Source organism: Mirounga angustirostris, unplaced genomic scaffold (assembly GCF_029215605.1).
Source record: "Mirounga angustirostris isolate CCGP_5_RB_7025 unplaced genomic scaffold, mMirAng1.0.hap1 SCAF_4, whole genome shotgun sequence".
Lineage (NCBI taxonomy): Eukaryota > Metazoa > Chordata > Mammalia > Carnivora > Phocidae > Mirounga > Mirounga angustirostris.
This window is the reverse complement of record NW_026991712.1, coordinates 173,885,276-174,168,658: the sequence shown is the minus strand read 5'-3', so window position 1 is coordinate 174,168,658 and position 283,383 is coordinate 173,885,276. Positions and strand designations below refer to the sequence as shown.

Here is a 283,383-nt window from a genome sequence, read left to right as displayed (position 1 = left end):
GGCAAACCCACGCGGACACATGCCCACTTCCGTCTGGGTACACCGAGGAAGGGGTACTTTAAATAGACCGTGCCCACTGCCTCCCATGGAGTGATTCCACGGGGCGCCACACAGGACCACTGTTCCCTATCAGCAGCCACCCAGCCCTCTATTCTGGTTTCTCTCCTCTGGGTGGTGCAAAGGCTCAAGGGTGTAACACCAGGGTGGGGCGCTGAGTCAGCTGCGGGCGGGCTCCCGGAGTGTCTCAATTCCCGCTTCGACCTCTTTCCACTTTGCAGCTGGGCAAACTGCGGCTTAAAAAATCAGCGAACTTCCCCGAAGCGGAGAAGCTACCTAGGCGGTACCAAGAGCTCCGCACTGTAGAAAGAACGGAGGACTGAGGAAGGCCCAAAGCCCACCACGGGTTAAAACCACGGAGCTGCGGAGAACCGCCGAGGCCTAGAGGGGCCCCGCCCCTCTACCCTGGTCCCCTTCACTTCCAACTTCCGGGCGCGGCGCCACTTCCGGTTCCGGCGGCGGGCTACAAAGCTCTGCGCCTGGTAGTTGGTTTCCTTTTCTCGGAGTCGGCTTGAGGCTTCGAGTTGGCTCGCGAGGCGCCCCCGCCCCGTTCCCTCCACCCTCCGAGGTGGCACCTGCGCAGGTGAACACCCCCTCCCTCCTTCCCTCCATCCCTTCCAACCGCCTCTCTTTCCCCGGCGCACGGTCTGTAGGGAGCGGGGGGCCGCGGTGGCGGTGGCGGGCGCCCTCGGAGTGGAGAAGCCCTGCTCGGGGACTCTGCGGGCCGCTCGGGCTGGCGTGGCCTTGGATTTCGCTTCACCCCGGGAGGAGGAGGTCCTGTCCTGGAGCCTCAGAAGCCTTTTTCCGGTCCGACCTAGGCCCTCCGAGCCGCGCCCATGTGGTGGGAGGAGCCCGGCTCAGCTCCCCGCCTAGACGCCGGGAATTTTCTACTCAGCTGGGTGCTCCCACCACCTCCTGGTCTTGTGACCTTGGGCAAATCCCCTTTCGTCAAGCCTCAGTTTGTTTGTGAATGGAAATGACAGTAACTGTCTTACTGGGTTATCGGGAGGATTGGGTGAGGGAAAGCTTCCGCGGAGTGTCTGGCGTGTACAACTCAACAAATAGCATCGGCTGCTGCTGTTGTTAATAGACAGCTGGGGCAGTAGAGAGTCGTATTGAGAGTTTAACTAGAGTGGCTGAGAGATCACATAGAAGAGTGTAAAACGCTCAGCACAATGTCAGCTAGGAAGTAAGTGCTCAGTAAGTCGGCATTATTAACCGATGAGGGTAAGCATTGTGTCTGGTCACTGGTCTTCTAAAACTGTTAGGATTTATAAACTGGGCAAATCGTGGAGTTGGTCCATCTTTCAGATCCAGCCTTGAGAACTGGCCTCTTGACAGTTGAGACTATTAGAAGTCGGGGTTGTAAAGACCTCTGGGGCTGGGAGCTAGAAGAATTAATAAAAAGGTGTTTTCCTAAGTGTGTTAGGGGTTTTTCACTCAGGTTTTGGGCAGGAGGAGAATGTTTGCTTCCTCTTGAATTAGGAAAGTCATACATAGTTGTAGTTAAAAAGAAAGCAATATAGAAAGATGGAATGAAAAATGTTTCTTCTGTCCCTGCCCCTCAAAAGTAAATACAATTGAAGGTAGTGTTTGTGGATAGATCTGGTCATACATGCTTATGTATGTATTTTAATTTCCCCAGGTGGGATCATACTACACATAGTGATCTGCCCCTTAGTCAGGTGGTGATGTGTTACGGACGTCTGTCTGTATCAGCCCTCACACGCTGAGTTCATGCTTCATAAGGCTGCACTTATTCCGCTGAATGGCTGACAGTACTTTAATTATTTCCCTGTTGATGGTCACTTAGGTTGTTCCCAGGATTTTGCTTTCTCAATGTTTCATCCAGCCTTTCCTTGACTAAATATTTTTTTTTTTCTCCAAGGCACCCCTGAGTTAGGGGATATTTTGCTTTGGGTTTCATCACTCTAGGTTAGTGACAGCTTACTTTTGGGGAAGAGTACATGCTGTTGATTGAGCAAAAACCCAGATAATATGAGAAGAATAAGTGTATTCCAAGAATATCCAAATTGCAGGGTCTGGAATCAATCCAAGATTCCTAGAAAATGGGTCATGAAACATTGAAGAAGAGGTAACTAGGAGCTGAGAACTAGTTAATTCAAGGTAGCTGGTCAGTGTTGGTGATTGTTGGCCTCTGTCAGTTGTTACCCAGGAAACAGATTTGAGACAATCTCTGAGGTGGGAGGGATTTTAAATGTCAACACTCCTGCTTTATGGACTAGGGAGGAATTTAGTTCTTGGGTTGATGAAAAAAAGAGATGGTCTTTGAAAACTGACCACATCATAGGGGTTGTACTCTTTGATTGGACATACCCTGATGTGGAAATTAATTTAGTCATTTCTGTACTGTCACTTGAAGTCTCTCTGTCTCTTTTTTAATAACATAGATTGTAGTTTTCCTATACGTAACCTTTCTCTTGGACTGGGGCCCTAACCCCAATGAAGCAAAGCCTTTTTTTTCTGGCATTTTGCAGGTATTTAGTGTGCCCCTCCTCCCCTCCCTCACTACAGCTGGTTTGCTAATCCTAGAGCTGACAAGCATCCAGAGTTGGACGTGTATGCTACTAGGATTCTGACTAGTTCAGTTTCCCGTATACTGTTTAGAGGAACTTAGAGATTTTATTTATTTGGGAGAGGGAGAGAGAGCACGCGCGCTAGCACATATCTGTGAGCAAGGGGAGGGGTGCTCCAGCAGACTCCCTGCTGAGCATGGAGCTCATGACCTGCAGCTGAAATCAAGAGTCAGACCTCAACCAACTGAGCCACCCAGGCGGCCCTGATTAGACTGATTAGAGGAACTTAGGATCTTGATCTTAACATAGAGGCTTTTCTATTCTTTTTTGTGAAGAGGGGGTTTAGGTTTAACCCTGATGGTAGCTCCTAAAGTACTTTTTACTTTAATTATTTTTAAAGATTTTATTTATTTGAGTGAGCAAGGGAGCAGGAGCACGAGGTGGGGGGAGGGGAAGAGGGAGAAGCAGGCTCCCTGCTGAGCAGGGAGCCTGACATGGGGCTCGATCCCAGGACCCTGAGATCATGACCTGAGCCCAAGGCAGATGCTTAACTGACTGAGCCACCCAGGGGTGCCCCCTAAAGTACTTTATAACACTTGTTATTCTTTTATCATGAAAGAGATGGGGTTAGAAAAGACAGAGTAGATTTCAATGAACAGACCTTTATCTCTTACATTTTAGTACTTCCTCATAACTTGCTTTTGGACATACACAACTCCATAAAAGACATTGGAGGAAGCAAACACCTGGGATTTTAAAGATTTCCCGTCATGTGCATACATAGTTTTTTGGTTTAACATCATGTAAAATACTTTGTAATGCAGGGAAGATGGATGAAAGATTCTCTAGAAGATTGTCTGGTTAGCGAGGCCAGCGTTCTTCATTCTTTCTACTTTGAGAATCTACATTCTTCATTTTGGTAAACCGCTGACCCATTTTTCTCAGTTGTGTCAATTGATCCAGAGGAAACAAAAAGAGAATTTCTAGTAGCTTTATTAAGAAACCCTGTTAAGATTGGAAAGCTGATGGAACTTGGGTCTGGATCAGAGCCATGAGATCAAGGTGGTTTTAACAGTCTCTGGTCTGTTTTTGCTGAGCCTGTCTTTTCTCTGTGTTTAGGAGTCTGCAACCTCCTTTTCCAGAGTTCCAGAATGGAGACTGAAGGGTACCTAGAAACACAAAGAAATAGAGAAGTCCAGAATGATAAAATGAGGTCACCGTCAAATGAGATGATGGCTGAGGAGCCAGAAGTTGTCCTGATATCGGCTCCCCAGGTCCAGGCTCCACGAGAGCCTTCTGGGCTTCCACCAGAGAGCCTCGATGAAGACTCTCTTGAAGACCTTGAGACCATGCCACGAAGGAATCCTCCTAACGCAGCAGCCTCCAGGCAGAGGTTCCGGAAATTCCGCTATGAGGATGCAGCTGGTCCCAGGGATGTCCTCAGACATCTCCAGGAGCTTGCTGGACAGTGGCTGAGACCCGATATTCACACAAAGGAGCAGATTGTGGAGATGCTGGTGCAGGAGCAGTTCCAGGCCGTCCTGCCGGAGGAGCTCAGAGCTCGGGCCCAGAGATGTCAGCCTGGGGTCAGAATCACTGGCTAAGTCCTGCCACAGGGTTCTTGCTCAGCTTACATGTGAGAAGTAACCAAACGTTCTCTTTGTTGCAAGAGCCAACAACAGTCACGGGGAAATGTGAACCTCGGGTTTTTTTTAGCTTGCCTTTGACTAGTTGTAATTAGAATCCATCAGAACCCATGTTTGGACCTCTCTCTGGCTGAGGCAGCTTTAATTCCTGGGACTGAGCTCCAGAAACAGCTTCTGTTAGGACCTTCCTGTTAGGACAATCAGCCTGTTGCTTGTTTTTGCTCTGCTGAATGCCTCCTTTTTTGCACTTTCTGACATGCTTTAATATATTGTTATGTATCCAAAGAGGTAGTTGCTTCAACTTTCAGAATTCTTGATTCTTGCTGTGGTGGCATGAATGGAAGCTTCTGTAACCCCACCAGTAACTCATCTTCGATGTCCTTGAAATATTAAAGTTTGGTCCTTAATCACAATGTCCTGTGGTGATTTACCTTTTTAGCTTTTACTCAGCATTTGAGAAAGTTGAGATTATTATCAGGAGTAGATGCCAGCTAGAGATAAGATAGGAACAGGCCGGGCCTTTGTGTGCAGTCAGAATTTAAATTCAGACTTGAGAAGGGGATAAAACAGGGTCCTCAGAGGTAAGTAACTCTTAGACAAATCTGTTTGATTTTTCTCTTTCCCTATTTCCATGGCCTGTGTTCCACAGCATGTTCTCTTGTCTCCCCCGCAAGAGAACTCACTCTAAAGCCATTTGACCATTCTCTGCTGCTCTTCCTGAAACAGGTCACTCTGGCTTTCCGTGTGTGGAGCCCTGTGCTTTGGTTGACCGCTGAGACAGAGCAGTCAGTGGCTGTGGTGGTGCCCGGCAAAGAGTAAACAGCAGCTGCTTTTCCTCAGTGGGACCCAGTCTTGAACCGTTCTGCCTCTGTGGCCTGGCTCTTGGATTTGTACATCTGCTTCTGTAACCATATGGTGCCAATTCAGAAACTAATCTTCGGGAGAGGGATTGGTTAGCTCCAAGCTGGAACTCCTGTGTATTCTGCTGGTGTGTTAATACTTCCTGTGCCTTTGGGACTGGTCTAGATGGTAGGATACAAATACAAAACCCAGTATAAAGGAGGAGTGTATAGTTTTTGAAGAAAGGAAGACGTTGAGCTCTATGGGTACCATAATAGTAAAACTAGTCTTCCTTTTGGTATCTGATTTTGAGATAGCACTAAGAAAACACATACTTTTTAAGATTTTATTTATTTGAGAGAAAGCATGAGCAGGGGTAGGGGCAGTGGGAGAGGGAGAGAGACAAGCAGACCTCCCCACAGCTGAGCACAGAGCCTGATGTGGGGCTCAATCCCAAGACCCTGAGATCATGACCTGAGCTAATGTCAGCTGTTTAACAGAGCCACCCAGGTGCCCCAAAAACACTTTCCTATTAAAAAAAAATACATTAAAATCAGAGGAGAGAGGAAATAGCCAAGTTAGGGAAGTGAGATTTTAATTGAACTTGAGTGGGAGATCACTGGACAGAATCCCACCTTGAGTGATAGTGGGAATGCTTGGGGAATAGCAAACATACGGAAGGGTGAACTGTGCGCCTTTTATTGACTACGTTAAGCTTTTAAAAACCATTTTATTTTATAAAGATTTTATTTGACAGCACAAGCAGGGAGAGCATCAGGCAGAGGGAGAGGGAGAAGCAGGCTCCCCATTGGGCAAGGACCCTGATGTGGACTGGATCCCAGGGCCTTGGGATCATGACCTGAGTTGAAGGCAGACGCTTAAGCGTCTGAGCCACCAGGGGCCCCTAAAACCATTTTATTTTAAAGATTTTTTTTTATTGGGGCGCCTGGGTGGCTCAGTTGCTTAGGCAACTGCCTTCGGCTCAGGTCATGATCTTGGAGTCCCGGGATCGAGTCCCGCATTGGGCTCCCTGCTCAGCGGGGAGCCTGCTTCTCCCTCTGACCCTCCCCCCTCTCATGTACTCTCTCCCTCTCTCATTCTCGCTCTCTCAAATAAATAAATCTTTAAAGATTTTTTTTATTAAGTCATCCCTATAGACCCCATGGGGGGCTCAACCTCAACAACCCTGAGATCAAAAGTCATAGTTCGACTGAGCCATCCAGGCGCCCCATAGGTGAAGCTTTTCTATTCCTAATTCTGAGAGTAAAATTTAACACTGGCAAAGGAGTTAGCAACCATGGGAGGGTCAGAGTATCTCTAATACTTCTGTTTGTTCAGAGCATTATGAAGGTATTTCCTTTAGTCTGCAAAGATCAGGAACTCCTGGCGTTCCAATTTTAGTATATGTGCTGCCGAAGAGAGCACAGGAACTCCTGGTGTTAAGAATTTCCTGATTTGTACCAGTTTCTTAGCTTCGATGCTGCTTCGATGATCTGGAATATAGTGTGCAAGTAAAGGAGCCGACTTTCCAGGTGGACCCAAAAGTTACCACCTTAGGGATTTTATGGCTTGACAACGGAGGTGTCCTGAGTTGAGTGAACTTAGCACAGATTTTCTCAACATGGGCAATTTGGAGCCAGAGAATTCTCTTTCATGGAGACTTGTCTTGTACATTATAGGATGTTAGCAGCATCCCTAGTCTCTCCTCACCAGATGCCAGTAGCATCCCACTGATGAGACAACCAAAAATGTCTCCAGACATTGCCAAATGTTCCTTCGGGGCAAATTGGCCTTATAGTTGAGAACTACTGATTTAACAGGAGAGTTCATCTGAAATACGCCACAGATTACCTTTGGATCCCTGGTCTCTTAAGCTTAATGTTGAATTCAGACAGCTATAGGAAAAGTGGTATAATATGTTGGGTTTCATATTGGAGTGTCTGGCTGGATCAGTTGGTAGAGCATGTGACTTAATCTCAGAGTCATGACTTCAAGCCACATTTTGGGCATGGAGCCTACTTAAAATTTTAAAATACTGGGTTTCATATTCCCTGTATGTGTTTGGGTAATGTCACCTACTCTGGCAAATCTTAAGTTCTTTGATACAAAGATTGAAATTACCCCTCCAACTCCAGCCGTTCTATTGAGATGGTTTACTGTGTGCTAGGATAGATGCATTCATGATTCATTTAATCCTTATTGTCATCTGGCTTTACCTATTCATATAAATACACCTGCTTTACAGATAAGAAAACAGGTTCACCAGTTACACAAGATGGCCAAGAAAATGGTGGAGCTGGGATCTAAGCCTGGGATTTCTTTCCCCCTAGTCTTGGGCTTTTTCTATCATGTCTGGAAGTAGGAATTTAACAAGCATCTCTTGAGAATCTCCTGCATGCAAGATGTTTCTTCTTTTGCTTTTCTTTTTTTCTTCATCTTACAATTTTTTATAAAGATTTTATTTGAGAGAGAGCTTGAGAGAGAGCACAAGCAGGGGGAGGGGCAGAGGGAGAGGCAGACTCTCAGCTGAGCAGGGACCCTGATGTGGGGCCCCATCTTAGGACCCTGGGATCATGACCTGAGCCTTATCTTATTTAGAATAACATTTCTTAGCTTCATTTGATAGAGAAAAAGTATGAAAACAAAAATGGCCCGTAATTTCACTTCTAGGAAACTCCCACTGACATTTTTTGAAGCAAAAGATATATTTGCATGTGGATAGAAAAATCCAACAATATAGAAGGGAATACAAGGAAAATTTTTTTTAAAAAAAGGTTTTATTTATTCGACAAAGTATAAGCAGGGGGAGCGGGAGAGGGAGAAGCAGGCTTGCCAACTGAGCAGGGAACCTGACATGGGGCTCTATCCCAGGACCCTGAGATCAGGACCTGAGCCGAAGGCAGACGCCCCGGAATAAAAGGAAAATTTAAAGACTCTTCCCATTAACAGTCTGTTACATGTCCTTCCAGAAAACACGAATTACACAGATGTAAGCACATACATGTGTGTGCACACACATTTATCCCTTTTTTATTTACACAAAATACATGTATGTTTAGGTTATATATTTTTCTTGCCCAGTAAGTCTTGGGGTCTGTTGCTGTCAACATACAGAGATTTGCTTTATTTAAAAAAAATTTTTTTAAGCAGCTGCAGAGTAGTTCCTTATATGGCTAATACCTAGCCTTATATTTTCAGTAACAAACGCAAGGGAGAGTATTTAGGTATGGGGTCAAACCTCCAAAGCATAAGAGATTTAGAGAGGTAAGTGACAGATCCACGACTCAACCCCTCAACCCCCACATCCTGAAACCAGAACTGGTACAATTCACAGCTGCCCAGCACTGTCTCCTGGCAACCCTGTGGTCTAGCTCTTTCTCATGGAAGTGAATTTACAGATGAAGTTCCTTGCCCCAAACAAACCTGGTAAGAGGCGAGGCTGGAGTCCATCTCCATTTCATCTGGCTCCAGCCCCATGCCCTTGCCCTGAGGTCACACCACCTGGGTATCAAAGAGCAGACCAAGTCCAGAGTTTCAAGGGCTCCGGGAATTTGAGAGGACTGTAATTCCCTATCTCTGTTGACACCTCCCGAGAGGATTCCTGTGCTTTCTCTTTGCAGTCCGCACGACCCAGCTGCCACGAATGTCTGTCATTGTCATTTCTTGAGTCCATCTAGAGCCTAGTTCTAAAGAACCCTAAACGCTTTTAATTCTGTGAGACGGAGGAGGAGGAAAATGCAGAACAGCCCGAGGGAAGTCCTTCTCAACTGTCCCGTGCTGGATTTTCCCTTTGTGATTATTTTGACCCCCAAGTTCTGCAAAAGAATAATTTCATCTAGTTATTGAAAAATGCGCCTGCCAGATGGCTACTGGTGAAAACCAGTGTTGGGACACAAGGTAATACGAGATTCCTAGCAACTGGCTGGGGCCATGGAAAAATCTGTCATCTATTGGGCAGCTACTCCCTGAGCAGTGAGTGGGTGCCAGGGCCTGGCTGCCGGGGAGGAGGCCAGCTCTGCGGGGTGTGGGGGCCATGAGGAGTCCACTGTGATGGCGGTGGTGGTTGGAGCACTCAAATGTAACTGGCCCTTCCAGGAGCATCGTGTGTGGTCACTTTTCACAGGCAGCTCAGTGCAATGCTCTTGACAATGGCTTGACTATTTTGCTAAGCATTTTCCACCCACTGTCAGGCATTTATTGGACTTTTTCCCTTGGCCTGGAATGCCTCTCCCCCACGCCTCCCCCAGTCTTTGCCAGCCTACTCCTCCTCATTCTTTATAACGCAGATAGGCATGGTCACCTTCATGAAGCTGCCTTTGATTTGTGGCTCGAATTGGCATCAGAAGCCCCCCCTGTGAGCTCCTCTAACACCTTAGCTTTCGGTACAGTCCCTGTTCATTCAGCAAATGTATGTGGTGTCCCCGATATGCCACGCCCTGTTCTGGGGGTCACTGTGGCACAGCGTCCAGGCTGTGTCCCCAGGCAGATTGTGGGCTCCGTCAAGAGGGAACCTCTATGTGCTCGGCCTCCAACGCAGGGCCTGCCCGTGGTGGATCCTCAAGGAACAGTTTGATTTTTGTAGGAGACACCTGATCGCTGCCTGGTTGAAGGCTCTTCCTTCTAGCAAACACAAACAACTAGAATTCATGGGAGACAATGGGAGGGGGCATGTGGGAGGGCTGAGAATGGAGGTAAACAAAACAAAAAAAAAAAAAAAGGAAAGGCTTCACTCAGGTGGCTGGCTTCCCTCTCTGTTCTGCACCTGACCTTGCAAAGAGGTGAAGTTAACTGCCCTTGGCTGGCTCTGCTTGAAAACTCAAGGGGCCCCCGGGTGCCTAGCAACAACCTGACTGCCCAGAATGGTGATTTAGAAGCTGGGTGTGTCTCCTGGGCAGGAAGCCACCCACACCACCAAATCGGCCAGGGCCTCCCCTTCGCTTCCTCTGAGCCCAAACTCCGCCTCCAAGTGGGGCCTGTCTTGGCACAAATTGGAGGTTCTGCCAAAGATAACTCCAGCGATTATGAAGTGTGTGATCTCAGACCAAGTCGTGTCACCTCCCTGAGCTTCAGCTCCCACACCTGTCTTGTTCCTGTCTTATTCCCAGTGAGGGTCACCCTCCCGCAGCACTGGAAGCACAGAAACATCCAGTAGATGCTAATGTAGCTGAATCTGCCCAGTTAGGGGAAGATTCAGTTAGTGATTCTTTCTCAGGTGACCCTTTGATCTTGTTCTTTTCTTCTGAGCCCCTCTCTTGAACTCTCCATCTTCCCATTTCTAATTTCTACACATTAAATCCTGTTCTTAGCTTCTTATTTCTTCCATCCCATTTCTCTGCTTTTTTCTTTTTAAGATCTTATTTTTTTTTCTACACCCAACGTGGGGCTCGAATTCACAACCCCGAGATCAAGAGTGTCACGTTCCACCGACTGAGCCAGCCAACTGCCCCTCTTTGCTTTTCTTATCCTCAGCCATTAAAGCTCACCATCAAGACTCAACAAATACTCTACACCTCTTTAAAAATCACAAGTGTTTTGCTTTTTAGGCCAATACTATTGCTAAGGTGACCTTTAATTTTTTTTAAGTTTAAGTACAACATGCATCTTGGAAATTGTATGAGTGGATGAATTTGTACAAAGTGAGCATATCCCCATAACCACGGTCCAGATGAAGGTACAGAGTATAGTCAGCATCCCAGGAGTCTCCCTCAGGCCCTTTCCTAGTCTTCAATCTCCTGAAAGGTAAGCTATTGTGATTTCTACTACCATAGAGTAGTGTTGCCTGTTTCCGAACCAAATGGAATCACACAGTGTATAACCTCTTCGTGTTTGTTTTCTTGTGTTCAACATTATGTTGATGAGATTCATCTACCTCTTGAGCCTCCTGCTTTTCCATGCCTGCGTACCTGGACATGCCTGTTCTTTCTGCCAGTGGTCAGCACGCCCCACCCTGGCCTGGCCAGCCTGTGCTGGTTCTCTAGATTTAGATCAGACCTCACTCCTTTGGGAAACCGTTCCTTATCGGCTCTGGGTTTGAATTTCAGCTCTTCCACCTGCCAGCTATATGACTTTAGGCAAGTGGTACTAACCTCTTCATGCCTCATTTTTGTTGAAGGTAATAATTTCTATGTTCCAGAATTCTTGTGAATTTCAAGTGAGATGATACATATTAAATACTTAGAACAATGCCTGGAGCATAGGAAGCACTTAGTAAACATTAACTCTTTTTTTTTTTTTTTAAGATTTTATTTATTTATTTGACAGGTAGAGACATAGTGAGAGAGGGAACACAAGTAGGGGGAGTGGGAGAGGGAGAGGGAGAGGCAGCCTTCCCACCAAGCAGGGAGCCCGATATGGGGCTCGATCCCCGAACTCTGGTACCATGACCTGAGCCAAAGGCAAATGCTTAATGACTGAGCTACCCAGGCGTCCCAAACATTAAGTATAACTCTTATGAACAGTCTGCTTTTCTTTGATTCTCCTAGATACTTGTATAAACCCTTGTCCTAGCACTTGTTTTGATTATTGTTTGTCTCACCATGAGACCTTAGCTCCTTGAGTAGAGATTATGTCTTCATTCATTGTATTTCTTCAAAGGTAATTATTAAGTATATACTACATTCTAGCACTGAGGGTACAGTGGTGAAAGAAGCCCTTGAATTTACTGAGTCTGGGGAGAGACAGTAAGAATACTAAAGGGTGAGATCATTTTGGAGAATGATAAGGCTATGAAAGAAAGAAAACAGCGTGGTATGGTAGTGGGTTGGAACTGCTACTCTAAGCTGGGTGGGGAGGAGGTCTTCTTAAAGAGTTGCTATTTGAGCAAAGACGTGCAGGATGAAAAGGAGCAGGCTCACGCAGAGCAGGAGTGCTCAGGGCAGCAAGTGCAAAGGCCCTGAGGCAGGCACAGTAAGCTCAGTTCTGTCTGAGGAATGACAAAGAAGGCAGCATGACTGGAGTCCAGTGAGTGAGTGCATAGTTCTGAGGACGTTGGAGAGGTGGACAAGAGCCAGGAGAAGCCACTGAAGAGGTTAATCAGGAGGATATCAGTAGCTTCGCATCCAAGGTGCCTAGCACGTAATACACTCACTAACTGTTGAATATTGGTCACAACACACCCGTGACCAATTGGTTCACATGAACGAGTCTCAGATCATTTTCAAATTAAAAACTTCATCACCATACCATGTGCCTCTGGGTTCTTACCAAAACCTACCAGTGCAGATGGAGTTGCTCAGTCATTTCTAGACTTTCCTCTCCCCTGTCCCATCTCATGCACCCTTCTTCAGTGACCCAGGTTGTCTCCACCAGAGATCGTAACAGAGATGAAGGAGGCAAGCCTGGGCCAGTTAGAGAAAAGGCAGGTAGAAAACAGGTTTGGTCAGTTCCTCTCCCTTCTCTGACTCCAAGAAGGGTCCAGGTCCCTGGACAAGCGTAATGATGTGGCACAAAGTGGAAGAGGGAGGCTGAGCAGCAGGAGGGGCTCAGAGGGACGAGGTCCCTGAGTTGGAGCTGATGGAGTAGAGCTGCAGCTGCAGCAGTCCTAGCCCCTCACGGCGTGACAGACCAGATTGGGAGCACATCTGGAGTCCTAGCAGCAGACTGGGGCTACTGGGATGGCCTGAGCCATGACCATGACCAGCCAGTCGAGGGGAAGACCTAGCTGGTAAATCAGGAGGGAAGGGTAGACTTGCCTCTTAGCGATAGGAATTTACACAATAACAACCCTTTAGTTACAACAGTGAGACTATTTTGGGTCACGTGTCTATTTTTTGTTTATTTCCAACCTTTATTTTTGTGAAATATTACACATGAGGAAAAGCACATAAAACAAATATATAGTACAACGAATGATTATAAAGCAGACATCCATGTAATCATCACTGAGGTCATGAAATAGACCACTGCCAACACCCCCCCCACCCCCAATCTCTTCCAGATTACAAACTCCTTTAGAAGCTACCAGCAGTCGGATTTTTATAATAATCACTTCCTTGCTTTTCTTTATAGTTTTATTGCCTATGAATCACACGGAAAGTCTTTTTTTTTTTTTTTTTCCCACATGGAAAGTCTTAAATTGGAACTTTCTCATGTAAATCCTATGACTGAAGACCACAAAGGAGAGCCTCTTTAATGTGGATCCTCATCTTCTTGAGTAAATCTTGGCAGGTCCTGGGGAAATGGTGGTGGATTTGCGGTCTTCGGCATTTGGCAGAGAATGCTGTTTTGAGGCTTCTCTCCCTCAGAATGTTTAAGGCACCTGAAGAGCACTGTGAGGGGTGCAAAAATGCACCCCAAGCTGAGCCCGCCCCTGGGAGCTTACAATAGGGCCGAGAAAGCATGGATAAACATGACAGAACAGGGTGAGGGCCTGAAGAAATCCTCAGGTGAGGGTGCCTGGGTGGCTCAGTCGTTGGGCGTCTGCCTTCGGCTCAGGTCATGATCCTGGGGTCCTGGGATCGAGTCCCGCATCGGGCTCCCTGCTCAGTGGGGAGTCTGCTTCTCCCTCTGACCCTCCCCCCTCTCATGCTCTCTCCCTCTATCTCATTCTCTCTCTCAAATAAATAAATAAAATCTTTAAAAAAAAAAAAAAAGAAAACTGAAGTAAGACTAGATCCAAGGGCTCGAACAATGCCGGTGGGCCTTGGTTTGACTGTTTATTTCTCTCTGCTCTTTTTTTGCCCTCTGGTGCGGTCTTCTCAGGCAGTTTCTCTCCTTGCAGTGGGAAGATGGCCGCTGGCAGGGCCATGGTGACATCCAGCCCTCCGCAGAGAGATTCATCGACTGGACAGTTCTTACCAAAGTTCCAGAATTGAATCTCACTGGTTCTCATCGGGTCATATGCCCATCGCTGAAATGCTGCTATAATTCTCTGATTGGCTAAGCCTGGGTCACGTGTCTATCCCTGCACCTGGGGGTGGAGCCATTTCCTCTAGAGCCACAGGAATTGAGAATTGGGGGCAGGGGTTGCTGCAGGAATGGAAGTGGTGATACTAGAAGGAGGAATGGACGCCGGGCTGGTAGCCACAGGAGAAGGGGAGCTGGAGACCCATGGGCTGTTCCTGCTGTTAGTATGAGGCAGCCGCCAACGGAGGGGCAGTGGGGAGGAGGCCCTAGGGAGTCTGGGGTCTAGGCTGGCCGCAAGGGAAGGAGTAGACTGGGGTCTAGTAGTAACGCTCCTGTCTTTTGGGGCTGTGAAAAGGTTGGGGAGGACCATTTTGACAGAAACCTGACAAGAGAAAAGACAAATTGCTAAGTGAGTCCTTGTTCTCAGAATAAAGGCAGGAAAAGCCAAGCGGTTGGGTGGTGACACCCATCAAGATACTGCTGCTCATGGAAAGGGCAGGTATTGTCTGGGGACATTCATGGGATTGTGAGAGGGGATGAAAGAAAGGTCACTGCCAACTGGCCTTGCAGAGGGAGAAAACACAACCATTTTTCCTCAAGTTTAAAAAACCAAGCTGATGCATTTTACAATAGTCAAAAAGTTACAGTAGCCGAAAACAGCCTAAATTCCAATAGTAGATTGATTAGATTGTAATGCCCACACGATAGAATATGACCTTTAAAAACGATGTTTCATTTGAGATGGAAAAATATTCACAATGTAGTTTTGAAAGAGAAAAACAGTACAGTTTTTGTGCAATTAATGTGTATACACCTCTCTCCATCTCTGTATCTGGAAAGATGTACACCAAAATGTTAATATTTTGTATCAGTAGGGATAGGACCACAGCTGAAGCTTGTCTTCTGATTTCTCTATAATCACCTTCTGGGTAGTATGATCAATTAGAGCCAGCCCCTTGAGTCCAAGTCCCAACTCTGCCACTGCCTGGTTTGGCAACTTTGGGCAAGTTCCTTAACACTTCTGAGCCTCAGTTCATTCACCAATAAATGGTAACGGTTCTTAACTGATAGAGTAGTTGTGAGCATACATTAGCTACTATTACATGCAAAGCTGTTAGCAACATGCTTATAGTAAACACTCAAACATGTAGTTATTCTTCTTGTGCAGTTGAAAAACTCAGAAGAAAATATATCAGATATAGGAAATAGGTGTCTTTCTTGGCCAAATAGCTGTGGTAGTCATCAATAAATGAAGTATTATTAAGATAAGCGATTTTCCTGTAACACTGGGAAACATCTGAGACTAAGATTGAGAGTTCCTATTCTCCCAAAGCCTGCACACTAGCAGGGAAGACAGATGATAAACAGGTGCTGTGAGGATAGGGTGATCAGGAAGGCAGTGACATTTGAGGGCTGAGAGCCAACCAAAGGCTGCTGAAGAAGAGGAAGCCAGGGGAAACAGTGCGAGGCCTTGTAGCAGGGAGGAAGTCCCGGAACCAAAAGACTGCCGAAATGACTGGAGCGAGGGACAGTGTGGTGTAGGCAGATGAGAAGCGTGGCGGGCCACGAAGGACCCAATGCAGGCCTGGGAGGAGGGTGGTCTCAGGCAAGTCATTGCCCGCAAGCAAGTCAAAGCCTCCGTCTTTTTTTTTTTTTTTTAGCCTCCGTCTTTTTTTGCAAAATAGCGATGATAATACTTCGCCTCAGAAGGTTGAAAGGAACAAAAGCATTGTTAGTGGCAGCGCTTTGCAAATGACTGTAGCAAACACAACCGTCGGAGAAAGAGGTGCAAAGCTTAGCTCCGAACTAGCGAGCCGAGCCGGTCGGCGCGTGCGCGGTAACCGGCCAGAGCCGGGGCGGGGGATGAACTCGGGCCCCGCCTCCAACCGTTCCGCCTGGACTCGCCCCCGGGCCCCGCCCACTTCCGCGGGCACCCAACCCTGCGTCTCCTGCGTGCTGACGTCAGGCGCGTGCCCCTGTCCGGCAGCCGAGGAGACCCCGCGCAGTGCTGCCAACGCCCCGGCGGAGAAGCTGAGGTGAGTGCGGGGCCCGAGGCTCCCCGCGGGAGCGGCTCCCCCACGGTCCCGTCCCCGGCGCGCGGTCCCCGGCCTCTCCCCGTCCGTGGGGACACCCCGCCTCTGGGATCCCGGGAACCCTGGGAGTGCGGGGCGCGGGGAAGGGTGTCCGACTCGTCGCGCGGCGCCGTCCGGGGAGCGCGGGTCCGGGTTCTGTCGGGGAGCGGAGGGGAGAGGGTGGCGGCGGGGCAGGCGGGGGCGCTCGGCCGCCGAGAGGTGCGCGGCCCCGGCGCGGGGTGCCGACCTGAGGGCGCGGGCGGGGCCGGGCTGTCACCGGGAGCGGCGGAAGGAAGGGGTCACACCCATCCCGGCCGCCTGGGGCCCCCTCCCCCCGGCGCGGCCCCGCGGGCTCCGAGGACGGGTGGCGGGCCGGGGCACGGAGGGCCGGGGCCGCGGAGCCGCTCGCGGGTGGCTTGGGCTCCCGGGCCGGGTCTGTCCCCTGCGCTCCGGCTTGGACTTCCTGCTTCTCCGGGCGCCGCCGCGGACATTTTGCGGCGGGCGGGGGGGAGGGGAGCGGAATCGCTAGCGCGACGGGGAAGTGGCGGCCGGGGAGGGGGCGGCTCGCGGACTGCCCCGGGCTGTGCCTGCGACGCGCTTCCCTCCGCAGCCCCGCGGCCCGGCGCGCGGTCTGGCGGGCCGGGTCGCTGTTTGTCCAGGCTCCTTTATTCCGGCCTTAGATTGAGTTCCTAGCACCATTTCCGTTTGCTTCTCCAATTCTCCTTGCTTATTCAGCTGAAGCTTCCCTTTCAAGGAGTTACCTAACCACCTCTCGAAACTCTCGTTCTGCCGCTTGCTTAATTCCTCTTATAAGGGTGAAATTTTCTTTGTTCATTTGTTTTTTCCTCCCCTTTAAGTCCAAGAGAAATGCAGTGTGGAGGATTACGTCATCTCAATATAAGGGGTGAGAGTTTTAACTCCTACAAGTCAGGGACTCACCGAATGAAGACAGCGTTTTGCAGCCTCAGTTGGGCACTCAGTGGCACATCCTGCCTGCTTCCCAACGCATCGTGTTCGTAGACGATCCTTTGAAATCTTTTGGCTGTCTCAAAGGCATCTAAAAGCCAGGAAGGTTTAAAATCTCAAGATTAGCTTGTGCCAGGGATAAGACAGCATCTACAGCCGCTTGTGTAGGCAGTAACTTTAAAGATCCCGTTGCAGTCCAATGAAGTGATTTGTGAGAGCATTTCTTTGGTCAAAATGACTTTTTCAGACTGCTTAACTTCTCCCTTATGACTTAACTGATGCACGTACAGACCTAAGCTGGCTCACGTGCGCTTTTTGTGGCAAGGGTGTGGTGGAAAGAGAATCAGTTCATTTTAGGCCTTACCTTTGCTTGCTAGGTAATTTAATTTTGTGATTAAAAACGCCTTTCGGATTTTTAACCAAAAACACTTAAGTAACATTTTCAGACTTTTGGGATCACGGTATTTGTTCCCCAGAATATTACATACATCCCCAATTGTATATCCTTCATTGATTACAGGGTTATAGCACAGAAGAATGTTAGCATTGTAAAGCAAATGAGATCCCATTGTGTAATGGCATTGTAATAAGGGTAGTTCATGTTGGAACAAGTACTTTCTTATTGTTTCTCTTGTGTGTAGAGAGAACATTGCTTGTTAAGAAACACTTAAAAGAAGTGGTAGGTTTAAATCAACTTTTTGTGGTGTGTAAGGTGTTGTAGATGATTGGATAGGTATTGAGCTTGGATCTTCTGAAATACATCTGTCATAATGTGGTATTTTGTTTTAAAAACCCTCCCTGCTGCCTTATTTCTTGAGACTTCTACATTTAAGAAGTTTAAAATATACATACGTCAATTTGCATCTTTCCTTTTAAAATGTAGCAGAATGGTTTAAATTTACAGTTTTTTTTTTAAAGATTTTATTTATTTATTTGAGAGAGAGAGAGAATGAGAGAGAGAGAGCATGGGGGGGGGAGGGTCAGAGGGAGAAGCAGACTCCCCGCTGAGCAGGGAGCCCGATGTGGGACTCGATCCCAGGACTCCAGGATCATGACCTGAGCCGAAGGCAGTTGCTTAACCAACTGAGCCACCCAGGCGCCCAAATTTACAGTTTTTAAACTGAGGCAAGGAGATAAGAGATTGATAGTTAACTGAGTATTAAAAATGAGCTGTTTTCTAGTAATTTCTTCAAGACCCGGAAGGTATCACATTCTCTTAAAATGTTTTCTGATACTAACCAAAACCTGTATTCAGTTAAACTTAAGTTTTTTGTGAATCTAAGGCCCATGTTACAGCAGTGGAGGTCAGCGGGCTTAAATCAAACATCTGTAAAATTCTTAAAGCCCAACGAGACCAAATCTTGATATTTTCTGTAATTTCAAGATTGGTTTTCCTTTATTCAGATACTTTTCCTGCTTAGAAAAGCATTTGGTCTATTAGAAAAGCATTTCTAGTTATTTATTTATTTTTTAAGATTTTATTTATTTATTTGACACAGAGAGAGTGAGAGAGAGAGAGCATAAGCAGGGGGAGTGGCAGGCAGGCAGAGGGAGAGGCAGGCTCTGTGCTGAGCAAGGAGCCCGATGTGGGACTCGATCCCAGGACCCCGGGATCATGACCTGAGCCGAAGGCAGACGCTTAACGACTGAGCCACCCAGGCGCCCGCATTTCTAGTTATTTTTAAGATGGTTACACTAATAAAATGTTTTGATTCAGGAGCTGTCACATTTGGAAAACTTTGAAGTACAATTTATTGTGCCTTTCTGGGAGTAGTATTTATAGGCATTTTTGGGAGTAAAAGTCAGATTGTCCTTTTATTTCTAGATACATTTTAGATGCATTTCTTTAGTGTTTTTAGGGTCTTTTTGAGAGGATAAGGAACACAGTGAGAAGCACTTCAGTCTATAAGGGTTAAGGAGGGATTACTATTTTCTTAACTTATGTCCCATGAATAGTTCCATGTATCCTCCTATATTAAAGGGCTTCATTCTAGGCTTTTATGATAATGCCTTATTCATTGTTCTCTTTCAGAACTATTAGTGTCCCCCACCAGAATGTAAGTGATATGAGGGCGGGACTTTGACCTGGCATGGTCACCCCTGTATCCCTAGCACCTAGAATAGTGCCAGATATGTAGTAGGTCTCAAGAAATGTTTGTCAAATGAATGAATTTAATGATGTCTGAGGGTTAACGTTTTCTCTTTCTGCATATTCCATAGGCTTGTTTACTGTGTTTCCTGAGACTTGTGCTTGGTCAGTCACATCCGTATTCAGTCTCATTGAAGTGATGATTACTAATCTACTCTTGCTTGATCTTATCCATCTGTTTAGTCCAGTGTCTTCCATAGCTGTACTGTCTGGACTGTTCACCATCGCTTAGAAAGTTTTTTCTGATGACCAGTTCTTATTTAGACTTTAATGTTTGCTTCTTTCCTCTCTTTCTTTTGTTTGCTATAGCAGCTTATTTTTGCCACTTTTTCCACCTTGCTCAACAGTATCAAATTCCTGGTCATGTTATGCTTTGTCCCTTACCAGTTTCTACTTTTAGTTACTCATCCTGTCAGTCCAAAATATTTTTGTTAAAGCAGTTTTCATTACTTATTATTTCAGTTATGTCTGCTACTGCTTCTGTTATAATTCTTGGATGTTAAAACTCTTCTTCCCTAGTTGCCCCTGGGACATTGGTCTCAGAATGCTTATTGCATGAAGTTAAACCAGGTGTTTGTTGTTGTTGTTGTTGTTTTTAATTTTTTTAGGATTTTATTTTTAAGTAATCTCTACACCCAGTGTGGAGCTCGAACTTACAACCCCAAGATCAAGAGTTGCACGCTCTACTGATTGAGCCAGCCAGGCACCCCATGAAACCAGGTGTTTTCCTTCTTTAAAAAAATATTGTAGGGGCGCCTGGGTGGCTCAGTCGGTTAAGCGTCTGATTCTTGATTTTGGCTCAGATCATGATCTCAGGGTGGTGAGATTGAGCCACAAGTGGGGCTCCGCGGTCGGTGCTCAGTCTACTTCAGATTCTCTCTCCCTCTCTCATGCATGCACGCTCTCTCTCTCAGATAAATAAAATAAAACATTACAAAAAAATACTGTAGAGAAATATTTATCACATATTTAGCTATTATTAGCTGAAGTCCAAAATAGTTTCTAATATAGGAAAAAACTGTATATTGTTAAGTCCTGGGATTCACCAATAATTGGCCATCGGTCACCTCTGTTGCTCACTCAGCTCTTTAACTCGTGCATCATTTTCTCCAAAAGTAAGCCATTCTGATTTGCCATTTTATTTTATTTATTTATTTTTAAAGATTATTTATTTATTTATTTGACAGAGAAAGACACAGCGAGAGAGGGAATACAGGCAGGGGGAGTGGGAGAGGGAGAAGCAGGCTTCCTGCCGAGCAGGGAGCCTGACACGGGGCTCGCTCCCAGGACCCTGGGATCATGACCTGAGCCGAAGGCAGCCGCTTAATGACTGAGCCACCCAGGCGCCCCGTGATTTGCCATTTTAATTCTGCTCTCTTGGGAGCTGTACTACTAGTATCATAATTAAAGGTGTAGATTCTGGAACCAGACTGCCTGAGTTCAAATCCTGCATTTACTCTCTATGTGCAGTCTAAGTAATGTCTTTGTGACTCAGGTTTACCTTCTGTAAAACAGGGCCTGCAATAGTCCCTACCTCACAGTGTTGTTATGAGAATCAAATCAGTTAATCTATGTGAAGTATTTAAGACAATTCACTGGCACATGCTAAGTGCTCTATAGATGTGTGTTCTTGTTATTATTACAACCTCTCTCAGGCCCTCATGTTTGAGAAGCTGGGTTTCCCCCCCAAATCAAAATTAAAACAAATTTTTTTTCAAATCAAAATTTTAATAACCACCACTCCCCCAGATTAATCTCATGAAACCATAAAAATTATTAAATGAAGTGGAGATTGTTACCTGCTTTAAGTTTTTGTCTACTATCTTAATGAGTGTTACATAAACGAGGGTGTGAAGTCAAATACAGTGTGTGGACTCTGGACTGGCAGCGTAAGATCACCTTGGAGTTCCATCCCAGTCCCACTGAATCAGAATCTGCATTTTAACAAGACACCCACATGATTTTTATGCACATTAAAGTTTGAAGCATCCTCTTTAGACTGCTAGAGTGATGTCTTAAGGAATTTCAGAAACAGCAGTTGGGTGCTTTATTTTTAGTTTTCCTCCTACTTAAGTATGAACTGGTTTCTTTTAGGCACTGTAGCAGTATGTATTGCAAGGATCCTAATCTGAAAGTGGGTGAAACCGGTTTGGCTTTTAAAGAAGTGAGTTATAGTGTCTTGCGTATTGTGTAGAATCGCCTCATGTCTGTGCTCACTATCAGGAATGCAAAGTTGTTAAAGTACTGTTTACCGCTTAGTACTAACTAATCTTAAGTTCTAGTTTAGAATATCAGTTACACTTTTGAACTCAAATGACGTTTATTGAAAACATTGTTATGAAGGATAATTCCTGTAATTGTTGGTTATGAAAACAGGTGAACTACAAAGCTAGCATTTAGCTGGTGAAATATAACAAATCTTTTCTGTTTTCTTTCCTGAAATAAACCATATTTCTAATCTCAAGGGAAAATATTGATAACTAAAATCTAGTCTTACTTAGTTACCATCCTTTTTTTAAAGGACTAGATTGAATTTTTTTCTAATAACTTTTCCTTGAACTGTTTGGTGTAGGAGAAATCCACTGGTACTATCCTTGTGCAGTATATGCTTTAGAGTAGTGTTTCCTAATCCTTTTCAAATCAAGGCAGATGTAGAAAAGTATTCATATGCCACACTGAAGTGAATGGATGAGACTCCTCTTGGCTGGCTAGACATGTTGCAGACCCCAGGAGAGCTGGGGGAGCAGTGTCTCAGGCACTCTTGTGTCTGTCCATTCTGTTTCAGGTGGCAGTATGAAGCCATCTAGTGTTGGATATTAAGGCACAGCCATCCTTTTCAGCTAAAAAGATTATGACTGCTGCTCCTTGTGGGAACAGAAGAGATTGAGAACAGAACAATGAAGAGAAAATGAAACCGGGGGGAGAGATGGAGGTAGAATACAAGGAGGCTGTTAATTCTTTTTTTTTTAAATTTTTTTTAAATTTATTTATTCATGAAAGTCAGAGAGAGAGAGAGAGGCAGAGGCAGAGGGAGAGAAGCAGGCTCCCCACCTAGCAGGGAGCCCGATGCAGGACTCGATCCCAGGACCCTGGGATCATGACCTGAGCCGAAGGCAGACGCTTAACCATCTGAGCCACCCAGGCGCCCCGAGGCTGTTAATTCTTGTTAAGGAGTAGGAGAAGAAGATTCCTTATAGAAGAAAGCTTAAGTGAGGTTTCAGCCACAATGCATTTGTTTTGTTGATAGGCAGTTTAAGAGTATTTGTATATTTTGGTTTGCTTTGAAATCTGTTTAAAAGCCCATGAAGAGCTGGGGCGCCTGGGTGGCTCATTGGTTAAGTGTGTGCCTTCTGCTCAGGTCATGGTCCCAGCGTTCCAGGGAGCCTGCTTCTCCCTCTCCCCTTGCTTGTGCTCTCTCTCTTTCTGTTGCTCTCTAATAAATGAATAAAATCTTAAAAATAAAAACAGATGAAGGGGCGCCTGCGTGGCTCAGTCGATAAGCGTCTGCCTTCGGCTCAGGTCATGATCCCACATCGGGCTCTCTGCTCAGCGGGAAGCCTGCTTTTCCCTCTCCCACTCCTCCTGCTTGTGTTCCCTCTCTCACTGTCTCTCTCTCTCTGTCAAATAAATAAATAAAATCTTTATAAAAAAAAAAGCAGATGAAGAGAAATGAGAAGTAATTCAGTAAAGTTTCTTAGCAAGTAATTGTTGGTATTTGTGGGATTTTCATTATACAATCTGTTTTTGTAGCGACTAGTACTTATTTCACTAGCTGAATGCTACTTGAGAGGAGCTTGATTTTAGAATCTTTTGAAGTGGAATTAAACCATCAATATATCACTCATTGATTCCCAGAAAACCATATTTTTATTATGGAATTTAAGATTAATGGGTTTTAAATAAGCTAGTAGATTTTATTTATTTTTAAAATATTTTTAGGGAGGGAGAGTGCAGCTGACCGTGGGGGGAGGGGCAGAGGCAGAGAGAGGGAATTTCAAGCAGAACCCATGCTGAGCATGGAGCCTGACGCAGGGCTCAGTCTCACCACCCTGAGATCTTGACCTAAACCAAAACCAACAGTCCAACGCTCAACCAACTGAGCCACCCAGGCACTTCAAACTATTAGATTTTAGAATATAAATTTTCATTTATCAGTTAACTAGAGAAAAAAAATGAATAGTTCTGTGAATATTAGAGTGCTAGGGTTTAAGTCAATATCTAATGCCCGCATTTGTTTCAGAAAGTGTCCAAATAGAATAAGTAGTACAAAATATAAGCTGTGGAAATGTTTGAATTATTTTAGGTCATATTATTTATTTGCTCTGGTCACCACAGGGCCAAAGCGAGTGTTAGATCATTCTGAGGGTTCCTAAACCAGTAGAAATGGGGGTAGGGGATAATTTTAATTTTAAGAGTAATGCCTGTGTTTTTCTAGTGTGTTTCAGAATACCTGAGGGATGTTTCCAGGGGGCGTGGCATCAAGTTGGGAACTGTAGTTATTATATCTCCATCTTGGAAATTCCTAATCTACATAAGTTTATTAAAGGTTCAGAAAAGTTAGGAGTCTGTTTAATTCAGTGTTTCTTAAACTTGTTTGTTGGAGTCCTCCCTCCCCCTTTTTTTCCTGCTCCTTTTAAGTTTTGGGAAAATGAACTGGGAGGCATGGTGTCTGGTGGTTTATTAATCTCCATTAGATTCAAGGACTGTTGGTGTGGCCAAACAGTGCTTGCTATGGATAGAAAAATGGGAACGATTTTCTCAAGTTCCTGAGGCATGTGAATGGTAGAGACAGAGACTTCAGCAGAGGCCACGGATGATCTGTTCTCGGTTTATTAAGCCCCACTCAAGAGGTGTTGCATAGAAATTGCTAATTTGCAATTTCTTGGGATTGAACCGAGTATGTTATTTATAAAACACATCTTTGGGGTCTCTGGGCAAGTAGCTCCATCTCAACTTAAAACTGGGGCAAGACATTGGAAGGGAGAAGCAGACCAATATTAGGAACTGGAGAAGTGATTGTCCAGTGGCTGCAAGTGAATCCTCTGAAATGGAGGTCACGATCTCCAGTTTCTTCTGTTCTTGGATCAGTGATCCTAGTTAGAGTATTTTACTGTTTTCCAATATTCTGAAAAGCTTGCAGTTATTTCAAAGCCAACATTTTAATGTTCTGATAGTCATAGAATTCATAACTGTTTTATTATTATTTTTAAAAAAGATTTTACTTATTTATTTGAGAGAGACAGACCGAGACAGAGAGCATGAGCAGGGGGAGGGGCAGAGAGAGGGAGAAGCAGACTCCCCGCCGAGCAGTAGCCGGATGTGGGGCTCGATCCCAGAACCCTGAGATCCTGATCCAAGCTGAAGAGAGACGCCTAACCGACTGAGCCACCTAGGCACCCCCTGAAAGTCATAGAATTCATAATTGTTTTATTTGTGATTCAAAGAATTTATATGATGTTTTTAAAAAATAATTGTTCATATATATGAGAAGTTAAGTTTTTTTAGGAGCTGGTACAGTAATCTATGAAGTCTTTGTATTTTACCATTTGACATTTCTTTTGCTTTCTCTGCCTTGTCACACATACTCCTCATCCCTGCCTCTGAGAAAACTCCTACCTCGGATCCTATCTTTTAGATGAATGTTTTTTTTTTCATGTTGCACCTATTACGTGGCAGTGAAGGTATATTCTCCTAAAACTTGTCCATGGTTCTAGTTAAATCAGAGTCAGGAAAAATCATTTCACTTATACCAGAGATGGGAGAGAGGGGAAAGATATAACTAGATATAACTTTATATATCCAGGTCAGGTTTAGATACTTAGGTTGGGCTGTGGTATTTCTTTAAAAAAATTACTATTTTTCAGTAATTTGAGTACATTTTCTTCAGGAGCAAGATTAATTCATGTCCTGGATGTGACCTGTGTTAAAGATACGAAAGTTTGTTTTCTGCTGAAACCAGATCTTTTATCTCTGCTACTTTCATTTGGAGAAATTAATATCATTTTTGCTCTTATAAAATATAAATCTGTCTCTCTTGCTTTCAGTCTCTATTTTTAATATGAAAATGAGATGATTTTTTACAAATATTTAAAAAAACACCAAGTAAAAATTTTTCTAAAAAGAAACAATACATAGGAGCACCTTTTAAAATGGATTAATTAATGCTAAAGATTTTTATGAAGACCTAAATCCTAGAGATAATTTTTTGGCAGTTTTGTGATTCCTTAAGTTCATTATACACTTTCAGTTAATTTAAATCTAAGTGAATTGTTCCAAAATTAGACTAGATATATTTTCATTATCTAAAACTACTGAGTGTAAGATGTACATTAACTGTTCCACTGTGGTACAGTTGCAGTCACAATGTGATACACCTAATTCTTAGGAATGCTGCTTTTTTAGGAGGTTTTTTTTGTTGTTGTTTTTGGTTTGTTCGTTTGTTTTTTGCTAGCTTAAAAGTTGGTAGAATTGGGCATTCCCAGAACAGAGGACAGAGTATTCCCCGACAGTAATACTGGGTAGCTTCAAACACTTGGTGTTAGCTACTCCAGCTGGTTCAGGTTGTGGACTTGCCTTATACCTTAGGAATATGAGTTTTCGCTTCAGAAGGGTAGCAATTAAATTTTTGTTTGCTTTTGGTTCTTTACCCAGGTAGTAACAGAAGAGGGTTTAGGAGCCTAGAGGACCCGTTAAAGGGGATATTCTGAATGCAAAGAACCTGTTTTTTGACCTGCTGCATCATTCACCCATACTATCCTATTTATGAATTCAGCAACTCTGAGTGCCTGCTCTGTGTCATTCACTGTTCCAGGGGTTGGGGATAAAGCAGTGGATGAAATAGGTCCAAACAAATCTGTGCCCTCTTGATTTACATCATAGTTTGGAGAGAAACGAAGGGGCGGATGATCAGGGAGGGCTGGTGGTAGGGTACAGTGGAGTGCTTCGGAGTTTGATAGAACTTGGGCTGCAGTTTAAAATTAGAGGAGGGCTGCCTGGGTGGCTCAGTGGCTTAAGCATCTGATTTTGCCTCAGGTCATGATCCCGGGGTCCTGGGATCAAGCCCCACATGAGGCATGAGCCAGGAGCCTGCTTCTCCCTCTTCCCGAGTTCTCTATCAAGTAAATAAAAATCTTAAAAAAAAAAAAAAAAATAAGGTAGAGGAGTTCTCCAAACTGACATTCAAGCAAAGACCTGTGGGGATGACTGAATGGGCTATCCAGGCAAGAGCATTCTAGAGAGAACAAATGTAACTGCTTTTAATCAGCGACAAGTACTGTTACGCTTAAGTTTATAGGAAATCTTTAAAAATGAACATGAAGCAAGTGTATTTCATAATGCATTTGGAGTACCATTTTAGTAGCTTAGTTTCCCGGTGTATTAACCATAGAAACAATTGATGGTCAAAGTAGAAGTTTGTGCTTTGATGGTGTTGCTTTGGTTTGAAAGTGCTCTTGAAAAGGCAGATTTGTTGCCAACACATATTGGTTATTTTTCAAAGTATTTGCAACTCTTTCTTTGTTGTTTTTGTTTCTCTTGCTCTCTGAGAGTGGATAAAATACACTTAATCTGTGCAACCAAACTGAAACGTCTGCCCTCCTTCCGGGTGTCCTGCATTGACATGGACTTTGGTGCCAATGTTACAGCTGCTCTTATTATTTTTGTCGAACTATGCCTTGAAGTATATGGTTGAATGCTTCTGTCAAAGTTCACCCCATTAACAATAAATTCTGCATCAAAATTGGTAGACTTTTTTGATTTAGAGCCTTGGTAATCTTGTCTTTTAAAATTTGGCTTGTGGTTTGTAAGACAGATTCTGTGAGAATCTGAATGAAGGTACCTCTGCCTCATCAGATGTAACAAAGGAAGTCATGGTTAGTTTTGTAGTTGGCATGTCGTAGTTGGTAATTTTTGTTGTAGTAGGTAATTTTTCAAAGGAAACTTTCTCAGCTTGTCATTCATTTTACGGTGTATGTTGTTGCCTTGGGAATATAGTGACTTAGTTTTTGCTGCAAATGTATGCTTGTATGTGGGATTTCTGATACAGGCTGGCTCGTGATTTCATCCTTGATAAGACTTCAGACCAAATTACTGTGTACTGATTGTGAAAAGGCTATTGTGTGTTTTCTTACAAGAGGGCTTTAAGAACATATAGCCTGACCTTAAGGTTTCTTCTTCTAACTTCTCCATTTGTGGGTAGAAACCAGTCCTCTAATTTCCTAAAATAAAAAAATTCCTCATAATCTGCCATCTTCCTAAACCCATCCTCCACTCCCAAGCCCATCAACTATTTCTACTCTTTTTCCATGCTTCTACCCTAGTGCATATCCTTCATTATTAAAGTAGTTTCTTAGCTGAGTTACTTTACTTTATCTTGTTACCTTTGACAGTCCACCCTGGGATACAGGTACAAGATTGATAGTCTAAAACAAAGCTGTTCTTCATGAGTTTCCTACCCAGGTTAAATGAAAACTCCTCTGCTAAGCTTTCAGAGTCTGTATGACTTGGACTTAGCCAGTTTTTTTTGTTTCTTCCACTTTGCAGGTTGGCACTACTTGTACTCTTTCTGCTCATATTCCATTTAACTAGAGATTTATTCTAACATTCTTCTAGACCAGTCTCCCATATTTATCATTACTCTTTTGAAAATCTGTGGCACTTGTAGTTTATAGTGTAATTTTTTAGCAAGACTACTATAACTGTGTTCCCCTGTAATGCTTAAAACCAGTAAAATATATGATGTGATATATGATGTATGTAAAGCTGTTTAGCATAGTGTTTGGCACAGAGTAGGCAGGCATTCAGTAAATTATTGAAATGTATTGAAGGTCTTTAAAGGCAGGGTTTCTGTCTTACCCAATGTAGTGCTATAACAGGCACTTAAATATCTTGCTGACTTATAGTTAATAGAGTTGTTTCTTGGAAGAACAGAAGCCTATTGTAACATGCTCTAAGTCCCAACTTGTGTCCTGATGCAGGGAAGATTGGATAAGATCTGTTAGGTGCTTGGGTCTTGTTCTTTAACTGACCCCCACACACATGCCAACATAGCTACTGTTTAACGCCTTTTGCATTTTTTTTTTTTTTTTTTTTTACACATGAGAACTCAAAATTTTAACAATTAGTGATAGTGTATGTTTGTTTTTAAATATTTGGGAGAGCGTGAGAGAGAGAGCATGAGTGGAGGGAGGGGGGCAGAGGGAGAAGCAGGCTCCCCACTGAGCAGGGAGCTTGACATGGGGCTCGATCCCACAACTCTAGGATCTTGACCTGAGCTGAAGGCAGACGCCTGACTGACTGAGTCACCCAGGTGCCCCAATAATATATGTTTTTAATAATATCGTGTTATCATGTTGGTAGTCTTCATAACTATTTTTAATATGTATAGCATTTCATCTTGTGTATATTGTTACTTCATCACTTGTCTCTTGCATTAACTATTTTACTGTAAATAGCATTCTGTTTTTCCTTGATAAACTATTTTATTCATTTTGGATAAATTGTCTAAAGTGGAATTATTTTTTTTAAAGGGGAATACAAATGTAAGAGGGACAGATGGAGAGGGAGAGAGAGAATCTCAAGTGGACTCCCCACCGAGTATGGAGCCTGATGTGGGGCTTGATCCCACAACCCTGAGCCAAAATCAAGAGTTGGATGCTTAACTGACTGAGCCACCCAGATGCCCCATGTACTTTGCATTTTAAAAACTTTTTTTTTTTTTTTAAAGATTTTATTTATGTATTTGACAGAGTGAGCACAAGTAGGGGGAGCAGCACGCAGAGGGAGAGGGAGAAGCAGGCTCCTCACTGAGCAGGGGAGCCTGATGCAGGGCTTGATCCCAGGACCCTGGGATCATGACCTGAGCTGAAGGCAGATGCTAAACAACTGAGTCACCCAGGCACCCCTGCATTTTAAAAACTTAATACATTTTGGGGGTCTTCCATGTTGGCACTGTTTAGTTTGCTAGGGCTGCCATAACAAAGACTAGATGATTTAAATAGTAGAAATTTATTTCCTGACAGTCCTGGAGGTTAGAAGCCCAAGATCAAGGTGTTGACAGGTCTAGTTTCTTCTAAAGGCTTCTCTCTTGGCTTATAGATAGCTGACATTTATTTTATTTATTTATTTAAAAAAAATTTTTTTTTTAAAGATTTTATTTAATTGACAGAGCAAGACAGCGAGAGAGGGAACACAAGCAGTGGAAGTGGGAGAGGGAGAAGCAGGCTTCCCATGGAGCAGGGAGCCTGATGCTGAGCCACCCAGGTGCCCCTATAGGTAGCTTACTTAGTGTCTTCATCTGATCTTCCCTCTTTGTTTGTGTACTAATCTCCTTATAAGGATACCAGCCATGTTGGGTTAGGGCCCACCAATATCACTTCATTTTACCTTAATTACTTCTTTAAAGGCTCTATGTCCAAATACTGTCAGATATTCTGAGGTACTGGGGGTTAGGACTTCAACATAAACATTCTGGGGGTGGGGGCACAGTTTTGTCTATAACAGGCACTGTTGTTCATTCTTTTTAATAGTTGTGTAATATTCCTTTGTGTTATAACTTACCAGTCCTCTGTTAGTTCACATGTAGGTAGTCTTCTGTTTTTGTTCCTATAAGCAAGGCTGTGGTAAATATCCTTATGCTTACCTCTTTGCATACTTGGAGAAATGGAGTTTCTGGGTCAAAGAATGTACATGTTAAATTTGGTTGGTGTTGGCCCAGATGGGGAAGCCTTGTTTCTTATTTTTCTGTTGATTTGAAAGCAAAAATTTGCCTTGTGTATTACGTCCTAATCCAAAACCAGATTTTGTTCTGAAGAGTACGTGGTTGGCTTTCACTTAGCACTTTGATGGAGTATAAACACAACCCCCTATACAAGATTGTCTAGATAACCAGATTCTAAATTGATTGCTTATCTGGGTTACTTTACAATGATAAGAAAGAGCTCATATTTGAGTGTTAAGTGCTCTACAGAAGAGTAACTCAGTTAATTCTTACAACCTATGATGTTAATACTATTTCTGTTTTATGGTTGGAGAAACAAAGTCTTTTTTTTTTTAATTTAATTTTATTTATTTGAGAGAGAGAGAGAGCACGAGAGGGGTGAGGGGCAGAGGGAGAAGCAGACTCCCCGCAGAGCAGAGAGCCCGACATGGGGCTCTATCCCAGAACCCTGAGATCATGACCTAAGCCGAAGGCAGACGCTCAACCGACTGAGCCACCCAGGCGCCCCTGGAGAAACAAAGTCTTAGAGGGGTTGACTAGCTTGCCCAAAGTTGCACAAGAAGGGGGATATGAGTTCAGGGCTGCTTGACTTGAAAGCCTCTGTGCTTAACAACTACTTTGTGCTAGACAACTAGATTGTCTTCCTTGAGCATATTAGAGACCCGATAAATACTTGTTGTAGAATTAACTTAATGTTAATTTATCTCTTCTTAAAATAGAGTCGGATTACAACCCTTTCTGTAACATTCCGAATCCTCTGACTACACACATGACATTTAGTTTAAACTGTTCAAGATCAGAGTATGGGGATTTTAGAAAGGATTAATTGAGCAAATAAGCCTGTCAAGAAGTGAGGATTTTTCTGAGTTTCCTCTTATTTATAGTGTTTCGATGCTTTCATTTAACAGTTGTAGTTCTGATCTTTATCTTAGGGCCATTTTGGTTTTTGCAAGTTTTAGTTGGGGTTGAGAATGCCATATTAGGTGTTTATTCTGTGCCAAGTGATATATTAGTTGCTTTATATACATCATTTCTCTTTTTTATTATTTTTTAAGATTTTATTTATTTATTTGACAGAGACACAGCGAGAGAGGGAACACAAGCAGGGGGGAGTGGCGGGCAGAGGGAGAAGCAGGCTCCCCGCTGAGCAAGGAGCCGGATGTGGGGCTCGATCCCAGGACCCTGGGATCAAGACCTGAGCTGAAGGCAGACGCTTAACAACTGATCCACCCAGGTGCCCCTATATATCGTTTCTCTTTATGGCGGTTTTGTAAGTTAGATGTTACTTCGTAGATTTTGTAAGTTAGATAGATGTTACTTCCTAGATGAGAAACTTACCGTGTACAAGTGAAGTAACTTGCTAGGATCACACATACTGAAGTGGAGCTAAGATTTGAACCCATATTTGCCTGTCTTTAGAAATCCCATGCTTTTTTCATGTTATTAACTTTAGCAAGATTTTTAAAAGTTTTTTTTTTTAATTAAAAAAATTTTTTTCCCCTTAATATAAGGTCAGTACTGCATTAGGTCCCTTGGGAAGTGCAAGCTTAGTTTTTCAGAGAGCTTAAAATCTATTAGAATAAACACGTGAATAAAACCAGCATGATCCAGTACTGAGTTGTGTGATTCATTTGTTTGGTGAGTGCCTGTTTTGTGTTCAATATTGAACTGTATTCTGGTGACACAGCAGAGTCCCTACCTTTATAGAGATGTCCTTATTTTTTATGTCTCCTTTACCGCAGTATAACAAACAAGATAATTATAGATTATGACCATACTATAAAGGAAATAAACAGGGTAATATGAGAGAAGTAAGGAGGGAGGAAGCTGGATATTACTGGGGATAGTGTGCTCAGGGGAGGCTTTTCTGAGAAGAGGATGATTTGAGTTGAGATCCGCAGGAGAAGTCAGCAGCTTTAAGAGCAGGGGGAACAGTACTGGCAAGTATAAAGATCTGCAGGAAGGACAGGGCATATTGGAGGAATAGAAAGAAGCCTGTGTAGTTAGAGCATGGAAGCGAAGAGTGAGTATGAAATGAGATCTAAGGACTAAGAAGGGCCTTGCCATGGGGGTTCAGAGATTTGGGGCAGTTTTAATATTTAGGGAAGGTGTCTCAGATAAGGTACTGGGGGTGGAAAGCTAGGATAGAAATAGGAGGAGTTGTAAGGCCAGACATCCAGGGTTTAGAGATGATGTGAATAAAGGCTTAGATTTTAAAATAAGTACAAACCGTATAAGGATAATTTACTTTATTGTTTTTTAATTTAATTTTATTATGTTAGTCACCATACAATACATCATTAGTTTTTGATGTAGTGATCCATGATTGATTGTTTTCGTATAACAGCCAGTGCTTCATGCAGTATGTGCCCTCCTTAATACCCATCACCGGGCTAACCCATCCCCCCACCCCCTCCCCTCTAAAACCCTCAGTTTGTTTCTCAGAGTCCATAGTCTCTCATGGTTCATCTCTCTCCGATTTTCCCCCCTTCATTTTTCCCTTTCTTCTCCCAGTGTCCTCCATGCTATTCCTTATGTCCCACAAATAAGTGAAACCATATAATTGACTCTCTCTCCTTATTTCACTTAGCATAATCTCCTCCAGTCCCATCCATGTTGATGTAAAAGTTGGGTATTCATCCTTTCTGATGCCTGAGTAATATTCCATTGTATATATGGACCACATCTTCTTTATCCATTCATCTGTTGAATGTTTGACATCTGTTGAATATTTGACATCGGCCACAGCAACTTCTTTCAAGATACATCTCCAAAGGCTAGTGAAACAAAAGCAAAAATGAGCTTTTGGGACGTCATCAAGATAAAAAGCTTCTGCACAGCAAAGGAAACAGTCAACAAAACAAAGAGGCAACCCACAGAATGGGAGAAGATATTTGCAAATGACACTACAGATAAAGGGCTGGTATCCGTGATCTATAAAGAACTTCTCAAACTCAACACCCAAAAAACAAATAGTCAAGTCAAAAAATGGGCAGAGGACATGAACAGACACTTCTCCAAAGAAGACATACAACTGGCTAACAGACACATGAAAAAATGTTCATCATCATTAGCCATCAGGGAAATTCAAATCAAAACCATATTGAGATACCACCTTACACCAGTTAGAATGGCAAAAATCAACAAGGCTAGAAACAAATGTTGGAGAGGTTGTGGAGAAAGGGGAACCCTCTTACACTGTTGGTGGGAATGCAAGTTGGTACAGCCACTTTGGAAAACAGTGTGGAGGTGCCTCAGAAAATTAAAAATAGAGCTACCCTATGACCCAGCAATTGCACTTCTGGGTATTTACCCCACAGACACAGATGTAGTGAAAAGAAGGCCCATGTGCACCCCAGTGTTCATAGCAGCAATGTCCGCAATAGCCGAACTGTGGAAAGAGCCGAGATGCCCTTCAGCAGATGAATGGATAATTTAAATAGTACCAGGCAATTGGCAATTGATTAGATGGGCAGAATAAGATGCAGGGAAGCTGGTTGAACAATTTTGGTCCTGTTTTTTCCCTGTTTTTTTCTCTGTCTAGACCTCAGAGCTATGACAAACTCAGATTTGAGATTTGGGATAAGCAAAATGCCCTTATCTTCAGTTATCCGTTCTTTTGTTGTTGTTGTTTTTTAAAGATTTTGTTTTTAAGTAATCTCTACACCCAATGTGGGGCTTGAACTCACAATCCTGAGATCAAGAGTCTCATGCTCTACCAATTGAGCCAGCCAGGAGCCCATAGTTATCTGTTCTTTTGCATGAAACTGAGGGGAACTTTGAATGTGTTTAATATTTCCTTGCCCTTTCTTAAGAGCATAGAATGATATTGCCCTTAATTAAGAGACCAGAATGGGAAAATTGCATATGAGGGTGTCAGTATTGTTACAAAGGAAGAGTGTGTGTGTTTGGGGGGGGTGGTGGTGGTGTAGGTGTTACTTGTTTATTGTCTGGATACGCCACTTAGGGCCGTTGCCCCAAGAGGACATGAACTTTGTTCCAGGCACAGGGCGGGATATGGCTATGTATAGGACAATGATGGCATGTATTAGGTGTTTTAAGTGGAGAAGTCCCCTTCTATGTGGAAAAGTAGATCAAGACTGTTAACAAAAGTTTGTGTTATTGCACATGACCTTAGGATCCAAAAAAATTCTTTTGTCAAGTTGTGCCTTTCCTCCTGGAATTGTAAGTTGGACACAATACTACTAGTACCTGTTTACACTGTGAAGTGGTTCTCGTTACAGAGAACAAACCCAGAGGCTTTCTCACTGTTAAGCAAATAATGCCTTGTGAATGTATGATCTATGGAGCAACTTCTGTAGTTTTACCTGCTGATGCTGTCTGTTTTGTTGGAGAACAAATTTTGGATGTCCCCCTCCTCCCTTCCCAAATTTACAAGTCTTGAATATTTTGAGGGAAAATCTTACTGTAATTTCAGTTCTCTTCTAATTAAATAGTACTCTTATACATTATTACATACTCTTCAGTTTTACCAAATTCCTTGGAAATGTTAAATTTAAAAATTATGTATCTTATTTAAATATTTGCTAATTGGATTTTTAAACTTTTTTTTGGTCACTATAATATAAAATGATCACTCTGGTTAGTATCCCTTTGTTTTTGCCAGTTTGAGGAAGGAAAACTCAGTATAGTAAAAATAAGGACTTATGTTCTTCTTGGATTAGACATTTTGGAATGAAGTCATTTTCATAAATGAAGCTGACACAACAAACTTCTAGCACTGTGGAAATCATCTTTTACCATGTAGACTCGTAATCTTTTACTTTATGCGGGTTGCTCTCAAGCACTTTTTCTCCTTACAGTGGCTTCATTTTTGTCACCCTGAGGACCCATAGAATCCTTCATTTTTGTCAACCCGAGGACCCATAGAACCCTTTTCTCTTACGTAGTTTGTGATTTCACATGTATCAGTTTCTTTCACAAGTGGCAGAAAATGGAGGAATTTGAATAATTGCTTTAGAGTGGTTAATATTTGCCATCTGACATTCTGTATTTATTAATGCCTTTTTTTTTTTTTTGAGAGAGAGAGTGTGTGCATGTATGGGGAAGGGGTGGGGGGCAGGAGGTGGAGCAGAGAGAAAGGGACAGCGAGTATCCCAAGCAGGCTCCACACATAGTGTGGAGCCCTATGCAGGGCTCAATCTGATCACAACCTGAGCTGAAATCAAGAGTTGGACCCTTAACCGACTGAACCACCCAGGTGCCCCTATATTAATGCATTTATTTGGCACCTGGAGATAATAGGAGTTTCGCAGCCATTCTGTGGGTGAGACCTATGCACAAAGAACTCGAGATGCTATTTGTCAAAAACCCAAAGGTACTTTTGTTTTATGCAAGATCTGAAAAGTACATTTAGGGGAGAAGCCCCAGTATCTTATAGAAGTGAAAAGCTGTAGTAGTGCTGTTACCACTTACATTCTGCCTGGGTCTACTTCTCTGATTTTTTTTTTGACAGTTTTTTGGTAAAATATCTACCAATTTAGCATATATGCACCAGTCTTGGGTCAAAAATCAAGAGAAAAGCAACAGGGCTTTTGGACACTACCATGAAGACCTTGTCCTTTAGATTTGTGAAATTCTAGACTTATTTCTAGGGTGAATAAGTGGAATTTTGGGGGAAAATAATGTTATTCACAGCTTTTCAAGGATAGGAGAGAACAAAATAAGGTTTTTTTTTTAAGTTAAAAATTTTATTAGCCTTATTACTTTAAAGCAAAACAAATTAATAATACATCATTTCCCTCATTTTTATATCCTCACTATGAGGAACCACCTTGCTTACCTTACCCCCTTTCTTGATGGTAGGATTCTGGCCTTTACTAATTTCTTCCTGCTAGACACCTAGAAGATGGAACCATAAACAAACTAAAACATCCTATTTCTAGAGAAGATGTGCTAGCTGGCTTGGGACTGTGGAGGAGAAGGTGGAAAAAAAACTTTAAGATCATTTCAGAAGGATTTTCTGTAAAGAAAAAATTTGAGTAATGAATAAAATATAAGACCGTGTATCTAGTAATTAGTGTAAGAAACTAAGCTATATTACTTACATACAAAACTTAAATTCACAACAAAAGGATGATGTCTCACAAAGCTCAATCAAATAAATAGGTCTGGGATTTTATTTTACTCTCCTTAAAGCTAATATGTTAGTCTGATACTGTTTTATGGATGCTGGCTGAAGACATGAGACTCCTGGGTCAGAGACAAAGAATTTAATTACTAAAGGCACAGCCAGCAGCAGATCAGTGTCTGTATTGCTTCTCTTTGCCCCTAAGACTTTGGTTGGGAGATGCAGTGAGTTTGTGTCACAGCTGAGGAGCTCACGTTGAGCTTGGGGAACCCACTGTTTATTAGCAAGCAGGAAGTAAGCCTGCTCTTTGTCCTAGAGGGAGACATTACTGTAGTTTTCAAGGTCGTTTGCTGCAAACATAACCCTACAGTGTGGCCTGGGTGGGGTGGTCAGGACCTTGTATTTCTTAGCATACCCAGCCAGATGTATAGGAGCATAAGGGACCCACAAGGGACTGTCTTTACCAACGTAGGGTTGTCTACTTTTGAGTAATTGAAAGATACTTTACAGAATTCTAATTTTATTTTTCAAATGGAATGGATACACTTATTATTGAAAACAGGCATACTGCTGATCATATTAAGCTTCTTTTGGATTTTTTTTTTTAAGATTTTATTTATTTATTTGACAGAGAGAGGGCACAAGTAGGCAGAGCAGCAGGCAGAGGGAGAGGGAGAAGCAGGCTCTCCGCTGAGCAGGGAGCCCGATGTAGGCCTTGATGCCAGGACCCTGGGATCATGACCCGAGCCGAAGGCAGATGCTCAACCGACTGAGCCACCCAGGTGCCCCTTCTTTTGGATTTTTTTTTTAAAATTTTTTAATTGTTATGTTAATCCCTATACATTACATCATTAGATTTAGATGTAGTGTTCCATGATTCATTGTGCGTAACACCCAGTGCTCCATGCAGAACGTGCCCTCCTCAATACCCATCACCAGGCTAACCCAACCTCCCATCCCCCTCCCCTCTAGAACCCTCAGTTTGTTTTTCAGAGTCCATCGTCTCTCATGGTTCGTCTACCCCTCCGATTCCCCCCCCTTCATTCTTCCCCTCCTGCTACCTTCTTTTTTTTTTTCTCTTAACATATATTGCATTATTTGTTTCAGAGGTACAGATCTGGGATTCAGCAGTCTTGCACAATTCACAGCGCTTACCAGAGCACATACCCTCCCCAGTGTCTATCACCCAGTCCACCCCATCCCTCCCACCCCACCCCCACTCCAGCAATTCTTTCGGATTTTTATTAGGGCAAATAACTTTGAGCAGTAGCTGTATTGCTTTGGGTTTTTGAATGGATGCCAAAGTTTTCTAAGATGATTTGCTGTTTACTAAGGACTCTGAAAACAGGTTATAAAGTTCAAAAAGAACAGTCTTTATGTGGTTTGTTCTTTATTTGCTTGAAGTCTGAAGAGTTGGAAAAATATCAGGATCCATGGGTGTTAACAATCTGGCTTTAGGGTAAGTCCTTTGCTTTTAGGCCAGAATATCTGCAAAATGATGGCGTTAAGTTCATTTCTAAAAAAAAACTTATTATTAAACTCATATAATTAATCTCTCTTAAATTTTGTTTGAAGCTTAACATTTATTTCAAGGTTTAAAAACATTCCTTTAATAGTGTATTGTTTGTTTTGCGGGAGAAAGGTAATTGTGATGGAGTTGTAATAGGAGAACCAAACAAGATGATGAGTTAGAACACCAGCGTACATGTGAATGCATGGGATACATCTCTGTAGTTTGAGTGTTTTGTTTTGGATTACTTAACAATCACATGGGCAGATGTTTTAAAAATTATGCTTTGTGTGTGCTGCTATAATTTACAGCAAAAAGTTATATAAAGTACTCTCTGAAGTGACTGGATTAGATTGAGAGACAAGTGGTGCTGATTTTATTTGTTATGTCTAATCCTGCAGCCACACCATTGGATAGGTAAGGAAGGCTTATGAAATTCAGGGTCACTATTTGTCTTGATTTGTGTAGTGCCTCTTCTTTCCTGTATCCTAGGTATGAAAATGGGTTACTTCGGGGAGAAATGTATTTAGAATGAAAACAGTATTATTTTTGGTGTATTTCACATTCGTGTGAAAACTGTCTTTTTTTCTGATACCACTTCTGTCAGTTCAGTTCTGACACTGACTCTAAGAGTGAGTCCAGACCCCACAGTTTATCCCACAAGACTGCTTATCCCACAAGACTGCTTCCATTTCAGGCATCAGTTGTGAATGGGGTGCTCAGGCTGTCTACCCTTCTGCCTAGCCTGTTCCCCTGACCCCCCTCAGGTTTGACAGTTCACTAGAATGACTCACAGAACTCAAGAAAATACATTTACTCATTTATTGTTAAGGATACAGCTCAGTAGTCAAATGGAAGAGATGTATAGGATAAGGGGTGGGGTGGGGGTGGGGCTCAAAGCTTCTGTGTCCTTCCTTGTCATGGTACACTCCTTCCTCCACATGCTTGTGTTCACCAACTTGTGTTCACCAACTTGCTCCAGATCTCTTTGTTCAAGAGTTTTCACAGAGCTCAATCTCCAGTGGGCTTCTCAGTGCCCCTTCCTGAGGTTGGTAAACTTCCAGGCCTTTAATCACTTGGTCTTTCTGGTGAGCAGCCCCTTCCCGAAGCTGCCTGGGGGCCCCACCCTAATGTGGCCGTAAGTTACATTAGCATAAACTCTTCTGTGATGGAAGGGGTCATTATGAAAGACAAAAGACATTCCTATCATCTAGGGAATTCCAGGGGTTTTAGGAGCTCTGTACCAGGAACCCAGAAGACCAGAACTTATTTTTACCACAGTGAAATTACCAAAAAATTTACTTGCTTTTCTTTCTTTCTTTCTTTCTTTCTTTCTTTCTTTCTTTCTTTCTTTCTTTCTTTCTTTCTTTCTTTCTTCCTTCCTTCCTTCCTTCCTTCCTTCCTTCCTTCCTTCCTTTCCTTTCCTTTCCTTTCCTTTCCTTTCCTTCTCTCTCTCTTTTTCTTTCTTTTATCTTTTTCTTATTTATTTATTTATTTATTTATTTATTTATTTATTTATTATTTATTTATTTATTTTAATTCATGAGAGACAGAGCGAGAGAGAAAGGCAGAGGGAGAAACAGGCTCCCAAGGAGCAGGGAGCCCGATGCGGGACTCGATCCTAGGACCCTGAGATCATGACCTGAGCCGAAGGCAGATGCTTAACCATCTGAGCCACCCAGGCGCCCTCTTTTTCCCTTTTTAAACTTGCTTTTCATTCATTTTGTTTACCATTAATATTTGACATAGTTTTATAATCTGAGAATATACATTTTTTACGAAAGATGCTCGTTATTAGCAAAACTTAATCTTCAAATCTTTTCATGCACTGTTTGTGCCTTGTGCCTAGAATGAACCACTGGGCATGGGGCATCTGTAGCTAGGAGCCTCCTTTTCCCCCATACAGATCTTTTCCCTAGGGACTGGATTGTCTAGTGGAGTTTAGTGGGCAGCCAGCCAGTAATAATGATAATGCAGAAAGGGTTCCATGGCTTCTTTAAATTTAGAGCTCAAGGACTCCAGAAAAGTTATAGGGGCTGTAGTTCTGAGATTCTCAACAGGGAATTGGATCTCTAAAGCATTTAAGAACCTAGGAGACAGGTTTTGGTGTCGCTGTGTGGTGGAACTGTGGGTACTGGGAAGGCATGTGGAAGATACATCTTATTTCACAATTTATTTTGCTTATGATTGGCAGACTCGCTTTTTTTTTTTAAGATTATTTATTTATTTATTTATTAGAGAGTGAGCAGGAGAGAAACAGCATGAGAGGGGAGAGGGTCAGAGGGAGAAGCAGGCTCCCCACTGAGCCGGGAGCCCGATGCGGGACTTGATCCCAGGACCCCGGGATCATGACCTGAGCTGAAGGCAGTCACTTAACCAACTGAGCCACCCAGGCGCCCCCAGACTCGCTTTTTATGCTTAAAGTGGCCCAGCCCCAGTTCTAAGTGCTGGTATGATTGAACTTCAGTATTAGAGAGAGTGTTTAGTTATTGATGTAATTTTCTAGCCACTCTGGATAGCAAAACGGTAATTGATACTACATAGCCTCTTTGCTGCTATAGTGATTTGACATTTTTTAAAAAGGAAGCTAACATAGGATACAGACATGTCTGGCCTAGTTATTTCCATGTTGCTGAAGCTGGCGTTGTATGTATTGCAAAGCCAAAGTCTTTTCCCTGGTTGCCTGCTCCCTCCCCATCTGTGGGTCATCTGCTGACTTTTTTTTTTTTTCTTTTCAAAGATTTTATTTATTCTTTTGAGACACAGAGATACAGAGGGAGCATGAGCAGGGGGGGAGACAGAGGGAGAGGGAGAAGCAGGCTCCCTGCTGAGCCAGGAGCCCGACGTGGGGCTCGATCCCAGGACCCTGGAATCATGACCTGAGCTGAAGGCAGATGCTTAACCATCTGAGCCACCCAGGCGCCCCATCTGCTGACTTTTTAATACATGTCAAATGCTTTGTAGAATAGTCTTAATTAAATTGCAGCTCGACTACCTTTGTAGTTACAGCTAAATTTGACTACATTTGTAGTAAGAACAATGAGTACTATAATTATTTTGGAAATAAAAAAATTTACGTGCTCTTTTCTAAGTGGGTTGGAATCGTTGATGTTTTAAAATTTATATTGACTTAAAAGTGCCTTTAATCATTCAAGAGTTATAGCTAACATTTAGTAAGCATTTACTGTATGCCAGGCACTGTTCTAAATTCCTTACATGTATTAATCAACGTACTCCATGAAGAAGGTCTATTTCATTTTTAGAGAAGGGAAAACAACCACAGAGAAGTTACGTAACTTGCCTAAAGTCACATAGATAGAGTGGTAGACCCAGTCTGACTCTTGAACCAATGCTTTTTTTAAAAAAATTAACATATAATGTATTATTTGTTCATGGGTACAGGTCTGTGATTCATCAGTCTTATACAATTCACAGAGCTCACCATAGCACATACCCTCCCCAATGTCCATCGCCCAGCCACCCCATCCCTCCCACCCTGCTCCACTCCAGCAACCCTCAGTTTGTTTCCTGAGATTAAGAGCCTCTTATGGTTTGTCTCCCTCTCTGGTTTTGTCTTGTTTCATTTTCAATTGTCTTTCGCTGTTTGACTTTTTTTGCTTAGCATAATACCCTCCAGTTCCATCCACATCGTTGCAAGTGGCAAGATTTCATTTTTTGATGGCTGCATAATATTCCATTGTGTGTATGTGTATATATATATATATACACACACACCACATCTTCTTTATCCATTCATCTGTTGGTGGACATCAGGCTCTTTCCATATTGTGGCTATTGTGGACATTGCTGCTATAAACATTGGGGTGCACATGCCCCTTTGGATCACTACATTTGTATCTTTGGGGTAAATACCCAGTAGTGCAGTTGCTGCGTCGTAGGGTAGCTCTGTGTTCAACTTTTTGAGGAACCTCCATACTGTTTTCCAGAGTGGCTGCACCAGCTTGCATTCCCACCAACAGTGTAGAAGGGTTCCCCTTTCTCCGCATCCTCGCCAACATCTGTTGGTTCCTGACTTGTTGAACCAATGCTTTTAACAGGGGACCCAAAACCAGTTTCTGACAGATTGCTGAGCTTAGGTCAGGAAGCCTGAGAAATGAAAGATTTATGGGACTATAGAAAGGGGAAGAGCAAACTCTGTCTTACTAATTCTTCCCTTCTCCCAATAAAATCTAGTAGTTGTCTGCAGGGTGAAGAAATAGGAAATGAACTTAGCTCCTGTTTCTTGCTTCCTCCTCTCCCTTCCTCTTTCCAGTGCTGGCAGCTATCATAGGTACATACTTGCCACTCCATTTGCACTGATCATGTTTGTTTTTAATCACTGTCACTTCTCAGGAGAGGTAGTGAGAGGAGAGGTAGTGACTAGTATATGTTTTAGAGCAGGGGCTTGGCAGTCATACCGCTCGGGGTTAAATCCATTAACTGGCTGAGTAATCTTGGCCTGCTTAACTTTACTGAGCCTCACTTTTCTTACCTGCAAGATAGGGATAATATAGTACATACCTCGTAGGGTTGTTGGGAGGATGAAATGTATAAAAATGTGTAATACGGGGCGCCTGGGTGGCTCAGTTTTCGGCTCAGGTCATGATCCCAGGGTCCTGGGATCGAGTCCCACATCGGGCTCCCGGCTCAGCGGGGAGCCTGCTTCTCCCTCTGACCCTCTCCTCTCTCATGCTGTTTCTCTCTCGCTCGCTCTCTAATAAATAAATAAATAAATAAAATCTTTAAAAAAAAATGTGTAATATGTTTAGAACAGTATATAGCACATAGTAAGTGCTGTGTATTTGCTCCTATTCTTATTTGAGAACACTTAGGTTAAACTAGTAATTGAAGCACCTCTGAAGTATCTTGGTTCATGCTCTCTCAATATCTAACATGAGTTTTTCATTACTAAATACGTAAAATGCCTGGTTGATACAGTTATTTCATGTTGGTAATTTTGATTCTACTTTAAGAAATTCACTTCTAGGTGGTCTAAAATGCCAATGTTTATCTTAGCTTAGATTCTTGTGTTAACTGGTATTCCTTGTCTTGCGATTGTGTAAGATAGTAGTTCTCAAGCTTCATTTTACATTAGGATTATGTAGAGAGTGTTGAGTTCTGATTTATTAGATTTGGGGTGAGGGTCTGGGAATCTGAATTGTTAACAAACCCATTCCAGGTAATTTTGGGGGTCTGATAATTTTGGAATTGCTGATTTAGAGGCTAAATTCAAACACGTAGGCAGTGATTTGTAAACTAAAAACATTTAATTCGTCATTTAACAATAGTGATCGGCTCTGTTCTCATACTAAATTATTTTGTTAACACCTGTTAGATTACTTATTTTTAGGAACTACTCTGTAAAATACAGAAATAAGATAGAGGAACTATAAAAAGAATACAGAAGTCTTCAGGTGAAGAAATATTTGGGTTTCTTGTTTCATTTATTTTTGTGTGTGTGTCATTAGCTAAATAGCAAACATATTCAGTTAATTTTAACTTAGTTTTTGGCATACCTATTATGTGCAGAGTGTGAAAAGTTTTGATTAGGTAATAATCCACCAGTGTAAGTTTTGACCCAGTTGGATGAAAATAGGTGTGAAGTAGGATTGATTTAACTAGCACACTTGGTAGATGAATTTATGTATATTGAGTATGTGCTGTGAGCTGTGAGGTCCTTTTATGTTATTTAATCTTTATAACAACTGTGCAAGGTTGACATAATTAGTTCTGTTTTACAAATGAGAACATTAAGGCAAAAAGAGGTTAAGAACCTTGCCCAGGTCACTGGTAAGTGCTGAGCAGGATTAAAACCCAGTTTTCCTGACTTCAAAGTTAAGAAAATTACTATTAACTTATAAATGAAGTTTATGTATTTTGGATATTCTTTCCAACTTTTTAGGCAGGTCACACAAAGAAGGGCCCAGTTGGCTTGGGGGCTGTTTCTTCTGCTGGGACAGGAGAAGATACAGACTTCTAAAAGTTCTCAAAGTAGTAATGTTTGTTCCGTGATCTAGCCAAACTATATGCAGAGCACATCTCTGTTACACGAATCTATTACCTTCCTTTGGAAAATCTTAAAGATTGCCCTCAGAAAGTTTGTCATTTAGTTTTAATGAATTTGTGCTTAAGAATGCAGAGAGAGGAGACACCTGGGTGACTCAGTTGGTTATGTGTCTGACTCTTGATCTAGGCTTGGGTCTTGATCTCAGGGTCGTGAGTTTAAGCCCTGGATATGCTGGGAGTGGAGCCTACTTAAAAAAAAAGAATGCTGAGAGATTTATGAGCCCATTTGAAATAGTGTTACCTTTTTTCCTAAACTTACATTGTAGATTTTTCTAGTACAAATTGTGTTGTATCCATATGTTTTACTTTACAGTTGGAAGTTTCCTGGTGGCCAGAATGATCTCTCTCTTTTTTTAAAAAATTTATTTATTTGAGAGAGAGAAAGACAGGGGGATGAGGCAGAAGGAGAGAATCTTCAAGCAGACTTAGGATCCCAACTTAGGGCTCGATTTCACAATCCATGAGATCATGACCTGAGCGGAAACCAAGAGTTGGGCACTTAACCGACTGAGCCACCCAGGCACCCCAAGAATGATCTCATTAACATTTCCTTATTCTTGCTGGTATCAGAGAGAGGTACTGCATTTAAGGTTTCCACAGAAAGAACCAGGTTCTAAGACTGCTATTTGTGAATCGGCTGCTGAAGACAGCTAATTTTGGTGGAATTTCCAAATATATTTATAATATATAAAAAAGGAAATTTAGTGTGAATCAGATTTAAATTATTCTTTTTAAATATAGTTATTAATGAAAGCTCTTCTTTGAAATGTTTTAGACTAGCTCCAGCCTTGTCCACAGCTTGTCATAGTTGTTATTTTGCACATGAGGCAGTCATATTCATAGCTCTGATCATGGGAATTTTTTGTTCTCAGTGTCTTCTTATTCCCTAGGGAATCTTAATGAAAATTTTGAGAAACAGTGGCTCTTCCTCCACTAGAAGTTTCAGGCTTTAAGTGGGCTGTTGATTTTGTATTAGCTTGTTTGTATGGGTTGTAAGTCTTAAAAGTGAGTACCAGATATAGAATGAAGATAAGGAGCTTCATAGTTAGGGATGACAATTAATTTGATTTCAACCACAATTAAAATTTAGAAGGAACCTTTATCTTAGATGTTTCTGAGACAGTCTCAAAAGTGGTCAGCTTTACTGTAAAGTTATTTGATAAATCCAGATATTACTAGAATTTCAATGATTCTAAGACACTTTTCTCCTACATTTAAGACTTCTAAATTTAGGATGTATTTAAAAATCATTGGCTTCCTAGAGTCTATGAAATACAGTAATTAGGATATCAGTTCTACTGCTGTAACAGCGAAATCCAAAATATTAGGGACTTTAATGAAAGAGAAGTTTCTTTCTTGTGTAAGAGTCCTGGAGGCAATCCAGGGCTGGCCCTTCCTCTTGTGTTACTCATCCTTAACATGTAATTTGCGTCTTGTGGTTCAGTATGACTGCTTCAGCTCTCATCATCACGTCTGCATTCCAGCCTACAGGTTGGAACAGGGAGACTGTTCCCCTTGCTTTTAAGGCTAGTCCTGAAAGTTGCATCCATCATTTCCACTCCATTAATCACAATGGTCACAGTCCAGCTGCAGAGGACTTTAGGAAATGCAGTCTGTCTTTACTGGGGACCATGTGCTTAAGTGAAAATTCTATTACTAAAGAAGAAAGGAAGAATTGGCAGACCACTAGCAGTCTCTGCCACAGTGGTCAACCATAACTTTCTGCCCAGTATTTATGATTAAACTCTACATAAAATCACCTGGTAATAATAATCAGGAGAAATAGAAGGTGTAAGAACTGAACTTGAAATAGATTTGTAGGCACCTGGAAAATATTCTGTAGAATGATCAGAACTTTCTGCTTACCTTTCTTTTCTTTTCTTTCTTTTTTTTTTGAGATTTTTTATTTATTTATTTGACAGAGAGAGACACAGCGAGAGAGGGAACACAAGCAAGGGGAGTGGGAGAGGGAGGAGCAGGGAGCCCGATGCAGGGCTCTATGCGGGGCTCGATGTGGGGCTTGATCCCAGGACCCTGGGATCATGACCTGAGCCGAAGGCAGACGCTTAACGACTGAGCCACCCAGGCACCCCTCTGCTTACCTTTCTTTTCTTCACTGTGAATTGAAAAGAAATTCTACAGAGGACATTATTTTTTTCCCAGAACATTATGCTTTTTTTCAGCGGTAGATTCAGGAACCCTGAGAAGAAAGTTTTTCCTCTTTCTTCTTTATTATTATGTAAAAGACATTCTTTAGGAGTAATTCTCTATATTAGTACTCAGTGTGCTTAATTATTTTGATAAATAATTTTGATTTAGTTTAGGGATTAAGATCTTTAACCTTTAATGCTGTATTAGTATGAGTGCTTCTTTAGTGCATTATAAGGAAAAGGGAAGGAACAAGATAAAAGGAGGTTAAATAAAGAGAAATACAATCAGGATGATTTTGATGCGGAATGGGTGAGTGTATATTTCCTAAGTCACTCCTAATATATGTACAGAGATGTTAACAGGCATTTATAACTCATTATGATTAAGAGTTGTGATGGGTACTGTAGGACAAAGTAGGCATGGCATCCAGCCGAGTTAGGTGGTTCTGACATTTTTATGTTTAATAAGGTGGCGGCTCTAGCCAACAAGAAATTCCAACCCCTTCAGGATTCTAATTGAAATAGGACTTTATCTTAAAATGTAGGTATACAGGGCATGATGTTTCTTTTTTATTCTTCCAGAAAAACTTTTCTGGAAAAAGTTTTCATTGATGGCTCAGTTGGTTGGGCTCTGGCTCTTGGTTTCAGCTCAGGTCATGATTTCAGGGTCCTGGGATTGAGCCCTGTGTTGGGCTCCATGCTCAGTGGGGAGTCTGCTTGAGGAATCTCTCCCTCTTCCTCTGCCTCTCCCCTGCGAGCACACTCTCACTCTCTAAGATAAATAAATCTTTTAAAAAAAAGTTTTCGTTGATTCTAAGATGCCGTTTATCCTGATTTCTTAGATGTCAAAAGGTGGGAAAAAAATGACTGCTAATGATTTTAAGAATCTTACGGTAAAGACATGTTCTGATTTTAGAGAAGTTTGTTTATTTATAAAAGATTTTATTTACTGGGGGGGCACACGTTAGGGAAGATGGGCTGAGGGAGAGGGAGAAGCATACTCCCGCAGAGCAGGGAGCCCAACATGGGGCTCCATCCCAGGATCCTGGAATCATGACCTGAGCCAAAGGCAGAGGCTTAACCAACTGAGTCACTCAGGCGTCCTGATTTTAGAGATGTTTAAATGTGAAAGCAAGCATCTCTGAACTGATGAAATATAATAAATCTTTGGTGCGTTTGTAGTCAATAGTTTCTTAGAGTGGAGGACTATAGTAAGAGAAACTAATTATATCTGCTTATAAGTCAGTGTGCTTTAGAGTGATCTGACTCTTTATTATAAAAATGTAGGTTTTGGCCTCTCCATGCCATGAATATTGAGTTAGTAACTAGGCAACCTGGTGTCAGAATAGCTGCTGAGACCAGGGATCACCCTGATCTTTGTCCAATTACTCGTATTGCTCTTTTGTTACAAGGGGTTGGTGGTGGTGCTCTGTAGCTGTAACCAACCTGATTAATTATAGCTCTAAGATTGGATAAATGGACATTTCTTTAAATCAGTGACCTCTGTATTGCAGTCTAGGACACATACAACATGTGTGTACACATGTGTGCACATACAACTGAAGGAGAAGTTTCACACAGTCATACTTGGCACACTACATGGGATTCATTCTGAAATAGCCTCTTCTCTTTCTTTTTTTATTTTTAATTTTTTTTATTAGAGAGAGCACATGTGCAGTGGGGGAGGGGCAGAGAGAGAGAGGGAGAGAGAGAATCCCAAGCAGGCTGCACACCCAGCCCAGAGCCCGACACAGGGCTTGATCTCACAACTTGGAGATCATGACCTGAGCCCAAATCAAGAGCCAGACACATTTTTAACTGACTGAACTACCCAGGTGTCCCCCTCTCTCTCATTATAGAAATACACTACTTTGGACTTTTAAAAAAACACGTTGAAAACAGCCAGGGATCAGAAACCTAGAAAATTGACTCTTATTTGTTATTTTGACTTTGAGCTAGTCACTATTTCTCTTTTTAGGTTCTTGCCACCACAGTAGTTACGGTGCTAGTTCTGTTCTTGCTCTGAATGAGTGAATCTCTTGCTAGTAGAAGAAAAAAAAAATATATCACTACAAATGAAACAAATATCCTTCATCTTTTTGTAGGTCATCATCGAATTTGAAATATTTAAAGTGGATACAAAACTGTTTCAGCAATGCAGACAATTAAGTGTGTTGTTGTGGGCGATGGTGCCGTTGGTAAAACATGTCTTCTGATATCCTACACAACAAACAAATTTCCATCTGAGTATGTACCGACTGTAAGTATAAAGGCTTCCATCTGTTAGTGAAATGTATTCTATTTGGAAATCTTTTGAAAACTATGTGTGCACTGAAATTTTTCTGTTGTTTGCCTTTGTGTCCTGTTTTTAAAGATCTTCTCATGGGTAAATTATATACACTTTAAAATTAACAGCTGAAGAATCAGTGAAGAGTCAGAAGGGTGATACAAGGGTATGCAAGAAGTGCTGGGAGACCAAACTCCAATAGACAAGATTCTAAAGAGTGGTGGTCTCTGGAGAAGTATGCTCTATGGCTTGGAATGAGGTGACCTTTTTTTTTGATAACTTGACCAATGAGTCATCAGTGCTTGGAGGTCTGGGATGCTTTTTGGGGTCTTGTAACTTCAGAGAAATTAGTATGTGTTTCCACTTACTCTCCTTAGGGGATAGAAGAGGATCTCATAGAGCTGTTGTCTTAGCAGTAATGGAGCTCCAAATTGGTTAAGGGCAGAGACCCGTTTTTGTTATGAGAACATTAGCAGAAGCCTTTGGGTATCCTCTCCCACAAATGCTTTTTATGAGCTCCTTAGAAGAGTAGAGGGAAAATGGGAATAATAAAGATAATGAAGTGAGAGAGAAGAGTTAGAGTAACACTCACTTGTGAAAGAATGTGTTTGGGGATACACTGTTTGTCCCAAGTTGGGTGATCCAACCCAGTGGTATAATTACGTTAAACACAGATGTTCTTTCAGTGATGCAGGCCGAGCTAGGGTTGGCCTGGCTTGCAGTGACCGCCTCTTTTGAGTTATTTTAGGAGTTATGAAGAACCTATATATGATTAATATGGGATTAGTATTGTTTGGAAGTAAAAAGGAAGAAAATGTCTGAATACTTTAGGTTAATCTTTTTTTTTTTTTTTTAAATTTCACTTATTTATTTGACAGAGAGAGACACAGTGGGAGAGGGAACACAAGCAGGGGGAGTGGGAGAGGGAGAAGCAGGCTTCCCGCAGAGCAGGGAGCCTGATGTGGGGCTCGATCCCAGGACCCTGGGATCATGACCTGAGCTAAAGGCAGACACTTAACGACTGAACCACCCAGGCGCCCCTACTTTAGGTTAATCTTAAGAGACATGAACATTGTTAAGAGGGTGAATACAGGTTAAGGGTTTGGTGATTATGTTTAATTAGAATTGACAATCTGTAATAACCCAAAGCAGACTAAGTGATTGAGGTAGGCCAAGACTGTAGGAAGCGGGAAGGTTAGGTTTCTTAGAGGGGGAGAATTTGAAGGTATAATTAAATCTGTTGGCCCATTTGGGGACATGGTAAGTGAAAAGCTCTGAGGTTGTGAGGGACTTTTAGGGGACTTTCAGAGATACATGAATCTTGTTTCAGAGGACAGCTATCAGAATTTTGGCATTTCAGTCTCCATTAAAATTATTTTCTTGTAAACATGATTTGAGTCTGTGTTATGACTTTGGTCATGAGGTGTTCTATTTAAGGGGGGCTCGCGAGTGTTTCATATATGTGTTTGTATGTGGGTCTCTGAAAGAGGGTTAGGTATGACTTAAAAAAGTAATCTGTGTGTTTGAGAGCTTAACTACATTCATTATAATTTTCCTTGTTCTTGTTTTTTTTTTTAATATTTATTTGAGATAGATAGAGCATGAGCAGGGGGCAGAGGGGGGAGAGGGAGACGCAGACTCCCTGCTGAGCTGGGAGCGGGTCTCGATCCCAGAACCCCGGGATCATAACCTGAGCCAAAGGCAGATGCTTAACGGACTGAGCCACCCAGGTGCCCCTTCCTTGTTCTTGTTATCAAGAACTGACTTTCCTTTAACTACCCCATGCCCTTGCTTCCACTCTTGTTTACATTTAAACAATCCATTAAGCCTGAGCCAGAAAGTTAGATGAAGCTGGGCTGATCTGAAAATGTAACATTCTTCTAGTTGGAAAGATTGCTTTTCATTTTCAATTCAGAGGAATCCATGAATTAGTGTTGGGTCTTTTTCCATTTAGCGCCATTACCTCCCATTTTCACAAATAATTTAGCACAACCAGTGTTAGTATATACTGAGTTCGTCATGGGTTTTATAGTATTTGCAAATAAAAGCATCTAGTCACAGAAGATCTCTTCGGTCATGTGATTTGTATCCAGTAATGTAAGTTTTATTCGTGAAATCTCAACAAATAATCTCCCAACCTTGTCTTGGACACCTCCTTGACCTTGAGGGTTCCCTTTATTTCTCTCTAATGGGCTTGTTTTGTAACAAGGCGCTTCTTGTCTTGAACCCTGAAAGGAAGAAGATTATCATCGATCTAGGATATTTAAATTCTAGATTAAAATGAAATGGTCTGTGAAGAATTAATTTCTTAGAAATCAGATTGAGCATTAAGGTAAACTATAAACTTAACTGTCTCAAAGTTTTAAACTTGAAGAGGATCGTTTTGTATAGCTCGGGGACTCTGCTTCTGTGACACCTCTAGCTTTTTTGTGGCTTTTAATCCAGGCTGCTGGGGTAGAGCGGACCTCCCAGAATACATCTCCTGTCACTTTTTCTCAAGAATCATTTAGTTCATGCAAGGGTTTAGTTGGCAAGGTTGGTTATATAAGAACCATATGGACTAAGAGAGGATTAAGTTTTAGGGAAGAAATATTGCCTTTACTTAAGAGTTGTTCTAGCCCATTTTGACCATCCCCTTGCACACTAACGATGTTGTATTTTTATGTTTTTAGGTTTTTGACAACTATGCAGTCACAGTTATGATTGGTGGAGAGCCATATACTCTTGGACTTTTTGATACTGCAGGTGAAAACTTGACATCTTTCGGGTTTTAGTCTATAACTATTAAAGTTGCTGGTTGTCTGTCTTTTTTTGTGGACATTTTGGGAAACTAGCATATTAGCAAACCACTTGCCTTTTGTTAATACTTAGGATCGTATATTATGATGGCTGATGCTTGACTCAAGAGGCAGTCCCAGACCTGGAATCGCAATAGGAGTTTGGAGTTCCTTGGGTGGATAGTGTGGAAGGAAATAAAGTAGGGTGAGAGCAGAGTATATTAGGCAAGCTGTATTATCACCCTCTGAAATTTGAAAGCTTATTTAGGATTTGTGTCTATGTAATATATGCTTCTTATAGACATAGTTTGTTATTTTATACTACATCTGAAAATGCTTTGAACATGAACCAATACCTAGCTCACAGTGACATTTGTGGTCAGCTTTTGAAATTAAAGGAATAAATTGCTTTCTTCCTTAAGTATACCTAATTCCTCAGTGTTATTTCCTCGTTGTTTTAACAGTGGCTGTGCATCTTAATTTCTGACTTCTCTCTCTGCAGTCTCTGTTATTATCAGCTTAATTAGCCAAAGGAAAATTTCAGAAAGGTAACCTTTTCGTATTTAGGAATTTTAAGTGCTTCACTTTTTATGAGTTACTCTCTCCCTGTCTGCCAGCTGACATACTGCTCTTACGGAGTATGTTATACTGCTCATTTTGAGGGACTGTCTAGATTTAGTTGGGAAGGTGAAATGGAGAGACAGTAGGACAGTAGTAAGCAGTTCAGTTTAGAGATCAGTGGCTTTCTAATTGTGGTTTAGGCCTTTAAAATGTTTATGAATTAAGAATTACAAGAGTAATGGTGTATTGGAGGAAACTTGGAAAATAGAAAAAATAATGACCTGTACTTCATGATAGGTGAGGAATTTTTCTGTGTTCATGTGTGCCCTTGGAGGCAATTTATATGCAGAAAAAAGATAATTTATGGCCTTTTTTTTTTTAAAGATTTTATTTATTTATTCATGAGAGATAGAGAGAGAGAGAAGCAGAGGCAGAGGGAGAAGCAAGCTCCCCGCGGAGCGGGGAACCCGACGCGGGACTCGATCCCAGGACCCTGGGATCGTGACCTGAGCTGAAGGCAGACGCTTAACCGACTGAGCCACCCAGGTGTCCCAATTTATGGCCTTTTAGAGTTGAAAATTAATTTTAAATTTTATTTTTAAATTTCAAATCAGTGTTTAATCAGTATTTTGTTTTTTTAGCTTTAGTGAAGTAGAATACAATAGAATTCAGTCATTTTAAGTGTTCAGTTTGATTAATTTTACTGACTGGATAGTCATGTAACTTCCACCATAATCAACGTCTATCACCTAAAAAATGTCCTTGTGCTCTTTAAGAATCCCTTTTTGATTTGGCCCCAGGCAGCCACAGCTTTGCTTTCTATCATTGTGATTTTGCTTTTTTAGAATTTCATATAAATGGAATCCTATAATATGTAGTCTTTTGTGCTTGATTTCTTTCAGTTAGCATCATGTTTTTGAGATTCATCTATTTGTATGTGTCAGTAGTTTTTTCTAATTGCTGAGTAGTAGTCCCTCCTGTGAATCTAGCACAATTTGGTTATCTGTCTACAAGTTGATGGACGTTTGGGTTCCAGTTTTAAGCTATTGTGAATAGTGGTGCTGCGCACATTTGTATACAAATCTTTGTATGGACATATTTTATTTCTCTTCAGTATTTAGTTTTGGAGTGGGTAAGCCTTTAAATTTAGTTGTACAACTTAATAAATTTTTTTATTAAAATAGTCACTTTTAAGAAATCATTCTCAAGGTGGCCAAGGGTCCTTTGATGAATATTGGTTTATTTAACTTATGTTGATAAGACTTGAATCCCAATCAGCCTCATTTACAACTGTGTTAAATATCTTCTGGCACTTTAAACTGCATTTACAAATTTAATATATTCAGTTTTCTGTTTTAATTCAATTTGTTTGACCTGACAAGTGAAGCATTCCCAGGCTTTTATATACATAGCCTCAGTTAGCCTGATAACTTATGATTTCCTGTATTTATGTTTTAATTTATCGTTAACAGTATTATTTATAACCTTTATAAAATTCTTAACATTTTTCAACTAAAAAGCCCCAAGGTTAAGATCAGTTACTCAGTTATACATTTTAAATTGGAATCAGAGAACAAATCTTATCATATTCTTTAATATGGCAGATTATTTTAAATATTATAGGTACTGGGTGTTAAATAAGGATAGATTATTCCTAAATGTAACTGAAAATTAACAGTAATAGTATTTGATTTATTTCATCTTTATATTAGATTCTGAATCTTTCTGGGGGTTAAAAAACATTCACTAAGGAAATGATTTTAACAGCCCAGGCAAGTTGGGGGTTTTCCATCTTCATTGTTGAGGTCACTTTATGAGCCAGAGTTTTTTTTCTTTTTTGACAGGCATTGGAGAATTGGGGCAGTAGGCATCCGTAGTGAGTCTCTGTTTTTGATACACTTAAGGGGAGACTTGTATCCTTCTGCAGAGGCCTTAATCTCAGAGTCCCTGTCCCTGGTTCAAGTCATGCCATTAACCTAGTTTTCTTTCTGCTAAAGCTTTCATCCCCATTGAGATGGCCTCGGACTGTTTGATTGTGTTTAATCTGCTGACTTTTTGTCATTTTGTTCTGAATTCTCTTTATAGCATTCCTATCTCACCTCTGGCTACAATTCTCTCTTTTTTTAGTGTGAAACAAAAACTGACAAGGGAGAACTATACTTCTCATACAAAGTCTCTAAACAAAGCTAATGGCTTATGTATAAGAGGTTTGGGAGGTGCTGGCTGCAACTCTTACAGATTTATTTATTTATTTATTTGAGAGAGCGAGAATGAGAGAGAGTACATGAGAGGGGGGAGGGTCAGAGGGAGAAGCAGGCTCCTCGCCGAGCAGGGAGCCCGATGCGGGACTCGATCCCGGGACTCCAGGATCATGACCTGAGCCGAAGGCAGTTGCTTAACCAACTGAGCCACCCAGGCGCCCTCTTATAGATTTATTTAATACCATATAAGATCAGAGATAGGTGGATACCTGGCTGGCTTAGTTGGTGGAGCATGCAGCTCTTGATCTCAGGGTTGTTTAAGCCTCAAGGTAGTTTAAGCCCCAGGTTGGGGGTAGAGCCTACTTATTTTTTTAATTTTTATTTTATTTTATTTCATTTTTATTTATTTATTTTTAATGATTTTTTTTTTTTAAGAGGGGGAAAGAGAGAGAGAGAGAGAATGAGCAGAGGGAGAGAGAGAGAGAGAGAGAGAAGCAGACTACCTGCTGAGCAGGGAGCCTGTTGTGGGGCTCGATCCCAGGACCTGGAGATTTTGATCTGAGCTGAAGGCAGACGCTTAACTGAGCCATCCAGGCGCCCCCTCTATTTTTAAAAATTTTTTTTAAGATTTTATTTATTTATTTGTCAGAGAGAAAGAGAGAGAGGTAGAGAGAGATTGAGACTGAGCAAGCAGGGGAAGCAGCAGGCCGAGTAGGGAAGCTGCCTGATGCAGGACTCCATCCCAGGACCCTGGGATCATGACCTGAGCCAAAGGCAGACACTTAACCGACTGAGCCACCCAGTTGTCCCTAGAGCCTACTTAAAAGGAAAAAAAAAAAAGATCACAGACAGGACTCTGTCTCTGTCTCACAGCTTTTATTTCTGTGATCACGACACTAAGTTTTTGTTCATGAGTTCCCCCCACAGTTATTTTCTTTTTTTCCTTCAGATGTTGTACTATTGTGTATTTCGTTCTGTATTTAGCTTTTTTTTTACTCAACATGCTTGTCTTGTTAAATTGTTGTATAATCATCACCCCACTGTCAGTTCCTTTCTTTCTTTCCTTTTTTTTTTTTTTTTTAAAAGATTTTATTTATTTATTTGACAGAGACACAGAGAGAGGGAACACAAGCAGGGGGAGTGGGAGAGGGAGAAGCAGGTTTCCTGCAGAGCAGGGAGCCCGATGTGGGGCTCGATCCCAGGACCCTGGGATATGATCCTAGCCGAAGGCAGATGCCCAATGACTGAGCCACCCAGGCGCCCCTGAATTTCAGTTTTAAATATGAGATTCTAAACAAGGGAAAGGTCAGCAACCCATGAGATATATCCCTGCTTTTTTGGCAAATGTTGGAAGTTAAGCAGTGAGCTGGTGTGCTGTTAGAGTAGGTATAATTTAAGACTTGTAGTCAAGACCTGACTTGGACATAGAGTGCAATTTTCTTGATCATGTTGCGTACCTTAAAGGATACTCAGTGATGACATTGACTCTATCAAGTGAATAACAGCTATTTGTGACATACTTAGACGATAAATTTTAGCTGGATAAATTATGCTTGGATCATGAAGAATTTTACTCATATTAAGGGACTACACTCATTCTTTTTCCTTAAATGGAGATTCCAGGCTGAGGGGAGAGAAGCAACAAGGGCATTTCGATTTGTGCCACTTAACCACATGCACAGGGACCTCAAACGATTGCAGTAAAGGCGTACTTTCAAACACACCGAGTGATGTCAAGGTTTGCAGGTGGTGAGGAGGGTAGGGGAAGTCAAGGAAGTTGGGGGCAGGACCTGTGAGCTTTTCAAACTGTCATGCTCAGTTATGCTAAATCCCCTTTGAAGGCTGTGTGCCCCCACCCAGACTCTCCCAGGCAGGCCTTTGCTCCTACTGACACTGCCATGCCCTGTCCCTCTCCTATATGCAGTGAAAAACTACTACACTATGAATAATACAAGGGGAAATGACACCAAAAAGGAGGGAGGAGGGGGAGTCTAAAAAGGTAGAAAGCCAACAGAATAGTTACAAGAAAGGGAAGCAGAGAGAACCAGTAAAATTCGAAGACTGGGCTTAGGTTCATCCAGAGGCTTCCTAGAGCTTGGTAGCATCCCAGCTCAGTAAGTCTAAAGTAATTCATCATGTCACATATGGCGATAGTTACTTCTAACATATGAAAGAATGGTAAAGGCAGACTGTGGGTGGGTGCTTATTAGGTAGCCATATTGAACAGGTAAGAAGGCACCTGGTTTTAAAAAATTGCAACCATGGAATTTCTGCGTTATGAAGAGAAAAAAATTTATTATTTTTTTGAAGACATGCACACTGGATATAAAATGGTGTCCTTTTGAGAAACTGTGTTACAGCTTCAGAGGAACAGAACATCCGAGGGGTGCTGTGGATTTGCCCTTTGTCACATTTTCAGTCTTATTGCTCCTAATTCAGCCTTGACAACAGTGAAATGCTGATGGTTCTCTGAACAAAACACAGTAATTCATAACACCCCTTCAGCCTTGAATTTCTCCCTCTACCGTCACTATCTTCTGAGTCTCCATCCAGGCACTGTCTTCTTGAGGAAGTTAACATTCTTTAAAAAAAAAAAAAAAGTAGCACTTGAAGCAGAAGTAGAGGTAAGGTAGCCTCATTTCTGTTTATTGAACAATTTCATTTCTGATTTTTTTTCTCCTTGGGAAAGGAAAAGAAAGATTTCTAGCTTTGAGGGTTTGTTTATTACAAATAAACGGACTGACCAATACTGCTTTGGACCTAGTATTCAAAAAAGAATGGCTATTTGTTTTCTGTCTTCATCTGAGTAGAAGGTTCATTGCATGTAACACATTGGACACTCATTTAGATACTCTTAGTGGTGCTCAGGAATATAGAGTTGGATTTGTTTTTGATGTGCACAAACACGGATTGATTGTAGCAGCTGAATGACTAAAAATGAAACCCTTTTCTAGTCTATGTCAGGCTTAATTTTTTTGAAATATATTCATTCCATTTGAATAGAGAATAAAGCTAAGAAAAGGTGTGTGAATGTACTTTTTTTTTTTTTTTAAATAAGGCTTGGTTAGTTGTTTAGTGTAGTATCTGTTCTTACCAGCTTTATCTTATTTTAAAATTTATTTTTTGTTTTGTTTTATTGGAGCTTTAGTATGTAATGTGTCAATGCTCCAGCCAGTGTTAGAGCTCAGGCTGTTTAGATTGAGAGAGTTAAGGAGTTTGGCTGATTTTGTTTTCTTTAAGCCCATTCTTTTCTTTTTAAATCTCTTCCATGTCTGTAATTATACATTCTACATTATAATTTAAGAAGTGAAAGTTACACTTGTAAGTGCATACCTTTAAAGCCTTTGACTCTGACCCTAGAATATTAAGAGTAAGCATGCAATCAATATTAGAGGTGGTGATGACGATTTTTTTTGTAATCTCCTTCCATTTCCCTTTTCGTTTAACTTTTAATTTCTTTATTGTCCTGAAGATAGATCCTTTATTGTCTACTCACAATGTATTGCTTATTCAAGTGGCAATAACAGTAATATCTTTAATTATCATGTTTTGATAGCTACCCTAAATTCTTGTATTCTCTCTCAATGCTGGCAAAAAAACATTTTCACTGGCATACAAAATATTTAACTCTCCTTTTCTCCCCTTTAAATATTTTTTATTGTGGTAAAATATATATAATATAGAATTTACCATTTTAACCATTTTTAAGTGTACAGTTCAGTGGCACTTAGTACTTAACCATTCTTTTAAAACATAGGATTGCTGTAGCTCATTTTTGAAATTGGAGTGTTAAACCCTGTTCTGGCAACTCCTCCCCTCCCCTCATGGTTTTGGAAATGTGTATCGATACTTTTTTTTTTTTTTTTTTTTTAAGATTCTGTTTGTTTATTTGACAGAGAGAGACACAGCGAGAGAGGGAACACAAGCAGGGGGAGTGGGAGAGGGAGAAGCAGGCTCCCTGCAGAGCAGGGAGCCCCATGTGGGACTCGATCCCAGGATCCTGGGATCATGACCTAAGCTGAAGGCAGACGCTTAACGACTGAGCCACCCAGGTGCCCCGGAAATGTGTATAGATATTTTAAAAACTTTTTATCTGGAAATAATTTTCAAGCCTACAGAACAGTTGAGAGAATTGTACCAGGAGCTTCCATACACCCTTTAACCAGATTTACCAATTAGCATTTTGCCCTATTTGCTTTATTAATCTCTTTCAATACAATATACACATGAATTGTTTTTCCCTGAACTGTTTGAGAGTAAGGTGACAGCGTAGCCATTTAGCCTTGAATAATTATGTCTTTCCTAAGAACAGAGACATTCTTGTCTAACAGTAAGCAACTTATGGAAATGTAACATTGATACAGAACTTGAATCCAACATCTCTATTCCAGCTTTGTCAGCTTAGCTGAGTCCAGTGTTTTCTGCTTTCAATATAGGATCACGTATAGCATTTAGTTGTCATGTCTTTTTAGTCTCTTAATTTGGATCAGTTCTTCAGCCCCCCCTTTTTTCGTTTTGTTTCTCATGACATTATTTTTATAGGATACAGGTGCATCTTCTCCCTTTCCTCCCCTTATAAAACATTCCACACTTTGGATTTGGTCTGTGTTTTCTCATGATTAGGTTCAGATTATGTATGGAATAGTACATTAGGGATGTGTCTTTCTCAGGATATAAATCTAGGGGCAGACGATATTCATCTGCCATTCACTGGTGATAGTAATTTTAATGACTCAGTCAATGTGATGTCCAAATTTCTTGGCAGTATAGTTCCATTCTTCCCCTTGCGGTTTATCAACAGTCTGTAAGACCATACAAATATCCTAATTTTCACTAGGATAATCCTTACATAGATGTGGCATCCATTGATTCTTGCCAAGTTATTTTTTTTCTTAGACGTTCTCATTTTCATATACTGGTCTTAATGCACACAGTAACTAAGCCTGTGAATATGCTTTGGTAATCATGATGGGCAGTGGATTTTGTCAGCTGGGTTTCACTGAGATTTTTGTTTCCTTAGATGGTTTCACTGTGATTATTTCTTAACCAGATCTGAGTAGGATTGATTTTAACCATTTCTGTAGCAATAGCTCACTGTTTTTATTACGTTGTCGTTGGGTTGCTGATGGACACAAAGATTGAAAACTACAAATTGCTAATAAAAACTAATGTATAATGGATTCATTGCTGTTTTCAGGGGTTGAAATACTAAATAGAATTAGCTGGGTAAGAATGTCATCAAGTATTATATTATAAAAGCCATACATTTTATTAGATTAGTAAGTTGCTTTCTCAGTAATGGTCAGCATGCTGTTGGCTGCATGCTTAATCTGTTGACTGACTCATGATTTTGATGCTGTGAGGACACCAAGATTCAGTAGCTGACTTCTCCAATTTTTTTTCCTCCAGGGCAAGAGGATTATGACAGATTACGACCGCTGAGTTATCCACAAACAGATGTATTTCTAGTCTGTTTTTCAGTGGTCTCTCCATCCTCATTTGAAAATGTGAAGGAAAAGGTGAGTTGGTCAGATACTCTTGTCCTGAAAAAACTGGCCACAGAACTTCTGTTGAGTTGTTGTAAAAAGCTTTAGAGGCTTGGGGCGCCTGAGTGGCTCAGTCGTTAAGTGTCTGCCTTCGGCTCAGGTCATGATTCCAGGGTCCTGGGATTAAGCCCCACATCGGGCTTCCTGCTCGGCGGGAAGCCTGCTTCCCCCTCTCCCACTCCCGCTGCTTGTGTTCCCTCTCTCGCTGTCTCTCTCTCTCTCTGTCAAATAAATAAAAAAAATCTTAAAAAAAGTAAAAGCTTTAGAGGCTTGTGGATTAATGCAGATGTATTTTTTAAAATACTTTTTCTCTAGTGGGTGCCTGAAATAACTCACCATTGTCCAAAGACTCCTTTCTTGCTTGTTGGGACCCAAATTGATCTCCGAGATGACCCCTCTACGATTGAGAAACTTGCCAAGAACAAACAGAAGCCTATCACTCCAGAGACTGCTGAAAAGCTGGCCCGTGACCTGAAGGCTGTCAAGTATGTGGAGTGTTCTGCACTCACACAGGTGAGGACTGTGTAGCCCCTTGTTTATTTACAGTTGGGTAGTTTCTTAAGAGTATCAGGATTTGGGTGCCTGGGTGGCTCAGATGGTTAAGCGTCTGCCTTCGGCTCAGGTCATGATCCCAGGGTCCTGGGATCGAGCCCCGCATCGAGCTCCCTGCTTGGCGGGGAGCCTGCTTCTCCCTCTCCCTCTACTGTTCCCCCTGCTTGTGCTCTCTCACTCTCTGTATCAAATAAATAAATAAAATCTTAAAAAAAAAAAAAAAAGAGTATCAGGATTTGGGGGTTATTTTTAACCGTGGTCTGCGGTGCTCAAGAAAGCTGCCCAGGAAGACTAGGACCAGCTTCATAGTATATATTCTTTTGCTAGACGTTCTGTATTTATGGAGAAAATTATTAAGCTCTGAGTAAAACTCTTGTGTTGGTGAGCTCCCATATTGTACTGACTCATTTGTAGTAGTCAGGGATTGTGTTAAATTTTATGGGAGGGTTCCAGATTAGCACTAACTTACAAGAGAGTATGTGAATGGTTCCCCCTCCCCCCCAGACACTTAAATTTTTATCTAAATATCTGATCTTTTCTTACCAATTCTCACCACTGATGCTACAGTTTCTGGGGTAATTCAAATGACATAGGGAATTAGTCATAGTAATTGAGACTTTAATTTTAGAGAAAGCTGTCTTGGCTGTTTCTCAAGCATGCTTTATAAAAGCATCAGTTCTTATGTTTTTAGAGACATTCCTTCCTCCTGTGGTCCTCTCTATCCTTCTGTCCCTTTCTGAATAATTTAATTGGAGCTCTTCTCCTAGTTTGATGGGAAACATCAGATTCTGAGGATAGGGAACAGTGTTAGAATTTATTAAGAATGGGAGCTATAACTGATCTGTGTGGTTTCATCTTTTCCACCCTCATGGTATTACTGACTGATTCTCCCCTTTGAGTACTGTTCTGGGGGCAAAGGAAAAAATTATGGAAATAGCACAGAAATATTTTATTCTCTTGGTACTGGTGCTTTGAGGTTTGAACACTGAGTAAACATGTCTAATTAGAATAGGGTAGGGCTAAAGAGGTTTCTTATAATTACATTAAATCCACGTATATGTATCATGCTTACTTGTTTAGGTAATTGCTCTTTTTATTAAGTTTTTTTAAACACTATTGGATTCTTGATTATATGTATACTAAGGCAAATGGCATATATAATTAACCTTTTATGCATGTACTACGTGTTAGTGTGTATGGCCTAGACATAATTTAATAATCTCCAATTCAGTGCTAGGTTGGATATTTAAAGATAACATTTTTATGCTTAGCTGGGTATTCTGCAGGATAACTTCCAGGTCTAAAATCATTCTCCCACCCCCGGTTTTCCTTGGCAGTTCAGTTCTATTGCAAAAGCAGATATTTTCAAGTTCAGAAGATCTTATATCCTCTCACACACAGCACTGACTGAGATTTAAAAAAAAAAAAAAAAGCCTGATGCTTGTGTTTTGACACCATCATGAGAAAAGTGAGAGGGGTGTGCGTGTGTGTGTGTGTGTGTGTGTTGGAGAAGGATATATGTTGAACACGTGTCAGATTATAACTGACTCTGTATGCATCCTTCTCATACCCCTCTCCTCCAAGTATGGGTTGCCTTTGGGGGAAATGGAGGCAAATAGACCATGTGGATCCAATTCTAGGTCACTGGTGAAGTTTAAAGAATTGGATGCTTCCATTTAAGATTTTTTACAATATGAACAGGTTTATACAGTAAGTCACTCACTTTGCAGACAGTAGGAATTTGAAAAGGTCTTAGCAACTACATTTTTCTTACCAGATTTTGACGTTTGGAAAAGTCAAAAGAGAAGATAGAAAATGGGGTGTCTGGTTGTGTTTGGGAGATAGAACTTTTAGGACTCTAGATTCTGTTTGTTGGTTCCTCTAAAACTGAACTCTTTATATCAGATAGTATGGGTAAAGCAAATATTTGTTTTGTTTTTTTAGGGGATTAGTTATCTTTGTCAGTAAGCAAGAAAGGATTTGCTTTTTATGAAGGGGTGCCCTAGTTTCTCATGGTCTTCTTTTTTTCCTTTATAAAATGCTTTTCCCTTTCCACCCTCCCCTTTTCCTTTTATATTTGACTACCAGAGTTTGCTCTGAGATAGTGTAGAAAGAATTTCATAGGAACTTTACTTTTGTTTAACATTTCTACTTTGTAAAAGACAGAAGAAAACTTTTTAACTTCTTTGCTTCTTTTTAAGTACTTAATGTTATTTCTCATTTATTTTGTACCTCATGGGATGTGTGGGTGCCAGTCTTCTGGAATGCCTAGGGTTGGGGTGGGAATACCTGGGGTACTCTGGGCCTGGTACTTGTTACTGGAGCTGTGTTCTGGGACTTACGGGAGATTTTTACTTGGAATCAAACTGACTTAAAGAACGTGTGAAACCTCCTTGGGTGGTAAACCTGTGGCTTCAGATTTAGGTGAGTTTAGGTGAGTCTGTAGACCTGGGCCCAAGGCACCAGGTGCTGCTGAGTCCCACTGTCACGTTGGAGTTCTGCCTGAGGTGTAAGTGTGTTTCTGCATCTTAATCCCTGTAGATTTGAGAATATTCTTTGTTTTCACTCCATGCTTTATGCTCTGATATCCATGAAGACATCTTAAAGCATTGGACTGCTTGCTAAAACTCATTCAAGGACCCCATTCTTTGTTTTCCTATGACTTGGGTGGTGGTTACTTGCTCTAATAACATTACTGAATAACTGAAGTGTATGCTGTTTCTAGAATCTGTTCCTTAAACTTCTCCCACGTGGTACTGTTGAACAGTTAACATTCTTTCTAAATGTCTGAACCATTTTGTTCTGGGAAACTGATATACTCTAAATCCTGATTAATCCCATCCAGATATGTCATTGAATCTAGAAACATGTAGCATGCCTGTAAGTCTGTTTGTGTCCTTCAGTTATTCAGGGGCTGAATTCACAGAAGCCTGAAGTTGTAATCGATTTAGTTCCAGAATGTGTGTGCCATTCTTCCCATTGGAAATACTCGGGAGTTCTACAAGGCTTATCCAAGCCATCTGTGTTTTGTTTACATATCCATTTTTTTCTCCAGGCATTATTTTCATTAAAATGTTGTTTTTTCAAAGTGTGATTGTTTTAGAAGTCAACATACAGCATTTCCATAAAAATTGCTTTCTTGCTCAGTTAACCCTTTTTATGTAAGAAGCTTCTGTTCAGTTATCTACTGTCCTGATAATGGGCTTAAGATCTAGCTTTCTGGCACTTAATTTTCTGAAGGCACATTGCTTCTGTGAATTCAGCCCATTTAATCCAGACTGCTATTGTATCTGCTAGTCTTTCTAATCCTCTAACCTGGCTGCTATTCTCTCTCCTCCCCTCTGTCTTGTAGAGAGGTCTGAAGAATGTGTTTGATGAGGCTATCCTAGCTGCCCTCGAGCCTCCGGAAACTCAACCCAAAAGGAAGTGCTGTATATTCTAAACTGTTTTCTCCTTCCCCTCTTTGCTGCTGCTTCCTGTCCCACTACTGTAGAAAGAGCATTTAAAAACAAAGGAATAAAACCATCCTGTTTGAAAGCCTCTGCGTCTTTTTACTCACCACCTAAGAGCAACCTCTGTATTAGTTTTTGATTAAGAATGCAATATCTTATAGAATATTTTTTGTGATCAGTAGTCAAGTTGGACTTGTTTAATTTTCTGCTTCTTGAGTTGCCTGATGCTCAGAGCTTTTTGGTTTGGATTACTATTGCAAAAGGGAACTTGGTGTGGCATTAAGAATGTTCTCTTGGAAAAAATAAGAAGAGTTTTAACACATCTTAGCTCTAGATGGAGAAAATAACACAAACATCATTTTACTCTTATGATCAATTGTAATTGTAATTGCATGACAAACTTTATGGAAAAAGGGTGACCTGCTAGTAGAGTGTAACGGGGAAGGGAGGATTCTTCTCTGGTTTTCTTTTGTGCAGTGAAACTTTGTGTTGCTATTGCTTTGGCTGTCTGTGTTGTAGTGGAGTATTTGTCAGTCTGGGGTGGGAAAGGTATTAATGTATCTGCTACTGCTTTATGAAATCATTTGTTACACTATCTTTTAAGAATAGCATCCACTTTAACAGTTGACTTAAGGTTTGTTAATGTCGAGATGTAAAGCTGCCACCTTTATATTTTCCTGCTTCTGATTTTATTGTTGTGAGGGAAACATACAATTGTGGTTACCTTCAAATTTTGAAATTAAAAATATACACTTGTTTGTATAAATGCCTGATGAAGCTTTATTCCTGTTGCACTGACTGGCTCTAGTTTTACATATGTATCAGGTGCCCACATTTTGCTTCCTTGAGCCCCCTGGCTCTGATCGGTGGGATGCAGGGAGTTCAGAGTGAAGGTCTTTGACGCAGCCTTGGTAGCTGCGCTCTCCATCCTTGCCTGCGCCTTCCATGTAACAAGGATGCCGCTGCCGGCTGCTCGCCCTTCGGTCCTGTTCCATACTCCGCTGTTTCATTGGAATGCAGAGCTGCTTCACTTGTTTTTATGTAAAATGTTTCAGCGGCATATTACACAACTCATTGAATGAGCAAATGACACATGTGGCTTGTTCGCTTCTTGTGACATACATTGGTCTGCAAAAAGCTTTCTCAGAGGACCACTGTCTCATTCATGAATATCCATTCCTCTGCTCCTGAATTGCTGGATCCTTCCGGTGTCCTTCCTGGACAGAACTTGGTGAAGTGGGATGATTGTGTTGAGATTCAGAGTTGTTTTAACGTTTCGTTCTTTGCCGACTCTTGGGGGTTTGAATGTTTTTAATTTGATCTTTGGCTTTATTATACTGAAAATCAGACTGCCCATTTTTTTCTTTCTACCCCTTTTCAGAAAGGCCTAAAGAATGTATTTGACGAAGCAATACTGGCTGCCCTGGAGCCTCCCGAACCGAAGAAGAGCCGCAGGTGTGTGCTGCTATGAACATCTCTCCAGAGCCCTTTCCGCACAGCTGGTGTCAGCATCGTACTAAAAGCAATGTTAAATCAAACTAAAGATTAAAGATTAAAATTCGTTTTTGCAATAATGACAAATGCCCTGCACCTACCCACATGCACTCGTGTGAGACAAGGCCCGTAGGTATGGTCCCCTTCCCCCTCTCATTACTAGTTAATTTGAGTAATTGTGTATTGTCAGAAAAGTGATTAGTACTAGTTTTTGTTTTGTTGTTTCAATTTTTTTTTGTTTTGTTTTTGTTTTTTTTTTGTTTAAAAGCAAGGCATGCTTGTGATGACTCTGTAACAGACTAATTTGGGTTGTTGAAGCTGCTCCTGGGCTCCATCCACTCTGGAGAATGATCTAGGACATTTAGGTTTTGTTTTGTTTTGTTTTTCTTTTTTCTTTTTTCTTTTTTCTTTTTTTGCGGGGGAGGGAGGTGGGGTGCGGGGAGTGTGTGTGGGGTTGGTTTTTATTTAGTCATGTTTTTTAAATTCATTAACCATTGGACAGCCCTTAAGGGGAGGAGGACGGATTGATTTCACATTCCACTTCCTAGATCTAGTTTAGAAAACTTGTTCCCCACCTGGTGCTCTTAGGAAGGAGTATAGTAAATGCCTCATTTAATAACATACTCCTTTTTGAAAGTTGCCTTTTCTCTCCACCCTTGAGTAGGCCCAGTATTTGATGAAACTCATGAAAGTGGGTGGAACCTGTCTTGCCCCTCCTCTTTTCTAGGATGCACTATATATGTGACTGTGACTTTCAAGGAAATTTGTTTGCCATTTGCTGATTTTTTTTTTTTTTGAAGTTAATTTCTAACTTCTTCCACTGATAAATGAAGAAAAGTATTGCACCTTTTGAAATACACCAAATGGATTGAGTACGTAATTAAAAAACATTTTTTTTCCCTGTCAGTCATTGTCTTATATGCTTAGCATAGATGTCCAGCTTAATAGTGTATGATACGGTGTTCCTAGAACACAGCTAAAGACCTGGTAAATCGAGGAAATGTGAGGGGTGGCGCTAGGAGACAGATGTCTATGGAATGATGCACATCCTCTTTCAAGTTGGGAGGATGGAGACCTGCTTCATGAAGAAGCTGGGGGTGTGGGTGTGGGTGGGGGTGGGGAGAACATTTAACAACATGGGGACCAGTCAGGGGAATCCCCTTATTTCTGTTTTACATATGAGGAACCCTAGAGTAGCTAGTTAAGGCTCTCTAGTTTAATAAAAAAAATCATGGAGTCTTATGAAGACTCTTCATAAGTGTTAATAGGGATTTTATCCACTTATTTTGGTTGCAGTTTCCAATTTTTAAAAATGTTTAGGTAATCTCCACCTTCCCCAAATCCTAATTCTTGTAGATTCATTAGTGTTGAACCAATGCTTTCTCATGTCTCAATTCTTTGTATATGCATTCTTTTCAGATGTATTAAACAAAAAACCCTTCACAAGCCAGCCTGGGGGTTGTTCTTTTCCCTCCGCCTCTTTTTAGATACCTAGGAGTGGGAACTTGACTCTTAGTAACGTCAATTTCTAACAAACGTTGGGATAAGATTTTAAAGCTTTATTATTATTATTATTATTTTTTTTTTTATGTACTTTATTGCCTTTCTGGTCTTCAGTTTGAGGTGGTGGTTTCCCCTCAGTATGTTCAGGTTTGTGCCTTCTCCCAAGTTTGGCAAGTGGGTTCATAGCAGTCCTTAGTGAAGGTGATGCTCAGGAAGCTCACTGCTCATGTTGTTGGGAGGGAATGACAGCACACCTCTCTCATCCATTGGTTAGTTGGAAAGCGGCCAGTTTTTTTCTCAAGTTTTCTGTATCAGTGCTTTTCAGACTTTGTTGCTTACTGGAGTACAGCTTGAGCGTGGGTTTTTAAAAGCTTTCTGTGTATTTCCAGAACATGGCCAAGTTGGAGAACCATTGCTCCTAGATTGTTATCAAGACTGCTTCCATCAGATTCCAGATTCTGTGCTGTGAATCTGAGTATGGGACACATTTTCTTTAGGCGACAGGAATGATTCATTTACCTTAAGGGCATTATACTGATCTGTAGGAGAGTCTTAGAAGCTAAGAGCTGTTGGTACAGCGTAACCTCATTTTGGTGGTTTTCTAAGTGGAATCATGTTTGGCTTGATTCCATGCTGTGCTGGAGCTAAACTGGGTGGCTTGGTTGGGAAGGGGTTAAGAAGAGGCAGATCTAAGCTTTACTGTTTTAACCAATGTTTCTTACTCCTTGTTGACCCTGCTAGGGAGAGGTACCGGGATTGTGCTCTGAGAGCCTAGGGATCAGGGACCGTATATCCCTAGTTCTTAGTACAGTGGCACATAGGTCCATCCTGATTATTGCTGTGTCCCTGGCCTAGCGTAGTGTTTGACACATGAGAGAGATAGTTCTAAAAATAGTCATTAGGGGCACCTGGGTGGTTCAGTCATTAGGCGTCTGCCTTCGGCTCGGGTCATGATCCCAGCCAGGGTCCTGGGATTGAGCCCTGCATCGGGCTCCCTGCTCTGCGGGAAGCCTGCTTCTCCCTCTCCCACTCCCCCTACTTGTGTTCTCTCTTTCACTATGTCTCTCTCTGTCAAATAAATAAAATCTTTAAAAAAAGAAAAAGAAAAATAGTCATTGGATGGTATATGATTTCAAGAATGAATGAGTGAAATAAAGGTCACATGGTTGTGTCAATGAAATATCCATGTATCAGAAGAACAACAAAGACAAGGGGATTGATTTAAGCTAACAGTTTTCTAACTAAATATTTTCTTATACAGATTTTATTTATTTATTTATTTATTTATTTATTTATTTATTTATTTATTTATTTATTTATTTATTTATTTATTTAGAGAGCATGAGCTGGTGGGGAGAGGGAGAGAGAGAATCTCAAGCGGATGCCCTGCTGAGCGTGGAGCCCTGACATGGGGCTCGATCTCATGACCCGAGATCAGGACCTGAGCTGAAATCAAGAGTCAGATGTTTAACCAACTGAGCTACCCAGGCATCCCTAATTAAACATTTTTAATTTGACTTCCACATATCAGAAGAACATGTGTGGCAAATGGATGAAGTTAACATTGTTTTCTATTTAAATTCTGTTTGCTGTTTGACTTAACAGACTTGTCCGTCATCTTGGCTTAGTGACTAATACTACTCAGGGAGTGTGACGTAGAGATTGGAAAAGGATTATCTAAAATGGTCCTTAGCAGGCTTAGCTTGTGGCAAAATGTACAACATTTAGGCTAATATGACACTAATACATCACTGGTTTTCTAAAATATCAAATGTTTTACTGAAGGTCTTAGAAATAGGTTTTGTGGTTTGTTAAAGTTGTACCCTTAGAGCTGGATTTTATGCCAGTAGGGGAGCATATTCCAAGGGGAAAGGGAGGATGATGGTATGAAAGCACCAATTGCAGTATTTCCTTCATTCTAAGGTGTATTTGTCCTCTGTCTTCATGTTGTAGTCAGAATACCTCTTGAAATTTGTACAGTTAATGTAGTAGTTTTTTTTTTTTTTTGGTTTTGAAAAGCTGTCATTAAGCCTGCTGGTATCATAATTGCTGTCTTTATAGAATGGATAAAAATAATGGTATTTCTTTTTCTTTGTTGTTAGGTTTGGACTATTTAATTTTTTTCTCCTCCCATTTTGATATTATTAGTAGTTTTTGAGTACTCCGTGCTAAGAAACTGGTACACAAGGACCTTGCTTCTTGAGGAGGATTGGAACTTAGTCCCCCTGGGTACCGCTAACCTACTGTTGGAGATTTGGTGTATAACCTGTGGGGAAGGGACAGCATTTCACCAGGAAGTGGAGACTTCATTATCTTTTGGGAGGGGCTGAGCTCTTCCTGGTTAGGGTAACTCTGAATGACGTCTGAGGGAAGTAGCTTGAAATCATATTCCTAATTCAGATCTCCTTGTTGCCTGTAGGCTTTACTCTGAGTTCCCCCAACTTCAGAGCGTGATCCTTTAAACATAGAACAACAGAAGACCTTGCCTTACGATTTTCTTTCTGGGACTGTTTAAATACTTTTAAGTTTACACAGTATATTACTTTGAGTTTTTTCCAAAGTGCCTTCCCTTTTTCTTAAGCCTCATTTCATTAGCTTTTGCTTGTTGCTGCATTATAAAGCACCCTAACCCTCTGGCTTACCACAAGCTTATTTTTCTCTCACTAATGGGTCAGTTGGGCCTTTCCTCCAGGTTTCAGCTTTGGCTCAGGTTGGCTCCAAGCTTCTCATGCTGGAGCCTGGTTCCAGAGAGCAGTAGTTCTCTAAGAGTGGACTTCTCATGGTGAGCCTGGTGAGCCAAAGGGGGTGCAAGTCAAGCACATTTAATTTCTCGTATTTCATTGTGCAGAAGATTCCATATAGCCAAGCCTAAAGTCTGTACCACTTATTCATTCATTCATTCATATATAGTAAATTCAAAAATAGTTTTTTTTAAAGTACTTAATAAGGCCCTGAAGATATAGCAGAGAATAAAATAGATGTGGGATCCTGACTTCTACTTGGAATTTTCTTGGCAAATTTGATAGCTTTTTTTGAATAACCATTTGGTCTCTTTGCCCTTGGAATGGCTATCAAGAAAGTAAAAGTCTTGTCTGTGTGTGCCTGCCCATGGCACACATTCATCAGATGGCTTGTTCCGTACTGGGCACTGGAGATAGTGGGGCAGGACAGCCCTAACCCAGCGTGCCCTTCGGCAGGTAGCTTTGACTCTCCCAGGCTCTTTATCTGTAAAATAATTAGGCATTTAATCATCATTGGGGTCTCAGATACAAGTCCGTTGCCTGCTTGGTCAACAATTAATGGGAAACTTAAAAAAAAAATTCCTCTGAGATTCTGATGTATAGGTATGGGGTGGGGCCTGGGAATCAATTTAATTTTTAAAAGCTTCCCAGGTAGAACCTTGGTTAGATATGTTTGGGGACCAGTGCACACCTCAGTGGTTTTCATTTCCTTTTCTTTCTTTTTTTAAGATTTATTTATTTATTTTAGAGAACATGCAGTGGGGGAGGTGGAGGAAGAGCAGAGGGAGAGGGAGAATCTCAAGCAGACTGCCTGCTGAGTACAGAGCTGAAGCGGGCGGGGCTCCATCCCAGGACCCAGAGATCATGACCTGAGCAGAAATCAAGAGTTGTTCGCTCAACTGTCTGAGCCACCCAGGTGCCCCACCTCAGTGGTTCTTAACTCTGGTTGTGTGAATGTTACTTAGGGAGCTAATTTTTTAAAAAAAGGAAAATAATGCCTGGGGCCATTTTAGGCAATCTCTGGAGATAGGGTCACTTAAATTTATCACTTAATTTTTTTTTTTTTTCAAATTATGTTTTGAGGGGCATCATTTCTTTAAATCTCATCGGATTATTTTAGTGTTCCTCCAGGTTTGAGAACGATGTCACTAAATGATTTTTTAAGGTTTCATTTATATCTGACGTGAATTTTAGAGTAATTTGGGGTCATAAGTCTTCAGTTTAACTGTTCTTTGAGGAAAGAGATTTTCCAAACTTGTGGTTCCAACCAGCATTCAGTTCTTGACTCCTTAACCAGAAAAGAACGTGTAGAGAGTTCATTGTCATATAATTTATTGGTGAACTGGCACTGAGATAGTTTGGGCAGATGCCTAAGTAATTAAATCTTAGGCAGCAGTGTGAGAGAGAGCAGTTACTTGAGTTATGGAGATCAGCTAAGGTTTTCTAACTCAAAGCTAGAATGTAGGGAGCTATATTTCCCTGATAATTTCAAGACAAGTATAATTTCACTGGAGATGGATATCTTTTTCATTCCCCTCACGAATATTCCAGTTCACCTGCAGAGAATACACCAAACCGTATTCCAAATAGTGTAAAGTTAGTACTAGAAATGAGTATGAAATTGAAGTTATTCCAACAGACTAAATTGGACTTCTAGGAGATGAAGTCTCTTGCTAACTTAAAAAACAAGGTCAAGGTCACTTTGTTCCTCTGATGTAGATGTCCTCTGTTGTGTGTCATCATCCCCCCCCCTCCCCAAGCACACATGTGCACACTTTTGTCAAACCTTTTATGGCAGGGTGTGGGCCAGTGTTACGTGGCTTTATTTCCCCCTTTTGTCAGTGAATATTTAGTTCTGGGTGGATTGAACTAAGTCTGAGTGATTAAACAGGTAGCGGCTCCCTTTGTGTTCTGGCCTGATACCGATGAATTAACATTTGATTGGATAGGGTCTTAGTTTGTGGTTGAGCTGTAAATTGGTATGGAGTCACATGGCCAGTCTCAGAGGCAGGAATTAGAGGGGTTTGCAGATATTCAGTGCTTTTGAGCCATAAGCAGAATTCTTTCTTAACTCCGTGATCATGGGCTATTGGGGCATAACCTCAAAAAGGTGGGCAAGCTTGTCCCAGTACCATGCCATCTATATCTTGCTTTTAAACAATTTATTGAGCTACATTTTATCCTGGCCCCTTCTGCTTTTTGCCAGTGAGCTAACCCATGAGCTTCTTGGATTGTTGAGATTAGCTCCACCTAGTGGTAAATTTAAGTTAAAACTGGCAGTTGAATCTAGGGTACGTTGTTATTATCTGGACACCACTCCTTATGGGGTTTTGATAGATGGCAGAAGGGTGGGGAGAAAGTGGTGAGGTAGAAAGGAGTAGAAGCTGAGTCAGTACACTGATGGACTGGGGAGACTGAATTATCTAGGAGAGGCTCTTAAGGGTCAGCCTGAGGCTTTATATTTATAGTCAGTCAGAATTTAAAATTCAGGATGGTGTCTCCTGTGGCGAAATAATTGCCCTGAGTCTTGACTCTGGCCTTACTAGCCACGTGATCTTGGGTAAGTTAGTGAATGTCCCTAAGCTCCATTTGCTTCATCTGTAAATGAGGAATAATGGTAATATCTCCCATCAGGGGTGAATGTGAGGACTAAATGGGATCATATAGGTGAACATACTTTATAAATGCAAAAGTGCTATGAAAATATTAACAGCTACCAGATTTGCACTGCAATGGGAAGAATTTAGAGCAGGGAGCCCAAAGCGGGACTTGATCCCAGGACCCTGGGATCATGACCTGAGCCGAAGGCAGACACTTAACCAACTGAGCCACCCAGGCGCTCCTCAGGAAGGATGACAAATCCGTGTTGAGTCTTGTAGAAAGAGAAAAGTTCAACTGTTCAACTGCCCCTTCTTTTTTTCATTCTAGCAGCTCTGTGAGTTGGCAGAGCAGGGTTTGTTGATGAGAAAGCTGGACCTTAGTGAGTACCCAAGGCCAAGGGGATGATTGGAATGTCAGTTCTGAAACCTGGCACCCTTTCCCTTTTCTCCTTACCATCCCACAGGATGGCCTTTAGAATAGCACCATTGTTTTCCGTATATTTAATATGGGCCTGATGAGTAGGAGAAAGGAACCTCATTATTAGCTCACAAAATCTCATTAGCTTGACCCAAATAAAGTGAGGTGATTGGGATTCTGGATCTCCATCTTCTCTCCACAAAGGTCAGGGGTCTTCACACTGGAGTTTAGGTGGTAGAAACCTCAGATCATGTTTGTATTAGTGATTTCACTTGATCCTTAATACAACCCTGTAAGGGAGGTGGGATAGATGGTACCATTTGTCAGATGGCAAGACTGAGGTTAAACAACTTGGCATTGTGTGATAGAAAATGCATAACTGGCTTTGGATTTGAGTTTTGGTTCTGTCACTAATTTGATCCTTTGACCTTAGGCAAGTAACGTAAACCTTCTGAGCCTTGCATTCTCCTCTGTGAAATGGAAATAGCTATACTTAACTTTACCTGTGAGTTGTGAGGGTTACATGAAATGCTGTATGTAAAGCACTTAGCACAGTGCTTGCAAGTAGGAGGATTGGATTGAAGGTATCATCACCATTGTCATCCTCATCCTCATTAGCTCTCTTCATACTAGGGCCAGAGAACCCTGCTGGCTTTTGGGTCTCAGGCTGCTATACGAATGAGGGGCCCTTGGCACCCCCTGCTAGGAATAGGAAAACACTTCCAGGGAGCGTGAGAGTATTATTTTACTCTCCCTTACATCTCATCTTTAATCAACTCTGTGATTGGGCTGGCCCTTTGTTTGGAGCTCCAGACCCACAACGGAGCCTCATTTCCAGCTTTCTGAACCTCCTTTGTAAAGCTTTGGAAGGTCTGCATTGGTCTGATGGGAGAGAGGTTTTGGGCTTGATTCTGAATCTCTTACTCCCTGAAGAGCTGCCCCCTTTCCTCCATAACTTGAGGACTTCACAACTGTTTTGGTGTTAGGGAGTTCGGTGCATCCCTTGGCAGCTTGTGAAGGGTGGGTAGGCACTGTGAATTCTTCACTTGCCTCATGTGAGAATGACTTCACCCCAGGGCGCTGAGTTTGCAGAAATTTCCCTGTCTTAGATGCCAGTGTGCTCTAAGACCAGTCTTTCCTTAGCCCACAGGGATCTTGGCCCCTGGTAAATGTAGCGTGACTAAATGGAGTCCTGTTTTTGCATTTAGCTTGCATTACGGTGTTTGATGTTCTGTTTCTCCCTGATAGTAATATAATTCTCTGGATTGGGAGTTGGAAACTCAAGTTCTAGTTGGGGCAACAGTTTCCTTGGATAAGTTGCTACACCTCTTTGGGCCTCAGTTTCCCCATGTATAAATAAAACTGAATTTCTGTTCCTTTTTGGTTTGTGTCTTTTTAGCAGTAAACCTCTTTTCTTTCAAATAAAATCTTACAGAGGGCCCCATGAGGGGAATAGAAAAGGTGTCCTATGGAACAAAGATGCTGGGGTTGAAGCCATGCAAGCAGTTTTGCTCTCCCACTGCTTTCTTGTCTCCAGTGCAGATGTACATGCTTTGTGCCCCCCTGTGGGACTTCTAGGGCTCTACCAAGAGATGTGAACATCACTGGTACAGGATCATCTCTACAGCTCTTAAGAATTTTTTTGCTCTTGACAGGTAGTTAATAAAAATCTGTAAAATGTATATATGAAATGTACAAGTAGACTATTGAGTCTTTAAGAAAAATTAGATTTTCATTGATATATTTGAGAGATTCTAAAGTTTGGTTCAGTCTGTAATGCTTTAATATATTGCAATGTGCAGTAAAGACTGACTTAGTTTTTGCTTATAGGATAAATAATGGTTCTTAAGAGTGGCAGGTACCATATTTCCCTCTCTTAGGTATCACTTCCTTCTGGGAATACCAGTATGATCCAAGCATTAATATAATTCAGTAGTGAAACTAGATGCTTTTACAGATACCTCTCTTACAAGTATCCTGGCATTCTCCACTATTTATATAAAGCATATAGAACATTTGCTGTTGTTTGTGTTTTGAGAATCACTCTAGTGCCAGTTTCATATTAAGGGATTTAGGAATACTGAATAGTAAGACAAGTATATATACTTTGGAGTAGAGGGATGTAAATTTGAATTCGGTTCTGTCACTAACTAGCTGTGTTTGAACAAACTGCTTTAACTTTTCAGTCTTGATTTGCACATCTTTAAATTGAGCCAGTAATACCTGCTAACCTTTTGCAGATTTGTCGTAAGGATTAGGGGATAAAGTATCTTCAACCTCCAGTGAACATACAGTCAGACAGAAGGACAAAGATTGGCTCTGTTAGGGAATTCTCATAGAAAAGCATCCAGTTTTATGTTAGTGGGTTCAAAATGATAAGTCACCTAGTGTGATTTACTCGTTGGTGTTTGCTCACTTCAGGGAACATTTGTTTATATCTTGTCCATTTGCAAGAGGCAGTATAGAGGAATAATTAGGAACAGGGACTCTAAAGCCAGACTGCCTATGTTTAAATCTTAGCTCCACTGTTTACCTGTTGTGTGATCTTGGCTGAGTTACTTAATTTTGATATTTCTTGTGGGGATAATAGTAACACTTACCTGCTCAGGAGGGTTTTTTTTTTTAAGATTTTATTTATTTGACAGAGACAGGCAGCGAGAGAGGGAACACAAGCAGGAGGAGTGGGAGAGGGAGAAGCAGGCTTCCCGCTGAGCAGCATGGGATCATGACCTGAGCCGAAGGTCAGGTCGCTTAACAACCGAGCCACCTAGGCGTCCCAGGAGTTTATTTTATTATTATTATTTTTGATTTTTTAAAAAAGATTTTATTTATTTGAGAGAGAGAGATCACAAGCAGGGGGAGGTGGGTAGAGGGAGAAGCAGACTCCCCGCTGAGCAGGGAGCCTGAAGTGGGACTTGATCCCAGGACCCTGGGATCATGACCTGAGCCAAAGGCAGATGCTTAACCTACTAAGCCACCCAGGGCGCCCTTCAGGAGTTTATTAAAAGTAGGATGACAAATCTGTGTTGAGTCTTGTAGAAAGGGAAAATTTAGAGCGCAGAGAGTGGGGTCTGGTAGTATGGTACCAATGATACGGCTAAAAATGTAGCAAGTTGCTAGTCTAACCCTGACAGCATTTTTCTCATTATAGACATCTTTTCTACCTTACTTACATGAATTGTTTGTTTGATTGATGTTAGCGATCACAGGTTTTCAGGGCAGGTCTTATATACCTAGAAGAGATCTAAGGTTATAGAGGGTGCTTACTCAAAGTCACATAAAGCACATTTAGTGACAGAACCAACCTAGATCAGTATATACAGTCCAGGACTTTGTTCTTATTTCACAACAGAGGATACTCACTTTTTTTAATTTTGAGAGGGAGAAAGAGAGTGAGAGCGGTGATGTGGGGATAAGAGGGAGAGAGAGAATCTTAGGCATGCTCCATACCCAGAGTAAGCCCGTCACAGGGCTTGATCTCACAACCCCGAGATCATGACCTGAGCTGAAATCAAGAGTTGGACGCTTAACCGACTGAGCCACCCAAGTGCCCCAGAGTATACTCACTTTTTTAAATGACTGGATGAGCAGTTCTTGTTAATGAAGAGTAGCAAAACTTAGTATTTAATACGTTATAGGAAAACAGGAAGTCTACAGACACGAGGGAGTTTTTCCCCACAGGTTATGGGCCATCACACTCTCTACCCAAGTGCTTGGAAGACTGTAAGTGAGGGGAATAATCGGGGTGCTTTCCAGTAGGTTGTTTCAAAAGAATATACAGTTACTGAGCTGGGGCTCACAGGAGAAGGGTGTATTCCTGATGTCTTGGACAGTGGGTCTGACTTGTGATAATAATATCCCCAAATGATACACATGCTGTTTCCATAATGGTAATGAGAGCTTTATTCATAACCATTTTTCAGGAAATTTAGGCTCAGAGGAACTTGCTCAAGTCAGAGCTTCAAAATGATGAAATCATGATTCAGCTCCAGATCTATCTGATTCCAAGGCCAGTGTGTTTCTCACCATATGTGCTGCCCCCTCACCCCCCAATGTGAATGAATATTCTTAGAAAGGTTGAGCTCAGGCTGGATCCACACTAAATTTAGGAAAACCTCTGTAAAAAGAAAAGATCAGAACTGGAGGCAGGCTGCATCTGCCCTGTTTTTCTTTGCTAGAGTCAGTGGGTGTGTAGATGCCAGTGGTTTGGGTTCCTTAATGTAGGAAGACAGGGTAGCCACCTCTTGGAGGCAGAGGCTGCCCAGGGGCTTGGGAGGAGGGCATGGAGCAAAGTTACTCAGGTGGCCTTTGATGGGACGAGTCTTAATATCAGTTTGGGTTGGTTCAGGCCAAGTCACCAGTGCTGGGACTGACAACGATAGATGGCTCCATCTGTTGAAAAGCCAACTGGGAAGGACCTTTAGAGGTTATTTAGCCCAACCCTTTCACTTTTTTGGGGGTGGGGTGGGGTGCAACAGTTTTGTTTAGATATAATCCACGTACCATATAATTCACTTATTTGAAGTGTATAATTCAGTGTTTTTTATATATTCACTGTCTGGCGCAACTATGACCACGATATATTTTGGAACATCATCTTTACCTCAGAAAGAAACCCACCCCATACCCTTTAGCTGTCACCTCCTAAACCCTCCTCCCCCTGCCCCTCGTCCCTCCATCCTTAAGCAACTACTAGCCTACTTTCTCTTGCTGTAGATTTGCCTCTCTTGAAAATTTCATATAAATGGAATCATACAGTGTGTGGTCTTTTGTGATTGGCTTCTTTCATTTAACATAATGTTTTTAAAGTTTCTCCATATTTTAGCATATATCAGAACTTCATTCCTTTTTATGGCTGAATGTTCCATTGTATGGATATACAGTTCATTTTGTCTAATTCATTTATCAGCTGATTGATTCTTGAGTTGTTTCCACCTTTTGGCTGTTAGCCTAGTGCTCCTGCGAACAGTTGCGTACATGTTTTTTGTTTGGCCTTCCAATATTCAGATAGAGAAAGGAATGATTTGCCCAGTTCTCACTGCTGTGCCCAGTGTATCCTGGGACTGGAGGAGGCTGTGGTGTCATCTGTTTGGCCAGGGTGGTAGCTAACTGTGAGGAGTTTGATGCATGTAGAGATTTATGGAGAAGCTGAGATTATTTTTAGTTTGGGGGCCTTCGGTTCCTCCAGGACAAGTGATAACAATGCAAGGACATGAGGATGGACTTAGGTATCACATTTTCCACTGACCTTCAGTGCAACCCTGGATAGGTGACTTGACTTCTGTGAGCCTTGGATTTCCTACTTGAAAAATGGAAATAGTGCCCATCTTGCAGTATTATGAAGAGCAGCAGTGACATAGGTGAAGCACCCCGCATAATGCCTGATTGGCTAATTCCTATTATTTAGGAAGGTAACGGAGGAGCAGAGGAACATGGCCAGAGGTGGACCTGTAATGCTCCAGAGGAGCCACTAGATGGCAGAAAAATAGCAAGAAAAGTCTGGTTGATTGTGCACCTGGGACTTAGAAAGGTTTCTTGAGTTTGTCTTTCTCATTGCCCCTGGGAAAAGAGTACAGACACTCAAATTGCTGGGAAGAGAACCCACTGCCCGCAGTCACTTGTCACTCATACCTGTAGCCTGTACGGTAATTCTTAGAACCATTACCACCCTCCAGAGCCAGTGATCCTGCTTTCCATTTCTCAAATAAATGAGTATCTTTCAGTTCACCTGCAGCCGAGCATCAGTCTTTATTCTTCTCATTTAAAAATTTGGGTCATGAGCTAAGCTTTCGTGCAGACTCTGTGTTTGGGGAACTTGTAGACCAAGATATCTTTCGTTACGGACACATTGTGTCCCTCCAAGCAGCAGCATCAAGTTTAGGCTGCCAGGGAAGAGTGAAATGTCCATGTGTGGGATGGGAGTTGGAGGGAATTGGTTTACTTCAGGGCTGTGGAGAAGATTTGGGTTCGTTGGAATGTATGCAAGCAGAGAAGTCCTCTTACAGGCGTACACTGGGACTGGGCCATTAGGCCAGACGACCTCCACGTTTTCTCACAGTTCTGAGCCTAGATGGCCAGGAAAGGTGAGCACGGGGAATCTTCAGCTTTTTCCTGGGTCATTCAGAAAGATTTCCTACTGACTGGTTTCTCCCAGACCCCTTTTGCCTCCAAGGAGGGAACTTGTATATCTAATAGAATCGAGGCTCCCCAATTTGCAAGAGCCCGTGAGTAGAGGATGGAAAAAGTAGAGAGAGGCAGATTGATGGGATCCTGGGCTGGAAGGTAGCCTTGGAAGATCATGTGGCCCATATGCTTTCCTGTGGACAGATGGGGCTCTATAGCTGAGAGGCCTTGGTCAGGCTGAGGCTTAAACAGACCATGGCCCAGCCTCAGCCATTCACTGGCAAGCAGTTGGCTGTGGTCTCCTACCGTCTAATCTTCATATGTTTCTGTCATCTTTTCTTAACCTGTGTATGAGCCTCTCCTTGTATCCAGCATGGTGTGAAGTACATAGTGAGTTCAGATGTCTGAACAGAAGAGAGGCAGGGAGGAGAGGGGAAGTCAGGAACGCAGAAGAATCCAGCAGGGGAAAAAACTACGCATGGGTCATAATACCGTCTCATGTTCATCTTTCGAAAAGCCTGTGAGGCAAGGAGAGCAGGTGTTTATTTTACAAGTGAGAAAACTGGCCTAGAGTTCAGCTTCTATAAGATTTCACAGATGGAATCAGAGCCTTTGGTTCAGAGTCCAGTGCTCCCTCTCTGCTTGAGCACCTTACCTCTATGTGGATGATGCCCCTTTTCTACCGAGTGGCTTCTGTGGTTAGGCAAGCTGGGACTGGCATTCCACTAATTCACAAAATGGGTAAGGTTCATCGTAGCACCTCTCCTGTCCATTTTCCTTCTGCAAAGCCACGCACCCTTGGGGCAAGTTGTTGGCTGTCACTTGGTCATATTGAGGTGGGCTGGCAGCGGCGGCGGCTTGGTTTCCAGATTAAGGAGTCTGCATTTTGCTTCAGTCATCTGAACTTTTCTCTTCAGATGTTAAAGGGTAAACCAGCCCCTCTGGAGTTGAAAAGCAGGACATTGGGGAAGAAGGAACATGTAAAAGCGTGTGTGCATGGAATTTTAGAGCTACTAAGGAAGTTGCAGGCTTTGGAGTAGAACAGATCTAGGTTTCAAACCGTCTGTGCCATCGAACAGCTGTGACTTTGGATAAGTCCATTAACCTCTGTCAGCTTCAGTTTCTTCATCCCTAAAGTGGCACAGTTGCTATGTTGTAGGGCTGGGGAGAGTCAGAGATGTGTACACAGAGAAGCATGTCCCTGAGTGGCTGTTGTGCGTCTGAGTTATTTGCTGTCTCTCTTGGGTGCTGCCGATGGATGGACCCTTGATTGCCTTCTGCTCTGGTGAGCTGAGAGCAGGAATCCCAGGCCTGGTTCTTGGGAAGCTCACCCCAGGGGTGATAGAATCTGATGCATTTGTACTTTCCCAGGAGAAGGGGGAGGATGTCTTTAAACTTCGTGTTGGCTGCTGGGCCCTGGGACAAAGGGGAGACAAGCCCCAGGGCTGAGACAATCCTGTCTTTATTATCTCCGATGTCTCAGGCCTGTCCCCGCCTGGAGATATATGGCCGGGAAAGCTAGCTCCGTGGCCTCGGCGCGATTCCAGGTCCTCGGAATGTCTGGCTGTTTTATAGCAAACAGGATCACGCACAACAGCCCAGCATCCAGGCATCTCCACCCCAGCAAGCTCTTTCTCTCCGCCAGCTTGTAAAACAGTGGGACCTACAGCAGTGTGACATAGGCCCCATGCCTCTGGGGGTCCCAACAGCCTGGCACTGTTGGGGCAGCAATGCTGGGCAATGGTGGATCCATCTGAGACTCTGGGCACAGGGCCAGCAGCGCCCTGGGAGCATCTTCCAGACCAGGCTCCGCCTGGCTCAGTTCTTACTTGTAAGCCATGGGCCGCCCTGATTCTAGCTGCTTTTTCCCCCTTTTGTCCCCTTGGGAACAGCTGCAGGGAGCCACTGAGAAGGCTTGTTTACAGATGCACTTGGCACGGGGTGGGGAGACCAGCGGTGATGAGTCCTTGAGTTCCAACCTCCAGCTGCTCCCAGGTGCTGGGGAACCTTCCGCTCTGGGCCCCAAAGAAACGAGTCCACACTGTTGTCTTTGGCTGAGGCTTCAGGAACTCAGGGATGAAGGGACCAGGAGACAGTGGGTCAGATGGCTGTCCAGGGCACCATTTATAATGAGGCCATATGGGCTGGCCCTCCGGGGAGGCCTTGTGCAGGGACCAGGGCTGTGGACCCCCGGCTGAGGCTCTTCTCTGGGGCCTTGAAAGGGGAGTAGGGTCCTGCAATCCAGAATGGGTAGTAGATGAAGATGGTTTCATCTGTTTGCCTGACTCTTTTGTTCGGGGGAAGGAGTCCAGAATACCAGCTGTAGAGCTGTGGTGGTAGAGAGCTTTTGAGCCCACTCCTGCGCAGTCCTTCCTCAGGTAGGCAGTCCACCTTGAGCCCTGCTCAGCAGATGGCTGCATTGCATTATTTTCTGGAGTGTATGCCTTGGTTCATTTGAAATTTATTTAGTGAGTGCTGACAACAGCTTCCCTGCCCCGCCTTGCCCATATAAAATAGAAGATCCAGATCCCACCTTGCAGGAGCTCCCAGTCTGAGAAGGAGCATATGAAGGTGTAAGCAGTAGTGTTTGTGGCCCAGTGTGCCATATACGTCAGGGGAAGCACAGATCTGCAAAAGGGGTGCCTGTCTGTTTTTCTGAAAAGTGTGTCCTCTGCCCAGCAGAAGTTGGGGGTTCCATCGTGAAACATCTGGCCTGGGCGCCTGGGTGGCTCAGTTGGTTAAGCAACTGCCTTCGGCTCAGGTCATGATCCTGGAGTCCCGGGATCGAGTCCCGCATCGGGCTCCCTGCTCAGCGGGGGATCTGCTTCTCCCTCTGACCCTCCCCCCTCTCATGTACTCTCTCTCATTCTCGCTCTCTCAAATGAATAAATAAATCTTTAAAAAAACCAAAAAAAACAAATGAAACATCTGGCCTTGGCCAGGCTTAGGATCATGGGTGAGGGAGTGGCCACAGGAGCATTCTGGGATGTTCACAGCAGTGGTGCTGGGTTGATGGCCCGGTACCAGCCGTGTGACAGGCAGCGTGCTAAGTGCTTTTCGTGCTTTATCTTCACAGTAGCTCAATTTCTAACTGAGGAAGCAGGTGGAATGACTTACCCAAGGTACACAGCTAGGACGTGGTAGAGCTGGGGTTATTTGACTCCAGGGCTTTTAAGCACTAGACCCCCTTGGGGTGGACAAATAGCTTATGTAATTTGAAAGGCTTCTTTTAGCTACCAGATTTATTTTGAAATGTCAGATAGAGCTAATAAAGTAAGGGCTTTGTCTCTAAAGGCAAGAGGTATAGGTTAAAGGTTGAGAACCCCTTTCCTGCTGATGAACTGATGCCTCCTCTGGGCAAGCTAGATGGGGGTTCTGACCCTTGAGGGCAAGTTGGAGGGGAGTAACCTGCTTCTCTCCTCAGCATGCTGGGGCCCCCCTATCCCACTGAAGCTCGCTGTGGTTGCAGGTGGGTGCCTGAGCAGCTTGGGGACCAGGAATCAGATGCCATATTGCTGAGCGGAGAGGGGTGGGGTGTGTGGGGGTGCTGTCATCAGGCATATGGCTATGCTGCCTGGCCAGGTAGGCAGGGGAGCGTGCATGTCCTAGGGCAGAAGTGGGGAATGGGACAGGCGACTGTTGACTGGACACTGCCTATATTACGCTTCAGTTCCCACAGCAGCCTTTGACATGGCATGGGGGGAGGGGAAGTAGAGACTCATGGGGGTTAACTTATCTGAGGTCACCCAGCACACAAGAGGCCTGAAGAGACTCATTCCCAGATCAGTGCAGCGTTGGTGCTCAGGCTTCTGGCACCACGCTGTGCCTGCTCTTCTGAGGAATGAGCCTAAAGTCCTCTCCCCTAAGCCCCCTCTGATTTGAATGACTGAGATACCCTCTCTCTCAGCTTCCCTCTTTCCAGACTGAAGCAGTCTGAATTCTTCGCAGCAACCCTGCATCCTCTTGGTCACTTCTCTGGATTTATTCCAGCTCTGTGATGAATCAGAGGGGCAGCAACTCGCCCTGTCCTGGCTGTGATAACCATCAGCCATTCCTGAAGCTTCCCAGGTGGCTCCAGCCGCTGTCCAGGATGGGGGTGAGGAGGAGGCCCAGGCTGCAGGAGGTGCTAGAAGGAGGGAGGAGAAGGGATGGAAAGACTCCCAGGAGAAGAAAGACCTAGCAAATCTGAGTGTCCTTGAGCCCTTATGGGGCCAGGAAACTGTGCCATCCGCACACCCTCGCACACAGTTTCCCTCAGTCTTCAAGAAAGAGCCAGGTGCTGGCTGATGACCACCGCTGGTGTTGCTTACCGTCCACAGAGCACTTCCCCATTCAGTGTTTTAGTTGGTTCTCCGACAGCTAAAGGGTGGGGTGGGGGTGGGGGCCCTGTAGAGTAGAGGCTTTGGAATTAGAACTGGGTCCGGTTCTGGCTCTGCCATTGTCTTCACCTCTCTTTTACGGATGAGAGTTAGAGGTTATTAGCTTGCTTCACATTCCACAGGCTGTCAGCAGTGGAGCTAGAATGAGATCCGGGGTCCTGGTGTCTGGAAGGGGCCTCACGAGGAGGGAAGGGAGAGGCAGCATCTAGAGGGCTCTGGTTAGGGGCTGTTTAAGTCCTGCCTAGAAATCCGCTTATTTCTGTGTACTTATGATCTGTTTGCTTTTCTTCAGTTTCTTAGTAAAAGATCTTTTGGAAAACTACCTCCCTTTTTGTCTGAACTGAAGGGGAAAGGAGCTCTCTCTACAGTCTTCTAAACCTTGGTCCAGGCTAGATGTTCTAGAGCAGGTGTGGGAGAATGGGACAGTGGAGAGAGTTCAGGCTGCGGATTGTCAGCCCCTTTTTGCTGTGGCTAGGAACCCAGCAGCCTCGCTGGCCAGCTTGGCACTGGACTTCTGCCACACCAGCCAGGGCAGGGGGTGGTGGGCAGGGCTGCTGTTACCGCCGTGACTTTGTCGCCCTTTGCAGGTTGACGCCAGCTTTTCTCACTCTCTGCCCCAGGGAACGCTGTCTACAGAGCAATGTGTAGGTCCCCTGCAGAGTGATAGAGTTGACCTTAGCCCATCCAGAGACCTAATGCTGCTTTGTGGGGAGGGGTGGGCTCATGGCTCTGAGGCCCTTTGGCCCAGGACCTTCAGAGGTTGGTCTAGGCCAGCAGTGGGGTGAGGGACGATGGAGGTGGTTGTGGGACTGGAGGAGAGGCCTGGTGACACACTACATCCTGAGTAGGAGCCTGAAGATGTAGGCAAGTCTCTTCCTTTCTGTGGGTCTCAGTCTCCTTATCTGTGAAATGGGGTTAAATCACACACCTGCCTCTGAGCTGGTTTATGCAATAGGAAATACCTATGTTCCATTGTTTGCTTGTGATCATGCTGTGGGGTAATGCTAGTAGGTGATGGTTAGTGTGGGGCCTGACCCTGTAGTCAGTAGATTCTTAGTAAATGGTGGTGCTCTTGCATATTGACGGTCAGCACAGCATCCTGAGGGGCCTGGCTCATTCCGGGAGGCTGTGTCGCTTTTCCCAAGTGGAAGCTCCAAGGAGGCTGCAGTTCTTGATGTTGCTATGAAGTCCAGAGGTACGAGGAACCAAATTGAGGCTAGAAGGTTTGGCTCAAAAAGGTGATGCTGTCGGGCTGGAGGCTGACGAAGGTGGAATCAGGAAGTGGGGAGTAGGAGTAGGGCGTTGTCTTGGGCCTGAGCTCTCCCCGTGGTTGCTGGGTTGAACGAATTACGTCCAGTAATTCCTAGTCCAGGACCAGTCTGTGCCAGAGTTTGTTCTGGGTCCCTCCTGCCTCCCTTGGTGCCGTGTCCCCCATTTATCAGTGTCTGGACCTCAGTTTTTCTCTTCTTTGGGGTCCCCCTTGGTCTTCTCAGTTGTGGGGCTTCTACCATAGCCTTCTTAAGTCTGGGGGTGTTGCTTGTGGGTCTAGAGACTGGCCCTGCTCTGAGGTCATACAGAGTTTGGTCTCTCACTAGACTGTGAACCCCTTGAGGGCAGGGTGCAGGTCTGAATTGCCTCTGGGCTCCTGTGTCCAGCACGGAGCTTGTAATCCTTGGGTCCTGACCAGAGGGCCCAGCCCCTCTGGGCCTCAGTTGTCAGGCTGGCCAAGGTAGCACAAGCCTGAGTTGGCCCTTCTTCCTCACAGGTGGCATGGGTAGGGGTGGGGGTGGGCGCTGAATCGGAGTATATGGCTCCTTGTGTCCAGCTTCCTCTTCCTGGCTGGCCCAAGGCTTGGGAACAGTGGCTGCCTTTCTGGGGCAGCCAGGGCGCCTGGCCAGAGTATGCTCTGTCGGGCACTGTCAGCTCTTCAGCAAGCCCCAGTCCTCCTCTTAACCTAGAGAAGGCCCCGGGTTATTGGTGTTATTCTTGGCGGACCACCGGGCCCCTCAGCAAACAGGGAGGCGAGTGTGCACCCGGCCTGGGCCTGTTTGTGTTGGCCTCGCCAGGCGGGGGATTAGCTCAGCTGGGCTGCTAATTGCCTCCGAAGTGCCGAAGTGCTGGCCGGCCGGGATGCTGACAAGGGCTGGGCCTCTAGGCCCCTCCTCCCCAGCAGGCACTATGCCAGGCTTGGGGGCCTGGCCCAGGAGGGCCCCTTCTCTCCCCTGTCAGCGCCTGCTTGGCCTAGACCCTTGAGATGCGGGCAGGGGGTCACCAGGGCTGGCGGCTCAGGAAGGAGTGGGGGGAGATGCTTATGAAGTCATTGCCTGGGCCAGGCCAGACTCCGCCCCTTCCCCCCACATCGCTTAGACCCCCTCTCCCTTTCCTGAGTCAGATGCCTTCTGAAGCTCAGCATTTTCTCCTTTTGTCAGGAAGCTACGGGCTCCTCTGCCCAAGATGCCCTCCGGTCCCTCAGTGCTGTCCTCTCCTTGTGTATCTCTCTCTGTCCTATGTCTGTCTTCCCACAGTGCTGTCCTCTCCTGTGTGTCTCTCTCTCTGTCCTATGTCTGTCGTCCCACCTTCTGCCTTTCCCTCACTCTGTTTCTCAGTCTTTCTTAGCCCCTCTCAGTTGCCCAGAGCCCTGTACTTCCTTCTACCCTCTGTCTTCCTGTGTTCTCTGGCCCTTCCTTGGTCCAAGACCCATCTCAAGCCCTGCCCCTGGTCTCCCCAGACATCTCTTGGACCACTGCTGTCAACCAGGGGCTAAGACGGAGGTCCACTTTATCACGGTCTCACAGCTTTCCTAGAGACCTTCAGGCCTGAGTTGTGAGGGCAGTTGTCAAGAATGGATGTGGACATAGGCTCTCTGTGAGCTGACCTTGCCTGGGAGTCCTGAAGGCCTTCCATCCTCATAGGTGGAGCCCCTGGGCCCCACTACATACACTTCCCTACAGCTCTGACACTCCTTCCTCCCCTCCTTGGCCCCTGTTCCCTGTCCTAGCCCTGCTTCTCGGCCACACTGAGAACTTGGTTCAGCCTCTCTTGCTGGCGCCTAGGGGCAGCTTTGCCATTGCCTTGCTTGCTGCTGCTTGGGTATTCTGACCCCTAGGGTTCTCTTGTCTCCTGGCTGGGGATTTCTGTCCTGAGACCTCTGTCTGTTTCAGATTTTGGGGATGGGGCCAAAGTAGGATCACCTGTCTTCAGCCCTTAACTGTCTCTGATTTCCTCCTCGTTTCATCCCCTCTTCTGGCCCCCTCAACTTTAGAGCCACCTTAACTGCCTCCTACATTCCTGAAAAGGGAATAATAATATTTATAATAGTAGCTGCCATTTGTTGAGCTTTACATATTTGATTTAACATCCCCAAGAAACTGGTTCTATTACTGTTTAGCCCCACGTGAATTTGGGGCAGGGGGCGCAGCCCCATATTACAAATTAAGAAAATGAGTCCCAGAGAGGGACAGTAAGTTATTCAATTTTCCATTTAGTGAAGAAGTGGCAGCACTGGGATTCCAACCCATGTCTATTCGATTGTAAAGCCTGGGTCCTTTTCACAGTTGTAGGAAATGGTTGGGTATGGATCTTTGCTCGGCCATCATGGACCCCCCGTATCACCAGTTCTTTTCTCTGTGCCTTGACCCTGATTTGGGGATGAGGTGTCCTTTTCTCTCCATCCACACGCTAGACCCTTCCCTCCCTCCGTTATCCCCTTCCCCAGTTCTTCACAAATCCGTGTGTACCTCTGCTGTTTTGAAAGCACTTGCTTCAGCCCTTTTATACTCCACTAAACCTTTGGAAAGCAAGCATATAGTAGCCTAATTGCTCTCAGGCATGTGAATTTGCTGCAGAGGGGTGGGGGCTCGGGAGGACAGGCCATGGCCCCCTTGGTAAGGGTGAGGACTTCACTAGACTGAAGTTCCTGAGAAGCCACTTTGGGTCTTCCCATCAGCTCTGACTTGGGTTACATGGAGTTTTCCATCCAGACTTCTCATCCTGACCAGGCTTCAATTCTGGAGTGGACTTCTAGCCACAGGCCTTGGATTCCTGTGTCCTTGGGCAGGAACTAAGTTCTTTTTGATTTGTTCCCTACCTTCTCAGTTGGCACCCACTTCACCAGACCCTCCTCTTTCATTGTCTTTGTTCCTCGTCTGTATCAGCGCTCAGGAAGGGTTCTGAGGCCTTAGCTCGGGCCAAGGCTTAACTAGCTGATCGTGGCTCAATGAAATGCAGGTAGAGCCTCGTGTGTTAAAGGGGGATTCCAGACAGCATGCAGGTGGCTCCTTCTCATGTGGCCATCAAACCAGTTACTCAGAAGGAAGGAGGGCCAGGAGGGTCCCCATATCTAGACTATGAACTGTTTATCTGCTTTTCCCATGTCCTTCCCCACGTCTCTCTCCTCCCTTTTCTGCAAACAAAGGCACTTTCACAATTGCAAGATAAAGAAATAATCATTTTATCGTGCATCAGGCTATTTCATGGGGATGTCACAATGGCAAGGGGCCTAGTATAAAAATTAGAAGATGGGGTAGGGCAGCAGAGGGAGTAGCAGCATCCAGAGCTGGGGCTTATCCAGCCCTAGGCCTCAGAGGACATCACCTTTGTCTTATGGAGACTAGTGGAGAGGGTTTCGGGCAGGACTTGGATCCTCTGGCCAGCTTCCAGAGTGTGTGGGCTACATCAGGCAAGTGCTGGTTTCTCCTCTTTATTTGGGACAGTTTGGAGCTAGGTGTGTCCAAGGAAGCTCCATTTTCCTGCGGCTGTGGGTCCCTTTGGCCTTTGGGGTGCTGGTTGGGGTGGCAGTAGGGCTGGGCAGAGCTTCCTAGAATCTAGTCTACTTTATAGCGGTCATAACCTTGAGAACCCCAGGCTGGTCAGCTTTGAGAGAGCCCCCGGGCAGGTGGAAAGGTGAAGCCTGTGAATGGACACAGACCCTCTCACTTCTTCCTGGGGCAGTGTCCATAATACCAGCATCCAGCCTGGACCTACCAGTACCCTGGTTCTGGCGACAGGATTCGGGGATGGGGGAGAGTGGTTCTGTCCTGTCTCCAGAGGGGGAGGGTCTCCCCGGCTTCCTTTGTCTGGATCTGGCCTCTGCCAGTGAGGGATAGCATTTTCCCTGGCACTGAGCGGACAGCTGAACAGAGCCTGCCAGAGGAGCAGTGAGCCCAGCTGGGCCGCTGTGGGGACACTTAGTGGGCTTAGCTTTCATCCACATCAGAGCCTGCCCGCCCCAAGATTACCCCTCATTCCACTGTGGCTGCAGCATCTCACTTGGTTTTGGCCTTCTTCTTGGATGGACATTGAGCAGAGAGCTTGGCTGGGGGCCAAGGGTGTTGACCCTCTCTTAGTGAGGGAGCCAACACCAGGAGGCACAAACCACAAGGCCTGGAGGAGAGTTTCTACAGGCCGGAGCCTGTATTCTCAATCTGGGACTTTGAGTTCAGACATGGAATCCTGGAGCCAAGAGCTTGGGGTCTGAGAATCTCCAGTGGGGATCCCAAGCCCAAGATCTCAAACCAGGAGCCTGGAGCCCCATTTAGGGGGCAGCTTGGAGACTGGGCCTCCGGCAAGCTCCTCTGGTGGTTGGGAGCAGCAGCGGGGTCAGGCCACGTCTTGCTGTGTGCATGTCCTGCTCACAGGAATTTGGTCTGTGCTCCTGCCGGTTTGGCTTGGGCACAGGGCCAGGCCCGGGCTGCTGGTGCTTTCTCTGGGGGACTCTTCTTCAGCGCCCAGGGTATGTGGGGGCAGGGTGCCTCAGCTGCTGACACTTCCCTTCGTCAGCCCTCTAGCTGTGCACCGCTTCCCTCAGAGCCCGTTGTGTGGTTTGGGGCCCTGTGGCCGCTAGGCCCAGCTTGTAGTCTGGCTTCTGCTGCTTCCTGGCCCCTCGTCCTCCAGCTGGTGCCCCCTCCCCAAGGCTCAGACCCAAGGAGACCTGCAGGTCCTGGGCCTTTGGGTAAGGTGCCCCGGAGGAGCCTTGGCTGCAGGGCTCTTCTGGCTGTGCCTCTGCAGCCAGCTCGCCCTGGGACCCGGCTGAGCATTGTCCTCTGTGCTGTAAGACAGGCACAAGCATGCCTGCCTTTGCGTCTGCCGGAAGTGTTGGGATCATCCTGTAGGATGGCCCAGGAGAGGGCCTAGCACATAGTATTTGCTCAGGAAATGTGGTTCACTGAGGAGAGTAATGGGTGGGAGAAGGCTTTTTCACTGGCCAGTTCTTCTGCGTGTGTGATTTCCATTCTTCATCTTACCGAGGAGCAGCACCGCGAGGAGACACACGTGGAGGTGTCCCTGCCAAGGCCTGGCTGGGACCTCTGATCCAGGATGACAGCTGGTGCTCCTGCCTGGGAGGGACCAGGGAGGGGCGGCTTCCCCTCTCTGATGGGGAGGATGGGTGGGCTGGGCTCCAGGGCAGGACCGGAGCCTTCTCTGGCTCTTGTCTCACCTGCTCTTCCTGCCTGGAAGGTCCCACAGAGACTGAACCTCCAGCTGCTCATGGAGGGCCGAAGAGAACCCTTTGCCCTTGAGCTGGTACCTGCCCATTCCCTTGTCCGGGGGACTCGAGAGACAAGGCTACTAGGCTGAAGCTGCCAGGGGTCGGGTGTGTATGTGTAGGGGTGCAAGTTCATCAAGATGGTGCCGGTTTCCCCCTGCCTTAGGGCCACCTCCTTCCCTAGATGGCAGGGCCAGGGGGCACGTGGCGAACACTCCTTGTTACCCTGCTCAAGTCTGCGAGTGGAAAAACGGGGCTAACGCCCACGTGGTCAGCAGCGGCCACATGTGGACAGCCAGAGGCACGAGCAAGTTCCCTTTGGTCAGTGGCAGCCACGAAGGCCCAGGCTTCAGAGGGGCCCTGGCTGGTGCCCTGGGGGCCGCCCGCCTGGTTTCAGCAATAAATAACATGAGGACCCAAAAACCAAACCAAAACAAAAAATACGACCAGTATCTTTTGGGGCGGGTGCGGGGGCTGTTTAAATTACCGGCCTTCGGCGGGCCGCGAGGTGGTCGCCGGCGGGCCGCCGCGGTCACCGGCACGTGTGCAGCTCCACCAGCCGCTGGCACTGGCGGCACTTGACGAAGCAGCACCAGTGGAACTTGCAGCTGCAGCGCTCGGCCAGCTCCACCTGCGCCGTGTGGAAGCCGCGGCCGCAGCACAGCAGCTCGCAGCCGTCGATGGCCTTGGACGTCTTGTTGCACGTGCGGCCCCGCGTGCCCAGCACGCCGCTGCGCATGTCCTGCTCGCAGAAGTCCGGGCTGGGCTCTAAATACACCAGGTCCTCGTCCGTGTGCGGCTTGAACTGCGCATTGCGCGGCACCAGCGCCCTGGAGGAGCCCACGCGGCGCGGCTCCACCTCGGTGGCGCCATCGAACTTCTCCTTCAGTGCGTGGCCCACCTGGCGGAAGGGCGGCACGGCTCGCCAGCACGTCTTTACCTCACAGGAGCCCGACACCCCGTGGCACTTGCACTCCACCCGCATGTGTGTCAGGATAGCCTGCAGGGGGGCGGGGAGGGGAGAGGGCCCATCAGGAGACGGCGGGCGGGGCGGGGGAGCGCTGAGGAGGGGCCGCTGGTCGGGGGGGGGGGGGGGATGCCACAGAATGGGAGCAAGATTGACTGTCCTGCATCTTCTGTGTTAAGCACCTGCTGTATACCGGCGTGGGCCAGTAAGCTGTGCTGGGGACCGTTGAAGACACTGTCCCTGTGCTTGGGGCACTTGGCGTTGATGGAGGAGAAGCGTTTCGGAGGGTAGTGTTATATGAGACAGGGAGTGGCGAGTGGCAGGATGGGGGAGAGCACGGCTGCGCTGAATCTGCGGAGGAACCGTGAAGAGGAGGGTGGAGAAGGCACGTGGTCTGTGCGCTGACACCAGGTTCGCACCCTAGCTCTGCTACTTAGGAAGGGTGTGTGCGTGTCGGGGGCACACCCTGCTCCGTGACACCCACTCACCCGGCTGCTTCCCCGCCCGCCACCCCCTAGCCCGCTGGCCCCCCCGGGAGCCCTGGTGCTGCTGGGAGCCTGAACGAGTGTTCCCGCGGGGCGCCTGGTGGCGGGGGAGAGTGTGCTGGGGGCCCTGCCGAGCCCGCCCCTGCCCTGGCGGTGATGGTGGCAGGGGACGTGCCACACTACCTTCCTGCCGGCCTCGTTGTTGTGGAGGTTCATGAGGGCGCGGCTGGACGAGGCCCCCTTGCTTCTCTCCCGCACGTCCACGAAGGACTGGGAGAAGGCCACGCCGTAGGCGATGTTGTCCGAGCATCCCGACCACTGGAAGCCTGTGGGGGGTGGGGGGCACCGTGGCCGCCGTGAGTGAGGGCAGGGCCCAGGCCCCCGGCCGCCACTCACGCCCTCCCCGCGTCCCACACTCACCCTGTGGGCTGACCCCGTGCACCGTCCGGTCACAGCCACACTTCTCCAGCTCCCCACTGCTGCACGCCCGCGTCACCGCAAAGGCCACACCTGCTGAAGAGATGGCGTACACGAAGGCCGCCTCCCGAGTCCCTGTGGGAGGCAGAGGGAGGGCAGGGCTGGGTCCCGGTGCTCCGCCCCGCACCCTCCTCTGTCGCGGGGACTGGTACAGGGGAGCCCCACGAGGCAGGCTCCCGGGGGCCAGGAGGTGCCCCGAGCCGCCGCCCTTGTCCTGCCCAGGCCAACCACCGGGAGCGCTTGCCGCAGCCCAGCGCCGCTTCTGCCCGCGAGCCGGCCCATGGGCTCCTCCCTGCAGCATCCCTGAGGTAAGTGCCACTGTGTCTCCATTTTGCAGACAGATTAGTCACTTCGTGGCTCACACAACACGTGGTTGAGCAGGCACGCGGTCCAGCTTCAGTGCTCTTACCACGGGGGACACTGTTCTCACAAGCTCTCCGGGACACGAGCGCTGTGCACGGCAGCGTCCAGGAGACAAGACAGGCTCGACAGGTGGACTTACCAAGGCCACAGAGCGACGGCGTGGCAGAGCCGTGACCGCCAGCTCCGCTCTGGCTTCCTCCAAAACCTCTGTTCTTTTTGTGCCCATTCCCCAACTGGCCCCTGGCGCTCTCAGGGGGCCCCCCCCTGCACTGTCATCCTGGCCCAGCCCTTTCTGCTGAGGCCGCGTTGCTTCCTGACACCTTCGGGGGGGTCCATCGTCATAGCAACGGCCCCTGCTGTTCACCATGACCGGTAGTGCCGGGAGCCCGTCCTCTGCCGCCGGGAGCCTTGTCTGTGTCCATTTCACAGATGGGGAAGTGCAGGTTTGCAGAGGGGAGGTGATTTGGTCCCAGGCCCCCAGCAAGGAAGTGATAACACCAGGACTCAAACACAGGTCCGTCCGCCTCTGCTGCTTGTTCTTCTCCCACCGCATGACTTCTTAGCAGTTCTATTTTGGTGCCTGCCGTCCTTCTCTGCCTGAATGGGTGTTTTTATCCTCCTAGGAACTGTGCCTCGGGGTGTAGCTGCTGTGGAGCCTCTTTCTCGGGCTGTGGGTGGTGGTGGGTGTGTGTGCGCGCATGTATGTGTGTGTGTGTGTGTGTATGCATGTGTGCGTGGCTGGCTGGGTGTGTGACCAGACAGGCCCTGCTCCTCTTCTAGGCCCTGTGAGGGCCTCTGTGTGCCCGTGACTGTCCTTCTGTCTCTTGCTGGAGTGTCTGTGTCCGCAGGAGTGGAGGGGGCAGGTTTTGGCCCCGTGGTTGGCAGTTACCACTGTGACACCCAGGCCTGTGCTCTTGGCTGCCCCTGGGAGCAGTTGCCGTGGTCAGAGGGAAACAATGACCTCCTCTGTGCCCGTGTCTGTGGACAGGCAGCAGAAGCCGAGCCCTGGGGTTGGGGGGCAGCTCGGGCCCCGATGGCTCAGGACGCCCTGTTCTATGTTCAGCCCTTGAGCTGGGGCTGTGGCCCCCCACCCACTCTCCACGGCCCACCCTCTGCCCTGGTTTGGCCATTTTGGGCCAGCATCAGGGGGCTTGGCTGGAGCCACAGGGGCCTCGACAGCCCGAGATGGAACCCTCTCCAAGTTAATCGAGGTTAATAGCAGGATCATGTTGGTTGGTTTTGTGCTGTGGCCGCCCAAAGAGGGACGACTTTAGTTTCTGGTATTTCTGGTATTTCCAGGCCTGAACCAGCATAAATCTTTGCCCCAAAGACTAAGGGGGAAGGGCAGGCAGGAGATAGGGACTGGAAGGGTGGCCCCAGCTCTTGGCCGAGTGTGGTCCTTACTTCCGTTTCTCCGGGCTTTCAGGCAGTCCCTGGTCCTCCCGATCCCTGGGCTCATCTCCTTCCCTGAGCGCTGGTAGCCCTGGTGTCCAGGGCTCCCTGTGAGTTTGCTCAGGGAGACCTCTGCCTCATTCTCCAGACCAACGTCCATCTACTGGGACTCCAGGTCCCCCTTGCCCTGGTCTCGGGAACAGGACACTATGGTTTTCTCTGCTTGGGAGGAGACCCGAAGGAAGAGATTCTGGAAGGAAAATATTAATAGCAAAGAGCAAGGTTTAGAGAGCGCTCACTCTGTGCTGGGCACTGCCTAAGCACTTTACATCATTTATAATACTCTTCACACCAACCCTATGGAGTAGAGACTTAATCCTCATTTTATAGACGAGGAAACTGAGGCACCGAGGGGTGAAGCAACTGGACCAACAGTACCCAGCCAAGAAGTCGTGGAGCCTGTATTTGAACTCAGGCAGCTTTCACCCTTGACATTGTCCTCCTCACGGAGCCCGGAGCCCCCAGGAATACACATGCAGTGGATCTCTTCCTACCTCCTGTGTGTGAAGCCAAGAAGGGCTTTCTTAGGCCTACCCTAAATCTCATGTGCTGTAGGCCACGTCCAGTCCCTTTTGTGGGCTCCTCCCTGGGGGATGCTGAGCAGTTGGCCTGGGCTCAGCACAGGAGGCCCCAGAAGGCCTGGAGAATGTGGCCACACCATCATGTCCCTAAGGCCCACGGCAGTGGCTCTGTCAGCCTTTTCCAAGTGGCTCTGGGTCCCAGCCCTTTGACTCCAGGGCTGCGGCCCACCCCCCCGGCTCCTCCCTTCTGCCTGGGTGCCCAGGCTGGAGCCTCGCTTACTAGGGGGGCACCTGGCAGAGACAGAAGGGGACAGCGGTGCTCCTGCAAGTGTAGCAGAGGGAGGCCCCGCGTGTCATGGAAGAGAGCTGCTCCCTGGTCGGGGGTTCGCCTGTTGCAGCTGCAGCAGGGAGACAGACCTGGCTTTGTGCTCCTGGGACACCGGAGCTGGGGGTAAGGCAGAGCTCTCTAAGGTACCAGCAGAGGCCCTGCCACCTTCCATAGAGCCCGTTGCCACATCCCACAGCCAGCTCCTTTCCTCCTCCCCTGGCTCCAATGTCTGTCCTCTGGGTCCCACCTCACGGCCATCTTTCCAAAGTGTGAAGGCGGCCTGGGGCTGGGAATTCAGAGTTGTCTTGTGGACCCAGTAGTAGCTACCCTTTCTGAGGGCCTACTAAGTGCCAGCACCTTCCCATAAGCTGTCCACGGCTCATGACAACTCAGCACCCAGGCTTTTGAGCTCTGCTCCGTGGAGGAAGGAGTGAGGCTCCGTGGCCTGTCTGGGCTCCCTCAGCTGGTCAGCAGCTAAGTGGGAACAGGAACTGAAGCTTGTCTGACTCAAGGCCCGTAACCTTCTGAGCACATCATGTGCGACGTCTCTCCCAGATGTTGGAAGGAAGGACATTTGAGCGGGAAGAAGTTTGGAGGAGAAGCTGTGGACGAGGAGTTGGGCTGGGAAAGAAGCCACGGGCATGGTGATCCCCTGGGCACCAGATGGATATCCCAGTGGAAGGGCCATTCAAGCACAACTCACTTGTTTCCAAAGCAGACCCAGCGGGAGTCCTAGCAGATGGGACAGGACAGGCACTGGTCTCTGAGAAAGACATTGTCCCCGTCCTCTCCTTTTCCATGCTCGCTGGCCTGCCCGCCCCGGGACTAGAATCAGGCTGCAGGTCTTATCTTCTAAGGGTCTTGCATGTTTGTCTGGCCTCTGCAGCCAGACTGGAAGCTCCCGGGGCCAGGCTGACCCCATACTTCTCCTTTGCCCCCCGGCGCCCAGCGCAGGGCTGTGCACAAAGCAGCCCTCGGAGACAGGGGCGAGTATCGGGAAAGCGTCTGCATGCTCAGCCAACAGGCCTGAGATACTTCTCGCTCTGCCGGTGTGTGATTTCAGTTTTCTTGTCCACAGAATGGGGCCAATAATACTGACCTCAAGAGGTGGCTATGGGAATCTAATGAGGTAAAATACAGAACGTGCTTAGTCTAGTCCCTGACACATAATGGGCACTGGAGACATATTTTGTGATTATTGTCGTGATTAATGACATTTTATTCATTTGCTAACAGATGTCATAGGGTGCTGACACTCTGAGGACCAGGTAGTTGACTGCATGTTTGCCTTTGGGCTGAAAGCTTCCTTAGGGCAGAGAAATGCCTTGCTTGCTCCCTCACCAAACATTTATCGATCACCTGTTGGGAGCCAGGCCCGATGCTACACACTAGGAATACTGAGGTGAATTTGTCCTCTAGGAACTCCCGGTGACAGAATGTCTCTGGGAACCCACCCCAGCCCACCAGGAACTAACCCGGACCCCAAAAGGCTGGCCTGGAGGTCACCCAGAAGGAAGGCCTGAGCTCACCCTCATGGGGCCCACCATGATGCCAGTATTGAGGGTCAAGGGGAGAGCAGAGGTTTTGGTAAGTCACAGCCTAGGACTGAAAAGCCTTCACGTCTTAAATCCAGTCTGATGTTACAGTCAGTAAGGCGTCTAGATGACGTTAGACACGCAGGGGGTGGGAAGGCGGGCCTGGGTTTGAATCCTCACTCTGCGCTGGCCAGTGCACCCCATCGCCTCTCAACCATGGCAGCCAGAGGCTGGAGGGTCTCAGGGCTCATCGAATCCCCTCTCTCGGGACAGGCCTCGGTCAAGGTCACAGAATGAGATGTGAAGAGGCAGGTGGAGGCACGGCATTGCCCACAGACGGAGGGGAGAGGGGAGGAGTTTGCACCGCCTTTCTCGCCGCTCCGTCATGCTCAGGCCAGCCCGCTCTGGCAGCCCAGTATGTCCTGCTCATGGCGACCTTGAAACTTTGCCAGGCTCTACAGGGCTTCACCCTTCCATCCTCAAATCCTTTTTATTCAGTCAACATGTATTTATCAGTTACCTACTATGTGTACCTGCTCTAGACGCTGTGACAAAGCAGTGACTAAAGTGTACAGAGGACATCCCACATCCGGTCCTTAACCGCTGCTCAGCCAAGAACTGCCACCTGCCCCATTCCTGGCTGCCCCAAATTTCTGCTAGATTTTCAGCCGAGAGCACACGGTTCGGCCCTCAGTCATACACTGTCCTCATTGGTGACCATTAGCTCACGTCCAGCTCACCTCAGTAGGGTGAGCTGGAGGCTGGGAGACCTCAGGCAATGTCAGCCTGGGGGGCCCTGGGGAGTCCACGAGCCCTTCAGAGGCACCATCTCTGCCTGGCGGGAATCCCAGGAAGCGGGTCCTGGGATTGTCCCCACTTTACGGGGAGGACGCTGAGGCTAGGAGAGGGCGTGGACCTTGTCTGACATCTCAGAGCCAAGAGTTGGCAGGTCCCGGAGCTGGCTGGGTGTGTCACCACCCTCCGCTTGCTGAACCTCCCTTCTTGGCGGTAAAGTGGGGGACATCACCACACATTCGGTTGTCCTGAGGGTGATCTGATGCCAGACAGCACACACGGGGCCGCCAACAAACGGGGTTCCTTTTCTTCTCCAAGGATGGCCCGACTCCTGGGCCTCCGCCATGTCTGAGGCCATGACCCCAGCCAGGCAGCTCATGAATGTGGGCACCAAACCAAGCTCACCCTTGCCATCACCCCAAAAGCTGGTGGCCTTGCTAAAGGCCAGCCCAGCCTAGCTGCTGCTCTTGTGACAGTCCCCAGTGACAGCAGCTGGCGAGGGGGGCTCTTCTTGGGTCAGGGTGGACCCTAAGTGCTTCCACACACCGTGTCACACAGTGACACCACTCCCCCAAGGTCACACCTGCCCATGCCCCCCCACCGCTGCCTCCTCAGCCCTGGACTTTCCGAGAGCAGCACCTGGTGATGTCCAAGTCCCTCTTGCTCAGTGGAGACAAATGAGGACTTTTCCCAGAGGACTTTCGCTAGGGAAGAACACGAGAAATGCAAGAGTGAGGAGATGGATGAGCGGGAAGAGCTCAGACCTCTCCTCCAGACACGCCTGACGTCTGCCTGGTGGGTGCGCGCCATGCTCGGCCCCAAGGGGGCCGGACGCTCCACCAAGCCACACAGACTTTAGTCCGGAGCAGGTTTCAGCCAAGCCTGGTAGGATTCTCAGTGTTTCCCCAAACTTGCTGAGCCAGGGGTGGGCCCTTCCTTTGTTCCTGCTGCACACACCAGTGAGGAAGGCACTTGCCCACGGGGTTCCCCACCGGCTTCGGGCCAGCACTGGCCCCATGCCTCCCCTTCTTTGCCCCTTGAGTCCTTGCCCCGACTTGCTGCCCCTGGATGACATCCACTGACTGTCTCCTCCATGCCAGGCTCTGCCATGTGCTAGGAAACAGGTAAACGAGACAACACCTTGCCATGGAAGGGTTCAAGGCTTAGGGATGGGAGAGCAGGGTAAGAGGACAGGCATTATAGTTTAGTCTAAAAGATGTAATGAGGGGCGCCTGGATGACTTAGTCGGTTAAGCGTCTGACTCTAGATTTCAGCTCAGGTCATGATTTTCAGGGTCGTGAGATGGACCCACATCAGGCTCCATACTAGGTGTGGAGTCTGCTTGAGATTCTCCCTCTCCCTCTGCCTCTGCCCCTCCCTGCCACCCCGCACACCTGCGCGCTCACTCCCCCTCTCAAAAATTAAAAATAAAAGGTGTAATGAAAGCTGTATGAACACAAATGGTTTAGACATGTGTGTGCGTGTGTGCGTGTGTGTGTGTGTGTGTATTAAGGGGGAGGGAGAGAGAGGGAAATTGATAAGGCAGATGGGTTAAAATGTAAACAGCTGGTGAATCTAGGTAAAGAGTATTATGGGAATTCCTCATAGGAAAAACCAAGCTCATACATACAGAGAACAGACTGGGGGTTGCTAAAGGTGGGGGTGAGGAGGTGGGCGAGATGGCTGAGGGGGGTCAAAAGGTACAAACTTCCAGTTACAAAATAAGTAGGTCATCAGGATGTAATGTATAGCATGGTAACTGGTTAATAATCCCATGTTGCATATGTGAAAGCTGCTAAGAGAGTAGATCTTAAAAATTCCCATCACAAGAAAAAAAATGTGTAACTGTGTGGTGATCATTTCGTAATATATACAAATGTGGAGTCATTATGGTGTAGGCTTGAAATGAATATAATGTTGTATGTCAATTATACCTCAATAACAAAAGAAAAGTAAATCTCTCACCTAGAGGTGAAACACATTTTTTTGTAACTTTCCTGTAAGTATGAAATTATATCAAAACCAGGAGAATCCCAGCATGAGCAAAGAGCTTCAGAGCCCAGAGGAAAAAGCAACCGCCCGCTTGTAGGAGCTGCGAAGATGCTGGAGGAGGGAAGCACTGAGCTGGCAGAGAAAGAGGGGTGAATGCTTGGGGTGGAGGCAACAGCATGTGCGAAGGCAGGGGGGCCGTGACAGGGCCCGGCACATGGAGCCACCTGTGCCCCTGAAACTCCAAACACCTATCGAATACGAGGGCCTTCCTGTGCTTAGTCTGCGGTTTGAGCCTAGTATTTGGGCCTCGTCGGACGGTGGCCCCAGGGCCCTGGCAGTGGCACCATCGTCGCGGGGAGATCCTCCATCGCCTGGCTACTCGCTGGGTCTCTGCTGCTTCCCTGGAGTGGCAGTATTCGGTAACGCCAAGCATGATGGTGCCTTCTTGGCCTCGGCCAGCTCCCCAGAGAATCGCTTCCAAATTTCGATCACAGTTGGTTTCCAACAACATCTAAACGGTTTGCCACAAGCCCAGCAGCCCTGGCTGTCCAGGACCACAGGTGCCAAGCAAAGGTTGGCCCAGGCAATGCCCTCCCGCTGCCTCGTGAGTCAAAGGGCCCTGTTGACGGTTTGCTCCAGAGTGTCAGTTTCAGGCTCAGGAAGTAGAAAAAGAGGCAGCTGGTTTACAGCACTTCCTCGAGGGCAGCAGCTTGACCCAGTGACCTCTCGAGGAGCCTTCCAGTTGCACAGAACGTTCTCTCTGCCCTGCCCACCTTCCTCTGGCTTAATGCCTTCTCATATTTCTCATCTCAGCGGAGGGCCTAACTTCTCAGGAAAGCGCTCTCTGAGCACCCAGCCCTGGCCAGGGGAGGAGTCTACCCTCGTGTTCCCAAGGCTCCCATGTGACCCCGCATCACGGCATTTTCTTATTATGGGTCAGAGCAGGACCCTGGAGCTGGGTTGCATGGGCTCCAGCCCCGGCTCTGCCACTTGCTGGTTCTGTGACCTCGGGCAAGTTACTGAGCCTCCATGTGCCTCAGTTTCTTCATTGGCAACATGGAAGCCTATCTCCAGGGCCAGAGGAGTCAGCATTTACTTAAAACAGGGTCTGGCCCCTAGTTTGGGCTATTCGTGGAGAAGCTCCTGCCCCTCCTGGGCTTGACTTTACTGCTCCCGGGAGGACAGAGGAGGGGTGCTGCTCTTGCGTGGTCTCAGAGCTGGGCATGGTGAGGCTGTCCACGTGGCTTGTCAAAGGTACAGACGAACGAGGTGGGCTCACCCAGGAGGCCAAGGGTTAAGGTCAAAGCAGCATGGGGCTGGGGGTCTGGAGCCCCAGGTTCACCCTCTGAGGAGCGCTGGGCCAATCTATCCTTTCCCCTGCCTGAGCCTCGGTTTCTTCCTCGGTAGAACGGGGATGGTAGCTTGGGGACCGAAGCGCTACGGACTAGCGAGTGCGGCACCCACAAGGAACAGCACGCGTCTGCTGGCCCTCCCGCCCCACCTGCAGCCTTATGCCCTGGCTCCAGCCGCGCTGGTTTAGCTTGCTCAGTGGCAGATAGCTCTGGCCACTCACAAGCACATGACCCCCTGCCAGGGAGATGCCCCCTGCCCCCACCCCCCCCACCTCCCGCGAGCCCCTCCCTCACCTTGTGTCACCACCTTGCCGAAGACGGGCAGGGAGTCGAGCGTGGAGCAGTTCCAGCGCCGGTTCCGGAACTGGTACTGGCACTCCTCAATGGCGAGCTGAGCGCCGCGGCGCACCGAGTCCATCACCTCCAGGTTCCGCTTGCACATCTGCACTTGCCTCTGGATCAGGCCCTTGAGCTTCTCGCACGTCTCCTCCTCTGAGATGCTCCCCACCGAGGACAGCTTGGCCAGGTACCTGGGGGGAAGGCGGTGGCGTGGAATGCGGTGTGGCGCTCCTTCCTCCTCTTTCCACTGTCAGGACCGGGCTGTGCTCAGCCCAGGTCTCCGGGGACCGACTCATCCCCCTGATGGGTCCTGGCGGTGACTTCTCTCTGGATCTGGTGACAGGCCCCCGTGCCTGGCTCTTGGGACCAGAGGGGCAAGTGCTGTCTTGCATAAGAAAGCCTCTGCCTCCACCAAAGCAGGCCAGGCACTGGGAGAGACAGTGACAGAGCCCCCACGGGACCCCGGCATGGCCCCTGGGCTCTGACCCTGTCAGGTCCCTCTGGCTGGGAGGCCGGGACCACTCCCCTGGTGTCTCTATGTCCCCGCCCCCAGGCAAGGACCCCGGGGACCTAAGCCCACCCCAAGCCACGGCCAGCCACATCCCTGGGTACCAGATAGAGGCCAGCATCAGGGCGGCAGCCGGGAGACTCAGTCAGCACATGGAAGGGGGCAGGGGAGGAAGCCTTCAAAAACATTGTGCCGTGCTCTTCCCTCGGCCCCTGGAGTTTTTACAGCCTGAAGATGGGGCAGCAATGCCGTTCCACCTCATAGGGTAATGATGAGGATACAAGCTGGGTAACTTACGTCCGAGGGCTCTGGGACCAGGCCTGCAGGGAGCGGGGGCTCTAAAGCGTCCATTTCAGGGGAGGACAGGAGAGAGCACGACTGTTCATTGAACACCCAGTATGTACCATGCACAGTGGCAGTCACTGCCGCATCCTCACCCCCAATCTATGAGGTGGTAATTATTATGCCCGTTTTATGGATTCCAACATGGAGGCTAAGAGGGTGACAGGGCCAAAGTGACACAGATAGCAAGTGCCAGAGCTGAGCTGCAAACCCCTTCAAGCAGGGTGGGCCTTCCTCCTGCCTGTCCTCCTCCATGGTGGGTTGAGGGGCCCGGGCAGGCTCTGCTGCATCTGAGGACAGACACTGTGCGATCTGGGCCAGGAGGTAAGGGAGCTGGAAGCAAGCTGCAAGGACGCTCAGCAGGATGGGAGCAGAGCTGGGGAAAGGCCCTGGTCAGGAAGAAGTGGTCCCTCTCGGGTGCCTGGGTGGCTCAGTCGTTAAGCGTCTGCCTTCGGCTCAGGTCATGGTCCCAGGGTCCTGGGATCGAGTCCCACAACGGGCTCCCTGCTCGGCGGGAAGCCTGCTTCTCCCTCTCCCACTCCCCCTGCTTGTGTTCCTGCTCTCGCTATCTCTCTCTCTGTCAAATAAATGAATAAAACCTTTAAAAAAAAAAAAAAAGAAGTGGTCCCTCTCAAGGGAAAGAGCTATGCATTAGCTGAACACCTACTAAGTGCCGGGTATGTCTCAGGTGAAGTGATCGGCTCAGGGTCACCTGGCTTGTAAGGGCAGATGTAGACTGAAGCCCAGGTCCGATAACCCCGCGACTCTGTTCTAACCACTGGCCCTCAGCCTGTCCCCCCTCTCCACTAGCATCCTTGGCCAGAGAGAGCAAGTTGCCCCTAACTTTATAGTGAACCAGCCTCCCTGCACACCACCCCCTCCACAGGGGCTTGGCCGGCAACCCTGCTCTGGGACGGCGGGAGCTTCCTAGAGCAGGGGCGTGAAGATGCTGTTGCATCCTATAAGGGAAGCTGCTCGAATTTCTTGTCCAAAGGGAGGTCAAAGGGGAAGGTCACCACTCTCCAGGACTCAGTTTTCTTATCTGTAATGTGGGGAGGTTACCACTGGTTCTGGCTAAGTCAAGGAACTATTGTCAGAGCAAAAGGGGTCCTGTGTGTAGAAAGATGGTCTGACCAGGGGTCTGAGGCAGTGGGGCAGGAACTGGCCATTTGTTTGCTGAATGAAATGAATGAATGGAGAGCAAAGAGAGAAGTACATAGAAAGCCCCACTAAAATACGGGACATTTAATGATGATGGTAATAAGCATAGCTCACTTTGATGGAACTTAGGACCAGGCTAAGCACTTTACTTACATTATTGCATTTATCCCCTCAGCAAGCCAACGGACTCCCATTTTATAGAGGAGGAAACTGAGGCACAGACAGATTAAGTAGCTTGCCTTGTGCACAAGGTCATCCAGCTGGTAGGAGGTGGAGCCAGGACTTGAACCTGGTTTTGCCTGACTTCTAGATGGGCGCTAAACCCAGCGTTGTTTTAAGCAGCTCAAGGACTAGACCTGACCCCAGTGGGCAGAAGCTGCTGGGAGCCGGGTTCGCTCAACCTAAGGATGCTGGTCAAGGTGCAGCCGATGGGCTGCCTGCTGGTCGCCAAGCTTTCCTCCCCTGGAGGTGTGTGAGCAGCAGGTGGATTCTGTTTGTCAGGCACGTGTGTTGGACCAGAGGGATGGTTCTCAAATCTGGCTGTGCATCGAAACTTTTGTGGGGTTTGCCGAAAGTGCAGGTGCCCGGGCCTCCCTCCAGGCGGGGCTGGGTGGGCATCTGGGCTTTTCACACATTCCCAGGAGCAGCTGGGAAGCCAGGCTGGCCCTGGACGGCACTTCAGGGGACGCTCTTGGCTAACCACCGGTGATGCCTCCTTCTACACCCAAGGGGGGTCTGATTCTGGGACCCACGTTCCTCCTCATGGCTGCATCAGCACCCGCAGCCCCGGTTGTGAGGCCTGAGTCTAGCTTTCTTTATCTAGAGGGGGAGATCATGGATCCTATCGCAGAGGGCTGCTGTGAGAAATTAAGGCGAACTGATGCGGCTGGTGCAGCCGGCTCTCAGCCGGGCACATCGCAGGTGTGACCCTGAGGACCCCTCCTTCCCTGGCAGCACAGGTGAGTAGGAGGTGGGTGGTCTTGGGCTGAGGCAGTTCAACCTTCCCTTCCTCTCCCCACGTTCCTCGCCTCCTGGGGGACCTCCCTGTCTTCTCTACCAGGTCCTGCCTAGGGGATACACAGTCACTGGTAGGGCTGTGTAGGGCCTGCGGAGCGCCTCGACCATCTCTGCTTCTTCTCTCGTTCTGGTCGCCTTGCCCCAGTTTGGGCTTCTTCCTGCCACTGCTGAGTACAGGATTAGCAATTTGCCACCTGCTGCCCCAGCCACCCAGGACTCTAGCCACAGCCCTGCCATCGATCAGGTTACCCCAGCAGGCCGGGCGGCCCCGGCTGCCGCTGCCAGCCAGCTCGTGCCCCCATCTTCTCAACCGGGGGCTGCCTGAGCCTTCCAGAGGGGAGAAGGGTGGGAGGATGGTTGAAGGACAGGGGGGTGCATCTGGAAGGGAAGAGGGCAGACTTGGCTCCTCAGCCCTGTCTGGGTGCTCCCCTTGCCTGGGCCAGCTGAGGAAAGGGGGTCCCCTAAGGAGCTAGTCCCACCTGGCGCTCTTGGCCTGCAGGGGGCGCCAAGAGCCCAGCGACTGGCCAGGGGCCAGGTCCACACTTGGGAGGCCGCGAGTGAGGGGACAAGGAGTTGGGCCTCAAGTTGGATCCTTTCTTGCTCAGACCCAGGCTTGGCCTCTTGGATAAGGGTGGGGGCCCCTATTCCCTGAATGACAGGGGGGGCACAGAGCTGGCCTGTCCCCATCTCAGCCCCTGTTCCCTCTGCGTCCTGCCAAGGGGCCAGGTCAGACTATATAGGCTCCTGCCTCCCGGTGAAGGGAGGTGTTCAAGGGCAGGGGTTCTCTGGGCAGGGGAAGCAGGCTGGGGAGGCCCGGCTGAGCCAACAGCCCACAGTGTGACCTTGGGCAAGTCCCTGCCGACTTAGAGCCTGTTCTCCTGGGGACAATAAACTGGCAAGTCTGTGCGGCCTTTCCCTCTGTCCGAGTGGTAGTCCTCCTTCTACAGACCGGGAGGGGGGTGTCCAGGCCTCAAAGGCCTCGGGGGGCCCCGGCCAGGCTGATAGATGGAGCCCCTACCGTTGAATGAGAAATGAAGTAGACCAGGGGAGCTGCCCACCCCTGTCTCCTAGGTCCAGACTCAGTGAGGGGAGGCAGCCTGAAATAACAGTAGTAGGGCTTTAGGGGTGAGCTGTGGGCTGCCATGGCAGTGAGTCACTGGGACGGCTTCCAGGAAGAAGCTGAGAACCCTCTTCCGCCGAGGAGCGTGCCTGCCCCCACGGCTGGCACCCTTGCCACCCCCCGGCCCCTGCCTTCATCTGGCTCCCCAGCTGTCCCCTTCCATGCCGCAGGAGGTGCAGCTTCAGCCCCCCCGATTCTCCCAGATCCCAGGATCTGGCCCGGGAAGGGCTGGCTGCTGGGGCCGGACATGCAGCTGGGAATGGGGCAGAAAGAGGTGGGGTCCCGGGCCCTTGCCCGCCCTGCCTGCCTGTTCGGGTATCTGGTCTGGGGGCCTGGCCTCATTTTACAGAGGAGCGAACTGAGGCCCAGAGAGGTGGAGTGCCTCGTCCAAAGTCTCATAGCCAGCGAGTGACCAGGAGCTCTGTCTCCCCTGTACCCCGGTTGTGGGTCTGCCCAGTCTGACAGCTGTGGGGGCTGATGCTACCTTCAGTGTCATGTCCAGCCGTGGCCTCCTCAGGGCCTGGCACAGGGCGAGGCCCACAGAAGGTGTTCGGTCAATGCCTGCAGCGTGATGGGGGGCTCTGTCCCCCGTGTCACCTCCTGGCAGAGTCCTCAGGGTAGGGAAGAGGGGGGCTGAGGGAGTACCATGGGGGCTGCCTCTGCCTACCAGCCTGCACAGGACATAGAGACGGTCAGGGGTCAGGCCCACCTGATCCTGGGGGCCTCAGGATCCCCTCCCTGCACCCTAAGGTGGCTCAGCCTTTTCCTCAGAGCCACGTGTTCCACTCGATGACCCTGGAGCTGGGCCGGGCTCGAATGTCGGCTGCACAAGCCATTTCTGGGGAGACAGAGAGCCTCCCGGGTGTGACCAGTGCTGGCCGTCGCTGGGCCGGGCTGGCCAGGCCTGCGGAGGGCCTCGACCATCTCTGCTTCTTCTCTCGTTCTGGTCGCCTTGCCCCAATTTGGGCTTCTTCCTGCCACTGCTGAGTACAGGATTAGCAATTTGCCACCTGCTGCCCCAGCCACCCAGGACTCTAGCCACAGCCCTGCCATCGATCAGGTTACCCCAGCAGGCCGGGCGGCCCCGGCTGCCGCTGCCAGCCAGCTCGTGCCCCCATCTTCTCAACCGGGGGCTGCAGGTCCTGCAGGCTCCTCCCAGGAGGCCCTCCCCGCCGGCCCGTGCCGCAGCCTGCAAGGCTGGAGGGCCCTGGCCCTGCCAGGGAGATCAGATCCTCTCGGCCACCTGCTGTTTTCATTAGAAACTAAAATTAGCTGGGCTTGTCCCAAGCTTTTCCAGGTTTGCTTGCTTTTTAAAAAAAATATACAAATTCCTAGAGGAAAATCCGCACCTCTCCAACTCCTCTCCGGCTCTTACTCTGAGCGTCCAGAGGAGAGGGGACGGGAAATAGCTGGAGCGTTTGGGAGGCCAAGCAGATCAGTGTCGTGGGTCTTGGCCTCGCGGGTGTCCAGGTGGGGGCTGGGACGCCAGCCCAGGCCTCTCTGCCCCCTCCCTCTGGCCTCCCTGCCTGCCCGGGCCACATTTAGAGCCTCCTCAGGAGTGGCAGTGCCTGGGACACCCGGGAGGAAGGAGGCCAAGCAGGCGGGAGGAGGAGCCGGAAGGAGCTGTAGTGCCTGCCCACCAGCGAGCTGCCTGGGGAGATAGGCCCAGCGAAGGCCCCAGACCCCACCCAGGAGCGCGTTCTCCCCGGCGGTGGCCAGTGCCTGCTTCCCCAGGGTGTCACCACACCCTTCAACCCTTCTCGGGCCTTTGGATGTTTCTGCACCCACGGTCTCCGAGTCCTGCTGCCCACTCCCCGACGTGGCCCCGTCCTGGAGACCTATCCTTCCGCACGGCCCACAGGGTAGTGCACTGTGCAAGAGAGATGGCAGACTGGGTCAGAATCCCGGCTCCGTGTTCCCAGAGGCAAGTTAGTGAGCATCTCTGAGCCTCAGGGTCTTCATCTGTAGAATGGGGAGAATAATAGGTCTCGCTTGCCTCAGGAGGCTTAAGTGGATTTAAATGTTCACACAGTAGACACTGCTCCCCTGTTGGCAACCTTATTATGTTATATTATCATGATGACCGTCATTAAGACATTTACCTTCATCTTCATCTTCATCACCACCACCTCCTCGAAGCCCCTTCCCAGGCCCTTGAGCCGGGCCCCCTGCCGGACCGCAGACCAGTCCTGCTCATTGGTCTTCTTTGGCTCGGCTCCCTCAGCTCCTGTAGACCTGGGTTCACCAGCCTGAGGGAAGGACACACTCCCACTGGGAACAGTGGGTCGCTTCGGCCTCCACCCCAACTGCAGAGCTTGGACGGAATCTCCAGACGGAGCCCGTGGAACTAGAGGGCGTGTGCCAGCGGCTCGGGCCCATCGGACGGACCCTCCAGGGACCAGGAGTCCGAGAGGTGGGACGGGGGATGGGGTGCTATTCGGGGATCAGAGGCTGGTGTGGCCGGGGGGCTTGGAAGCCCTTTGCGGGACGAGATTGACTGGACGGGAGGGACCTCACGTCCCCCGTCCTCTTCAGACAGCAGTCACATGCTTGAATACATCCTTGTTGCCGCCGTGCAGGCTTGGCAGGAGGGTGGCATCCTCTCCGTGTTAAGGATGACGTTCTGGGAGGCATGTGTTCAAGGCCACGTAGCCAGTCAGGTTGTTCCGGCTCCTGAGCCTGGGCTGGCGAATCAGGCTCCGGGGATGGCCCCGGGTACCCAGGGCCTGACGGTTTGGCAGTGACCATGATTTGAGGAAGGTGGCTTCTTCTTCCATTGCTGAGTCCTGCTGCAGTCCCAGGGTGTCCCTGGGCCATGGCGAAGGTGTCCACATGCTCTCAGGAGTGAGGGGTCCTCGGGAGGGAGGTGTCTCAGTGGCTGTGGGGCTGCCTGCAAGGCACATGGGCCTGTGGTCTCAGCAGCTTCTGCGGCCACGGAAGGAGTGGCTGCCACTGGCCTGAGACCCCCGGAGGGGCAGCCGGGGAGGAGGGGCCGGCCTCGGAGACACCGTGGCTGTGGGGTGCGTGGGGGCAGCCTCCCCTCCACCTTCTCCCCAGCCCAGGCAGAACTCTGGAGTCCTTGATGCTCAGCTCAGGTCCCAAGGACCTTTCCTCAGTTCAGGGGAATGACGGCCTTTTCTGGAGCCCAAGCCCCCACTCCTGTAGCTCAGGGCACTATTCCCCCTTCTCCCTGTCTCCCGGGATCCCTACCTTCCTTTCTCCCCATCCTCAGAAGCCTCAGCAACCCCATTTTAAAAATCTTTTCACTTCCAGTTTCCATTACTTCCCGTACCCCTGTGCCCCAGCTCCCCACATGTCATTCCTGAGGGCTCCATGCCCCCCCACTTCCTTCGTGGGAGCTCCTCTCCCATCTCATAGTATGTGTTTCTGGGGAGCAGGTGGTTGACTCAGGGCCAGGAAGTAGCCACTCAGACCTGAGCCTGGAGGGCCCCAGAGCTGCGCCGGAACGTAAGACCTTTCCTTCTCTCCGTGGGGCAGGTGTGATGGTGGGGGTGAGTGGGTGTCAAATTTAGGGCACTTCCTGACCTTGCCTTGCCCCCTCATTTGGCAGCAGAGAGCTTCTCCCTTGCAAAGACCCACCCAGCTCTTGTCCCCGGAGCCACTGAACCGTAGAACTGTCCTCCCTAGCTCGGCTGAGGGAGCCCGGGGTCGGGAGCTGGGAGGGGCGGCTGACACCCCAGCTGAGCTGTCCAGGGCGGCTGCTGGCTTCCTAGACTGCGGCTCATGCTCTGGTGGCTCCAGGTTTCTAGGGAGTTCCTTGGCTCTGGTGGATTCCTTCTGAAGGCCCCAGAAGAAGTTCTGGGAGAGCCTATGGTCAAACCCACACCCCTATCCCAACGAGGCAGCTAGGACAACTTTGGTTCCTTCCTTGCTCCATTGCTCCAAACCTCCCACAGAGGATGACTGGCGAGGGTGTGGGGCTGCAGGGAAAGTTCTGGGAGGATAGTCAGGAGACCTGGGCTGGAGTTCCCACCTCTACCACGAATGTGCTGTGTGACCCCATGTGCCTAGCACAGTGCCTGGGGGGGTGGGTCGGGTCTCCACAGGCGAGCATTTGACAGGGTTGAATGGGGCTTTACCAGGCATGCCCCTGCTTAGAGTTTCAATGTCGCTGGAAGGGGTTGAACGGACAATCTCCGGGGACCCTCTGAACTCTGATGGCTGTGACTTGGTCCTCTGTTCCTGGGGTGCCAGGACTCCTGGGCCTCCCTGACACAAGAGGGGTACCGTGGTGTCGCCAGCCCTCGGGGAAGAGTCCCTGGAACCCAACCCTGCCATGATAGGTCCTGTGTGCGAACCGAGGGAGAAAGAGGGTCCGAAAGGACCATCCAGGGGTCACCGCAGGAAGAGGCCCCTGGTGTTTCACTGGAAATTTCCCGCTGCTTCTAATGGGCCTCTCCAAAGTTCCTTTGTGAGCTGTGAGCGGCTGGCTGTTGGGAGGCTCCTTCCCGCTCTGAACCACATCCCTCCCTCCTCCTACCCACCTTCCTCCCCTCTCTGCTCAGACCAGGTCCCCTCCGCGGCGGCGGGGTTCATGACTTGGTCAGGGGAACTTTTAGAACGTAGTTTGGTTTCAAGTTTGCCAGGAGATGGGGGAGGTGGAGAGGGGTTTGGATGGGGAAAGGGGGAGCCGGTGGGGTCATGGCAGGGAGCGAGCCTTCTCCTGGGTTTGGCTGAATCACAGAAGACGCAGTTCGGGCCTCAGAGATAAAAGCTGGCAACTTGTGTGGACATCTGGACCGCAACCGTGGGGTCCCGGCTTCGCCTTCCAGCTGAGCTTGCTGAGCAAACGGGCGGCGGCCCCGCCGAGCTCCTCTGCAGTGGGGGTGACCCGAGGGGCCAATGGCGGGCAGCTGTCACCCCCTTCCGTGGCTCCCCGGCCAACCCTGTGCCCCGTTGGCTAAGGCCAAGCCCTTCTTCCCAGAGGGAGGAACAAGAAAAGAGGCTTGGCGTAAATGCTCAGCTTTGCAAATGCACCCACAGGACCCGAGTTGGGCGAGTTTCAACAGGTTTGGGGAACACAGTCTTGTCAGATGCTTGCAGAGTTGCTCAGTTGCTAATCCAGGGCTGAGGGAAGACAGTCAAGCCATAGCAGACAGCTGGGTGGTTACCGACGCTTGAGTAAACCCCTCAGGCAGAGCCTGGTCTCGGGGCCCTGCCGTGGAGGGGGAGGGGGAGGGGGAGAAAGAGCTTAGCCAGGCCCCAGGGGGTGCGCCCTGGCAGGGGACCCCGGGTCTCCACAGCAGCAGCCCATCCCGACACCCACTTTGGCCCCTCTTAGCACCACCTGAGACCCAGGGCGGTAGAGGGGAGCTTCCCTTCTCCCCGAGGTCTCTAAGATAGGGCACCCTTTGACAAAAACTTAAAACCCTCTGGAGTGAACCAGCCCTTCCTTCCTTTCTCCGTCAGATACTGGCTGAGCACCTACGACCTGTCAGACCCGTGCCAGCAACTGGGAGATGTTGAGAGCCGTCTGTGCCACGGCCTTGGCCTTCAGGTGTTTACAACCTCGTGGAAGTACGAGCCACACTGCGGGACCGTGGTTATATATAATACGAAACAGTGCTGTAGGCAGGGCATAAAAACCAGGAGATCGGGACATGTGGGAGCAAGTCAAGCTCAAGTCCTGCTTCTGATTTGCAGAATGGCCTTGGGGAGGTCACTGCACCTCTGGGTCTCTGAAGTGGGGCTGCCAAGAATACAGACCCCTTCCTCCAAAAGTGGGAAGGGAGAGGTTATGTGGTTCTAATAGGGTCATGGGTGGGAAAGTGCTTTGTGAACCACTGACTCTCAACGAAGGGTGATCTTTCCCCACAAGGGACATTTGGCTATGTCTAGAGCACCTGGGCGGGCTCCTGGCATCTAACAGGTAGAGGCCAGGGGTGCTGCGGAATGTTCTGCAATGCACAGGACAGGCCCAAAATACCAATGGAGTGATTTAGGAGATTCTGGTGTAAACTATAAAGGGCTACGGACGTGTTAGTGATTGATCCAATGCCCAGAGCCAGGGGAGGAGCTCCAAAGAGTGGGTTTACTATTTAGAAGAGAGGGAGGGATCCATTGTAGCTGGGGGTTGGGGGACACTTCCTGGGGGAGATGGGCCACACCTTTACCTGCGGGGCCGGGCACTGCACATCTGGGCTGGCTCTGCCCACACCTGGCCCAGCGAGTTGCACCCAGAGCTCCAGGCCTCACTCGGCCCACGGTCAAGAGATTCACTCCCTCCACCCCCCTTGCTGGGCACGTAGGCACACGGGAGCTTGGACCGGAGACACACACCTGCACGGAGGCAGATCCAGCGAGGGTGAGATGCCGCCGCCCCCAGCCGCCCTGAAGGGCGCTCCCAGACACAACTCTCTGGCCACCAGGATTTGCTCGGCTGGATCCCTGGCTGTGTGAGGCTCGGGCGGGGCCCCGGTTGAAGAGCAGGGAGGTGGCCTGTGTAAGCGTACAGGATCCCCACAGAACGGTTTGGGGTACACAGGGCTTGGGAGCAGTGGCCTGAAGGCCCGTTCTCTCTGTCATCCTTACAAACGAGGACACGACTCCCCCATTGCAGTGACAGTGATCCTCAGCTTCCCATTTCCGTCGGCGTGCCTGGCATGGTGCTCAGCATGCTCTACGCATGGGCTCACGCTTGCCTCACAACTGCCCAGAGGTGGGCGCCACTTACACAGAGGAGGACCCTGAGGCTCAGAGAAGTTAAGGAACCTGTCCATGGTCACTCAGTCGGTCAGTGGCAGACCTGGGATGGAACTGCGGGCTGTCCTGGAGATGCGGTTCTTAGGCACTCCGCTGGACTAGCTCCGAGTGCAGAACAGTCTCCTCACCCTCACCCAGGGGGCCTCTGCTGGGACCCCTGCTCAGTGCTCCACTGCCTTCCTTCAGGAAATCCACGAGCATGGAACCTTAGCTGATCTAGTCCCTGACTCTCCCTGGTACTTCCATTTGGAGTCCAGAGCAATGTGCTGAGGGCTGGGGCCCAGGGGGCAGGAGAGGCTCACCCAGAGCCGGCCAGCCTGGGGGCAGAGCGGGGACTGGAACCCCGGCCTCTCAACTCCCAGCACAACCTGTGTTGGAGGGAACGTTCAAGGCCATTTCTGAGCCCATCTGTGGCCGAGCCGGGCCTTCCACTGATGGACTGTTTTCATCCCTCCATCCCTCCGTCGATGGTGGGGGCTGCCACAAGCTGTCAGCTCGCCCGGGGTGCCAGACACAAGTCTCATCAACAGCTTCCAGCTTCTCTGGGCTTGCCCAGGCCTCAGGCTGTGGAGCCCTCCCAGCTCCAGCCTCCGTCCTGCCCAACAGCTGCACGCGGCGGGACACCTGGCCTCCCCGCCAGGCCACCCGCCCTTCTGAGACAACAGACAGCCCCGTCTCCTGCAACCGGCCGGCCAGCCGACCCTGGCCAGAAGCCTAACTGCAGGTACTGGGACGGGAACGGACACCCAGGCCCGGCCCCTCTGAGAACACTGCCCGCCATCCTCTTGGGGCCAGATGTCCATGTGACTCACACGGGAAAAGATAGTGCCAGCCACCATGCCTGGGTGGACATCCGCCTGCCCAGAGCTTTTCCGTCTAGAGGCAGCTTTTGGGTCAGGTGCCCCTGTCATTTACTAGCTAGGTGACTTTGGGCAATGACCTCTGTGACCCCCCATCTTCCCAACTGTGGAATGGGATTCAGATGTTGTCAGGATTTAGAGAGAACAGCGAGAGCTATTATAATGCTTACTATTACTGTCCTGATTCTGCCACCTTCAGGCCAAGTCCCCTCTGTGACTGCCCCTACTCACACCGAACCCTTCCTCTGACGGCGGGAGCATGCACACCGTCCCACCCACCCGTGGCTTTGCTTTTATTCTGTCTTTCCAGACCCCAAGGTCCTTGGCGGCCAGGCTGTGATGCTTAGTTCCCTCCGAGCTGGCTCAGTCCCTGTCCCAGGGATGGAGGTTGCTAAAAACAAGGCAAATGACCCAGTCTTGGAATGTGCCCAGAGATCTCTTCTCCATCACTGCCTCTCTGGTTTGGTAGGGGTCCCAGGAAGCCCCTATTCTTCCCGTCTCGGGCCGCGCAGAGACCCTTGGCTCGGAGCCCGGGGTGGAGCAGGAGTGAGCTGGGTCATCCAGAGATCTGCTTCGTGGCAACCTGAACCATCACTACTGCAGAGAACAGGTTTGCCAACCTCTCTTCTCCCTCCGGGCCACCCCTCCTCACCCCGCCCCCCTCGACGCAAGCACAAGAACTGAGCTGTTGGAATTCCCCAAGGCTTGCGTGACCCAGACCCAAAGCTGGGGCTGCCTCCCCGGCTGGGATTTCGGGCTTAGACGTGGCTGAGGGTGGGTGGTGACGCCACCTGGGCCACACCTGCTCAACTTGGGGACGGCTTCAGGGAAAGGGGTACGTCACTGCCCAGGAATCAGCACCTGGGTTCAGTTCTCTGCTCTGAGTTTGGGCCAGTAGCTTCCCCTCCTGGGGCCTCAGTTTCCTCATCTGTAAAAGGAGCTCAAACACCAGATGCCCTTGAAGGACGTTTCACTGTGGATATTGCTCTCTTCCCTGAAGACCTGGGTCGGACTCTGGAACTGCCACTTCTTTCTCTGCCTTTTCGTAGCCCATGGCCCTGGGTGGGTCACACCTCGTCCTTGTTCTTCCTGACACTCACACCTACTTTGGAGACCCTGGCTCTGAACTCCTGCTTTCAAGGGTCAGCTCCAGGGACCCCAGGCCCCCCCCCCCCGATCCAAAGCAGCTCCCCTCCTCAGCTCGGTGACCTTGTCCTCGCTCAGGAGGATGGCCTGTGGGGGTCGTGGGAGGGGGTGGTGGTGCCCTGGTTTCTGCACACTTTGCCACTGCCCCTGAAGTGTTAATCAAATTAAGCCTCCAAGAAAAACAAAAGCTCTGCAGCCACTTCGGGCTGCCTTGGAGTCGCTCACTCTCCCAACAGCTGGGAGAATTCCACATCACCTCGGTCCCCCAAGCCCTGGGTGGCTCTGACCCCAACGAACACACTCCTTCCAGCCTGCAGGGCCCCGGTTGGCCGCAATGACCTCATAGCAACAGCCATTGGACACTCGGGGCAATTTCATGGGAGATATTTGTTCTTTCGTCTTGATGCAGAGAGAATTTTTTCCTCTCCCGCTGTCTCCATGGAAACCCCAGCTACACTGTTGGCTATCCCCCTTCCCACCTCATGCTTTTCAGATCAATATTGGAGCTTGGCTCCCCACTGGCTGCCCACAGTGGATGGGGGCAGAGCTCTGGGCAGAAGGGATTGGGGCCAGGGTTAAGCCTGGGGCCTGGGGAACCGTCCCTGACCGGGGGATGAAGAAGGACTCTAGAGTCTTCTTGTTTCCCTGTTCATCCCCTCACCAAAGCTCATCCCTTTAGAATCCCCCTCCCTCCACCTAAGACTCCCCCCCGGCCCCCACTCAGTGAACCTTCTGTCCCTTCCCAGGGAGTCCCCTGAGCCAGGCCCTGCAAAGGAGAAGCAGACAGGTCACCAGTGGTCACCACCCCTCTCTCCTTAGGTGAGACACAGGGAGGTGGTGGGCTGTTGTCCTCTTCAAGGGCTGGAAGGAGTTTCTTCCCGCCCCAGGGAGAACAAGGCCGGCCAGCGCCCGGCCGCGGGCTCTCCGAGGCCGGGTGTCCTGGTCCCTTCCCTCCTTCTATCCCTGGCTCCCGCCCCCCAAGCAGAAACAGGTCCCTGCACGCCTCCAGCCCAGCCCGCAGCGAGGCGCAGCGAGGCGCGGGGAGCTCGCTCCTGGACTTCTCCGGATTAACCTGCTGTTACGACCCCGAGTCCTTCCCGGTAATGGGCTTCCTCCGCGACCTGTCAGCCGAGCCTGGGCTGCGCCCCGAGCGGCGCACCCCACCCCGGCCGCCGCCCCGCGCTCGCACCCCTTGCACTCTCGGGCGCCCCAGGCCGCCTATGGGTGCGGACGCCGCCGCCACCCCGGACGCCTCCGGGCTGGGAGCCGCACCCGGACAGGAGGGGTGCCCAGGGGGAGGCCCGGGCCGTGGCGGCGGCAGCGGAGAGGGCGAGCGAGCCTCGCGCCCCGCGGCCGAGACACCTGCCGGGCGCCCCCGCGCCCGCTGCCCCGCGCCGCCTGGCACCGGCCGCTGCCCCCGGGGCCTGCCCCGCCCCGCCCCGCCCGGCCCCGCCGGGTCCCGGCCCGACTTACAGCCAGTTGCTCGCGGCGGCCGAGAAGACAGCGAAGACCAGGAGGCGCAGCGAACGCAGGCACGAGCGGGGACTCATGGTGCCGCCGCGGGCGCCCGGCCCCGGGCAGCGGCTGCGGCCGCGGGGGGCCTCCCGTCGGGGCGGCAGGTGGGCGCCCCGCGCGCGGGCTGGGGCGCGGCGCCGGGCGCGGGCCGGGGCGCGCGCGGCGGGGCTCTGCCTCCGTGCCTGCCGTCAGCCCTGCCCGCTGCTGCGCCCGCTGCCCGGCGCGGACCAGACTGTCAGCGCCGCCCCAGAGCCGGGATGCGGCGGCGGCGGCGGCGGCGGCGGCGGCGGCGGCGGAGGCGGGCGGGCGGGCGGCCGGGGGGGCGGGCCGGGGGCGGGCCGAGGATGGGGTTACCTGGGCGGGCCCAGCGGCCCGGGACACCCCCCCCCCCGGGGGCGGGCCGGAGCGACGGCGGCAGCGGCCGCCCTGGCCCGCGGGACTGGGCTTCTCCGGGGGGCCTCCCCGGCCGGTCGCCCGGGAGGACTGAGGGCCGGAGCCCGCTCCAGGCACGCCTGGCTGCGCGCCGCCTAGCGCGGCCGGGCTAGAGGCGCGGCCACCCAGCTGCCCGGTCCCAGCCCGGGCCTTGGGGACAGGCGGGCACAGCTCCCCCAGCCCGCCGCTTCGGGCACTGCAGCACCGCCCTTGCCGCCCCGCCTCGCCCCCCGCCGGCGCCTCGGAGCCCGGCCCCGGCCCGGCCCGGCCCCGGCGGACCGACCCGAGCGCGGCGGCCACTCGCGCGCACCCAGCCGCTGGCGCTCCGGGCGCCCCGGGCTGCGCACCCGGGAGTCCGGAGCCACCCGGCCGCCCCCCGCCAGGCCCCTCCCTGCCTCCCGGCCGGCTCGTCCTCTGGCCCAGCCTTTCGCTGGCGCTCACCTCCCTCCAGCCTTCCGGGAGCTGGCCGGGGCCTCCCGAGCTTCGGGCAGCTTGGGACAGTGGCCGGAGACTGCGGGAATCCGAAACCTCGTTTCTGGCCAGCCTCGGGCTCTGGGCGCGCTCGAAGCCGCAGGGTCTTGACCAAGCCCTTTACGACTGTGGGCCTCTGTTTTCTCATCCGAGAAATGGACATAAGAGCCGGAGAGCGCGACGATAGAAGGAGCTTAGGGAAGGTCTCTTTTTAGCACCCTCACCAAGTCTTGCTTTGCGTTTCGGGTTTCTGTGCGCCTGTTTTGTTTATCCTCCCGTATCTGGCAGATTCGGAGAGCTCAGTGCCTGGCCCGGCGCGGGAGGCCGCGGTGTTTGTGGGAAGAATGAATGAAGTGGCATGGGGCTGTAACCGGTACCTTGCTAGGGTAGAGTGCTCAGTTCCACACCATGGTGCCTGGTAAGAGTTATTTGCCCATCCCCAGGTCATGGTCTCTTCAGGTCTTGGATCTGACTCTGTGTCCCCCATTACCCAGGGCTGGAAGGACTTCTCTAAATGGGAAAACCAAGGCCCAGAGAGGGGCAGGGAGCCAGAGCCACAGACCAGGCCTCCGCCCCCACCTCTGACCCTGCGCTCTTCACTGTTTAGGAGCATGAGGTTTGCTCCCCCGTGGATGCGATGCTGGGATGGTTTGGGTGCTGGGATGGTGCCCTTCCCTCCATGGAGTCTCTGGGGCTCAGCACAGAGGAAGGGCTCAGTAAACATTTGGTGTTGAGAGTAGGCAGAAGGTGGCTGGGATTTGTGGGGCTGAGCAAGAGTACAGATGGAGGCTCACGTACCATATGTCTAAATATTTGCAAGTTATAAATCAAGCTAACAAAATGTGAAATAAAATATGTTCTATTCTCCTACCTTGACAAGTACACTTTCCCACCAACCTGCAAGGCCAGCTTTGAATGCAGAATTCTCAGACTCCTCGGACCCTGTGTGGAGCATTGTGGTACAGGGAGAGGAGACCCCTTCTTTCCCACGGCTGCCTCTGGCCTGCCCTGCACACGTGAACACCTCGGCCAGCACGTGCAAGCCCGGCACACACCGCCTCTCCCCTCAGAGCCTTGGCCACCCCTCAGGCACGGAGCTGGCATACCTGTGCGGCGATCTGTCCTCACGGGATGGATCTGCAGGAGAGGCCCACCTGGGTCCTGGCAGTGGGCTTAGGGCTGTCTGGCAGGCAATCCCCGGGGCCTGGGGACCCAGAGTGTGATCTAGAGAAGGGGGCACAGGTTCCACGTGGACACATCCTTTTGGCCTCGTGGTCTCCTCTCCCTGTGATGAGAGCTTGGCTGGAGAACCAGAGTTCAGGGTCCCCAGGGAAGGAGCCACTCTCACCTAAGGGTGGAACTGAATTCCTGAACCATTTTGAGCCAACATATTTGCTTCCTGGAGTCTCAGTGTGGTATGGTGGGAAATGAGAATAAGACTAATTATTGTGATATAAGGAGCAACAGACAAATTATTTTAGGGTGGTCATATACATTCCTTCCAAACCAAGAAATTCTTTTTAAAAAAAGATTTATTTGTTTTTTAGAGAGAGAGAGAGCACAAGTGGGAGGGGCAGAGGAGGAGGGAGAGAGATTCTGAAGCAGACTCTGCTGAACATGGAGCCTAACACGGGGCTCGATCTTACGGCCCTGAGATCACTACCTGAGCCGAAACCGAAAGTCAGATGCTTAACCTACTGTGCCACCCAGGCGACCCCCGCCCACTTCCAAAATCAGGACATTTATGAAAGTGCTCAGGACTCTAACTAGAAGACTGGCTGGTTGTCAGGCATAAAGCAGGACCGTGTCCAGCTAACTCAGATGCCTTGTTCTGCTAAAAGGTTGAGTCCTCATATGCCAGGCATCGCTCAAAGTGCTTTACGTGGTGTCACTAGTTCAATCCTCACAGCAAATCTAGGAAGTAGGTACTGTTATGTTCCCATTTTACAGGTGAGGAAATGAAGGTTAGAGAAGTAAGTGACCTGCCCAAGGACAAGGGTGGGCCCGGGACTCCAGAGCCATGTCGTGTGCCTGGACTCAGGGGTTTGGGCTTGAGCCTCTGTCCCACAGCATGTGCCCCCGACCTTGGGGGGAGCTGCTGGACCTCCCGTGTCTGTGTCTGTCAGGTGCGGACAATGTTACCTGACTCTCCTTCTCATGGGGCCCTTCTCGTGAGGACGTGAGAGTCCTATGAGCTGGAAGGAGCAGAGCCGAGGAGGGCTGGAACGGAGGCCCCGGGCCAGGAAGGCCCGCCCTGATTGCGATAAGGGAGAGGAGGAGTCCCCTGGTCTGAGTCAGTGGAAAGTCTTAATGTGAAAGTGTCTTTGAGGAAATGCTCTTCTAACTTTCAAGAACAGTCTAACTGTAAAGATTTACATACAAATTAATGAGAAAGTTCATTCGTCAATAGCTCTTTCATATATAATCACACATGATAATAAGAGTGAACATGTATCTAGTGCTTCTCATGTGCCGGCCACGGAGCCAGAATCTTTGCTTATAACTCATTTAGTTCTGGCCACAGCCTTGGAAGTAGAAATTGTTATTCCCACTTAGAGGTGGTGAAACCGGGGGCGTGGGGGTGGGGGGGGCTGCCCTAAAGTGCTTTAAGATGTATCACCAATCCTAGGACATAGGCACCCTCATGTTACATACAGGGAAACTGAGGCACAGAGGGATCAAATGGATTGCCTACAGCCATGCAGTTAAGAAGTGGCACAGCCAGGATGTGGACACAGGTGGTCTGGGGGGTTGAATTGCCCCCTACCTTGTTCTTCCACATAAGGATTGATGTCTGGGTCCAGAAGGGGAAGGTCATAGAGTTTCTCTAGGTTCCTCCTGGAAGTTGCTATCCATTCTCAAGGCCTGAGATGGGGCCCCTCCTCTGTATCTCCTCTCTGTGCCCAGTGCATTGAGTGCCTCACACAAATTGGAATCTGAATACATCCTAGTTGTTTCCTTTTCTTTCGTTGAAGAAAGCGATTCTTTAATTCTCCACGTGGTGCAGTTTTTGGAGGGAGTTATCCTTCCTCACTAGAAAATTCACCAAGGAAGGGAAACCTGGCCAAGTTTTTAATCAGAAAGAACCACATACAGCATGTCTAAATTATCTCCAGTTCTCGGTGAATGGGTCCAAAGCAACGTGGTTGGCTGTTCTCCAGCCCAATCTTAGGAGCACCCAGTAACAGAGTGTCTGGTCAATGGGTGTCTGGGATTTCCAGCAACTTCCCAGATTTTTAGGTGGAGAAACTGAGGGCCTAGGCCTGGGGTCTAGAACATTCTTAAGCCTATACGTGCACTGTTCAGGGAGATAAAAATCAGTGGGTTCCTCTCCTGTCACCATGGCCTGTGCCATCTCGGGCTTGGCTGGACGGATCTGCACAGCAGTCTGCTCTGAGCCGTCCACCTGGTGCCCTGACCAAGAAGGGGCAGGAAACCTGATCAGTCTTAGCTAGCCATGCACGTTTGTGTGGCCCTGGGCAGCTCCCAGCTCCTCTCTGGGCCTGTCATTTGCTCCCTGAATTCCCTTCTAGGAATTTAGAGAGGGGTTAAAGTGGAATGTCAGGTTCTCGGGAAGCCTGTATTTGTTTCTAGCCTTGCCAAATCTCTTTCTCAATCTGAGCCTCAGTTTCTTCATCTGTGTAGTGGGACTCATAAGAGATACTGTGAGGAATCAACGGGATGATGTGTGTAAAGACTTCTAAGCATGGGGCTCAGCTCCACTGAATGTTGAGGAAGGTGCTTCATCTTGTTCTATGGTTTGAACCGGAAGTCACACTCCAGTGGTCTGCGGTGGTCTGTTTTGCTTGATCCACCCAGTCTTTTTAAAATCTATAGAATTTGTTGACAACATTTCAAGATTGGGAAATTTCACAGATTAAGATCCCCAGGTTTTCTTAAAAAATGGGGAGATTTGGCAACAGGGTACCCGCGTTCTCTGGGGGGGAAGGGTTACCTCTACACATCTTGAACGGCTCACGCATGTCCCTACAATCCCCTAACACAGAGCCAGGGGTTTCTGAGCATCCTACTATGGGTCAGGAGCTGTGCCTACATAGTGCATTGAATCCTTACCATAAGTTATAAACACGCTTATTTGGCCAACAATGAAGTAGAGGCTCAGAGAGTTGGGATGAGTTGCCAAGGTCACGGTGTTAGCAGATGGTACAGCCAGGACTCCCAAATAGGACCTCCGTCACTTTTCTCTATTTGGGCTCTCTTTCCACTTCAGCCTAGCTTTGGGTCCATGGAGAAACCCTACTTATGACCGGTTGATGGACTGATGGAAGATTAAGCATGTGATGTCAATGTCTATGGTTCCCATCCTGAACCTTCAGATCCTCGAGGCTGTGGAGTTAGGGTAGGGGTCCAGGAATCAACGTGCACACCTAGAGTTCATGGAATAAAACTCTCCTGCCTACATAAGATGACTGCAGCTTAACATTTTGAAATAAACATTATGAAAATGTTCAGGGGTGCCTGGGTGGCTCAGTTGGTTAAGCATTCGACTCTTGGTTTCAGCTCAGGTCATGATCTCAGGGTTGTGGGATCAAGCCCTAGATCAGGCTCCATGCACAGCAGGGAGTCTGCTTGGGATTCTCGCTCTCCTTTCTGACTCTCCCCTGCTCTCTCTCTTTCTCTCAAGTAAATAAATAAATCCTAAAAAAAAGAAAATGTTCAAATACTTACTATAGAAGACAGTAATAGTATAGTAAACCCCCATGCTGAATCATCCAGATTCAGCAATGACCAAAATTTGGTCTCATTTGCTTCATCTACTCTTTTTTTGTTTCTCTTTTCCTTTTTTTTTTTTTTTAAGATTTTATTTATTTATTTGACAGAGAGCGAGAGAGCACAAGCAGGGGGAGCAGTAGAGGGAGAGGGAGAAGCAGGCTTCCCGCGGAGCAGGGAGCCCGATGCGGGGCTCATCCCAGGACCCTGGGATCGTGACCTGAGCCGAAGGCAGATGCTTAACCATCTGAGCCACCCAGGCACCCCTGTTTCTCTTTTCCTTTTCTTTCTTTAATCTTTGTTTTTTTGAAGATTTAATTAATTAGAGAGAGCACATGAGCACGAGTGGTGGGGATGGGCAGCGGGAGAGGGAGAAACAGACTCCCTCCTGAGCAGGGAGCTCAACAGGGGGCTCAATCCCAGGACCCTGGGATCATGACCTGAGCTGAAGGCAGATGCTTAACGGGCTGAGCCACCCAGGCGCCCCTGTTTCTCTTTTTATTTACTGAATTATTTCAAAACACATTCCAGATATCTTGTTGTGTCATCTGAATATGTCAGACTAGGTCTCTAAGACCAGTGGGGTGCTGGAGCCAGCTGGTTCCGGCTGCTCAGAGCTGACCGTGCGCACCTCTTCTCAATTCCGAGTTCAGCCACGTGGTGTCGGTAGTGCAAATCTGCCGCGTGGGAGTATTTACACCACGGAAATCAGCAAACACTGCACAACAGGGTTCCCCTACAACTCTCCACCCCATCAGGGGTTAAACATTTATTAGTACGCCACTGTCCGAAACACATGGACATTTTCTTATACAACCACCGTGCGATGATGTCACCTACTGAAATTACTGTTTACATTCTAAGCAAATGTCCACGACGGTTTCAAAGACGCCTGTTTCTGGATGGTTTGTCTGATCAGCATTCAGACAAGCTCCACCTCTGACGTTTGGGTGTTACGTCTCTTGATTTGTTTAAACCTAGAGCAGGCCCCTCTGTCCCCCATCTGTGGCATTTGTATGCCCTTGATTGTTGCGGACGGCAGGTTGGCCGATCCGTTCTGCTGGCTGCATGTTCGGTAAGCTACTGTGCCCCTCTTTCCCCTTATCTCCTGTCTTTAAAGTCTGAATAGATTCAGCCTAACTTGGTTGGCTGGTTGGTTTTTTTTGGAGGGGGGCCAGAAGGCTTCATCGAGGGAGCTGGATTCAACGTTCACCTTTTCAATGCTTGCGGATGATTTGTGACAGATGAAACGCAGAGCCACGGAAAAGCATTTTTGAATTTGTGATGGCCTTTTGTTACCTCGCCAACCACATATACTACAAGGAAAGCCACGGTGGAATCTTTTGCTAGAAGGAAGGGCCATCAAAGTCAAGGAAGCCGGCCCCTCTGATTGGGCCTCACCAGCCTGCGCAGGTCTTTCTACATTCCGGTCTCAGGGATGAAGAACTGCCTTCGGGAGTTCATTCCACGATGCTGTCACTTGGACAGCCAGATACTCCTACCTCATGTCTAAATGCAGTCTTTCTTGCTTTCAGTGAAGCCCATTTTCTCTGCCTGGAACCTTGGCATATCTTAACCTCCCCTCTCTCGAGTCTCTTCTGGCATGGGGAGAAAAACAAACTGAAATGTTCTGTGGTTCTAGGTTCTGGATCCTGTCCTGGACGTGGTAATCATTTCCCCTTGGAGTGGTTTGAACCTTGCTCTGTCCCCAGCCCCAGGAGGCGCTGTGCATACCTTTTCCACACCCCTGAAGGATGGGGGTCCTCACGGGCCAGGGCACAGGGCATCTGTCCTGAGATCCCCCTGTGCATCCTCGCTCGCAGGTCTGGGGTCTTGTCTACTGACCAGCCTCAAGTTGTGGCTTTGGTTCCTAACAGGGCCCCTGTTCTTGCCTGTCCTTTCCGTCCTTCCTGTCGGGATCGAATCCTGGAAGCTGGTTCCTCTTCACCTTCGTCCTCGTGTCCGCTCCTGACGCCACTCACTGACTCAGCTGGGAGCTTGCTCCTTCCTTCCAGAAACAGGGAACTGTGGTGAAAAATGCGTGTCGTGGCCGAGCACTCTGCTTGAATCTCCGAGATGGCCTGAGCTAGAAGGGACACCATTTCCTCTGGGAAGCAGAGCCATGTCTGGGGAACATGGAAGCTTCCTTAGTGTTATGCCTCATGCCAGGAGTTTGAGTCTGAGCCTGTGTTCAAGCCGCCGTCAGAACTCAACCTAGGAAATGAGCTCCTCAGGGTGGGAAGGCCCTGTCAGACCGTCCCTTGCACGTGCAGTGGGCGTGGGTGGTGTGAACTCGACTTTTCCTCAAAGGTAAGTGGCATTACCTACAAGGCCTCAGACACCTGTACTCCCACAGTCTCAGAGGAAAAGCCTGATTTGTAAGGAAATATTCAAGGGAAGTTAGAAGAGGCGTGCTGTTAAGTTCATGGAAACAAGGAATGTGATCGACAGCTAAGGATTACTGCATATGGCACCAGATAGCTCTTGAATGTTTATCTTCTTGACTTGTGTTTATTAGAACCTTTAAAAAAAATGGATTGCTAAGCTGTTTTAATAGAGGACTTAGTTTTCTTAAACATTCCCAGTTAGAACTAGTGATGTTAATTTGTTTGTCATGATTAGAGCTGAAATCTAAGGAGGACAAGGAGACAATAATACGGGCAGCTCCCGGTGCTGCTTTCCATCAACAGCAACCTGCCCTCCTGTTGGAGAGGCACAAGCAAAGGCCCTGGGGTCAGCTAGCCTTAGGCTCTGAGCCAGGCCTGTCCCTCACAGGCTGCAGGGCTTTTGGCAGATCATCTCTTCTGTCCCTCCATCTCCCCTCTGGGCTTTGCACGTACTGTTTCCCCTGCCGGGAATGATCCTCAACCAGTCCTTCGTTGAGCTAATTCCTTCAGGTCTGGGCTTCCATGTCATGTCCAAGAAGACTTCCTTGGGCTCCCGGTTACATATTCTCTGTCAGCCCTCTGGACTTTTCCTTTGAAGCACTATCAACCGAATAAAAAATGATTATTAAATAGTTATTTGTAAAATTATTTATGTGGTGTGTCTCTTTCAGTGGTTTATGATCTCCAAAATGGTAGGGATCATGCTTATTTTCACCGCTGTGTTCCTGATGCCGCTGTGTTCCTGGTGCCACTGTGTGCCTGGCACAGGGTGTTGGATAAAGAAATGAGGTGCAATTCTTTAAGCCTCAGTTTCTTTATCCAGAGAATGGGCCTATGACTCTCTTTCTTTTATTTTTTATTTTTATTTTTTTAAAAAGATTTTATTTATTTATTTGACAGAGATAGACAGCGAGAAAGGGAACACAAGCAAGGAGAGTGGGAGAGGGAGAAGCAGGCTCCCCGCAGAGCGGGGAGCCCGATGTGGGGCTCAATCCCAGAACCCTGAGATCATGACCTGAGCCAAAGGCAGACGCTTAATGACTGAGCCACCCAGGTGCCCCGCCTCTTTTTCTTTTAAATGGGAATAGATAACCTGACAAATATTGGTTTCTTTCCTATCCTTTCTCCTTGCAAAAGGAAAAAAAAAACAATTTAGAAGAAATAAATGGCCTTTTGAATTGTTAGCCTGAAAAACCCATAACTTAAGAGAGCACACACAAAGTTGGAATTGTAATTGTGGAATGGTGGAGATGTCCCTGGTTTCGGCCACAGGCGGATGGACTAAATGACTCCCTTAGATCCTGGGGTGGAGGAGCCCTTTCTCCTGGGCATTAGAGAGCTGGTTTGCCCGTGGGGGGGGGCCCAGGGCGGGGAGTTGTGGGGGCTCCTTCCACTCTGGGAGTGGCTTCTAAGCTTCCCTTGGCCTCTGAGGTGGAAATGAAGGATGACCCAGAGCACCTGCTCCCCTGCACTGCTCAGGGGAGCCTTCCTGGTGAAGGGGACACCTAAGTGAGGGCCTGCAGGGTTAGTGAGGTTAGCCCGGCAAATGGCAAGAGAAGTATTCCAGGCTAAGGGACTAGCATGTGCATCGGCCCAGAGGTGAGACGGCATGGCGCGTGGGAGAATGAACGTTCAGAGGGGTGGGCGGGCGGGGATGGAGGAGTGGGTGGGTCCCATGACAGAGCTGGGAGAGGACAGCAGGGGCCAGGGCAGCTCATGGGGCACTGTACGCATGTGCGTGTGCATGTGCGTACGTGTGTGCATGTGTTTGTGTATGCTCATGCATGCATGTGTGCACACGTGTGCGCATGCGTGTACATATGTACGTGTGTACGCACATGCTTATGTGTGTATGTGCGTGTGCATACGTTGTGTATGTGTGAATGTGTGTACGTGCGCACCCGCATGTACGTGTGCATACATTCTTACGCGTGTATGCATGTACATATGTGCATGTGCGTGCATGCGTGTGTATGTGCATGTATGTGTGTATTTGTCTACCTGTGTGCATGAGTGTATGTATTGCGTGTGTGTGTGTGTGTGTGTGTGTGTGTGTGTGGAGGGTTCCTCCAGCCAGGAACCATGCACACAGATGCCCAGCCGGCATCCCCGCAGATGCAGACACCCCGGCACTGGAGTGTCAGAAACCCGCCAGGGCCGGAGCAGCTGCTTCTAAATCAAGGCCAAGGGCAGCCGAGGGGCTGGGTTGGGTTTGGTGGCTTTGCTGTGTGGGCTGATGGGGGCTGGGGCTGAAGGGGGGCTCCCCATTAGGGATTCTGGGCCAGAGTGAGCCTGGCTGGTTTGGGGAAGTTTATTTTGGAAACTGGGATGATGCAAAATTAAGTGGGGAGGAAAAAAATAGATGAGGCGGCGGTGAGGGTCTGTCTGTGGCCGGCGGGGCTGGAAGCGCCCAGCGAGGAGAGCGCTGTTGGGTAAACAGATGGGGGTGGCAACTTTTCTGCATGCCCGCTATAAATATCCCACAGTTTGGCCGCCCCTGCTGGGGTTTCCTGGCATCGTGGGTGTGGAGATCAAGGTGCAGACGCAGGGCACTTCCGGGAGCCGCAGAGGGCGGCCAGGGCGCTGCTCAGATCCCAGTCCCCCAGGGGGTGGCGTGGGCGCCGAGGTCTGAGGCTGAGGCCCTGGGTGGGGGCGGGAGGTGCTCCTTCGCTACCCACTGGCTGTGGAGCTCGGGCAAGCCCCGTTCCCTCTTATGATCATAACAGAAGTGTCACTCCTGGCGCCTCGGGGGGCAAGCTCGAGACAGGCAGGCAATGCTCTGTCCATGGTCAAACCTCTCAGGTTCTGGGTGACCTGGGTGAGTTCTATCATCTCCCTGAGTCTCAATCTCTTCATCGAATATCTGCGCACGGGGGGCGGGTGGTGGGCATCTGGGAGGCTGGAATGGAAGTGCAGGGGTGGCCGTGGACGGCAGCGTGCGTGGTATCTCAGAGCTGACTGTGGGCCGGGCTGGGGCTCCCCCGCAGCCCCCTGCAGCCCCGGGGGGACCTCTGTCATCTCTACAATATTGTGCACTTCCTAATACTGATGCGGGCGGTGGTTCCAGCCATGCCCGCTGCGGGCCTATGATGATCCAGGGACTTTGCAAACTAGGTTATCTAAGCTCTTTTGTTATCTCGGGTTAGTTTCCCAGCTACCCCACCCTACACATAAAGAACCCAAGGCTCAGAGAGAAGGGACTGCCCACAAGATCCTTCATGCGGTCAGTAAGTATCCAGTGCAGATCAGCCATGTGCCAGGCCCTGGGCCAGTGACTGGGGATTTGGTGGCTCTCTGTGTCATAGAGCCCACAGCCCAGTGGGGAGAATCCATCAGTGAAGGAGGGACGCACAGACAAGCATCTAGCGTCACGCATGGCCTGGGACCTCCGGCTCTCCTGCATCTGTATGGCTGTGTTTGGGCTCCTCCTAGGACTGAGGGATTTTTGTCATCCTGTCACCCGCAGCACTGGCTCGGTAGTTGGCAGGTACCTGCTGAAATGAATCGAGAACACATCAATTCAGTTCATCAAAATAGCGCCTGAACATGACTCTGTGCAAGCCTTGCGCTAGCATCAGTGGGCCTAGGGCTGACGGGGCTAGGTGGGGAGAAGGGGCCGAAAGCCGGCTCGTACACTACACGTCGGTATGACAAGTCACGATGGAGCAAATATTCCCAAACCTTCTCAGAGCCCAGCGAATGAGGCAGGGCAACTCATCATCCCCATTTCACAGATTAGGAAACTGAAGTTCAGTGAGGTTCAATGACTTGCCCAAGGACACTCCACTGAGACGTGGTAGGGCAGGGCCTGGAACACAGGACTGCCCGCCGTTTCCCCTGCAGATAGGGAGGGGCCCTGGGCCTGTGCGAGAGGCCCCGAGGGCCCTGAACTGCCCTGGAGGCCTGTATTAGCATGGCAAGCTCAGCAGGGATGCTTTGGCCCAGGGAAAGGCAGGCATTGTCCTCCTGACTCTCAGTCCCACTACAAAGATGTCTGCCTGCAGCTTGAGGGTGGAAGGGACGGACACTGGACAGAGTTTCTGGAGACCCTTTGCTCTGCCCTGGGAATCAGCTCACTCTCTCTGAGCCTCAGTTTCTCTCTGTGAATGCACGGGTTGGACTTGATGATCTCTAGAGAACGCTTCAGCTTGGATGCCCCATACTTCTCCTCCAGGGTGCCCTGTGGCCTGTCCTTGGGCCCAGGAGGGCACAGTTGGGAGCAAGGGTGTGTCTGAGGCAGGGCCAGGCAAGATTTATGCTGCAGCCCCCTGGGGCACTTGGGCTCATGCTGATCCTGAAGTGTCCACTCACAGGGAGAATGGGCGGGGACCTGAGGAGTGAACATGTCCCCTCAGGCTCCGGGCGTCCCCGGATTGAGATGGGGCCAGGGCCTTTCCTCTGTTTTTCTTCCACACTCAGTCCCCATCCCACTGACTCTGGGACCGTGCTCCCAGGGAGCTAGAGGGAAGCAGCACACAGGGGCAGCATTAAGGCTACTCACACATATCCAGGTTCTCCTCTTGCGGGATCCATGGTGGGAATGCACGGCCCTTTTCCCTGAAGCTAGGGGTGGCCACGTGACTGGGTTTGGCCATCGGAATGTGACAGCCACCAGCAACTGGCAGGATGGTGTTGACTGGGGTCCTGAGGACAACGTGGAGCAGGGTCCCCGCCAGCCCACAAGCATGTGGTGTGAACAAGAATGAAAGCTTTGCTGTTTGGAGCCATTGAGGTTTTGGAGTTGTTTGTTACCGTGCCATAACCCCGTATATCCTGACTAGAGCGGGGCAGGCAGACGGGTCAACAGGAGAGACAGCAGCCTTGGGATTAACTGATTGGGCTATCCTTCCTTATTTAATTTTTTCGTACATGTATTCATCCATCCATATATACATCTGTCCATCCATTCACCATCCTTCTGTCTGGCCATCCACCCATCCACCCATCCAACCATCCATCCATCCATCCATCCATCCATCCATCCATCCATCCATCCATCCACTCATCCATCCATCTATTTATCCATCCACCCACCCATCCATCCATTCATCCATCCATCCACCCATCCATCCATCCATCCATCCACCCATCCATCCATCCATCTATTTATCCATCCACCCACCCATCCATCCAACCATCCATCCATCCACCCATCCATCCATCTACCCATCCACCCATCCACCCATCCAACCATCCATCCATCCATCCATCCATCCATCCATCCATCCATCCATCCATCCATCCATCCATCCATTTATCCATCCACCCACCCATCTATCCAACCATCCATCCATCCACCCATCCATCCATCTACCCATCCACCCATCCACCCATCCAACCATCCATCCATCCATCCATCCATCCATCCATCCATCCATCCATCCATCCATCCATCTATTTATCCATCCACCCACCCATCCATCCAACCATCCATCCATCCACCCATCCATCCATCCACCCATCCATCCATCCATCCATCCATCCATCCATCCATCCACCCATCCAACCATCCATTTATCCATCCATCCACTCATATGTCCAACCATCCATACATTCTTCTATTCATCCATTTGTCTATCCATACATCTGTCCACCTAAGGATTCAAACCCAGGTTGGTTTGACCATAAAGACCAACCTTCTCTGTTGTGCCAAGATGCTTCTTTGGAAAAGACACATCCTTCTCTCTGCCTGCCTGAATTTTCTCTGTCCAAAGGGCCTGCTCAACCCCCCTTCCTCCAAGAAGCCTTCCCTGACCAGCTCCCAGCCCCAGTCAAGGTGTCCAGGAAGCTACACAGGCCCACAGAGCCCTGATCACCATGGCTGGCCTACAGATGTATTGACTGAGTCACGGCCTGGAGGCACAACTGCACTTCCCCAGAGAGAATGGAGGCATCATAGGATTTGCCAGTAGTGGCCTTGGGACTTTGATTGCCAAAATGGCCCCACATCCACATATCCAGGGACCCTCATCCTTCGTAGGCCTCATGTGCCCATTTGGGCTTGGTAAATGTGCTCCCAGAGTCACAGGCCCACTCCGAGCTCCTCCAGAATTTGGAGAAGCCTTGGGGTCTACTTGAAACCCAGGTCTTATTTTGCAAAAAAAGAGGAGGAGCCTTCAATGTAGGGGAAATTAGATTTTAGTGAAATTGTCAAGAGCTGGCTGGCTAGGGGAGCCATTTGGGCCTCTGCTATTGCTTCTGGGGTCTCCCCAGCAGCCCATGCTGAAGTACAGAGAGAGCGGAGTCTCCCCTCAGCCTCAGGGTAGCCTGGTGGTAAATGCCTGGCCTTTGCAGGTAGACAGTGGGGCTCCATGTGGTCCCTGAGCAGAAACTTCACATCTCTGAGCCTCAGTTTTCACATCTGTAAAATGGGGGTCTCCTCAGCTTGAAGGGTTGTTGGAGAACATGATGGGGTAGTGAACAAGCGTGCAGGGACTGGCACATTGTAGGTGTGCAGTAAATTGTAGTTACCATGAATGGTGGTGTGCCATGCCCTGGACAGGACCTCACTCCGTGACGTATGTATAGGGTTTGATGTCAGGAGTGGGGGTGACGGTGATGATTATACTTTCGAACTGAGTAAGTCCAGTCCCTCTTGTGGAGGAGGCTTAACCCCTGGGTTAAATGGGACCAGGATCAAAGGCACAATTCAAGTTACATTTATTAGGGCAAGAGAATGATTCTTTTGTAACACTCCTCCTGTGCACCAGGTGCTGAGGTGGGCAGAGTAGGTACGTGATTTCTTGGGAGCCTTGCCTAGGCTCTAAGAGGGATCATTAGCTCCATTCTCCTGATGGTGTAGCTGAGGCTCAGAGCAGCCAAGGGACTGGTCAAGGTCATACAGCCAATAAAAGATGGAGTGAAGATTCCAGCCCAGGGGCCAAAGGAAAGAGACGGGAAGTGGGCCGGGGGACAGCAGGTGGTGGTGGCACTGGGGAGCCGGTGGGCTGCTTCCAACACCCCATCTGTCCCCAAAGGGCCCCTTTCTCCTTCTCAGCCCCTCCCCACGGCCAGCACCACCTTCATTCTGGAGCCCACATCCCTCCCTCTCGTCAGGGCAGAGAATCAGCCCGAGGACCCCTGCACTTGACTTAGGCCACAGTCCCCAGGCACAGGAAGGGGGAGATCTGCCAAGTGGCAGAGCCCAAACCGAGAGCATGGGCCCCGGACTCCCTTCCCGGCGCCCGCTGTCTGCAGAACTACCAGGATGACCCCATCTCCCAACTAGTTGGTTTCTGTGGGAAATGGGAACAGATGACCGGAAATCAAGAACTGTCAAGACCAATTCGGGACACACAGCACAACTCAACCACACACTTTCTCCCTTCACTCTCTGCGATGGGGACTAAACGCATTACTTCTTCTGGGAGTGGGGATGCAGGACAATGCTGTACCCAAATCCCCAATTCTCATATTGGGTATGGTGGTCCCAGGGCAGGGTAGAGGCGTTGGCGCAAGGGGGCATTCCTGGCTTCCTTCCTTCCTGATCCATCATGGCCTTCGGGAAGCTGACCAGAGCCCTTGCTCCAGGCCGGGCCTCCTCAGAAGACCATTTCTGTGCCTTCCTGTTGCGGTTTTGACTTTGGAGAAATGCTCCAGCCTTGAACTCACCGAGGGCCGGCCCCATGTGAAGCTTGAAGTTTGTTCAGCCGTTTTGGGCTCCTGGTGGCAGGGAGCTCGGCCTTAAGCAAAGTCCAAACTGACCGCAAGTTTCCAGGGCGACTCTGGAGTGGATGGGCCTATTTATATGTGGTGGGCATTATATCACCACTTCCCCCTACGCTTAGTTTGTGAAGGTTTTTCTCTAGGGGGAGGAAGCATGGCCTTCTTTCCTCCATCACCCTTGCTTTTCCTGGCCCCTTGGAGTATGGAGGTCGACGGGACCAGGGAATAGTGCCACCGTGGTTAGGGTGTAGATGCAGAGGCACCTGGCTTTGAATCCTGTAGGTCTCAGCTCAAATATCACCTCCCCCAAGAAGCCTTCCCTGACCACTTTGCTCCTCCCAGTATTTACCACCCCCTGAATTATCTCATCGTATATTTATTTGTCTCACTATCTCTCCCAGTAAGATGTCAGCTTTGAGGTCAGGGGCTGTGTCTGTCCCCAAATGCATCCTCAGGACCTAGAGTGGCACCAGGTACACAGTAGGTACTCAAGAAAAATGTGCTGAATAAATGTGTGACTAGGGCGTGCTCCCTCCAACAGTGTCCTCAAACTTCAAGGAGCCTCAGAGCCCCCGGATGCTTGGTGACTATGCTGACTTGGGGCCCTGCCACAGAGAATCTGATTCAGGGGGTCTGGGATCTGCAGCTGGTCTGGGGCCACCCTTGGGAGACGTGAGCTCAGGGACCCTGGGCCTCAGTGGGTCCCAGAGCATGGCAGGACTGGTGCTGAGCTGTGGGTTCGGCTCCCTGAACACCCTGCCCTGGGGCTCGTGGGAGGGGGCCGGGCAGCAGGAGGGGCCGTAGGGGCCTCAGGCGGGGGTATCAGAAGGTGGACCCCCAGGTGAAGCCAGGCTCTCTCCCCACAAGCATTTGTATCACAGATCCCACTTTTAATTCTTTGTTTAGCATCTGTTCTTTCCGCTAGACTGTAAGGGTCCTGGAGGGCAGGGATCCACTCAGTTCCTACCTGCCCTGAGACTGAAGCCAGTGAGGCCCTGACCTTGACCCTGGACTCACACTCCACCCCCCAGGCTGAGGGCCGCACCCCCTCACAGCCCATCCTCCAGATGCTGGCATGCAGGCCCCGGAGGCCTGAGCCCGCTTCTGGGGCTGTGGGGGTGGGGGAGTGGGGGGAGTCTTCCCTGGCCGATGCTCCCGAGGTGGACGGCACTGCAGGTGTGAGCACCGCTGGCCGAGTGGCCACGGAGCACGAGTGTGGATACGTGGGCTGGGGATCCACGCGCGAAGCCCGGCATGGGGAAGGAAGGGGACAGGCGTCGGGGCTGCGGCGCTCAGTCTTGCTCCCACTCCTCCTGGCGCCTGGCTCGGCCTTCGCTTCCTTCTCCCCTGGCCTCTCTCGGCTTCAGGGCGGCACCCTCCTTCGAAAGCAAGCGGGGAGCCAGGGGGTGGAGGATGCAAATGTGTCATTTCCTGCCCGCATCTGCTCATCATTCATTAGCGCCTGCTGCCGAGTCCACAGCTGCCTTGAGTTTCCACGTTTAATCCTCCAGGTGTCCAGGGCTAATTACGTTGGCCCTATCCTGTGACGCTCAGAGAGGTGGGGCCACTCCTCCGAGGCCACACAGGTAGAACGCCCTCCACTGGTGACTCCAAAGCCAGTGCTCATAGGTTGGGGAAACTGTTTCTTAGGAAACAGCAAAACTCTGGGGAGTTGGGTGGTGCACGTGCTGATGTGGGCCTGTTTCTAGGGTGGTGATGCGGTGAGCGGGGAGAGGGGTGGGGAGAGCACCAAAGTCCCCTGCAGAGGTCAGGACAGGCCCAGTCACACGGGAGGGTGTCGGCGGTGTCCAAGGACACTTGGGAGCCCTTCAGACCCTAAGGCCACCATCAGACCTCCCAGAGCCTCCCCAAATAGACACCAAATTAATAAAGGGTGCAGGCTGCACAAAGGCAGCTCAACTCCCCTCCCCCCCGGCTCCCTTCCATCCAGGTGGTTGAAAGCAGGTGGCCCCTAAAGGCAGGACGCACCACTGGGTGAGGCAGGGCTCCTCTAGCCTAGTGTCCCCTCGGGAAAGGGCTGAGGCCCCGGACTGAACCCCTCAAGTCAGACCACACTAATGTCATGGTCACAGCCCACAGGCGTGGTGACAGTTATTATCCTCATGCTACATATGGAGGGACAGAGGCTCAGAGGGGTGAAGTGCTTTGCTTGAGGTCCCAGAGCTGCAAGAGGAGGTGGGGGGGGGGGTTGGACTCGAGTCTCTCTGACTCCAGAGCCCCGGGGCTCACCCTCTACCATCCACCTGGTGTTGGCTGAAGCCTTGGGCAGCGTGGCCGGAGGAGCAGGAAGAGGTGAGTTCTGACTCCCGCTCCCCTCGGCTCCCAGACAGACCAGGAGGTGAGTGTGTGGCATGCCGGGGCCGTGGGGAGCCGGGCTGGGCAGGGAGCATGGGGTTGGGCATGGAGGGGTGGAAGACTCAGCCTGGCAATGCCAGCCCTCTGCAGGAATCACCTTTGCTTTTCTGGCTAGGCTGTGGGCGAAGGGCAGCTGTGCGGGACGCCCGTTGCCACAAGCCGGAGATGGCTTCTAAGGGCAGAGGGTAAACAGTCACCTTGGCTACTTGGGCGTGCACCTGGGGTGATGGGTCAGCCCTGGAATATTCCGGTAAGTGGAATTCCGGTAAGCGGAGGGAAGTCACAGCAGCGGGCCATCGCTGGGCGGGCCGGGATGGTCTCCCTTCTGGGGGGAGTGGGGGGGGCAGGTTCCCGGAGTCAGGACATCAGGGAGGCTCAAGCTTTGGTCACACTGGCAGTGTCTGTGTGATGGCAGAGAAAAAGGTGCCACGTTTCTGAAGAATCATGACTGCCTTCCGATGCCGTGCTGTGGGCTGTCCACTTGCCACTTCACCCTCCATGTAACAGTAAGCGAGCAGGCTCTGAGCCCAGCACTGAGGAAGACCAGCTCCCAGTCCTCATCCCCACGGACCTTCAGTTTAGAAAAGTTGTACCGGCCTGCTCTCATCTGTTGTTTGTGAGGTGAAACCAGCTTAAGCCAAACACAGCAGAACTCAGGGGTGGGGTGGGGGCATCACATAATAGGGAAGACCTTCAGACACCGCTGGTTCCAGGGCAAAAGAACATTTTCAGAATCAGTGGCTCGCTCTCTGTCTCCTGGTTCTGCTTTCTTTGTTTGGGGCTTCATTCTTCTCTGGGAGTTCTCCATGGGGTACTGAAGATGCCTGCCCCAACCAAAGTCCCCATACCCCCCTCTTCTAACAACACACATATATCCAATCTGAATCTGGACCCACCTCTGGAATCATTAGGTCAGGGAGGGAGGGTTGTTCTCCTGAAGAAGAGGCAAAAACAATGTGCCCATGACTAAGGAGACAGATATTCAAGGACCAATTCAGCCAATACTTATGTAATTATGATTGTGATTGTGATTAGGGCTACAAAGGAGAAGTACAGGGTGAGATCAATAAATGGGGGAGTCTGATCTGGTCTGAGAAATCGAGGAAGGCTTCCCTGAGGAAGTGACCTTTGAATAGGGATTTGACGCATAAGCAGGAATTAACTGGCTTTGGTTGGGGAAGAATGTTCCAGGCAGAGGGAGCAGTGTAGCTGGGACGTTGGGTGCAGATAGCCCCAGGGAGAGGGGGAGTGATGGGTCTGTAGGGTGGTGGGCTCTGCCCACGTGGGCCTCTCTGTGCACGTGACAGTAGGGATCTTGGAGTTTCCTTGCAAGCAACAGGAAGCCGCTGGAGAGTTGGAACTGGGGCTGGCATCATTGAAGGTATGGTTCTGTAAAACCATCTCTTTAGTTACCTTAGTTGTCCAGGCAGGAGATGATGGTGGCTTGAATGAGAAAAGGGACATAGGAGACAGAGAGAGGTGCATGAATTTGAAATATATTTTGGAGGTAAAACGAATAAAACTTGGTACCTGAGTGGATGGCAGAGGGGTGGGGGAGAAACACCTGAAGGACAATTTCTAGGTTTCTGGTTCACACATCAACCCATGGAGTGGGGATTACTGGCTCTCACTTAACAGCTCAGGAAACTGAGGCCCAGAGACAGGAGATGACTTGCCCAGGATCACAAAGCGTGTGGGTGGCCGAGCCCAGATTCAAACTCAGGTCTGTCTTCAAAACCCACATTTTTGCAGAAGACATGAACAGACATTTCTCCAAAGAAGATATACAGATGGCCCACGGATACATGAAAAGATGCTCAGCATCACTCATCATCAGGGAAATGCAAATCAAAACCACAATGAGCGATCACCTCGCACCTGGCGGACTGGCTAAGATCAAAAACTCAAGAATCAACAAGTGTTGGCAAGGACGTGGAGAAAAAGGAAACTTCGTGCACCTGAGGGTGGGAATGCAAACTGGCAGCCACTGTGGAAATATACAGCTGGAGTATAGCTGGAGTTTCCTTAACAAATAAAAATAGAACTATTTTATAATCCAGTAATCACGCTATTGGGTATTTACCGAAAGACTATGAAAACACTAATTCAAAGGGATACATGCACCCCTATGTTTACTGCAGCATTATTTACAATAGCCAAAGTATGAAAGCAGCCCAAGAGTCCATCGACCGATGAATGGATAAAGAAGATGTGTGTATATACACAATGGAATATTATTCAGCCATAAAAAGGATGAGATCTTGCCATTTGCAATGACATGAGGGGAGCCAGAGAGTATAATGCTAAGCGAAATAAGTCAGTCAGAGAAAGACAAATATCACACAATCTCAGCCATATGTGGAACTTAAGAAAAGGAAAGAAAGAGACAAACCAAAAAACAGACTCTTAACTCTAGAGAACAAACTGGGGTTTGCCAGAGGGGAGGTGCATGGGGGGATGGGGGACATAGGGGAAGGGGATAAAGAGGACACTTGTCATGATGGGCACAGAGTAATATATGAAAGTGTTGAATCACTACATTGTACACCGGAAACTGTGTAACACTGTGTGTTCACTATAATGGAATCTAAAAAAAAAATCATTAAAAAACTCCCAGTTCTTCTTCTTCATAGGTTTCTCTCTGTCCTTATCTCCTCCATTAAGGCTTCGAGAAACGAGTGGCAGATTTAGAGAAGCTCGGGGAACCCAGCCTCCTGTCGAGAGAACACCCACAATGAGTTGCCTGAGGGTTCTAGAAAGTCCACAGCCAAGAGCCCAAGTCAGAGGGCCAGTCAGAGAGCAGCCTAGGGGAGGATGACTCAGACAGGACACTAGCCTCTTCTGATGTATAAAGGTGTGTGTGTGTGTGTGTGTGTGTGTGTGTGTGTGTGTGTGTGTAGCCTGGGGAATCTCAGTGTCTCATGACAAGCAAGGAGATTGTCAGGCCTGGAGGTTCAGTCTTGGCCCCGTGACTTACGAGCTTTGTTTCCTCGCTTGTAAAATGATGTCTACAGTTCCTACCCTGCAGGGTGACTGCAAGGCTGAGATGGAGTCTTGGCACTGAGCAGGGGCCTGTAAATCGTTAATTGTTAAAATTCTCTTATGCTAACCCTGGGGTTTGAATAGTACTGAGACAGTCAAGCAGGTTATACTGCAGACAAATGCCCAGACAACGTGGAGGAAGTGGTGGGCACCAGTGGCAGCCTGGGTACCTTGAACTTGTACCCTTATTCTCCACACCTCAGGAAACTTGTTCTTCCCCGGGACGCCTTCTCAGCACGCCTCGATCCACGTGTGCCTGCGCTCTTCCAGGCTGGATTTCTCGGGGGACCTCGGCGGATGTGGCTGTCTTCTTGCCGATCTGACCTTCGAGAATGACCACTTAGCTCCCAGAAAGTGAGACCAAGTAGAGTTGCCCAACCAGCTGGGTGACATGGAGTAAATTGACCTCACTGTCCCTCTGTTAACTCAGGGATCCAGAGGAGATAAGACTGTCTTCCCCAGAGTGTGTTTACGGATTCAGTGAGGTGATGCAGGTCAAGTGCCCAACACTGCCATAAATGGCGATTCCCAGTGGGTTGAGTACACAAGAGTCTGGAAGAACGCCCAACACAGTAGGTGCTCAGTTAAGGCTTGTTGAATAAATGTGCTTCCCTTCTTGGTGTCCCCAGTGGCGCCTTGCACATGACTGAGATTCAGGATGGGGTGAAGGTTAGGAAAATGGATTTGGGGATCAGACAGATTTTGGGTTCATATCCTGCCTCTGACTCATAACAGCCATGATACTTCAAGTTACTTCACTTAACCTGCTTTCTTCTCTGCAAAATTGGATTAAAAGGCTACCTCCCAGGGTTCTGTGATGATTCATTAAATCACAGAACTCATGCATGTGAAATGCTTAATGTGGTTCATGATGGGAACTGCAGCTATGACAATCAGTCATTAACTCCCATGTATGTGGCTGCCCAATGCAGTGGGCAGGTATGGGTAGCTTTCCCAGTATCTTTCTCCTCCCTGGCCCCTGCCCTCCTGGATAGCGGTGGTTTTGATTTGGGGAGCCATGCAGCTCCAGGGACTGGCTCTAAATCAGTAAGTGCATTTCAACCCCCTGGCTCAGTGATTGGTTTACAGTTGGGCAGGTGACCCACACCTGTCCCGTCAGAGTGAACTTCAGGACTTGTGTGAGGGTTCTGGGACAACGATGCTTCTCTGATAACCCTACTCAGCACGAATGAGGTGATCTTTGTCTTGGGAACTTCTGGCATGTGTCTTGAGACTATAGGGAAGCCAGTCTTGAAAAAGACAAGCTGAGTGAGAGAAACTGGGTCCTTGCTGGCACTGTTAAAAGCTGGATCAAGCTTTTCCTGAAGGACTTTTCAAAAAAAGTGAGTCAATGATTTGCCTTTATTATTTATGGCTATTTGAATAGGGTTTTCTGTTCCTAGTAACCAAAATCATCCTTACGGATACAACCCATACATTTCTCCACCTTGTGTAGCTGTCACTTCCTTTCTGTGGGTGGGGTGACATCGGCTCAGGCCACATTTCCTCCATGAGCACATGGACTCTGTGAGAACCAGCTGACGCTGCTGCCTGTCGGAAACCAGACCACCCAGGAGCCGAAAGATTATGGAAACATAAAGAAAACCAGAGCAGGGAAAAACCCAAGTGAATGCTTCCAGAATAACCAAAAAGTTAAAAAAAAAAAAAGTGGTGGCAACTCTAATAGCAAAATAATTGACCACTATGCTCCTGATTGAGGAGGGTGTATCCCCATCTAAGCCACCTGAAGGGTGTGTCATCGTTGCAGGGAATGTTCGTTGCTTCTGGCTGCCAGCATCAGCCCCCCTGCAGGCCAGCACTCTGGTTTCCTTTCCTGGAATGCAGGAGTCTCACCTTCCCTAGCGAAAGGTAGGCTAAACAGAAGCTCCTTTACTGGAATGGAATCTTGAACTGAAGAGCCTGATCCATCCATCCCCAAGTCAGGATCCTTACTGTATTATTCTGGTCATGAACCCAATGTTGTGCCTTGTGCTATTTAACCTCTGCAACATCCTCGGTCCCCAAGCTTGGGGCTCCAGCCCCCTACAGATTCTGTGAGCTCTCGGTAGCCTTCCAGTATATTTCCTTTTGCTGAAGCTAACAAGGTTCATTTCTGTTGCTTGCAACCAGAGTCCTCAGTGATACACCTGCAGAAGGGGCTGTGACAAGGAGGCAAAGGGGTCTGTGACTCACTGAGAAGCCTTGTCAAACACAGGCTGGGTGATCTCACACCGGGTTCTGGCTATTCCACCATGGGTCCATTCTTGGGAAGGCAGACTAGCCTAATTGTGAGGGGTCCTCAAGGTCATAGTGCATTCTCAGGCATTAGGCATTGTCTGCAGACTGGATACATAGATACATGTTGATGCTGAAGTGATGAATGAAACACAGATCAGTTCCAAGGAATTCCTGAATTCACATTTAAAAAAATTATTAGGTGGTTTATCATCTAACCAATACTAAATGTAAAATCTGGGAAAATGCTCACATGGAAAAGAGGTGCTCCTCTTGACAATGTCAGAATCACAGCTGCGAGGGTGTGATGAGCAGAGGGTGTATCCTGCAGGATCACAGCGGCCATCCGGCTTTCTCGGACCCCCGGCAGGATCCATTTTCCCTCCCTCCAGCGCAGCACCCAGAAAGAGCTCTGGGGGCCTGGCTCCTCCCACTGGCTCCAGAGATGGCATGTGACTCAGGTCTGGCCAATCAGAGCATTGGATTCTCCTGGCCACAGTGATTGGCTCAGAGATGGGGAAATGACCCAATCAGAGGCAAGGAGAAGCTGCGAGAGTTTTGCTGGGGCTGCTGGGAAGGAGGCGCCCACCACGGCTTGGAGGATTTAAGCTGTAGAGCGGGACGAAGGTCTTGCAGTGGCACAAGGTGAAGGTGAAGGGCTTGCGTGTCAGCGGAGGCGACACATAGGAGAGGGAGTGAGCTGGAGAGAGAGGAGCTGGGTCCTGGTAACACGGATTGGACTCTTGGGTTGCGGGAGCCAAAGACTCCCTTTCTCTCAAGCCACTCCAGGGCCCTGAGGGACACGTGGGTGGAGTGGTGCTGGAATTCTGAGACTCATTTAGAAAAGCATCCAGTTGTCATCACCCCCGATCGATGGGCTTCTTGGAAAAGGCACATTCAGTGTAACTCAACCAAGATGCAGCAGGGACCTGTTTTCCCTGTGGAGAGTGAGTTCCGCTGGCCCTGGCCTCGCTGAGGAGACTCCTTAGAGTTGCTGGATTTAGCAAACGAAAATACAGGATGTCTCCTTAAATACGAAGTTCAGGTAAACAACAAATACTATTTTTTTAGAATAAGTATGTCTCATGCGGTATTTGGGACACACTTATACTAAATAATTATTCATTGTGTGTCTGAACTTCGAATCTAACTGCGCATCCTGTAGTTACTCTGGATGACCTCTCCAGACGTCTTATGAAGTCACCATGCACAGGTTTGTTTGCAAGAGGAGGGAGAGGAGGAGGCAGGCCCCGTGCCCGTGAGCTGTCTCTGGATGGAGTGGAAGCCTGGAGACGGGAGAGGGGACTGGGGAGGAGCTGAGCAAGGGAAGAGAACAGAGAGGAGTGGGGTCATTGAAGGTGTCAGCAGAGGGAACCCTGAGACCCAGCAGGGGAAGTGTACAGCGCATGGCAGTCAGTGAGTCTGCCGTGGCCATGAAGAGGAGGCTCTCCTGTCCTCATCCCTGCTCAAGGAGTCCATGTTTGCACCTCATGACCCCCTCCCCTCCTTGACCCAAGAGTAGCCAATCCAGGGCCCCATTGTGGCTCAGTGAGAAGCTGGAGTGGCCTGAGCAAATGCCATCCTGAGCTTAGAAATGAGGAGAGATGGGGGCAGTCAGTAGTAGGAACTGAAGCTTGATGGAGATATGGAAAGAGGCCCAGAGGCCAGGAGAGGAGAGGCCTGTGCGAAGGGGAGTGGTGAGGGAGGGAAGCTGTGTGAATGCAGAGGCTGTGAGGTCCGGAAGCTAGGTTCCAAACTAAGTCTTGGGGCTCCAGGTATAACCTCCCTCTTGACAAGCTCCCAGCTTAGTGGGAGACTTCAAGGAGGAGGACTTTAGCTTTTCCTGGCAAGTTGAGGAGGGCCTCCTGGAGGAGGTGGCCCTTGAGCAGGGCCATGAAGGATGAGTAGAATTTTGCCAGGGAAGGAGGCAGGAAAGGCATTAGAGATGAAGGCACTGAGAAGCAAGGGTTCTTGCTGTGCTCAGCGAGAGAGGCGGTTGGGTTAAAGGTGAGGGCTTGGAAGTTACTGGTCTTTGAGATGGTACGTGGATAAGGCTGGCCAGGGGGAGGGCAGAGACAAGGGTCACAGGCTGCTGCTTTGCAGGGCCAGGTGGGCACATGAATGAGCTGAGTCAGGTGTGCGTGAGATCCTGTGGTCTTCTGGGTCTCCTTCTATTTCCCAGTTTTAAAGGGGCAGGGATCCAATAATTGTTCTCTAATTAAAATAAACCATTGTGAAATGATAAAGAGCAAATGTCACCATGGCCAACTGGGAAGTTCATAGTTTGCCTAAAGCAGAGGCCCTGGACCCTGGCGACCCCTTAGAATCACCAGGGGTACCCTTATGACGTAGGCTTCCTGGACCCCATCCCTGGGGAAGCCGACTTAATTGGTCGAAGGTGGGGCCCAGGCAGCGAAATAGTTTAGTAACTCCCCAGGCGCAGCTACTAAATTGAACCTAATTCAATTCTAAGGTCCAGCCAGGGCCGAGAACCACTGGCTGCAGAGGGAGGCCAGCTGGTGCTTTGAAGGAATGGATCTTCCCAAATCTTTTGGTTTTTCAAGAAGAGCCAGAAACCTGGATTTTTTCTGTGAAATCTCCTTATTTTAAAATGTTGGCTCAAATTTAATAAAAGGCAAAATTGGGGTGTATTTCCTGTGGACTAGTCCAAGCTCCTCATCCCCACACCAACTCTGTGAGGTGTTTATCTCAACTTTGCAGATGAGGAAACAGAGGCTCGGAGCGGCCAGGTAACTCGCCCAAGGACACAGAGCTCGAAAATGCCAGTCTGGCTCCAGAGGCCATGCTTTTATCCGCAGAACCTGTCTGCAGCCTGGATCTGGCCCGGGGCCCAGCCGTTTGCGGCCTCTGGTGGGTGAGTAAGAGGAGGGGGAGCCTGGGGCAGAGTCTTGGCCACTGTGAGAAAGGTGGCAGGAGTGGGCCAAGGGTGGGGAGACACTTGCGGGATGAAGTACGGGGCCCTTTGCCGCCAGCACTTCTGAAGCCCCAGGTGGCCTGGCCCAGGGAGGGGGGCCCAGGGAGGGGAGCCCAGCGGCTCTGCTTCCAACGAGGCCTGGCAGGTCCAGGCTTGGGGCTTCATCAAGTGCCTTGCCGGCCCTGGCGGCGCTGGCTGGGCCCAGATGCTGCCGATAAATGGGCTCACGTGGGAGGGGGGCCATTTCCGGGGGGAGCTGCAGGCTTTGTTTGTCGCGGTGACTCAGGGCAGGTCATCACATCTCAGGGGCTCCAGGCTGGGCCCGGGAGGTGTCTCCATCTGGGGCTGGTAGGACCCACCCAATGAGCCCTGCTCTTGTAGTCACCCGATGAGACGTTACTTTCCCACAGGCTTTGAGGATGGGGCCAGTGGGCAATCTGGATAAGACAAGAGAAAGGATTCAATCAGCCAGTGGGATTGATTAAGAGAGAAAGGTGGCCTTTTTCTGTGGGCCTGCTACAGGGGCTGTACCATGGTGTGTGTCTTTGCAACCAACTTCTTAATTTTTCACAGTTCCAAGGGGTCAGTGTTCTCTCCATTTTACAGATGAGGAAGTGGAGGCTCCGGGAGGTGAAGTGACTTGGCCAAGGTTTCGTGGCTTGAAATGGAGCTGGGATTGGAGTTGAGGTTATTCCCTGGCTGTTTACCGTCTCTAGGGATGTCTAAGCCAGAGAAACCTCTAGTCTGCCTACGTGGAGGAAGCAATGTCTGAGGTCTGTTGCAGAGGCAGATGGTTGGGTTTTGACTGTCCAGTGTCCGGGAGCCCTGGGGTTCACCCCTGTCCACCCTTAGTCTGCTGTTTGCATGAGGCTCCCCACTCTCAGGGGTGGAACGTGTGACCTGCAAAAGCCAGCCTGGTCACCGTGTTCTGTCAGCCACAGGGACTGGGTCATTCTGAGATTGGGGGGGGGGCGGCTCTGAGCTGAGAGGTTGCTGGGGCTGCTGGGACAGATTCAAGCCCTCCTTCTCCTGGGCTTCAGTCTGCACCTGCTTCTCCCAGCGGCCCTCCACTGTGAGCCCCCTGCAGCCTCCCAGTCAATGCCCCTCCAGCGGAAGGAAGCCCAGTTGGATTCTGTTGCTGGCAACCCTGGAGCTCGAGGGGAGACGTCCCTCAGATCTGCAGATCTATCCCACCTCCTGGTATAAAGGAGCTGAATGCCTCTTCCTCAGCAACCGGATGGGAGGGGAGGGCGGTGGTGAAAGTGCCTGGAGGAAGGGGGTTGCCCCATCTTGGCCGGGATGAGACCCCAGGGTCAGCTAGTTCAGTCCCGGAGTGAACTTCCAGTGAGGAACAACCTAAGCCAGGCTGCCTGGGTTTTGCCCAGAGGGGTCTCTCCTAGCCATAGACCGAATCCTCTGTGCAGAGCTTGGGCGGGAAGTGCGGGGCAGGAGGGGCTGCCCCTTCTAGGCTGACACGATGTCCAGAACCACATTCCAGGTGCCCAAAAGCGAATCCACGAGTGGGGCTAAATGAGGCCCTGGAGCTGGTAGGATAGAGGGGAGAGGCAGGAACAGGCCTTGGTGCCCACACCTGCCTCTCCCAAGCAGGAAGGGAGAAGGGGAGTGGAGAGAATATTGCCTTAGAGCCAGATGGATCTAGGTGTGAGTCTCCCTCCACCACTAATCCACGGTGAGAGACACCTCACCTCTCCGAGCCTCGGGTTGCTTGTCTGTAAAATGGGAATAATTCTACAGCTTCCCGGGATGGGGGTGAATCATGGGAAATGTTCATACGGTGCTGGCCACAAGCAAGGACTCCGCCAGCGTCTGCTTTTACTGTTGTGCAGAAGAGGAACCCCACTTCAGACCGAGCTGGGTATGATCCTTAAAGAATTGGGCTTGGTTATAATTGCAGGGCTGAGCTGATAGACCTTGAGTGGCTGACTGTGGGCTTCCTCCTTGCGTGTCAGTTTCTTCGTCTGTAAAATGGGGATAATAGAGTAGACCTGAGGTTTAAATGGCATCATTCCCAGAAAGTGCTTAGTACCAGGCCCGGCACATAGTAGGTGCCCAGTAGATGCCAGTTCCCTCCTTACCTCCTCCCCTTTGTCCTGGACACGGAAGAGCAGGCGATGTGGGGAGTAGGGAAGCCCAAGAGCTCGAGTCAGAGAACTAGGTTCTGGCCCAGGCTTGGCACTAAACTGCTGGGCTTGCTTTGTGTGGGATCCTGATCTCTGGGTCTCAGTCCACCTCTTATCTGTTAAATGACCTTGGACTTGGTGGTTCCGCTACTGACTCTAAAATTCTATTCTGTGAAAACAAAAACATTGCTACTTAAGTAAGGGGCTAAAGGCAGCTAGCTGCCCTTGCTTGGGATGGGGCTGTCACCGAAGGGGCCTGTGTTTTTGCTATGGGAGACCCCTTGAGAGGCCCTTTTTGGTTATGAAAGAAAAGGGAAGGTCCCCAGTCGCACCACGCGGCCTGGTCTGGGAGGAGAAGTGAAGGACGTGGTTCTGTGTAAGGAGGAGCAGGAGTTTGGGTGTTGTTTCTTGGCCGCTGCACGGATACTTTGGGAGGCCCTGGACTGGGAACAGAGTGGATACGAACAGGGTCCCCTCGGTAGAGAGGGGCTTGGGAGCATGAGGGCAGCCAGAGCCAGGGAGCGGGCTGGCAGGGAGGGCCCTGGAACGTTCTGGACAGTAAGTGGAACATTCACTTTGATGGTGCTGCTGGCTAGGTTCAGAACCCTCTCCTTTCCCCGAACCTTCTGTGAGGACTATGGCTCACACAGCCTCAAGTCTGTGGGGCCCTCGGGATGAGGCAGTCAGGGCAGAGACTGCACGCAGGTGCAGAGAAGGGCTGGCAGACGCAGGATACGGTGGAGACGTGCTTCTGGCCAAGAGCAGAACTAGGAGGTGGGAGCCGTAGCCTGCTAGGGGGTCAGAAATACCCAGAAGAGCACTGGATCGCCTGCGGTTTGGGGCATGGAGTTTGGAATGATTGTATTTTGAAATTAAGGCCATGGATGACCCTGGAGGACATGGAAACATTGGGGTTATGGCTGTATGTTTGTAGGATTTGGATTGGCAGAGAGGAATGAGCATCCTCCATTGGGTGGAGGTGGCGGGGTGGTGTGACCCTGGCCTGGAGTTGCTGAGCAAGAGTGTGGAGGGGAGGACTTGTGGGTGGTGTTGCTACAGAGGCAATGGGTTTGGATCACAAAGGACCTGGCAGGCTGTGTAAGAACCTGACTACTTCTTTAGGTGATGGGGAGCCATGGAGGACTTCAGAGCGGGAGAGGGAGAAGGAGCAGCCTGGCTGTGGGAAGGTGGGCCCAGTGGCGTGTAGCGGATGGACATCAGCATAGACGGGGTAGCAAGGTTGGATGTGAGGCAGGCCCTGGTGAGAGAGGGCACCTGGGTCATGGTCCTGGAGGCAGCCCGACATCACCTGCAGCAGTCACTGGCTTCCTCCAGCCTCCAGCCTTTCGGTGACTCAGCCCCTCTGAGGACCCAACACAGACTTGAAATTTTTAAAGTTCTGTCATTTCAGGGGTGACTCAGTGAAAAGGGCAGGGCCAGGGGAAGGGATCTCTCGCCCCCAGAACTTTCAGGCCGTTGCCCAATCTTCATGGGCCACAGCTAGGGTCCAGTGACCACACCAGCTCTTCTCATTTTCTGGATGGGGAAATGGGGGCCTGGAGAGTGAAGGGAACTGTGCAGGCTTGAGTGGTGGGAGCAGAGGCCTCGGGCCAGTTCAAGTTCAGTCACCCCGTGTGGCCGTGGGTGAGTCTCTTCTCTCCGGGCTTCTGTTTTCTCATCTGTGAAATGGGATAACCAAGTCTGCCCCACAAGCTCAATTTCCTCTCATCCCCTTACTGCCTTGCCTCCTTCCCCTCACCAACTCTGTCGCTGCCCAGGTCTTTGGTCCCATGTACTGGTCCCGGGTGTCCTTACGGCTCACAGATGCTCCACCACCTCCTCTGTCTGATGCTGACTCCCCAGCCCTTCTAGGACCCTGCTTCCCTTGGGGACCTCCTTCATAAGCCTGCCATCTTCTGTCAGGCTGGGGTCCTCCTTGATTCTGCCCCCACCACCCCACCTGCCACCCTCCCCATTCCTTGGAGACTTGGCTCACACCCTTCCCTCTACTCCGTGCCACCATCATCCATTCAGCTGCCCGCTGCCTTTGCCTCCCTGGGCCTTGCCCCTCAGGACTGCCCCCTCTGGAACCCTAACTCCGAGCCGTCCGCCCTGATGGGAACCACTTCCCACCCTCCTGGACCGTGCACGGAGACCCTCGGTGTTGCTCTGCTGAGCACTTCCTTTCCCCCCACCAGGTCTCCATCTGCCCCAGAGCCCCAGTCCCCATCACCCACCTTCCTCTCTCCACTGCTTGCTCACCAGAGTGTTGCTGAAGGAAGTCACTCCCCAGTGGGTCACAGCCGCTCCTGACCCACGTTTTCCAGTCGCAGTGGGCCCTTAGCACTCGCTTTTCTTGTGGCGGGCGGTCCCCTCTCCAGGCCCTCATCACTACCCTCCTCCGCCCCCCAGAGCTGCATCCACGTCCCCAGGGAAGAGGTGACTGTGCCCACTGCCTTGTCAAGAACCAAGGCCTTGGTGGGAACATCCTTGGTTTCCCACCCCAACCATCCACCCCCGTCATGCCATCCTTTGTCCTCTGATCCCCAGGTGGAGGCCGCCTGCGTGGTGTGTGGCCCGCTGCTCCCTCCTCTCTCTTCTGGACCCTTACTGTCCCCCCTCACCCCTGGAGCCCCGCACCTTCACTGATTCCTGTTCTCTCTGTCCCGTCCCATCCCCTCCCCTCCCCTCCCTTCTCTGGCCCCACTCTCACAGCCTATTATGCCTGGTCCTCTCATCTCCCAGGGAAGGACCCCAAACCAGGGCATCTTCTCTCTGGGTAGCAAGCTGGTCCCAAGTGTGGTCAGCCAACATGTCTTCATGTCCCTCCTTCACGCTTCAAGCCACTGCTGTCTGCCCTCCCTTGTCCTCCTGCAGACTTCATTGCCTAATCCAGTGGTTAACCCTTTACACCTTCGCTAATGCATCTTACTACTTTTTCTTTCTGGAGAGTTCTTTTCCCTTCTGTGTTAGAGCCTGCCAGTGGCCTCCCCTACAGCCATTCTCCCCGGGTTCCTTACTGACAGAACTCAGACTTCTGGGAAAGCAGAGTGCTCTGCTGAAAGACCACATTTCCCAACCTCCCTCGCACCAGGGGCTGGCCAGTGAGGTGTCAGCTCTGGGGGCAGAGTGGGAAGGGCCTTCCAGAAAGCCCTTTAAAAGAGTTTGGGTGGTCTCAGCTAGGAGGTAAATCAGCTTTTGCTTCTTCCTTCTTGCTGCCAGAACGTGAACGTGATGGCTAGACCTACAGCAGCCATCTTGTGACCATGAAGTGACCTTGAATGTGGAAATCAGGGCTAGGAGAAGCAGAGCTAGAGATAGAGAGGCCTGAGTCTATGATGGTGGTGGGCTGCCTCCCCCTCACCTCTTTTATACAAGAGAAAACGGAGACTGTTATCTTGATTAAGCCACCGATTGGGATTTTCTGTTGCTTATAGCAGAACCCCATCCTAGACGATGCAACCTCAGAATGGTTTTCTAGATTTCCTCCTATCTCTTAGGCTTCTCCTCTGGCTCCATTGGTGGGTGCCTTCATTGCTCTGCTCCTAAAATGGAGGGACCCCAGGCTTCAGTTCTTGGTCTCCCCCCTTTTCTCCATATCCTATACTTCCTAAGTCACCTTGTTCTTGCTGTGGCTTCACATTGTATGCCGGTGATTTTCCTATCTGTAGCACAGACTCTCCCAGACCTACAGACTCCCATCTTCAACCAGGATGTCCCACAGAACCCTGAAGCTCAGTGGCCTGTGGGCTCTTCCTCCTGCCGATTTCCCCTCCCAGGGACCCAGCTCAGCAGGTGAATCTTCATCCACTTAGGTGGCCAAGTTGCAAACTCAGAATCCTTCTCTTTCTCCTCATGCTCCTCTCCCCTCAGCTCCTCCCATGCTGTCATTCATCAGGATCAAGCAATTTACTGCCTCACACCCATTAGGACGGCTGTTATCAAAACCCAGAAATAACAGGCGCTGGCAAGGATGTGGAGGAATTGGGACCCGTGCGCAGGGCTGGCTGGGAGTGTGAAGAGGCGCCGCCAGCATGAAAGATATGGCAACTCCTCAAGAAGTTAAACATAGACTTGCGATACGATCCAGCAAATCCCACTTCAGAGTGCAAACCCCAAAGAATTGAAAGCAGGGTCTCAAAGGGGTATTTGTACATCCATGTTCATGGCGTGCTTTTCATCACAGCCCGATGGTGGAAGCAGCCCAGGCGGCCATGACAGATGAATGGCTAAATGGAGTGTGGTCCATCCATACCACGGAATATCATTCAGCCTTACGAAGGAAGGAAATCCTGACACCTGCTACAACATGAACGGATTTTGAAGACATGATGCTCAGTGAAATAAGCCAGTCACAAAAAGCAAGTGGCATTGTATAATTCCACTTAAAGGAGGTCCCAAAAGTCCTCAAATTCATAGAGACAGAAAGTAGAATGGGAGGCGGGGATGAAGTTAACATTTAATGGGGACAGAGTTTCAGTTGTGGAAAAAGAAGACATTGTGGACCTGGACGGTGGAGGTGGTTGCACAACAAGGTGAACTGATTAACGCCACAGAACTCTTAAAAGTGGTGTAAGTGTACATTTTATGTTCTGTGTAGTTTGCCATAATAAAGATCTAGCAGTTTTACTTCCTAAATTGTCTCAAGTCCATCCCGGGTCTCCTTGATAGCTTTTGATTGTCAGTGGGACCACCACAGAACCTTCCCTCTGGTCCCCCGCCTCCAACTTTACTCTCAGTGTCCATAGCCCAGGCCCTCTTAATCACACTGTTTTTCTAAACCTCCAATCTGTTCATGTCAGTCCCTTCCATAGAAGCCTCTGTGACTCCTCATTGCCTATGGGACTAACTCTAAGCCCTTTTGCCTGGCTTTCAAGGCTCTCCTGATTTGCCCTCTGTCTTTCTTTCCAGCCAACACCTCCTTCTTTTTGGTCCAGTACTTCCTCGTGTGCCTGGGCCATGTCACACCTCTGTGACTCCGCAAGTACTATTCTGCCTGCCCGCATGCTCACGGCGACCCTGCCGCCGTCTGTCCTTCACACGGCCCATTCACGCTTCCAAATGCTGCTCTAGAGCCAACTCCTCGGTGTCGCTGTCGCTGCACCGTCCCTCCTGGCCTCCATACGGCTCCCCCATCGGCTGTGCCGTGACTATCTGCTGGCAGTCCTTCAGTTTCCCTCCTCTTCCTCCAGGAAGTCTTTTCTGACTCCTCCAGCTCCCAGTGGCATCTGCCTTCTCTGAGCTCACAATCACTAGAAACTCACTGGATGCGTCCCTTCAGCATTTGACTGGAGCTTATGGTCTTTAGTTCTCTCATGAGGATCCGTTTGGCCACACCCATTAGCTGGTGAAAAAGCTCTTCAGCCGCAGGGACCGTGGCCTCAGTTCTCTGGGTCCCCAGCGTCCAGTATGGAGCTGGCTGCCTGGAAGAAAGGCAGGAGTGGCCATTTAGTGAGCAACTTTGTGCCGGGACGTGCCGTGTCAGTTCATCCTCTGGATGACTCAGAAATGAGCATTATCATTCCCACTTCACAGATGAGGAGGCTGCACCTGTGAGGGTCGAGGGCCTGGGACCATGTCGGGGAGCGAGGACTTGAACCCGGGCCAGTCGGACTCCCAAGCTTGTGCTCTGCCCATGCCCAAAGGCTGGGCCCCAGAGTGACTCGCAGGGCTGCACTGGCCGGAATGAGCACGTGCCCAGAAAGTGTCACCTGCACACGTGGCAGTGTTTGATTTTTCCAGCAAACTCGAGCGTGTGAAAGCTGGAGGCGGCACCAAGGGGAAACAGTTCGTGTCGGTCCTGGCTCCGGGTCTGGGGAAACATCCAGGGCCGCGGAGGCTGGGTGGGGAGTTGGGTGGCACTGGGGGCACTAAGCGGTCTCCTTGGTCATCGTTGTGATACTGCCTCCAGGACATGGCCTCCTCTGCAGTAACGATACACATTTTTCAGGATTTTTTTTTTCTTTTTGCTAAAATTGGGCAGCTCCTGTCACCCCTCTGGCTCTCATTTTCCTCATCTAAAAAATGGAAATTTAAATAGCTGTTTGTTTCTCAGATTTTTGGGGGACCGATCCTTCGCAAGGATGGCTGTGATCTTGGTGATGAAAAAGTCCTGTGCCCTTTTGAGAAGCTTTGCATCCTCTCCGGGAGCCTCTGGCCCAGAGGTGAGGGAAGGATTGCTAATCCCAGTTTACAGGTAAGAAAGACGGGAGCCATGGACATCTGGCCATGGACAGATTTGCTCTCTTCCCACAGCTAGTGAGTGGGAGCTGGGACCTATGCTGAGGTTTTTGAACTAAGCCCAGCAGCCTTTCTGCCTTTACCCAGTAGATAGAAGCCAGCAGATAAAGAGGGTAAATAATTGGAATTTAGGGCTAAGGAATGGAGAGTCCAATGGTGAGGGAGTGAGCTTTGGAGAAAGATCATCACATTACTGGCTTAGAGGACCAGAGAAGGAAAGTCAGTTGCCCAAAGTCCAAAGTCACAGAGCAGGTTGGTTGCAGAGTCTAGAACTTAGCTACGATGATACGATGACAGGGCAATGACAAAAAAAAGAAGGAAGGAAGGAGGGAAGGAAGGAAGGAAAGAAGGAGGGAAGGAAGGAAGGAAGGAAGGAAGGAAGGAAGGAAGGAAGGAAGGAAGGAAGGAACCCCAACTAACACTATTGCATCTACTAGAACACCTATTAACCTAGTAGATGCAATAGTGTTAGTTGGAGTTTCTTTTACCTCTGGAAGTGTTTTCAGGTGTAGAAATAGAAGCTCAATGAGGGGGCCCCACTTGGCTAGAGCTCATTCTTAGTTAGTGGGAAGCCAGCATTTGAACCCAGTCTGACACCAGCCCACCTCCACACTTGCTCATGCATGAGTCTGTAAATGTAGCATATTGACCAGGGGCTTTGGATCCCCAGAGAGCAGGGTCAGGGCAGGCGGCCAGGCTGATTGCTGGGGGCGCCAGCTGTCAGCCCCTCAGCCCATGAGCAGCCAGGTGTGCAAAGACTCCATCAGAAGGGGTGTGGGGCATGGGGCGAGGGGAGCGCATTGGTTGGGGATGGGGTCAGGAAGTGTATCCTCGCCATCCAGACCTCAGTTTCCCCATCACAAAATGTAGATGTTAACTGATCCCTAAGGTGCTTCCCAGCCCCACATTCCTGGCCTCCCCAGAATGGGTTCTGGGTTAACTTTTGGTGGTGGTGGGGGGGAGCCAGCTAGCCCCTCCCCCTCTCCCAAGGTATGAGCCACCCGGGAACATGGGGCTGGCTGTCATGGCAACCCTGTGTTGCGAAATGACGTAATTGGAGTTCCAAAAGTGTGAAATCAAATACAACATCCGCAAACACAGCCTGGGGGTCGGCATGGCAACCGTGGGGCACCGAGATGGGCAGGCGCTCCCTGGCCCGCAGCAGCCAGCCTGGCTCGGCCACCTGGCCTGGCACAGAGGGCACACTGCCCCCTCTCTGCACAGGCCCAGCCTCCTCTCTCTCCTGGGGCCTCTGCCAGACCTGCTGCGGCTGCCCCTTCCTCTTCTCCCTTCTTCCTTTTCTGGCTTCTCTGGGAGGCAGTGTGGATAGGTGGTTTGGGGGTCGACTAGCGTCAGACAGATCTGGGTTCATGTCCTGACACATGGCAGCTGTGAGGGCTTGGCAATCGGCGTTACCTCTTGAATTGTGCTTGCCTTAGATGTGAGCTATTATCCTGTACTTTCTCTTCCTTCTTTCTCTCGGCTCTCCCTGTCCCTGCCTTCCACTCTGCCCTCTGGGGCTCCTGCAGGCACTGCAGGAGTGACAGTGGCCTGGGACCTGGACAACCAGCTAGCTTATCAGTCAGGCCCTGTATGGCTTTGCCTGTGATCTCATTCTTAGTTCTTTCCCTCTCTGGACCTTGGTTCTCTCCTCTATAAAATAAGGGCATGTCCATCCATCTCTTTCAAATTGTGGCCCAGGGGCCAGCTGCTTTGGCCTCACCTGGGCACAGGTTAGAAGTGCACATCCCTGAACTCTTCCCTTTGCTACTTGGACTCAGTAGGTCCGGGGTGGGGTCCAGGAATCTGAGTTTTAACAGGCTCTCCGGGTGAACGTGAGGGACACTCTGGAGTGAGAATCCCTGCGGTGGGTGGTGCCTGGGGTTCTGAGCCTGGCTCGGATTGGCTACCTTCTGGGGTCCCTCTTTTTCTTCTGCAGCACTGCTGACCCCAGGCCAGGACAGCCTTCTTCTGGTTTCTGTCTCAGTCTGTCCCATTCATTCAATCAACAGATGTCTCTCGTACCGGGCTCGGGGCCAGGTACCTTTCCCACGGCAGCAAGGGGCTGGTGCTGCTGCGTGTTTGGGGTGGGACTGAGAGCTTGGGTGCTGGCCAGCTGCTCATCTGTCTGTGACTCAGTTTCTTCATGTGCAAACAGGGGGGTAGAGTGGGGCTCACATGAGAGGGTGACAGTGGTATCTTCTCTGGGGACCTGTGGCGCTCTGGACACTGTGCTAGATGCTTCACATGGTTCACTCATTTGATGTTCCCTGTAACCCACATGGGGCTACTTCCCTTCCATTTTACAGTTGGGGAAACTGAGGCTCAGAGAGTCGACTCTCCTGAGGTCACTCAGCAAGCAGCTGGTTTGGTATTTAGAGCCTTCCTTGTCTCCACACTCCCCTGCGCTGCTGTTCTCTCCCTCCTGCTCCCCTCAGCCTCCTTCAGCCCCCCTTCCCCTCCCTCCTTCTCCCTCTGCCTGGTCTATTTTCCATCAGAAGGTCTGGAGAGAGTTTCCATACTCACTGTCTGCCAGTCCCTCTTTACCCGCCTGGAGCCCAAACCAGTGGCCTTGACCTCCCAGCGGCCCTGAGGCTGGAAGCTGCTCCCTCCTCCTGGCGGACCCACTCCCCTAGGCTTCACTTTCCCCCACCCCTCCTGGTTTCCTTGATCCAACTGAAAGGATTTTTAAAAAACCCGAACGTTTGCTGAGCACCTGCCATGTGTCTTCCCTGTGCTGAGTGGGGGGTACTGGGAACAGAGTCTGAAGACCTTGTCCTCCTGAGTGGGGAACACATTGGGGAGCACAGTCCTGCACCTCTCTTCCTGCTCTAAGCTGGGGGCTGCTGGCATTCTCCTACCTCGTTCCTGCTGACAGCTGCCCTCTGCAGCCTCTCTTGACAGTCCTGTCTGCTCCCATGGCCTTGCCTCCAACTGTGGCCTGAGGAGTCCTCAGCCCCTAGGCCAAAACATTCTATAGTCAGCTCCAGCTGGGATGTCCACAGGCCACCTGGATCCCAGCACCTGCCCCTAATTGTTCTCTGGACTCCAGACGTCCCTTCCTGTCCCTTCCTGTCTCCCAGAGTTCCTTCACGAAGTCACATTAGTCCGACTGTGACTGCTTGGTGCCACATGTGGACCCTCATTCGTTGACCTGCCCACCTCCTACTCATCCTGTGAGACCCAGCTTTGGATCACCTCCCCCAGGAGGTCCTCCAGGGTAGAGCAAGTACTCTCTGTGCCACTAGCGCAGAGGCTCCCCTCCAGCAGGGTGGGATCCTTGAGCCCAGGGCCGGGCACAGAATGGGGCACCAGTAAATGTGCCTTTAGAAGCCAAGTGGCTAGGGGCACCCGGGTGGCTCAGTTGTTAAGTGTCTGCCTTCGGCTCAGGTCATGATCCCAGGGTCCTGGGATCAAGCCCTGCATAGGGCTACCCGCTCAGCGGGAGGCCTGCTTCTCCCTCTCCCACCTCCCCTGCTTGTGTTCCTTCTCTCGCTGTGTCTCTCTCTGTCAAATAAATAAATAAAATCTTTAAAAAAAAAAAAAAAGAAGAAGCCAAGTGGCTCTAAGAGTTCACAAACACCTGGTCCAAATCACCAGTATTACCAATGGGGATTCAGAGGCCCAAAGTCTCAAATGAAATTAGCAACAGAGCCAGGACTCAGCTCCAAGTGTGTGGATTCCAGAGTCTGTCACATCAGAGCCCAAGCCCAGGATGGTAAGAGGCCACTGATGGGACAGGGCTTGGGCATGCTGAATTATCCTGTGACTCCATCAGATTCCAGGCTTTTCCCCTCTGGATGGGTGCAGTCCATTCTTCGTACCTGTCCAGTGAGGTATTTTTCACAGTAGATAGGTGAGTATTCATGAAGTGCCTATTGCGTACCGGGCACCTGGCTGGTGCTCTCTCATGCAGGATCGAGCTTCTGTTGTCTTGGTGGAGGAGCCAGGAGGGATGTGGGGGGATCATGCCTGTGGCACCTTGGCCTCTTTTCTGAGTGCTGGGCGTCCAGCGGGTGCTTGCTGAGGTTTGCCCTGCATGGAGGACGTGCCAGTTGGACCCTAGGGTGCCGTGCTGAGCTTGGTCGGACTCGCTGGAACCCCATGAGGGTGCAGAGCTGAGTAATTGGAGAGAGGAATCAGAGCACCGGAAGTGCTTGCCCAGACCACAGCTTCCTCCGTTGCCAGGGGCAGCTGGACCAAAGCCCCAGCTACCCTGGGGGCTCAGGGGCCTGGGCTCTCCTCCCGAGGAGGGGTCTGTGGCAGTAGGCTGCTCTGGTACTCAGGACAGGCCCGGGCCTGCAGGAGGCCCCCGTCCTTGGATACTTAGTGGCTTTAACCATGTAACCTGAGAGATGGCCACGTCACCTGGGCCTGTCTTCTAGTGGCAAAATGGGGGTCCTTGCTCTTTCCAGCAGAAGTGACTTAAAGACCTTAAAGGGTGAGCACTTATTGAGCACTTACTGTGTGCCAGGTCCTGCTCTAACACTTCACATGTGCAAGCTCGGTGTCCTTACAGCTGCCTTTGGGGTTGGTACTATCTCAAGCCCCATTATACAGTGAGGAAGTTGAGGCCCAGAGAGTAGCTCACCCTGGGTCCTGCATTTGGTGAGTGATACGGTCGGGATTCAAACCCAGACCATCTGGCTCTGGAGCCCATGCTCCTAGCCTAAAGGTTAGCCATTGTGATCAGCTTCTCGTTACCATGAGATAAAATCCAGCTTCCTGGCTGTGTCCCCTGGGGTGCTGTGTGATCTGGGCCTCCAGTCTGCCCCCTGCTCCATCCCTAGAAGCCTCACTATCAGATGTCATTTATTGGATGAATTAATTAAGGGTACAGATAATTGAAGAAATTGATTCCAAGAATCATTTAGGATTTTTACCACACCTACTTCTGAGTTTTGGGGATTGGCGGCAAAACAGAACATGATGCAAGTAGACAAAGATGGAAATGCAGCAAAAGACACTGTGGTCGGCAGAGGCCTGGTGTGTGTTAGGCTCTTTTGCACGGAGTCTCGGCCGGAGCTGCCGGAGACACTGACAGGGATGTCGGAGGGGCTGGACAGCTTTCATCGTGGGTCTCAGGTTCCTCATCTGTAAAATGGGGATGAAATGATGTTGAACCTCATAGAACCGTCGAGGGGGCTAACCGACTATGTTAAGGACCTCAGAATAGTGCCTGGCACAGACCTGATCCAGTATAAGAGAAAGCTGCTGCTGATACTAATTATTATTACTAAAAGGCAAACCCACATGTGCGGTTGGAGCTAGAACTTCATTTCTGGGACTTAATTCGAGGAAGAGTATCAAGAGGGGGCATGGGGACAATCTTAGTTTGACGGTGGATTTGAAAGGGCAAATACATTTAAAACATGAATCGAATGGAAATGTGGTATTTATTTCAGTCTTGTTCTGTGATGGGCATCGGGCTCACCACGCTTCTCCACTCTTCTGCACGGGTGGCGGGAGCCAGGCCATACAGCCCGGGGCCGGTTGGGCCCTGCCCTCCCAAGAATGCTGGCCCCTGCTCAGAGTGGGGACCCTGGGAGCTCCTCTGCTGCCCACACATGGCTCATTGCACCCCTCCCCCAGCTTTGGCTCCTGGCCCTGGGACAGGCGGGGGGGGGGGGGGGGGGGGGGGGGGGGGGAGGGAGCAGCACCGGAGTGGGGAATGGTCAAGGCTGGCCCATGGTGACTCTGCTCCTTTCAGTCTCCACCTGCTTGTTTGAGCTGGAGGCACGCGGGGCATTGGGCAGAGGGAGGGCGTGCCCTTCTCATCTGGCAGAGCTTGCTATAGACCTCTGCTGCTGTCTGGGAGGTGCTGAGTCATGGACGGCAGGGGCCAGTGGGCTTGTGCAGGGGTTGGGATCAGGGAGGCAGGAAGAGGCTGGCTTGGCCAAAGCTTGGACTTGGGAGTCAGGTTCTTATCCTGCCACTGACCTTGGGGAAGTCACTCCCCTGCCCAGAGCTCCATTTCTTTGTCTCTAAGACAGAGATCACAATTCTGTCCTGGCTGGATGCATGTGAAGATGAAACAGGACCACAGATGTCAGGTTGAGTGAGAGGTCTGGACCATACAAAGCCTGGAATAAATGGTGACTGGTGTTTTTATAAATCAAACCAGGGGTTCTCACCAGCAAGGCCAACATGCTGGGTCTACAGCCCCAAGAAGTAGCCAGTCAGAGCATCCCATCCCTTGGCCCACAGAGATTGGTTCAGGGATAGACATGTGATCCAAGTTTGGCCAAAGAAACGAAGTTCTGGGACTTTTGTCGAAAGCATTGGGGAAGAGAGGTCGTCTTTGTGCTGGGCTTGAGGACAGGAGAGGTGACCAGCCTGCAGCTGCTGGTGGCCGTCCTGTCTCCACAAAGAGACTGTCCACCTGAGGAGTAGGCTGTCCAGAGGGGGTGAGAGGGACACTGAAGCTGATGAAATGGCTTGATGTTGCCCAGCCAGCCTTGCCTGGAGCCAAAGCTGACTCCTGTGTGCGAGTCAATAATCTTTGCTTATTAATGCCATCACAAGTCTGGTAGATTTTGTTCTGAAAGGCCTGGTTTTGGGGGACTGGACCAGACACAGTCAGGAGGTAAGCCAAAATAACATGCTTCCCAGAATGCAGTTTGGCAGATCAGGAGCCTTCACGAGGCTCATATGGTAGAGGAGATGGTAATAGCTGTGGACATAGCCATATAATTCATTTGTTCATTCATTTAACCATTCTAAAGTCCTTATTGAGCACTTACTATGTGCCAGCCAGTGAGTGAGACCCAGTCCCTGTGTTCATGGAGCTTAGTGGGAAGATGCACGAACATCAAGTGATGACAAGAGTCCTGGGTGACATGGGGGAGGAGGGCGGGTAGCTCTGGGTGGGTGTAGTGGGGGTTGAGAAAGGCTTTTCTGATAAGATGATAATTCAGCTGAGTTTGAAGGAGAGTAAGAGTTGTCTGGTGGTGCAGGGGGAGGAGGGCATGCCAAGCAGATGGGCCGAAGTGTTTGGAGGACTGGAAGAAAGGAAATAGCTCTCTCCATCTGCCGTGGGGAGAGCGGGTGGATGGGAGGCAGGCAGAGTGGGGCCAGGACTCGAGGAGGATGGTAGCAGAGATGGGGAGCAATGGGGCCCTGCAGAGCTGGGAAGTTCAGGAAACAGAGAGGGGGAGGAGAGAGAGGAGCAGAGGGACAGGGTGAGGGCACTGCTGAAGGTCATAGGAGTATCTGTGAGGTGGCCTTCAGCTGAAGAAAGTTGTCTAAGAACTTTGATATGAAGTCTGCAGGCTGAGGTTGGGATGCTCTATAAAGAGAGGCTGTCTAGGGAGAAGGCTCTGGCTCAGGAGTGGGAGGCACCTGGGGAGGAGGACCAGATGAGAGTGAACATTCTCTCTTGAACATCCAGCACCCAGGTCAAGGACATCACCCACACCCCCAGAAGTCCCCTGTACCCCATTCCTTTCTCTAGCCATCCTTCCAAGGGAATCTCCATCCTGCCTCCCATCAACATAGATTAGTTTTGCCTACTTTTGTACTTGATGTAAATGCCATCACAAGGCACGCATTCTTGCCTCTGGTTTCTTTCTCTCAACCTCATGTCCATGAGAGTCATCTGTGTTATGTGCCTTTGTAGATTGCTCAGTCCCCTGGCTGGGTGGTATTCATTGTATGACTATACCACGTGTTTCCGATCTATTCCACTGTTAATGGGCGTGTGGGTTCTTCCTAGCGTTGGGTTGTTAATGCTGCTAAGAACATTTTTGTATATGCCCTTTGGGACCCATGGCCACTCATTTCTCTTGGGTTTATACCTACAGATGGGATTAGTGGGTCACGGAGGAGGTATGTAGTAGACTTTAGTAGACTTGGCCAGACAGCCTAACAGAGTGGGTAAACACTCCTACACTCCACCAACAGTGAGGGCGAGTGCCAGTTGCTTCACATCCTTGCTCGCACTTTATTGTTGGTCTTTTCATTCCAGCTATTCTTATGGGCTTGAAACAATATCCTACTGTGGTTTTAACGTGGCCGCGGATAGCGTCTGTGGTAAAGGATTTGTCCATTTCTCCTGCCTGTGTTTATATTGGGCTGTAGTCCTTTTCTTACTCATTTGCAGGATTCTTTATATACTCTGGATACAAGGTCCTCATCTGTTATACGTATTGCCGTATTTCCCCCTACTCTCTAGCTTGTCTTGCCACTCTCTTAGTGGTAGCTTTCAATGAACAGTTCTTAATCTTAATGTGCCCAGCTTTATCCACTATTTTCCCTTATGGTTAGTGGTTTCTGGGTCCTGTTTAAGAGATTTTTGCCCGCCTGAAAGTCATGAAGATATTCTATTATGTTTAGAAGCATTGTTTTATCTTCTACATTTAGATCTAGACTTGAACTGCAATCATTTTTTGCACGTTGAGTCAGTAGGGAGTCAAGATTTTTTCCTCATATGGATACTCACTTGATCCATTTATTGAAAAGACTTTCCTTTCCTCACTGCCCTGCACTTCACCTCTGTTGTACATCAAGTGCCACATGTGTGGTCTGTTTCTGGACTCTCTATTCTATTGGTCTGTCTGTCCTGGAACCAGTATTGCCCTTAGTTTCTAAAGCTTTACAACAATCTTGGTAGTAGTTGTGTCTTTGTCCAAATTCCACAGACGGGGTGGCTTATCAATAACAGCAATTTATTTCTCATGGTTCTAGGGGCTGGGAATCCAAGATCAAGGTGCTTCCTGGTTCATAGACAGCCATGTTTTCACTGTGTCCTCACCTGCAAGAAGCTCTCTGGGGTCTGTTTTATAAGGGTACTAATCCCAATTGTGAGGGCTCCACGCTCATCACCTAAGTACCTCCCAAAGGCCCCACCTCCTAATACCACCATCACAGGAGGATTAAGATTTCAACATGAATTTTGGGGGACACAATAATTCAGGCTATAGAAAGTAGTGTAAGTCCTCTAGCTTGGTCTTCACATTTAACTTGGTAAATCTTGGTTCTTGGCATTTGCAAACAAATTTTAGAATCAGCCTGTCACCTTTCATGTATACACACACAGACACACACACAAAGCCTGCTGAGATTTTTATTGTGATTTCATTGAATTTCCATATCAATTTGAGGAGAATTGACATCTTTATGATATTGAATCTTCTTCTTTTTTTTTTTTTAAAGATTTTATTTATTTATTTGAGAGAGAGAGAATGAGAGAGAGCACATGAGAGGGGGGAGGGCCAGAGGAAGAAGCAGACTCCCTGCCGAGCAGGGAGCCCGATGCGGGACTCGATCCAGGGACTCCAGGATCATGACCTGAGCCGAAGGCAGTCGCTTAACCAACTGAGCCACCCAGGCGCCTGATATTGAATCTTCTGATCAATCATATTTTGTTTTAAAAATCAAGTTAATTTTATATTTTCCTTCATAGAAGTGATAAGACAGAAAAGTTATAAATGTAGACATGTAGACAGAAGCCACTTTCTTTTATATTTATTTACGGCCCATACCTGTCAGTGCTAACATCATGGTATGTCTCTTTCTGGTCTTCTTTTCTACACATTTTATTTGACATAGTGGGGGTTATTCTTAGTAGATAATTATGTATCCCATTTTATACTTAACATTACAATATTAAGTTTTTGTGTTACTTCAAAATCTTGATAGACATAAATTTCAATTACTATTAAGTCAATTATGAGTTGATATTCTGTAAGCTATCAAATCCATAATTGAGAAATGGAATTATTGGGTCAAAGCTATGAACAATTTAAGGCTTTTGATCCTTATTCTAGAGCCAGCTGGTGGCGGAGCCAGGACTGTGTGCTACAGCCCTGACCCTGACCAGTCCTCTCCTTCAAAGGCCCAGTCTACTGGCTTTTGGGCCTCCAGGCAGTGGAGGACACATGGCCTCCTTCCCAGGGTGAAAAACTTTCTTACAGCCAAAGGAGTCTTTCATCACCACCTCAGATTCTTTCCTGTTTCTTCTCCAATCCAGATTTCTTCCCCAAATCTTAATGCCTGTTTGGTTCAGGCTGCTATAATAAAAATACCATAGACTGGGTGCCTTAAGCAACAGAAATTTTTTTCTCACAGTTCTAGAGGCTGGGAAGGCCGAGCTCAGGGCGCCAGTAGGGTCAGGTTCTGGTGAGGACCCACTTCCTGATTTGCCAACAGCCATCTTCCTGCTATGTCCTCACATGGAGGAGAGATCCTCTCTTTATATCTCTTCTTATAAGGACAATAATCCCATTTGTGAGGGTTTCACCCTCGTGATCTAATGATCTCCCAAGGGCCCCATCTCCAAATACCTTCACACTGGGGTTAGGGCTTCAACATGTATATTCTGAGGGAACATAGGCAGTCCCTAGCAGGGCCCAAGGTCAGTAGCTCGATGAGGTTTGCTAATTGTTCTAGACATTTCCCACTTGTCTGAGATTAGCTTCACAGTGAGCACTCAGGACGACTGCCCTCCGCTCTACTCTTGATTCCCATCCAAGGGTGGTCTCGGTGGTTCCCATGGCAGATGTCGCCTCTCCCTTACCTGGGGCCCCTTCAGTCCTGGTCATAATGGGAGGTGATGCTTTTGGACCTGATGCCATCCTCTTCCATGATGGGCTTCCCATGCTGGAAGAAGGGGTGGTGGTGGCAGTCCAAACTTATGCCCGTACCCTGTCTTTCTAGTCTATTTGGTGCCATGGCAACTGGAGCAAAGCTCATATCTCAACCCTAAGCTATCATTGTGTTCTGCACATCAACTCACCTCTTGGTACTGAACCAACCTGATGGGGATAGGCTTCCTCAAACACCTGCTGGGCTTCCTGCACGTAGAAGGTGAAGAATGGTGAGCAGGAAGAGCCCAGCCATGACTGCACACAGAGCAGGCTCAGCACATGGGTGGCACGGTCCTGCTCCGGTCCACCAGGAGAGCTGTGGTGCGGGGACGTGGGTGGAAGGTAGCTGAGCGGGGCCTCAGACATTCGTCTGTGTGTCTGTCCCAAGTACTGGTAGGTTCTGGGTACCACACCCTGAGGGGCTTCTGGCCACCTGTCCACTAATCAAAGCTTGACCTTGCCCCTCGCCGTCTGTGTGAGCTTGAATGATGCATGCAACTTCCTTAAGCTATAATGTCCTCTTCTGTAAAAAAGGGCAAATAAAATATTCCTCCTTAAAATGAGGGTGATAATAATCTCTATAAAATAGGAGTAATAACAATCTGTCCGTATAGGGCTTTTCTTTTAAATTAATAGACTATTTCTTAACAGTTTTCGATTTCCGGAGAAACTGGGCAGTAGTGTGGAGAGTTCCCCCGGCCCCCCACCCCCTGCTGAGTTCCTGTTTGTTTGTTTTTTAAAGATTTTATTTATTTATTTATTTGAGAGAGAATGAGAGAGAGCACATGAGAGGGGTTAGGGTCAGAGGGAGAAGCAGGCTCCCTGCCGAGCAGGGAGCCCGATGCGGGACTTGATCCAGGGACTCCAGGATCATGACCTGAGCCGAAGGCAGTCGCCCAATGAACTGAGCCACCCAGGTGCCCTGTGTTCCTGTTTTATTAGCATTTTGTGTTAGTGAGGTACACTTGTTATAATTGATATATTATTTCTAACTAACGTGTATAGTTTATATTAGGGCTCACTCTTTGTGTTGACAGTTCTATGGGTTTTGATAAATGCATAATGTCATGTATCGACCATTATAGTGTCACACAGAATAGTTTCACTGCCCTAAAAATCCCGTGCTCCACTCATTCATCCCCCTCTCTGCCTCCCCCGCCACAAGAACCCCTGGCAACCACTGATCTTTTTACTGTCTCCATAATTGTGCCTTCTTCCAGAACGTCATAGAGTTGCAACCACAGAGTATGTAGCTTTCTCAGACTGGCTTCTTTCACTTAGCCATGTGCATTGTATACAAATGTATCCTTCATGTCTCTCCCTGGCTTAATGCTCATTTTTAAAAAAAAGATTTTATTTATTTATTTGAGAGAGTTAGTGAGAGAGAGCATAAGCCGGGTGGAGAGGCAGAGGGAGAGGGAGAAGAAGACTCCCCGCTGAGCAAGGAGCCCAGTGCGGGGCTCGATCCCAGGACCTCAAGACCGTGACCTGAGCCAAAGGCAGACACTTAAATGACTGAGCCACCCAGGCGCCCCAATGCTCATTTCTGTTTATTGCACAACAGTCCATTAAATGGATGTACCACAGTTTGCTCATCCATTCACCTTTGGAGGGACTTCTTGGTTGCTTCCAGTTTTTGGCAATTATGAGTAAAGCTGCTATAAACGTCTGTGTGCAGGCTTTTGTGCTGACAAAAGTTTTCAACTCATTTGGGTAAAAATACCTAGGAGCCCGATTGCTGGATTGTCTGATAAACTCCGTTTAGCCTTGTAAGAAACTGCCAGACTGTCTTTCAAAGTAGCTGTACAATTTTATTGTACATCCACCCCATCCACCAGCAATGAATGTAGCTCCACACCCTTACCAGAATTTGATGTTGGCACTGTTTCGGGTCTTAGCTGTTCTAATAGGTGTGTGGTGGTGTGTTGTTTTACTTGGCAATTCCCTAATGACTTACGGTGTTGAGCCTCTCTTTGTATGTATGTTTGCCATCTGGATATCTTCTTTTTGGTGAAGTATCTCTTCAGATCTTTTGCCCATCTTTTAAATTGGATTTTTTGTTTTCTTATTACTGAGTTTTAGGAGTTCTCTGTATGTTTTGGGTACAAGTCCTTTATCAGATATTTACAAATATTTTCTCCTAATCCATGGCTTGTCTTTTTATTCTCTTAACAGTGTCTTTCACAGAGCAGAAGTTTTTAATCTTAATGAAGTCCAGCTGATCAAGTTTTTCATTCAGGGATCATGCTTTTGGTGTTATATCTAAAAACTCATGGCCAAACCCAAGGTCACCCAGGTTTTCTCCTATGTTGTCTTCCAGAAGTATTTTAGTTTTGCATTTTGCATTCGGTTTTGCATTATAGATCTGTGATTCAGTCTAAGTTAATTTTTTTGAAAAGTATAAGATCTATATCCAGATTATTTATTTATTTATTTTGCATGTGGTTGTTCAGTTGTTCCAGCACCATTTGTTGAAAACACTATCTTTTCTCTCCACTTAATTGGCTTTGCTACTTTGTTGAAGATCAGTTAATTATATTTGTGTGGGTCCACGTTTTTGGCTTTCTCTTCTGTTCCAGTGATCTATTTGCTTATTGTTTTGCCAATATCACTCACTGTCTTGAAAATTGGGCCTTTATAGTAAGTCTTAAAGTCAGGTAGTGTCAGACTTCTTTGTTCTTCTTATTCAGTATTATGTTGGCTATCCTGGATCTTTTGCCTTTCTATATAAATTTTAGAATCAGTTTGTTGATATCTACATGTAACTTTCTTGAATTTTAATTGGAATTGCATTGAATCAATAGATGATCTTGGGAAAAAATGATATTTTAACAATAGTGAGTATTCTTATTCATGAACATAGACTCTCTCTCCAAGATTTTATTTAGATCTTTGATTTCTTTCATCAGACTTTTGCAGTTTTCCTCCTCATACAGATCTTGTATATTTTTTGTTTAGATTTATACCTAAGCATTACATTTTTTGGTGCTAATGTAAATGGTATTGCGTTTCTAATTTCAAATACTTTCTAAGGGGGGTGTTTATTGCTGATGTATAGGAGAGCAACTGACTTTTGTATATTGACTTTGACTCCTAAAACCTTGCTATAACCCATTGACATAATAGTGCCAGGAGTTTTTTTTGTTGTTGTTGATTCTTTGAGATTTTCAACATAGACAATCATGTCATCTGCAAATAAAGATAGTTTTATTTCTTCTTTCCCAATCTACATACCTTTTCTTTCCTTTTCTTATCTTATTGCATTAGCTAGAGCTTCCAGTATGATGTTGAAAAGGAGTTGTGAGAGGGAACATCCTTGTTACCTTCTTAGGGGGAAAGCATCTAGTTTCTCACCATTAAGTATGATGTTAGTTGTAGGTATATGGTAGTTCTTCATCAAGCTGAGGGAGTTTCCTTCAATTCCTAGTTTGCTGAGAGTTTTTTGTTCTTTTAAATCATGAATTGATGTTGGATTTTGCCAAATGCTTTTTCTGCCCCTGTAGGGTTTTGAGAAGGTTAAATGAGCTAATGCCTCTGGAGCACCCAGCACGTGGGCTAGCATGTGAGAGGTGCTCAATATACATTGTAATTGTAGGGTGATCTGGCACATGAAACAGACAGACTCCAGACCCAAATTGCCTGGGTTCAAATCCTGACCCCACCACTCATCAGCTGTATGACCTCAAATAAGTTACTTAATCTCTCTGTGCCTCAGTTGCTTCCTCTGTAAGAGGGGTTAATAATAGTGTCTCCTTCATAGAAGTGCTTAAGTGCTAAATCAATGAGTATTGTAAAATGCTTATTATAAAAGCACCTGGCAAATAATAAATACTGTACAAGTATAGTCCTCTCCTTTTTATTGCAGCCAGATTTCTATACATCAGAGAGGCAGTTGAGAACAGATGGTCAGATGGCCTGGATTTGAGTCCCAGCTTTGTCATTTACTAGGTGTATGACATTGGATAAGTGACAAACTCTTTATGCCTCAATGTTTTTCATTTGTAAAATAGTAACAGTGCCTACTTCATGGAGTTACCGGATGGATTAAATGTGTTATATATGTTACATATATATATATATGCCTGGCCCAAACCTGTTAATTATTACTATTATTTCCGAGGCCAACTTTTCAAGGCCCAGTCTCTAGCTAGATTGCTCAGAGACTGTGGTGGATGAAGCACATTGACCCAGGATGCATGGTCTGGGGATACAGACTACAGCTGGTGGATAATCTAACCATTAGGGTGGTCTTAGGGTCTGCCCAGGAGGTAGTGAGCTCTCCATCACTGGCGGTGTTCAAGCAGAGGCTAGGAGTTTTGCTAGATTATCTGGAAGTTTCTGTCTAGGCTGAGAATCTGGTAAGTCTTAGTCTGGCTGAGAGAGGAGAGAGCTCAAGGTTCTGAGAATGTGCCTCAGGATATTGGTTGGGGTCAGCTCTGACACCTTTCCCCAGCTTTCATTAGAACCATTCCATTTCTATCTGTTTTATATTTTGAGACTCCAGTGACATTTTTTTGGGGGGGGTGGTGATATGGGAGTTCTGCCACTTGGAACCATTTGAAAGTCTTATAGTCAAGCCTGTTGACTGAGGCTCCAAGAAAGGAAGTTATTTACCAACGTCATGCAGCAAGTCAGGGGGGAATAACTGGTCCCAGAATCTGGGATTCCTGATTCCTAGTCAGTGCTCACCGTATCCCAACCTCCTGACTCTTCTTGTTACTGCCACTGTCAGCCCCTGATGGGTGCTCTGCCCTGAGCTCTCATGTTGATTGATGACATTGGCCCTGGCTTTGCTTGAGTTCAGTCCCCTGGAGTGGAATCAGCACAGGCTGCTCTCCAAAGCTTTAGGCCAAGGCTTTAAACTAAGCCTCCCACCCTGCACCTGGCTTGCCTGGACTGTGGGCTGCTGCAACATACCCATGGTGATGGCAGGAGGCTACCCCATCCACTAAGGTTGTATTCCTTCATTTATTCACCCAACCAACAAATAGTTACTGAGTTCCTACTATATGCAGGGCATAGTGTTAAGTTCTGGGACTATGATGTTGTGTAAAATAGACAAGTCCCTGCCCTCATGCATCCCTACAGTCTAGTAGGGAAGGCGGACAAATAATAGTTAATTCCACTTGAATATTGGTTTAGTTAGGGTAGGCTGACTGTTGGAACAAACAACCATAAAATGTCAGTGGCTTAATACAACATGGGATTCCTGGCCAGGTGACTCTCTTCAGCTGCTCTCATTCAAGCAGTGACTCAGGGACCCAGGCTCCTTCTATCTTGTGGCTCTGCCCTCCTGCAGCTCCTCAGCATCCTTTCCATTCATCTGGAAGATGGAGAAATAGAGCCAGCATGCAGGATCATGTGGGAGGTCAAGGCCCGGTCTTCTGCCTTCTTCTCATTGGTCAGAACTTGGTCACATGGCCCTGACTAACTCCAAAGGAGGCGGGGAAATGTAGTCTAGGTATGTGCCCAGGAAGAAAGGGAAGTGTGGTTTGTTGAACACATGGCAGTTTGTGCCATAAGTGTGATCACTTTTATGTTAGGGGTAAGCTGGAGCACCTCAGGAAGGATCCTCAGGGTAGGTGACATCTGACCTGAGATCTGGAGGATGAATAGGAGTTGGCCAGGGGAAGAGGAGGGAGAAAAGTTTTCCTGGCACAGAGAAAGATTGAGCATGGTGTGTTTGGGGAACTAAAAGATAGCTAGTCTGGCTAGAGTTGAGTATGGGAGTTGAAGGGGGCAGTGAGTGATGAGGCTGGATGGTGAGACCCAGACATGGGTGACTATGGGGTCAGGACAGTGGGAGCCAGGAGAGGGGAATGAGACAGAGCGGTGACTTAGATAGATCTCTCTTTCTTCTGGGTAGAAGCTGCACTAGAAGGGCAAAAGGCTGAAGTTGGGCAGTTGTAGGGGGGTCTAGGTGGTGCATGATGTGGCTGGACCAGGGCAACAGCTGTGGTATGGGAAGGAGGGGATGCTGAATATTTAGCAGCAAAAATTGACAGCACCTGGTGACCCATCAGATGAAAGGGTCATGTGGAAGGATCGAGGACAGTGCTTAGGTTACACAGTAATTATTGGGCTTGTTCAACCAGAGGGGTTAGTCAAATCTGGTTTGTTATCTGTTTTGTAAATGAAAAGTTTTTTTGTTTTTTTTTTTAAAGATTTTATTTATTTATTTGACAGAGAGAGACACAGCGAGAGAGGGAACACAAGTAGGGGGAGTGGGAGAGGGAGAAGCAGGCTTCCCATGGATCAGGGAGCCCGATGCGGGGCTCGATCCCAGGACCCTGGGATCATGACCTGAGCCAAAGGCAGACGCTTAACCGACTGAGCCACCCAGGCGCCCCTGTAAATGAAAAGTTTTATTAGAATACGGTTCTGTCCATTTATTTATGTATTGTCTGTGGCTGGTTCTACACTATGATGGCAGTTAAGTAGTTGTGACAGAGACTCAATGACCCCCAAAGCCTAAAATATTTATTATCCAGCCCTTTATGGTTAAGTTTGCAGACTCCTGAGCCAGATAGTTGCTCAATGCAGTAAATAAAAAGAAAAAGAAAAAAAGTCAGTTAAAACAGTATCATGACTTAGGCCATCATTGTTTTCATTCATTCATTCATTCATTCATTCATTCATTCATTCATTCATTCATTCAGCTTCTATTTCCTGGCTCCTCTTTGAGGGTGTCCTGCCTGCCTGTGTCCAAGTAGCCGGTCTGTGAAGTTGGTGCGGTTGCTGTGGGCAGCAGTATGAGCCTGCGGCGGAGTCTGCAGCACATCTGGACGCTGCCGCACTGCTGGCCCAGGTGTGGGGCCTGCCTGAGCCAGGCTGCCTTCTGGGGCTCGGCCGTTCAGCCTGGTGGGTCTTCTGGGGTAATCCCATTTACACAGAGCTTTTCTCAGGCATGGTGTCCCTTGAGCTCAGCATTACCACAACTCCATTGTGCAGAGCGAGATACTGAGGCATGGAGATGGGAGAAGCTCAAGGCCAAGGGAAGAAGTAGGCAGACCTCTTCTCGGTTGGAGCTGAAGATCTAGCAGGGGTGACTTGTGGGCTTATTTGCTGTTCCCCCAAAGACCCAGGGAGCAGGGCAGGAGTGGCTGCTGGGCCCGAGACCCCAGACCTACCAGCCCCCTGGCACCTCCTCTGCCGTGGTCCCCACCGGGGGTTACAGATGTGAGCCGGACAGTGTGGGAATGCAGCTTTGCAGCAGAGTAATTAGTTTATTCCTGAGGTCAGCAGTATAAATAGTAGAAAAATGTATTTCCTGTTCCAAGCCAAATAAGCAAGTGGCAGCCAGTTGGCTGGGTGCCACCGATGGGATTTCAGCCATGCGTGTGCCTTGCCTTTGGCCACGAGTTTGGGCGGGAGAGCAGAGGAGGAATGTTCCTTCGCAGGCCCGATCCTGCCGGTGACTGGTGACTTACTGGGAAGGCTCCGGTGGCCCGCCATCCACCCAGGTGGTGCCAGGTCCCTGCTGTGATCATGGGGCCCGGCCCGGGTGGGAGGACATCCCAAGGGGCAGCACCAGCTCTGTGCCCGTGACCACGCCATGTGCCTGGCACGTGGCTGACGATCAGGAGATGTTACTGAATGAAGCAACAAATGGGAACATGCCCAACCTTTGAATGGAAGGGAACTGGATGTGGGAGCAGAGGTCACGTGGGTGGCAGAGGAGACAGAACCATTGTCTTCCTTCCCAGGGATTGTGGAAGAAATCAGAAGTTGAAGTCTGGGGTCATTCCATTTGGTGCTGAGATAACCAGATGGTGGGCTCCCCCTTATGGAAAGTGCTCACTGTCCACATGGATTTTTTTTTTTTTTTTTTAGGTATTTGGATGCTTTTCCTGTAATACGTATATCTGTAACTCCTCTGCTTTTTGTTCATTTACTTTTTCATTCATTCATTTTTGCAGAGGTATTGCATGGTGTTTAAGAAGTGAGGGAGACAAGGAGGAAGATGCCCCATGTCTTTGCTCATGTCAAGCCCACACTGTGATCTCTCTGACCACCCTCCCTTAGCTTGGCTGCCTCTTGCTCATCATTCAAGCTATAACATACAGGTCGCGTCTACTAAAAGGCTCCTTGACTGCCCAGACTGGCCCCCTTCTCTGTGCCTCCAGCCCCCTGGGTGGCCCCTGGCAGAGCCTCCATCACTCTGGTAGGTTCATGTTTACTCGTCTGGATCCTTGAGGGAAGGGTGTCTCTGATTCTCCACTGTGTCCCTGGAGTGGGGTCTGACTTAAGGTAGAAGCTCAATAAATAGCTGTGATATTAGGGAAGGAAAGATAGATCTCACACTCTCAATCCGTAGCTTTATCCCTCCTTAAAATCCTTTCTAATGACATAAATACCACCATTTCTTCATTATAGGGATAGACTTTTCTCATCATCCTGAATATGGCTCACCAAGCTTTTTTCTAAAGGGCACTCACCTCTATAGGCAAATCTTTCTTTTTTTTTATTTAAAGATTTTATTTATTTATTTATTTATTTATTTATTTATTTATTTATTTATTTGAGAGAGAGGATGAGAGGAGAGAGAGAGCACATGAGAGGGGGGAGGGTCAGAGGGAGAAGCAGACTCCCCGCCGAGCAGGGAGCCCGATGCGGAACTCGATCCAGGGACTCCAGGATCATGACCTGAGCTGAAGGCAGTCGCTTAACCAACTGAGCCACCCAGGCGCCCTATAGGCAAATCTTTCTTAATCCTCTTCCTCCTTCACATTTTTCACCCAGTGAATGAAAAGCACAGAGAGAGTGAGCAACTCACCTAGGCTCACACAGCAAAACAGGAGTGCAGTTGGAAGCTGGGTGGGTCCCTGGGAGTCATTCTTGTTGTGATAGCTGGCAATTTGGGGAGCCCCTGCAGAGGAGTGAGGCGTGGTGGGTGGGCACTCTGAATCCTGCCTGGGGGTGGGGGCTCTGGGGACTCTTGTCTATGGTGACATTATCCTTCTGTTTCCTGGCATGTGGGGCCCCAGGGAGTCAGTGGCAACAGACTCCCTGGGGCCCCACTTCCCACTTGTGTACAGCTCAAGCCAAGGAGGGGACCCAGGCCTAAGCAAAGATATTCTGAAAAGTTTGTGGGGCCACCTGAGCCCCGGGGTGAGGGATCCTTCCCCTGCCTTGTTCATCTGCTGCACAGGCAGCACTTCACTCCCCCTGTAACCGGTAGGCCGCCTCTCTTGCTCAGCCCCTTCCAGAATCCGACCCGGAACCCCCAGTGACTTCCCACAGTCCTCCCACCATGGCACTTGGATGGCGTTCCCTTCTAGAATCCTCTCTCTGGCATCCACCCAGCATTTTGTCCTGGGTTGGAGAACCTACAAACATTCATTCGCACTGGCTTGGTGAGGGAAGGCTCACTACCATTCCCATGTGTGGGGTCCCCACCAGGCTTTCTCCCATGACCATTAAAATGAGGGCAAATATCAGTGTGCCTCTTCTGTTTCTTTTATTCACAAGATATATGGTTCTCTTCGCACCTGAGTAGGTCTGTGGCGACTGAAATATAGAGTAATTGAAACCATCCTCAGTTTTGTCTCCCTGATGTCTCCTTCCCATCTCCGTCTGGCTTGGGACCATGGGCTGCGGAGGAATCGAGATGCTATAAATTATGGTTGGGGCCTGGACGGAGGCAAAAGCAAACAGGGGCTGCAGGCGGTGCTGACTGCAGCACCCCGGTCCCAGGCCTGTCCAGTCTGGTCATGAGGGCTTCGGGGGGGGGGGGGGGCGGGCTCCTGCATCCTCCTTCCCCACCTCTCTCTTCTTGGTGGCGGCCGCAGCAGTGAACCCAGGGTGCGTGGCTCTGAGCCAGGCGTGGGGCCCGGCCAGGTGCGCTTGTCCGCTGGCTTTGGGAGCCCTGGAGGGCAGCGATTTCCCCATGGCCACCTCAGTGTCTCGTCAGCTGCACCAACAGATATATCCCCCCCCCGCCCCCCAGCCCCGAGCCCCAGACCCGTCCCCGCGCCAGGGTGCCCCTCACTTTCAGACCAGGGGAAGTGCCGAGCTGAGCCCACGGCCAGGGGCGACACAGACGCAGTCCCCGCTGTCTGGCATCTCCTGATCCAGGAGGAATTCGCCCGGAGAGCAGGGCTCAGGCAGCTGGTGTGCTGTGTTCTTAGCTGTAACCGAGACGCAGCTGGTTGGCACGGGCTGGGGCCCTCCGATTGGGCCGCTGTGTTTGGAAGCTCCAAATCCTCGGCTCTCCTCGAACAACGAGGAATTCAGGACGCTGATCCCGCTGAGGATGAAAAGGCCACGGGCTCCCAGACACCTCCCCCCCCCCCCCCCCGCCAGGGGTGTTTGGCTGAAACTGTCACTGGACCTGGAGACACAGCGGCTGGGTGGGGCGGGAAGGGAGGGGGTGCAGGGGGCACATCTCCAGCTGGCGTAGCCCCGGGGGGTGGGCAGATCTGGGAGAGGGCAACAGCTACAGAGCGCCTACTACCGGCCAGGCAGCCTTTGCTGGATGTTATGCCTTCCTAATCTCACTTAATCCTTGGAGCTGCCTTTCGAAGTAGGTTTTATTAACTTGCTTTCCACGGAGGAAACTGAGGCCAGGAGGGGCTGTGGCTGGCCTGAAGGCCCTGGGGTGGTAGGGAATTGTCTAGGGGCCAGCCCAGTCTCCCTGCAAGAATTTCCTTTAACACAGACTTGATATGCATCCCCCCCCCCCGCCCCCCGGCACTACCTCCCCAGGATCTCCAAGGATTGTGACAAATTGAAAATCCTATTAGAGTTAAATTAATGGGCTTTTCTTGTGGGGCAGCGGGCTGGAACGGCGGCAGAGGGCTGAGAGCATTCACTGCCGAGGGTGCGGGCAGAGGGCCGTGGTGGGCCCGCTGTCCAGGGCCCCCCTCCTGTCCTCTGTTAACCAGTTCTTCTCTCTGGCTGAGCGGCCTTTTATCTGGGAAGGGGCAAAGGCGCTTTGAACCTTGGAATGAAATTCTGCTGGGGCCCGGGACAAAGGACGGGGCCCAGAGTCTGCTACCGCCTCCTCCCCTGCCCGACCTGGAAACATCTGAGGGCTCTGGGGCCAGGGGTGGTGGTCTCAGGTCCATGACCCCAAGGGCAGGGGGCATGTGCCCGGCAGGGATGGAGAGAGCTTTGTGCTTTTCCAGGCTGTGAGAAGGCTCAGCGGGTGAGTCCCGGAGTGTTGGGGCTGCCGGGAGCTGGCATCCAGGGGATTCTGGAGAATTCTCACCCCCCCTCCCCACCTGCACTGCTTCTCCAGAACTTCAGGTGCACCCTAGTCCTTATTCGTGTGTTGAGCTCCAAGTGTGGCCGGGCATCTACACGGGGGACAGCTGTGGACCAGACAGACTCTGTCCCGTCTCACAAGGGGGGGGAAGTCAATAAATCATACACGTCCGGTTTGGATCATTGTGATGGAAGGAAGATGGAGCCGGTCAGGGAGTGAGTGATGAGAACAGTCAGGAAAGGCCCCCCGAGGAGGTGGACACGTTTGTAGGACAGCGAGCCATGCAGGTGGGCAGGCGGGCAGGAGTTGGTTCTGGGCAGAGGGGGCAGCAGGTGCAAAAGCTTCAAGGCCAGAGCATGGCTGGGGAGCTTGAGGAAGCGCAAGGAGCCGAAGTGGCCAGAGTGAAGGTAATGGGGCAACAGGAGAGAGGAAATCAGGAGGCAGGCCTTCCCTTTAGATCTCAGCGGTCAGGACCGGCAGGAAGCTTCATCTGAATTCCCCTTTCAGCAGCAACAGTGGCAGGGCGAGGGAGGGAACTCAGGGTTACACGGCCAGATGGTGGCACGACTGGGACCAGAAATGGCTTTTACTACAACTCCACAGCCCAAATGGAATGGTAACAATGAAAACTATAATGAGTGTGATTTATTGAGTGTGTACTCACCCCTGGCTCTTTGCTAAGCCACTTTTGTATACTTTGGCCCGTATATTGTTTATTTTACATGTATTAACCTTGGGAAACTATGATACACCCATTGACCGGATGCTGCAGCTGAGGATCGAAGAAGTGGGTGGCTTGCCGAGGCCAGCGGGGTGGATTGGGCCCAGCCTTCCTGATTTCAGACCACCGCTTGTGTCATCCCAGGCTCCTGCAATCTCCCACCTGAGATGGTACTGCAGAGCCCCTGGGGGGCATTCATATGGCCACAGTTTCCATGTCCCTGACCAGGCCGTGAACTCCTGGAGGGCAGAATGTGGGTTGCCCTCATCTCTGACCCTGGTCCCCAGCACCAACCCCTTTGCTGGCTGCTGGAATGAAGTGTTGGGGCTCGGATGGGATGGCCGCCTCACAGAGCCCAGTGCACACCGATCTGACCTCTCTGGTCTCCCTTCTAGCACTGCTTCTGGCTGGCGCTGCCCCCTCTTGTCTGCGGGAGTGGGAGCGGCAGGGGATGGCGAGGGCCAGAGCTGCATTCTCCCGTCCATCTCTGCGATGCCCAGAGCCAAGCCCGGGGCCTGGCTCACACTCAGTGCCCAGTGTTGGTTCGAATGATGGGGTCCTGAGTTGTGTGAGTCCTGGGAGGGGTTAGGTGTGGAGTGAGAAAGGAGGGATGGAGGGGAACAGAGAAACCAGCAGGGAGGACCAGAGAGAGAGGGCCCCAAGCTGCAGGTGGGACTCACACCAAGACAGAGGGAATGCAGACGACGACCGTCCGTGATGGAGGCAGGAAAGGTGAAGGAGGCAGAGAGGCAGGGAGACAGGAAGGCAGGCAGCAGCCATTGCTGTCTGGGGGACGGGGTTTCTGGGCAGGGGGTCTGCACGCTGGCCTATTCAGTGGGACCTGGGCGTGGACAGGATGTGGGTCAGGATGGGCAGGTTGGGAAGAACACTGAGCAAACAGTGAATGGGGCTTGTCTGTAGAAGAGGGCGGGTGGGCTGGAGGGCCAGAGAGCCAGGAGTTTGAGCTTCATGGTCCCCAGTCCCTATACCTCATCTTCCCAGTTTGTGAGGGCCTCTGGGTGGGGAGTGTGGCTCCAGGCCTCTGGTTCCCCCGCAGATCGAGTGCTAGGCTGAATGTAGGGTGGTGGTGACAGGGTTGAGGACACAAAAGGCCTAGGAACCATTTTGATCCCTTCTGACCATGGCCCCGATGTACAACATGGCCACTAGGGTCAGACGAATCGTGTCCCCATTGCCTGATGCCCTCATTCCACCTCCTTTCTCTACCCTGTTGTTACTTCTCGGGTTCCAAACTTCACATTTCTCATGTGGGCCCTTACAAGTGTCCCCAGGGACATCCTGCAGCCTGCAGCATCCCCCAATCCAGTCTCTACTCTGCAGCTAGAAGGATCTTCCTAAAGCACAATCTGACCGTTATCACCTCCCTGCCTAAAACCTTTAATGACTCCCTAGTACGCACAGGTCCTTTGTGGCCTGGCCCTGCCTCCCTGCAGCCCCAGTCAGACCTTTGTCCCTCTCCAACCTTCACTCTGGCTACACCAAATTGCAGTTCAACTTTGTCTTAGCTTGTCTTTCCTTCCACAGGATGGCCTTTGCTTACCGTGTGCACTGAGGAACTTCTAGCTGCACTTTAAAACGGGGTTCCAGCGTGTCTCTCTCCGGGAAGGCTTCTCCCACCCATATTCCCGAGGCTGGCCTCAGGACCTGCCCGGGTTCCGCAGCCACCTATCCTCCCCCGTGTGGCACTTAGCAGCCTGCTTGGTAATCACAGTGGCACATGTCCCTTCCCTTGGTGGCTGCAGAGCCTGGGGAGGCCAGGGCTGCAGGTTATTTACTGTGTATCTGCAAAGCCCAGTACAAGGGGGTGTGTGAATGAAGGAGGACTGGTGGGCCGTGGAGTCAGGCAGGGACTTCTGGGCCTGCCCGGGAGGCCTGGGGGCCTGGAGCTCCCACGCTGGGCACCAGGATGGGGCGAGACAGGAACTCGGCTGTCCCCTGGTGAGGTTATTTTGGTCGTGGCAAATAAACCCTTTTGGAAAATGTGACCGGCTTTTGATCCTCGTGTCTTCACTCCTGACGCTCTCCTTTCCTTTCAGCGCGTAACGAAGGCAGCGGCCTCCGTTAATAAAGAATAATTATGGGCTGGATTAGAGAGATTATCGGGAACAGGTGGAGCCCCTTGCCCCACCCATTCTGCCTGGTGGTGGCGGCGGCGGTAAGGATGAGCTCACACTTTTCCCCTCTCCTGGGAGGTTGTGCCACCAGGGGCCCAGCCATGGCTGCTAATCCTTTGTGGGGGGGGGCTGGTGGTGTGGGTAAGAATGCTCCTGCCTGTCATTTCCCACGAGTCCCAGGTGAGATTCCAGGGGACTAGAGGAAAAGTGTGCAGCAAGGCAGGGGACCCGACCTACCTTTCTGTCCCCTACTCAAGAAAGCAGGAGGAGAGAGGGTGAGAGCAGGCTGGAGGGGAAGGCCCCTGCCAGGGCGGCAGGCTGTGCAGGTTCTTGTCCCGGCTTGGTCCCTGGCACTGGCCTGGTGACTTGGGCCATGGCTCCTATTGCTGGTCTTGGCTTCCCCATCTGTATGATCAGGCTGTCGGACTCCACCAGCCCTTCTCAAGCTGGGCTCTCCAGAAATCAATCCTGGTTTTTTAATATATGAGAACTCAGGAAATAAATGTTCATGATGACCTTCTTAAAGATGAACTTGGCAAGGAAACACGATGGCAGAAGGACTGTAGACTGATGGGGAATTGAATTCATCTGCCTCCAAGTCTAAGACTAAAACCAAGGTGAGGGTCATGATTATGGAACAGTGAAACACGGAGAATCAAATGAGACTGTGTCGAAATTATGTAACAGACGCATACTGGGAGGGAAAGGGGGAAAAAAAGGTGCAAAGTAACACAAATATCCAGATTTCCTCATCTTTTGTAACCAGAGGGCAGAAGACATAATTTAAATATGAAAAATAAGGTGATAGATATAATTACATTACAGATAAGGTCAACATTAAGAAATGTAAAACAATAAATTTGGGTCAGGGAGGGGAAGAGAAAGGAATAAAAATAAACTAATTCTATCATTACTCCTAATAATGGTCACTGTTCACAATTTAATATAAGAAATTGACAAGAGGTAAGTTTCCCCTACTCTCTCTTAAACATCTCTCACATCAAAAAGGAAATGAGAACAGATTACAGAAGTCCAGAAAGCTGAGATAATTATAGTAAGAGAAAAGTTCTTAGCTCTAAATACTTTTATTAATAAATTATAAGGATTGGAAGTTCTATAAATTAAGTACCCAACCCAAGAAGTTTGGAATATGGCAATAAAATAAAGCTAAAGAAATCACAAGGAAAAATTTATAAAGATAAAAGTGGATGTGAATGAAGTAGAAGTCAGGAAAATACTAGAACTAATAAAGATTATGTTTTCAAAAGCCAAGTAAAATAGATGTTAGGTAATCTAATCCAGATAAAAAGGAAAAAGCATAAATTCATAAAATGAGAAATGGTTATTGGGGAATAACCCCAATTTCAGAGGAAATCAACAGAATAAGCAAATATACTTAAGAACTTGGATGAAATGGATAATTCTTTTTATTTATTTATTTTTTTGTTTATTTGACAGAGAGAGCAGGGGGAGGGGCAGAGGGAGAGGGAGAGAGAATCTCAAGCAGACCTTGCCAAGTGTGGAGCCTGACATGGGGCTCGATCTCAAGACCCTGAGATCATGACCTGAGCCGAAACCAAGAGTTGGATGCTCACTGACTGAGCCCACCCAGGCGCCCCTGAAATACGTAATTCTTAAAGAAAATATAAGCTATAAAAATGTACCTAGAAGTACATTTAGGTACAAAAATCTAAACGGACCAATAATCATAGAAGAAACAGGGATACTTACTCCCCCAAAAATCACTAGGCCCAGATGGTTTCACAAGGGCCAACATTTAAGGAACTACTTAAGTGATTTAAGTCATTGTTTAAATTTCTCTGGGGCTCATTTCCTTCATCTATGAAGAGCTCTTGTAAATCAATAATAAAGGGCTGACAACTCAATAAAAAATAGGTGAAGTGTATGAACAGACCATTCACAGAGAAGGAAAGCCATGGTCTTAGAGAAGACCATGAAAAGACGGTCAACCCTACTCAAAATGAGAAACCTACATAATAAAACTATAGTGTGATGTCATTTTTCACTCATCAGAGGAAAATTATGAAATTGGATAAATCACTGGCTTAGCGAGTGTACAGAGAAACCAGAGTGCTCATAAAATGCTGGTAGAAATGCAAATTGTGTCACCAACCCCCCCGCCTGCCCTCCCCACCCCCGGAAAGCAACTTGGCAATGTCTTTGCCTCTGACCCAGCGATCTGCTAGGAGCGTTTCTCAGAAATAAACTTAACGCATGTGTGTGAATGACATTTCAGTGACCTGTTGTTTCTGATAGCAAGAGGTAGGAAGCAGCCTACAAGCCTACCAGGAGGAGAGGGGTTATATCATTCTGCTCCAGTGGAACCTTATGCAGCCATTGACAAGAAAGGAGGCAACTCTATGTTCCAAGAGGGACATAGCTGAAATCAATTAGGTATGATATACGATTAGCTGTATAAAAAAGAACGTGTGTACTTATTTGCTGGTATATGTCTAGAATAAATCTGGACACACACACCAAAAGCTAGTGGGAGCAGCTTCTGTGGAGCCGTGAACTGGACAGCTGGGGACAGCAGCTGGAGGGAAGCTGACCCTCTTGTGTTTGCCTTGTTATACCTTTTGAATTTGGTCCCATGTGCAAGCGGAACTTTTTAAAAAACTGGAATACTGGGCTCCTGGGTGGCTCAGTTGGTTAAGTGTCTGCCTTCAGCTCAGGTCATGATCCCAGGGTCCTGGGATCGAGCCCTGCATTGGGCTCCCTGTTTAGTGGGGAGTCTGCTTCTCCCTCTCTCTGCCATTTCCCCCGCTTGCACTCTCTCTTGCTCACTCTCTTTCTCTCAGGTAAATGAATAAAATCTTTAAAAAATTAAAATAAATTAAAAAATTAAAACTGCAATACTTAAATTTAAAAATGAGTAGGACTTAGCTGGCTAGGAAGGGAATAGGGGAATAAATGTATGCAAAGCTGCTTGAACTTACTAGAATCAGGGAAATAAAAATTAAAGCATTATTTTTTCTTGTTTTGGCAAAATGAAAATGATTCTTCATCTTCAGAGGGAAGTTTAGGCTTTACCTCAAGAACACTAGGAGCGCTGCCCAGGCTGGGAGCAGGGGAGTGGTGGTTGAGTTTGAGGGGCTGAGGCTAGAGTCAGGGATGCTGGGAGGAGGCCGTGTGGTCCTCCAGGGAAGACTCAGACACTGGACCAGACGGGCAGTGGGGAGGAGGTGACTGAAAAGATTTGGGGACATGGAACTCTCAGCTGAGTGGCGGAGAGGAGTGGGGGAGGGGGAGCCAGCCGGGGCAAGGTGCCCTGGTATAGGTTGAGGTTGACCAGCAGGCCTGAGCCTGACTGCTGACTCAAGGGATGGGCCACCATCTCTCCTGCTGCTGGACAGCTCTTCCAACCCACCAAAGTGCTTTTGCTCACTCTTTGTTCAATCAAGCTATCCTTGTGATGAGGTTCCCATCGTTTAGATGAGCAAACTGAGGCCTCTCCGCCTGCTCTATACCTCACTTTTTGTCCTCTCTGTCCCTGACAGCTTTGGACTGGAAACTAGAGCAGGTGTTCCCCAGAGCCCAAAGCAGACATGTGTGTGTCACTGTGAGTTACCAGGGCCCCTGGGGAATCTCCAAGGATGCTCCTCCCAGAGCTGACAAAATCCTACTAGTGGCATCTTGACCGGAGCAGTCAGAGGTCGGCACGGGCTCGGTTGGCTTCTCTCCTCTAGACTCATAAGGCTGAAATCAAGGTGTCAGCTGGGCTGGGTTTCTATCTAGAGGCTCTTGAGAAAATCAATTTTTGTGCTCATTCAGGTTTTTGGCTAAATTCAGTTTTTGCAAGAATTCTTGCAGCTGTAGGACTGAGACCCTCATCTTCTTGCTGGCTATGGATGGGGGTCACTCTTAGCTCCTAGGAGTCACTCATGGGGGTCCCCCTCCAACTCAGCACCAGAAAAGTTTGCTTCCTGGGTTAGTCCCTCTTATGACTCAAATGGCTCTGACTTCTGCCTAGCAGCTGGAGCAAACTCAGCTTTTAAAGGGTTCATCTGATTAGATTTGGCTATTTGGGTCATCTCCCTTTTGCTATAGGATGGAACATAATCATGGGCGTGATATTTCACCGTATCTCCAGGCTCTACCTCCACTCAAAGGGGGGTAGATTATGCAAGGGTTATTGGGGATCATTCTTAGAATCCTGCCTACCACTCGGATGTGTACACCCATCCATGTGTAAGAGGGATAAGAATGCATGGTTAGTAAACATGTACTAAGTTCCAGATGCTTCTATATGAATAGCATTACTTGATCCCCGCAAGCATGTGTGGTAGTTATTGTCACTCTTATGATCCTCAGTTTACAGATGACAAGATGGAGGTTCATAAAAGATAAGTAACTTGCTCAGGGTGACCCAGCTAGAAAGAGGTGGGCCATAAACTTGAAGCCAGATCTGTTTGATTCCAAAGCCAGTGCCCTGGTTTGTCTCGCGCGCGTTGACAGGGAACCATGCGCACACACGCAGTGACACACAGCTGTGCATGTGTGCATTTGTGCATCAATACACATGTATGTGTGCATTCATGCACACTCAGAGGGTCCACACATAGATAGACAGACACCCCCCACCACCACCACCGCCTGGTTCCCTGGGGCCCAGAGTTAATGAAGATGCACGGGGAGCCCACGCAGAGTGGCCATGGGCAGAGATGAAAGGCAGGGTGTGCCTGACAGCTCTCCAGGGATCCAGTTACCCATGGCTGTGGCTTCTCAACCGGGTGATTAATTGCCCGGCACTGCCTCAGCCCGGTCAGCTCCCAAGGCCTCCTGCCCTCTTATTAAAAACATCCCTTGATGTCATCCCACCAGGGAGATCAATGGCGGCCGAGGAGAGTGGGGCTGCCTGGGAATGGGGGTTTCAGTGGCCTCTCCTCAGGGCCACCTGGCTCCCTTGGTGCTCAGCTCCCTGGGAGCTGGCTGGGGCTGATGTTCCCAAAGAGGCCTCCTGAGCTTGGGTCCTGCCTGGCTATGGGTCATGGTCAGTGTGACTGGGCAGCTGGGCTGGTAACCAAGGTCAGAGGAGACCAGAGAACTTGGGCCTGTGGTTTAGAGCTTTGGGAAGCTAAGAAGAAGAGTCTGGAGTCCTCTTTCTTGCCCCAGCCCTCTTCTGGGTGTTCTGGCCTGAGACCTTCTTGGTTTTGAACCTGGACTAGCTGTGTGACACTGACTTCCCAGTCTCTGGGTCCTCCTGTGTAAAATGGGGGGAAAGGACTTCTCTTGCAGGTCCTTTGCTTCTCAAAACTCCTTCTCCTTTTGGCTGGGGTGGCCCAGCATGCTCCCGTTTCCCTCCTACCTCTCTGGTCAGTCCTTCTGCCTTCTTTACTTACTTGTGGCCAGTATGGCAATGAGCGTGGGTTCTGGAGCCAGACCAGAACCCGGGAGTCATCATTTACAGCCTAGTGACCCTGCCAGTTTGGTGTGACAGTGTTCAGTGTTGAGAGAGGATCGTGGCAGTTTTCATGTTTATGGATTAAAGTTTTTTTCCTTGGTGATTGTTTTTGGAGAATTTCACAAATAGCCCATGGGATAGAAAGAGATCCATCCACCGGAGCGTGGCAAACTGGTGTCCTTCAAGCTTCCTGGGTCTTCCTCTTTCTCCCTCTTCTCTGAATATTCGCTCATTTTGTATGCTGGTCCCGCACAGCTTTGGAGCTACTTTGGGGTGCATAGGGACACACACACACACACATGCTCATTCATGTACAAGAACAGCACACATGGGATCCTATTAGATTGGGGACGCACAGCGTCTTCTTTAGTGGTGTGCTACAGAAGTTTAACAACGGGCTCTCCGGGTCAAGAAAGGCCTGCTCTGGCGTTTGTCAATTTCCATGGTGTAAATTCTTCCCCATTGTCAATTTCAAGCTACCAGCAGAAAGTTGCTGACGGTGGAGTTGAGGAAAGATGTGCAGGCAGCTCCAGGAAAGAGTCCCCCTGGGCTCCAAGACACCACACCCGTATTCAGCACTGTCTCCTTCCTGCCGGACACGATGACCAGCAGCATGCGGTGAGTGCTTAAGCAGTGCGTGTCAGAATGCACTGTGTGCCTCCGTGAGGGGCACCCGGTCTGGCTGGCCCACCGCAGACCTGACCACCACCTCCCCGACACTGGCGCACCCTGAGTCAGATGGACCCTTGCCAGCTCATGTTCGCTGGCATGCTCCACAAACACACTCTTGCACACATCTTGCTCACGACAACGTGTGCACACAGAAGTCACACGTAGACCTGAAGAGTGTCACACACAGCTCGACTTATGTGCATGGTTGCATTTTCCTTGCACACATTTTTTAATGGGCACCCGTGCTTGCCCTTGACTGGAGCTCTTGCGCATACTTTCAATCACACACACACACACACACACGTTTACACCCAGGTGTCTCCGTCACTGGTATGCATGTCCCGGCGCACACATATACGGATCACGTCTCTGAGCGAGCAGATGTGGGGGTGTGAATGCAGATGCCCTGCTCACAGAACAAGCATGGCTGAAACTCAGCCCTTCTTACCTTCGTGCATACACACCAGAGCACACCCATGGCTCACTCGCCACCCTGCCCTCCCTCTGTCCCCCGCATCCCCTGCAGGCATCTCACCCACCCCACCATAAGCAGGGAAGCTGGCCAGGCTGGGTTGGTGGGTGTGGTGTTTGGGAGTTAGAGAGGAATTCCAGGCAGGCCCCTTGTGCTCCCCTGGCCAACGTTAAGTGCCTTCAGACTGAAAAGAACCGTCCAGAGAGGCTTTTCCGGCTAGAGATTAATGTCACTGAAAAATGTGGGTCCCGAGCGATTAATGCAGCCTTCCCTGCCACACATTATGTGAGTGCACTAAAGCGAGAGGGGGCTCATTTTTGGCGTGTTTTTAACCTGCTTGGCTCAGAGTGAAAGAAGAAAAGAAGAGCCTGGGGCCCGGGAACCTGAGGGTGGGGGCCTCACGGGCAGTGAGAGCCCCAGAGGCCAGGTAGGGTAAGGCTGGGTCAACCAAGTCCAGAGCCTTGGGGGTCCCACCGTAAGACATGGAGGGGAGATGCTGATGGACCCCACTCTTGGACGCCGAGCTCCAGGTGGCATAGCTGTGGAGGTGTGCGAAGGCTCCTGGCGGCGTGGCCTCGGCTGAGGGAGCGATCTCCACAAGCAGTCTCCTAGTACAGTCGGAAGGACCTGATGCAAACACCCGATCTGCGCAGTGACCTTGGGCAAGTGACTCCACCCCTTGGGGACTTACTTTCTCCATCTGCAAAATGGCAGTGACACAGTGTCTTCCTTACAGGGCTGTGGTGGGGCTTCCGTGAAATCAGGCACATAGTAAGCGTTTGATCAAATAGCGGCGTAAGGAAGTGCTGGTGGCAGTGGCTGCGCAGATGAACCCGTGTGTGCGTGTGCGTGTGCGTGTGCGTGAGAGATTGATGCTTTAAAGCAGATGAACCTGGACTTGAGTCTCATTATGTGAACTTTGAGCAAATGATTTGTCTCCCTAAGCCTCAGTTTCTTCACCTGAAAGATGGCGTTAAATAGTACCCTGGTCTCCAGGTTATTGTGAGAATAAAGGTGATCATATATATAAATATATATAGAAAGTGCTTGCACAGTGCCCAGCACCAACCAGCGCCCCTAAAGCACGATAGCAATGGTAAGTAGCCACACTGCGGCCAGGGTGAGGACTCTGTTTACAGTAATGACCTCCTTCCACAGCTTGGCAGATGTGTTTGGAGTCAACTGGTTGAAATTCACATTGTATCCTGTTTCTGTCAGTCTCGTAGAGTTGGATGAAGAGGGTGGGTGGCCCAGGAAGACCAATAGGGTGAGGGGTGCAGGAAGGGCATGGGAGCCACCTTGCCAAGGCACTGGCAAGGTGGGGGGAAGAGTAACCCATTAAGGTGCCCTGGAGCCTCTGGGGATGGGCCAGGGGAGACAGTGGGGGTGGGGGTGCTGCCAAGACATCATCCATGATGCCAGGCACCGAAGCAGGTGCTCGGTGTCCTTCCCTCATCTGTCACCCTGAAACCCTGGAGGGTTGATCTTACCTGCTGGGGAAACCGAGGCACAGAGTAGGCAAGCAACCTGCCTCAAGTCACACAGCCAGGAAATGGTCAAGAAACAGGTTCTTTTGGAGTGCATGGCTCCTTGGCTGGGCAGGGATGACCAGGATTCAGAATGCCACCAGGAACACACTGAAGACTGTGTTCCTCGCATATTTAAAAACACACAATACGGGCGCCTGGGTGGCTCAGTTGGTTAAGCGACTGCCTTCGGCTCAGGTCATGATCCTGGAGTCCTGGGATCGAGTCCCGCATCGGGCTCCCGGCTCAGCGGGGAGTCTGCTTCTCCCTCTGACCCTCCTCCCTCTCATGCTCTCTGTCTCTCATTCTCTCTCTCAAATAAATAAATAAAAAAAAAATCTTAAAACAAACAAACAAACACACACAATGGATCATGTTATTCCTTGGCTCAAAACTCTGCAGTCGCTGCCGCTGCTCTCAGGATAGAGCCCAAGCCCCTGAACTGACACCGTTGGGGTCTGGGCCCTGCCACTCTTCCAACCCCAGGTGGCCCTATGATTGATGACTCTCATTGTCTGAATTCAGCCACTAGGGCTTTCCTGGACGCCAGGCTCGCCTCCCCAGGCTTCACCCCCCAGAGCCTGGCATCAGGTGCCCTCCCTTCCTTGGCAAGACCAGGGGCCCTGGGTTAAGCTGTCATGGTCATTGAAGGGATTCTCACAACATGAAGCGATAACTGAGTTGTTTGCGTTTGTCTTCTCTGTCAGTAGGTTAGCCCTGTGAGGGCGATTTTGCAACCATCGGTAACATCTGCGTCGTGCCGGGCATGGCATTGGAGGGGGCGAACTGAGTGGGGGATGGTCAGGCTGGCATGTGGGCATGAGCAGAGTCCCGAGGGGGGCACGGGACTCGCATACTGGGGGTCTCAGCTCCACAGCAGGTGAGTTGACCGGAAGCACGATAATGGGTGGAGTCAGTGAGCATCTCAGTCTGCACTCCTGCCCCTGGAGAAGGAGGGGGAGATGACGAGGTTTCTGTAAGATTTGCCTGACTTATTTGGAACCTTCTAAAAGCCTTTGGCTTGGTTTCACACCAAGAATTATAAAACAAGTGCCACAAGGGAATGGAATTCAGGGATAAGGGGACTTCTCTGGATGGAATTCAGTCTCCTGAATGGCCCCAAAGTGGGCACTGCTGTCATCTGTTTTTCACGGAGGAACCTGGGGCTCAGAGAGGCTCTTGACCAAGTCGACACCAGAAGCTGGCTCTCCCAGGTGCTGACTGAGCAGGGGGAGGTAGGCAGTGGATAGGGAGGGGGAATATTGGCTTCCTTCCCCGGGAATGAGGAGACTGAACTCGGTGCAGAAAGGAGTTGTTGCCTATTATGGTGGCTTTAAGATATGCTCATACATTCTTTGGTATTTCTCCTTTCAAGAGGTGTTTAATTCTGTTCTCCCTGAGTGTGGGCATCGCGGCAACCTGCTCGCCCTGTTCCACAGCACTCGTTCTGGAGGAAGCCAGCTGCCATGTCGTGAGGATACTCAAGGCATCCCGTGGGGACTGAGGCCTCCCGCCAACAGCCACGTGAGTGTGCCGTTTTGGAAGCAGATCTCCCGGCGCCAGTCGAGCCTTCAGGTGAGTGCAACCCTCCCGGACACCTAGACTGATAGCTAGTGAGAGACGCTCAGCCAGAATCCCTCAGCCAAACTGCTTTTGAATTTCCGACCCATAGAAACTGAGATAAGAGATGTTTACTGTTCCTTCCAGCTGCTCGGTTGGGGGGTAATTTGTTATGCAGCAACTGCTAATTCGTACACTCATTTTGGTGGTAGTTGCTCTACCACCCATCAGTAGCAGACGATGGTATATTTGCATGATAGAATACTATACAGTAATGTGAAGGAGGGAACCATCACTATGGGCGACACTGTGGATGACTTTTGCAGACACGACGAGTGAAAGAAGTCAGGCCAAAGAGAGCACGTACTATGTGACCCCATTCAGACAAAGTACAAAAACAGGCAATACTAATCTACAGTGAAAGAAGTCAAGATAATGGTTACTGTCGGGCAGGGGTGGGTGCAGTGACCTGGAGGGGGTTTGAAGATTGGGTTTCTTGGGGGCTGCTTAGATTTCTCCATCTGGGTGCTGCTTACATGGAGGTATTCAGCTTTTGAAATCCGATCGAACTGTACTTTCATGGCTATACATGTTTTTGTATATTAGACCACAGTAAAAAGTTAAAAAAAAAAAAAGCTACCAGTTTGGAATGGGACATGTGTAGGGCGCAGGGTGAACCAGGCACATCAGGAGTCCTATCTGACTGTATGGTGTGTACTGGGGGGGAGGCTGCAGGCCTGGCAACCTCCCAGCAGCCAGAGCAGCAAAGGCCAGCATTCGGGATGCAGGGTTGCGGGGGGAAGGGAGTGGGGTGTCTGTGGTGGGAACTCCCACTCCCCAGGGCCTTACCTCCATGGTCTTCTGTGCTGATGGACAGGAGGGGACAAAGGCTCAGCCCCCAGCCGGGGTTGGGGTCAGCTGAGGGGGCTTCCCAGGGCACCAGTGAGGGCAGGGGGAGCCCTGCTTGGCTTTGTGCCTGAGGGATTTGCCATAATCCCAGGCCTTCCCTGTAGCCTGTCTAATACCCACCCGTGGGGCTGAGCCTTTTCAAGATCTGACTTTGGCCTGAAAGGCTCCGGGAGGGGCCCACATTCCTGCCCACAGCCTCCCTGCTCCTAGGAGGGAACTCATCAGGATCACCCCTCCCCAGATAGTGCTCCTCACCCTTGGAGAAAAAAGACTTGATGGCTTTCACAGGTTCAGGAAAAATTAAAATGGCCATGAGAGAATCCATACTGATTGGCCTGCTTCCTTGAAGGAAACGTCGTCTCTGCGCACTGGGTTCTGGGCCTTGTTGTGCCATCAAAGAAATGGGTGAAGGGATGCTGGAGAGAATGGTGACCTGCCTGGGGGCCATGGGCTTCAAGGTCCCTTCTGCTTTAAGCTCATCACCCACTGATAAGCTGCAGCCTTTCTGTTCCTAAAACTCACCAAGTAGATTCCTGCCTCAGGGCCTTTGCACAGGCTTTCCCTCTGCTTGGACTGTTTCTCCCCTAATCCTCACATGGCTGTTCTTGCTTGTTACTCAGGCCTCAGCTCAAATGGCACCTCCCCCAAGAGACCTTCCCCTAGGCCCCATAGTCACACTGTCATATCACCCTTCGACTTGGTCTCATTTGTTGCCTTTCCTTGGTCTGTCTCCTCCCACTGGGATGGGAGAGCCCTGAGAGCCCAATTGTCTGCTGCACTCCTGGCAATTCCTACTTCCAGAATAATGCCCAATGCACTGTGGGTTCTCAGTGCATATGTGCTGAGTGAATGAATGGACATGAAAAGGGTGATTAATTAAGGAAGAGTGAAGGAGAAAACCTGGCGGGGTGGTGAGCCTGCTCAATTTTAGTATCAGGTAGTCTCCCTTAACGCTAAAATCTCCCCCATGAAATCAGTAGTGTTACCCCCTTTTTATAGGTGAGGAGACCAGGGGTGTAGAGGTTTGATCATCTGGCCAAGGCCCTGCAGCTTTTAAGTGGTAGTCTACCCCAGCCGGGGGTGTTGGCTTCTGGCACAAAGGATAGGCATGCAGGATACGAATCCTTGCGGGCCTTGGATTTCACTGTTAGTCGTACACTACACTGAAATTCTTCGTGCCTAAATCTTGCTCTTAGACATGCATTCCTTTTGCTTAAGATTGTCCTCTCGGGGCGCCTGGGTAGCTCAGTCGTTAAGCGTCTGCCTTCGGCTCAGGTCGTGATCCCAGGGTCCTGGGATCGAGCCCCGCATCGGGCTCCCTGCTTGGCAGGAAGCCTGCTTCTCCCTCTCTCACTCCCCCTGCTTATGTTCCCTCTCTTGCTGTGTCTCTCTCTCTGTCAAATAAATAAATAAAATATTAAAAAAAAAAGATTGTCCTCTCAATAATTCCTTGTTCTTCACCTTTTCTTTTAGTAGTAAGAGAATTTTGTGCCAATGGTTGTCATAGAAACAAAACATGGTGTTTTCTCTACAGAGAAGGAACATCAGAGGCTCTAACCTGCCCGTTTTATAAGTGGAGATACTGAGTCCCCAAAAGCAGGAATAACTTCCTCAAAATCACCCAATAGGTGCTCAGCAAGTGCTTATTGATTGAATCGACACAAGCACATTATTCTAGACCGAGGGAACAAGGCTGGTGTGCCCAGACCCAGGTAATACTGCCTTGACCGTCAGTTTGTGCGTGCCGCTTCGTGGTGTCCAGGAGCACATCCGCTTACACGGCTGCAGTTTCCATTTTATAAGAGGGAAAGTGAGGTCCAGAGAGGTGTCTTGTCCAAGGTCACACAACAAGTTAAAAAAGGCAGTGTTGGGATTTGAATTTAGCCCTAGTATAACCTCCAGGGCTTTTTCTGGAAATCTGGCAGAGAATTTGGCGTTTCCTGTGTTCCTTCCCAGTGGCCTCTGGGCTGGTCCATGGGGACATCAGTCCCAGGGCTGGCCCTGAGCTAGTTCAGCCAGGGCACCTGTGGCCTCACCCTGCTTCTCCAGAGAAGGTTTCTGGCAGCTGCAACTCCTGGTTTGTGTAGGGCTCGGGTTGCCCGCGGGGCATCTGGGTCCCCGCCTGCTTAGTGGCTGCCCTCCTCCTCCTCTCCCTGTTTCAGGCAGGCGGGGACCGTGTGCTGGGGCTTGCCAGGGCGTCCGCGTGCAGGTACACTCCTCCCTGGAATCTTCCGTGGTGGGGAGTGAGGGGCAGGCACTGACTAATTCTATACAAATTGGCTAATATTCCAAAGAATGCCATTCTGTAAGAAAGCAAATATTTAAATACTCAAGGCAGGCCCTCTCCGCCTCTGCACCCCGGCCCTTGCCACCTGCCAAATGCTGGCAGAGCCTCTGGGAGGCGTCTTGGGGCCGCACGCCTGGCGGCCTCTCACAGAGCTCTGTACCCCCCTAGACGGGGGCAGGGGGCTGCCAGATACGCCTCCTCCTGAAGCAGGACCCCAGGGGGCTATGTTGATGCCCCATTGGGCAGGGCTTATCCAGAAGGGGAGGCGAAGCTTGGTGAGCCAGGACTGGGTATTAAACACCATGGCTCTCTGGGCCTCGCTTTTCCCATGGGTAACAGAGAGTGTGCCAGGGACCCAATAAGTCATTCCCCAATCTTGCTGGGCCCCATCTCAAACCTACCGAAGCAGAATCTGAGGGTCCAAGGCCCAGGACAATGCGTTTTAACCAAGCCTTGAGGGAAGCACGATGCAGCTGGTCCAGCGCCCTCTGCCTCTTCCGGGCTCACTGAGGGTGGTACTCACGAGCTTCTGTCAGCTCTAGGTCGGGGGAAGGGCACGTGCAAGGCCAGGGAACCCAGTGGCCCTCCAGGAAGGTGGTGGGAGCAAGGGTGGGGTGGGCCGGGGAAAGGAGGGCGGGGCAGCTACATGTGGGCAAATGGTGGAGGGCCTTACCCTGTCTTCCTCGGGGCTCACGACACCCTCATAGGGGTCCAGCTCGAGGCCTGAGAGGCTTTCTTCATCTCAGCCTCACTCTTGGGCCACCTGACTCCTTTCCTCTCTGAACTCCAGGGCACCAACTCTCTCCCTCTCTCTTAGCAATACATTTTGCTTTGCTTTACGAATGGCGTAGTAAAGGACAATGGCGGGCCTTCCCTTGGTTGAGTGCTGTGTGTCAGGCCCCGCACTGGCTACTTCTCTTGCATGATCTTACTTTCTTTCCACAGGAGCCCCATGAGATGGGTTCTGTTATTGCCACCTAACAGAAAGGTAAACCGAGGCATAGAGAGGTTATGTAGCTTGCCCAGGAGTGCTCAGTGAAGCTGTGTAGCATCGGGGTTCAATTCTGGGTCTTCCAACCCCATGGCCTGGACTCGGACCCCCCATCTCCACGGTCTTTGATGAGTCCCCCCAGGGAGGGATTATGCTGCTCTTCCTTCTGGGCCCTCAGTGCCCAGCACGTGGGTCACATGGCACACCCTGCCCAGTGCCAACCACATGGGTCTGCTGTGAATGTGATGTAATCATCCCCATTTACAGATGAAGAAACTGAGGCACAGAAAATCAAATGACTTGTCCAAAGTCCTAGAATAGGCAAGCGGCAGAAATGGTTGTTACGTTGGGTCTCTCAGAAGTAGACCCCCAAGTCAAGGATTTGAGTGAAAACAGTTTACCTGGGAGGTGACTTCCAGAAGTATAGGTAGACAAGTCGGGAAGTGAGAGAGGAAGGGAAAGAAGCCAACAGAAGGCATGTCAAAAAGCAGGTAGGCGCTGTGGGCAGTTGGGTTTTGGTCCCACTGAGGACCTCTGGGAGAGTGTAGAGCATGCCTCAGTTGTCCCTCCGAGGAGCGAGGGGGTGAGGGGCTGGGTTGCTTGTTCCACTACTCCCATTGGTCTGGCCGAAGGCTGTTCCAGGCCCTTCTGGCCCAGCAAGTTCCTGTGGCTGGGGAGGCAGGGTCACAGGTGTTGAGAAACTCACAGGATGGTGAGTTCCTGAAGGGCCACAGGTGGGGCAGTGGCAGCCCCTGCTGCAGAAATGTTCATAACTTGGCTTTTCAGAATCGAAATCCATCTGATCATCTGTCTGTCCAGGCATCCTTGCATCCATGCATCTCTCTCCATTTATCATCCTTCTGTCCGTCGTTCATGCATCATAAACCTGAGCCCTCTTGGGTGCTACACACAGTCCTAGGCCCTGGCGGTCCAGAGACGACCGCCTTCCAAAGTCACTCCCTTTCTCCAAAGGGGATGCATTTCTGGTAGTTGCTCTGCCGTGACCAGTTTTTGTGGGACAGGCAGGGCAGGCTGGCTCCTGTGGTCATCGGCACCCCCCTTTCCCATGCCGGGCTCAGGACCCTCCAGCTCTGGGGCAGCTCCCAGAGATAGCCTGAGCCTCTGTCAGAGTCATGGTGGACTCACAGATTGGCTGCTGGTAACCCTAGAGCCCCTTCTCTCCCGTCCCAGTGCTAGCGGGGGCTCTGTGGCTGGCTCTCCCACCAGGCCACCTGCTGGGGACATGGGCCTGGTTCGGGCTGAGGACACCCACTGGGTCTTTGCTGAGCAGCCTTGAGAAGCTGAGCAGGGCTACGGTGTCGCAGGCACTGGGTTCCCTCTCTGTTATCTTGGTGCTCGGAGAAGCCACTTGCTTAGACAAAGTTTGTCCGGGACTCACATCCTGGTGAGGAGGTAGAGACAGAAAGCCATCCCTGAGCGCCGACTTGGGGACCAGGCCCTCTGCATGGTGGGTTTCCCTGAACCCTGGTGTCAGTGCTAAGAGATGGACATCCTCACCTCCTGTATACTCAAGGAAACTGAGGTTCAGAGAGGGGAATTGTCCTGCCTGAGGCCACACAGCTGGAACGTGTGAATGTTAGTGTGGGAAGGAGCCCAGGCCCCCTTGACTTGAGTCCGTTTCTTTCTAGTTACTCTATCCCTGGCACAGCTGTTCCAGGCCCTGGCTGCACTGAGAATTGCCCCCCATCCCCCCATCCTTCAATACCATCATCATCGTCACCTCTGTCGAGATGGCTCTTTGCCTCCCAAGGGACCGCAGTTAAGAGCGCTTGCCACGTGTACATGATGGAGGATCCAGGAAGCATGTGTAGCCCCCAAAGGCCACAGACTGTCACCTGGCAGATGGAACACAAATTTGGAGTAGGACAGACCTGGGTTCTAGTCTCAGCTTTGCTCTTTCCTTGCTGTGTGACCCTGGGTAAGTTACCTCACCTTTCTGAGCGGCTCAGTTTCCTCATCAGTAGATGGGGAGGAATATATACCTGTCCTGCCGGGAGGCTAGAACAAAAGTGGAAATGGGACAAAATGTGCAAAGGGCCACATGCCTTGTGCCTGGCTCATAGATGCTCCCTGAATAAGCAGAGAGGAATAAAAAGCCTCAAATTATGTGTGTGCATTTTGGGGCATGGAGGCACTGATTATAAGCCAGGGGTATTTAATCAGGAAGGTGGTCTCTTCCATGCCTGGAGAGATTCATATGAGCCCAGTCTGGTGGCTTTTAGAATCTGGGGCACAGATTTCTTTCTCCAAGTGAAACTGTACAACAGATTTCAACATAGAGAGCAGCTAATGGTAGACTTGGTCCCAGAAGAGCTCAATGGCTGTTTTATCTCTTGGGCCCCCACTTGCTCCTCATTGGCAGACCCTAAGGCATCTGTGAGGACCCCCAAGGCCCCAAGCAGCACAGTGTGAGAGCTTCTGGGGTCCCAGTCCTTGGAAGGAAGTATGGGAAGGAGAGACGGCTTAGTGGACCTTAGAAGGGGTTCTCCAGGCCTGACTCTGAATGCAGGAGCCAGTGAGTGTTTTATGCACGTAGGGCTGGGCCCTGTGGCAGGGGGGCAGGCTGTCCCCCTGCTCATTCCTGCTCCCTGCGGTCCTTTCCTCCCCCTCTCATGGGCTGTCTTTACTCAGCCAGCTTCCTGCTGTCCCCCAGGGGCTGGGGGCACTCTTGGGTCATCTCTGGGTTTTGTAATGATGACATAGAAACTGCTAGGTGGTGTCAGGGAGTGACGCATTGCTCAGGTCTGAGGCCCTGTCAGGCAGAAAGTCCCTTCACCCACCTCTGGTTCTTTCTCCAACTGTAGCCCCTGGAGCTCCCACCCCGTCTAAATTTTCCACCGCCACACCCACAAGCAAGGCCCAGAGAAGGAATGAGAACTGCCCAAGGTTGCACAGCACCTCAATCCATGGCTGGGTTTGGGGGCAAAAGGCTAGGTCTGTGTTGGCAAAAGGAGGCCTGGCTGCTGCATGGGAGTCCCAAACAAACTTGGTCCCAAGTCTCGAGGGTCTTTGGGGCAAGGGTCTAATAATGTGGGCACCAGGGATCACATTTGCGGGGGGTACATCTGTTCATTCCACAGTCACCGAGTCCTGTTGTCTTCGAGCCCCTATGCTCAGGGTTGAGGACTCAGCAATGGGACATTTCTATCGTTGGGGAGACTGCTGGGTGGAGGGGGGCACAGAGCCTGGGTCAGGGCTGGACTTCCAGCTGCCTTGCTGCCAGGCCGTGTGACCTCCGTGCCTCGGTGTGTTGGGATAGGGCCTCCTAGGGTCCCCGTGAGGCTGTGGACCTGAGTGAAGTCCCCACATGGTGCCGCACCTAGCTCTCTATAGAAGCTGGCTGCTATGATTCTTACTGTGGTTGTGATTATCCTCTGCCGTGGGCTGGACCCTTTGGATATGACCTGTGTGTTCCACCAGGACTCTGAGAGGTGGCTTACAGAGGGGGAAGCCGAGGCCGGGAGGTACCACGTTCGAGGTCACACATCCAGGAAGTGATCGGGCCGGGGTCGAAGCCAGCTGTGTCTGCTGCACCCCGCTGGCTTCCCAGTGCCACCCCCCACCTCAGCAGAGACCAAGGAGGGCAGATCTACCCTTGCTGGGCAGCCCTGGGTCCACTGGGTGTGCCTCTCCCCTCAGCGTTGGCCAGGGTCCCCAGCAGCCCCCATGATGAATGGGTCTGGGGATGTTTCTTCCAGGGCGGCTGCCAAGGCCAAGGCCCTGGCCCTGGCAGGGTCTTCTCTGGCTTTTGTCCCCCTCCCCCATCACTTTCCCCAGGGGGGCGTGCTGTGACTGACTGCCTGGGCCTGCCTGCCCCTCCTTCCTCATAGCTTACATTCCTCCAGAAGCTTCTCCCCCAGGCTGGCGCGCAGGTCAGCACCTCCCTGTGCACAGCCCTCCCCTCCCGCTCTGCTGTCAGGTCTTGGCAGTGGGTCCCAGGGCTCCACTGGCTTCTCAGTCCCATCCAGGGTCTGCAGGGCTCTCCTGGTCTATCCCAGGGGCCTCCCCCAGCTTCTTATGTCCAGTGCTTAACCCAGAAGAATGGAGGCCAAATGCTTGAGTCAAAGGCGTAAGAGGGGAAAATGCAAATGCAAATGCAAAATGCAATGCGTTCTTCAAAGCAAGCCAGGAAGGCATCTGCCTACCTGATCTCTGTGGAAAGCAGTTCCTGGGCACGGTCCATCCCCACCCACGACGATCACCATTCAACAGGTAGACTTTGCCAAGCCTTAGTTTTCTCATCTGAAAAATGAGTCCACAAACATCTACCTCACAGAGTCATGAAATTCTATGAACCTTACCTGGTGTCTTCACAGAGAATTGTATTATTGAGGAAACGGTGGGAATTTGCCAAGAGGACAGGGGTGCTGGAAAGGCCTTCCAGGCAGAGGGAAGGGCTCAGGCAGAAGCAGAGCAGTGGGACACACAAAATCAGGGACGGAGCTGGAGGCAGCTTGCACTGGCCCCCTCGAGCTGCTTGTTCAATGCTCAGGACTTCACAAACTGGTCGTTAGGCCTAGCCTCACTAAAAATTAAATTATATAAACTTAAATTGAATGAATCACATTACCGAGAAAAGTAAACTTCGAAGCTCATGACTTCCTAGCTGTTTAACGGTTATCTGTCCTCTGAAGTTGGTTTGCTTTTGTCTGTGTGGTAGAAATACCATAAGATGGTGCGCTCCTTCCCTGCTCCTCCCGGCCTCGTGTTCGGGGTGTCGCGTTGGTGGCTTGGAGAACGTTCAGCAAGAAGTTCCGTGAGCCCGCTGTGTACCGGCAGCATCAGCCTCTGTGCGCTCCGTATCTCAGCCTCATCCTGGGAGGTGGACCCTGTTCGCATCCTGGGAGGTGGACCCTGTTCGCATCCAGGGAGCTGGGTCATCTGCTCGGGGCCAGGACAGCAGCAGAACGGAAGGGATCCTGGTACGATGGGCGTCTGGTGAGGGGTGGTTGGGGATGTTCCAGGTCCTGACCCCGCCCTCGGCCCCTTCTCCCCACAAAGGAGGCTGGACTCCACATTTGAAGAGGTGGCGGCCGAAGCAGCCTAGGATTCCCTCTGACCCAGCTCTGCCTCTGGCCTCACAGCTGGGAGATGAGGGGGCCAGGAAGCCCGAGAGCATGGGGATGGCTGCGCTGGGCCCTCCCCGTGGGACTGCCCTCCGAGTGCCGCCTGCCTGCCTGCCTGCCATGACCCTGGTCGGCTCTTGGCCTCCCTGGCTCAGACGGTGCCAGTCTGGGCTCCGGCGCTGGCCCGGGAGGGAGCCACCTCTGAGGAGTGCCTGCCAGGCGGCATTTCGCCACCATCCTGGGCTGCAGCTTGGCTGGTTTGTAAGTACGTGTGTTTCTGGCACCCTCTCCCCATTAGGCAGTGTAATTGCCCTGCACCATTCAAGGCTGACAGGTCCCTAATGGGGATCGGCCGATGGGATGCCCAGTCCAGGGGCTCCCCCGGTGGGGGAGTGGCTCCCTTCCTGAGGTTCTGGGGTGGGGGCACTGGCCCTTAGGGAGCTGATACTGTGTACAGGAGACTCCTACTCTGAGAGGTGGTACAGGGTAGTGGGCTGTGAGTTCACCCAGAGCTGTGTGGCCTGGGCTGGTGGCTTTACCTTTCTGAGCTTCGGGGTCTTCATCAGGGCACAGTAGCAGCCCTTTCTCTTGTTTCAGGAAGGAAGGAAGGAATGAGGGCCATCTGTGCGAAGTTTGGGAAGGAGCGTGCAGGCACCTAGAGAGCATTTCTCCTTCCCATTTTACAGATGAGGAAACTGAGGCACAGAGGGGCGAAGCCACAGCCCGAGGTCTTACGGCCCCTTGGCCAGGGCTTTTTCTCTACACTAGATTTCAGACACCCTCTTCACAGCTGTGGGGCTGAAAAGTGTTTTGGAGGAGAAACCGAGGGGATCGTCGTTCTTTATAATCAATCAGCAGTTAATAAGCCCCTTCTCCAAGCTCTTTAAATGGCTTCCAGTCCGTGTGGAAGCCAGCGCAGAGAGGTTAGGAGCCGTGCCCCTGGTTACACAGCGGGGAAGGGCTAGTCCTGAGGTGAAGGGTAGTACAGCCCCAAACCAGGGCTCGACAGGCCCAGATTCTGGCTTCGCTGAGGGATTTGGGGCAGGTGACATCTCCTCTCTGGGCCTGTTTCCCTTGGAGCTCTCTGTGTGCCAGGCAAAGATTAAAAGAGGGTCTGCTAGAGAGAATGGTGGGATTTGGGGGCCTGGCTGGGTCAGGGTATGTGTCTTTTGACCCCATAGACCCCATCACACACACGCACGCTCAGCTTCGTGTAGCTCTGGGCAGGCCCCTCCTGCACACAGGGCACACGCCTGCCTTCACGGGGTCGCTTGAGTGCACGCGCGCACACACACACACGCAACCGGTGAATAGACATGGGCCTCAGTTCCACGTGGGCCCCTGCACACACGCATGCTCATGAGTGATCATACATGTACCTGGGCGTGCACATAGGCTTCCCCGACCTCAGCAACATACACCCCCGGGTGAATGTCGATTTGCGCCCTCCTTCACCCTCTCATTCCCCAAAAGACTTCCAGGGAAACGAATTAAGAGAGAAAGGACACATCAGAGAGGTATAGAGGGAGAAGAGGCCTCTGGGATGTCTTTGTATTGCAGGCAAGGGTTCAGTTTAGTCTCTGAGTACCCTAATGACCAAGGTGAAAGGGACGAGTGGGCTTTTTACCCTACTTCCATCGGAGGATTGCCACAGGGACCAAGCAACGTCTTGCGTATGGAAGCACTTTGCAGATTGTGAGACGTCTGTTAAGATGGGATGAGAGGCACCGTTATTAACGGTGTCTGATCTCATGGCTGGGACCCAGCCTCCGGCCTTAGCTCCATATGCTGGACCTGAAGGCCTCCCCAATCCCTGGTCATTCCTTGCTCCGTGATGGATGCGCAGGTGGTGCCAGGCCTTCGTTCAAGCTCTTCCCTCCGCCAGAACACCTGGGTCCCTGCCACTCGGAGTGTTGCCTCCTCCCAGACCATGCCGGGCCGGGGCTGGGCCCTCCTCTAGGCTTCTGTGATTCCACCACATACCCCACTGGATTAAATCCTCCATTTACTTGCACCCTCCCTTGCCAGACCCCCTGAGGGTGGGGTGGGGGCCCTGTTTTTGGCATCCCCAGTGCCTGGCATAGAGTTGGTGCCTAGGAAGGGTTTGCTGAATGAATACATGTTGGTAATGAGCCCAGAGCCTGTCCTCTGGTCTCTACCTGTCCCCATTGGGTCAGAGCACTTGGGGTTCTGGGCATTGCATCCCCAGGAGCCCTGGCTCTGCAGAGCCTGCCCTTGCCCACCCAGGAGGGTAGGTCCTGACCCCAGATGTTTCCTACCTCCCTGAGCTGTCTAGGCAGGGAGGGAGCTGGAGCCTTGAACTTTCTGGGGTTTTGGCTGTAGGTGGGTGGTCAGGGCCAGATCAGGGCAGGAGATGGCTGCCCACCAGCCCCCTCTGTTCAGTCATTCATCTGTTCATTCATTTGGTTGCTGAATTCTTGACCTGCGTTTTGCTATTTACTCTTGTCGATGTCTCAAGCACCCTCCTGGGGAAGGAGCTGTTTTACCTCCATTGTATAGATGTGTAAACCGAGACCCAAAGGGCCAGTGCTCTCCCAGTTTGTAAGCGGTGTGGTGGCCTGGAGAGTTGTGTCTGTCCTCCGAATGCTCATAGCCTGACGGGTGGTCAAGAGGGAGAGGCCAACAGGGAGGAGGCAGCTGGGCAGGCCCTGGGGGGTGATGGCAATTCGGGGAGGAGGGGACACTAGTGAGTATGGGGGTCCCAAGGCATCTTTGAGAGCGCACCTCACTCCACGCTCACTGGTCCCTGGTACAGCGGCACCGCGGGTGCTCAGGGCACCCCATCTCCCACGCACACCGCAGCCTCACACCTTCACACATTCTCACACTTGGTATCCTGCACTCACAACTTACACCCTAGCGGGTGCACACTTCTGACCCCTCCACTTCTTTCCTCCAGGCCCTGCCGCACCAGATACACTCTCACCCTCAAGCCGGCACACCCATCCTCACCCACATGTTCACACACACCCCCGTGCCCACACCCGGAGGAGACACACTCTCGAGATACACACACAGCCCATGTCCCCTCCTGAGTCACACACCCAGGACCCCCCTCCCTGGTGGCCACCACCTGAAGGGCCCTGGGCAACTCAGGCACCAGGCTGGCTCCCGTCGGGTGGGGCAGGTGTTTCCAGCTGCTTGGGCTTGGCCCAGGCTTGGGGACACAGCCCTGGCCCGGGGTGTAGGGCTGGGCAGCAGCTGTGTGGGCCGAGCCAGGATGCTCACACCTGGGCTGGTCTGTCTGGGGCTGGCGCCAGCCTATCAGAGGACAGCCCTTTCCTGGCGGGGGACACCAGCTTCACAATCCTGGAGTGCTGGGGAAGCCCGAGGAGGGGCAGGTGGGCGGGCCCGGGCCAGGCCTGTCTCTCTAATTTCAAATCCTAGTTTTCCTGTGTGATCTCGGGTGGCACGTTCTGAACCTCAGCTTACCGCTTTGTAAAATGGGTACGAGGACGACCTTCCCTGCATGGTCAGTGGGAGAATAAAATAAGACGTTGTGAAATCCGGGGCTTGGCTTTCCGGCTGAGTCCACACCATGTTCCTTGTCTCCCTCAGCTGGATGCTGACTCCCACCTCTGACCTCACCTGTGCTTTTAAAAAACAGCTTTATAGAGCTATAATTCACATGCCAATCAATTCACTTATTTAAAGCATATGATTTTTTGTTTAAAGATTTATTTATTTATTTATTTATTTATTTATTTATTTATTTATTTGAGAGAGAGAGGCAGAGTGCATGAGCAGGAGAGGGCGAGAGAATCCCAAGCAGAGTCCCCACTGAGCAGGGAGCATGACGTGGGGCTCAATCCCACGATCCTGGGATCACGACCTGAGCCGAAATCAAGAGTCAGACGCTTTGCTGACTGAGGCACCCAGGGGCCCCTAAAGCTCACAATTTCATGGCTTTCACTATAGTCACAAAAATTGCCACCATCACCACAGTCAGGTTTAGGACATTCTCATCACCGTAAAGAGAAACCTCGTCTCCTTCCACTCCCTTAACACTCAGCCCCTCGCGCCAGCCCAGAGCACCTACTAATTTACTTTCTGTCTCTATTGATGTGCCTATCCTGGACAGTTTGTGTGAGTGAGATTCTATGATATGTGCTCGTATGTGACTAGCATCTTTCACTGAGCGTAACATTTTCCAGATTCATCCATGCTGTAGCACATGTCGGTGCTTCTCGTGGGTACAATGGGAATGTAGCACATTCTGCTTATCTGCACATCTGCTGATGGACATCTGGGTTGTTTCTATGTTTTGGCCATCGTGAATGTGTGTTATGAATATTTGGGCCTTACTTTCCACTTGCTTCTGCCTGACTTGATCATTTTAGCCTCTGACCTCTGAGCCAAGTCAAGAGGCAGGAAGGCCAGTGTTGGAGGACGGTTAGGTAAGCAGGGGATCCATATGCCAACAGGATTCTGGAGGCTGGGAGGTGGAAGAGGTAGCTGGCCGAAGGGGTGGGGACCTCCTCACCTGTTACCACTTGCATCCATACCTCCCTTCCCTGTCCTCTCTCCTCCCACCGGCTTGATAGTGGCAGTCAGAGGCACCATTATGCCAAGAACTTTGCACACCGAATAGCAATGCATCCTAAAACAAACAAATAAAAGCAAACAGTGAGGTGGATACTATAGCACCCAGTTTACAGATGAAGCTGAGGCTCAGGGAGTTGAAGTGACTTCTTTTTTTTTTAAAGATTTTATTTATTTATTTGAGAGAGAGAGAATGAGAGAGAGCACATGAGAGGGGGAAGGGTCAGAGGGAGAAGCAGACTCCCTGCCGAGCAGGGAGCCCGATGCGGGACTCGATCCCAGGACTCCAGGATCATGAAGTGACTTCTTGAAGTCATGCAAATGCTGGGGCAGAATCTGAACCCAGACTTGTCTGGTCCTTGGAATGGGACATGAGTCCCTCCAACCTGCCCTTCCTCCCACTGTGAGTCTCAGTTCTGCCCCAATGCCATGATTCAATTCAATCCAATCCAATCCAGTCCATTCCAATCCAATCCAATCCAATCCAATCCAATCCAATCCAATCCAATCCAATCCAATCCAATCCAATCCAATCCAGTTTCTCTGTGCCCAGGCATGTGCCAGGCCAGAGCTAAGGAAGGTAAGGGGAGATGCGGTGGCAGGACCTCAGAGAGATTTATTATGTGCCAACCCTGGCTTGGGCCCCAGGATCCAGGTCTGAACAAGACACCATCCCTGGAAGCTGGAAGTCAAGTTGGGGGAGGGGTGCAGGCCAAGGTGGGGTTGGTGCAGAAGGCCTGGTGGCGGGGGCATGGATGCGTGGCACCCTGACTCTGTTGGGGTGAGGAAGTAAAGGCAAGCTTTCTGGGACGGCCGTACTTCAGCTGGGTCTGGACAGCTCTTGGGGAAGGTGTTCCTAGCAGAGGGAACAGCATGGTGGAGACATGGAAGAGAGAAAGAGGAGAAAAAGAAGAGTGGCTTGGCCTCCTGGAGTGGTTCTGTGGGTAGAACCCCGGGGGTGAGCAGAGGTGCCGATGGGTGATATTTAGAGATGGAGGGCTGGACCCTGAAGGCCTGGGTCCAGAAGGCATGCAGGGTAAAGAGGTGTGGACCTTCTATGGGCCGTGGAGAGACACTGAGGAGTCTAGAAGGGAGAGTAACATGCACTTGAGAAGTGCTCTGGGACAGAAGAGTGGAGAGCTGAGGCAGGGGTGGGGTGAGCAGTGGGGGTTCCTGGCGGGGGTGGGGAAGGTCAGGGGTGGCTGTGGCAGGAGAGGGGTTGACATGGGCCTGGAGTGAGGACAGAAGTGGGTCAAGGATTTGAAAAAATCCAGGGGGTGAATCCACAGGATTGGACATATAGGAGCCTAGAATCCTCGGGCCTGGGAAGATCCCAGGGTTTGCAGGCCGATTTTAGCCAGGGAACCCTCTGTTCAGGTGAGCTCTTCCGCAGAAACCCAATATCTCATGCAACCACGAGGGTGAATCTACAGACCCGGCTGAGCCCAAACAGCAGAGCCCAGGCCTCGGAGACGGGAGGCACATCCGTGGGTGCCAGCTGGGAGCATGGACGAGAACCTTCCGGGCGGGTTGAAAATGTTCCACATCTTCATCATGGTGGTTACCTGCCTGTAGAGACTTGTCAAAACTCATCAAACTGTCCATTTAAGACCTGTGCGCTTTCCCAGGTGGAAATCACAGCTTGTAAAGTGAAGAGAGTGAGTTCAGTGGCTGGGAACTGGTGGAAGAGAAAGCGCGGGGATGGGCAAGGGTGGGAGTGGATTCCGCGCCCTTGGGCTGCCTGATGCACACCTCTTACCCCACAGCCCAGGGGGGCCCAGCTCTGCCAGAAAGGCCTGAAGCTTCAGGCCCGGTACCCTTCCCCATGGCTCCCAGGGTGCCCCCTTGCCCCCAGCAGCACCCACCTGCCCTGCTCAGGCTGCTGCCCTGCAGGAGGAACCCCAGGCCATCCCTCTTGCAAATCCTGAATTAATGAATCCCAGGAATCTGCGGCCTGTGAACAGCCACTTCTTTGGGGTTTTGGTGAGAACGACAGGGATTAGGGCCTGGCAGGCGGGGCACCTCCTCCCGGGGGGCTCGGTTTTCACCCCAGGAGAAATCTGAACTGCCCCCCCCCCGCCCCCACTCTTGCATCCCCTTTGCATCAATCCCTTGTTCGGACAAGAGGCATTATCTATCTAATCCCTACCCGCCCTGGCTGGCTCCCCCGGGGGTGGGGGCAGGAGTGGGTGGGGCCCACGCTGCCTCCCTCCGGGCTGCTCCTGGCCCTGGGTGCCCAGGGGTGTCCCCTCCTCACTCCTTCTGGCCAAGGGGGCTGGACCGTGGGGAGAGGTGGGAGTGGGCTCCGAGTACCTGGCCAGGCCTGCACTTCCCTGAGCACACAGGGGCACACACCTCCTGGGGTTCGTGGAATGGGCTGACATAAAGAGAACGGGTAGGTGACTAGCATCTCTGTCCCTGCCCCTCTGCTCATACTTAGTTCTGAAGGGGTCAGCGGTACAAAGGGCCGGATTGGTGACACCAGCTTGGCTAAGACACGCGGGGGCCGGGCTCAGACACACCGACTCTGGTTCCAGACACCCCCAGTCACTGCTGTGACCTTGGGCAGTTTTCTTTTCTCTAAAATGGGAATAAGGAGAGTGTTTTCCTCAAAAGGAAGGGGGGCATAAATGCAAAATAGAGCTCTTGGAGTAAATGCAAATAAACAGTGGCGGTTTCGTCTTACTAATTAAACAGTCATGCTGGACAGAGGCTGCCTCCCTGCAAACCTACCGATGGCCACCCCTCAGGCAGGCGCCTATCTGGATGTCCTCATATGTGCACAGCAGAGGTGCACCGGCCCCCAGAGATCCCCTAACATCGCACCGTGGGGGAGGGGGCCCACTCCCTGGTCACTTGAAGACTATGGTGTCTCCTTGCTGGCCGTGATCACCTGTGTGTGAGTGTTAAGCGTGGCAGGACGTGAGGCAGACGGGGGTCAGGGGGAGGGAGGAAGGGGGTCAAGACCCCAGATACCCTCAGCAAGCGGCACAGTTTTGCCACGGGCCGTTCCCAGCTGTGGCCCCAGGGATGATGGGCCCCCTGGACGCCGTGGGATGAGACCAAAGGGCCAGGTGGCTGCGAACTCCGTATCTGGCCCCCTCAGATGGCCAGGGTGGCTGGGGTGGGCCAATGTGGGGGAAGATGCCGAGCTGGGCCTTGCAAGGACTCCTTAGCTTCGGGGAGTTCGGAAGGGATGATGCAGGATTGTCCTCGTTGAAAGCTCATGGTCCACCCTCCACTGCTGCTAGTGTGGGGGGGCCTGCCCTGCAGCTCTGGAAGCCCCTGGATGTTCTCGGATCCTTCTGTGGGAGTCCCGACTCCAGCCACAGGGAGAGGGCTGGAAGCTCCCCTCCTCTCTAGCCTTCTTCTTCAGCCAGAGACCTGATGACAGTGCCTGGAGCCTGGCCCCCTGCTTCTGTGCTCCGGACAAGCCAGCCACAGGGGTTTGGTCCCAGGTGTTCCTCCTCCTGCTGTGTGACCTCAGCATCCTGGCCCTCCAGGGGTGGGTGGCACCCAATTGCTGAGGTCCCCTTGGGCTTGGCTGTGTGAGAAGGGCTCCATGATTTGAGCTCTTTTTTATCCATCCGGGTCCCCTGCTCTGGGGCGTGGAGCCCAGGAGAGAGGACACTCGCTGGGCAGATGCTGAGCAGAGAGTCAGGAGGCCTCTTGGGGCCTCAGTTCCCTACCTGTGAAAAGAGGAAGCTGGGCCCTCGAAGCCGGGGAGCTAGGTTCACCAGGGGTCGGGGTGTGGGAAGGGAGGGGAAGGAAGGTTGCGGCTGGGCTGGGAGGGGCAGGGCGGGAGTGGCCCTCACCTGGGGAGGGGGCGGTTCACAGAAGAGCCATGAGGGCCGGCCCAGGCGTCTGCTCTAGGGATGGGGATTTGGCATCAGAGTGAGGCTTTATTATGTTTCCTTTTTAATTACGATGGTCTTGGCTCCTACAAGAGCAGCTTTTGTTGGGGCAGCTTAGGAGAGGGAGGGAGGCAGGGCTGGCCAGCCTGGGGCTGGAGGGACTCCATGGGAAGGGGCAGCACTCAGAGCCCCCTCTCAGTTCCCTGGGAAGGGGGGTGCGAGGCATGAGAGAGAGGACAGCTCTGGTTCGGGGGTTGGATGTGGGCGAGGAAGCTGAGTTTGAGCCAGACACTTGTCCCTGCTCCGCTTCTTTGCCAAGCTCCAGATTCTGACACGCAACACTGCAGATTCCTGACCACCCTATGCCTTCGATGGCCCTTGGGAATCTCAAGTTCAATATCCACTCCCCCTAAACTGACTCATATTCTGGGTTCTCCATCTCAGCAAACTCATTCATTCAACAAGTATTTATTGACCACCTACTGTGTGCCAGAACCTACTTAGGTGCTTGGGGTACATCAGTGAACAAACAGACATAAATGTCCTGTCCTTGTGGTGCTGACCGGCTGGTGCTTTTCTATTCATGCATTTGTCCTCGCAGCTTCCAGGAAGGTGGGATTTTGCTGTGAGCCTGCCCAGTACTCACGACAAAGCTTGGTACACAGAAAGCTCTTAGGAAATGTTTCCTTACTGAAGACGGAAAGACCCATCTGGAAGGCAGGTGGAGCTGAGGGTACTTGGGGCTAGAGAAAGGTGTGGATGGAGTCTCACAGGCTGCTAACATCGGGGCTGGGGAAGAGATGGCTAACTTGCCTTCGTGCGTCTGGTATGATGCTGGGTCACTTGTCCCCAAATGCATGTTATTTTGTGTTTCGAAAAAGCAGATAAAATCTTCAAATAGGGCACCTGGGTGGCTCAGTCGGTTAAGTGTCGGCCTTCGGCTCAGGTCAGGATCCCAGGGTCCTGGGATTGAGCTCCGCATCGGGCTCCCTGCTCAGTGGGGAGCCTGCTTCTCCTTCTCCGTCTGCCCCTCCTCTCCGCTCTTGCTCTCTCTCTCTCAAATAAATAAATAAAATCTTTTTTTTAAAAAAGGAAAATCTTCAAATAAAAAAGAGGTTAAATAAGCCAAAACGTTAACAACAACAAAAATCCCCAGTATGAGATTTTTTAAAATTGCATTTGTCTTTTTTCTCCCTAAAAAATAAAGCATGTAAATTTTGGACTCAGACAGTCACTTCTACTGTTTCCCAGAAGTGTGACCTTGGGCAAGTCACTTTGCTTCCCCGAGTCTGAATTTCCCCATCTGTAACCTTGCAGGGTTGAATGGGGCAGCGACTGTGCATTTGGGGTGTTATGACCGCACTCACGGCCCAGGAGTAGTGCCAGTGAGGCCTGTGGAGGGAAGAAGCTCTTCACCATGGGACCTTCACAGATCCCACCCACCACAGACACCTGCACCCCTGCAGCTCTGGGGTCTCAGCTCTGTAATGCAGGGGTGTCCTTGAGGCTAGTGGCCTTCACATTGTGGCCCCCTCCTCACTTTCCAGGCCCCAGGTGAGAAGTCACCTGGGACGCCAACGACTTCCTGGGCCTTAGGGACAGTCAGGACTCCTGGGCTTTCTAGTCCTTTGGACCTGGACCTCTCCAGCCTCCTTCTAGCTGGGTTCTCTGAATAGCAGGGGCCAGGCACTGCTGAGTCTCAGGGAAATGGAAAGCCAGCTCAGGCTTGCAACAGAAGAAGTTACCCCTACAATGCTGGTTTGGGGGAAGGGGGAAGGTTCCCCTGGTCCCACCCAGAATTCCCACCTCCCTGGTCCAGGGTGAGGATCTCTGTTCAGATCCTCAGAACATCTTTCTTGGACCATTCTAAATAAAATAGCACCACCCCTGCTCCTCCCGGCTCCCCAGTTCCCATTGGCATGTTGTTGCCTGGGCTACACACATGGGCTCTGGAAACTGCCTGGGCTGGAGTTTGCTGATCATGGACTGTGGACTTCTTGAAGACGGGGTCTTTGGTCTGTTCACTGCTATCTCACAGCTCCACTTTCCCCATGTTACAGATGGGGAAACCGAGGCTCAGAGAGGACAACTGGCTCTCTGGAGACCACACAGCAGATCCATGGCAGCAAAAGAACTTTTAAATCATGTTCTCTCGGGAGCGCCCCCACCTCCATTTCTCCTGCTGCAGGTAGTCAAACAGCCCCTCCGCCCCCTTCCCCTCGCCCTAGACAACGTGCCCATCACTCAGGTCTCCAGAAAATGCTGGTCCTCCGGAGGGAAGCCGTGACTTAAGGCTGGGCCCAAGCGCTGATGCAAGAGAGGGGAGCAGGTGGAGGCCATGTGAGGGGGGCGCGCTTCCCGTCCTGCCAGGTGCCCCATCTGGACAGGGAGGCTGCAACCTGATCTGTGGGCCGGAGAGCTGGGCTATTTTGGGGGTGGCACCGGAGGCCCAGGCATCATGACTGGGGGAAGGGGTGTCTCCTGCCCCTGCTGCAGGCTTAGGAGGTAGGCCCTGGGCCCCGCGCGTGGACAGAGAAATCACACGCCTGGGTCCTTGTCCCAACTCTGCCACCATCTTGCTGTGTGACCTTGGGCAAATCGCTCTCTCTCTCTGGGCTTCATATTATTTGGAGATCTCACGTCCTATCCAGCTCTGGGCTTCCATCATCTTGCCAACGAAGAAGGAAAGCCTCATGCTCTAAGGTTCTAGGGACAAAGGGGGATGGTTCAAATATTTTAAGATTAAAGGAAGAATTCTAACTTTCTAAGACTAAGAGTAAAAAGAGAGATTCAAACATTCTGGGTTTTAGGGAGGGATGATTAGGTAGCGGAGACTTGAGAAAGGGAGCTCCCTAGGTCCCTGGTAGCAGTGTTCTTGGGGTAGTTACTGTCACTACGCGGTCCAGAAGGCGTGGTTGCCTCCACAGCACAGCCCGTGGGAGCGGAGAGCCCCGGGGAGTGGCGGGGGGTGGGGAATAGGAGGGTTAGCAGAGGCCAGCCTGGCGCATCCTGGCGCTGAGCGGCGGCCGGGAGAGCAGCTCATACCCTGCCCGCTCTGGCTTTTCCGCCAGGACCTACCCAGCGGCTGCTGAGCTGCTGTTTTGGGGTCGTGTCTGCCAGAGGCACAGAATGAGGGTTAACGTGTACATGGGAGCCCCTGAGGATGGCTGGGCTCCTGCCCCTCCCTTGTAGCCTTCCGGGGGAGGGGGTGCTGGCTGCCTTCCTGGGGTGGCTTGGACCCTAGGGTGGGCACACAATCTCTCACTGAACGTTGTGGAGCCAGGGCTTCTGGGAGGAAGGCGAGAGTGGGTCTGGCCCGGGCGAGGTCTGGGGTGGTGGCATGTGGGAGAAGCTCCGAGGTTGCCCACCCGACCCATGTCCCATGCCCCTGGCACACGACCTGCATGACCCTTCTGGAACCCCTGCTTCTTCATCTGTAAGAGGGGGACGACACTGCTGCATTAAATGAGCTCCACAATGGACAGTGGCTTGCAGACCCGACGTTCATGGGAGCGTGCAGGGGAGAGATGGGGGAGACCGACAGGGAGGGGAGGAGGGACTTGTCAGCTGAGGCGCCTCAGAACCGAGACCCCCAGGGCCTCCCACGGCGGCAGGGCCAGGCCTCAGCCCTCCTGTCTTGTGGCCTGGGACTCGGTTCGGGGGGGTGCCCACAGCTGCCTTTCCCTTTGTTCCAGAGTTTTTAAGAATGAAAAATCCCCACTTACCCGTCCCTGAGAAGCTGACTGTGGGCCTGAGTGTAAGAAGCCGACTGAAGATACGATTCTTGGTCCTGAGATGTGGGGCAGACCCACCAGGAGAAACACTTGCATTTCTTCCAGTGACACCGAGACCCGGAGAAGTGGGAGGTGATGCAGGGGGCTGCTGAGCCCAGCATGTCCTGGGGCCACATTATTTCAGGTATGTGTATACACAGGAGTGCTTTCTTAACTTACTGTGTATCATTCTTTTTTTTTTTTTTTTTTGAGAGGGGGAGGTGTGGAAGGGGCAGAGGGAGAGGGAGAGAGAAACTTAAACAGGCTCCGCCCAGCGCAGAGCCCGACACGGGGCTCGATCTCGTGACCCTGAGATCAGGACCTGAACTGAAACCAAGGGTTGGATGCTCAACCTACTGAGCCACGCAGGCGCCCCTGACTGCCTATCATTCTTATCCTGTCACCTATCTATCGTTTCTTTAAATGTAATCTATTGGGCTTCACAAAGGGTTTGATGCAGCTGTAAGGAATATTTATAATGCGAGTGAATGATATAAAACAATCAGAAGTTTCTGCAGCGAGTGTGAACTTTCGAAACCTCTGGATTGGGCCTCCTGGCACTGTGAGAAATGCAAGAACTGTGAGCAAGTCACTCCACCTTTCTAAGCCCCAGTGTCCACGTCTGGAAGTGGGGGAGAGTTGTTCCTGCCTTGTGATGTGGGGATTAGAGGAGGTCCCATTTGCGAAGGGCCTGGTTTGGCACTGGGCTTGGGGATGATGCCCCAGCTGAGGGCAAGGGTCCTCGGAGACGCTTCCTGCAGTTCCTACTTGACTCGTGTGGGAAGTGAGCCATCCAGATAGGCTTCCCCGAGGAGGTGTGGCCTTTGAAGCTGTGCTAAGTGAGGGTCCAGGTGGGAGCCCAGGGAAATAAGATCGGGACGAGGAGCCAAGGCGGTGGGCTCCTGAGTGAGGAGCTCTGGGGAAGTCGAGGAGTTCCTGGTCCAGCCCTGGGCAGGGGAGGGGGGGGGCGGGGGGCTGGGAGGATGGGCTTGCCCGTCTGTCCAAAAGCAGGAGCACATGGAGGGGTGACACGTGCATGATCCCCACAGGTATGAAAACTGTGGCCCACAGCGGGCTCTCGGGCAGCTAGTCACCCTCTTGCCTCACAGAGAGGGGGCGGGCGGAGTCTTGGCCTCACAGTTTCTAGCTTGTGGTGTGTTGGGCTTCATGATAGCAAAATTGAAAGAAAAAAAAACCCCCAACCAAATAAAAATAAAAAACCATAATTTTGAAAAGAAGGCCATGCAAGTCAGAGGGCCAAAGTGACCAGCCTGGGGTGGCATGGCCAGGGCCGGAGCAGGACGGAGCTGGAGTCGGAATCCGGCGGTTCCCACCTCTGCACCCACCATCCTTCTCCTCCTCGGGGCGCTGCCTGCCCAGCGCCCCCTCCCTGGCACTCTCGGCCTTTATTGGGTCCTTAACGGGCTTGGAGACCCGGCACCTGCCACCTTTTCTGTTCTAATTAAAGGCGGATGCTCTGGGGGGTGGACGGGGGGGGCATGTGGGGGCCTCTGGCTCGTGGCCACCCTGGGCGACACATTCCTGGCTCCTGACTCACAGAGAAATGTCTTCGTGTCTCCTCGGCACTTTTGGACCCTGCAGCTGTGGCCACATTCCTCCCCCCCTCCTCCGCCCTCCAGCCGGAGCTGCTGCTAATCACACAGACCCATCCCAGGCTGTGGAGACTGAGGCCCCAGGGGGTGGGTGCAGCTTTCCCAGCTGTGCAGGGCAGAGTCAGGGAGAGGAGAGACCCTCTCGCTAGGGTGTGCTTTTGCCCTCACCTTGGCTTAAGGCAGTGACTCTCAACCGGGTGTATGGTGGGTACGACGTCTGGAGGCATTTTGGGTCGTTGCAACTGTGTGTGTGTGTGTGCGTGTGTGTGTGTGCGTGCGTGTGCTATTCTGTGGGCACCTAGATGGTAAAAGCAGGCTGCTAAACTTCCTAGGTGAACAGGATGCCCCCCACAAGTGCATTATCTGGCCCCAAATGTCAGTGACCCCAAAGCTGAGAAACCTAGGCTAGGGCTAGAGCCGGGGTTTGGTGCCCCATTCTACACGTTCTCCTTAAACCCTGGACTGGGCCCTGGAGACCCTGAAATGGCCCCATGTCAAATCCTGGTGCTCAGGAGCCCCTTCCCCCACCCTGGTCCCGCATGAGAGACAGACAAGGGCCCAGCTCCTTCCAGATCCCCAGAGCAAGGGAACCGAGAGAGGAGCCAGCAGGCGTCTTCCGCTTGAAGAATGGACCCGTGATGTTGAGGAAGGTGTGGGAAGGGCAAGTCGTGTCCTCCCGGGGCCTGGATTTCATGCTCTGGCCAGTGCAGAGCTGAAACCTAACTCTCAGGGCCCTTGGGGCTCCCACGAGCTGGGCTTCTAGACTGGATTTCTGCACAGTGTGGTGGGGGGCCTGACACACCAACGCGAGGGTGGGGCAAGCCAGGCTGCTCTGGCCTGTCGCCTGGTTTTCTAAGAACATGTCACCAGTACCACCCATGTATGTTCGTTTACATATTGTCCGTGGCTCCCTCTACGGTTGCATCAGGGCGACACTGTCTGGCCCTCGAGCCCTGAAGGTATTTTCTCTCTGGCCCCTGACAGGAAAGGTGCGCTGATAGATGGAATTCAGGTGTAAGTCAGTGGCCGGTTGGGGACTGGGAGGAAGGACATTTATCGGGGGGGTGGGGTGTGGAGGTGGGAAGGGCATATCTTAAAGGCAGTTGCTTCTAGTGCGCGGCAGGTCAGGATCTCAAACTGAGAGTCCTCCCTACAGCCTCAGTTTCCCCATGCATAAGTGGCAATCAGCGAACGGTCCGCACAGGGCTGTGCTGAGGCCCGGCATGATGGTGAGTGAGGAGAGAAAGTCTCATGCCTGGGCCCGGCAGCCTGAGCCGGGCTATTTATGGGTTTCCGCCGGGAGGGCCCCAGGCTGCGGGCCGTGTCTGACCTGAATTCTTACACTTACAGGAAATTAGAGCCCTTGGAAGCAGGTGCGCTGGTGATCCCAATGCTCGGGTGGCCGAGAGGGTGATGTAGCTGAGGCAACAGGCTGGGGGGTGGTGTGGAATGGCTGACTGATGGAGGAGGGACCCATCCAGAGGGGACAGGGCTCCCATCCCGCCTTCTTACAGTCCTGAGAGGAAAATAGAATGACTACTACCAGGCACTGGGTTCTTGCTCTGTGCTTTGCTTGTGTTTGCTTAGTTAATCCTCACAACATGCCCATGAGGTGTGATTATCACTTCCATTTTACAGATGGGGAAACTGAGGCTCTGGAAGGTTTACTCACTTACCTGTGAGCATAAAGCAGGTGTTAGAGTCAGGATTTGAACCCAGGAAAGACTGTATAATTCTAATTCTCATGTCCTGTTATCAATATCAGCTGTCTTTGGTCAATGAGGAGGTCTCCAAGAAAATTCCAGAATGTTCTGTGGGTTTTGGCAGTTTCCTGCTGAGGTGGCAGTGGGCACATAGCGGTGTGGGGCAGAGTCAGGGTGTGTGGATGGTCGGCATCTTGGGGGCTAGTCGTGTCCTTCAGTGAGTGCTGGGGGTGGTCCAGGGACTGCCAAGTGTCCGCAGGTCGGGACGGGAGCCTGGGAGGGATGGAGTGATGGGGTCTGACCTGAGGCCAGGTGGGCCGCAGGTGCCCTGGGTTGTGCACCTGTCTGAAGTGAGAATGAGAAGACAGATGCGAGAGACTGAGTGTGTCCAGGGTGTGGGGATGTGAATACATGTGTGTCACTGTGGATGTGAGAGAGGGTGAGTGTGATTGTTTGAACATCTGGGGGTTCACAGGGCAGGATCAGGCCTGGTGTGGCCAAACATGTATTCAGTTTTGGGGACTTCCTTTGTGAAAAATAACACAAAATTATGAATACTAAAGGCTGTAAAATGAGAAAAGAAACCACAACAAATTACAATAGTTTTTAAAGCTGACAGATACCATAAACATTACCAAATCCAGAAAATATCGTAATATTTTTATTAATTAACATCCTGGCTTTCCCTACCTCTTTTTTGGCTTTGACCATCATGTGAACACATTGCTGGGCCCTCGCAGGGTCTTGGAGGGAGCCCATAGCTTAAGCCTCGGGGCGTGTGAGTCTGTGTGGGCAACGTGTGCGTGTGTGTGTGTAAGGGTGCGACCAAGTGTCAGGTTGTGTTTCGCAAAAGAGTGAGAGATGGAGAGCGAGGTTTTCATAGCAGAATGGATCAATGACTATTTGTTGACTGAGTGAAAGAGGCTCGTGTATGTGGGTAAATGTGTACGTAGGATACAAATGTGTGTTTAAGCATGTGTGAATGTGGGGGGGGTGGTAGTGTCTGTGAAGAAAGTGTGTGTATCTGTGTGAGGTTCATTGGGTGTCTTTTCTTTGGCATTCCAGTTTTGGGGAACCTCTCCCTGTCTGTACTCTACCTCTACCCTCTTCCCCACCCCAGGGGCAGATGGGCACAGACACGCTGTGGCATTTGGTCCAGGCCTTTCGGGGACAGGCTTGGTGTGCATAATTCACAGTTCCTTCCCCTGCCCCGCCTCCTTTCCTCCCACTGATGAAATGTCGGTAATTCAATCCACGGAGATACTCAGTGTCCTGGGGAGAGGTTGGCATGGGCTGTGCATGCGTGCGTGTGTGAGAGAGGAGAGAGTGTGAGAGTGAGAATGTGAGTGTATGAGTGTGTGAGAGAGCATGAGGAAGTATGTGAGAGTGTGTGTGAGTGTGAGGCTGTATGTGTGAGAGTATGTGAGTGTGAGAGTGTTTGAGAGAGTGTGTGTGAGACAGAGTATGTCCGTGAGAGAGAGAGAGAGTTCCACAGCATCTGAGCCACCCAAAGAGCATGCTGTTCATATCCTTCCTTGTACAAATGGAGAAACTGAGGCTCGAGGGTAGGGTAGGGATGCATCTGAACAAATTAGTGGGACCAGATTGGGACCAGAATTCAGGTCTCCTGCGGCAATGGTTCCAATTCGACTAATTCTGAGCACTTGCTGGGGGCCAGTTGAAGGGGTGAAGTGTGGTTGGCTGGAAAGAACCATCCCTGACCCGGAGGTGCTTCTAGAGAAGTGAGGGAGTATAGGAGGGCGTCGTGGGAAAGGGGTGATATTTGTGCATGGCAGGGCAGCAGCGAGAAGCAGATAGGGCTGCACCCCGGGGCTCCACACTGCTGGCCCGGGAGCTTGGTTTGCTCGTGAGGGGTACTGGGAGGGCTTAGAGGGGCGGGGCCGGTAGGATGGGGCAGCTGCAGGTTCATGTTTCAGAAAGAGACCTTGGCTTCTGTGGGGTGAGGCTGGGGCTGGCCACCAAGGAGGCTAGTACCCCATCTGGGCAAGAGTTGTGGGTTTGATGGGATGGGGAGACAGGGTTGCCAAGTGGAGGCGACCCCAGCTCTAGCCTTTCTCACTACTCACCCCCTTCCTCATCAGCTTCCCCCTAACAAACAGGTCTTAACCCAACCATACCCAAGAGAGGCCCTGCACGTGAGCCACTCTCCCCTCAGGTAGCTTCCTTCCCGTCTAGTGGGGAGATGGGCACGTCAGAGCAAAGCCGGCAAGGGGCAGGACTGGGCTGAAGTCAAAAACAGACTCTTGGGAGCTAAGCTGCCTGGGTTCAAATGCTGATCCAAGTGGCTATGTTCCTTAGTCTCTCTGGGCCTCGGATTCCTCATCAGTGGGATGACAGCAGGGACAACCGTAGAGAACTGTCACAAAGATTAAGTGAATTCAAGCGTCAATGCCTAGCATAGTAAAGCTACGTGTGTGATGGCTGTTATTCTAATTATAGGAATCACATCCAAATGGAGAGATTTCTTCTCCCTGAGCAACCTAGGAGGGCCTCTTGCAGAAGGCAGCAGCCTGGTGCAATGAGAAGGCTGGCCTGGGGTGAGACCAGGATCGGGACCACAGCCTGGTTCCTTGGCCTGTGTGCCTTGGGTGAGTCATGGGTCTCTATGAGCCTTGGTTTCCTCCCTGTGAGGAAGGCGAGTGCAGTAACGACAGTCACCCAGTCCTGAGCTCCTCGGAGACTTCAAACACGAGGCCAGTGCTTGGGGCCTTATTCAATCCTCTTATCCACCCCTCAGGGAGGCGGAACTATTTCAGATAAAGAGACAGAGGCTCAGGAGGTGAGATTGCTTGCCTGACCTCACACAGTTCAGAAGGGCAGAGCCGGGACTGACTTCAGGTGATTTGAGCCATTAATTGGTTCCTGGCACATATTTGTTGTGGATAAATAGCTGTTATTAGCAATGAATAGTGAGCAGTATCGGAGCTGGTTTGGACAAGAGGAGCAGGTTTTCCACGGGGAGCAGAGGGGAGAGGAGACCCCAGTGGAGGGCTTGGGTTGAGCAAAAGCAGGGTGGTGGGCTTTTACTTATTCCCCCAGAATAGGGCTACTTGCAGCCAGGGGTCTTTGGGGAAGACCTAGACCTGGGGGGTCAAGGTGGAGTAGAAATTTCAAACCTGTGGTAGGCGTTGTTCAAGTTCTACTCTACAGAAGGCGAAGCCCAAGGGCCTGTGAGAGTGGCCTCTCGCCCCCAGACTCAGTCTGCCCCCTCCTGGGCCTGCTCTGGGCTCTGGGACCTCCCAACTCCACTCTGCATTGCCTGGCTCCTTGCTCTCTGGCTTCTGGTTGGGTCCAGCCAGCGGGAGGGTAGGAGCAGAAAGGGGGACCCGCTCCCTCTCTGCTGAGTTTCCATGGGCTGGCCTAATTCCTCTACAGCTCTCGACACAGCATGCTGCCTGGGCATGGGGTGCTGGTAGTTCCCCCCTGTTGCCAGTCCCTGGGCACCACACCATCCCTTGGTGGTTTCCCGGAACTCCACCTACTGCTCTGAAACCCCTTTTCTGTTATCCCTTTTGCATGAGTCTGTTTTCTGCTGGGACCCTGACGTGTCTCCCCCAGCCCTGTCCCCAGCCCTTCCCTCACTCTCTCCTCTGGCTTGGGCTCCTGCCCTCCTCTTAGCTGGCCTGAGGAATGTCACTTTCAAGTTCTCAGTGGGGCGCGAAGCTCGTGGGAGGAGAGTCATTTCAACAAACACCAAACTCAACAACCACAACTTCAAATAAATAAGGTCTGGCAGGTGGGGTGGCTGCTCAGCCCCCAGAAGCTTCGGGGAAGAGTTTTGCTCCCATCTGACCAGTCTGGCACTGTTCTGGTATCCGTAACTCTCTGTGAGGTCTTCTGGGCTCACCCTGTGCCTGGGTCCCACTGAGAAGTGACCTGACCCCCTCATGCAGGACTGGGAGCTCAACCCTCTGCAGCTTCTCCTGAGGGTACATTAAAGGGGCTTCTTTCCTGAAGTCAAGAAGTTCTTCCCATATCCAACCACCTTGTCTCCGGCTTTGTCTGTGTCTCCTAGTTCAGCACTTTCATGGGCATTTTCTTAGCCAACCCCAGCCACCCTCAACCAGTTCCAAGGTACAAGACCACGCTGCAGCTGGGGACAGACTGTGGGGGGCAAGGGCAGAGGCAGGGGGCCCAGCCAGGATGCTATTCATATAGCCAGGCAGGAGAGGATGTTGGCCTGGATCAGGGGGTAGCCGAGCAGGTGGAGAGAACCAGTTGGATTCGAGAAATTCTCCCATGTTACCAACCAGACCCCATGCAGGAAACACCATATAATTCTTTGGGCAAACCAAGGCTCCTGAATTTGGTTCTGAAAATTTGTATCCTGCCCCTGTGAGGCAGCCCATCCACTATGCCCTTTGGGAAGTTGGATGAAAGAAAGTCAGACATTTGGTGTATATTTGTTGCTTTTTTAAAAACTCTGTGTGGTCCATGTGCTAAACGACCACCACCCCCCTGGTGCTTCCAGCTTAGAGTGTTGTGGGTCACTAGGTGAGAATCCTTCTCCCCCCACCTCATTTTTTCCTAATAGAAATACTTGCTGTTTGCGTGCCTTCCTCCCTGCAGGATCTTGCGAGCCCAGACAGTGTCTGGCATAGAGTCGGTAATAAGTGGACACGTACCCCGTTTCACGCACACATTATCTCCTTGAAGCTTCCACTCACCCTGAAAGGTTACCATGTTCTTTTTTTTTTTTTTTTTAAAGATTTTATTTATTTATTTGACAGAGAGAGAGATAGTGAGAGCAGGAACACAAGCAGGGGGAGTGGGAGAGTGAGAAGCAGGCTTCCTGCCGAGCAGGGAGCCCGATGTGGGACTCGATCCCAGGACCCCAGGATCATGACCTGAGCCGAAGGCAGACACTTAACGACTGAGCCACCCAGGCGCCCAGGTTACCATGTTCTTAGAGCCGCGTTTCCTGGGAGGACCCAGAGGCACAGCAGCATGAGGACCCGTGCTCAGGGTCACAACGCTGGGTGGCAGCAGAGTTGGGTTTTGAACCCAGCCCTGCCTCTGTCCCTGCACCCTCCCTCCCACCCCCTTCCTCCTTCCCCTCTCCACCTGGTCCCTTCCTCCCAAGCAGGGCTGAGCCAGATACAAGACTGGGGTTCCAAAGACCTTCCTCCTTCCTTGGTCCAGAGATAAATATTTGTTTCTCCCAGTGTAAATACCCCTCCGTGTTTAATGAGGCAATCCCAGGGCCATTTCCTGGCACGGCTCAGTGCCTGGAAGCCTCTTTCACTCTGGGAGGAGCAGGCCTGGTAGGAGAGCTGCTAATGAGGGACTCTTTTTTTGGGGATCTCGCCGCAATCCTTTCATTTACAGATGAGGAAACTGTAGCTCAGAGGGGACAACTGATCCATCCCTGGTCACACAGACAGAATTCGGCCCCACACAGCCTGGCTCATGTCTCCAGGCTATGCCCACAGCTCCTGGACGCTTCCCTGGTCCTCCACCCACTGCACGGTGAGCCAAGGTGGGCAGGCAGCTGGAGAGCATCGAGACTGCTTCCCCTCCCTTGGCATCTCCAGTCAGTGTGGCCCCTCGGGCACGGACCCCCTCCTGCCATCCCCACTTTAAGTGATACTTTAATAAATTATGCTTTTATGTTATTACACGTGGAGCTATAAAAGCAGAGAGTGTGCAGCGGGGCTGAGCTAAGGCGCCCGCGACTTTGCAATTTCCTGGTCTGGCCTGGCTCTGCTCCGTGCCGTGAATTTTTCATTAATGTGCGCAGGTGACGCCACCAGGGCAGACGCAGGCCAGGTATGTTCTCGCGGCGGCGCGGCCCCCTCCCGCAACTCGCTGGGTTGCACTGGGGACGGTGGAGGGTTCACACCATGGCGATTAGACATCACCTCGCTTGGGGGCTCAGGATAAGTGCTCGATTCAAATTGCAAGTGATAAGCACGCCGTGTCCGTGGGGAAGGAAAGGGTGTCCGCTGGCCAAGCGCCTGGCCCCTGCCAGACCCTGGGCCCAGTGTTTGACACGCATTACCTCATTTTGCCCTAAAAAAGCTGTGAGCTCAGCATTATGAGCCCCATTGGACAGACGAGGCCAGTGAGGCTCGCTGAGAAGCGGTGGTGCTAGGCTTACACCCGGTCGCTCTGATTCCAGAGCCCGTGTTTGTAACTACTAGGCTCTTCCTCCTCTTTATTTCTCTCTCTCTCCTCTTCTCCCCACATCTCTGGTCCCTTTCCACGTGGTCATAGTTACAGTGGCAATGGGCGCATTGAACAGAGGGAAGAACCCACCTAGAATCTGTGGGGAAGGAAGCCCCTCGGACCCCACACCTCTGCCCCTGTGACTCCTGCCTGGCATGTCTTTCCTTCTTCCCACTGGGTTCGGGGACTCAGGCCTTGTGCTCTGTAACCCCCAGCCTGCCTCTCCACACCCTGCTCCTCTGTCTGGGTGCCCACTGATCAGTGACCTGCTCGCTGGAATCTGAGGCCTGAGTCTAAGCATATGGCATGCGTCAGTCTTCCCACCTGTGGAATGGGGCTAAGGTGTTAGGGGAGCGCTGTGGAAATGGGTGCAAAGCAACCCGTCGAGGCTTGTATGGTTCTCGAATGATTCTAGAAGATTCCAGAATGAGAGAGGCAACAAGAAAGCAGGCACCCTGGACTGGTACCTGGACGGCTTGGTACCTTCTGTAGGTGGTAGGTCTTCTGTAAAGCGGGCCCCAGCAATCTGTGTGGGGGTCAAATGAGAACTTCTCTGCTTCCCTGTGCACGTGCCCGGTCGAGGCCAGATTTCTTCAGCTCTTTTGGGAAATGATCCCAGGAACTGAAGACAAAAACCAAACTTGAAATAAACACTCGGGGCCCAAATACCCCACAGTTCTGGGCGAGTGAATATCCTCTCAAGCCGGCTGGCTTCCATGCCATGTCCAAGCACATACACGAAGCAGCAGGGGTGGCTTGGGCCTCTTCCGCAGAATTAGTGAGATTAGCTGAAGGCCAGAGCCCAGCAGATGTCCCCTCTCTGGACTCGGTGACTCACTTGCCTCCCTGGTTGAGAAATGGATCCAGCCGGGCCTGAGCTGTGCTGGCTGGTGGGGAACGAGACACAGGGCAGAGGTCAGGGTAAACACCCGCGGTCAAGGCGGGAGGTCGGGTTGAGGGTGGGGACAAGAAAGAGGACAGAACATTTCCACTCAGCGGAAGGAAGAGCTCTTGATGGCCTGAACTGCCCGAGAGCCAGAAGGGCTGCCTAGAGAGGCGGGGAGGGCCCAGGCCCAGAGATGGGCAGGTGGGGTCCTGAGGACCCACTGAAGGCAGGGAGGATTCCAGTCCGCATTGGGAGGATCCCAGGCAGGATGCCTGTTTGGGTCCCTCCTGCAAGGGGCTCTACTAAAGAGACGGGCCCACTTTACCTGTAAAGGGCCAGGTGGGAAACATTTTAGGCTCTGCAGGTCATACGGTCATGGTTACAACTACTCAGTTCTGCTGTTGTAGAATGAAAGTCACCACACGCAAGACATAAAAAAGAATGAGATAAAAAAGATGTGTTCCAATAAAACTTTATTTACAAGTGGGTCAGATTTGTCTGGTGAGCTGTAGTTTGCCAACCTTATAGAGCCTGTGGTTTGAGGCTCCTGGGTGGGGGCTCGGGTGTCCCTCTGGGAAGCCCACTGACCTGTTCTTGTGTACTTGACCCTGCTGGGGTTTCTTTCATTTCCTCTCCTTTCCGCCCCATCCATTCACTTGCTCATCTTTCTATTCACCCGTTTACTTCGCTGTTTCCACAAGTTTCTAGCTGATGCTCTAGCTCTAGCTCACTGACTTGTTTGTTCACTAACACACTCACCTCAGAATTCATCCAGTTACTCACTCACTCATTCATCTGTTCCTCTTCTAGAAGCTCAGCGTCCTGACAGTTATCATATGGAAATGCTCAAGGAGCTGAGATTGTTTTATCTGGGGAGACCCTGGAAAACACAGGGATTTGATTATTGTCTTTTAGGTTCTGTCAGGTTTAGATGAATAAGATCCCGAGCCGTTATTCCCTTATTAATTAGTCCTGCATGGTGTCCATACTCAAAACCTCATCTGCCTGAGCTTTGGCACTGGGTCCCCGAGACTGTGTACCATGCACAGCAAACACATCATCCTTGTCCTCCAGGAGCCTTGCTTCTAGCCTAGACACAGACTGCCAGTGGGTGGGTTGTTCCTGGTGGGGACCATAGCATGGCAAAGAGCAAGAGGGGAGGCAGAGTGAAGTATGTTCCAGAAATGGAAGTTCAGTCCGTTTGGAGCGTTGCGTGTGTGTCTCTGGGCATCCATTCCCTCATACCCTATTATGGTTCTGACCTCCTAGGGCTGTCACAAAAGTTTCGGGGCCTTTGGCTTAGTGCTTGAGCTTAGCACTAGCTGGTTATTATCGAGGGCTAGCAAATGCCAGTCTTTAATAATTGTTATTCATTAATAATAATTATTTCTAGATGGGTTTAAAAAATGAACCAATGGGTGAGGATTGTGTGGGTGGCCTAGTAGGGGGGCCTGAGGGCAGAGGATGGAGTCAGGGGCCGGTCAGGGCGGCTGTGAGCTCAGCCAGAATATAATAGGAGGGGAAAAAGCAATATTAGTGGTTAACACTTACCGGCCACTTAGGATCTGTGCTATTTGGGGCAATTTCCTGAACTCTTTGACCTTCAGGGTTTTCTTCTGTAAGAAGTGGATGATAGTAGGGACCATATCTCAGGTGGCCATGTGGATTAAATGAGAATAATGCACTTTAAGGGCTTATCCTCTATAAATAGTAACTAATATCTTCACTATTAAACTGAGTACCCACCAGTGTCCCACAGGCCTCACATACTGGGATCCTCACAACCATTGCTTTGCTTCCCACTTGGCAGCAGAGGAGACCAAGGCTTGGGGAAGCGGAGTGCTGCGCCCCGAGTCACACAGCTGGCTGGGGCTCTAGCAGGATGAGGAGCAAGTGGGCATAGAGCACCACAGGGACCAACCACCGACCCATCCTGTCTCCAGTCTCCGGCCTCATTCCTGGCAAGTTTCAAGTCCCTCCCGCCACTCCCAGGGAGTGTCTTTCCCATGCACTCCAGCCTGCCCCTCCTGTCCCCCCCCCCCCCCCCCCCCCGCCCACGGGCTCCTGCTCTCCTGCGTCTGGAAAGTTCCCCAGGCGTGGGAGAGATAAGAGGTGCCTTGCCCAGGCCCCAGGGCAGTGCCCGCCTGCGGTCCCTTTGATCGCAGACCAGATGGTTCTGCCAGCCCAGCTGCTAGAGAGGCTGTGGCAGTGATAGGGAAGGCCCAGGGAGGGGCCGGGCCTGGTATCGGCCACCTGGAGAGGGTACCTCCTGCCGTCCCCATAGCAACGGGCGCCCATCCCGGCAAACAGGAAGCTGCTCTGGTACTGACGGTGGGATACTCAGGCATGGGGGGGACCCGGGCCCTTTAATCTTCTAGAGGAAGTGGTCCAGGAGGTGGGGCCTGGCTTGGCATCTCTGTCTTCCTGTCTCCCTGATGAGCGTAAGGGTGGGGCACAGCAGGGACGACCCCCCCAACCCACACGGTTGCCCAAGTCCTGACTGAGAAGTGTGGGTGGGAAGAACCTCCCCCTGCCGCCTGGGCTCGCCAGTCTAAGCAGCTGTGCAGACCCCTTTCCCAGGCGGCATCCACGCTGGATCTTTCCAGGCTGTGGTCTCCTGCTGCCTGACGACATTGGGTCCAGGCATCAGGTCTGACCTGGTGCTGAGGGCTTCACAGCATCCCTCCAGCCCTCTGCCCCTGCTGAGGCGGTCATGGGAGCCGATTGCCTCGGGGTCTTTGCTCTTGGCTGGGCAGCTTTGAGCGAGCCCACGTTTGCTTACCTGTAAAATGGGGGTACAAACTCTTCGTCTTAGAGCTGGTGTGAGGGGCCCCAGAAATAATCTAGGGACTGTGTCTAGGACGAGAATAATGCAACTTAAGATGTAACAACCACCACTCTGGAGCCCTAACCCTAGAGAAGCACCGACACCCATATTGCCCTCAGCCAGGTGGTGCTGGGGATGAGGGGCTGGCAGGATTGAGGGGTGTCCCCTGTCAGGTGCCAGGCCCTGGGCCGTCTGCCTTCTCTGCTGTCACTCATTTCATTGTCCCAACAGCCTTGAGAGGCAGGAACATGGTCCCCGTTATACCAGCAGGGAAACTGAGGCTAGGGACTTCACTCTCTGAGTTCTCATTGTGACTCGGGCTCTCGGACACGCTCTGTGAGTCCTAGGAATTCAGGCTGGAGGTTCTCCCCAGCTCCCGGAGAACAACGCAGGGACTTGGAGGGAAATCATTCCACTGGTGGCCCTGTGCTGTACCAGCTTTCTCTACTGGTAAGGCCAGCTCAAGGGCATGGGACCAAACCTCGGGGTATTCCCTTCAGTCTACAACACGGAGCTTCCGGAATGTGCCGGGATCTCTGCTGGGTGATAGGGGTCCAGAGAGGAGCGGGGTGCTGCTCTGCTTTGGAGAACGGAACCTGGGGCGTGCGGGCAGGGTGATGTGGGTGCCCATGTTGGCGTTAATGGTGCTGGAACAATAACGGGCGAGACAGTGGCGGTCCCCGCGAGAGCGACAGTGGTCTCAGGGACGGGCGCCTGCCGCCATGGTGCTGGCAACAGGGGGACACGGTGAGCAAGGAGCTCCAGGCCTCTCTCTCCCTTCTGCTCCCGTCTGGCCACTCCCTTAACCCCGAGGGCAGCACCTGGCTCGCACCTGGCCAGGACAGCTCCCTCGGGCACCACGCTCTCCCTTTGGGGTCAGGGTCACCTCTCAGCCTTTCACCGGCCTCAGGGAGCCCGGGCTGATAAGGAGGGCAGACCAGAGAGGGTGGGTGACTTGCCCGAGGTCACAGCAAGGCAGTGAGTGACCTAGGATTCTAGCAGCTGGCCCAGACCTCTGCAGGCCCTCCCCACCCCTTTCTCCCATCCTGAGAGCGAATGTCCGGGGCCCGTGCTCTGAGCCAGGCCCGCGCTGGGATCTGCAGTGGGTCCGGATGCATCATCGTGCTTTCTGCCCTCAGAGTCCCCCTCCAGCAGGAGAGGCAAGCGCCTAAACAGACAAGGATAACAGAGAGATGAGGACAGGCAGAGGGTGTCAGACACCTGACCGAGGCCTTGAAGGATGTGGAGGAGTTTGCCAGGCGGGGAAGTGAGGGGAGTACACTTGAGGCGGGAGGCTCTGTTAGTACAAAGGCCCGGAGGCTTGAAATCTGGTGTTTTCAGAGAACCGAGGCTGTGGGGGTGGGGCAGGGCTGGGGCTCTTGGTTGCAGAACAAGCAACTTAGAGGCTGCCCCATTTTGAAGGGGACCCCCTCTTTTCCCTCCCCTCCCGGCAAGCCCCTCCTGGGAGTCACAGTCTCACTCCTCCCCCCAAATAATTGGAATTGTTTGGAAATGCCCAGCAAGAATTCAGCTGAGCAGGTTATACTGGTCAGGGGAAGGGGAAGGAGCCACAGCTGAGTGGGGACTGGGAGGGGGGGACTCGGTGGGACTTCCTGGGAGAAGGTGAGGGGTCCCATCCTCAGGCAGAGGCCAGTGCCCTTGTGAGCACTGATCCAGGAGCAGATTACAAGGGAGACTTTGAAAAAGAGCTGGTGGTTTCATGCCCCACTCAGTGAGGTCACCTGGAGAAGCCTCTTTCCCTGCCTGGGAAGGGGTGTAGAGCATGGGTGGGGTGGAGGGGGTGGAGGGGTGTGGGGCCAGAACAGAGTGCTGCTAAGGGGCTCTGTGTGGATATGCATGTGTGTAAGGATGGATATACATGTATATGTATATTTGGGGATGCATTTGTGTGTGTGTGTGTGTGTGTGTGTGTGTGGTCTGACCTGTCCATCTCTGAATGCTTGACCACAGCAGTTTATCTATCTCACGTCTGTTCCTATGCATGTCCATTTCCTCCTCTTTTCTCTTTCTCTCCCCAGCCTACTTTCATCAGCCTCCACTCTGCTACTATTCCTTTCCTTTCCTTTCCTTTCCTTTCCTTTCCTTTCCTTTCCTTTCCTTTCCTTTCCTTTCCTTTCCTTTCCTTCCTGCCTGCAAAGATATTTATTGAGGGTCTACCATGTGCCAGGCATTGTTCTTGGCTCCGAGCATGAATAGGAGATGAGCAGAGATTCCTGATCTCACAGGAGTACATGTCCTCCTGGGATGAGAGAGATATTAAATATGCAAATTAGTAACATGCCAGGTGGTGACAAGTGCTAGGGAAATAGTTAAACAGGGTGAGGGGAGAGGGACCACGGGGCTGGGAGGGTTATTTTAAGTGGCTGGGCATGAGGACCTCGCTGGTAGGACGTTTGAGGGGCAAGAGACCTGAGGCGTGAGAGGCAGGGAGACCCGTGGCCATCTGGAGGAATGATGTCCCAGGCGCGGGTGTAGCAAGTGCAAGGACCCTGAGGTGGGAGTGTGCTTAGGGTATTCCAGGGACAGGAGAGAAGCCAGTATGACTGGAGCAGAGGGAATGGGAGGAGAGGAGTCAGCAAAGTCACAGGGCCATAGGATCGTGTGTAGGGAGCTTTGTCTTTTGCTCTGAGTAATAGGGGGGCCATGGCAGGACTTGAGGCAGGATCATTCGGGACTAAGGGGGAGGCAGGGAGACCAGTGCAGAGGCTGATGCATGAAGGTGGTGGTGGTGCCTTGGCGAGGGGTGAGCAGCAGGGCGGTAGGGGTGTGTAGTCAGGGAAACTCCATTTCAGAGATGTGGAGTTCGACATAATTATTAGACCTCAAGGGATTTGACAGCCCACACCTGGAGCTGGAGGGACAAATGTCAGAGCCATTAGAGTTTGGAGAGCATCTGGAGCCAGGCTTACGCGCATTTGCTCGGGTGTGTCCATGAGCGCGCACACCCTGATGTGGCCAGAGGACTTACGCAATGGAGCCCCAGTCACACGCTGTGCCCCAGGGGAAGCATGAGGGGTAAGGTGAAGGCGGGCAGGAGTGAGCCGCAGGAGCACTTCTGGAGGTCGATTGAGGGCACGTGGGTGTTCGTGTCAGACAGACCTGGGGTTACATCTTGGTGTGATCTCGGACAACCGAGGTCAACCTCAACCACTCTGAGTGGTGCCATCTCATCTGCAAAGTAGAAATGCTAACAGTCCCTCCCTCGGAGGGCAGCTGTGGGCCCCGAATGAGACGGTACAGGGTCCCCGTTGTTACGGTTCTGATCAACCCTGAGATGTGGGGAGAGCCCTTTTGAAAGGTTCACTTCCTTCCTCTGGGTAAGGTTTAGAAGAGTGGCATTTCGGATATGCCTGGCTCCTCTACAGTTATCGATGAGGAATCTGAGGCTCAGAGAGGTTTGGTGAGTTGCCCAAGAACACACAGACATGGTCAAGCTGTGTTCCCCGCATGGCTTCCGGCTGCTACTGCCCAGGAAGCTACAGGTGAGTAGAAGTCAGGAAGCTCTGCCTGGGAGAGTGAAGACTGGCTGGTGTCCCCTCGTGTCATTTCCCCCTTCTCCCTTCAGCAGTGTCCTGGGTGTTCATTCCAATCCAGTTGCCCTAGGAGAATGTCAGCTTCTAGGGACAAGTGGTGGGGGGATGATCCGCGTAGTGCAGGCCCCAAGTGCACTACCCTCTGAGATGGCCATCATTTGGGCAGGGAGGGTGAGAGCAGGTGTGTAGCCCCCTGCTCTGGTGTGTGTGCATGGCCTGGCCATGGCGGTGTGTGCACGCGGGGTTGGCAGGGTGGGAAGGGCAGGTCAGACCTGTGTGGGAGAGAGCCTGAGCCCGGCAGAGGGGCTGGGCCCCAGCTGGAAGGAGCGGCCCTGGGCTGGGACCTCCCGGGAGTCCTTGAACCAGGTCGAAGCTGCTATGGGAAGGCTTCCTGGTGCGTGGAGAGAGGGAGGGAGGCACAGGCTGGTGATTTAGCCACTGCTCCTCTTTTTGATCTCCTTGCTTCCCTGGAGAGACTCCCTCCTCCACACCTGGGGGCTGCAGCGGGAGGCCTGGCCCGGGGGGAGCTCCAGGCCGGCCTGGGCCAGCAGGGTTTGGTAACCCTGGGATGCAGGAAGCTTCTTTCTCCCACATGGCCTGTCTGGCCCCTGCTGCGCTGTCCATGTCCCCGAATGCCCGGGCTCCCTGTGCCATAGGCGCGGTGAGGGCTTCCTGTCCTGTGTGGCAGGGTCCAGGGCACGCTGCTGGGGCTCTGGGCCCACACTCACCTCCCTGCCCATGGTTCTGCCTCCGCTCCTCTAGGTCAGCTCTCCTGTTTCTCTGTCCTTCTCTTTCTGCCTCAGCCCACAGGCTTCTCCTTCCTTTCTCCCTGCCTGATATGCCCAGACCCTGCTCTAGATGTTTTAAGGACCTGGGCACCCCCCCCCGCCCCCACAATTTCAACTTATGTCTGGTTCTAAGAGGTGAAGAAGTCCAGCTTTCAGGCAGGATCTGGGCATGGCCTGCAAGCTGGTCACCGGTGGGCAGGTGCAGAGGGAACAAGGAGGGTAGAGCCAGCCGGAGCTGGGTTCGAATCCTGACTGTACCCCCTGGCTGTGTGACCGTAGGCGAGTGAGCTCTTGGGCTGGGGAGGGCCTTTTGGCAGATCCTGGAAGTACACTAGAGGGATGATGCCCGGCACATCTGCGAGGAGGCTGGGGGCTCTGGGGCCGGTGTGGGGCAGCCCTCAGGATGTCCAGGTGGGAGTGGGGGGTCGAGGAAGGCAGCCAGGGAGAGGGGGGCGTCCTTAGCACTGTGAGGGAAGCCCTGGGCAGACCTGGGGCAGAGCCGGGACAGGTGCCTTCCTCGGGGCCCAAGTGACCTGTTCCACCTGCCCTCTCAGTGGGGGACCGTGGTGGCCAGAGCCCAGAGTCCTGTGATGGGCGGTGGGGCTGAGCACAGGGCTGGGAGACCTCAATTCCTGCCCCTAGTATGTCTTTCAGGGCTGGGCAGGGGCAGGGCAGGCAATCCTGGGGAGCCGGGAGCGGCAGGGCAGGGACGGAGGGGGCACGGGGACGAGGGAGTGTGGCTGTGTCCAGGGGCCCCTGTCTGTCCAACCCCAGTCCAGGGGCGCCCCCTGACTGAGAGCCTGGTGGACATCGCTCTCACCCCTCCACACCCACGGCCCCTTCTGTCCAGGCCTTCTTATTCTTCAAGGCTTAATGTTCACATATCTTTAAATTCATCGGTTTCTTCTTTTCTGGTTTCAGGTTTTTGTGACTTGCTGAGGAAGGGTTTCCCTACCCAAGATCATGAAAATATTTCCCCTTTGGGCCTACACGTCTCTTCTTGAGGTTTGGCTTCTCTTCCTTCTGTCCCATGGATCGGTCTGTTCCTGACCCCATACCCCACAGTTATTGTATGTTCACCTGTTGTCCATCACTGCCCATGAGAATTAGAGGCTTCCTGGGGACAGATATTCTTGCCTGTTCTGTTCCACGCTGTCGCCCTGGTGCTCAGCAGGTGCCTGGTGCATGGGAGGGATGCGGTACCCACGACTCCCAAGGCTGAGAGGGTGTTTCGCCAAGATACTCTTCCCCTCCTCGGCCCCCACCCCTATCTCCTGCCCCCTCCCTGCACGGTTCCCACTGTCTGGGGGCCTCTGCTCGCCTGCCTGGTGTCCCTTCTTGCCCCTGTCCCCACAGCCCACCCACTCCACTAATCTCCGTCCTACCCAACCGGGGACGAATCCATTCAAGCAAGGACAAGAGACTCCCCTCCTCCCACACAACCAGGCAGCCCTCTGAAGGCCTCAACAAGGGCAAGGGGGTGCTGGCCAGGAGGCTGGCTGGACACCCCGTCTGAAGAGATACGGTTTTATGCCTCATGGTTCACACGTCATTGGCCCCCACGATTGCTCATGAGCTCAATTGTATGTAAGTAGCCATTAATTTCTACTGTAATTGGTGGAGAGGAGCAGCAGGGTTTCCATTAAGGGATAAGAAAGTTCCAACCTCAAGCTGCTAATCAATAAAATGAGAGCATAATGATACACCGCAGAGCTCCATAAACTCACTCATCGCTAACAAGATGACACAATTCCCAAGGCGGCCTCGGGGGCCACGGTCTTGCTTGCTGTTCTGCGGCTGGACAAGTTCAGGCTGATAACGGTAATCCCGGGAGGACCAGTGGGAGGGGAGAGGCGGGGCACGCTGGGAGGCAGGCCCCACAGGACTTGGGCTGTTTGGATGTGGATTTGAGGGGGAGGGAGGCACAGAGGCCGCCGGCTCCCAAGAGTCTGGCCTGCATAGCTGGGGAAGGGTGACAGGCCCAGCAACCGTGCAGAGAGGCAAAGACGAGGCTGCTCTGTGCACCGTGGGTCACCTCCCTGAGCCCCGGTTTCCTCATCTGTCAGAGGGGTATCAGAATCTCTGTCCCCACAGCACCTCCGAGAGTGTGGGCGTTGTGAACATTGAGAAGTTCATCACACCCTCTATGGAACCTGCACAATTCTCATAAATTCTGTCTGACCGAGTCAGCGTGGCCTGACCCTGAGGCCCCGGGCACCGAAGTGGGCACTCAGTCACGTGGTCGTGGGTGTGTGATTTGGCTTTTATGATAAGTGGCTGGGAAATGTTTTTGGCAATGCAGGTGGGTGTCCCTAGAGGGCCGGGACCCTAGTGGGAGACCCCCACCGGACTGGTGGACCCCGGGTGCCTTTAGACCAGCACCTTCTAAACCAGCCTGGGGAAAAGCAGCCCTCACAAAGGACAGCCTTGGACAAGCAGGGGTTAATGGGGTCAATGGAAGGAACGGACTATTGGTCCAGCCTTCAGGACCTCACTGATTCATTCAGTTATTCATTTGCTCATTCCCTCCCTCCCTCGGCTGTTTATTCACGCCGTGGGGGAGGACCAGCGAAAAACAAGAACATGGACAAAGAAACCTCGAATCAACTGCCTGCTATGAAGAAAACCAACAGGGGGCTGAAACGGCAAATGACAAGGTCCCTGCTTGTCAGGAAAGCCTTTCGGAGGAGGTGGCCATCCAGCTGAGCCCAGAGAGCAGAGGGGCGGGAGTTCTGGGAAGAGGGAAGAGCACTGGCCAAGGCCCTGAGGTGGGAAAAGCTCAGTGTGTTTGAGAAATGACGTGGCTGGAGCGAAGTGCTGCAGGGCGGGCAGAGGGGTGAGGTGAGACTGGGGGGGCGGGGGGAGCCAAATCTGCAGGAGTGGGGAGACTGCAGCATGAGGAGGATGGAGGTGAGCTGGATGGCTCTGCAGTGACGGGGAGGGCCCAGGGCCAGCACCTTTCTTGGGTCCCGGGTAGAGCAGGACAAGTCCATCTGGGGATTTGGGGACCTCTCCCCAGCCCCCAGGCCTCCAGACAGGACTCTCTAGCTCGGGAAACAGCAGGGCCTGGGTGAGGTGAGATGCCCCTGGGGTCAGCTCCAATCTGCCCTTCCCGAATGCCATTCCAAACCGTACTGGTGAAACCAGAGCCTCAAGATCCCGTTAGGGCAGCTGGAGTGGCAGTGGAAGGATCGAGACCAGCGTGGAGACTGCTTATGCCCAGGAGGCGAACACTCCTCCCCTCCCAGGCAAAGGCACCCTCGGGAAAAGTAAGGAAGAAATCCCACCTCAAATCCACAACCAAAATATTTCATAAGAGCCCCCTCCCCCTTCCCCCTCTCTTTTTGTCAAGTAAAGGATACACACGGCCTTTCTACTTGTAACATGGCCAAGAATAATTTGTGGCAGGAAAGTTTGAGCATTTGTAAAAATAAAATAAAAATGTAAAAAGAGGCAGAGAGAGAGCACGAGCGCGCACTTGAGTGTACATTCGTGTGAAACTAAACAGAGGGAAAGTTATTTAGGTGGTAAAATGTCTCTGCGTTTCCCTCCCTCCCCCTGGGCCCTGACACTCGGCCCCCCTCCCCAAGTGTTGAAATTGAGATTGCTCGGGTATTTGTTTTGTTAATCTCCTGCCAGCCCCAAGGGGCTGCAGGCTGGGTTTCTTCTCGTTCACGCAGGGCTCTGGCTGCCAAACGAGGCCCCCCCTCACCTAGCCCAGGGCCCGGGATCTGTGCACCTGTTCCCAGCCTGTCTGGAACACTGGTGGGGCCGGGGGAGAAAAACTGTGTGCCCTCCTAAGAGAGTGTAGCTTTACCCCACCTGGGACACCCCCCGCTTCCCCAGCTCCTTGAGGGTACTAAACATGAGGATTCCCCTCCCCATAGCCTCCTGGAGCCACGGATGTCTGGCCTGCTCCCCTGGGTGCCACTGAGGCCTCATGGGAGGGCCAGACTCCAGGTGGGCTCTGGTGCAGTAATTCAGGGAAGCAGGTAGAAGAGTTACGCAGACCTGGGTTCGAGTCCTGACTCAGTCATTTTCTCAGTGGAGGAATGGCTTCACCACTGTGTGTCTGAGTTTGTCACCTATGAAGTAGGAACAATGACAGTTGCTATCCTGTAGCATTGCTGGGACCATTGGAGGAGGCAGCACAGGGAAGGAGGACACTGACCTGCGCACAGAAGCTGCTCAATAAACGTGAGCGCTTACTCTTGGTGGGCTTTCAGCAGCACTGGAGGCTTCTAGAAAATGGCATTTTGCTCCTGCATGGCTAAGTTTCTCCCTGTAAAATGGGTGTAACGTTTCTGTCCACCTCACACGGTTGTTTAGGAGGGTGAAGTAACATTAAATAAACAAAGCCCTTAGGCTGGTGTCAGGCACACGGTAAGTGCTCATTAAATATGAGCTGTGGCGTTATCGTGGACTTGCTCGGCTCTGTCTTAAAGTTGTACTTTGATCCCATAAAGGAGGAAGGAAGCAAGTGTGTACCAGGCCCTTTCCACTGGCCGTGCCCTGTGCTCGGAGCCTTTCCGTGCGTGATCTTGCTGTATGTCCATCACGCTTTCTACACGGATCTTATTCAGCCCATTTTTCAGGTGAAGACGCTGAGGCTTGGGGGACTCACAGGTTAATGGCAGAGCTGGGAGTAGAGCCCAGGCTTTTCTGGGGCTGGGTCAGGGTTTTCTTGGCAGGCTGATGTCTCCAGCGGCTGGACCAGCCCAGAAGGAGAGGATGGATGGTCGTGATGATGGTGACGATGATGGTGACGGAAACCTTTGAGGGCTTCTCTGGCGGGTGCTGACCGAAGCACATGCTATGCGTCATCACACTGGGCTCTCCTTACAACCCTATGAAGCGGGTTTATCGTCCTGACTAGACCATAAGGCAACTGAGGCACAGGAAGGTGGGGACACAGTGTCTTTTGGTCCAGAAACTCCTGGGCAACATGAGCTTTTGGCCTCCCCGTGCCACCAGTGAAGAAGCCAGCGCCTGTTGCCTGGGACCCGGCAGATGCCCCCCACACAGCCATTCCCGTTCCCTTGTGTCGCTCTCATGAGAACTGAAAAGCCAAACTCAAAGATGGGGAAACTGAGTCCAAGATGGGGGAAGGGGCTTGCCTAAAGGCAGGCAGAGTAAACCAGATCTGATGGTCAGTGGAGGCCCAGATGGCTCTCTGGGGGCTGCAGCTGTGGAGGGGAGGGAGTAAAGAGAGGTGGTCTGGTCCTGGCAGAGCCTGGCTGATTTGAAAGAGATTCAGTTTTGGGGGGGGGTGCTGTGTAGAACAGTCTGGTAGGGGGAGCACTCAGAGCGTCCCCCATCTATACTTCACAAGTTGGCCCGCCTCCCCCCTCCCTAAAGCCCAACCCTCCTCCCTGCCCTCCCTTGCCTCTCCACCACCCTCATCCCTCCCGTGGGTGGGACCCCAGGCCAGGGAGCTGGGACCCGCACAAGCCTCTCCTCTGCAGGCATCAGTGAAATGGAGGGTGGTGGCACCCATCTCCCCTGGTGGGCCTGGGCCCGAGGACAAGCGAGGGAATGTAGGTAAAAGGCTGAAATCCAGGCAGAAACGGGAGTTGTTGTTATTTTTATTAGTAGTACAGCAGATAACTGGTCGGACTGCATTTTTCTCCAGTCGCCCCGGGGCCCTGGAAGAACGGCTTCAGACCACGCTGGAGAAGGCTGAGAATACAAATCAAGAAATCTAGGTTCTACCCCAGCTCTGGCCCAACTCCTGAGCGCTTTGGACAAGGTCGTGTCCTTATCCTCTTGCTCCCTGCCTCGGTGGGACCCTGCAGAGTGACTGAGATGGGTTGTCATTTCCTCTGGAGTTCCGTGGATGTCTTCTCGGCCTTGCAGGGTGTGGGGAGGACCCCCCCTGGAGCAACAGGGAAGGGGACGCCCAGCAGGAAGGGTCCCTGGCAGTCCCCCCCGCCCTCCCCGCCCCCCCCCCGCCCTCCCCGCCCCCCCCCCCCCCCCCCCGCCCTGGCATCCGAGCCAGCAGGCTTCCTGGGTCTGACCATGGCAATGAGTGAGTGAGTCCCTCTCTCGACTCCAAACATTTTGGCGGGAAGGAGATTTGGCCCATCCTGAGGCCTACTGTGGTCATGTCCCTCAGCGAGGGGGGACCCCAGTCAGCGGAGGCTGCCAGGCAGAGGTAGCTGGGGCAAGGAGCCCGTGGCCTCTCCAGACCAGGGATCCGGGAGCTGAAGGTGGATGCCTGCAGGGGCTGGGGAGACGGAGGGTGCACATCGCCACCTAGGCCCCGAGGACGGCAACGCAGCCCCAGTCGGGCTCCGGGGCGGCTTTCGCCCACTCCCTCCACACCTGGAACCCCCACTGGGCACCCTGCCCGTGCTGGGGCCTGCGGACAGCGTGTGATGCCCACAAGGCCCACCCCTGTCTTCAGGGTGTTCACGGCATGGACCCCGTAGTGTGACCGTTTGGGCTCTCTGTCCCTGCTTTCTCACTCACCAGCTGACGGTGTGACCCTAGGCCAGAGACTAAACCTCTCTGAGCCCATTTTCTCATCTGGGAAAAGGGGGCCCATCTCTTCCCTGGCAGGCTCACTGAGAGCCTGAAGCAGGATATTGCCAGTGAAGTACCCAGCATGGGGTCTGGTACACAGCGAATTTTCAGTGGCTGGTTGTTCCCTTTCTCTTTCTTCTACAACTAAAGTCAATGGATGCTAGAATAGCACTGGAAAATAAGCGACTTACTACTTGAGGGGAGTCCAGGGAGGCTTCATACTGAAGAGAGGGTATCAGAATAGGGTTTTGAGGAATGAACAGGAGTTTCCTAGGCATTCCAGGGCTCTGTGAAGGCAGGAACCCTATCTGCCTTGGATTGGCCCTGTTTTCCCAATGCCTCGTGTACAACAGGAGCTTAATAAATATTTGTTAGATGGGTGGGTGGCATTCCAGAAGGCGGGGACAGCATAAGCAGAGGTGTGGAGGCAGGCCTTGGTCTGGCATCACTTGTGGATGAGCCTCCCTGCCTACCAAAGGCCATGGTACCTGTGAATCCACCTGTCTGTGTTTCCTGCAGGACCGTGGGCACCCCGCGGGTGGGGTCCCTTTGCCCTCACCTTATTGTCACTATGGCTCAGCCACGCCCTCACCCAGAGGACCAGGCTCTGGATTCGAGGCTCACTCGGATGGAAGGCTGCCCCTCTGGATGACTGCCAAGATCCTTATTTGGGGTATGGGTGTGTGTGTGTGTGTGTGTTGTGGAGCTGTCTTCCTATTATTTTCCCTACTCTTCCTGGGGACCCAAGGAGAACGTCTAAACTCTATGTCCCACCTTACTAGGCCCTTCCTGATTGGCCTCTGTCCATTTCTGTAGCCTGGTAAACTTTTGTCAGATGATGCTCTGTACTATGTGGGAAATAAAGCAGGGCAAAGGCAGTTGGGGGGGAGTTGGAGGGGAGGGATTGCTATTTTAGGTGGGGTGGTCGGGGATGGGGCCTCCCAGAGAAGATGACACTGGAGCAGAGTGTCAATTCCCCTTTCAGGCTCTGGGATCAAAGCCTGCCAACCTTCCAGGCTGGGCCGGGCATCCTTCTGGGGCCCTATGGCCTTTGTGTACTCCTTCATCTTGGCTTCAGGACACCTGGCCCACCAGCCACTGTTAGCCTTATGACCTTGGATAATTTGATAAGCCTTTCTTTGCCTCAGTTTCCTCTTCTGTTAAATGGGGATAAAATAGTATGTGCTGCCAGGCGGGCCATGGGCATTCCATCTGTGCTCATTTACAGAGGGCTCAGAATGGCACCTCGCATGTCATTAATGCTCCAGAAATGGGGCTGTATTCCTTATCAGCACTGTTGCACTTATCCCATTTTATTTCTCTCTTCCTCTAGGTGCAATGACCGTTGAGTCTTGTCCAATCCTCTGGAAATGGAAATGGGAGGAACTGCCTCAGGGAGTTTGGGCAAGGCAGGTGAGTGAGGACAGTGCCCTGCAGTCTTTCTAACTGCGGCTGGGAACGGTGACTAATGGAGCCCTCAGTTATGCGCCAGGACGGATGGCGCATACCCTGGTTCTCCAAACACCCCAGAGGTAGCCCCACCCTGCAGACGAGGAAGCCTGGGCCTCGGGAACCGGACACCTGGTTCAGGCTCCAGGGGGCTCAGCTGGGATATGAACCCATGTCAGCCTGACTCTACACTCACCTGCCTGGCTGGAGAAACCCCTTCCTGCCCACGTCAGGTGAACGCTGGTTGAGAGCTCCACCCACCAAGAAAGCCAAAGTTTCATTCTATGGATTGGAACTGATCTGAAGGAAGCCATGTGTGGGCAGCCGTGGCCTTTTCCGAAAGGGGGACACATCGATTGTACACTTTATACACCTGCATTCAACTGTCCTCCTTTCGGATGGAGAGGCGAGGGGGCGGAGTGGGAGGAGAGAAGAGAGGGATGGGTGGCGGGCAATCCCCCACGGGGGACCACTCCACGGGCTGCACTCGGTGGTGTGTGGGGCTGGGCCTGGGAGCACTAGCAGGTCACAGACGGCCTCGGGTCCCCGTGGCCCCCGGGAGTCTCTCACCGAGCTGAAGAAGTTCTGCAGTGAAAAGATGGAATATTCATACTGCTCAGCCTCCAAGCAGGCCAACTATTTCATCTAGTCCCCAAAGAAAGAATAAACCACACGGAAGGGAAAAATCCAGGGGCTGGAGACAATGTGCTGCATCCCACACAGACCAACAGCCTGTGGTTTTCACTGGCCGGGTGCCAACCTTGGCACAGAGATCCTCCAGGTGTGAGACGTGGGAGAAAGAGCACCAGGCTGGAGTCACAAAACCAGGGACTGGCCTTGTATGACCTTGGTCAAGTCCCTTCCCTTTTCTGGGCCTCACGATCCCCTCTTTGAACACAGCAGTGGCAAGAGTAGGTGATCTCCCCTCCAGCTCCGTCGCTGAGTGCGACCAGTCATTTGGTCCCTTGACAGGCGTTCTGCCCCAGGCACTGCTCTAGCTGTTGGAGTAGTAACACAAGCAAAGGAGGAGAAGGTCTGCTCTTAGGGAACTTGTTGATGGAGAGACAGTGAACATGCCAACAATGAAGAAAGTAATTTCAGATGGGGAAAAGTGACAACACACAGGGTCATGTGAGAGAGAGCAAGGGGGCTTCCTTAGGTGAGGAGCTCCGAGAAGAGCTCCCTGGGGAGGTGACATTTGAACTGAGATCTGAAGATTGAGATCTGTCATGTGAGAATCTAGCAGAAGAGCATGTAAGGCAGAAGATGGCAAGTGCAAAGGCCCTGCGGTGAGACTGATGTTGGCATGACCGAGGAACAAAAAGGCCAGAGTGGCTGGGGTAGTGAGCCAGGGGGAGTGCTGTGTGAGACGAAGCAGGGGAGGTGAGCAGGGATGATGGTTCTCAGCCAGGGGTGGGTACACCACCTTTCCCATTGAATGCTTTTTGGTTGTCCCAAGGATTGGGGGATGTGCTGCTAGCATGTAGTGCTGGGAGGGATGACAGGTGTTCTGTGACATGGAAGAGTCCCACACAATACTGCTATTTCTTTATCAAGATACAGCAGATCGCACCCCCTGCCTATCAGGACCATTACTATTAAAAATGAAAGCAAAATCAAAAATCGACAGGAGTTGGTAAGGATGTGGAGAAATCAGAACCCTGTGCACTGCTGGTGGGGGTGTAAGATGGTGCAACAACTCTGGAAAACAATATGGGTGTTCCTCAAAAAATTAGAAATAGAACCACCACATGACCCACCAACTCTATTTCTGCTTATAGATCCAAAAGAATTGAAAGCAACCCTCAAAGAGCTATTTGTACACCCATGTTCATAGCAGTATCATTCACAATAGCCAAAGGGTAGAAAAAACCCTAACGTCCATCGGTGGATGAGTGGAGAAACAAAATGCAGAATATCCATACAATGGAGTAGTATCCAGTCTTAGAAAGGAAAGAGTCTCACCTGCGCCACATCCGCCTCACGGATGAACTTTGAGGACATTCTGCTAAATGAAATAAGCCAGTCATGAAAAGACAAATCCTGGGTGATTGCGCTTCTGTGAGGACCTGGGGTAGCCAAATCCATAGAGACAAAGAGTAGAATGAGGGGGCTGGGGAGTTGTTGTTTGTTTAATGGGAATGGGGTTTCAGTTGTGGAAGATGAAAATGGCCTAAAGTTTGGGAGCACAACAATCTGAATATATTTAACACGATGGAGTTATACACCGAAAAATCGTTACAAGGGGGTGGGGCACCTGGGTGGCTCAGTCGGTTAAGCGTCTGCCTTCGGCTCAGGTCGTGATCCTGGGGTCCTGGGATCGAGCCCTGGTCAGGGCTCCCTGCTCGGCTTCTCCCTCTCCCTCCACCCTCCCCCTCTCCCACTTGTGCTTGCTTTCTCTTACACACTCGCTCTCAAATAAATAAATAAAAGCTTTGGAAAAAAAAAATGGTTACACAGGTAAATTTTATATTATGTGTCTTTTACCACATTTTAAAAAAGAAACATCAGATCATCTTTTTTCTTTGGTTAAGAGTTTGGATCTTTTTTCTGAGTAGCGGGAAGCCATTGGGAGGGATCGATATCATTACTATATGTGTTTTTTGTTTATTTGTTTGTTGTTTTGTTGAATCACTCTGGCTGCTCTGTGGAGGATGCTGGGGCAGCAGGAACGGATGCGGGCTGGCCAAGGAGGCTGGCGGGTCATCCAGGAGAGACAGAGTGGCTTGGACCAGGCTAGTAACCATGGCTGTGGTGAGAAGTGGGTGGATCCAAGGGGGAGGGCGGAGGAGAGTCTACGGGCGCAGCAGACAGACTGGATGGGAAGGCAGGAGGAAGTGTCATATGTGGCCTTCTGCTCTGTGGGCGCATATGTGAGCACATACGATACACTCCACACATGCTGGAGACATGACAAAGGGGCTGGGGAACCGGACCGGTGGGAATTTAAAGCCTGACCACATCATCTCCAGGCTGGACCAGACAACTGAAGCCTCGAAAGGATTTCGAGACATCATTTTGTCCATCTTCCTGCCTCCAGACCAGATACAGGTTCCCCGAGCTCGAAAAGACGGTGTGTGGAGGGATTCCAAACCTCTCTCAGGTGTCCATGGGGGGATCAGTACACTGCGCCCTGGCTAGAGGCTTTTGCCTTTCAAAAGCCTGGTCATAGTTCCAGTCTGTTTGACGGTCTTAATGTCCCCAAGGGGTTGGCAGGGAAGTTTTCTCCCCCCGTTGTGCAGTTGAGGAAACTGAGTCTTAGAGAAGTATTGTGTCTCAGCCACAAAGAGGTGTGCAGCTTCCCGGATGAAGTGTCCATTCTTGCCTTTACAGACGAGAGGAGCAGAGGAAGCAAGGGGTTGTTGGGGAGAGCTGGGGTAATGGAAACCTGGCTAGGGGCGCTGTGTGTTGTGGGGGTGAGGCACAGGGGTCATTGCGAAGTGCCAGGGACAGTGACAGCCTTTACATGACAGGAGAGCATTTCCCTATTTAATCCAAGCACAGGACAGGGGGATTCTGAGCCCCCCATCTGCAGCCTCCTCCCGAGGGGGCCCTGCAGACTATCCCCTGGGATGTTGCCTTCCACCGACAATCCAGAAGCCACCAGCTCTGTCCCACAAACTGCCCAACTCAGGTGTCCTGGGCAGATTAAGGCTGCACTTTTCTCCTAGTACCCATGTTTGGAATGTGCAGATGTGAGAGCTGGAGGTGCGTGTCTGGGGTGTGCAGATGTGGGACCCCGAGGCGCACGTTTGGGGCGTGCACGTGTGAGAACTGAGGTGCTTCTAGATGCTCGATGCTGGCCTCTACCCCGGCAGCCACGTCCAGGAATGTGTCTGGCTGCAGACAATTGGCGTCACAGCCGCAGACTAGAGGCTTCTAGGGCTGGGAGTAACCGAGAAGTCCTCCCATCCATCCTTTTGCCTTCAGGGGGGACGTTCCCCCTCCTCCAAAGACCAACCTCGCCAAGAGGAATGATATCGTTTCCCCAAAGAGCTCCTCTTCTCTCCCTCCGGCCTTCATTCCTGTGGGGAACAGCTTCCAGCCAAAGACCTCTTCCCAAGGATTGCAGACATCTTGACTTCTGCCTGTCCAGCATGAACACCCTTTGGGAGCCTCCTCTCCCAGACTTTCAGGTCACTGCTCTGGGCGGGCTCACCGTAGGGTGGACCTGTGACGTTGGCCTGGCCAATGAGAAGCTCATGGTCTTCTCATCTCAGGGCTGTTTAGGGGCAGGCGCCAAGACTGACTCACGGCCAATCAGATTCAACTCTGGGAGTTTTGCTGTAGCAATGGGGAGAAAAGTGCTCTCTTTCAGTTGAGGTTGCTATTGGGATGGAAGCCCAAAGCTGCCATCGTTTGAGGAGAGCCTGCCTAGGATGAATCCAAGCCGAGGACAGCAGAGTGGCGAGCTGAGGAGAGCTGGAGAGAGCTGGAAAGAAGGCTCCTGGCCACCGCGGTCAAGTACCTGGATCCAGCCAAGTCTACAGCTAGAGACCCAAGGACATTTTAGTTATATGAGCTGATGAATCCCCCTTCCCACTTCATAAGCCAGTCTGAGCTGGGTTTCTGTCATTTGCAGTGAAAGTGCACCAAACCCACTCTAGCCCATCCCTCCTTTGCAAAACCTTTGCCCTTCGGCCAGCCCGCTGCGGGCTGCAGGGTCTCTGGTATGCCCTTAGCCGAAGAACTCTTTCATCCCCCTGAGTGTGCTGGCCAATCACTGCTCAGCATCTGTGTTTCCACTTGGACTCACCCTGTTCCTCTCGCTGGCTTCTCCTTGGTTTTATGGTATTCCGAGTTCTTTTCGATTGCAAGTTAGAGAAGGCTGCATCACGTAGCTCTAGTGAAAAGGGAACTTGAGGGCCTGGGAAGTGGCCTGGCCATGGGAGATGGAGGGAGGGGGGCTAGGACCAGGGCTCAGGATTCTCTGTCCATCACTCACCTCTGCTCATCTCTGCTTCCCTTTGAGGTTGGTCTCCTCTCCCTCCAGGGGGTAAGGAGCTTGGCCAGAAGTATCCCAGCTTGGCAAATGCAGTCCAAAACAAAAGAGTTGCCTTCTCTTGGGGCCCATGTTGGCCCCAAGGAAGGACTTGGACTGCCTTTGTTTGGGTCCTGTGCCCACTCTTGGACCAGGGAAATGGGATATGATCATTGGCCAAGTCGGGGTCATGTGGGAAGGGTGTTCCGTTTTAGTGATGGGTGGAGTCCTGCTGGGAAGGAGGGGAATTTCCCAAAGGTAATGGGGTGGCTGATATTGGACAAAGGATGGGACATGGGGGCTGCTGGACAGAAAAGCACAACAGACATCCACCTCAGCCACCACCACCACCACCAGCATCGCCAACTGCCAACATCTACTGAGCTCCTAGCGTGGGCCAGATTCTAGGAGGAATCCATCCATTCATTCATCCACCATGCACCAACTCAGCAGTATGCCCTGAGCTAGAGAGATACAATGAGACAAGTGCCTCTTGTCACACTCACAGATGGGGACTCAAGTCCAAGTTCAGCCTAGAGGGGAAGAACATTAAATAAGCCACTACCTTTCCCTGGGCTGAGAGCATTCATAAGGGAGTATGAGGTACTCAGAGCAGGGCCAGCTAATGTGGTTTTGGCATGGCAGTCAGGGAGGGCTTCCAGGAGGAAGTGACAGCTGAGTGGAGAACTAAAGGAAGAGGAGGAGGTAGCCAGGGGAAGAAGAAAAAGAGGTTCCCGGAGAGGTGATCCTGGGAGGAGTAGAGTGTCTGCCCCATGGAGATCGTGTGATGGGGGGAGACAGGACATGAACCCATTCATTCAGCTGTTCCTTCCTTCATTTGGCTGCTGTCAACTGAGCTCCAGGGATGGCCTCAGTCATAGGCTGGGTCACAGACTTTGGAGACGAGACAGCCGCAGCCCCTTCCTCCAGGAATTCCTATTCTACTTGGAGAGGCTGATGTAGGGGTGGGAGGTGGTGGGACAGGGGAGCAGACGGATGGCTCTGGATGACAGTGAGAGCTCCAGAAGGAGGTGTGGTCCTCACTGAGTCTTGGCGTGATGAGCTCACGAGGTGGGAATGAAACCACAGGTCCTCTGTGCTTAGAGCTGGTCCATCTAGCCACTGTCTCCATAACTACCAGTCTGTGTGTGTCCAAAACAGTGTCCTCTTGATGGCTGCTTGCCCCTGGAGAAGCTTACCAACGATCTTTAGCCGGTTGGTCTTGCTCTCTGCTGTGCTCATGCAGAGGTGTAGGAGGAAGCAAGCCATGAACATGACTAGAAGGGACAGTAAGTAGACCAACATGGGAAGGGAAGGTAGGAGAGGGGGCTTGGTCTGGATGCGATGTTAGGAAATGGGATTCAGGTCCCATTTTAGCGGCACATTCCCCATGTGACCTGGGACAAACCCTGTTCCTCTCCAGGCCTTGGTTGGGTCCATTTACATGGGAGGAACACATAGGCCTTGAGAAGGTGCCGTTCCAGTTCTGACATGGTGGGGTTTCTGGCCTCCGGCCCCTGTGGCAGGCAGCCCCTGTCTTCGTGGACCGAGAGAGGATGGTGGAGGTAAGGCTGCGTGGGGGCTCCTGGCTCCTGGCCACACCGCCTGCAGCCTTCAGGACCTGAGTCATCTTCCGGGCAGCGAGTGACCTCTCCATACCCCTGTCTCCCCCCAGCCCCGTGACCCTGGGCGGTGTGCAGGGCCAGGCCGTCCCAGGCAGGCGGCACGGTGGAAATCACAATATTGACCCAGCACGCAGGAAGTGGGGAGGACAGGCCGCCGGGGTTCCGGGGCTGGAGGGGAGACAGCTTGCTGAGTGATGAGCTCGGAGCATTGCTCTCCCTCCCTCCTGGGTCACCGCTGCTGCCCGCCTGCCAGGGCTGTTCCTCCCAGCTCCAGGGCCCCCTCCCCGGACCTCCCTCCTACACATTCCCCTGGCCCGGGCCCGGGAGGGGAGCTGCTGGTGAGCCCTCTCGGGGCCTGCCTCCCTCCACACAAGGTTTGGGCTCCCCTGGGCTTCCGGCTTCTGGGGGGCCCAACTGGAACTGCATCCTTACAGGCTGCTGGCCTTTGGAACAAGCCCACTTCCCATTTAATGCATGGGGAAACTGAGGCTCAGAACGTTACCTGGCCAGTAGTATCAGAGCCAGGATTCAAACTCAGAACTGTTGAGTCCCGGCCCGCACTCTGTCCAGCCACCCACGAGTCAGTTAGTTTTGATAATGATAGTGTGAATAATAAACCACTAACTTTGTGGAACACTTCATCTCACTCAGCCCTTGCCACAAGCCTACGAGGAGTTCAGGGCGCCTGGGTGGCTCAGTCGTTAAGCATCTGCCTTCAGCTCAGGTCGTGATCCCAGGGTCCTGGGATCGAGCCCCGCATCGGGCTCCCTGCTCAGCGGGAAGCCTGCTTCTCCCTCTCCCACTCCCCCTGCTTGTGTTCCCTCTCTCGCTGTCTCTCTCTCTATCAAAAAAGTAAATAAAAAATCTTAAAAAAAAAAATAACACGCTACGAGGAGTTCAGTTACTAACCTGACTTTACAGGTGGGCAAAGGATGACTCGGAGGAGGCTCAATGACTTCCCCAAAGACGCAGCTAGCCATCAGCAGGGTGGGCATTTGAACTGAGGTGCGCCTGATCCCAAAGCTCAGGCTTTGTCTGCCCCGACAAACCACGGGGCAGGAGGAGCCTGTCCTTGAAGGTCTGCTTAAATGTTCCTGACACCCCCACCAAGCCTTAGGACCGCCCTCTGGATCCTTGTTCCCATGAGTATTTGCATCAGCAGAGGGGTTCCTTGGGGTAGTGCAGCCCAAAGCCTAACCCTCCAATGGTACAGTTCCCAGTGGGTGTTCCTTGGGGAGCTGGGCCATGGACTTGGAAGTGACCATCCAGCCTGTTGATGGGTCAAGCTGGACCAGGAAGCACCACCGGCTGTTCGGCAACCACTGGGGAGGCAGTGGGGGAGCAAAAATGCTCCTGGGCTTGGAGGTGGGGCCCCGGAGCCACCTCCCTGCTCCTCAGAGTGTTGGTTTCCTCATCTAGAGAAGGGCTCAAGGGCATTTGAAGGTCTACTTCCTGATCCCAGGAAGTGAGCTGGAGGTTTGACTCCTGTTACCTCAGCCCCCTTCCCGTGAGCTGGGTATGGATGGGGACAGGGCTTACACAGGCTTTCCTTGCGCTCTGCTTGGATTTTATGCCCTGGGCTTGCTCTATGCGAAGTCACCCATGAAAACCTGCCCGTGTGCTTATTCTAGGCTGCCACTGGGGATGGTGTCTGAATCACGGGAAAAATTCACTCAGAATTCAAGGTAGGCAATTTGCATGAAGTCTGAGAAACTGGTTTAATTTTGTAGTAATGGACACTGTGCGTGTGCGTGTGCGTGTGCATGTGTGTGTGTGTGTGTGTGTGTGCGCGCATCGACGGACATGCCTGAGTGTTTAGGTCTTTGTTTTGCCCACCATGAAGCACAGGGTTACAACTGACACGTCCAGCTTACTTCCCCTTCCCCCTTCCACTGGCTGCAAGTTATACTAACTCCCATTTATTGAGCACCACACTGCGTAGCAGGTAAGAGACAACCCTCTGCCCACTTTTTCACCCTTGTACCAAGGTGGACCCTGACTTTCAGAACGTGGACGATGTGCACCATGGATTGCATTGATTACTGATATCTGCTGCAGGCGCGGGAAGAGAAGCAGTGGTGCGTGTGCCTCGTATTTGCTTTCCCTCACTAATTCAGTGCATAAAATCGTATGTATTCATATGTTCTATTTAACCATATGTAATTTCATAATCTGCCTTCAAACCTTTGTGGAAAAAGACTTTGTATAAATAAATAATAATAATTCATTACAAATAATCATTAGGTGTGTTCATATAGGTTATATGACTACGTCCTCCCCATATCCCTGTAGGAGAAAATGGGTGGGTCATTACTGAGGCAGAAATTCAGGTTCAGGGTCAGGACCTCTGCTAGCCCCTAGAATACCTTTGTGTATACTAGAAAAATGTGCCCCTCTGCATGATCATGGCTTGGTAAGCAGAGCACTTGATAGATTCCCCTCATCCCCCCAGGTGCCCTTATTCAGTGCACAAGCTGAACAACCATATACAGCAGCCCTGTTCAGTGTCCGGCCAAATCCCACCTTTATATCTTCTACTCCAAATCCAGGGCTTGTTTTACTTCACACAGCTCACAGTCCACATTCTGGGTCTTGGGCACAAATTCAGGCCCCAGGACAGATGGTGTTTAGTCTGAGGCTAAGTGAGGGGGTGGAAGGAAGAACAGCATTGACAACTCAGCCTGTGTTTATGTCACAAACAAGCAAGATCACTGCTGGGGCCTGCCCCTGCCTGCCAGGTTCTGGTGAGGATCCTGGGCTATGAATAGTCCCCGTGAGGCCCTCTCAGAGGACCTGCTGGACTCCCCCAAGACCCCGTCCTTGGCCTCCACCCCACACTGGAAAATCAGGCATGAAGCCTTCCTCCTTGGTGCCTTTATCCTGCACGTTTCTTCCCGCTCACCTTCCCCCCGGGATTACCGCTGGGGTTGGGCTTCTGCACGTTGCTGTCGCCTGGGTCCCCACACGGGATGCTTGAAAAACATCTCTCTGAAAGCAGAGAAAGTGTGAGGCTTCGAGAAGGAGGGTGTGGAAGGAGAGCGGTCCTCGGAGGAGGGGAAATTTACAGCATTCATTTGGCCAGTTCTTAGGACCCCGTGTAGCCTGCATGGAATGCCTTCCGGAGGTAAGCATGGGCATTTTACTGCTTAAAATAGGATGTCAACACTTCTGTGCCCTTGGAGATTGCCTCCACCGCCTCCTCCTTCGACAGATGAGGAAACTGAGGCCCAGGACTGAGCCTATAGTTGAGCAAAAGGTCCCAGGCACTGGCTGGGAAGGCAGGAGTGCATGCAAAGTCATTAGGGTTTATGTCAGGAGGCTGAGAACTGGCAGGGTGACGAGACCCAGCTCAGCCCCATTAACCATCAGCCTGCAGTGGTCCAGCCTCTGTGATGCTTTACAACCTGCCTGTGAAAGCAGTGACTATCCACATTTTACAGATGTGGAAACTGAGGGTCATAGAGCCCGAATCACTTGCTGGAGGTCACACCGCACCACGGCGAAGGTGATATGTCATAATGGTTAGAAATACAGCCTCTGGGGGCGCCTGGGTGGCTCAGTCATTAAGCGTCTGCCTTCGGCTCAGGTCATGATCCCAGGGTCCTGGGATCGAGCCCCGCATCGGGCTCCCTGCTCAGCGGGGAGTCTACTTCTCCCTCTCCCACTCCCCCTGCTTGTGTTCCCTCTCTCGCTGTGTCTCTCTCTGTCAAATAAATAAATAAAATCTTTAAAAAAAAAAGAAAAAAAGAAATACAGCCTCTGGACCCTATCAGTCCTGGGTCCTGCTACCACCCTCCCCACCCCCCCGGCCCCGGCTGTGGGACCTTAGTCACGTTACTTTGCCTCTTGGAGCCTCAGTTTCCCCATCTGTAGAATGGAGGTAATAACTGTAGGCTGTTATGAAGATTCAGTAAGCCAATGCCTGAATGCCTGAGAGGTGCGTCCCACAGTCTCGGGGTCCATTATGGTCCGTGAATAGTGGCCCATGTCAGTCTGATGGTCTCTCTCAACGTTATTATGCAGCTAAAGCAGACATTTGTTGGGTTGGCTGCTAGAGTCCAGCCTCTGGGTTCGTTGGAGCAAACAGCCTCTGCCCTTTGTGTGTCCTCATGACGGTGATGGTGGTGGTGGGAGCTAATTCTAGGGGTTCCCCTCCTCCCTCCAGACTAGAGGGAGCCACCGCCCTCCTCTACCACCTAGAATAGCACACAACCCCCCCCCCCCCCCCCCGACCAGTTGACTGCCCTCTGTGGAACTGTTGAGTCTTTGATTCAATAACAACTCAACAACAGTTGGGGACCTCAGGGCCACCGCTCTGAGCCAGGCACGGGGCTGGGGGCCCAGGACACAGTGATACACAGAGAGAGTCCCTGCGTCCTCCCTGCCAGCCTTCCCGAGCCCTCCTGGAACCTGCCATACCTGAACTCCCTTCTCCAGGTTCCTGTCCTCAGTCCGGCTTTCCCTCTGCTGACGTCAGCCAGAGCTAACTAGCCAGAGCTTGGCTAACTCCGGGCAGTGGTGGGATTGCTCCCATGGCTCCCAAGCCTAGACTCTTCCCCTGGCATCATCCTGCTTCCTGGTACCCATAGTTTTCATGGCGCCTGAGCCTTGGCGATCCTAAGATTGCCTTGGGTGGGACCAACCAGTTCACAGGATTCAGCTGAGAACAGTGTGTCACCAGGCCTTTGAGATGCCACAACATTGCCTGATAAGTATGGTTTTCAAGTGATGTCCCTTAGAGCTGTAGAGCTCTGCAGAGTACCTCATGGGTTGGTGGGGTTTGGGAATGGTTCAGGGGGCAGTTGGGCGCAAGAGCTCCCCTCCCTTCCCTGCCACCATGTGGATTTCAACCGGAGTGGCTTTATGTGTGTGACGTTTAGGAAGCATGGGCTCTGGAATGACCCTGCTGGGCTTTGAGTTCTCTCCCCTTCTCTTGTGCACTGTCCTTAAATAAGGCATTTACTCACTCTGTGCCTCAGTTGCCCCATCTGTAAAGTGGGAATGGTAACACCTCACGGAGTTGCTCTGAGGACTGAAGGGATGTATGTTGCCAAATGCTGAGAAGCACTGGTCCCTGGTGAGTCTTCAGTAAGACTAGCTACTGTTACTACCTACTTTACTTACTGGACTGTAGCTGGGATGGGGAGAGGGGTAGAGACCATTTCTTTTCTTTCTTTACTCTTGGTGACTATTTGTTACCATTTGCAGGGATTACTTTGTTTAAACATGTATACAAGTGAATAACGAAGAGCAGGAATTCTGGAGTCAGAGAGAGAGAGACCTAGCTTTGTCCTAGCTTTGCCACTTACTGGTTGTGTGTCCTAGAATAAAGTACTTAACCTCTCGGTGCCTCTTTCTTAGTTTGGAAAAGGGGATGCGAAAAAGCTGTTTAAGTGCGGGACTTAGCGAGCTCATGCATGAGACGCACTTGAGCACAGGGCTTTGCATGGAGCGTGCGCTCAGTAAATGGCAGTTGCCAGCAGGCCTGGGTTTAGTGAGGCACAGAGGAGGGGAAGCAACTCCATCTGAAGGAGTCAGGGAAGGCTTCTTGGAGGAGGTGGCATTTGAATGGTTCTTAAAGGATATATAGGAGTGATCCAGGTGGAAGGGCAGTTTGAGCAGAGTGAGCACGGAGGTTTAGAATTGCATGGTGTGTTGGGAATAGCATATTGTTCAGGAACCTGGGAGGGTGGGATGGAAGCTGGGGTGGGCGGGAAGAAGCTGGACGTAAGACCTGGAAGAGAGCAGGCCCTCGTCATGTAGGGCCCTGTGGCCCAGTTGAATTTATCCTGAGGGCAGTAGGGAGCCATGGAAGGGTCTGAGCAGGGAGGTGAGCTGTTTGGCTTGAAGCTACAGAAAGACCGCTCAGCTGCCGCATGGAGAATGGGCAGGAGGAGAGATCGTCCAGGTGATGAGACCCAGGAGAAGGAGACTCGACGTCAGCAGTGCCCTCTGCCCCGGGCCTGGCAGTCTTCGGTCTGGTCCCCTGGTGGGGGTGGCCGAGCTGACCTCTACCCTGCAGCTCAAGGCCACTGCTCTGAAGGCCCGCAGTGCTGGCTGGGGAAGAGGCTGACTCCAGCCTGCAAAGGGGAAGCAGAAATATTTGCTCAGCTGCAGAGACAAGCTTGTGAGTCGTTCCTTCCACAGAAGAGCTGGCTCAGGGCGAGGGTCCGGCCTAGTCCTCCCTCAGGTCTCCAGGGTTTGCCCTTCCCCCAGGGATGCCTTTGAGCCACCTAGCAAAAGTGTCCTTCCTCCCCGAGACAAGCCTTCTGCGATCTCAAGTCAGCGACCATGACCTCTTTCTCCTTTTCTTCTCTCATCAAACATACCCAGATCTTTCATCTTTTCCTTGTGTGACAGGGATGACCTTTATTTTTATTTTTAGAGAAATGTCCAGATTCAGCAGTCATTGATTCAAAGCTTTCTTCAACTGGCACACACGGACAAGACACCATGGGCTTTAGAGCCAGGACTTTGATGTGGGGCAGCCTGCTCTGGAATCCCAGCTCGGCCACTGCTGTGCTGTATGACCTGGGCAGGTCACTCAGGTCTCTGATCTCTAAATAGAACCCCTTTCTCCAGGGGCCATTATAAAGACTAAATGGGAGAATATTTATAGAGCACGCAGGACAGTGCCTGGTGCATAGTAAATAGTAGGTTATTTTCCGGGTCTCCAGACATCTCAGCATTGCTTCAGCTTCTTCTAACCATGGCACATTCGCCAATCAACATGACCTTGATGAAACATTTCTGGGTGGGCAGATGATCAGAGGGCTGCTGGCAACCCTCCCGCTTTGCCTCCTGCCATCACGTCTGTGTAATCTCCTCCCCTCGAGTGTGACTTGCTTCTAACCTACAGAGTACAGCCAAGGTGATGGGGTTTCACATCCATGATCACGTTACATAAGATCATTACTTCCTTTTTGCTGGGTTTGGAGGAAGCGAGCTGCCACTGTGTGAGCTGGCCAAGGAGAGGCCTATGTGGCAAGAGACTGAGGGTGGTCTTCACACCAGCAACACAGCCTGGAAGGAACTGAATCCTGCCAACAACCGCGTATGCTCGGGAGTGGAGGATCCTTCCCCCGTGAATCCTTCAGATGAGCCTTGCCCCCTCCCTGGCCAACACCTTTTTTTCTTTCTTTCTTTTTTTTTTTAAAGATTATATTTATTTATTTGAGAGGGAGAGAGAAAGAGACAGAGCATGAGCAGGGGAAAGGGCAGAGGGAGATGCAGATACCCTGCTGAGCGTGGAGCCCCATGTGGGGCTTGATCCCAGGACCCTGAGATCACGACCTGAGCTGAAGTCAGACACTTAACCGACTGAGCCACCCAGGCGTCCCTGGCCAACACCTCGATTGCAACCTTGCAGAAGACCCCTGACCCACAGATACTGAGAGGTAATAAATGTGTGTTGTTTTAAGGGCACTAAGTTTGTGGTAAGATCGTTATGCAGCAATAGAGAACTAATACAATTTCTGAAGGTGCATTAGGGCAAAACCACAGTGGGCTGGCTGAATTATAAATTTTTTTAAAGATTTTATTTATTTATTTGAGATAGAGCGAGAACAAGGCAGTGAGAGAGCGAGAGAGCATGAGCAGGGGAAGGGGCAGAGGGAGAGGAAGAAGCAGGCTCCCCGCTGAGCAGGGAGCCCGATGCGGGGCTCGATGCGGGGCTCGATCCCAGGACCCTGGGATCACAACCTGAGCCGAAGGCAGATGCTTAACGCCTGAGCCACACAGGCGCCCCTGAGTTATAAATTCTTTAGAACAGCTGCTGGGGCAGCAGGAGGGCGCAGAGGTGGCTTCCTGGCAACAACAGCGATCACTAGCACTGTCGGATGTTTGCCACGTTCTTTGCCAAACCCTTCACATACTCCACTTCATCTGGTCTCCACCACACTCTATGGACAACAACTATTACCCCCTTAAACAGATGGCAAAGCTGAGGTTCAGAGCAGTTCAGCCACTGGCCTGAGGCTGAGGGGTGGAGGGGTCTGCAGCCCCGGGTAGGCGGACACACGGGAAGCCCCCTGCTCCCCTCTCAGATGCGGGAAGGTGGTCTGAATCCCACGCTGATGGTTGCAGCCGGGGCAGCAGGTTTGTGTTCTGGCTCTGTTGCTTCCTCTCTGTGTGAGCTTGGGCCAGCCGCCACCCCTCTGTGAGCCCTTTTCTTCTTCTGGACCGTGAGCTGCTGGTACGGTCCCCGTGCTGGAGACCACTGGCTGTCCCTCACCACTCTCGTTGCCCCCCATTCGGCCGGGCACACATGCACACGTGTAGGGGTGATATTACCCCGCCTGCTTGGCAGCAGGGGGAGCCCATTGGAATGTGAGTGGGAGGGAGGTGTGTGACCTCTGGGCCGCATCTGGATGAGGCGTGGATAGGACTGCCTTCCACACTCTTTCCCCTTTGTGCAGGCTGCAGTGGGACCCCGACTCTGGTGAGGTGGCTTCCACTGTGTTGATGAGGGCGACTCCCCAGAAAATTGCAGAGCCACAAGACAGAAAGCATCCAGGAGCCCAGACAACAGTGGGGAGCTGGGCCACATCTCCGTACCCCCCACCAAGGGCCTTGTGTCTACTTCTGGGCGTGAGCAGTGCAGCTGGTACCTTGACCACAAGGGATAATGGGAGCAAGGCCCTTAATAAGTGGAGGTCACCATGCATCCTGGGGAGCTGGGCAGGGAATGAAGGTCAGGAAGAGGGCAGAAGGGGCTTCTGTGGCCCTCCCTTGGCACCCCTTATTCAGAGTAAGACACACCCATGTCCCCAAATCAGATCCCCCTCGAGTTCAGCGGGAAATTTAAGCAGTAGCTTTCCCGAATTGTTGAGCTTTGTGCCAAAGTGATGCAGAAACAGAGACCCAGCCTTCACAGCACAGGAAGTGGGGAAGGGGGCAAGGCCACACAGGTCAGGCCTCTGGGGATTGGGGGGGAGGGCTTCATATGGACACTCCTGCATCTTACCAGCTCCCTCCACTTCTCCAAACCTGCTTAGTCCTCCCCCCCACAGCCCCCTCCAAGTTCCCCTCCACTACGCTCCGCCCTCCCTTGATAATGGAGTCCTAGCACCCAATGCTTCCCTTTGTACTGCGAACTCTGCTCTCTCGGGGGTCAGCAACTGTTGTTGGGGCTCTGGTTGTGGGGGCAGGAGCCCTGGTCTTATGAGAATGGGAGGGCAAGAGTTCCTTGATTTTGGTATGACCTCCTTCTCAGCAAGGGATCCAGCCAACTCCTTTTGACCTCTCTAAAGAGAAACACACCTCACCATGGCAAGAGCTGATTTTTTGCTTAATAAAATTTTAGATTTATAGAAAGTTGCAAAGATAGTACCAAGCCCTTATGTACCTTTCACCTCCTTTTCTCTAATGTTAACAACTTCCATCATCATGGTACATTTCTCAAAATGAAGACACGACTTTCGGTACATTATTATTAACTAAACCAAAGACTATGCAGGTTTCACCAGTTTTTCCACTAATGTCCTTTTACTGTTTGAAAATCCAATCCAGGATCCCACACTGCAATTAAGAAGCATTGACTTTTCATCCCTATTCAGCCTGGTCTTACATGGGAGCGCACAGGCCTCTATCACCGTGGTTTGCCCTTACTCCTTGCAAAACGATGACTCTGGCATCGTTAAGTTTGCCTTTTTCTTGAGCGAAGCAAGGGTCCCCACGTTAGCTGAGAAGACTAATTGGGCATTGGTGTCATCCTCAAATAGTTTTTCTCTGGTGCTTAAATCTTTTTCCTGGAATTGAGGGAGGTGTCAGTTTATTACCCAACACCAGCAAAGCGCGTTGCAAGGATCCAATGGCACACTCATGACCGTCTACTACTTCAGCGGGGTTAGTTAAGGACATTTCACTGGCAGTGAAAACCAAGTGCACCTGTGGCGACATGGCAGAAGACCTGACTCTGCTGTGTGGCCTTGGGAAGGCCACCTAACCTCTCTGGTCCATGTCTCTTGGGGTTGTTAATGAGTCTGTATTAGTTTCCTGGGGCCGTCATAACAAAGTACCACACACTGGGGGGCTTAAACAACAGGTATGTAATGTCTCACCCTTCTCGAGGCTATAGTCCAAGATCAAGGTGCCAGCATGGTCCATTCCTTCCAGGGACTATGAAAGAGAATCTGCTCTACACCTCTCTCCTAGCTTCTGGTGGTTTGCTGACCATCTCTGTTGTTCTTGGGCCTGTGGAAGCATCACCCCCATCTCTGCCTCTGTCTTTGTATGGTGTTCTTCCTATGTGCATGTTTCTGTGTCCAAATTTCCCCCTTTTACAGGGATACCCATCATATTGGATTTGGGCCCACCCTCCCTCAGGAGGACCTCATCTTAACCCATTACATCTGCAATGACCTTATTTCTAACTAAGGAAATTCTGAGGTCTTGTTAGGACTTCAATGTAGGAATTTGGGTGGCGGTGGGGGGTCCAACTCAACCCATAACACTATCTGGGGCTTCTCTCCCTGTGGCTTGGGCTTCTCACAGCATGGTGGCCGCGATCCAGGAGGGAGCGTCCCCAGAGCAAGTGTTCAGAGAGTCAAGGGGAAGCTGCAGGCTTCTTCTGACCTACTCTCAGAAATCACACAGCATCCCTTCTGCTGCATTCTGTTGGTCAAAAGCAAGTCACAGAGTCAGCGCTGATTCAGGGAGGGGACCACACATGGGTACGAATCCCCGGACGCATGCTGGGAGCCATTTTTGGAAACAAGCTACCTCAGTTACCTGGCAAGCTCCCACATCTCCTGAACCCTGGATTAAAGCATTTTCTATTCCATTCTTATCTACCCTGGATAGCTCACAGAGTTTTACTTAGTAAATTGTTGTTGCATTGAATCATATGACAAAGGGGTCTGCTCTGTAAGCAGGAAGGTGACAGGGACCAGGTTCTTCCCCTGTTGGCCACTTGTTCCCCAGCAGGCCCCTTTTCCTGCCCACACATCTGGGTCTGGCACTAAGGGGAAAAAGTTCCCCACGCAGGGAGTGGATTGCCAAACCCAGAAAGAGAGAGACCTAATTTGAAATGCTTTCTAAATCCTCCAAATAGAGGTTCTCCAGCCCCACATCGCTGCCCCTGGGAGAGAGGAAAGGCAGACAGAGGAGGAGGAGTGGGTTTCTGGTGTGTTTATATTTCAGGCTATTTTGAACCCCCTATAGGCACTCAAACACAAGGGCACATTTAAATGCACCAGGAAGTGCCCCTGGGATGGAAAATTGAGTCGGAGGAATGCTGGAGCACTGCATTGCCTGCTCTGGTCTTCTGTTCCTCAAACAACCACCAATTCAGCCTCTTCAATGCCCAAGTCAGAGCCTCTCTGGCAGGAGGGGCTCTTAAAGGTCATCTTGCTCCTCCTTTTTCCTCCTTCCCCACCAAACACTTACTGAACATCTCAGCATCTTTGTCATGTCAATTATAGGACTCTTTTGGCCACAAGGAATAGAAAAAAAGTACCCAAGCTGATCTAGATGAAAAATAAGGGGGGATTTTATGGCTCAGTTCACTTCAAAGTCCAAGGAGAGTTTGGCTTCAGGTACGGCTGGACCCAGCAGTTCCAACCATGTCATCAAGGCCCGGTCTCTTAATAGCCCTGGGCTCTGCTCTCTCCATAGTGACCTCATTCTTGGCATTATAGGGAAGCAAGATGGTGTCAGCAGGTCCAGACCTTCATCTTCAAGTCCCATAGATCTTAGGATGTGATGTTTCAGGTGGTCAGGATTAGTCACATGTACCACCTTCCACTCCCAAGCTGGGAGCAGAGTCAGCTCTGCTTGAAGTTCAGAGGTGCCATTCCCACCCAACCCTCATCCCCAAACACCAAGCAGCAAAACTGTACCTGTGCTCTCATCCCAACAAAATGGGACTCAGGTTCTCTGTTCACAATTCCCCAGTGATGGAGAGCTTACCAGCATGGGGGCAGCCCTGTCCTTTGATAACTTTATTCATATAATATCTCTTACTATACTTCAGTCTAGTTTTTTGTTCACCTGTCTCCCTTATCAAACTCCATTATTCCTGTATCTCCAGCACCTAGCACAGGGCCTGGCACAGAAGAGGAGCTCAGTAAATGTTTATCAAATGAAGCAATAATGTCTTCCGTTACTGAACACAAACTATGTGCCAGACATTGCATGCATATTACCTCCTTTGATCCTCACGACCACTCTCTCAGGTAAATAGCATTATCTCTCCTTTCATGTGTGAAGAAACTGAGGTTCCAGGAGGTTAAGAAATCACCTTAACCGAGGCCACCCACCAAGAAATGTGGAGCCTGGATTCGAACCCTGGTCTCTCTGCCTTCTGCCTGAGGTGGGGTGAGAGAAGCAGGGAGCAAAGCACAGGGAGTAGGAAATAAGGAGAGAGTAGGGCAGGAAGAGAGATAAGGACAGAGAGAAGGGGGAGGTGGGAAGCGTCAAATGTTAAAAATCTTTTCCTCTGATGGTTACTCTTAACCAGCCTTTTGGTCAGTGGCTCCTTCAAAAGCCTGATTAAAGTTAGCACATTTTAATGTGGCTATGCACTGAAGCACTATATACATGAGACTATGAAATAGAACTAAATGCTGTCAATACCAAGACAGACGTTAAGAGTATAAAATTGGAAAAATGAAGAAAAAATGTGATATGATTTTGTTTGGGGTACAGGATGTAGTTTAGAAAGAGAATTTCAGCTCAGGGCATTGATGGCGGGGCAAATTTCTTCTCTCCTGACATCTCAGGGGAGATTCATACTCTGTTTCTGGTTGACAAGAATCAAATCTTTGTTATAGTACATGGGTCCTCATCTTAAATGATTTTCTGTTAAGTCTGATAATGGTCTTAATAGAATAAGAGTGAGGTGAATGACTCAGGACATCACCTGGCTGTTCTACAGTGGCCCCAATTCTTCTTGCTGTCATTGGAGCATCAGTGATATGCAGGACAACCTCAAGCAGCCTAATATATACATAAATGGATTCTCCAAAGGAGAACAGAAAAAAGGAATTAGGGAAAGGAAAAAAAATATTACAAAGAAATGTAATGACTGACATTTTTCCAAATTGGCCAAGAATCCCAATGAACCCCAAGCACAAGAAACATGAGGAAAACCACACCGAGTCATATCATAATCAAATTACTCAAAACCAATGGTCAAGAGAAAAATCTTGAAGTTGCAACAAACAAACAAAAATATAAACAATGTATAAAGGAACAAAGATAAAGATGACAGCAGATTTCTTGTTGGAGACAATGCAAGTGAGAAGTCAGTGGAACAATATCTTGAAAGTACTGAAGGAAAAAAAAACAAAACTATCTCTCTAGAATTCTACACAAGCAAAAGTATATCTTTCAGGGGCGCCTGGGTGACTCAGTCATTAAGCATCTGCCTTCGGCTCCAGTCATGATCCCGGAGTCCTGGGATCGAGCCCCGCATTGGGCTCCCTGCTTTGCAGGAAGCCTGCTTCTCCCTCTCCCACTCCTTCTGCTTGTGTTCCCTCTCTCACTGTGTCTCTCTCTGTCAAATAAATAAAAAATCTTAAAAAAAAAAGAAAAAGAAAAAATATATCTTTCAAAAATGGAGGTAAAATAAACCTTTTTAAAGATATGTAAAAGAGAAAATAATTCATTACCAGCAGACCCACACAGTAAGTATTTTTAAAAGGTCTTTTAAGGGGTACCTGGCTGGCTCAGTCAGAGGAGCATGCAACTCTTAGTGTCTGGGTTGTGAGTTCGAGCAGCAAGTTGGGTGTAGAGATTACTTAAAAATAAAATCTTAAAAAAAAAAAGGTCTTTTAGGCAGAAAAAAAATGATACCACATGGAATATGGATTTACACAAAGCAATGAAGAGCACTAGAAATGATAACTATGAAGACCAAAATACAAGATCCTTTTCTTATCAGTTAAGTCTTTAAGAAAGTTCATTGACTGGGGAGGGTATGTGCTATGGTGAGCACTGTGAATTGTGTAAGACTGTTGAATCACAGACCTGTACCTCTGAAACAAATAATACATTATATGTTAAAAAAAAAGAAGAAGAAGAAGATAGCAGGAAGGGAAAAATGAAGGGGGGGGAATCGGAGGGGGAGACGAACCATGAGAGACTATGGATTCTGAGAAAAAACTGAGGGTTCTAGAGGGGAAGGGTGTGGGGGGATAAGCTAGCCTGGTGATGGGTATTAAAGAGGGCATGTATTACATGGAGCACGGGGTGTTATACGCAAACAATGAATCATGGAACACTACATCAAAAACTAATGATGTAATGTATGGTGATTAACATAACATAATAATAAAAAAAAGAAATGGGAAACAAACAAACAAAAAAGTTCATTGACTAAGCAAAAACAATAACAAAGTAATGAATTTCCAGGAATTAAATGTATGAAACAATTACCCAAAACGGAGATAGGAGAAATGGAAGTATATTACTTGAGGGTTCTTATACTCTTCATTAGTTGATATAATATTGTTTGAGAATAGACTGATAAGTAAACACATATACCATCAACCCTATAGCAACCATAAAGAGTACAAAATGCTTACAGCTAATAAGTACACAAAGAAGGTAAAATGAAATCGACTAATTGAAAAGAAGGCTGAGATAAAGAAGAAAGGGAATAAAGAACAGATGAGACAACTAGAAAATGAATAGAAATAGGTTAGATTTAAATCTAACTACATCAATAATCTTATTAAATATAAATGATCTGAATACCTCAATCAAAAGATAGTGTTTAGATTGGACAAGAAAAGCAAGACCCAACTTTAAGCTGCCTGGAAACCTCCTTTAAATACAAAGACACCAGTAGTTTAAAAGTAAAACTACAGAAAAAGATATACCATGTAACATCAATCAAAAGAAAGCTGGAGTGGCTGTATTTATATAAGACAAAGTAGATTTCAAAGCAAAGAATTTGACCAGGGAAAACCATAATAATTTCATAATTATAAAGAAATCAATTCATCAGGTGAACAGCCCTAAATGTTTATGCACCTAATAAAAGAGGTTCAAAATACAAGAAACAAAAACTGATAGAATTGCAATAATACACAATTATAATCAGATTTCAATACTCCTCTTTTGATAATTGATGGAACAAGTGGATAGAAAATCAGTAAGGATATAGAAGATTTGAACATTATCAGCTAACTTGATTTAATTGACACTGATAGAACATGGCACCCCAAAACAGCAGAATACACATTTTTTTTTCAAATGCACATGGAATGGTTACAAGATAGAATATATTCTGGGCTATAAAACAAGTCTTGATAAATTTAAGAGAATTTAAGTCACACAAAGTATAATCCCTGATCACAAGAGAATTAAATGGAAATCAGTAAGAAAAAGATCTCTGGAAAATCTCTCCCATATTTGGACACTAAATAACACACTTCTAAATAACCCAAAGGTCAAAGAAGAAATTAGAAGGGAAATTATAAAATATCTTTAACTGAATGAAAATGAAAACACAACATATCAAAATTTGTGGGATGCACTTAGGTGGAAACTGGTAGCACTAAATATCTGTATTAGAAAAGGAAAAAGGGGGGCACTTGGGTGGCTCAGTCGTTAAGTGTATGCCTTCAGCTCAGGTCATGATCCCAGGGTCCTGGGATCGAGCCCCGCATGGGGCTCCCTACTCAGCGGGAAGCTTGCTTCTCCCTCTCCCACTCCCACTGCTTGTGTTCCCTCTCTCACTGTGTCTCTCTCTGTCAAATAAATAAATAAAAATCTTAAAAGAAAAGGAAAAAGTTCTGAAATCCATGACCTCAACTAGAAAAAGAAGATCAAATCAAAACCAAAGTAAGCAGAAAAAAAGAAATGATGAAAATAAGAGAGGAGATAAAACAAAATAGAAAACAGAAAAACAAGAGAAACATTAATAAAACCAAAAGCTGGTTATTGAGAAAATCGATACAATTGATAAAATTTTAGTTGTACTGGTCAGGAAAGAGAGAAGTCACCCATTACCATTATGAGGAATGAGAGAGATAACATCCTTACAAATTCTATAGATATTTAAAAAATCATGAGAATATTAATAGCTTTGTGCCAATAAACTTAATGACTTTGATGAAATGGACAAATTCCTCGAAAGACACAAGATACCAATGGTTGCTCAAAGGAAAATAGATGTAGCCCTATGTGTATTAAAGAAATTAAGGGGCGCCTGGGTGGCTCAGTTGTTTAAGCGTCCAACTCTTGATCTCAGCTCAGGTCTTGATCTCAGGGTTGTGAGTTCAAGCCCCGCATTGGAGCCCACTTGAAAAAAAAGAAGAAGAAAGAAATTGAAATATAGTTAGAAACCTTCCCACAAAGAAAACCTTAGGCTTCACTAGTGAAGTCTATGAAACATTTAAGGAAGAATACTATCAATTGTACCCAAATTCTTTTAGAAAATTGAACAGGAGAGAATAGTCCCTTACTCACACTATGAGGCCAGCATTACCCTTCTACTAAAACCAGAAAATAACATTGCAAAAAAAGAAAACTACAACTAATATCCTTCATGAACAAAGACGCAAAAACTCTTAACAAAATTTTATCAAATTTGAACCAACGACGTATAAAAATAGCATAATCAAGTGGGGTTTATCCCAGGAATGCAAAGTTGGCTTACCACATGAAAATTAATCAATGTAATTCACCATACTCACAAACGAAAATAGAACTCTATGGTCATCCCAACAAATGCACAAGAAGCATTTGACAAAATTTAACATTCATTTCTTATAAAAACTCTCCACAAATTAGGAATAGAAGGGAACTTCCCCAACTTGATCCAGGACACTTACCAAAACAAAACAAAACAAAATTACAGCTAACAACATACTCGATGGTGAAGGATGGACTGCTTTCTCTCTAAGATCAGGAAGAAGACAAGGATGTCTGTTCTCACCACTTCCATTCAACACTGTACTGAAAGGTCTAGATAGTGTAGTAAGGGAAGATAAAGAAATAAAAGACATGTGGATTGGAATGGAAGGAGTAAAAGTGTTGCTGATGACCTGTTACTGTATTAAGAAAATCTAATGCACACTAGAATTGATCATTAAGCTTAGCAAGATTGCAGGATACAAGATCAATATTAATTAATTATATCTCTTTATATTAGCAATGAATAATCAGAAATTGAGGTTAAAATATACAATTTCCACTAGTGTCAAAAAATATAAAATACTTAAAAACGGTGCACAAAAATGTACATTTAAAACTACGAAACAGGGCACCTGGGTGGCTCAGTCAGTTAAGTGTCTGCCTTCAGCTCAGGTCATGATCCCAGGATCCTGGGATCGAGTCCCACATCAGGGTCCCTGCTCAGCGGGAAGCCTGCTTCTCCCTCTGTCCAGGCCTGCTGCTTGTGCTCTCTCTCTCAAAAGTAAATAAATAAAATCTTAAAATAAGAAAGGCACCACACATTGTTGAGAGTAATCAAAGAAAACCTAAGTAAATGGAGAGAGAGCAGGGGCTCCTGGAAGGCTCAGTTGTTTAAGCCTCTGCCTTCAGCTCAGGTCATGACCCCAGGGTCCTGGGATCAAGTCCTGCATCAGGCTCCTTGCTCAGCGGGGAGCCTGCTTCTCCCTCTGCCTGCCACTCCCCCTGCTTGTACTCTCTCGCTCTCTCTGTCAAATAAATAAGTAAAATCTTTTTTAAAAATGGAGAGAGAGAGAGCACATATCTATCTATGTTCGTGGGTTAGAAGTTTCAATATTGTGACGATGTCAATTCTTCCCACATTGATTTATAGACTCAATGCATTCCCCATCAACATCTTAGCAGGCTTCTGTGCAAAAATTGACAAGCTGGTTCCAACAGTCACAGGGGAATGCAAAGGACCTAGAGCAGTCAAAGCAATTTTGAAAAAGGACAAAGTGAGAGGACTTGCACTACTTGATTTCAAGACTTATTATAAAGTGACAGGGGGCAGCACTGAGTGATATTGGCATAGATATAGACAAATGGATACATGGTCTAGAAAAGGAAATCCAGAAATGGACCCATGTATACAAGGACAACTGATTTTTGACAAAGGTGCAGAGGCAACTGGGTGGAGAAAGTAGTCTTTTTTTTTTTAATCAAATCGTATTAAAACAATTGACTATCGACATGCAAAAAAAAAATAGGAAGAAGGACAGGAAGGAAGGAAGAAGGAAAAATGAACAAAAACATAGGACTTTCATCTATACCTCATACTGTACAAAAATTAACTCAAAAAGGATCATAAATCTAAATGTAAAATCTAAAGTTATAAAATTCCTAGAAGAAAATATAGGGGAAAGTCTCTGTGACCTTGGGTTAGGCAAATATTTCTTAGATGAGATGCCAAAAGCACAATTTATAAAAGAAAAAATGGACAAATTATTCTTTATTAAAAATATTTTTTAAAAGATCTACTATTCAGAAAACAGTTATGAGAATGAAAAGACAAGCCAAAGACTGGGAGGAAATTTTTCAAATCATTTATCTGGTAAAGGTCTTATATCCAGAATATATTTTAAAAACTTCCAAAACTATGAATAAGAGAATGCAAAACCGAGTTTTTTCAATGGGCAAAATATTTGAACATTCACTTCACCAAAGAGGATATAAGATGGTCAATAAGCATATGAAAAGATGCTCAATATTATTAATTATTATAAAAATACAAATTAAAATACAATGAGATACTACTACACACGAATTAGGATGGCAAAAATCTGAAAGACTGATATATCAGGGGTTGGGGAGACATTGAGGAACTGGATTTCGCATATACTGCTGGTAGGAATATAAAATGGTGCAAACACTTTGGAAAACAGTTTGGTGGTTTCTTATAAAGTTAGCATACACCTACCAAATAATCAAGGTATTTACTCAAGAGAAAAAAAAGCATATGTCCCATATAGCCATGCAAAGACTAGTACACAAAGGCTCATAGCAGCCTTATTTGTAATAGCTTCAAACTGGGAAAACCAAATGTCCATCAATGGGTGAATTGATAAACAAATTGTGGTATATCCATGCAATGGAATAGTACTCAGCAATAAAAAGGAACAGACTCTGATATACAAGACAACATGAATAGATCTCAATATAATTATGCTGAGTGAAAAGTCAGTGGTACATACTACATGATTCCATTGGGATAAAATTCTAGAAAATACAAAGTAATCTTTAGTGACAGAAAGCACATCAGTAGTTGCCTGAGTTGTTGGGGGAAGAAGAATTACAAAGGAACTATCTTGTCTGTAGTGTCGGTTTCATAGGTGCGGACATGTGTCAAAGTTTACCAAACTGTGCCTTTTCTGTCTATCATCTATCTATCTATCTATCTATCTATCTATCTATCTATCTATCTATCTATCATCTATCTACCTATCATCTCTCTATCTATCATCTATCTATCTATCTATTTATAGTGTGTACAAGTCGGGGGAGGGGCAGATAGAGACGCTTATGGTACCCAGCTCCATGCCTGGCACACAGTTGGTATCAGGAAACATTAACTGCAATTATTGGATTGAGAGAATAGACTGGGACAAGCTTCCTGGAGAGAAGCATTTGAGCCCAGTCGGAGGGATCAGTATATTCTGGAACTCTGTGGTTGAAGCCCATTGTTTCTGGAGGAAGCCAGAGGGAAGGGTAGGCTGTGGGACCCCCTGAGGGCACAGCCACCCCCCAACCCCCGGGGTCTTGTCAGCCTCTATCCACAGGGCCTGACCCAGCTCCTGGCTTGCAGCGGGAGCTCCATACATGTTTGTTAAATGAACAAATGAAGGAGGGAAGAAGGAACAAATGAAGTAAACAGTGGCCCCGGTGGGGCTGACACAGACACAGACCCTGTTTTTCCATCCGGGGACTGCCCAGAGCCCTGCAAGACCCTGGGGCCCGGAGTCAGAGGAAATCTCAGTTTTGTCCCCGGCAAGACAGGGATGATGATTCTCTCTCCTTCAGGAGGTGAGGGTCCGATGAGACCGTCAGTGTGAGGTGCCTTGCACGCTGCAGGCCACACAGGGAGTCCTCACCAGGGATTCAACTTGGCTTTTATTGGGTCCTACCAAGTGGCAGGCGCTGTGCTAGGGGCTCTTTGTGGCCCCAATTGTTCTTGCTGTCATTGGAGCATCAGTGATATGCGGGACAACCTCAAGCAGCCTAATATATACATAAACGGATTCTCCAAAGGAGAACAGAAAAAAGGAATTAGGGAAAGAAAAAAATATATTACAAAGAAATGTAATGACTGACATTTTTCTTCGTGGGTTAACTCTGAAGTTAAGCATTATGACAACCCTGTGAAGTAGGTACCATTAGGATCAACCCATCTGATAGGCAAGGATACAGAAGCTCAGAGAGGTCCAACAACTTGCCTAAAGTCACACAGCTAGTAAGTGGAGAAGCTCGGATTTGAACCAGAGTCTGTGCTTGTAACTGCTGTTCTGTTTTACAGATTGTTCTAGATTTTACATTTAGAGAGCGGTCTCTCTCTTTCTCTGTCTTCCTCAAACTAGACCTAGGACTGGGGTGTTGTTCCCTGGACAGTAGGGAGCAATGACAGCCCTCGAGGAGGAGCACAAGGATCTGACATTCCTCCTCTTCTTCCTAAAGCTGGAGGCACATGTTGAAACCATCCGTCATTCCTGCTCTCCCAGCTGGGCTTGCTGTAACCTTGAAGGAAATTGGGGAACATGTCCCCCCACCCCACCCAGAGTCAAGCCACCCCTATGCTTGAATGAGAGTCCGCTGAGCGTGTTTCTCGAGCTCCTGGACAATCCTTGGGGTCTATAGCCTGCCCCTCAAGAGGGACTCTTGCTGGCAGTGACCTGCCTGGGCAGGGAGTTGCCCAAAGAGGTACCTCAGGCCGGTTGTCTGGGCGGGTCTCCGAGCGGCTGTAATTGCTGGACACCCGAGCCCAGGCTGGGCCCTTTTATGGAGACATTTATAGCCAGCACGTCTGGGGGACAATTCAAGTGGTTTTGTCTCTTTTGTGTCCCTTTAATAAACGAGAAGAAGAGACATCAAATTAAGGCTGATTCTGGAGAAACTTGGCTTTGCTGAGAGGCTTTGGGGAGGTCAGGGGAAGGTTATTCTGCTCTCCGACCCTGAGGCCTGGATTTTTTACCACATGCTCTTAAAATGTACAGACTCAGATGTCAGAGCTAGTCGGGCCTTTGAGGTCACCCAAACCAGCTCTCAGCCCTGTGCAGCGATCCCCACTGGCACATTTGAAGCCTTCCAGGGATGGGGAACTCACTACCTTTCAAAGCAACCATGCTGTTAACAGCCCTCCATAGTCGCTCTTCTTATGGGTGGTGGAAACAGACAGACCTAGGTCAAAGGCCCAGCTCTGATAGCTCACCAGCGTCAGTGTCAGTCCCTGAGGAAAGGCTCTCACTATTCTGAGTTTCCTCCTCTGTCAAATATCATTCGTTCATTCATTCGTTCAACAAATCTTTTGTCTTAGGCTGGGCTTCCTCAGAAGGAGACTCCAGATGAGGATTTGAGTGCAAGTATTTGGGGAGTGATCCCAGGAAGACCCCCGGAGAAGGGGAGATTGAGGCAGAGAAGGTGTTGTGTGCCCCAGCCCCGCAAGAACTATGTTCAAGTCCTAACCCCCAGGTCCAGTGAATGAGACCATATTTGGAAATAAGGTCTTTGCAGATGTAATCAAGTTAAGATGAAGTATGAGATTAGGGCGGGCTCTAATTCAATGACGGGTGTCTTTATGAGATGCGGGAGATTTGTGTGCAGGGGTGCACACAGGGCTACAACAGAGAGAAGACAGCTATGTGAAGACGGAGACGCAGGGAGAACACCAAGCGACAGCTGAGGCAGACGATGACGTTACACCACCACACGCCAGTGATGCCAAGGAGGGGAGAGTTTGGACCTCTAGCCTCCTGAACTGTGTAAGAACCCGTTTCTGGTGTTTTAAGCCACGCAGCTTGTGGTATTTTTTTACGCAGCCCTACAAGGCTAGTGCAGCTTGGCAGGGGGGAGCCATAGACAAAAAGGCAGTGTGGGAGTTCAACAGATTGCTGCTGGAGGAAATTGCAGGGTGCTCCCCCCGGGGGGCCGTGGGGAGACAGGGAGATGGTGTGTAGCAGGCCTCAGAGTCCCCCAGCCGAGGGGAAGGGGCTGGGGTATTCATCCACCAGCTTCCATCCATGCTTGCCTAAAGGCTGCTCCCAGGGCCACGGAACCCCTGGCTCTCTGGCCTGACCCGCGTGTGGACAGGGCACGTGCAGGTGGCCAGAAAAGCCCCAGATGAGAATTGCAGGTGCTGGCAGCTGGAAGTGTTGGGGGTTAAGGTGCACAGGAAGGAAGGGGGTGATGTGGGGCTGTGGGTGGTGCAGAGCCTCATGGAGCGCCTGCTGTATGCCTGAGGAATCATTCTGAGTACGCTGAATGATGGCCCTCGCAGGACTGACATTCCAAGGAGGCAGATGGTAACCTAGCAAAGCGGGAGGCTGCACTATGCCCCATAGAGCAGGAAAGGGAGCATACGGTCTGTGTGGGTCACTGGCATGGCCCCAGGTGAGCCTGGATGCTGAGAGCGGGCCTTTTGGAGGAGACCTGAATGTTGAGAAAATCCAAAGTTCAGACATCTGATGGAACAGCATTCTGGGCAGAGGGAACAGCCAGGGTGGATGCCCTGAGGAGGTGGAGAGCTGCTGTGAAGATTCCATCCAGGATCAAAAGGACTCAGCTCAGGCCTGGAACAGCGGAGGCTGGTAATGTCCAGACCTCACTTCCCCCTTTTCATGCCTTTGTTCCTAGTTCTGCCCTCCCATCACCTGAGTGGTAGTCCAGTCCCGTTCCAAAGGAAGCCCTTGAGAGGCTCCAGGCACAGGAGCCCCTCCAGCCCGTGGACCTTGGACAAGGCCTTCAGTTCAGAACCTCACTGTCTTCCCCTGTAAAATGGCAGTCACGACACACTACCTGTTAGAGTTGGTGTGAAGTTTAAAGGCGACCTTTTCCCAGGCCGAGAGACGGGGATCCCTCATATTCATGCCCCTCTGCCTGAAATTCCACATTCCTTCCTTCTGGAGGCCAGATGACGGTCAGCAAATGTTTGGGGGTGGGGGGCAGCACATTTTGTAAGTTTCCGGGTTTTTTGTTATGAAATTAATACGTGATTATTGATTTAAAATTTTCCACATAATTTAGGAGTGTACAGAGTATGAAATAAAAAAATCATCCACCTCTCCCCCTTCTCATACCACTTGTACCTCCTGTTCCCTTCCAAGCTTTTTCATGAATAGCCAAACACATAAATGGTTCTTGGTTTTCATTTTTAACGAATATGAGAACGTATCTGCCTTTTTAACTTAATGTACTGTGGACATCTTCGCTTACCAATAATCCCAAGGTAGAAATTATCGCCCATTTCAGTGACAAAAGAACCAGGCTTGGGAGGGGAAGTGCTGTGCTCAAGGTCACGCACCGGTGAGTGGCAGAACGGAGGCTGGGAGCAAGTCCACCCAAGTCTGGAGCTGAAACACTATCAGTCGCCCTCCTTTGCATCTCAGCAGGATCTGGGAAGAGGGACCTCCTTCTGGAAGCAAAGGGCTGAGAGGGCAGTGGAGAGGAGCAGACCTTTCCAGGGGCAGGAGGTAGGCCGACAGGGGTGCTGGTGGGGCTTGTTCAAGGAGGAGGAGCCCGGCCAGGAGACACATGAGCAGCCTTCAGGTCTGTGCAGGTGAGTGCAAAATGCCGGGATGGGGAGGGCTGGATGCTCAGCTGCCCTGCCGCCTCTGCCAGGTCCCCACCAGTCACACTCACCTTCTTGATGACATCCTTGCTTCCCTATATGTCTGAGCCAGCAGGAAGCTCCGAGCCCTTCCCAGCTGGCCCTGGCTGGCTTCCTATCCGTGGCTCAGTGTGGGCCCATGGTCAGTATTTGCCTGCTTGCCATCCTGTATAAGCTCAGAGGCATCAGGTCTGATGGACTCTGGGATCCCCTGAAGCACCGTAGCCCATAGTTGTTCAACTTTTGCTTGGATGTCTCCAGAGATGGGCAGCTCATCACCTCCCAAGGAAGCTGGTTCTCTCTTGGATGCCATAATGGTTGGTTGGATAGCGGAACAAGCTTAGGCTTTGGAGGCAGAGCCAGGTACTGTGGCAGGGAGGATGGAAGAGATGATGAATGTAAAGTCTGTTCCAGCTGTGTATGAGGGCACGGAAGGCTGAGTGAGCCTCAGTTTCCTCTCTGGTTTCCTTTGGCTCAATGTTTATCTGACGGCAGGTCACAGACTATTATGAGTCATGACATTATTTAGTGCGTCGTGATCAGTATTTTACCAAAAAAAAATAGGATAGAAAAGACCAGCATGCATCTCAAGCAGTTAAGGAAAGACTTGCGTCTTAAAATGTTGCATGTCAGCGTGGGGACAGCACGCTGGCGAGGTGGCACCAAGGGGTCGGTGCAGACCTGGTGGGGGCAGGGGCCTCCAGCAGCACCCAGGGTGGCCTGGAGGGGCTCCCCGGCTCAGGCGCCTCTTCCTGCCCAACCCGCACCAAGCGGGGGAGCCCCCCAGGGCGGTGGGAACAAGGAGATCCTCTCCTCTCTCTCTGGTGCATCCAGTGGGCTCTGAGCAGCCCCATAAATCGTCTGCCCGGAGTCAGGGGCACAGAACTCCCTGATTTATGCCCTGCCGGGCCCGCCCCCTCTGCCTCCCTCCTGGGCTTTGTGGGGCCAAGGCCTGGCAGGCTGCTGGCTCCAGACAGCCCCAGCGGTTGCCGTGGTGATCGGTTCAGGCTGGGCCATTCTCTCCGCACTCCTGCCCTTCCCTCCCTCACACACTCATCAGGGCTGGCTTGTTAGCAGCACCAGCGGGCCTTCTCCTCCGCCCGCCTGGCCCTTCCCAGGGGATGTGGCCGTGTCCAGCGGGGCCCGAGCATCTGTGTCACAGTGAAGCACAGAGGCAGAGCGTGCCAAGATGGGGAAGCGTGGGGTGCTGGGCGACTACCTCACTAGCATCCAATGGACCAGGATTGGAATCCTGCTCCCCACTTCGAGGCTGGCAATCACAGCACCCACCTCAGACTCCTCAAGAACCAACGAGAGTCCCAGGGAAAGTGCTGGGCCCTTTCATTGGCCCTGAAACCCTTGTAAGTCTCCCCCATCTCATCAGCAAAGTGGGTATAACACCATCCCCGTTCACTGCTCTCTCCCAGGGACCGCAGCCGTGTGTGCCAGGAAGGGCTCCAGAGCCATGCGTGCATAAATGAATCTCTAAGGTTGTGGTAAAGACCCCTAAATGAGGGCATAAACATGGGGGATGAACGACGGCCACAAATCCTCGGGCACCCCTGCCACCGAGATCTGGGGGTTCAATTCCCTTCCCCTCCAATCTGAACTGGTCCTAGTGCTCGTCTGTACCCAGCACAGCATGGCAGGCCGGGTCAGAGGAGCCTTGCTGCTTCACTCCGTTCTCGTGGAGCCCCCAGCCACCCAGGAAGAAACCTGACGCCGGGCTGGAGAGATCCTGTGGAAAGGGTCCCGAGTCCCCGCGAAGACAGAGAGGAGATGCCCGGCCAGGCCCCCAGCTGCTCCTGCTGCAGGTGTTGGAGTTATCCTTGAAGAAGCAGAGACGCGCTGTCCCCGCTGAGACCTGCCCAAATTGTAGATTCATGAGCAAAATAAATACCTGTCATTGCTTTAAGCCGCTAAGTTTTGGGTTGATTTGTTCCGCAGCATGGATTTTTTTTTTAGAACAAAAAATGTAAAGCCCTGGCCCCATGCCTAGCACACAGGCGTTCAGCAAAGGGTGGTAGCAGCCAGAGTCGCAGGAATAGTACTTTTGTGGCCAGGGAGCTAAATAGCCTGATTATTCAGAATCGAGAATGAGGCAGACTGCCTGAGTCTGAATGCCCATTGCCAGCTCCACAATCCTGGACAATTACTTCCCCTCTCAGGGCCTCAGTTTCTTCATCTGTAGACAAGCAATAATGACAGTTGACCCCATTGTGGGGCTCCTGTGAAGAACGAACGAGCCGATGTCCGCAAGGCACCACGCACAGTGCCTGGCCCAGAGGAAGCGCCAGCATCAGCATCCTTACCTGCAGTTTGACATTTCAGGTGCACCCCCTTGTTTTGCAAGACCTTAAAAGGGTCAGAGCTGGAAGGGACAGAGCCATTGAGTGCAGCCCTCCATCGTGCAGATGGGATCGGCTTGCGGGTGGAAGCTTTGAGTTATGATATTTTTATCTTTATAAAGAGCTCTGGGTGGCCCATCTGAAAGCCAAATAAATAATGCTGATGACAATGGAAGAGTTGAAGGGGGAGGAGAATTTGCCAGTGGAGCTCACCTACAGCATCGCTTCCAGAAACAGCCCAAGGGATTCGTTCCACACCAACTGCCGAATTCTGTGGGCTCCTGGGGGAGGCGGGGAAGTTTGGCCATCCCTGCCTGTTGGACACCATCAGGATCTTCCAGATCATTTGGCCCATCCTCTCGTTGTCCATACAGGATTCAGAGAGGGGCAGTGACTTGCCCAAGGTCACACAGTGGGTCACAAGAACCCAGAGCTCCTGCCTCCCAGCCGGGAGCTTTCCAGGCCCCTTCCAGGCTCAGAAGCAACATATTTCAGAGGAGGCATTACTTACAAAGCTTTCGGGGGTGGGTTTTGTTCTTTCCCTGCCAGCCTACCATAGGCTTCCTTGCACTAAAATTCTCGATGTGGAAGTCTTGGCTATTATTCACTTCTTTGCAAATGGAATGTTAGCATCAGACAAGGAGCCCTGGGGAAGACAGGGTATGCTAACCAGTAAACTCATCTCCAGGTGCTGCTTGAGCAGCAGAGGGAAGTTTTATCATTCCCCTTTAGCAGATGGGAAAACAGAGTCTGCTCCCTTCAGAAAGGACCGTATGGACTCTCCTCGGACAGAACAAACAGCAGACACCCATCTACGCAGTACACTTACCTCTAAGAATACTGGAAGCTCCCTTGCTCAAAAATGGCCCCTCAGTCACCTTTTCCCAAGGCTGAAAATCCACCTTTGGAGTTTGCTGCTTTTGAGCGGGGAAGGCATTTGTGGAAATGCTGCTGGTCACCCTGCCGTTGAGCTGATTTGAAGTCATTGACTGTGGCTTTGCCACTCGTCACCTGTGTGACCCTCAGCAAGTCATTTTACCTCTCTGAGCCTCAGTTTCTTCAGCTACAAAATGGGGGTCCTCACTGGACTACCCCCACCCCATGAAGGTGAAATGTGATGTTTTTAGCTGTGGATTATTGCATAACAAACCACTCTGGAACTTAATGACTTAAAATGCAACAATCCTTTGTTTTGCTCATGAATTTGCAATCTGGGCGGGCTCGGCAGCTGGGGCTGGTTGATCAGGGGTGGGGGTCCCAGTTCAAGTCCAAGATGGAGCACTCACCGGACTGGTAGTGGGTCCGCCCCCATGTGGACCTCTCCCGGGGCCAACGTGGGCTTCGTCAGACTGTGGGGGCTGGGTTCCAAAAGTGAGTGTCCAAAGGGAGGGAAGCTGGATTGGGCCTGGAATGTGTTACAGCGGTTCTTCCGTGGCATTCTCCCGACCCAGGACCCAGCGGTCACAGAGCTCAGATTCAAAGAGAAGGAACACATTTACCGTAATTGCAATGAAATAGTTATGTCATTATTTCTTGGCATCTGCTTTTCTTCCCCTCCCTCCCTAGAGTGTCTTGTTGCTTGCTGTATCCCCAGAGCCTTCGACAGCGCCTGGAAGTTGCAAAGGCTTCAGTAAATAGTATTGAATATATGGACAAACGGATGAACTAATGCTTCTCTCTGACACTCCAGCCTTGGACCCCAGTTGCTCAGGCAGGGGTGGGAAGGCAGGGGTTAGGGAAGGAGCCCTGGCTCCAGCATCTGAGGCCTGGGCCTGGGCCCCGACTCTGGCCCCAGGCTGCTGGGTGACCTTGGGCAAGTCACAAACTTCTCTGTGGGTGTCAGCAAAACTAATAAAACCAGAACCTGGCTTTTCAACTTGTATCATCAAAAACCCCCGCATATGACTTGCTTTAATTAAGATAAGAGCCCAGTGAAATGTTTGGACTTGCTGTTCATTCTTTGATGTTCGGCCTTTTCTGTTGTTGTTTTTGATGTCAGGGGCTCGGAGGACGGGACTCGGGTTCCTGGCGCATGTTGGCGGGCTGCCTGCCGTCTGCTGTTTGCCTTGTTAAAAGCACTTATGATCCTAATAAAGTGAGATGGATACGGCCTCCCGGGGGTGAAACACTTTCCCTTCCCTGTGTTCAGAGCGTCTCTCCGCTGCATCAGTACCTGATATTTGTGGAGCGCCGGCGCAATGCTAGGTCCTGGGCCAAGTTTCATTTAATCCTCAAAACAACTCAGTGAGTGAGGTGCCGCTCTTGTCCCCATTCTTTAGACAGGGGCACACAGAGGCCCTAGGAGGCACAGGGACTCGTCTAAGGTCACTGGGAAGTCAGCTGGGAAGTAGAGGTGCCAGGATCTGGACCCTGCAGGGCCTCCCGTGGGCTGCCGCCGGCCATGGGAGGCTGGCAGGGAGCCTAGCCACGTATAGGGCAGGAAGCAGGTGAACCTCAGTCTCTAGGTTTGCTCAGGGCTGGTGTTAGTCACTGGAGGGAGATGACAGGCCCAGGAGGTGTTGTTTCTATGACCCCATTTTATAGGTGGGAAAACTGAGGCTCAGAGGTTTTACAAGGGAGATTGGCCTCAGGAAAGGGTGATGACCAGGAAAAGGAAGGTGGGGGCTTTGAGACCCTCTGACCCTTTGACTGGCATTGTTCAAGGTTAAGTCAGACGAAGACGTGCGTCTTTGCTGGTCTGCTGTGCCTCCTGCAGGGCAGCGGTGCTGAGAGCAGGAGCCCCAGGAAGATGCAATGATGTGGGAAAGCATCCATACCCCTGGTTCCCAAAGGGGGTCTAGGAGGTGCTGATGGGAGGGTGTGGGGCCTCCGGGAGCTCAGTACCCTTTCCTGGTCCTCTGCTGAAGCCGCGGGCACCTCCGCGAGCGCTGACAGCCCAGCAGTGTCCCCCACCTTCCGTCCCCTGCAGTAGCAGCAATTCCGCTCTGTGAACAGCTTCTAGAAAAAGCACAAACTACGGAGGGGGAGGGAACGTCATTCTTGAGGGCACTTCGGGGCAGTTTTGGAGATTCGGGTTTGCCTTATCTGCAAAACGGAACAGACCCTAGCTCTACCAGGTTGTCAAGCTCCTGGCACAGGGCCAGGCACCCCAAAGAGCAAAGCAGGCTTGTTCATCCGGAACTGAGGGCTGTGAGGGGTGGTGATCCCTCAGCGGGAACCCGACTGTCCTCAGGCCTCACCAGCCTGCACATCCCCAGGAGGTCACTCTGACATCAATGCCCAGATAAAGAAGGTTCTTACCCTCACCCCCCCCAGAATCCCCTCCCCACCCCCAACCAGAACACTCTTTACTTCCAGCACCTCCTAAGGAGGTGCCCTACCCATCATGCTTGGGAACGAGGCTGCTCATATTCTTTTTTTTTTTTTTTTAAGTAGGCTCTGTGCCCAGCATGGAGCCCGACATGGGGCCCGAACTCACGACCCTGAGATCATGACCTGCATGGAGCCAGGGCTCCTTCCCTAACCCCTGCCTGAGATCATGACCTGAACGTGACCAAGAGTCAGACATGTGACTGACTGAGCCACCCAGGAACCCCTGCTCATAATCTTAACGTCTTGTTAAGGCGCCTTCCTACGGCCTCAGTCATGTCATAGGTGATTCTGCAAAAAAGCCCCTCTAGGTGTGTTCACCCTCCCCCTTGTCCACCTTGAGCTTCTAGTGTCACAGTGGCCATGGGGCTCACAGTGAGGTGGGCCTAGGGTGGGGAGGGGCCAACCCCCCTTCAGAATGTGTCACCGGGGCCATATGAGCCACACCCGGGCCCTGGGTCTTTCACGGTCTCCATGACAACAGCTTGGGCAGCTTCCCCCCCCATTTTTCCCTCCATGAAGGCTCAAAACCAGTGCTGGGGCAGAACCCCCTCTGCTCCACCGCCTTCATTCCTCCGTTCCCGGACCCTGAGTCCCCAGTCCCTCCCTCTCCACGCAGCCTGACCTGGAGAGGGCCCACCAGGGCCCCCACCAGCCAGACTCTACCTCCAGGTGGGAGCGTAACCAGCACAGCCTGCCAGAGACAGAAGGGAGTCTGCCCAGCCCCCACGCTGGAGTGGGCAAACAGGACGGCCAGGCCCCCACCCTGTGTGCCCCCGGGGCAAGTCTCTTCCCTCCCTGGGCCTCTGGGTCCCAGTCCCTGGGTGAGATAGTGCCCCAGGCCCCGCCCAGCTGGACGTTCTGGGGCCGCGCGCGTGTCTTCTCCAAACCTAAGGCAGCCAGTGGATCCAGGGCCACCCTTACCCCAGTCCCTCTTTCCCATTCAGGTCAGACCACCAGAACGCTGCAGAGGCCCGAATCACACAGGCCTATCTTCATTGTTTGCATAGCACTCATTTCCCCTCGGCTAAGAAAACATGTTTGCAAAATCAGATTTCCCTGGAAAGCCGGCAGGTTAAAAGGAAAGGAAACCGTTTGAATTCTGTGAAGCAGGGATCTGAAGGCAGGGACTGACCTCTGGGATTGCCCCCCTTCTTCTGGGTCCCCTTGATTAGAGGAAGCGGCCCGATCCCACATTCCAGCTCCTAAGTAGCCCCCACATGTCCTCCAAGTCTTTTGCAGAACCCCTAGGCAGCTGAGGCCTAGAAAAGCTAAGAGCTTTTCTCCGGGTCATACAGAGTGGAGACTCTCCTTCTCTAGAACCTTCAGTGGCTCCTCGTTGCTGGCAGTGCAAGCCCACGTTTGGTCTGGTGTCTGAGGTCTTTCCTCTTCCCTTGTGTGGACCTCTAGTTCTAGACATCCTATATTCCTCACTGGCTCAAGCCTGCCATGAGGACACCTCCCTCAACCCATTCTCCCTCTGTCCAACTCCCTGTTACTCCTCAGGATCCCACACAGATCCTGCCTCCTCCAGGAAGCCTTCCCTGACCAGCCCTGCCCAGAGGATGCCCCCTCTCTGCAGGGCCCTAGCTGCACCACAGCACAGTTGGGTCACTTCTCCCCTGTACCCACCCTCTCCCAACCACTGCCACCACCTGGGCCGAAATATGTTTGTGCCCAGCTGCCTTCTTGGTCAGAGCCTGGTTCCTGCTCCCCAGAGCTAGCCTGGCCTGCCCAAGGCCACCAAGGGCCACCAAGGAGAGAATCAAAGTGTTTCTATGGAAAAAAAATGACAGCGGAGGCCAGAGTCTGCCTCAGGGCCTCCTCCTGGGGCTTTTCTCTAAAAGTGACTTCTCCCGATATTAAAAGTGGATAAATCGTAGGCGCAGTCCTGTAGCATGCCACTCTGCAGCTGTTAACAAGATGAGATAGATCTCCCTGTGCCCACAAGGAAAGCTGTCCACGATGAAAAACTCAAGCTGCGGAAAGAAAGGTTCATATGATCCCATTTGTTTTTAATGAAAAAAAACAAAACCAAAATACCTGTGATGGCTCACGTGTGCTCAGCCCTGGTCCAAGCGCGTTGTGTGCATTAACTCCCCAGGCCTTGTGACAAGCGCAGCAGGTACCATAGTTGTCCCATTTTACAGATAAGCAAACTGAGGTTAAGAGCTAGGATTCACGTGCAGGCTGTAAGCAAGATCAACCCCCACACTGTGTAGTCTTCTCTGTGTTCTCTAGGCCATTCTGTGTTTATATGTACACATAACCCAAGATACCAAGAAGTTGGGAACAACGTTCTTTAGGCCTGGAGTAAAAGTGGGGTTTGGAGGGGGAAGCCTGGAGAGAGTTTCATTTCCTCTTATATTCTGTATTCTTGGGTGGTCACAAATAATATAATTTCAAGTGAATTTTAGAAATAGAAAAAGCATCACATACTCATTGTAGAAAATTCGGAAAAGACAAGAGAAAAGCCCCAGAAACCAGTCCAGCCTGGTCTCTTGTAGCTGGCAGGGAAGCCCATTTGGGGCCATGGGATTCTGGAAGGATCCCCACCGAAATGAGTAAGTAACTGCGATTGTTCAGGTGCAGGGCATCAGCACGGGGAGCTGACGTCAGCTCCATGTAAGAGGCACTTTCCAACTGTCAAGCTATTCCAACATGGAACATGGCAGCCTCATTCAGTGGTGAGCTGCCTGTCAGTGGAGGCATGCAGGCTGATTCCACATGCTGGATTAACACTGAGCTGTTTGCTAAATACTTCATGTGAGTTAGTCTGATTCCCACCCCCTACCTTTAACCCAAGCTGGGCAGTAAGAGAATGTTCCTGCAAGGATGGAGCCTAGAGCTGGCTGGTTAAAACATTATCAAATCATGATAAAACAAAGATGAAGAGGCTTGAACAGATGTAGCAGTTTGCAGCTCGCAGAATTCCTCGACATATATGGTGTCATGATTCAGAGCCTCCCAACATTTTACAGAGAGGAAAAGAGAGACTCGGGGAGTGGGAGGGGCAGGGTACGGACTTGCCCAAGGTCACCCAGCTGGTCCGAGTTCCCGACGCTGGCCTGGTGTGCCAGCCCACACCCAGGCATTTCCACAGCAAGTGCTCATCTTCCTTGCAGTGTCTGACACCCGGCAGAGGCTCAGACCCTCCACAGAACCGCGCCAGAAGCCCTGGGTTCTCGTCCGGCTCTGGCCCGGTGCACTGTGTGACTCTGAGCCAGTCCCTGTTCCCCTGGTGCCCGGGTTGATACTGCTCAGTTCTGCAGCTCCACTCTGTCTGTGACCCGCCCGGGCTCCTCAGTTTTCTCAGCTTGTCCCCTGACAGCAGGCCCCAAGGAGTCCTCCGTGGGACACAGGGGAGGCAAGGCCCACGGAGTATTGGACACCCCGACGCTTGGACCATTCCTTTATTCTGTGCAGATTTATAGGGGTGCGTTCCTGAACTTTCGTTCACTGTCCACAGTCCAGCACACGGTCTAAAAACAACAGATCCGATGAAAGAGATCTTGCCCGCAGATGAAAGCGGGAGGGAAACCGGCCTCCCACAGCCGCGGCCTGGCCCTGGGCCCACTGCACACTCTGGTCAAGGCCAAGTCAGGGCTGCAAAGTATGGAGAGGCCTGGAAAAGGCGCCTTCCCACCCAGGGGTCTGGGGCTCCTAGGGACGCTAGGTGCTAAGCCTCGGGTAAGGTACTGAGGGAAGCAAAAGGGAACGGAGACCCAAACCCTGTCCAGGGCAAATGGATTCACATGCCAGGAAAAGGAACTTGGTAGAGCCTAACTTAGGATGAGGATGAATGACCCCCAGGGGCCACCCCTCCAGCACCATCTGGCCGCTCTCAGCTCATTCACTCTGCTCCAGCCTCTCTGGCTGCCTCTCTGTTCTTAAACTCAGCAAAGTCGTCCCTGACCTCAGGGCCTTTGCATATGCCGCCCCCTCTGTCTGGAGCACTCTTGTCCCCACCATTCACAAGACCTCTCATTTTTCAGGTCTCTGATTAGATGTAACCTTGGGGAGGCCTATAGCTAGTAACCCCTCTGTTTCCCAGTTCAGCACTCATTTTCCTAATGGCACTTGGCACAATTTATCATCATTTGTTCTAATGATTTATCTGTAAGCTCCATGAGGATGTGCCCTTTCTCTTATCCCTCTGGGTCAAGGGGGGCCAGTTCTGCCATCAGCTCACTGTTTCAGGGTCAGGCATCAGCTCCCTGGAACATAGGGAATAATACTGAGCTCCTGTCAGGCTATGACCCTATTTATCCTCACAGCAACCCAGAGAGGGAGGTGTGAGTATTATCCCCATTTCACAGATGAGAAGACTGAGGCTGAGCAAGATTAATGTGCCTTGGCTACAGCCCCCAACACAATCTGCTGTGTACACAATGCCTTGCTCACCTTCGGGCCCCTGGGGTGCTTCCTGGGTGAGCACTGTGGTGCAGGAAATCAAACTCGTCCTCAGGCAGGAACGCCTTCAGGAGACTGCGTCTGTTTACTCTTGAGCAGGTCTCCCTCTGGAGTGGAAGACAGGGGATCCAGAGGGAGGGAAACCAGAGCTGGCTGTGGGGCCAGGGACGCGATGAGGGGACATGGGGGAGGTCCAGGCTTTCTCTGCACAGGTTCCACCCCTCCGAGACCCTTCTGACCCCTCCTGGTCGGCAGAGTGGGGCCTCCGGTGTTGCCAAGCGGCGGGAATCAGACCCTTCCTGTATTGCAGGTTGGAGGAGGGCGGTGGGCGGGAAGCTGGTAGCCGTGCCCTGGGATGCTGCAGCTCAGTGCTAGGAGCAGGCTCTGCCACACCCTTGTGCCCCTCTGGTCTAGATAGTTCTCTGAGGGAGGCAGCCTGAGAAAGGAATCTGGGGCAAGGACAGGGACTTCTAGCCTGAGCCTGTGCCTGGCACCTGTGGGCTGGTGTTCTGTTTTTCTTTCTTTCTTTCTTTCTTTCTTTCTTTCTTTCTTTCTTTCTTTCTTTCTTTCTTTCTTTCTTTCTTTCTTTCTTTCTTTCTTTCTTTCTTTCCTTTCTTTCTTTCTTTCTTTCTTTCTTTCTTTCTTTCTTTCTTTCTTTCTTTCCTTTCTTTCTTTCTTTCTTCTTTCTTTTTTTCTTTTCTTTCTTTCTTTCTTCTTTCTTTCTTTCTTTCTTTCTTTCTTTCTTTCTTTCTTTCTTTCTTTCTTTCTTTCTTTAAGATTTTATTTATTTGTCAGAAAGAGAGGGAGCACAAGCAGGGGGAGCAGCAGGCAGAGGGAAAAGCAGACTCCCCGCTGAGCAGGGAGCCCGATGTGGAACTCCATCCCAGGACCCTGGGATCATGACCTGAGCCAAAGGCAGACGCTTATCTGACTAAGCCACCCACACCCAGGCATCCCTGGGCTGGTGTTCTTTATGGTGTCCTCTGGTCTTCTGTGTATGTTGAATTTTTCTATAATGAAAAGTAAAAAATATAGAAAGGAAGGAAGAAGGGAGGGAAGGAAGCAGTGTGCATGATAGAATTTTATTTTTTAATTAAAGAAGGTGTGTGTGTGTATGTGTGTGTATATAAAGAAAGTCTGAGAGGATGTACACAAAAATATTAATGATGGTTCTCTCTGGTGGAATTATGGACCATTTTATTTTTCTTCATTACCCTTTTTATGTTCCTAATTGAGGGAAAACCCCCCACCGCTATTACGGAAAGAAAAATAAAAGGAATGTCTTGGGTCCCGGAGTCCCCTCCACCCACTCAGCTGTTCTCTGGCTTTGCTGCGGCCTCATCACCTCGCTGAGCCTCCCCTCCCAGCAGAATGAGAGGATATGGGATGTGGTGAGGCCAGAAAGAGCTGGTGCCTGGGGAGGCCCCCGGGAGAGCTCAGTCCCTCGTTAGCACACACACTCAGGAGCTCAGAGGTGGAGGCACTAGCCCGCTAGCTCCCACACAACTGCACACCTGCTCAGGGGACACACAGCCAGGCTTCCCGCCCCCCGCCCCCCCACACTCGCTACACCAACGCCCTTAAGCCATGTGCGCAAACACACACGCGCTGTAACCTGTGTGGGGTGAGAGGAGAGAGCCCCATCGCTGTCCAAGATAAACACAGGAAGTGAGGATCCCATAGTGTCAGGGGAGGTTGGGAGCCATCCATAAACTCCAGGCAGGGGCGGCGGGTGGGTAGGAGGAGGAAGAGGGGCCTGGAGAAGGGAGGGTGGGTGTGGGAGTCTGGGCAAGGGCCTGAGCTTGACATCTGCTGTCTTGGGTTCAAATGTGAAAAGTTGAAACAGTGACTAAGCTTGGGGGCTGTCTCAGCTCGGTCTGTCTGTCTGTCTGTCTGTCTGGGACAGCACCTCCCACGCCCACCCTACCACTCGCTCCCCAGCCCAGGGCTCAGTAAACCATGTGTCCAGGCCAGTGGGAGGCCTGAGGGCCCCCAGCCGGGCCCCCCCCTCCACTTTCCCCAACACTTAGGGAAGCCAGAACCTATGCTCAGCTGAAGTCTGGGCAATGGATGAGTGCATGGAAAGAAACTGTCATCCAGATTCTGGGATGCTCCGTAGACCAGCGCAGGCTTCACGGCCCGGCTTGTATCTCTGAGCCCTCCGCCCGGTGGCAATTGCCAGGGCCCACCTGCCCTCAGCCTTCTCCTCTGGTCCCAGGGGACAGGTGGGATGGGGTCTCTGGCCCGGCCGGGGGCAGGGGGCACAGTGGTCACTGAGGGGCCGCCCCGGGAATGGTTTTGGATGAATGAGTAGTCACTGCATGCCAGGTCCTTTACATCAGCCTTAAATACTTTTCTGGAACAAAGCAAGGACAGAGGAAGAGAGAAGGGGGCGTTTTCTTGTTTACTCTCCACCACCCAACCATCCTGGGTTTGCGGCGAGGTCACCAGCCCCGTCAACGTAGCAGGACCGCAGGTGGCTGTGTCTGATGCACGGCTCGCACTCCTTGGGGACCCCCTGCCTCCTGCCCCCCGACAGTGCACACAAGTGAGGAGGGTGCCAGGGTGGTGCCTCCCACCTGCCACGGCAGACGGCCACATGGAATCGCTTTTTTTTTAAAAAATGTCCTGTGATAACATTCCCGGTTCAACCCACTGGGCAAGTGGGGTTGAATATGTCCCTTCTCAACATAATCGCTTGCTCACTTCTTGCTGTCAGACGCATCTGACCCCATAGCTGGAGCCCTCAGGCAGCCCAGCCGCCGTGCCCACTTGGGCGAGTTGTAGACACTCCCGCCCCCCCTGTGCCCCCTGCCCCCCAGATTTCTTCAGCTCCCCGTAACCTCACCCGTGCACTGTGCTTCTCAACTGTCCATTGCTCCTCCTGAAATCCAGGAGATAGAAAGATTGTGTCCAATTGCCAGTGAGGAAACTGAGGCCCAGGAAGGTGACACAAACAATGAGAAGTAGAGCCCACCCCAGACCCAGGTCTGCTGCTTCCGAATCCAATTCTCTTCTTCCAGCCCCAGCTCCTCCCTCTGCCACGGCTGCTGGTCGCTGGTGGTGACGGCACCAGACGGAGGGGCTCTAGGGTCTGGGGCTCCTGTGGCCTCTGCCTGCCTTGTCACCTCCACCCCACTACCGGCTCGGCCTCAGCCCCCAGACTCACACCTGACGGTGGCCCGTAGGGACCAGCATGGCCTGGCCCCGCCTAGCTCCTCACGCTCCTCTCTTTCTCTTTACCTTTTCATTCACCACCTTCATATCCTTGGATTCCCTGTTCTTTCTTACCCTTGCTGTTATTGCTGTTATTTCTATCTTTTTCTTTTTAAAAATTCATTCACTGGATCGACGGACGGGTGGGTGGTTGGATGGATGGAGCCAGAGAGAGATGGAGGGATTAATGGCTAGGCGGGTGGCTAGATGACTAGGTGTTAGTTAAGTGGGTGGATGACCGGACAGGTACTTGAGTGAGGAGGTGGATGGCTAGGTGATGGGTGGGGGTGGGCAGGAGTTGTGCAGGTGGGTGATGGAAAGGTGGGTGGATGGGAGAATGGATCTGATGGGTAGGCAGGGGAATGGATGGATGGACAGACAGGGTGGATGGATGAGACGGAGGGATAGTGCTTCAGTGCTGCTGAGGTTCAGCCCTCTCTGCACCACCAAAGGGACCTGGATGGCTAGTTTTCACCCCCAAAGCTACCTTGCCTCCCCCACAAGCATGAGGGAGCACCCAGGAGACCGCAGCGAACGTCCCTTTGGCCCCAGTCCTGATTGTCCTCAGGGGTGTCCTGATAGCTCCCTGTAGGGATGCAGCAGGACTCCCGGACCAGGCTCTGGGGGTGGGGGTCGGCCTCTGTCCGTGCAGATGCCCGAAAGGCTTGAGCCCCTCACCTGGGACAGCGGCTCCCACCTTGGGGCAGGGGGAAGTTATCTTTTCCGTTGTCCTAAAACCACAACCCAAACTGAGAGCGTATCTCAAATAAGGTGCAATTTAAAGTTAATGAACTACAATTACATTGCGATGACTAGATCGTAAGCTTTAAAAACCGGAATTATTGTCTTGGAGAGTTCCAAAGAAGTGTAAATACATTTTACAAGGACACCCAGCCCCACCAAAACATGGCACAGCTAAGAGGATGTTTTTAATTTCCCCCAAATCCAGCCAGAGTGTCTTCAGACTAATTAGCTAAACAATCATCAATATACAAAGAATAAAATGGAGCAAACAAAATAGGATACACTGAAGAGGGGTAGAAATGTGAGCGAACAGATCACTGGGTCAATAGGACTCCAGGGGAATGTGCCCGAGCCCAGCGCCCCGTCCCTCCCAGACCCCTTACCCTGACCCAGAGAGATGGGAGCCCCTGCGCAGGTTCTGGGCGGGGGCTGCCTCTGTGAGCCCCTGTGCTTACCTGTCCACAAAGAGGTCATTGTTAATACTCCCGAAGTGCTCCCATCTCTGTCCTGGGCCAAACCCTTCGCACGGGTGCCTCATTTTGTGCTCACACAAACACCGGGAGATGAGCATTATAGCGATACCCATTTTCCAGATGCAGAAACTGAGGCACAAAGCCAGGAAGTTGAAGATCCATGATCAAAATCTGCCTTACAGGATCTCTAGCTTATATGCCTGTGAAGTAGATGAAATGACCGCAGCTTCGGGCAGCCCAGGCCACAAAGCCAATGAGCGCCGAGCTGGGTTTCAGTTGTCCAAACACTAGTACAAATGTCAAGTGAATGGGACAGACAGTGGAAGCTGGGGCCTTCAATGGGGGGAATCAATTCCTGTGGGAGTGGGGGTGACTCCAGGGGGAGATAAAGGAGACAGGTCAGGGAGGGCTTCCTGGAGTAGAGGGCCTTCACCAACACAGAGGATCTGGCAGGACCAACATTGTTCTGAATTTCCATGGAGGTGGAGAGAAAGGAAGGGCCCCTCTTCTCTCTCTCCCTGCACTTTCTCGTGCATCTGGGTCATGAGAGCGGACCCTGGCCCCCCAACTTTGGGAAAAACCTCCACCCCCTAGCAGGGCCAAGGGGGCAGAAGCAGCCAGCAGCCTCTCATCAAGCCCTGACAGGAGTTGTCACCAGGACAAAGCCAGCAGGGGTGGGGTGGGGGTGGGGTGTCTGGCCCCAGCCCCACTGTTTACCTGTCTGGGCTGGTGCTGGAACCATCCATCTGGGTGAAGGATCACACAGCCTCCCTCCTCCCTCCCCCCCAGCCCCCCCATCCCGCGTCAGCTCTTCACACCACTGCAGGCCCCTCACATGACTGCCTCCCTGGGTGTGTGCACCGCTCCTCCCTGCCTAGCCCCCGCCCGCTCTCCCCTGGGCCCTGTCCTCCCGGGGCGCTGTGTTCCCTCCTGTTCTCACCTATCCATCACACTCCACTTCATTAGATATTCACCGAGTGCCCGTTGTTGGGGTCCTGCTGTGTGTCGGGCCCATGCTAAGGAAGCACTGTACCCCCACTGCTTACTGCTTCCTCACCTACATGGCACCGCGAGAGAGAGAGAGAGAGGCCATCACATTTCTGACTGATGGCTGAGGTAGGGGGTTCTTATAAGCTGTAGTCCTCCTACCTGGGATGGGGAGCCACGGGTTCTGCCAAAGGAAGTGGGGAGGGGTGGCGAAAGCTAGGGAAAGGGGCCCACCCCCGACAATCCTGCAGGAGAGGCAGGTGTGTCCAGGTAGACCCGGGAGAAAGCGTCCCAGGCCCACGAGGGCCCCGTGGGGGACCTGCGGTCAGGATGTCTGTGTGTGGGAAGAGACCAGAAGCTTGCCTAAGGCCTTTCTCGAGCACCTCCCCTTCCAGGAGCCCCCTGGTCACCGGGCCCTGTAGCATTTACAGATAATGCTTCTAAAACACTTAACAAAATCCCCTTTCTGGTATAATTCTGAGCACACGCAGCTGCTGCTCAAGGATTGCAGGCCTCTTGAAAACGGGCCACGCCTTCTATTCTCCCGGCCCCCATTCGCTCTTCCCCACCCGACCACCCCTGGTCCCCATGTTTAGTATAATTGTGATGCATAATAGATGATGAATAAAGGTCCATTATTTGATGGCTATGGATGGTGGTGGTGGGTTGATGGTGTCTTTGTGGGCGTGAGGATCACAGGAGGTCAGGTATGGAGAAGGCTCAGAACCTAGCAGGTGCTTAGACAGTTCTGGTCCAGGCCAGCGCACTCCCTCCCCATCACATCTCTGTGAGTTTTCCGGGCCCAGCCTGCCTCCAGAGCTCCTGAGGGATGGGGGGGTAGGAGTGGCGGAGCCCCAGTCCTGCTGCTTTCCCACGGTGACGTGGGCAATGAGGGTTTAGCTTGGGTGGCCTTGGGGTCTCATGTCCTCTGTCTCCCATGCCACTGCTAAGGCTTGGGACGCACCCGGGGGTGACAAGCCTGGGTCTGACACTCGCTCACTGTGAATTGCAGCGTCCCTTGGCATCTACAGTCAGAGACCCTGGAAGGGCGTGTCTCGTGAACTTGCTCTATGGGATAGAAGAGATGCTGTGCCTCAGGCCCTGCACGGTGCCCACAGAACACTCTCAGGGAATGTTGCTTATCACGACCATCTTTTATTATCCTAAAAGTATTGCCTCCTCCAGGAAACCTCTTCTGATGGAGCCAAAGGGAGGAAAGTAATTTCCCCTTTCCACCTCTGCTCAGCAGCCTCTAGCTTATGGTCCTGAATCCCCCCGTTTAGGACAGAATCGCGAAACCGCCCTGGTGTCCTGAAAGTTCTGGCTTCTATGGCTGAATTCCTAGAGTTGGAGGGTCATTTCTGGGCCCCAGCGGGCTCCATTCAGTCGGGGGACGCCTGAGGATGGGGACCATGTTGGGGAAAGTCATCCTCAGGGCTGCAGGGAGGCCCCTGGGGATGTGGGGTGCGCTGGTGGTCAGCTGCCCGCAGCTGGAGTCATCGGCTCTGGGGCTCCCCAGGCCCGGTGCCCGCGCCCAGTCCCACCATGTACGAGGAGGCCTCGCCAGGTCCACAGGCCATGCTACCCGCTACTCTGAGGCCCAAGGCAATTCTATCTGCTGCACCCTCTATGTGAACTCTGCCCCGTGACCCTGGTGGAAGTGTGGGGGGGTGCTCTCTCCAGGGGCCTCCCCTCAGTGGCCACAGTAAGTCAGGGGTCCCGGCTGACACCTCAGATGGGTGGGGTTGGGACAGGTGCAAGGGGCCACTGGAGGCCTGGCCAGGCGCACTGACGAGGGAGGAGACCGGTCTCCAGAAGCCCCTGGAGGAGGCTGCTTTGCTGTACCTCTCTGCCCGGAGGCCTGGTCGGGGCGCTTACAAGCATGGAAACAGAGGACCCCTGGGGAGTGCCAGGAGGGCTCCGGGCCCGTCACAGGCCTGGCCGGCTGACCGTGGAAGGAACAACCCTGGGGCAGTGGGGCCTTCATAATTTAGGTAGGAAAAGAGAAGTGGCCAAGCAGAGAGACCTTTCCTGACCGCCCTGGCCATAAATGCCCTCTCCCGCCCCCCATTCGTACTGCATCTTATCTTCTCCATAGGCCTTCCCACACCCGCAACCAGGGTGTAAGTTCCTGGAGGACAGACACTTTGTCCATGTCGTCATCGTGTCCCCAAGGTCTAGGACACTGCCTGGCACACAGCGCAATAAACATCCCCTGGATTCATGGCCACGCCGCTGTGTCACCTGTTTTAAACTCTGCAGTCACCCTTCCCATTCACGGGAGGTGTGATCCCATTTTGGAGATGGGGAAATCGAGGCTCCGAGAAGTGAGGGGAATTGGTGAATGTATACACTCATTGACAGGTGGAGCTCCGGACCTCGGACCTAGCAAGGTGTGTGACCACACAGGTCGATCAGTTCAATATAAGGAAAGGCACAGATTCGTACTTCGGTTCCTTGGCTCCTACTGCCTCTGCCTTCCCTGAGCAGATTTGTTCAGGCTTCTGTTGGGGGGTGTGGGTGAGGGCCAGGGAGAGAATGGAGGAGGGCTGCTGGAGGATTTTAATCCCCAAGTTAAGTCTATTTGTGGGCCCACCCCTTATGTTCTGGGCTTGGCCTCCTGCCTCACCTCGTACAAGGACTGGTGTTGACACCAGAGGCGGATGGTGGGGGCTGAGGAGCAGGGAGGGGGAGGACGCATGGACTGGCCTGAGGCTCGTGGATGGACGCTGTGTGCCTTAATCAGGGCCTTACACGTATTGGGCGCCTACTGTGTGTGTCAGGGGCTTCTCTCTGCACTTTCCGGGCATCTTCTCATTCATCCTCCCAGCTGTCCCGGGGGCTATTCGTTATCACCCTCCCCGGCGTATGGATGAGGAAACGGAGCTCCTGCAAGGTTGAGCCACTGGCCCAAAGTCACACAGCTGGGAAGTGGCGACGCCGGCGCTGGGTCCCGGGTGCAGATGTGGTTCACGCGCCCGGCTTGCAGCGAGCGCACCATAACTGATCTTTCCACTCCAGCCTCGTTTCTAGAAACACGGGCTCAGTGACCTCCCACCTCAGTCTCGAGTCCTTACTCCGCATCCGGGGTGGTGCCGAAAGTCCCGGGGGAAAATGCACCTTCCCCCAGGTGGGGCGGAGCGGGGCTGCACAGAAGGAGCTGTTGATTGGCATTTTTACCTCCGTGTGAATGAAGCCTCCTAATCGGGTGCCTGGGTGGAGGGCTTCCCTAGGAAACAGGCAGAAAGGGGGTCACTCTGCCAACCTCAGAACTTCCTGCCAGTCAAACGTCGGTCTTGGATTACATCTCAAGCCTTGCTCGGATACCTTCTCTAGCAGGGCCCAGCTTAGAGTCGTGGGTACTTGCCCTTCTATCCAGGGTTAACGTGGATAGAATATCACTGAACTTGTGTGGCACTCTGCACTTTGTACCTGCTTTTCACCTCGCCTATGCTCCGTGAGCATTAAATCCCATTTCACAGATGAGGAGACTGAGGCCCAGAGAGAAGTGGCTGGCCTGGGACAGTGCCAAAGCCCTGGGCTGGGAGCCAGGTCTGGGGCTTGGGCCTGGGGGGGCCCTCCCCAGGGACTGCCCTCACCAGCCCCCCTTCATCCTCCTTCCCATCAGAGAGGCCCAAACGCCTGGGCCAGGCTGGGAATGTTCTGGGGGGAGGCCCTCCCGAGTCAAGGCCGTGTGTAAGTGTTTTATTGTTTGCCCGAAGAGGTGTGAATGAAGTAATGGGCCTTCTCCGGCACTCTATCCGTCTAGGGCTGACAGCCGTGCTCCGAGCCCGGGGCTGCTCCGTATAAGCGCTGTCACCCTGCCATCCCCGAGCAGGCAGCTTCCTCGGGGAAACTGTAATCAAGGCCTCCCGCACCCGCAGCTGGCCCTGTCCGCAGCTCGTAAATCACGGCTGCCTTCCCGGAAAGCAGGGGGAGAGACAGGCAGGGCGACAGGGAGACGGACGAGGCCGGGCGAGGAAGAGACGGGGACAGGCAGGCGGGGAGAGAAGGAGGCAGCGAGGGCAGGCACAGCCCAGGGACAGACAGACAGACAGAGCCTGGAGAAAGCCAGAAAGAAGGAAAAAAAGGGAGAGGGGCCGAGGGAGGGGCCTTCAGAGGTGCAGGGAGGGGGGAGGGAAGATAGAGACAGGGGAAGGGGGGCACAGAGGGAGAGTAGGCAGACACAGACTGGAAGGAAGCAAGGAACCGGGAAAGAGAAGAGCAAAACAGATGAGAGAAAGCTGCGGGAGCAGCGGAGAGACAAAGCAGGAAAGCAGGGGAGGCGGAGAGGGGCACACAGGGAGGGGGCCTCAGCTGGGAGCTAGGGCCAGGCCCCGGGCAGCTGGTCTAGACCACTGACTGGAGGGGCCACCTCCATCCAGCCTCACAGGGTCCCCTGGCCACTCAGGCCCTTCTCCCTCCACACTGGCCTGGTGACTTCACAGGCAGCAGGACGGAGGGCTGAGGCGAGTAGAAGAGGAGGGGAGGGAGGGGGCTGCAGCCTCCCAGCCCCTACATCCACCGCCTGTGTCAGACCCACTCTCACCCTGGGATGCCACTGGGATCCTAGAAGGGCAGACGAGTGAGTCACCCAGCAGCCCCAGGCCACCGGGGTGCTCTACACTCCTCGTGCCCCCGGGGCCCACGCGCACAGGCCACAGCATCCCGTGCCCACCTGCAAGGGGATTCGCACGGTGGAAGAGGGAGGCATTGGCGCTCAGAGCCCAGCCGGCCAGGCTACCTTAGCCCTGGACCACAGGAAAGGCCTTCCAGAACCAGCAGAGAATGTTTCAGGCAGCATTCAGCCCAGCAAGGGATTCTTTTTCCAGCTCAAGTCATGAAAGTTGATTTAAAAAACAAAACAAAACAAAACCAAACCAACAACAGGTTGCTCGCCCACCAGGTCCTATCCCAGGCATTAGAGATCGAGCAGAAAAAAAATTGGGTTTCTGTCTTCCAGACTTGATGTCTGGTCAGCGAGACAATGAACAATAAGCAAGTAGGCAAAGTGCATCACATGATGATGAATGCTACAAAAAAAGTCTAACAAGGGGAAAGAATGGGGGTTTTACTGTCTTCTGAAAGATGGTCAGTGAAAGCCTTACTGAGAAGGGGACCTTTGAGCAGACTCTTGAAGAAAGAGAGGTAGAGCATTCCAGGTGGCAGGAATGGCATGTGCAAAGGCCCTGAGGCAGAAACATAGCTAACCTGTTGGAAAGACAGGAAGAAGGCCAATGTGGCTGGAGCAGAGTGGGCAAGGGGAGGAGTGCTGGGAGGCAAGGTCAGAGAAATGGGGGACCAGGTTGTACGGACCTTGACAGCCCCTGTAAGGACTTGACTCTTAGTATGAATGATACGGGAAGTCATTAAAGGGTTTAGAACTGAGGACAACCTGATCTGATGTATTTGCAAAGGATCCTCTGGCTGCTGTTTTGAAAACAGACTCAGGTGGGGGCACCTGGGTGGCTCAGTCTTGGCTCAGATCATGATCTCATGGGTCGTGGGAGTGAGCCCCGTGTCGGGCTCCGTGCTCAGCGGGGAGCCTGCTTGAGATTCTCTCTTTCCCTCTCCCTCTGCCCCTCCCCTCACTTGCACTGGTGTGCGCTCTCTCTCTCTCTTAAATACATACACACATACATAAAATCTTTAAAGAAAAATAAAAGAAACAGACCCAGAGGGGCAAGAGCAGAAGCAGGGAGACCCACGAGGCGGTTATTGAGTGCATCCAGTGAGAGACGCTGTGCCTGGGCTGGGGGAGCAGTGGAGGTGAAGGAAAGTGGTCAGATTTTGGACGTATTGTGGAGGGATGACAGGATTTGCCACTAGAATAAGAAGTCCAGGCCAGATTCAAGGTTTGAGGCCGGAGCAAGCGGAGGATGGACTTGCCACGTACTGGGAGGGTGAAGATGAGAGAGGAGCGAGCAGGGGGTGGACAGGTGCTCAGGGTGGGTTTTGGAACCCGTCGGTGGAGAGGCCTCCTGCACACCCGAGTGGAGGCTGGGAGCGGGCGGCCGAGAGCCGGTCTATGAGGACACACACCTGGGAGCTGTCAGCACGTGGGTGGTATTTAAAGCCGGGGAGCAGGGTGAGGTCACCTGGGGAGTGAGTGAGGCGTCCAAAACTGAGTCTGGGGCCACAGGCCACACCTAGAGGCTTAAGAGAGAACAGAAATGTGTCAAAAGAGATGGAGAAAGAAGAGCCAGCGGAGGTAAGAGCAAAAACGAGACCAGCCAAGTCTCAAAGCCAAGTCAGGGAAGCATTTCAAGAGGGGGGTCGACCAAGGGTCCCGCCGAGAGGCCAGGAAAGGCGAGGCCTGGGGATGGCCATCGAGGCAGCGTGGGGGCACCAGAGGCCCTGAAGGGCAGGGGGGGAGGCAGCATGGGGGGGCGGGTGGGAACCTGACTGGTGTGTGCAGGCTCATGGAATTGGGGGGCGGGGGAGAGGGACTGTTGACACTGGGTGTGGGCAGCTCTTTGGGAACATTCTGATAAAATAGGAAGCAAAATATAGGATGGGATGTGGAATTGCGAGAACTTCCTAAAATAACAAAATAATAAAAATAAGTTTTTTTATTCTGAGATAATTTTAAATGTATAAAACTTTTGCAAAGATAACCACAGAGAGTTCCCGTATAGTCTTTACGCAGCTTCCCCTGATGCTAACCACTTCCATGACCACAGTGCCCTTGTCAAAACTAGGACATTGGTACGATACTGTTAACCACACTACAGATTTTATTCGCCTATTTCACCAGGCTTTCCACAGATGTCCTTTTTCTGGTGCGGGATCCAGTTCCATCCAGGATACCACAGTGCATTTGGTACAGAGGGTCTTTTTTTTTTTTTTTTAAGATTTATTTATTTATTTGACAGAGAGAAAGAGAGAGTGTGTGAGCAGGGGGAGGGGCAGAGGGAAAAACCCCAAGCAGACTCCCCGCTGAGCACGGAGCCTGAGGCAGGGCTCAATCCCATGCCCCCGAGATCATGACCTGAGTGGAAATCAAGAGTCGGACCTCAACCGACGGAGCCACCCAGGCACCCCTTTTTTCTTTTTTTAAACGTGGGGTCACTGTTACCTGTATGGGTGCTGATGGGAATGACCTTCTGGGGGACAGAGAGCCGAAGGTACTGATGAGTTAGCAGGGCGGCTTGCTGGAGTGACATCCTCCATCGGATGCACGAGGATGAGAATGAGGGCACCGGCAGCCCTGCTGGTTTGGGACGGTCCCCACATCATACAGAGGCCACCCACCAAGAAACCCGGGTACCACCACTCATGTCTAAACTATGCTTCCTGCTTACAACAGCCTCTGCGGGCAATTTCATCTTGGAACCCCTCCCCCCCAAGAGAAAAACCACCCCAGAGGTACGGAGGGGTGCCAGGGAGAGGGTCCCAGACAGAAGCAGGGACTTTCTACCCAGTCATGGGTCCCGGCTCGCGGCTGGAGCTGTCAGTCTTCTCTCCCCTGCAGGCGCTCTGTTCTGGGCACCCCAGGGCAGGAACGGGCAGAACTGGGAACAAGCCCAGAAGGAGAGGGAAAAGCATTCCTCCCTGGTACACCAGCTCTATCCACCCAGTACCTCAGCTCTGTTCGCCCCTGGCACACCAACCCTGGGACTTGGAAGGTGCCACGTGGGTGTAGGGGAGCATAGTCCTACAGGAAACGAGCCAGCGGAAGGGGCAGGTTAGAGGCACAGAGCCAGGAGGGGTCAGGCGGCAGACCAGGCCGAGACATGTCTGAGATTCCGCTCCAGGCCTCACTGCATCCTGGTGCGTGCAGATGGGTGGGTAACCCCAGCCCACCCTCTGCTCCCTACTTCCTCT

General features: G+C 50.5%; 2 protein-coding genes and 5 long non-coding RNA genes across 14 annotated transcripts; 6 read left to right on the top strand and 1 right to left on the bottom strand.

Annotated features, from left to right (window-relative positions):
• Positions 1 to 216: 216 nt before the first annotated feature.
• On the top strand, positions 217 to 4,647 carry LOC123859991 (uncharacterized). The gene is made up of 2 exons (XR_006794634.3): positions 217 to 640; positions 3,714 to 4,647. It is a non-coding gene; the product is annotated as an uncharacterized LOC123859991 (long non-coding RNA).
• An 11,160-nt stretch (positions 4,648 to 15,807) lies between these two features.
• Positions 15,808 to 65,421, top strand: CDC42 (cell division cycle 42). Of its 3 annotated transcripts, none has more exons than XM_045898496.3 (6): positions 15,808 to 15,960; positions 47,751 to 47,905; positions 50,605 to 50,677; positions 58,881 to 58,990; positions 59,333 to 59,530; positions 62,922 to 64,385. In XM_045898496.3, the coding sequence occupies exons 2-6, from the start codon at positions 47,801 to 47,803 to the stop codon at positions 63,009 to 63,011; spliced, it is 576 nt and encodes a 191-aa protein (XP_045754452.1). In that variant the 5' UTR covers positions 15,808 to 15,960; positions 47,751 to 47,800; the 3' UTR covers positions 63,012 to 64,385. The 3 variants fall into 3 exon arrangements, with proteins under 3 accessions (XP_045754452.1, XP_045754451.1, XP_054369057.1); XM_045898495.3 differs by lacking the exon at positions 62,922 to 64,385 and adding an exon at positions 64,403 to 65,421 and having other exon boundaries at positions 15,809 to 15,960; XM_054513082.2 differs by lacking the exons at positions 15,808 to 15,960; positions 62,922 to 64,385 and adding exons at positions 16,622 to 16,900; positions 64,403 to 65,421.
• Positions 65,422 to 86,739: 21,318 nt separating this feature from the next.
• WNT4 (Wnt family member 4) lies at positions 86,740 to 113,975 on the bottom strand. The gene is made up of 5 exons (XM_045898494.3): positions 113,720 to 113,975; positions 99,325 to 99,560; positions 90,636 to 90,767; positions 90,399 to 90,541; positions 86,740 to 89,763 (listed from the first exon to the last, which is right to left on the bottom strand). The coding sequence occupies exons 1-5, from the start codon at positions 113,794 to 113,796 to the stop codon at positions 89,296 to 89,298; spliced, it is 1,056 nt and encodes a 351-aa protein (XP_045754450.1). The 5' UTR covers positions 113,797 to 113,975; the 3' UTR covers positions 86,740 to 89,295.
• LOC135364220 (uncharacterized) lies at positions 90,778 to 109,139 on the top strand. 2 transcript variants are annotated; one of them, XR_010411072.1, is made up of 4 exons: positions 90,778 to 91,000; positions 102,204 to 102,339; positions 105,742 to 105,930; positions 108,948 to 109,139. It is a non-coding gene; the product is annotated as an uncharacterized LOC135364220 (long non-coding RNA). The 2 variants fall into 2 exon arrangements; XR_010411071.1 differs by lacking the exon at positions 90,778 to 91,000 and having other exon boundaries at positions 101,545 to 102,339.
• Positions 109,622 to 113,706, top strand: LOC135364221 (uncharacterized). The gene is made up of 3 exons (XR_010411073.1): positions 109,622 to 110,964; positions 111,411 to 111,710; positions 112,993 to 113,706. It is a non-coding gene; the product is annotated as an uncharacterized LOC135364221 (long non-coding RNA).
• A 3,299-nt stretch (positions 113,976 to 117,274) lies between the features above and the next one.
• LOC135364219 (uncharacterized) lies at positions 117,275 to 172,844 on the top strand. 5 transcript variants are annotated; one of them, XR_010411068.1, is made up of 6 exons: positions 134,335 to 134,677; positions 139,822 to 139,975; positions 146,050 to 146,748; positions 148,232 to 148,372; positions 166,922 to 167,166; positions 172,478 to 172,844. It is a non-coding gene; the product is annotated as an uncharacterized LOC135364219 (long non-coding RNA). The 5 variants fall into 5 exon arrangements; XR_010411069.1 differs by lacking the exon at positions 134,335 to 134,677 and adding an exon at positions 137,453 to 137,745; XR_010411070.1 differs by lacking the exon at positions 134,335 to 134,677 and adding an exon at positions 137,756 to 138,145.
• A 9,036-nt stretch (positions 172,845 to 181,880) lies between these two features.
• Positions 181,881 to 224,555, top strand: LOC135364015 (uncharacterized). Its single transcript, XR_010410443.1, has 4 exons — positions 181,881 to 182,042; positions 182,538 to 182,737; positions 204,109 to 204,331; positions 222,668 to 224,555. It is a non-coding gene; the product is annotated as an uncharacterized LOC135364015 (long non-coding RNA).
• The last annotated feature ends 58,828 nt before the right edge of the window (positions 224,556 to 283,383 follow it).

What these genes read in the sequence shown, in the direction of transcription:
- WNT4 (XM_045898494.3), bottom strand. Translation starts at nt 113,796, where the DNA reads ATGAGTCCCCGCTCGTGCCTGCGTTCGCTGCGCCTCCTGGTCTTCGCT. An exon ending in CGGCAAGGTGGTGACACAAG is followed by an intron (nt 90,768 to 99,324) that starts GTGAGGGAGGGG and finishes TGCCTCCCACAG; the next exon opens with GGACTCGGGAGGCGGCCTTC. An exon ending in GCACGGGGTCAGCCCACAGG is followed by an intron (nt 90,542 to 90,635) that starts GTGAGTGTGGGA and finishes CACCCCCCACAG; the next exon opens with GCTTCCAGTGGTCGGGATGC.
- CDC42 (XM_045898495.3), top strand. Translation starts at nt 47,801, where the DNA reads ATGCAGACAATTAAGTGTGTTGTTGTGGGCGATGGTGCCGTTGGTAAA. An exon ending in TTGAAAATGTGAAGGAAAAG is followed by an intron (nt 58,991 to 59,332) that starts GTGAGTTGGTCA and finishes CTTTTTCTCTAG; the next exon opens with TGGGTGCCTGAAATAACTCA. An exon ending in AGTGTTCTGCACTCACACAG is followed by an intron (nt 59,531 to 64,402) that starts GTGAGGACTGTG and finishes ACCCCTTTTCAG; the next exon opens with AAAGGCCTAAAGAATGTATT.